This window comes from Talpa occidentalis, unplaced genomic scaffold (genome assembly GCF_014898055.3).
Source record: "Talpa occidentalis isolate TD23 unplaced genomic scaffold, MPIMG_talOcc4v2.1 talOcc4.6, whole genome shotgun sequence".
In the NCBI taxonomy this organism is placed as follows: Eukaryota; Metazoa; Chordata; class Mammalia; order Eulipotyphla; family Talpidae; genus Talpa; species Talpa occidentalis.
In genome coordinates this window covers 12,952,308-13,240,665 of record NW_023604972.1, presented here as the reverse complement: position 1 = coordinate 13,240,665, position 288,358 = coordinate 12,952,308, and the positions used below count along the sequence as shown (strand labels likewise).

General features: G+C 41.9%; 4 protein-coding genes and 1 long non-coding RNA gene across 9 annotated transcripts; 2 read left to right on the top strand and 3 right to left on the bottom strand.

Annotated features, from left to right (window-relative positions):
• Window positions 1–30,009: 30,009 nt before the first annotated feature.
• On the bottom strand, window positions 30,010–61,493 carry ANAPC4 (anaphase promoting complex subunit 4). The gene is made up of 28 exons (XM_037529100.2): window positions 61,331–61,493; window positions 59,263–59,368; window positions 57,435–57,567; window positions 55,914–55,988; window positions 55,731–55,757; window positions 55,593–55,637; window positions 54,923–55,007; window positions 54,215–54,319; window positions 52,809–52,892; window positions 51,594–51,680; window positions 51,130–51,194; window positions 50,408–50,450; window positions 49,929–50,005; window positions 48,436–48,536; window positions 48,233–48,284; window positions 45,412–45,467; window positions 42,727–42,773; window positions 41,241–41,297; window positions 40,825–40,881; window positions 37,055–37,148; window positions 34,664–34,761; window positions 34,038–34,099; window positions 33,923–33,961; window positions 33,726–33,827; window positions 32,808–32,882; window positions 31,777–31,950; window positions 30,679–30,802; window positions 30,010–30,293 (listed from the first exon to the last, which is right to left on the bottom strand). Exons 1-28 carry the CDS (start codon window positions 61,457–61,459, stop codon window positions 30,066–30,068), a joined length of 2,427 nt encoding a protein of 808 aa, XP_037384997.1. The 5' UTR covers window positions 61,460–61,493; the 3' UTR covers window positions 30,010–30,065.
• Window positions 61,494–71,456: 9,963 nt separating this feature from the next.
• ZCCHC4 (zinc finger CCHC-type containing 4) lies at window positions 71,457–115,938 on the bottom strand. The gene is made up of 13 exons (XM_037529496.2): window positions 115,783–115,938; window positions 114,984–115,102; window positions 114,160–114,242; window positions 101,559–101,834; window positions 101,047–101,127; window positions 93,148–93,220; window positions 88,444–88,594; window positions 86,844–86,944; window positions 78,179–78,300; window positions 77,874–77,949; window positions 75,971–76,022; window positions 75,315–75,459; window positions 71,457–72,112 (listed from the first exon to the last, which is right to left on the bottom strand). The coding sequence occupies exons 1-13, from the start codon at window positions 115,907–115,909 to the stop codon at window positions 71,977–71,979; spliced, it is 1,542 nt and encodes a 513-aa protein (XP_037385393.1). The 5' UTR covers window positions 115,910–115,938; the 3' UTR covers window positions 71,457–71,976.
• Window positions 115,939–123,428: 7,490 nt separating this feature from the next.
• On the bottom strand, window positions 123,429–150,304 carry PI4K2B (phosphatidylinositol 4-kinase type 2 beta). The gene is made up of 10 exons (XM_054688295.1): window positions 150,004–150,304; window positions 141,746–141,897; window positions 139,959–140,159; window positions 138,994–139,125; window positions 137,414–137,567; window positions 136,046–136,107; window positions 132,678–132,771; window positions 128,664–128,797; window positions 127,829–127,888; window positions 123,429–126,086 (listed from the first exon to the last, which is right to left on the bottom strand). The coding sequence occupies exons 1-10, from the start codon at window positions 150,302–150,304 to the stop codon at window positions 125,913–125,915; spliced, it is 1,464 nt and encodes a 487-aa protein (XP_054544270.1). The 3' UTR covers window positions 123,429–125,912.
• Window positions 150,305–150,345: 41 nt separating this feature from the next.
• LOC119260293 (uncharacterized) lies at window positions 150,346–184,686 on the top strand. 4 transcript variants are annotated; one of them, XR_008549376.1, is made up of 6 exons: window positions 150,733–150,809; window positions 151,164–151,263; window positions 180,962–181,030; window positions 182,063–182,206; window positions 183,060–183,270; window positions 184,583–184,686. It is a non-coding gene; the product is annotated as an uncharacterized LOC119260293 (long non-coding RNA). The 4 variants fall into 4 exon arrangements; XR_005128733.2 differs by lacking the exons at window positions 150,733–150,809; window positions 151,164–151,263 and adding an exon at window positions 150,346–150,395; XR_005128734.2 differs by lacking the exons at window positions 150,733–150,809; window positions 151,164–151,263 and adding an exon at window positions 150,463–150,498.
• A 13,029-nt stretch (window positions 184,687–197,715) lies between these two features.
• SEPSECS (Sep (O-phosphoserine) tRNA:Sec (selenocysteine) tRNA synthase) lies at window positions 197,716–227,206 on the top strand. Of its 2 annotated transcripts, none has more exons than XM_037530549.2 (10): window positions 197,716–197,870; window positions 199,547–199,665; window positions 199,991–200,149; window positions 202,720–202,873; window positions 205,734–205,836; window positions 208,268–208,397; window positions 208,532–208,623; window positions 218,897–218,990; window positions 220,552–220,642; window positions 222,332–227,206. In XM_037530549.2, exons 1-10 carry the CDS (start codon window positions 197,782–197,784, stop codon window positions 222,618–222,620), a joined length of 1,320 nt encoding a protein of 439 aa, XP_037386446.2. In that variant the 5' UTR covers window positions 197,716–197,781; the 3' UTR covers window positions 222,621–227,206. The 2 variants fall into 2 exon arrangements, with proteins under 2 accessions (XP_037386446.2, XP_054544378.1); XM_054688403.1 differs by lacking the exon at window positions 197,716–197,870 and adding an exon at window positions 197,877–198,952.
• The last annotated feature ends 61,152 nt before the right edge of the window (window positions 227,207–288,358 follow it).

The following is a 288,358-nucleotide window of genomic DNA, read 5'->3' as shown; positions in this document are numbered from 1 at the left end:
AAAGCAGTTCCTTTCATAAATCTGTTATTTTGAACTTTTCTGAGTTTCAGTGCTTTTTCCTTCCCAAACCCTAACTGATGCAAATTCAAATTTCCTTGATTTTATGGATTGTGATTTACAATAGCAACGCACTGGAAAACAGCCAAATATCCATTAGCAGGAATCCGGACAATAAGGATGGTACTCAGATAATGGAATAGCATTCCACATTTCAAAAGAATAAAGGCGCTTACACGAAACTCACAAGGAATATTCTCTAAAATTTATTAAGCGCAGAAAAAAAAGCAAGAGTAGAGCTTATATCATAAATTCTCATTTGCATAATGAAAAGCTTATTTATAAATATGAACATCTCGGCCAAAATATATGAATATGTGGCACTAATGGTTGACTTTTTGCCCTATTTGAATTTTGTCTTACTGTGTGGATGCATTAACTTTTCAACAATCCTTTTAACCAAAGAAGAAAATCCTTTGCTAGAGTCAAAGCCACTTTTTAATCATTGAGCAAATCAGTTTCCTCTCCCCTTCTCACCTGGTTTCACTCTCTTGACAACACATCAGCCAAATGTTACAGAATGAAAAGGGATGAACCATCGAAATGAATGGGCGCCATTTCTCACCCCCTCTTACACTGCTGAATGGGGGTGGCAGGAAGGAGCATTGTGGATATAGACTGTAGGTGGAACAATGGAAGAAACTAAAATACCAGTTAAAAACCATTCACAACTAGAGTCTGCTTTCTTTGCCTTTGTTCATGAAAATGGCTGAATATGCCCCCTTTAAAGGTTTGGAGTCTCTCGGTACCCCTCAATTGCACGGTTACAAATTCAAAACTCTCATTTAAGTGGTCGTTCAGCTTCTTACTCAAGCGGTACTTCAAAGGAACTTGAATAAATCAAAGAGAAACAAACCAAGCATCCAGGCTTCACTGACCTTTGCCAGACTTCTTTGTAACTTCCCTCTTTATCAGTGGAGATAAGACTTGGAGGTTGATAAAGTTTCTGAAGGAGATAGAAGGAACAGAGCCTCAATGTTTGCGTTCCTCTCCACACCAAATCCTGCCCTGCATGGAGTGTTAACTAAACTGTCAGTAGCTACTTCTAGTTTGGATACATTTTTGGTCACCTCTTATAGTGGATGAGTGAGACTGAACACCAAGTTCCCTCCAAAATAGCTAAAGAAATAGTCTCCCCACAAATAGCATGAAACCAAAAGATTATTTCAGTGCCATCTTCATCCACGAAAAGGAACCAGGGCTTCTTCTGAGAAAATGACCTGTCTTTGTCTAATGAAGACTGTGGATCTCATGACCCGCCATGTTCCCTTTGCCTTGGCTGTCAGAAAGCTCAGATAGGAATTTGATTCCCATGTTGAAAATTTAAGTGTCTACTGTGTGCTGATTCTCTGTGCTTCATCATTGAATTCAATTCTTTTTCCTTTAGCTCTGATTTATTTCTTTGCTTTTAAAATCATTCTATGGTGTATACACAGCCATGCATCTCTTAACAACAGGGAGACGTAAGCTATGAGTCCTTGTGTGGGTATTGTAGCGTAATAGGTGCAAGTTTGGGGGTCTTCCCTGGGCGCACACAATAAACTTTAGTGACTGGTCTTCCCATGTTCTGCTTCTTCTTAATGTGGATTCCATCTTCCTCACTGAGGCCAGAGGATCTGATTAGGTCAATTCCATCCTAAAGTTCACATTTTTCAGCTTGGCACTTAAGATCCTTGAAAGGTCTGGCTCTAAATTGGTTCATTCTCAACACACAGTTCCCCAAACACATCCTAGACTTCCCACCCATTAGCCTTCCTCCAGGGTCTGATCCAAAAATCACCTCCTCTGGGCAGCCTCCTGGAGTACTCCAAGCAGAATTAACCTGCTTTCTTTTGAAGTCCTAGAACTTTGTTCAGCTAAGTATTACAGTGATACAGACATCATCTAGTGGTCAGTTCTATGGCTACATAACATGCATGTGTGCCTATTAGGAGTTTCTGGAAGGTCTTGGTATAGTAGGCATTCAATAAATTGCAACTAAATTAAATATTAAAAATTAATAATTTGCAGTTCACATATATTATCTCTTTTCGTTCTCATGTTATGAAATCCTAAAGGCTCTTATTTTTTCTTTTGCTGGTTAAGAAAACTGAATTTCAGATAGGTTAAGGGATTCATGGTTAAAAATTCAGAGGCTCAATCTATAAATCTGTGTCCACTTGGACAACGTAAGCTGACCAGTTTAAGCAAAAGCACTGTGCCAAGAGGCAGCAACTGCAAAACACAAAAGAATGCAAAAGAGAGCCCCCCAGAACAATGTTTAAGCCAAAGGTTCTAGCAGGATTCAACTAGACTGGTCTTTAAAATGAATAATCAACCAACAAGTCTATGGCAACACAAATACTGAAATCAGCACTGTCCTTTAGCAATCATTCCCAAGTCCCGTGGGAAGTGAGCTGGGATGAGAAATCTTTGGATTATGATATCACAGGGACAAGGTCAAAGTCTTGGTTACTGGAAGAATATACCTGCCTCTGATAGGATGGTCAGTGTTCCTGGTTTTTCCAGGATTACACTCTCTGTGTCCAGATAGCAAAAGTCCCATGGAAACTGGGACACGTTAGCCTCCTATCATGCAGACTGTAATTCCTGGGAGTGGTATTCACCTTGAGAAGTGTGCTGCAGAATTCCCCTGTAAAGCTTGCCTTCCAAACCAGTTTATGATCCAGGCAAGAAAAATAGCCAGCTTATTTTAGGGACACCTGGTTATTAACAACAATGGCATCACCCCACAGAAATCTGAATGACTTTCATGTCTTTTCAAAAATTCACACTCCCTTTAAAAGAAAAGCTGTTTCACCAATAAGGATAACCAATAGGATGTGCCAAGAACGCAGAAGCCTGTTCCCCCAAAGTGTTAGGAAATCCCTAGGGATGTCAAAGATTGTCAAAGTGACTCTTCTGAATGAGTCGCTCATTCGAATGCCTATCCGTGGAATATTTGTTTATTAAAAATTTTAAGGTCTGCTTCATTAACTTCTAGCTCAAGCTCATGAATATGTAGTAGATTTGAAAGGACTTTCAAGTTACACTGGATTATTATTATTTATTTTTTTTATGTAAATATTTTATTTTATATAATTCTTACATCTTTTTTCATCTTTGCACAATGGATGCATTTTCATTTTGGTTCTATTCCCCATACAATTGCACCCCCCTTATTTTGACTCTAGTCCTGCTTTTCCCCGCCCCTACCCCCCACCCTGGATTATTAAAGAGGGCAGGTAAGAGGGGCTCAGCTGATCTGCTGGTGTCCTAACAATGCCAACACTTTAGTACTTGCCTGCGTCCACTCACCGTGGCGGAAGAACAGGGCGCCTGTCAGAGGCTTCCTGCGAAAGGAAGAGCTGTAGCCAAATTCGTTATTATAGCCAGTCTATCTGACCACAGTCAGAACCAATGTTTGTGTGTTTTGAACAAGTTAGGTAATGGATCTTGAGCAAAGCCTTGAGCACAGGTAAATGAAAACGTTGGAGGTATTTGCATTTCCCCTGGCACGCTTCAGTTTCACAGAGCTGGCGCTTCAAATCGGGGACCTGGCTGGAACCTGTAATTACTGCCAGAGATCTGCAGTCAGTGAATGACTGTCCCTCACGAAGGAGTCTGGGCACTGAAGGCTCTACCCGCCACGATCCTACACACCCATGCCTGTGCCTGATTGTAACCTGCGTGGAATGACAGTAATGCAAACACATACATAGGGGAAAGCACCGATAATGTGGCTCCCCAGTAAAGGAACCATTGTAATTCACCTGCAATCTGAAGAATAGCTATTTATTGACTGCGCCTGTGTGCCAGGAAGGACTCCTGAGGGTTTCATGCTTATGTCTTCATTTACTCTCCATAACAATCCGATGAAGGAAACTCTGGTTTTTAATCCTCTTTTTGCCAAGTTGAAACTGAGGCACAGGAGTTTAAACAACATGCCCACAGCTCAAGCCTGCACTCCAAGGTGCTGCCTCTCAAGGTGTGAATCTGCCCTTTTTTTTTTTTTTTTTTTAGGGATTTCAGTCTCTCCTTCAATTCTCTCCATTTCCACGTTCTTCTTTCCCCATTAATTGCTCCCCAAACTTTTCTCATTGTCCATCGCCAAGCCAAACTAGCATCTCAAAGCAACTTCAACTCAGCCTAGCCCAAAATGAACACATCACCTTTGCCTCTAGACCTACTGCTCCTCCTTCACTGTCTGGTGTATCCTGCATTATTGTTTATAATTAGCAGCACTCACCCCAAAACCCAAGTGGTTGTGCCACTCTCCATTCCATGTGGTGGTGGTTTGACACCACTCCTACCCACCCTCCTGTCTGCCTGTATCCCTGTTCTCCTCTGCAGTCCTTGTCTGTGCTCACAGCCCTGGCCCGCCAGCATTTGCCCCAGTTCCCTGTATCCTTCACCCCCTGCAGCTCAACCTCTACCCCTTTGCCTGGTTCTTCTCCCCAAAACAGGGGGCTGTGCTTGGTGAGACCACCAAAACCAGGTTTAGAGAGTACCCCTGGCAGGACTTCCCTACAGCCTTCCCCAGTGAAAGGCATCTTACTCCTATTCTACCACGAGGCCTGGTGTCCTACCAAAAGCCACACAGCTAGTGAGACCCCAAACTCTTTTCAATGCAATATATATGTTGCCTCCAGCTCAGAAAAATTCCATGTCTTTCCATTTATGTTCAGAATTAAGGATAAACTCACTCTGGCATTCAAGGTCCTTCCACAGCTTGATCCCAAGTAACTTTTCCCATAGCATCTCTTCCACACCTTCTGTTTAATGCCCTAAGCACGTTCTAAGTAAAGAAAAAGAAGATGGAGAAAGGAGAGTAGTCAAAAAGACGTTCAGTAGAAAACCTATTTTATCCCAATACATTCTGAGTCAAAATTCTATATTTTTCCTTCTAGTGAAGAAATATATTTCAAGGGCTGTTCTCTTTGGCTGCACAAGCAGGCTAAGGAAATAGATCTTACTGTTTCTGTTGTTCCCCTTGTTTTTCTAGATTCTGGAGCTGCGATGGGAAGCCAGGCCTGTCTGACTCCTTAATTTCTAAGTACATTTCTTGTCTTTTTTACCCAAAGATGTTAAGAGGAAATATCTCCTATTCTCATAAATATCTTACCATTCTCCCCTGTATGCAAGCCAGCAATTACAGGTTTCCCCTTGTATCTGAAAGAACATTCCTTTTTGGGCCTCCCCGTTGGCGCAGTGAGTTGAGCGTAGTGCTGTGAAGCTGTTCGCAGCCTCTGCAGCGCGGGTTAGATTTCTGGCCAGCCAGGGAGATTCCCACATGGCGCAGCAGACCTCTCCTGTCTCGCCTGCTGCTCCCCTCAGCAGTGCTTTTCGTCAGTCTGCCTATTCTGCTTCCCACTCTGTCTCTGGTGAATCCTCTCAACCTCCCGCACCTCTGGCCTGTACCCCAGCTCTTGCATAAAAATAAATAAATCTTTAAAAAAAAAAAAAAAAAGAACATTCCTTTTTGGTATGACCTGGTAGGGCTTTTTGGCTCTAGGAATGCTAAAAAATATTGCCATGTAAATTAATAGTAACCTAACAAATCACACCATATAGGAACAGTCTACTTTCAGGTAACAGAAGAAAACTGTATTTGTGAAAGGATAAACTAGAGTGCCCCATGACTGAGCCTAAAAACACCTTAAATTCTGCATGATTCATAATCCATACTAGAATCCTACATCATGCCTTTTAATTCCATCCATGTTGACAATGCTCTGGTTCATTTAAAATAACCCCTTGGACTGAATTGTGTTCCTCTAAAATTCATATGTTAAGGTTCTAGCCCCCCACCCACACCCAGTTTGGCTGTATTTGGAGAAGGGATTTAATGATGTCATAAGGGTGGAATCCTGACCAAAGGATTAGCGCCCTTATAAGCAGAGACATCAGAGTTAAAACTCTCTCTCTCTTTTCTTCTTTCTTCTCTCTTTTCTTCTCCCTCCTCTCCAACCTCCTCCCCAACCCTGTGATGTGAAGACACAGTGAGAAGGCCAGAGGCCACTGTCTGCAAGGCAGAAGCGAGCTCTCACCAGGGACTGAATCAACTGATCAAGGCACCTTGACCTTGGGCTTCCCAGCCTCCAAAACAAAAGAAACGAATTTCTGTTGTGCAAGCCACCTTCTTCATATTTTGTTTTGTTTTGTTTTAAAGAAGGCCCGTTTTATTTTTTTTATTTATTATTTTTTAAACATGTATTTATTTATACAAGCACTGGGTACAGTCAGAAGCGCGGGAGGGTGAGAGAATTCACCAGAGCCAGAGCGGGGAGCAGAGCAGGCAGAAGGACCGAAGCACACTGCTGAGGGGAGCAGCGGGCGGCAGGAGAGGTCTGCGCGCCATGTGGGACCCTCCTCAGGTGGCCGGGGAGCAGCCGGGGATCGAACCGGCACCGCAGAGGCTGCGGGCAGCTTCGCAACCCAGCGCTCAACCGCTGCGCCACCGGGGAGGACCTTCATCATGATATTTTGTTACAGCAAACCAAGCTGACTAAAACAACACCTTGCACTCACTCTGTCATCCCTCTTAACTGTTGATATCCCCAACCCTGAGATTTGGGATACCAGATTCAGAGCAAAGATCCCAAGATGCTCTTAGAAACTGGCACAGCGAGGATGCTGCCAGGGCCTTCAGGAGGAGACGGCTGCTGCACGTGGCCTCCAGAGCTGTGAGAGAATGCGTGTCAGCAGTTCTGAGGCACCAAGTTCGTGATAATTTCTTACAGCAACTTTAGAAAAGTAATAAAAATTGGTAAAGCATGCACATGTTTAATTATGTATAAAGGTATAGAATGAAATGTTTCCCTTTCATTCCTTACCCGGCCCCCTGACCCCTAGGAAATTAATGTGATTGTTTCTTGTGTACCTTCCCTGAATCTCCCTCCCAATTCTTTCTCTCCCACTGTCTATCTCTCTATTATCTATAATTTATATATCTATATAGCTTATCTATAATATATACAAAAGTAGTATTTATATATGTAGAGAAGTAAATAAAGAGATGATGATGGTGATAAATAGATACAGACAGATAGGTAGGTAGGTAAGTAGATAGATAGAGATAGATAGATAGATAGATAGATAGATAGATAGATAGATAGATAGATAGATAGATGGATGGATGGATGGATGGATGGATGGATGGATGGATGGATGGATGGATAGATAGATAGATAGATAGATAGATAGATAGATAGATAGATAGATAGATAGATAGATAGATAGATAGATAGACAGATAGACAGACATATTGACAGGTAGGCAGGCAGGTAGGTAGGTAGGTAGATAGATGTGATTGTATATTTTCCACCTTGCCCAAAAGGTAGAATTTTCCAACAACACTTTTCTGGGCTTTGTTTTTTCACTAAGCAACATATTTTAGATATATTCTCCTATCACTACGTAGAGTGTCCTCCTTCTTTTTTTTTCATCCAGATAATAGTCAACTGTATGAATGCACCATTATTTATTCAGTCAATTCTAATTGGCCAATTTGTTGTTTCCAGTCTCTTGAAATTTAACACCACCACAGTGAATGGCCTGGGGTGATGTCACTCTACATGTACACAAGAAGCTGCAGCACACACTCCCAAAAGTAGAAGTGTTGCGTCCAGTGATACCAGCATCGTATTTCCACACACCTCTCCTCAGGGACTGAACCTGTTTAACTTCCCAACAGCAGCGCCTAGGAGTGTTTGTTTACCATCCCTCCCACAGCCTCACCAACAGAGTGTGTTACCAAACTTGTGATATCTGAGACATAAAAATGATACCTGGTGTCATATTCATTTATTTTTATTAGTGTAAGTCAGACTGAGCATGCTCCCATCAATTTGGAAGCAGTCTGCCCTTCCCTTGCCCTGAACTACCTGTTCTTTAATTGAGTTTTTGCCCATTATTTTCTAATAAACTTTAATTTATGAACTTATTCACTTCTGGGAGAGTTATACTCCCAAGGGGGAGTAGTTCTCCATGTATACTAAAATTTCACATAATTCATTATTTATCTTTATTAATGATATTAACTTTTTAAATTAGACATACATGATTCTACATTTTCTTTTGTAGTTCATAGTTTTATTTTGTACAGTAAATCTTTGCTCTTGGAAATTTATCCTCACATATGGTCATCTGGCAAATGCTCTTTGCTTATTAGAAAATTTTGCTCCTCTTTTTCATAGATGATCTCTGTATAAATGTTGTGCCAGTTCCTTTTATATGTACATAATGCTAATAATTTAATGGATTGGATTTTCCCAAACCATTTACGGGGGAGGAGCAGGAGGGGCGACGATAGCACTACAGACATCAAAACCCAATACCCAATGGGGCCACAAAGCTAGACATCTTCCTGCAAAAATGGCGGCACAGTGCATTTCTCAAACACCATTGCCACTGCTTCCTACATTCCATGGAGCCTAGGAGAGCTTCAGCAACCAGCCTTATTAACCCAGTTCTCCCACGGTGGTTGCATACAAGAGCCATGGTTTTTGTATTTTGGGGTGAGCCCCTCACTGTGAGGAGGTATATTTTTGCTACTATTTTCTGGCCAGCAGGCCATCCCACTACACCGGTGGGTTCCTGTACTTCCTCCATGTGTCTTCTTACCACAAAGGTTTGGGGCGGCCACTACAGGTATTTCAGAGTTTGTGGATCATTTCTATCTCTTAGTTTATCTGCAAATATAAATTGTGGGGAAAATTAGAGATGAAGAAAGAGGTTTCATCAGCTTTGTTGCCTTAGTGTAATTTCTGCAAGAAAGGAAAAGGCTTACAAGTCAATGGTCATATTGGCCATCTTCCTAATTATTTTTCATTTCAGTCACCAAACTGGCCTTTTTCCTTTGCAACCAATAATGTGGGCTGTTGCTGGAACCTAAGATATGAGCTCCTTGTATCAGAGAAGGAAAGGGAAGGGTGGCTGAAAGAATGTTGGGTTACTGCTCAGTGCTGTGTGTGAATCCTTCCTCGCCCTAACTGTGTGACTTGGAGCAAGTCACTTCACCTTTTGGAGCTTCAGACTTTACATTTGTCAAGTGGGGATGAAAATGTCTACTACATACAGTTACACACGGGCATAAGTCAGACAATGGGCACGCACAGTGATTGCGCTACAGATGCAAGTGTCCCAGGACTGTGCGTGAGCACAGCTGCTGGCCTCTGAGGATGTGCATCTTCTGAAGGAAGCGGGTAAGGACGGATTTCATAACAGTGCTGTAAACCACAGGTCTCTTACTCATCAAATACTGCATGACGTGTTCCATATACTTGGCCTTATCACAATAGAATACTTGATCAGCCGAGGCCAAAATCAACAACAGAAGAAAATCAGAATAATAATGGTTCTGAGATGGTAAAACACCAAAAAACCACAGAGCACATCAGGCTTCTCATGCTCCCCAGGGTGCGGCCTTTACACCTTGTGAAACTACCTAAGGATAAAGCCAGGACCCTTCTGGGCCTTCCCTGCCAGTAGAAGTGTCACTCACTGCTGGGGCTGTGACCACCTGGCAGTGCGTGAGGAGGAAGGCAGACAGTAGAAACAGTGTCAGGCCTGCAGAAAGGCCGGCTGGCTCGGCAGAGGGCTTCCAAGCTCAGACAGGGAAGGAGGTGGAAATGGAATCTCCGGGCCCTGGAGGAGCAAGCCTGCAGGAAGGGAGTCCACAGTGGAGGGAAGGTCCTCCTCGTCTCTTGGCTCTTTTGGTGAACCTAAACAAACCAACGCCAAACTTCATCCCAAGGCCCACGGGTCATAGTTATAGGCTAAATTGTGTCCTCCCCAAAACTCACATTTTGAAGTTCTAATCCCCGGTACCTTAGAATATAGCCATATTTGGTGATAGGGCCTTTAGAGAGGTAATTAAATTAAAATGAAGTCATTAGCGTGGGCAATAATCCAATACAGCTGGCTCCTCATAAGATGCGATTTGGACAGACACACGGACTGAGGGAAGATGATGGGCCAACACAGGAAGCCAGCCCACCCAGCCTAAGACAGATCCTTCCTCGTGGCCCTGGGAAGGAAGCACCTTGCTGACACTTTGACCTCACACTTTCAGCCCCCAGAACTGTGAGGCAATACATTTCTGCTCTTTGAGCCACCCAGACTGTGGTACTTGGTTACCATGACTCAAGCCAACAAATGCAATCAGCTCTTTGGATGAGGCTCCAGAAGCAGGTGCCCTCCAAGAAGGGTCACCAGAAGAGTGAGTGGCTCAAGTGACAGGGGTAAACAAACGGGGGCGGAGGTTTGCATTTTTACAGCCCCTGTGATCTGTGGCAGCCAATCCCACCCACCACATCAGCAACAGAGGAGACCACCCCGGCCCAGCTTGACCAGACACATCACACGGTGTTTGCCTCCGCACTGCCTCCGCACTGGCCTCCCTTGTTCCACTCTCATCCACCGTTCCAGCACGCAACCAGCCTGCTCGCCAAGCAGCGGTCAGAATGAGCCTTTGCAAACTGACACCTCCATCCTGCGTAGAACAAGTCCATGTTCTTCATGACCTAAATGGCACTAGAATATGAGGCCTCTACCTTCTCTCTTGCTGTCCTGCCTGCCACCTTCCCTGTTGCTCCTTGAACACATCAAGCACGTCCCCTTATTTTTTTTTAAGATTTATTTATTTATGCACAGAAGAACTGGGGTGTGGGCCAGAGGTGGGAAGGTGGTGAGTGGATTCACCAGAGACAGGAGGATCTACTGAAATACACTGCTGAGGGGAGCAGCGAGGGAGACAGGAGAGGTCAGCTGCACCATGTGGGTCACCTCCCTGGCCGGGGATCGAACTTGTGCTGCAGAAGCTGCATACAGCGTTGTAGTGCTGTGTTTAATCCCTTGCGCCACCAGGGAGGCCTCAAGCTCGTCCCCTTCTCATGGCTGTTGTATGTTCTTGTGTTTATTATGGTGATTCCATCTCCTTTTGCATCTTACTTACTAGACGAGTTCCAACACCACCCATATCTCACTGCTAAATCTATAGTTTTCTGTGATTATGCTAGTTTAGACACAAACCTACAGGCTATTGACTATATCAGCAATCAAAAGTATTCCTCAGAGAACTTGGGCCCCCACTGTCTGGCACAGGGAGCTCATATCTTGACGATCTGGAGGAGTGCACATCCTCAGAGGTTATCAGTTATATGCTGATGCCGGCACGTCCCAGGACATCTGCATCTGCTGAATTATCGAGCCCATCCATGGCCTCATTGGCTCTCCTCACACCTGTGTGAGCCAGGCCTCCACTCGGTACCCTCCCTCTCTGGCTTCAAGTGACTGTTCACAGGTCATGCATTCAGCCCTGACTGCACACCCTTGGCTATTTCATTCTCTCCTCCATGATCTGGTTTTCAGTCATAGCGCTCAGACTACTTTATCGACCACCTGTCTCCTCCTCCAGAAAACAAGCTCCTTAAGGGCAAGATTCCAAGTGAATGCCCAGGCCAGCGCCCAGCACATAGTTGATGATATCCTGTAATAAGTGGGTTTCCCAAGCTCTTGTGGGCTTTTCCTCACTGACCTAGAATATGCAATAATCTTTGCTCACAATCTCCCCATGTGTGAACACGAACTTAGAGCTGTGTGATGGTGTGGCCGTAAACCATAAAAATCAGGCATAAAATTTAACGGCTTGTGCAATACTGTGATTTATAAGAAAGATATATTCAGCCACTCAGATGTCCAAAATGTATTTCTCACATATACTTGGTCTTTATTCACAGTTTCTGGCTGCAGTTCTCTAAACTTTTGGCATTTCCTCCACAGACTTTCCAGCAGGAGCATGTTAAATGGGATCAGCCTGTTTTGTTAAATGAATGAGGTTTGGGAAGCACCTAAGAATGGAAGTTGGTTGTCGAGGGAACCAAACACTTGATAGGAGGTTGGAACTTCCAGTTCCACGCCCACACCTCCAGGCAGGCAGAGAGGATGGTGGCTGAGCCAACTGCCAGTGGTCAATGCTTTCATCAACCATGCTTTGTCTATAAAAACCCCAGAAGAATGGGGGTTTCCAGGTTGTTGGGAGAAGAATGTCAAGTTAATCAAAGCTGAGGAAGGTACTGGGTACCTGATTTTTAAAGCCAGTTGGTCAGAGGCACAGGTAACAACCTAGCTTTGCAACTGGTCTCTGACACGGTCTTAGGAGATGGCCCTTCATCTGTGGAGTCGGAGTTGAGTCTGAATTGAGCTAAACTGAAGGACTCAGCAAGTGTCCTAAAAATTTCACATATGGGTAATCCCACCTCCAAACACTGGAATTTGGTGATGGGACACCAATGTGGGTGGTCAAATGGCTCATTTATTAATTGGCATCTTCTGTTTAAGTCAGTATTTAATAGTAAAAGCAGCACATGTAAAGATACAAAGAATCAATGAGCAAATTTGTAAATAATGATGCTGGAGAGAGACCAACTGACACCCCAGTACCCCTGGCTCCCCAAACCTGTTCTAGCAGAGAATGTGCCTGGCTGCAGCCAGGTCTGGCAGCTCAGCCATGAAGACACCCTGGCCAACACAGCTGACCATGACCCTGGCCTCTGAACACCAGTGACCGCTTGCCAAGAGACTCCCGTGTGCTGTATGTACTGGTTAAGGGCTTGACACGCATGTTGCATTTAACTTACCTCACAGCCCAAGAGGTAGAGTTACCCCAATTTTTAGAAGATGCTGAGGATCAGAGAGGTGAGTTGAGCACCCAAGTTCACCTCCCTAAAAAGGATCTTGAATCCCGGCACCTGACTACCAGCGCCTGTGCAGCATGCGGGTGCACCTATGTAGCAGCAGGAATGACACAGGGCAGATCTCTATGACCCAAGCAGACGGGGTAAAGGAGGAGAGAGTTCTGGAGCCCTCCATGGCTTTTTTAGGCTTTTATTGCAATTTACCAGGTACATGGCAGGCAGGGGTGCTGGGTGGACGGGAACCTGGCAGGCCTCCCAGCCCCCAGTAAGACTTCACTCTATCTGGGCTCTCCGGCCTTCTCTCTGCTTCTCTAGGGGTTCTCTTCACTGCTCTTCCATTCGTTCTGCTTCTGCTGGCATCTCCGTGATGCCGCCCTTATAAGCCCAGTCTTAGCCCAGGTGAGCCCCATCTACATATGCCCACACCCTATTCCAGGTGCCCATCATCAATCCTAATGGTGGGAGGGAAGAAAAGCCTGATACTTTTTATTTACCCTGCAACCTAACTCTGCTCCTCAGGCATTTGAGCTCCCAGGGGTCTTCCAGGGCTTGGGGGTTAACTCTGATCTCCCCAATGGGACTGGGCGCCTTGAGCACACAACCCTTGCCCAGAATGGGCAAGGAATGGGCACCCAGCAGACTGTCCTCAGGAGACTCAGCAAGCCCCTGCTCACTCACTCACTCACCTTCACAAGCCCTGGCCTCACTCATCAACAAACTGTCCCGCTTGTCAGCAAAACTGAAAAGTAACATGATTCTAATAGAATGGAAGCTCTGGGCAGACAGGGACTTTGTCTGCCTCATTCCTGCTGCATCCTGAGCGGCAGACAGCATCCCTAAACATCTCAGCACTGACCTGCGGCCCAGAGGTCAGTCACCAGGAATCTCAAGCCTGTAAGTGGCTCTTTTCTTGCTCTGTTGAATGCCTGCCTCCCCCATTCAGCATTGTGGTTCTGGAGGTAAAGACCAAGCCTGTTCACCAAGTCCAGCCTGGACTCCTTCATTTCATTGATTCACTCAACAAACACTTGCTATGCACCAGGCACCCTTTCAGGCATGAAGGATACAGTGAGAATGTTAATCAGACAAAAATCCCTGTCCTCCTAGGACTTGTATTTCAGAAGGTTGACGAGCGGTGTTCCCTGCGCCAGGAACTGACAATGAACAAGGCAAAGAGATCCCAGCCCTCAGGAGCATTGTAATCCAAAGACACAAAAGACAATGAGCAAGCAAGCAGATGAAATCAATGCTGACTGGTAACTACTGGCCCCGGGCAGAACTGGGGCCCTGGCGTGTGAAGGGAGGGGTGTGTCACGTGGCCAAGAGAACAGACTGGAAAGAAAAAGGCCACATCCTGAAAGCGAGCTCTGCCAGTCTCCAGCTTGTGTGGTCCCGTGAGCTCTGCAAGACCAAGTTTCCTGTCTATTACCCATTGCCGTGCAGTAGCTGTGATGACTCAATGAGATGCGCATGGGGAGGGAGGCCGAGAGGAAAAGCCCTAAGGAAATGGGGCCCAGGTTAGAGGCTCATTAAGTGGTCAGGCTGACACTGGCTACTTGTGACCTACCTGTTTCCTCTTGGACCTGATACCAATCAAAGGTGATAACTCTGCAATCCCCCGCCCACCCTCCCCACCCCAGGCTTGGTGAAACCCTAAGACTGGTTTTGCAGGAATCTTGCCTCCAACATTCAGATGTTGATTAATTTTAATATTTAGCTAAAGAAATACAGCCACGCCCTTCCTGCCCCACATCCAGTGAGACTTGGGTAACCTCGGTGTCTACATCAATTAGCCCATAATCCATGTCAACAACAGTGAAAGAAGAACAACTCAGGAGCAAGAAGACCTTGCCTAGGGCTCAGTCTTCAGATCAAATCAAGTTTGTGTTTGATCATTTATCCACTCAATATTTACCCAAAACCTCCATGGAGGCCTCCCTGGTGGCACAAGGGGTTAAAACACAGCACAATCAAGCTATCCACAGCCACTGCAGCACCAGTTTGATCCCCTGCCAGGGAGGTGACCCACATGGTCCAGCAGACCTCTCCTGCCTCGCCCGCTGCTCCCCTCAGCAGTGTATTTCAGGCAATCTGCCTGTTCTGTTCCCTGCTCTGTCTCTGGTGAATCCTCTTACCCCCTCCCCCAAATCTGACCTGTACCTGAGTTCTTATATGCATAAACAAATAAATTTAAAAAAAAAACCCTCCATGGATGGTGTATCCTTGAGCTAAGGTGTTTCAGGGCAGTGGGTCACTGTGATTCTGCACATGCTAGTTCCTCTTCCTGGGCTGTCCTGACAGCTCTTACCACCATCCCCACTTTCCACCTGCCTACCCCCACCCCTTCCATTTTACTAGTTTCATCTCTCATGGCTAGAGTCAGGCATATCTGCTCTTGGCCACCTCTTCAACTCACAACCCCCCTCTCCTGCGGTCCCATTACAGGACCCCTTGGACTAGGCCTTGCTTGCCTGACCTCCCTGATACGGAGCCCCAGGCTAATAGGAGTTCAGCAATCACCAGTGAGGACACGCCCTCCACCCAGCAGAAGCTCCAGGTTTAGGCAATGGCTCCAGAACCTGCTCCTCTTCTAGCACATGTGGTCTAGACTCTTGTTCTCCTACCGCACATTTCTCAAGGCACATGGCTCCAGTGATCCAGCCAAACAGGGTATTATTATGTGTAGCACAATAAAACTGTTGTGTGTGAAAATCAATGACTGCAGCTCTGGGGACGCCCTGGGGATCTCTGGGGGAAGGAGTGATACCACGTTCATCATTCTGCAGCCCAAGTTTTCCAGGGCACTCAGCAGCCCCTAGGGCCTGGATTCACTCTGTCCACTCCTTGCACTCAGATAGTTGGGGCCTGGCTGAAGAGTCTGAGCTACCTGGGGATAAAGTCCTTTGGTGGATACCAGTAAAGGCATCAAGGTTCTACTGAGGGGTCCCTTGAACCACATTGTCTTCTGAGCTGCCCAGACCAAGCCCTCAGAGGAACACTAAATTCTCAGAGCTTTCCTGTGCCTGATAAGGAAAATGGAGAAATAACAGAGGGCTTCGACGGCCCAGAGTCCCCAAGGTAGACCTAGAAGCCAAGCCACCAGGGTTTGCACATGCTGTTCCCTCTGCCTAGAGCATCCTTCCTCTTCTTCACCTGCGGTCCCTTTACAGGACCCCTTGGACTAGGCCTTGCTTGCCTGACCCCCCTGATACGGAGCCCCAGGCTAATAGGAGTTCAGCAATCACCAGTGAGGATTCTCAGCTCATGCTTCAGCACTAAGTTCAGGGGACTGTCCTCTTCCAGGAAGTCTTCCTGGTGTGCACCCAGGCTGGACTGGAGGGGCCCCTTTTCACAAGATTTTGTTCCTGTTGCCACAATGTTGTTTTTTCTTTTATAAAAAGTAGACTTGTTGGTTTTGTTGTTGTTTTTAGTGGGCTTGCAGTAACATCTTGCTAGGGGGAAAAGGCTGTCCTAAAGCTAATTCCATACAGGCTTTGTGGACTCCACCCCCACCCCAGGCCAAAGCCAAAGACACTGGGAACTCCAAATCCCATCACCACCCAAGGGAAGGTGGCTGGGACCTGAGGGTGGGGTTAAGCAGCCAGGTTGGTATAAAGCCAGACACGTGGGCTTTGGGGGTCCCCCATTTTGGCTCTCCGCCAGCTCGCAGCGTCCGGCCAGTTCTGAGAGTGACTTTGGGTTTCTAGGTCGTCGGATCGGGTAGGACGCATTAAAGACTTTATTTCCCTATTTTCTCCCTGAGTTGTACATTTTCCTTATTTCCTTTTCCCTTGTAAATAAACCTTTTATTAACCTTATGTGTGTGTCTGTAGTGGAGTGTTAGTAAGTCCCTTTTAAGCGCGCGGGTGAGGACCCACAGCCAGGAACCCGTTCAATATCAAGGCTGTCCTATAACAATCTCAGGAGCAACAAGCACATCCAGGGCTTGGCTGCTGGTTTCTAAAACCATTCTTGGAGGAAAGGAACCAGGCCTCCTTAGAGAAACCGCCCATTCTAAGGCTGGGGAAGGGAATGTACAAGATGAGCCTGTAACATCTTGTTGGGTCAGAAACTGAGTGCTAGACATAAGATAAAATATAAAATAAAATAATAAAATCTCCTATCAAGAGGAAAAATGGCTCTTTCAGAAGCCAATTGACGTAGCTCCCAATGGCCAAAGCTGTACCCATTTAAGCAATAAAATAAATACTGTCCTACAGGGCTCTAACCCTAAGTATAAAATATTATAAAAACATACCAGGGAATAATAACCAAACTCAGAAGCCAGGAGGGAGGAAAGAGAAAGAATAGCAAGGGTTTGGAGCACTCCAATTACAACACTTTTTTTCTTTTTTAAAAAAATCTACCTTTGCAACAACATGGAAGGACCTAGAGGTATTGTGCTAAGTTAAATAAGTCAGCTTGACAAAGACAGAGTGTAAAGGGCAGGAACAGGCACCAGTGCAGGTTTTCTAGGATGCAGCAGACCGGGTAAAGGAGGAGGGAGAGTCCTCAGTGGTTTTTTGAAGGTCTTTTATTGGGGTTCACCAGACATATGGCAGGCAGGGGTGCTGGGGGGCGGGGAGGCTGGCAGGCCTCCCAGCCCCCAGCAAGTCTTCACTCTATCTGGGCTCTCTGGCGTTCTCTGCTTCTCTCTTGGCTTCTGCTACTTCTTTCTCGGCTTCTTTTTTGACTTCTGCTTCGGCTTCATCTGGCGTCCCCGTGACGCCGCCCTTAAAAGCACAGTCCTAGCGCAGGTGTACCCACTTGAGGTGCCCGCCATCAGGCAGGCATTCAGGATCACAGGGTTCCCTCATCTATCCTGATGGCAGGAGGGCAGAAAAGCCTGATATTTTTCCTTGCCCTACACAGAGACAGCGTGATGTCTCTCATAAAGAAGCAAAACTAGTGAACCAACAAATCAAAACAAAACCAACAAAATAGTGGGTGCGCGCATGGGCAGACGAAAGGAGGCGGGTGAGCAGGTAACAGGGGTGAATAGAATGTGTCTGGATGGAAACTAGACTCGTAACGAACATAATGTAATATATACGTATGTTGACTTATAACACTGTACTCACGAAACCTACATCATGAACCGATGTTACGTCGATAAAAAAAAGTTTTTAACGCTAAAGAAAATCCAGAAGAATGTTAAAATTTTATAAACCTGGGTAGAAGGTACATGCATGACTGCTCCTTTTATTACATGCGAAGTGTCTCTGCTTGCTGGAATCCTGCATAAATATTCACGATCTCTAATATTTCATTAATTTTACCCTGGGACCCCTGGGCTCAATATTTTAAGTCACACTTTAATTAACTATCCTTTCTGCCTCGCTTGTCCCTAAACACTTCAACCCTGCCCTCCGGGCTTTGGAAGAGACACCCTTTGCACCCCTCCTACCCCAAAATACACACACACACACACACACACACACACCCCACGCCCCTCCTCACCCCCCCCCCCCCCGCATGGAAACTCAGAGTGAGCTCCCTTGTCCTGTTAAAGCCAGGCCAGCTTCCTTTTGCTTTAAGACTTGCAGCTGGAACAAACCAAAACGGCCCACAAGAACAAACGAGGCAGCAAGCGGGACTGTGAGCGGAAAGGAACTATTGCAGCCACCACACCCCGTGAACGGGAGCTGAGGCGAACCCTGCAGGATCCGCCAGGGCGGTGAGCGAACGGCTCCGGGCGCCATTAGAGAAGAACAAAGACCCCGGGAGACGCACACACAGCCCGGGCTGCCGGTAAGCTGGCGCGGAAACGCGGCGCGCTCGGCGCGCTTGAAAAGCAAGTGCAGACCTGGATCGCGGCTGCCCAGGTCCCGCGCCTGCGACCTAGGCTTGCGGGGAGACGACCTAGGCTTGCGGGGAGACGCGCGGAGGTCCTCACTGAGGTGAAGGTCCCTCCCTGAGTGAGCAGGAACCAGGCGCCCAGGCACGGGAGCTGTGCAAAAGGCGCCATTCCCGCGCCACTGAACTGGGCTACAGCCCGCGTCCTGGAACTGAGGGCTTTGAACTGAGACCCGGGGCACGAAAATTCGGGGCGTGGGTTCTCCACGACGGTGGGGCACAAGGCAGACACAGCACCCCAAAGCTGTTGAGGTGTACCCTACCATTCCCGCTCTGTTCTCTGTCCCACGGGGTGGGGGGAGGCGAAAAACAGCCCCCAAGGACAATAGGAGAGATCTCTGGCGCCACCTAGCGACCAGGAAAAAAAAAGTCACTAACACCCTATAAAACAGGACATAATTCTTAAGACTGCTTGAAAAGGGCAGAAGGTTTCTGGAGGACCCAGTGGCCAGCCGGGAAGTTATTCCACTCCAGGCCCCTTCCGACCAGCAGTCTGAGCCCACAGAGGGAGCAGGCACCCACGTCCGGGGCAGACCGGGTGCGCAGAAGAGTGTGCCTGAAACCGGAGGCGCAGGGACTGCATCCCGCTTCGCCATTTGAGAACAGGGACATTTCTTCAGTAAAAACTGCCTAAAACCAGCAGAAAGCTCCCCCAGAAGACAGAGATGGCTCCTGGAAGAGAGGGGAGCGGAGAAGTTCACCCAAGATGTCAGTCAGTCCGAGCAACACAGTGTCCCAACGCATACGACAAATTAGAAAACAGACAGTAGGGAGTAGAAGAACCACACGCAACCTAAAAACTCCTCAGGAAAGAAGCACACCACAAAAAGAAAACCACTCCCCAGATTGCAACGACAGCAACTTGGAAGAACTTCTGAGCCTTCCAGAAAGAGAATTTAAAATTGCCATGATTAAAAAAGTGATAGATCAGAAGAAGGAAATTGAGTCCCTAAAGAGGGAAGTAAGAGAAATGCAGGAGATCAAAGAATTAATGGAGGAACTAAAGAACTCTGGGAAAAGCAATGAAAGCAGAATAGATGAAATGGAAGAACGAATAAGTAATCTTGAAGACACAGAAATAAAAAGAACCAAAACAGAAAAGGAAAGAGAAGTACGAAGGAAAAAGAATGAAGAAAGACTTCGGGAACTATCTGACTCCATGAGGAAAGGAAATATAAGAGTTATAGGAATTCCAGAAGGAGAGGAGAGAGATGTAGGAACAGAGAAAATATTCATGGATATAATTGAAGAGAACTTCCCAAATGAGAAGAAGGAGCTGAAAATTGATATACAAGAAGCAAGAAGAACACCAAACTTCCACGACGAAAGGAAAAACACACAGCAAGACACATAATAGTAAAGCTCCCAAGAATCCAGGACAAGGAAAAAATAATGAAGCTGACAAGAGGGAAGAAACAGATAACATTCAAAGGAAAACCAATCAGGCTGACATCAGACTTCTCTGAAGAAACACTACGGGCAAGGAGAGAGTGGAGGGACATAGTCAACAGACTCCAAGAAAACAGATGCCAACCAAGAATACTCTATCCCGCAAAGCTCTCTTTCCTCCATGAAGAAAGAATATGGACCTTCCCAGACAAAGAGAAACTCCGGAATTTCATTGCGACTAAACCCCCACTCCAAAAAATACTACAAGGAATCCTAAAGCCAGAACCTCAGAGGGACGAATAACAACGAAAGAAGACCAAAAAAAAAAAAGTTATTGAAAGAATAAATAAATAAAATCAAAGGAAAGACAAACATAATGGCAAATACAGATGCTAACATATCAATATTAACTCTAAATGTAAATGGACTAAACTCTTCAATAAAAAGACACAGAGTTGCAGCCTGGATTAAGAAACAAAACCCAACCTTTTGCTGTCTCCAGGAAACACATTTAGCTACAAAAGATAAAAATAGGCTCAAAGTCAAAGGATGGAAAACAATCCTACAAGCAAATGGGCCAAAAAGAAAGCAGGAACAGCTATACTTATATCAGATAAAACAGACTTCAAACTCAAAAAAAAAAAAGAGACCCCAATGGTCACTACATTATGATTAAGGGGACAATACTTCAAGAAGAAATAACACTCATTAACATATACTCACCAAACGAAAGAGCACCAAAATATATCAGACAACTGTTGTCCTCTCTGAAAACAGACATCAGAGAAAACACATATGTAGTGGGAGACTTCAACACACCACTATCAACAATGGATAGATCAACAAGACAAAAAATAAGTAAAGAAACTAAAGCTCTAAATAAGGACCTAGAGCATTTGGGCTTAACAGACATCTATAGAACACTAAACCCCAAAAAAACGGAGTACACATTTTTCTCAAGCGCACACGGATCATTCTCTAGGATCGATCACATACTGGGGCACAAGACAAACATCAACAGATACACCAAGATTGAAATCATACCAACCATCTTTTCTGACCACGAAGGCATCAAACTAGAAATAAATCATAAAAGAAGGCAAGGAACTATCCTACCTCATGGAGATTAAAAGCCACACTACTGGAAGACCACTGGACTAACGAGGAGATCAAAGAAGAAATTAAAAAATTCTTTGAATTGAATGACAAGGAGGACACCAATATCCTAAATGTATGGGATGCAGCAAAAGCAGTAATAAGAGGAAAATATATAGCAATAGAAGCTCACATCAAAAAACAAGAAAGAACTCAAAGAAACAACCTAATCTCGAAGCTCAAAGATCTAGAAAAAGAACAACAAAAAAACCCCAGAACCAGTAGAAGAAAAGAAATAATAAAAACCAAAGCAGAAATAAATGAAATTGAAACTAAAAAAAACAATCCAAAAGATCAATGAAACAAGAGCTGGTTCTTTGAAAAAATAAATAAAATAGACAAACCCCTAGCCAGGCTCACAAAGGAAAAAGGGAGAAAGCACAAATACACAGAATCATAAATGAAAGAGGAGAAATCACAACGGACACAGCAGAAATCAAAAGAATAATCAGTAACTACTATGAACAGTTATATGGAAACAAGTTCAACAATCTAGAGGAGATGGACAAATTCCTACAACTCTACAATCACCCAAAGCTAGATAAAGAAGAAATAGAACACCTAAACAGACCAATTACAAGCAGCGAAATTGAAATGGTAATTAAAAACCTCCCCAAAAACAAAAGCCCAGGACCTGATGGATTTACAAATGAATTCTACCAAACATTCAGAGACGAATTAGTGCCTATCCTTCACAAACTCTTCCAAAAATTGAGAAGGAAGGGACAATACCAAACACGTTCTATGAAGCCAATATTACACTAATACCAAAACCGAATAAGGACAACACAAAAAAGGAAAACTACAGGCCAATCTCCCTAATGAACACTGATGCAAAAATCCTCAATAAAATTTTAGCTATCAGAATCCAACAATGTATCCATAAGATAATTCACCACGACCAAGTTGGATTCATTCCAGGGGCACAAGGATGGTTTAACATCCGAAAATCAATCAACGTTATCCAACACATCAACAAAAAGAAATATAAAAACCATATGATAATATCAATAGATGCTGAGAAAGCTTTCGACAAAGTGCAACACCCATTCATGATAAAAGCCCTTGAAATTCTTGGGATACAAGGAACATACCTCAACATCATAAAGGCCATCTATGACAAGCCAACAGCCAGTATCATTCTCAATGGTGAAAAGCTGAAAGCAATTCCATTAAGATCTGGAACAAGACAAGGATGTCCACTCTCACCACTGCTTTTCAATATAATACTGGAAGTCCTAGCCAGAGCAATAAGACAAGAGAAAGACATCCAAGGAATCCAAATAGGAAAGAAGAAGTCAAACTATCACTATTTGCAGATGATATGATAATATACATAGAGAACCCCAAATCTCCACAGAAAAACTAATTCAACTCATCAATCAATTCAGTAAAGTGGCAGGATACAAAATCAACACGCAAAAGTCAGTGGCCTTCCTATACACAAACAATAAATCTGAAGAAGAAGAAATCAAAAAAACACCCCTTTTATTATCGAAACAAAAAAAATCAAATATTTGGGAATAAATCTAACAAAAGAGGTAAAGGACCTATACAAAGAAAACTATAAAACACTGTTAAAAGAATAGAAGAAGACACAAAGAAATGGAAAGACATCCCCTGCTCATGGATTGGAAGAATAAACATTATTAAAATGGCCATCCTACCAAAAGCAATATACAGATTCAATGCTATTCCAATCAAAATCTCAATGGCATTCTTCAAAGAAATAGAACAATTATTGATGAAATTCATATGGAATCACCAAAAACCCCGAATAGCCAAAGCTCTACTGAAAAAAAAAGAAGGAAATGGAGGCATCACACTCCCAGACTTCAAACTATACTACAAAGCCATAATCATCAAAACTGCATGGTATTGGAACAAGAACAGACATACAGACCAATGGAATCGAATAGAAAATCCAGAAATAAACCCACAGATTTATGGTCAACTAATCTTTGACAAAGGAGCAAAGACTATGCATTGGAGCAAAGAAAGTTTGTTCAATAAATGGTGCTGGGAAAACTGGGTCGCTACATGCAAAAGAATGAAGCTTGACCACTACCTCACACCATACACAAAAATCAACTCAAAATGGATTAAAGAACTAGACATAAGACCTGAAACCATAAAATACATAGAAGGAAATATAGGCGAAACACTACGGGATTTGCACATCAAAGACATCTTTACAGACACATCACCCAAAGCAGTGATAGTGAAGAGAAAGATAAACAGCTGGGACTACATCAAATTAAAGAGCTTCTGCACAGCAAAAGAGACAATAACAAAAACAAAGAGAAACCCCACCAACTGGGAGAACATTTTTGCACCCAACACTAATGATAAAGGACTGATCACAAAAATCTGCAAAGAGCTGATGAGACTCAGCAACAACAAAGAAAATAATCCAGTCAAAAAATGGGCAGAAGAGCTAAAAAGAAACTTCTCTGAAGAGGAAATGCAAATGGCCAACAGACATATGAAAAAATGTTCAACATCACTTGTAATCAGGGAAATGCAAATCAAAACTACCATGAGATACCATCTCACACCAGTGAGAATGGCACATATTAAAAAAACTAGCAACAACAAATGTTGGCGAGGATGTGGAGAAAAAGGAACTCTTGTGCACTGTTGGTGGGAGTGCAAACTGGTCCAACCACTATGGAGAGCTGTGTGGAGATTTCTGGACCTACTAAACATAGAGCTTCCATATGATCCAGCAATTCCACTCCTAGGTATTTACCCAAAGGACACAGAAACATCAATTCCAAAGAGCACCTGCACTCCTATGTTTATAGCAGCACTGTTTACAATAGCTAAGCTTTGGAAACAACCCAAATGCCCAAAAATAGATGACTGGATCAAGAAGATGTGTACATATATACCATGGAATATTACTCAGCATTCAAAAAAGATAAACACATGCAATTTGCAGCAACATGGATGGCACTGGAAGGGATCATGCTCAGCGAAATAAGCCAAAAAGAAAAAGAAAAATACCGGATGGTCTCACTCATAGCAGGAATCTAGAAAACTTAAATAAGGGACCAGGAAAATGAATATAAGAAAGTGAAAATCAAAATCAACAAAAAACTATGAACCAGAGACACTTTTTGGGGGTGGGGGGCGGGGAGGGGAGGATTGGGGTCAGAATGGGGCGTTTGCAATTGTATGGGGGAATATAAAATAAAATTTAATATTTAAAAAAAAAAAAAAAAAAAAAAAAAAAAAAAAAAGACTTGCAGCTGCCCCAGGAACACCTGACTGACTGCAGCTTAGTTACTCCTGGAGAGGCTTCAAGCCCTGCAAAAGGACCAAGGAAAACACTTGCTCCCTTCCAGTAACTCTTCCCAGTCCCAGGTACCAGGAAGCCTGAGGACACACGCCCTAAGCAAAAGCTCTTCCAGGAATTGTCACATCCAGAACACCTGGCTTCCCTGGAGGGGTAGCTTATCTCCCCATCTGGAGATTTCTGGGGGTTTTGCCGGCCTTAGCCACAAGCAAAACCAACCCCAGGGTTTCAAGAATTTCACTCTGGGGCCAGAGAGCCATCCCCTGCCCCCCACCCCCAGTTAGTTCCTGAAATCTACACCAAAAAGTCATTTAAGGAAATATCTTGCAGGCCTGGTCATGGGTTCTTACCAGAAACATCAAGATCATCTTTCATTTCCCTGTGGCAGATCCCTGCTTCCACGCGCAGCTCCCCACTGCTCCTCCAATCCTTTTAAAAATGTATGAGGAGGGGCCTCCCTGGTGGCGCAAGGGGTTGAGACGCAGCCTACGAAGCTGGCCGCAGCCTCTGCAGCACGAGTTCGATCCCCAGCCGGCCAGGGAGCTGACCCACATGGCGCAGCAGACCTCTCCTGGCTCCCCGCTGCTCCCTCAGCAGTGTACTTCGGTCAGTCTGCCTGTCCTGCTCCCCGCTCTGTCTCTGGTGACTCCTCTAACACACACCCCCCACCCCGCACCTCTGGCCTGTACTGTTCTTGTATGCATAAATGAATAAATCTTTTTTTAAAAAATAAAAATACATGAGGACTCAGGAAGCCCACAGACCTCCAGGGAAGAACAGACAGACCAGGGAGAGCAGGAAGGCCTCTGGCACCCCCCGCCTGTGCGCCATGGGGGCACGTCGCAGAGGTGGCTTTGTTATAGGGCAGCCCCGATATTAAACGGGTTGCCTGGCTGTGGGTCCTCACCCGCGCGCTTACAAGGGACTTATGAATACTCCACTACAGACACACACAAAAGGTTAATAAAAGGTTTATTTACAAGGGAAAAGGAAAGAAGGAAAATGTACAACTCAGGGAGAAAATAGGGAAATAAAGTCTTTAATGCGTCCTACCCGATCCGCCGACCTGGAAACCCAAAGTCACTCTCAGAACTGGCCGGACGCTGCGAGCTGGCGGAGAGCCAAAATGGGGGGGACCCCTCCAAAGCCCACATGTCTGGTTTTATACCAACCTGGCTGCTTAACCCCACCCTCAGGTCCCAGCCCCCTTCCCTTGGGTGGTGATGGGATTTGGAGTTCCCAGTGTCTTTGGCTTTGGCCTGGGGTGGGGGTGGAGTCCACAAAGCCTGTATGGAATTAGCTTTAGGACAGCCTTTTCCCCCTAACAACTTCTCCCCGACTGTCTCTTCATCTCGCATCTTTGGGAGCCAGAGAAGAGACTGGTACCTCACACCTGCTGGGAATGTTGGGTGATCAGAGCCAAAGCTCCTGAGTATTATTTTTCCTAATATTACTCTTACAAAATAATAACTGCTAGCTCTTTGTCATGCGAATACTCAAGTACAATACAGGGGAAAAGTAAAATTCCTGATCTTATGGAGCCCTCTCAGCTGCTTCTTTCCAGGCAACTTGGGGGAGCCCACAAGGGACAGGGAGTGGAGCCAGCACCCGGAACCCACCATCTGCCCAGCCAGGCAGGAGATGGGGAGGGAGGAAGCTGTCTGTTGGCTGTTCTTCAGGACGGTTTCTTGAGTTCATTTTCCAACACTCTGCTCTAGAGGTCTGACTTCCAAGCAAAGGAGTTCTTTCCAAAATGACCCTTCAGAAGTGGAAGTGCCAACCAGCGCCTCCCCCTTGCATATGGCCGCCTCGGGAGGCTAAGCGTCTGCTCCTGGCCATATTATTACTTTCTGACAGTTTGAGAAAGACCAACTTGGCAACTGCCAACAGCCCTTGTGATAAATTCTCTTGAAATCCTCACTGGAGGTAAGTGTTCATTCTGCAAGAGTTTGGAGTTCATTCTCCGAGAGTTGTTCAAAGTCAGAGCTGATGTCTGAGGGGAACTTTCTCTGAATTGAAGGAAAATGTAACCACAAAGATGAGTTGTGGCAAGCAGGTGAGCATGACAAGAGCTGAATTACTGAGTGTGGATCTGAACTGAGGAGTGAATCCCCTTCCACGTATATCACCTCTGTAAGCCCTCACCTGCACCCCCTGCCGGGCAGGATCACTCTACCCATTTCACAGGTGGGGAAAATGGAGGTTCAGTAACCTGGTTAAGGTCTCATAACTACTGCGAGGCAGGACTCTGCCCCAGAGTCCCCATTTGGGACAGAGGTGGGGGAGAAGGGACTGTCCCAACGAGGCTGGTGTGTATGTGTGTGTGTGTGTGTGTGTGTGTGTGTGTGAGAGAGAGAGAGAGAGAGAGAGAGAGAGATGGCAGAGGTAGGGGTCATGGGAGGGAAGGCAGGAAGCTGGGGCCGTAGGGGAAACCCACTCAGGCTAAGTGTCCTCAGGGCCAGATGAACACAAGTACAGGAAAGCCTCAGGGCTTCAGCACAAGGGCTGGAAAAACCAGGCTGCTTTTTTCACAGTGAACCAAAATGAGCAAATTTGGGTGAAAAGACTCCATTTTCTTGTTTTTGAGTACCTCAGGATGCTTTCACAAGGTTAAGCCTACGAATGGTGGCCTGGAGGAGGTCACTTTCACCAACAGCACAGAATGCACTGGCATTCCAGTTTACACTTTAAAGGTGAGGGTTGTGTATAAGGTGGGGCTGATGAAACCCCTGAAGGCATTGCTCTCAGGATTCCATTTGCCTCCTCAACACAAAGCTTTTGCACCTGTGCATTGTGCTGTGCAAATCTTTATTTCAAAAGTAGGCCAAAAGTTCTCTTTTAAAAATGAGCAGGATCTGAATTAGCAACATCAGCTAGTTTTGATCCAAGGTCAGCACATGCTCACTGACTAGCCACACTGGCCAGAGGCCCTGGCCACACGGAGAGGGGAAATCACCACAGAGAAGCTGTAGGCTGGAGAAGGAAAGAGGCCCACGGACAAGGCCCTGAGGACGTTCTCGTTTTTCCTGGGTGTTTGAACCTGGCTTCCTCAAGGAGGCCACATCCTTGGTGACAGCACAACCTCCTGTTCAAATAAAAGTTTGAAAAACTGTTGCTACATCAGTTTACCGCCCAAAGCCACAGAGAAGCCTCCAAAGCTGAACCCAGAAATGGCTGCGTCATCTAAAGTTCCAGCGCAAAATGAAAATCTAGGGCCCCTTGTCAAGAATTTCAAGATGGCGAGAGCAGAGCGAGAGCGTGAATATACAAATGGATAATGGCCGCATATAGAAGAGCCCACTGGCCATAGCCCGCCGCCTGCCAGGGAACCAACTCCTTTCCTACCACAGCCCACCCAGGAGGCCAGCCTCCTACCTGTCACTCTTGTAGGGTATCAGATGGCTATCTCTAGCCATCAGGACTAACCCCTGCACAACTGACCCCAAGTGGCCAGGACTTGATCGTTAACTGGCCACTTCCTTAACTTTTGGCCCCATTTCCAACTTAGAATCGATCAGAGAAAGCCCAATGTACACCCTGAGCCAGTCACACAGGACACCCCAATTCCAACCAGCCCACCTCTGGCTTCCCCACACCCATGACTGAGCATGTCCTGAGACGATGATTCCACGACCAACCTTTCCTGTCCTCTGCCTGCTTTGGAGTCTCTGCCAGAATGCACGTGACGGTGCTGCATCCACAGCCTCGGCCTGTTCTCCCGCAGTGGGTCTTCCTTGCTGTCCAGAGTGGGAAGCCCAAGTTCTTCCTGCACCAGGCCCAGCAGCGGGAAGCAGCCTCTGGCCCTAACAGCCAAGCAAGCACACTGCTGCCCTCTACAGGCGCTTCCGACCATCCTGCAACCAGCAAGCCAAGGAGACCCTCTCCTGATGGGGATCCTCTCCAGCCATCTCCCTCTCTGGGGTGACCCTCCTAGGCCTGGCAGAGGACTGCCTGGCAACACTGGACTGAGGTGTTTCCACACAGCACCCTCAAAAACCCACGAAGCTTCAGCTGTAGGACACGGTTCCCTCACCCCAGTGGCTCAGCTCTGCTGACCTGGCTCTAGGGCTGGGCTGCCTTCCACGCTGGTCAGCTCTGGCTAACATTAGATTTCCCAGGCACTAGGGGGCACTATGGCTTCCCAAACACCACTTGGGGTACCCATCAAACCACCCTGAATTTTTTTTTTCTTTTCTGTAAAATGTGGGTAGCAACCCCTTCTCTGCAGAGCTGTTCTGAGACGCCCCAGTAGCCCTCTTCCACTGGCTGCTTGTGACAATGTAATTCATTCCAGAACAAGCTGTAATTCTTTGTCCTTAAAACCCATCAGTTATTTAAATGTTATGAGGTAAATTTGTCCAATGTGTTCGCTCTAAAGTACTCTACGTACCTACAACCTGTACTTTCTCTGTAAAGCTGAGAGTCCACCTTTCTTGCTCACAAAAGTTAATTCGAGTCATCCTGCACTGTGCCATGAACACTGGCCAACCTTCAACATTTACCTAAGTTATATCTTAATCATGTAAAGGGTATACGTGCAAAACTGCAGGCCAGCATGCACAGGCTCCTGCAGATCAGTTCTAAACGCCAAGCTCATGCCCATGACAGCTACTTCTTTTGGGTTCCCCTTCAAAACATAAGAATCAGTCTGGCAGAAGCACCTCACGTATCAAAAGATGAGGCATCTCAAACCCAAGTGTGACAGCTCCCCAATAAAGACACAGACACAGGACTCAGCAGCCTACAGCGGCCTGCCCACCTGGGTATAGTATGTCTTTCAAAAGACTGAGGAGATTTAAAATTTATTTAACTTTTTTTGATTTAAAATTTTGAAAAGATTATCAGCGAACTGGCGGAATTCATACCTAAAATGGAAACTCTTTGAAAGTCACATGAGGAAATTATCCCACTGCAGCCACGAGCATTAAGCAATCCATAGAGCACATCTGCTCTGTGCTCAGCTGTGCTCAGTTGCGCCATCTCTCTCATGTTCACAAGGAGTCAGCCCCACAGCCGGGCACCCGCGTCCGCGGCCAGTACTGAGCGGAGGGAAAGGCACAGCTCAGCACTGATTTAAAGTCTTCAGAGTTCAAATACAGCAACGAAATGAGAAAAGACAACCATGGTGGTGTCAAGCAATGGTGTCCCCACTTAGGGCATGGATAGCACTGATCTTTTGGCTTCCTTAGGATTAGGATAAACAGTATAATTTATGTCAAAAACAATTTGAAGGCATTCTGGAGACCCGAAATGAACTAGAAGGGAAGTTGTAAAAACAGGAATAAATGTGTTTTTATAAAAGACTAAATGCATTAAAGCTTCCAGTGATGACTACTTAAATGCAATCTTTCCTGATGTGGAAATGATTCCTGATAAACACCCTTTTGACAGAAAAGAGAACTTTTCCTTCACATTCAATTTGTGTTTCCTTTAAACACGAGTTGTATACACAGTATTAAAAAGAAATTTTAGCAAAAACAGGACTAGAGACTGAAAAGATGAAGCAGAAAAAGAAGAAATAAGATTACTATTTATTTCTTTGCTTTACACGCAAAAAAATTCAAAATGGTCCAAGACACCCTTGCCCCCCTCCCACGCCCCGCCCAGCATGATGGGAACATACAGAAGGGTCACGAGCCCAGCTCGGGCTCGACCTTCTCCAATTTGATGACTATCTCTGGAGCTGAATCAGCAGCCCCGGCTTGCTGGCTCTCGGCCTCTGACTCAGACAGCACCTCTTCCTTGATCTTCACGGGCTTGTTGCCGGCCTCCTCCTCTTCATCGGAGGACTCGTCCAGCTCCCACTCGTCATCTATGTCCATTTCAAACACTCTCACATGACGGAGATTTGAGCTTAACTGAAGAAGAAAAGGCCATATAAGGAATTTTTAAATGAATGGCTGCAATACCCTATATGGGAGGAATTAAAAATCAGAAGTTTGAAGGAAAAAGGATTTCATAGCTCAGTTATAATCCTAATATTTTAAAACGAAGTCACTGAACTCAGCCTTCATTTTGCGTAAGGAAATTTCCACACACAACAGTGACAATTTCATGATTAAAATCTAGAACTGTTCCTTGCTTCATCAGTTTCCTCAGAACAAGAGAACTTTATAGCTAAGGCTGCCATGTGCCCATAACCAATAAAAGGTATACCTGACAAGATGTTTGCCCTGAAAGGACCTTATAGATCTCAAGTCACTTCCTCCTGCTACGCTTGCTTAGAGAACAAGCTGTACTTACCACACAGGACACTTTTCGAAAACCATTGCCAGCAACATACTGTGCCTTCATGCTCTCCAGTAACCTCCAGTGCTTCTCGAAATGCAGGGTGCGTGTGGGGATAGCACTGCATTGCTCATCCAGCCTGGGGGACACCAACAGGGAGTGAAAAGAGGGTCGTCTCCCAGGTGGTTTTCCTGGGGTGGAATCAGGGTCAACCATGCATTCAATTTCTCCCAACATTCCCACATCCAACATAATCTCACCAGCTGTGATGCTACATTCGATGTAAATACTGCAATCTCAAGTAAGCAGCACATCATCTAAGATTTCTCATTCCCTTTAAGGGAAAGCGGATGGACACACTTTTAAATCAAAGAGACCTACTTACATCTCAGTCTGGCAAAGCCATCTCTTAGCACTGCCCGTGTCCATCCCAGGGGGCTACCGAGGCCCTAATTCTGGGAAGAACACACTGAAGGCGAATCTAAAATAATTAACTCTACTGAAAACTGGGGTGAATGCTACCCTCAAAAACCAGAGCTAACAGAAGTCCCACTCTTCACTCCAAATAATTCCCCGCCTATTCCAGTGACTGCTTCATGACTTACTAGTCAAGGGACAGAGGAGTGTTGAAGAAAGTATTTTTTTTTTTTTAAGATTTATTTATATATGCATACAAGCACTGGGATACAGGCCAGAGGTGTGATGGTGAGAGGATTCACCAGAGATAAGAGTGGGGAGCAGAACAGGCACACTGAGTGAAATACACTGCTGAGGGGAGCAGCAGGCGAGTTAGGAGAGGTCTGCTGTGCCATGTGGGTAGCTCCCTGGCCAGGGATCGAACTTGTGCTGCAGTGGCTGCGGATAGCTTCATAGGTTGTGTCTTAACTCCCTGCACCACCAGGGAGGCCTTGAAGCAAGTTTTTATTTTATTTTAAAATAAAAATATTTCTGCTCTGCTGACTTTATGGTTATCTTCTGTAATTAGATACCCATCATCCAATATACCTAAAAATCTTGAATGTAAAAATACATTTAAAAAAACATTTATATCAGAAACTATACAAAAAACTATTATATCCAAAAAATGATCTTACTTTTTAAAAAGTAAGTTACCTTGTAGAGTAAGTCCCGGTGAACTGATATTCTCCACAATCTTCATTGTTATACACCAAAGACAATGGCAGCTGGACCAAGAGTCTATCTCTTCCTTCACGTCCTACAGTGTCTTTAAGAACTACCGTTACAGTTTCATCATCATAAAACTGTGCATCTAAACAACTATAGGTGCTAGAATTGAAATAAGTTTTGTTATACCAAAAAGGATCATGATTATTGAGAAAATATTGTATGCATAACATGACAGTGGTAACAAGCAAAAAACTTAATTAAAAAAAAATCAAGTGGCAGCCTGTACCTTAATGCTTGAAATGCTGCATTAGTTTGTACTACAACCATGGGTGCCTACTGCACTGATTATTCATAAACATAACTAGACCCTAAAAATAGGTAATCGTGATAAAAACGCTGTGAAATCACAGTTCCACAAAGCTTTTGACATCAAAGGTCAAGCCTTAAGGATGGCTCAGTAAATCAGTGAATAAACAGAACTAACCAAAATGAACAGCAAAAATAAGATTTACCTATGAAAAGTCACAACAACCTCTAAGATACTGTCATAAAGAACGTCTTTTACATAGGGAAAAGAGAGTGAGAAAAAGGATCAGTCTCTGATTAGTGCCAGTTCTTTCCCCGGTAAAGCTTCAGGGGTGACTTAGGTCATGTTACCCTTTTGAACCCTGAGAAAATCCCATAGCTATGAGAATCCCACCTCACATTTCTGCTGGTCAAACAAGAATGTCAGCTGTCTGCCCCCTGCACCAACATTAGGTTCTTAGCAGACAGGGAGCGCAAAAGTGTTAATTACAGGAAACCATGCTCCCTAAAATTCCTATAGGGTATAAGGTTTTAAGTCAAATAATTCTCTAAGTTTAAAGTGTGTACCCAACCCTGCCCAGATGCTCCAGATGACAAAGGTCTCCTGGTAGATCATCATCATAACTGGGTCTAACCATATTCCTGTAGATGCATTTACTACACATATACACTGACGTAGACATCTCATCCACACGAGATTTAAGACTTACCTTCTTCTCACTTTTTCTGTTGTGGCATATGTGAAGCTCCCAAATTTAATAGCAATTAGTCCATTACTTACAGATCTTAAAGAAAGAAGGGGAGAAAAAGAGACTTTGTAGAACGACTTGGACAGCGAATAGTCTACATGCTCGAAAGAACACAAGTGTCAGGGTTAGTACATTTACTTAAACACCAGATCCCGGATCAAAATACCATTATGCTCACTCTTGAATACTGATAACTCATTTAAACGCCTAGATAGTTAAATCTCACATCAAAATTACAACTAGATTGAAATCTCAGAGTCACCAAAGTAGCTAGATAAAAAATTAAGGACATTTAGAATTATCAAATTATTTCTCTTTTGCTATAACTTGGATCCAAAAAGATTCCTTCAAATTTAGATTTAAAATAATTTAAGATACTAATGGCATTCTGAATGATTTAATCTTTATCATTCAGAACGTTTATTTTGGATTCTCAAAAGAATACTTCCATTGGATTCTCCTTCTGAGTTTCTAAAGTAAAGGTATAGGCTCTTGTTGAATGAAAGTCACATTTAACCTGAGCTAAAAATCTTTTCCAATAGGAACTCAAAGTACAGTTTCACACTTCTACAAGTTCATGAACTATTACACTGAGTGTTTTGACTGCTGTATTTTTCCTCACCCTAAAAAAAATCCTACCTGTAGAAGCCATAGAGCAACACAAAATTAATCATCAAGAATTAGAAGGGATTGCACAGCTTCCTAGTTTGGCACTAACTTAACAATGTGAAAACTTAAGACTAAGAACAGCTAAATGACAAGCCTGAAGTTACAAGGTAGTATAACTAAAACTTGAAATGTAGAGAAAGAAAAGTTGTATGCACTAGTTAAAAAAAAAAAACCTTCTCTCTTTGATTTAAATTTCACATTAATACTTACTGGGAAATATCAGTATGTCTCCTTAAAATGCACATTTTGTAAAGTGAATCTTCTAAAATAGTAAAAAGAAGATAATGCAGATTTGAAGTCTTATTATTCCACCTAGGGAAATAAAAAAATGTGGAAACATGTTATTTCACTATCAATGTATGGAATAAACTTGTATATTCATGAGAGAGAGAGAGAAACACACTTACAGAAAAGGAAATTTGAACAATCTACGGGTAGTGTCCTCACTAAAACAAAAGGAAAAAATGTAAGAAAAATTTAAATTGGCTCCTGAATTATACCACCCAAAAAGTAAAGAATTACCTTCTAGCATCTCTATATAAGGGAATGCAGATTGCTTGATTCATTGATTTTCCAATTACATCCTAAATAAAATAAGATTTAAAAAAATAATTAGAGCATTTTACAGAGAGAGTCTACAGAAAGTGACTTGCTATTCAAAGCTGGTAAAAATCACCTCTATCACCCAACCATTCACATAAGAAACTTTCACAACAGTCATGACAGTAAGGAAAAGAGAAAATTCTGAGCTGAAAAGACCCTGGCGATCAGGTCATGGCAGGTGAAGAGCCACCCACCAGTCTCACAGCATCAACCACCCACTCTCAGGAGCAAATGAGGCACATTGACACGTGCGCTCTATATGAAGGCATTTACACTGATCTGGTCACAAATAAAATACTGGAGGCCACCAGTGTCAATAATCTTTATATTTAATTTTTTATGTATGTAAGAAACTAACAGAAAGAGGAAATATTAGGACGAACCACATGAAACTGCCACTTTTGTTAATCAAAAGCAACTGAATGTGTGCATTTATTTTCATATGTTTCACCTTAAGAACTATGACTATTTACATAGGCGAGTAGCAGAGTGTAGATATTATATTTTTACTCCTACAGAAAGACATGCATTTCTTTTATACTTACTGCTGGCTTTTGCAAACACTGATCAATAATGTTCTCCATCTTTCTTTTCACAAAATGCAATGATTTTCGAGGATAATAAGGAAACAGCAAAGGACTTTCTGGTTTCAAACAAAAACAGAAGCAACAACAAAAGCTATAACAGACCATATGATTAGGAGAAAATAATCTACTGTCCAAGCCTGGCTGCACAGCTGGTCTGAGGGTGAATCCTCCCCACCACTTCATTATTCCTCACATGGCCTCACCAACACTGACTGTGGTCTCTGCCTTTATTACCCCCCACCCCACTGCCAGCTCGCTCAGAACAACTTAGCAGCTTATTGTTCTAAATTCTCCTTTTCCCCACCCAAATCCAATGGTACGTGTCTGTTGGCTATAAGAAGAAAGGGATGATTTATGAATCATAAGATATATAATGAAATAAAGTTCATTCTTCTCTATCCCCTACCACAATGGAGGGACAAAAGCAGTGTTATTTGGGGAGAGCATGACCCTAAAAACAAAAACAGTGCTATGAAAATAAATTCTTTACTTTTGAAAAGGCTACTTAGCAGTAGAAAGTAATAACGTAATTTAGCATTTACTGACACCAATGATGCTAGATTCTTTCTATATCTGCTATTACTAATGCTTACAATAGCTGTACAAAGTAAGCATCCTATGTTCTAATTTACAGATGGGGGGAACAATGAGGCTGAGGTTTAGGCAATTGCCCAGTGTGTAAAGGACAAAGAATCTAAATCTGTGAATCAAACCCAAGTCTACCCAGGCCCCTCCTCTTCCACAGCGCCCTGCAGGCTTCCCTCCCTCACAGCACCTCACGTCCCAGCACTGCTGGGTAAAATGGATTTTAATCATGTTCACTTTTCGGTCCCCAACAGCTGACAGATGCCCTGGTATCACAGAAAGATATTAGATCTTTATCCTTGCTACTGGCACAGAGCTCCTAAAACCCTTTACAATTTCCTGAGTAATAACAATGATAGGAGCATCTTTTGTCTTAATGAGGCAACTCTTGGCAGGTCCATGGATGGCTTCAGATGGGGGCTGGTTGCCAGCAAGACTAAGGCTCAATTAAAGCTTGGAACTTCTAGCCCATCCCCCAATCTAGAGACTGAGCCCATCGCCAATGGCCAGTGATTTAATCCATCATGCCTACTTAATGAATATTTCATTAAAAGACAGAACCTATACAACAAGGTCAGAGGGCTTCTGGGTTGGTGAGCACACTGAGGTGCTCAGAGGCTAGAGAGCTTGGGGAGGGCAGCTCTGCACCCTTTTCCCCTCGAAACTACCCTATGCAGCTCTTCTGTTTGGCTATTCCCAAATGGCACCCTTATTTAAAAACTGGCAAATGTAATTTAAGTGTGTCCATGACTTTCATGAACCATTTTAGCAAATTATTGAAACTTAAGGGGAGAGGGAGTTGTGGGAAGCCCCATTACTGAAGCCATGTCTGGCAGAAATGTGGGTAATTCGGGACTCAATGTGTCCAACCAAAGCCTGAAGTGGGAGCATCTTGAGGGACTGAGCTCTTAAACCCATGGAGTCCGGCGCCAACTGTGGACGTCATAACTGAATTGAACTGCATGCGGGACACATGGTTAACGTCAGGGAAAACACTCCCTCCTCCCAGCGTCGGAAGTATCGTGAGGAAATGCAATGAGAGGCCGGCATATGGAGAGCTTGTCCTCTGTGCTCCACACTGTCAATGCTTCATCTATTTAGATTAAGCTGCTTTATCTTCACGGAGGCTTTTTGGAAGGAGGAGAACATATGTACGTGGCTATTACGATAAGGACCTAAGAAGTTGTTGGATTGTGGTCAGATTTCTCTTTGAGAAAGCAAAGAAATACTTGCTTTAAAAATATTTTCTTTCAAATAAATAAATAAATAAATAAAAATATTTTCTTCTGAAGTGAAGTTTTGACATTCCTAATGGTTGCTATTTTATATCACATCCCCAATAATGCTGAATAAAGTGATACTGTATTATACAGAGAGAATAAAAAGAATAACAAGTATAACATGTTAGGTTTTATATAACATTAAAAAAACTACAAATGCAGGAGTACAATGAAGTATCGCCATGCTTCTAGGAGCTAACCAATGAGAACCGGCAAAATGGACTTCTCCCACCAGAAGTGGTTTTCTTCCCAACATCCTATTTGTAGGACACAAAATCAACAGTATAAAAACAATTAGGAACAAGCAATCAGTTAATTTCAGGGTGTTTTCTATTATGGCAATGTCATAAACTATTTGTTTTCTTGCTGTCTAATAAAACACATTGAACAAAAAAGACAAATTTAAAGAGCTTGGGTTTTAGATAACATATGGGTCTCAAATAAAGACAGACTTGGCCAGAAATCTGCTTGGCTCATGGAGTACCTTTAAGGTGGCTGCTGTTCTGAAGAAAGTCATACCACTGGTTTCCTTCTGTGTTAGGAGGTGACACGAGGTCGTCATCCTCATCCTTCAGGTACTAGAGATACAGGATTCAAAATTAAAATTTAGTAAACCAAAGAATTAGGCTCCCAAACCTGTTTACATTTAATATTATTCTATTCATAAGTGATTCTGTTTTAGTGCCAAGTCCTCTGAAAACACACTTCTATTATCCTGACAGAAGTGACCAAAGTCTGCTAAATGCCAAGCAACTAAAGAAATTACAAATTCATCACTAAAAGCATAGAATGCTGTAAGATGTGGGGACTATAAATTGAATTTAATTTCGTATTCCATTTTCAGAAGCATCTTTTCATCTTAAATATATGTCATAAATAAGTTTTTAAAGTGTCAACTGCCAATCAACTCGATGGCAGTAGTTCTCAAAATGTGGTCAGGCCTCTAAGAGTCCACAAGATGTTTTCAGGCATCTGAGGCCAATGCCATCTTTACAGTAATAAGATGTTATCTGCCCTTTTTGCTGTATGCATTTGCATGGATGTTCAAAACACAGGTGGGGAAAATTCCCACGAGCTGAAATTCCAAAGTTAAGTCGAAACTACTCAATCCACACAGGTAGTGATCATATTTCTTTCTGCCACACACTCACAGCTTCACTTATCATTGGTGAGGCTATTAAAATGATTACTTTTATTAAATCTTATCCCTTGAGCATAAATCTTTTTAATATCCCATGTGACAGAATTGGAAGCATACATAAAGTATTTTTGCTGCATATCAATGCATGATGGTTATCACAGGGAAAAGCACTTATGAAATTGTTCGAATTGTGAGTTAAACTAGGTGCCTTTTTATTATTAATGAATTTCCATTTTTCTTGAAAGGATGACTGGCAGACAATTATTCATACTCAGGTATTTGGCAGATATTGTCTCGAAAATGAAGTGAATCTGTCACTTTAAGCAAAACAACTAACTATATTTGTTGTCGATGATAAAACTTAAAACATTCAAGTAAAAATTAAAATCTGAGTAGACCTTCACAGGTTTCCCTGCTTTTCAAAAGTAGAACGTTTCCATTTAGCATGATTTGATAGGTTATTTTTTTAGTTTACGTATACTCAGAACTTTTTCTATATAATAATAACAGAACTCCTAGAATCAAAAATAACTTACAAATTATACCAAACGGGAATGTTCTACTTTCAGATAGTGGGGTATCTGACCTACCAATGTACACTTGATTGCTTTACAGTACTTGAAGATTTCCTTATGGGAAGCTGAACAAGTCTGTAACAACAGATATCCCTTACAGGAAATGTTGAAAGGGCTCTCCTATCTAAGTCAAAGAGAAGAAAATCCACAAAAACTGAACAAGGAATTAGACAGAACCAGAAAATTAAAGACAAAATGCCAACAACAAATCCTCATATATCAATAATCACCTTAAATGTAAATGGACCAAATTCATCAGTGAAAAGGCACAGAGTAGCTGCTGGATCAGAAAACAAAACCCAGCCTTCTGCTGTGTCTGGGAAATTCATCTGAGATCCAAAGGTAAACACAGACTCAAGGTAAAAGGTTGGAAAACAACCCTACAAACACAGAGAATCCCCAAAAGGCAGGGACAGCCACAATTACATCAAATAAAATAGACTTCCATCTAAAAAGAGTAATAAGAGAAAAAGATGGACACCCCATAATGACTAAGGGGTCAATACATCAGGAAAACATACCACTCATCAACACCAGAGGACCACCAAAATATATACAGCAACTCTTATAAAATCTGAAAGCAGACTCAACAGTATTCTGATATAGCAGACTTCAGACATAGTTTGAATAGCAGACTTGAAAATCCTACTCTCAACAATAGATAGGTCAACCAGACAGAAAATCAATAAGGAAGCAATAGCCTTAAATGAGAAAATTTGAGCAGATCAGCTGAATAGACATTTGTGGACACGGCACCCCTAAAAAGCTGAGGATACATTCTTTTCAAGTATACACAAAAGATTCTCCAGGCTAGGCCAACAGGCTGGGTCACAAATGTCAATAAACTCACAAACACTGAAATCATATCAAATATATTCTCTAATCTCAATGTATTCCAAGTAGAAATCAACCACAAAAAGAAAGCAAGAAAAGCTTCTAATATGCTATGTTCACTACAGCACTATTTACAACGGCCAAGTTATAGAAACAACATCAGTACTCTAGAAGAGAGGAGTAGATTAGAAAAATGTGGTATATATGCACAGTGGAATACTACTCAGCTATAAAAAAAGACGAACTCTTTCCATGGATGGAACTGGAGCAGATAATGCTAAGCAAAATACATCAGAAGGAGAAAGACAAATGCCACACTTATATGTGGAATACAGAAAAACAAAACAAAGGGTCAGACAAGAAACACTCGAAATTTGACTATGGAATTGAGACTACAAGATGGGGAGGGAGAGAGAAGAAAACAAAGTCTGGGAACTGGGGGGTGGGGGGGGGGTGACACGGGGAGCACAAAGGACTATGGTGGAGGATGGCAGGTGCCCCGCTGGTGGGTGTGATGTGGTGACAACATCAGAAGAGGTGTGATCTTATGCTTCTGAATCACAAAGTATTGTAAAACAATGTTCCTCAATTAAAAACAAAACACTAATTTGAATAATATAACCCATTTAAAATAAAAACAATTTTCTGATGAGACTAGTGATATTAGTGAAATCTGACTTTTGAAAACCGTATGAAGAAAGGTATCAGCAGTTTGTACATCTGCATAACTCAGTGAACTAGTATTTTCCAAATAACCAATACATATTACAAAATTATGCATGGGTAAAGAATTCATTCAAAGTGCATGACCTGATGTGAATGGATTTTAACATATCTAAAGATGAAAAGTTCACTAATGCGATTTTCGAAGCTACACAGAAACAAGAGTTGGTGTGCTATCAAATAATATCCACAATTACCTGAAAAAGCTATTGTAATACCTCTCTCCAAATACCCTGCATAAGGCCATATTTTCTTCACATATACTTAATGAAAACACATTACCACAACAGATTGAATACAGAAGCAGATATAAAAATCTGTCTTCTATGAAAGCCAGACATCAAAGAGATTTGTAAAAAATATAAAAACAATGCAACTCTTCACTAAATAACTTTGTCCTATATAGTCAGTTTTCATTAAAAATATTTACATGTAATTTTAAGTGGGCTTATTTTAAAATAATTGTTAATTCTGTTTAATCTGTAATATACAATATCTACCCTCAATAGATGTAACCTACACAAAAGTTATCTGTGGCCCTCAATAATTATTATGACTATAGGGCCTCCCTGGTGGCACAAGGGGTTAAGCACCGTACTGTGAAGCAATCCAAGGCCTCTGTAGCATGAGTTCGATCTCCGGCCCGCAAGGGAGCAACTCACATGGCAAAGCAGATCTCTCCTGTCTCATGTGCTGCTAGCCTTAGTAGTATATTTCAGTCAGTCTGCCTGTTCTGTTCCCCGATCTGTCTCTGGTGAATTCTCTCACCCCCCCACATCTCTGGCCTGTGCCCCAGCTCTTGTACACATAAATAAAAAGGTTTTGAGACCCTTTTAGCTCTTACAAGTTACTCTTTATTTACTCAAAGGGTAGGGTTGCTATAGAACTTGACACTGAGTAACTTTACATGAACTTTAAATTACAAACTACTACCATTAAAGTTTTAAAAATTAAGTCACAAGTTCAACTGAAAGCCCATACCTGACCAACTTTTTCAACATTGAAGTATTTTCCTTTTCGATTATAGAGGTCTGGAGCCTAGAAAGAATACAAACGTAGTTTAATTTTAAGTCAAAGCAAGAATGAAAGAGCAAAAAAAAACTCCTAAATTTAAACCAAAAACTAACTAAACCTAAACCAAAAACTACTATTTTTAAGAGCGTTGTTAATGACAGTTATTCTTCTCTTTGATAGATTGTAAGACATGGAAACAAAAGTTCAATTTAGAGACTTTATGTTTAATAAATAAAGTACTGCCATTAATTCACTCAATGGTTAAAAAGTATAATTGTTAACGTCAACTAAAATAAATGAAATTTGATTACTTTTTTTTAACCATTATCCAGGTTTAGTGCAATTATTTTTTAAAAATAGTATTTAAAATACCAACTTCTTACCTCATTGAAGTGTTCAGTAAGGAATTCAGCAACAAATGTGATATCTTTTTGAGTCATCTATCAAAAACCAAAAGAAATAAAAGAGAAACAGATCCATATGAAAGAACACTTTCAATGAAGGAAATACATAATAACAATTGACTTTTTTACTATCCACTAAAAGTCATGGGAAAATCAGGTAAAGTTCCTTTGAAGAAATATCAACAAAAATTCAGATTATGCAACTGTGAAAATATGAAATCCTTAGGCATGTCATTAACATATGAAAGGCATTTTCCAATCAGTGAATCCAGAACTACAGAAGTGCTTATGGCCTAAGGATGTCAGTTCATTACCTAGTGGCTCCTGCTAAGACCAACTGGATAAGGGCCCTCCTTTGAGAAAGGGGCAATGGAAGCCCAGATAGTAACCACAATCAGGTGAAGGCCTGCAACTCAACAGCACTGGAGTAAGCAGCGCTGGCCTCTGCTTTGCACGATGACCCTGACTTCAGGCCAGCGCAGTCCTTTAGCCCTCAAAATCACATTGAGATCCTCCCAATAATTAGCATACTGTATCTCCCAAAATAAAGCTAAGAGAGATGTCTGAGAAATAATTAATGTGAACTCCCTAATTTGCAAGGGAAACTGGCCATAAAGCACAGTGCAAAAGATCTACTAGAGTAAGAAATGCAGACAGTGGATACTTACTCATCAAGTCTACCCAGGCTACTTTTAAAGCTTTACACTTCCTCAGGGTCAGATTACCTAATCTATCTGATTAGGTAATCTGAATCACATAGTTTGGGTAGGGGTAAGGATGAGTAAGTCACAGGAACCAAGAACTCTGCCCTACTTTTCTAAGGTCTACCTGGAAGAAGACCCTATCCCCACTTGGCACAATACTTGGAGCAGAAAGAAACTGTTACTTAACAGACATCAACACAGCACTACTGCTACTAAGTACTAGGTTTCCAAGGAAAATAAAAATGCATTTAAGAATTACAGATGCTAGGGCCTCCCTGGTGGCGCCGCAGTTGAGCACTGGGCTGCGAAGCTGCCTGCAGCCTCTGCAGCGCCGGTTCAATCCCTGGCTGCTGGTGAGGGTCCCACATGGCGCGCAGACCTCTCTTGCTGTGCCCACTGCTCCCCCCAGCAGTGTACTTCGTCAGTCTGCCTGTTCTGCTTCCCGCCCTGGCTCTGGTGAATTCTTTCACCCTCCCGCACTTCTCACTGTTCTCAGTGCTTGTATAAATAAAAAAATAAATCTTAAAAAAAAAAAAAAAATTACGGAAGCTAAAGTAAAGAATATAAGCATTCCACATTATGTGGATTATGAAACCTTGTGCAAACATGAAAATAAATATATAAAATATGCAAATTTCATTTTTAGAGAGGCTTATTGAGATCTGTCTAGAGGCTCGAGTCTGACATGTATTCAGCAGCCACTATCTAAGAGCACCAAGATGACCAGCACACTGAGCACAAACACATGCGGAAAACACTACCTTATTCAGTTCGGGGAGCACGTGGTCTTCTGTCATTCTCAACATTGCTGGAAATAGAAATGTAAAAATGAATTTTAAAGGAAAACCAGAATTTTAATTATTAATGTATTTCAAAGATTAAATGTGTTTCACTCAACTAAACCTTCAATTTTCAACAGCTTCTATCCACCAACAAAAACTTCTTATAAAATCTAACGGGTGAAGAATTTAAACTTGGTTGATATTGCCAGGTTCAAATGACTGGTTTAACTACTCTCAACTATTATTTCTCATTTTCTTATCATTTCAACCTGTTACCACTCCAGGCAAATCTAACTACTGTCTTATACTAAGACCCTGTATGCAGGGATTCCTTCTAACTGGTGATGTGTCTTCGCATAAAGTCTGCAAACAGTTCTTCCCTCCAAAAGCCTTAGAATAAAAGACAACTGTGTTTCTGGGCCTCCCCAGTGGCGCAGCGGTTGAGCGCTGGGTTGCAAAGCTACCTGCAGCCTCTGCAGCACCAGTTCGATCCCCGGCTGCTCCCTGGCCACCGGAGGAGGGTCCCACATGGCGCGCAGACCTCTCCTGCCGCCCGCTGCTCCCCTCAGCAGTGTACTTCGGTCCTTCTGCCTGCTCTGCTCCCCGCTCTGGCTCTGGTGAATTCTCTCACCCTCCCGCGCTGCTGACTGTACCCAGTTCTTGTATAAATAAATAAATAAATCTTACAAAAAAAAAAAAACCTTTGAAGAAAAAAAAAAAATTAAAAAAAAAAAGACAACTGTGTTTCTTTCCCTTGGGCATTATTGCTATGTGAAGATATCTGCACAAATACATACATACACACACACTTCCATATGTGTATATGTGTGTACTTTAACACCTGTGGTTTACTCTGTCTTCATAGCACCATGCTTCTTATATTATGCCCACCTAAGTCAAGAAGTATGCTGCATGAGCTTTTGCATGAATGTGTTTCCTAATTACATCTGGGTCAGGAACATGCAAGTTGGATGTGCATATAAATTGCTTTTAATTAATTCAAAACGCCTGAGAAGAGAAAGCATACATTGTACAAAAATGAACAATGATGTAAAATACATATATATAAATATTAAAAGAAAAAAAATTTTTTAATTAATTCAGAAGGCCTCAATCATCTGGAAAAAAGTCATAATCTAGTTTTCCCCCTGCACTCAGGTGGCCATCAAAAATTACTTAACCAGCATATAACAGACACTAGGCATTAGTTACACGAAAGAAGCCCCCATGCACGCATGTGGAGACTGCATTTACAGACAAGCAGAGCAGGCTGCACAGCCGGTGTCATGACGAGGCCTTGACCCTCGTGCTTTCTATCATGCCCTGCTCTAGCAACGAGCCCTGAGCAGTGACTCATTTCTCTTCCCGTGCTGCTTCCTAGTACGGTTAGGATATGCAGTAAGAATATAAACTGCCTAACTAGAAATTTTAGTGCCGACAATTATGAGTAAAACCAAACTACTACTTCTGTAAAAGAAGATTATTTTTCAGATCTCATTCAGTGTTATTAATTTATTCTCATTAACTACTCTGATATTAAACAGGCCAGCCTGATAAACACTCTGGCTCCCCATTCTGGTTAGTGTTGGTACAGTTTTGAGGGGAAAAAAAAAAATCTAAGAATTTTCAATGTCAAGATTAACAGCATTCTTTTATTTTAATCAAAAGTATTTTCAGGCTGACAAATATGAAGTCTGTTTTTAAATTTAACTGAAAGATCTGTGCATGTGTTTAAAGGATGTTAGCACATTATAGATACTTCACTTTCTATTTTACTCTTCAGCATCCCTTATTTTAACAAATACGGGATAAATCCTATCTACGACTAAATAATGCCTATGTTGGAGGGAAATGTATGCTGGATTACTTCAAAGATACTAAGGACACAAAAACAGCACTACCAATGGGCCTAAATAAAATATGCACCTACTGTAGAGGAAGCATTAGACGTATCAAGTAAATACACATTTGTTAACTACCTACCAATGAAATGACACTGTGGGGGCCACAGAAAGTCCACAAGTAGCCCACATGCTATTTGAAAGAATGCTGTCCAACAGATGTTACAATGGAAACGCTCTAGCTCTCTGCTGTCCAGCAAGGTGGCCTACAAGCATGCATGGCTACTGAGCCCTTCACATGTGGCTCGCATGACTAAAGAAATGAATATACTGTTTTATCCAATTTCAGCTAATTTAAATAGCTACCTATGGCTAGTGGCTACCATCATGGAAAACAGGCTCTAGAGACAGAAGACAAAGCATAAAAGAGGAGATAAGCTACTGCAGGGCAGAGGTTGTGTCTCATTTTCTCTCTCTTTTTTTAAATCTGACAGTGCCTGACAGTGCCTATTACATAACAAGGACTCAAAAATTTGAACTTCAGGAGACATCACAAGATAAAAAAGGGTTAACTCTCAGTGAGTGACAATCAGGGCTCACATAGTTATTTCTGTGGGGAGGTGAAGATGTGCGGGTCTATGGAAGTAAGACTGGGCATGTGTGGGGACTGTGGAAACTGGGCAAAGGGCAGAGGGGGTTCATCTATATTCTCTTGTACTTTTGTCAGTATTAAAACTACTGGAATAATTGAAATATTCCAAGTCAACACTCACACAACTTTTGAATGTTAAAATAACAACAATGCTTCATTCAATTAACTTACCCACATAGAGCCATCGAAAAAATGCTTTGAAGTTTTTCATACTACTATCTATAACTCTAAAAAAGATAAAATCAGAAATGAAATTATTATGTGGGGGTCATGGATCACAGCTCAACTGTTGTGGGACATATTAATCCTTAGTGTCCTATTTTACCCTGTATGGATGACATTCAAGCCTTTAAAACAGCAGATTTTACAGATCTAACACATACCTAAAAATAAAATTTCCAAAGAGCAAAATCTGATTCTTTTCAAAAGTAAAGCAAACAGCTTACTTTCCAACTGGTTGATAACAGCCTTGCCACAAACTGTATAATAGTCTTCTCTAGCATTTAGTAAAGTGTGAAATCCTTTTCTAACTTTGCAATAAAAAAAAATCAGAAAAATAGTCTTCAGCATTATTCTCAGTTTAAAAAAATTCATTGGTCAGTAAAATAAATAAAAAAAAAACAACAGAAAATTATTATTATAAATTTATACTATGTCCTTAGCCCTGATATCAAGGGACATTCGTTTTAGAAGTCAATTTTTGATCTTTACAAAACTGAGACCTCAAAAATTGAATTTCCCTGGGCTTACATAAATATACCCCAAACATTCAAGTGTTATAAATGAAGTCATCTTTATTTTGATGAACGTGTTTCTGAATATAGATATGGGATCATTAAGACTAAGCACCTCTTTAAGCTCACATCCATAATTACTCTGAGCAAATCACACCAGCACTTTCATCCCTAAATCTCAAAGCCCCTTCCCACACGACCAGAAGTGAGTTCCTTGATACTAATGGAGAGGCAGGTCAGCATGGTTAAACTTTCTGTGCCCAGTAAAACACTTAGAGGAACAGGCCGGACAACTCTGATGCTATCAAGCAATAGGAGTAAAACTCTATTACAGCAAAAAATTAAAAAAAGAAACCAAGTTCCTTTCTGTCTTTTATAATCAATATTCTCACCCTTCACCCAGGTTAACATTAAAATGCTCACTGCTCACTTTATTAGGTTATAATAAATCTATAACCTAAAATAAAAATATAGTACTCTCACTGCAAAGAAGTTAAATAAACTACCTTTCATTCATATTGAAAGGTGATCACAGAAAGCTTAATATTTGCTATTTACTTTCAGCAAATATGGTGAAACAAAAATAATTTCACATACAGAAAAAGCAGTATTATTCTCTCATGTTGTCCTCTGAACACAAGCATCCATCACCTCTAACTTACACACCACCATCAAGATAACAGGGGCTGGTGGGGAGGGCGTGTGTGATAAACTCACAAAAACAAGGACAGCAGAAAAGAATTCAAATAAACATCAGAAATGTCAAACGTCCACGGAGCACTGGTGGTGACTCAAGGAGCTCATCAGTGATGGTCACGGCCGGGAGGCACCGCCCACAGAGGCCAGAACACTGGGCCCTTGATGCCAGCCAACAGAAGGCCTCAGGGCAGTAGGCAAGGCTGAGCCAGGTACACACTGAATGCAGCGTGGTCAGTACATTCTTCCCAGAGAAAACATGAATGCCTGGAGTTTACCTTCCATACAAAACCCAACAGGGTTCTCCAAAGAAACAATGAACTGAAGAGCCAGGCAGGTCTGGCAGCACAGACCAACCACAGCAAAGCTTGCTTTCTGCCACTCCACATAGACTGTCCACTGGCCCCACATGAGCAACATTAAATCGCCGCATGGGTAAATATGAGCAAATAAGAGACATCAGATGCTGAGGGAAGCGTGCAATGAGACACCAAGAAAAACAGAAAAGTGACCAGGAAGTGGAGATAATTCAAGGAAGAGCAGAGACTTTCAAAAGAACATGAATGAAAGTCGTCTGAGATTTAAGAAGATGTCAAATCCACAAAGCAGGAGCATAATTTTGAAAAAGAATTAAAGAAACAAGAAAAACACTCGTGGAAATTAAGACAGGACTGTTGGAGAGAAAATTCAATACACGGTCCCCAGTTCAACAATCTTGGTCTTGTTAACCATTTGTCCCCCACCCCACATTAGCTACTTGCTAAATCTCAACATGTCAAGAATAAAGAATAAAAAGGAGTAAGAATCACAAGCACAGACTTTCGTTAGCAACAAAAAGCAATGAAGTTGCTTTGGAAGCTTTATGAGAAAATGACTTCCCCTTTAGATCCTGTAGTCACTGGAGAGAAGAGACACAAAAGGACTCAGGAAGTTTATCCTTCCTTCTCTCATCACTGAAGGAAATTTTCTAGCAAAATGATTAACTGAACCAGGAAACAGGAGACCCTGATCTAATCATGAAAGCAATGAAGAAATGCCTGTGGGGCGGCTATGGGCCAGCGACTCAGGGGAGGGCGGGTAGAGAAGGCGGCGTGTAGAGAAGGCAGCGCCAGCCAGTGTGACTGGAGAGAGTGCAAGTGACACTGACAGACACTGCAAGGGGAAAAAAGCAGAGTGCAGACAAATTAAAAAAAAAAAAAAAAAAAGAAACACAGAGAACTTTGAAATACTGATAAACAACAGGAATACAGTAGTCACACAATTTACAAATACAGAGGTAACCTACAGAAGAACTAAAAACAGAAACAGTTATGAGTTAAAAAGATTCCCTCTAGTTTCCCCAGACCTGGGAGGATGGGGTGGGACAGGAAAATACTGCTTTGCTTTATGAAACTGCTATGCCACTGGTCTGTTTTCAATATGAAGAGGAATAATTTTGCTAAATTCATTTACAAACTTAAATTTTAAAACTTGTTTTAAGAAAATAGCAATAACATGCTAGGTTCGAAAGCCAAAAGTGAAAAATTCTCAGGTCAGTGATTCTAGGTATTCCCAATACTTACTGGAGAAGTTCATTTGCCTTGAGTATGAAAGAGCCCACAGCAGTAATAGCATCTATTGGAGGAGGAAAAAAAAAAAAAAAAAAAAAAAAAAAAAAATATATATATATACACACATTATATAGCTACATACATACACACACACACACACACCATTTGTCAAGTAAATGTGATTGATAGACTCTACTGAGAAATTAAATTACTACCTTCAATTCCTGCAGCATCTAGTCCAAGAGGTTCATATTTTTGCTTCCATGAAGCCATTCCTTTCAGTTCACTCAAATGGTACAATAAAGACTCTGAGCCACTATGGACATGGAGTAGAAATAAGTTAGTGCCACCACCATCACCAAGGCGACAGGCAGGACTAACTGCCTGGACATTTCCACCAGAAACAAAATACTGACAAGAACTTTCATTTTCTTTCTATGAGAAATAATTATCTCTCAAAATTATCTCCAAAACCTGTAGCAGAATCACTGTGTCACCTGATTCCTGAGATGAATACGTAACCATAAGATACTTGTGTGGTCATGTCATTTACCCAACAGCTATACATTCAACGTCTATTTAGTTATTAATTTTATTAAGGTCAGGCTTCAGATCAGGCACTGTGTTAGACACTAGGAACATGACAGTGAACAAAATGACAGGGTCCCCACAGCACTGACAGTCTAATGGGGGAGACGGTCAGAACCACAGACACTGTAAGGCCCAACTATCAGAAAGCCCTTGGTACAGGGAGCAGGTAAAACAGAAGCACCTGATCTAATCTGGGGGGTTAGGGTGGAAAGCAAGATTGAAATATTCCAGAGGCAAGAGGGATGCACAAAAGCCTTAGGCAGGAAACAAGATGTCAAGCTTGAGAGGGTCACCAGCTTGTGTGGAGCTGAGGCAGGTGTGCTGATGGCCACACAAAGGCCTTGCCCCTAGGAGTCATGGAAAGAAGCTTAAAGAGTAATCTGATCAGTTTTAGAGTGGAGAACACATTTGAGGGCACAGTGTGGATGGGAGGCCCTAATTAAGAGAAGAAAATACATTTAGCATACGCCTAGGATAGAAGGTCCTAGGCAATGGCAATCCATGAGAGAGGTGGGGGTAGCAACTGGGCCAGGGACTCAGCATAAAGCGATACATCACAATTTGAATCACTGAGCATCCAACTGCTGACTGCTTCATGAAGGTAGCTGTGTAGAAACAGCCTGAGACTCAAAGCACTGGGACAGTCATGTCTCTCACACTCAGCAACTTTGGACCAATCATTCTGAACTTCATTTCTTCTTACAATGAACTTCATTTCTTCTTACAATGACAATAATCACAACCAACACCTTGCCAAGGTGTCAGATGAGAAATTATACAATGTGTTAATTTTAAGGTGATATTATAAACATATTTCACTTCACTGCTCAAAAAAGAATCTAGCTCCTCTTTCAAAATATACCTTATGATTATCTAGAGGAGAAAAAAAGCCTAGACAGGGCCTAGCTTGTTGGAAAATTCTTTTATAATGCAGAATCACCATTACTGATTCTTTCAATCTTGAGTACTCCAAGATTCCCATCAAATGCCAACACAAACAATTTTAGCTTCACAAAGCTCAAAGAGAATGCCAGATGACAATAGGAAAGTTGTAGAAAGAGGACCACTGTCCAGCGTATGTAGACCAAATACCAAAATATCCTACATCACTTCTTACCTCTGCAAGTGACTTATAACCAATTTTTGTATACTGGAATATGATGATTCTATAGACTGGCCAAGCTTTTTTAAACCCTAATTAAGAGAAGAAAACACATTTAGCATACTCCTGGGCTACACAGTGCCGTTATAAACAAATTAATTAAGAATGTATTTGTGGGCCTCCCCAGTGGCGCAGCGGTTGAGTGCTGGGTTGCGAAGCTGCCCACAACCTCTGCAGCGCCGGTTTGATCCCTGGCTGCCGGGTGAGGGTCCCACATGGCGCGCAGACCTCTCCTGCAGCACCCACTGCTCCTCTCAGCAGTGTATTTCGTCAGTCTGCCTGTTCTGCTCCCTGCTCTGGCTCTAGTGAATTCTCTCACCCTCCCGTGCTTCTGACTATACCCAGTGCTTATATAAATAAATAAATAAATCTTTAAAAAAAAAAAAAAAGAATGTGTTTGTAACCATTTAAATACAGAGATACTTTAACTTCACCTTTACTGTTAACTGGTTCATTAACAGGGTCTGAAGTTCAGCACTACAATGAAAAAACAAGAAGCCTTTTTAGTCTTCGTTACTCAAAGTCTGAACACATCATTTAAAAATACAGAATTCAAAGTACAAACATTTTTTAAACAAAATAAATTAAAAAAACAGAAGAATGAAGACTGTTGTACTCACTACAGAACAGGGAGAAATTAGGAAATCAAAGATTCAGAAACAGACTGAAGCATTTATGAGAATGGACTAAATGGCATTTTCAATCAGAAGTATAATATCCAATAAATTATACTAGGCAATTACTAAGCATTTAGATAAAAAAAGTAGTTAGCTTTCCACAAATATATCCAAATAAATCATATCTGGAACATATAAACAGAATAAAACATAAACCATAAAAATGCTCTAGAAGAAAATGCAGCTCAATTTTGAATATTCTCAAAATGCAAAAGGTATTTTTAGGATTAACAGCAAAGGCAGATGCTATAGAAGACTGATTCAGCTACTTAAAATTTTTAAGCTTTTATAACTAAAAAATTATATATTCACAATGACCACATTTATATAAAAAATAAATGTGCACAGAAAAGCCTACAAAAACTGGTACTATTTTTTTGTTCTTGTACACCAGAATTTTCTATTTTTTTTACAATGAGTATAAATTATCTTTGAAATAAAAATTACTTTTTTAAAAGGAGGCAGTGTGAGTTTATTACCTTGCCTTCCCCCACAGCAGCAAATGCATGAATTCATCTTGCACTGACGTAGTTGTGTTTTTTTCCTAGACAAAAATGCATAAAATCATGATACATATATTTCTTTATTAGAAGCTTATTTATTCAAAATTACAGGAGCACACTCCTATCCTTAATCATTTCCTTAATCTTCCTTCAAATCTTTCAAACCCCTACTTAAAGCGATCAACTGAATATCAATGACTAGAAAACAGCTAACCAGCCATCCAAGTATCTACCTTCATTCCTCAAGCTGCACCTGCTCTGGCCACATCCCCTCCCACATTGTTTTGTTAGTGGGAAATATCCTTTCTCTCTGACAAAACAGTGTTTAAGGTTAGACACCCTTTAACAGATCAGACCTATTTTTCTTATCTACCTCAGGAAGAAGATAAGAGCATCACATATTCTTTTAACCCCTTCCACAGAAACTTCAGCTACTTTACCTGCACAAACTTGGTGAGACGAGAATCCATTTGCATCAGTATTTCTTCCCAAGCTTCACACATACATGTCAGTGACAAATTTATATACTATTACAAGAAGAAAAGCACACTGAAATAGCAATATACAGTTAAATCAATATGCTAACTAAATAATATATGCTTCTTTGAATTGTCTCAAAGAAATCCAGAATTAAACTTCGGTCATTTTTAGTCAGATAAATCCAAGAAAGAAAATTCCATAGATAACACTTAATAATTAATCACTTAACTATCAAACATTCGATGATTCTTAGAACATTACCATCAAACATTCTTAAAATTTTTATCTGGTAAAACGGATGCCTCCAGCCTTTTACATATAAAATGTGTTCTACATACACTGTCAAAATGGTGGTTTGGTCAGCTGTTCAGTTTTTCAAACAGAATTCTTAAAAAGATACTACTCTCCAGAAACCTTTAACATCAAGTGAATTAGTGACTGTGGTAGACTGGGGGATAAAAGGCTACAGTTCTCTGTATTTCTTCTAGCCAAATGTAGAGTGGATTTCTCCAGTCTTTGATCTGGATGGCTCCTCGTCTCGCTGTAACCAATGCACAGCAGTAGAGTGATGCCGTGAGCCCAAGGCCTCAAAAGGCTCTGCACACTTCCCCTTGCATTTCTGACACACCTGCCACCACCACCACCAATGCACAAGCCAGGCAGGCCCCCTGGGGGTGGGGAATGTGGAGCCAGGACAAAACCATTACAGCTGAGGGACCCTAAGATCAGCGGAGATTAGCAGAATGGGCCCCAAATCAACAGAACTTTCCAGCTGAGCCCAAACCAAATTGCTGACTGACTAGGACACTGGCTGCAGAAGCAAAAGCTAATTTGGAGTGGGTAATTACGTACCAAAGCCACCTGAGGTGACGTTTCCCGTAATACTTTATTTGCACAAAACTTTTAAAATTCCAAGATGTTATTTTATTTACAGAAATATTTTAAAAGATGTTAAACTACTTTTTTCTTTTCTTTTAGAGGTGGTAATTAGAAATGGATGGAAACACATTTTCCATTAAATTTTTCTTTTCTTGCTTCAATGGACAGTCCAAGATCAGCAACTAGACATCTCTACCACAGAGAGTTAGCTTTACAAAATAAATTTTTTCAAGCTTCTTGTAGAATGATAGACACTCATAGTAAATATTCACAAAAAACAAGCTATAAATAAATACCTGTAATAGAGCCGAAATATGTGTGAACTTTCTGGCCATCCGAGTCACTTCAGGTAAGAAGGAGTATAACAGATTGGTTTCAAGCTGTATAGTCAAAAAAAAGTGAGTCATAATCAGAGGCACGTGCTTCTTTTAAAGGTAAGTCAGTTTCTCCCAGTTCAAAAAAATTAAAAATCCTGTAATTTGCATGAGTCTAGGATTACTCTATCAAAAAGGACACTTAGGATTCAGCTATTTGAGCATCACAATGTGGGGACTAACAACACAACCTCAGCATTTCAAATCTGCTGCATAATTGTGCACAGATCACAGGCTCTGGGACATCAATCCCCTCTACACAGCCAAAATACAAGCAATAGTAGACTTCGTAACATTAATAGAAAGAATTTTAAAAATGATCACATATACAAAAATTTTTAAAGTATAAAGAATTATAGGCTATTGATAAATACAAGTAAAATATCTATTACAATGACATGTGAATTATATTTCAATAAGCTATTATTAAAATGTACCTACTACAACATCAAACAATAAATTAATCATTTGGTCATAGCAGCAAATGCAATCCTGGTAATCCTATTTCCACAGACCCTTAAAACGAAGAGCAAATATGAACCATTAAAGTGTATCAGTAAGAGTTCTCTGGTGCTCTGAATGTAACAAGAAATGCTGGAAGGCATCATACACAGTGTCTTTTTTGTTTTCTTGTTTGCAAATCCATGCAAATGTAGATTAAGATGGCTGGGTTACTTGAGATGAAAATTTGGGGAAGAATTTCTTGAAGGAAGCAAGGCTACAATCTGAATGCTCTACAGGAGCCCAAAGAGTTTCCACGGTTACACCAGGAATAGCACACAACAGAGGAGGTTTTTCCAGCACGAAGCAATCACCTTGCACAAGAGGCAACGTGCTGGTAGAGGCACCAGCTCTGGAACAAATGCCCCGTCACTTCCCATTCCGTGAGGGGAGCACATCTCTCAGGTTCTCTGTGGCTGTTTACTTATCTATAAAATGGGAAACAGTGTTTCCATGAAAATACAAATGAATTATTTTGATATACTCAGTACTGAGCGTATATTAAGCAATTCAGAAATATTAGCTTTTATTTTTAGGGTCAGAGTCCTAAGAAAAGACTTGGTGCAATGATGAACTGGATTAGCAACCAATTTACATGAACAGACGATCACTGTTTTTATGAAAACTGTACTGGTTCATAGGCCTAATAAGGTATACACTTTAATAGGTATTCACTATATGCAAGACTTATATTTCTGCATGTGGATTTTTTTTTTTTGCTTTTGCTTTGTTTTGTTCTAAAGACCATCACAATCCAGTGAGATGGAGAATAAAAACCTAAAAATCCTATAAAAAATAGACTGCTGCTGTCAAGCTTTGATACTCACTTGAAAGTAAGAAACTTCTGCAGCACCGCTAGCAGAAACCTCTGTGACCACTGATAACGATTTCAGATCACTTGATAAGCATAATGCAAGACAAGTCCCGACAATCTGAAAGAGAATCAGGCCCCCCAGTGTGTTTAATATAAATGCTAGACTGCTTCTGCTTATAAAACAGGCAATAATTCAGAGTGCTAACAAGCAGAAACACACACATCTGGGTCCTGCAACTCCTACACGGCGGATGAAGAAACTCAAACAGTCCACAGAGCCTACAATATTTTTTACCCTTTTAAGGGATGGTAAGAGATGAAAAAGCAATGGAGAAGGCGCAAACTCAGCCCCTTAGTAGGCTCGGTGTTAAGCTGAGGAAGGTTTCTGAGGACTTTCATTACGTTCCTTCCAATTGCTAACTGTGGCTCTCACCCACCACAGGCTAGAAGAACATTAAATCATGATCAAGTGTGTCATATTGGTTTTCTTGCTGAGAAAGAAAAACTTGATTAACTCTACCAATAGCCCTTGGTCTTCATAGATATTATGCCACTACTGTTTCATCTTAGTAAGAAAATTATCCTCTTAACCTTTAAGAACAAATAATTCCACTAACTAACATGGAAAAAAAAATACTATTGTTTTTACTCTTTTTCCCTGAATCAATTTGTTGCTTATAGGCTCAGCGAAATGATATAAAAATTTTAAAGAAATCCTTACCCCTGTGACTCGCGCAATTTTGAACATCCCATAAGCATAAAGTTCAATAAATCCAGAGCTTCCTCCAAGGACAAGAATGTTAAGCCTAATTAAAAATAAAGCAATAAGCTTAGGCCAGGCAAGATACAGGTTGCTCCTGTTTCATATAATCTGCATACTAAAGCTCCCAAATCACCTATACCAATATTCAATCACGATGGGCTTATTCTTTTTTCCCCCCCCGGAGGAAAAAAAAATTTAATCTAGTCTAAAAACCATCATTTACAATAAATTAAAAATCCAATACTTTAATAACTGTATTTATATGCTCTCAGTAACAAAACAATCCTTTTCCAGCTGCCATAAAACATCATCAGTTTTATCAGCACTCTTATGTTAAATGTACTAAATGGGTTTAAATATTCAAAAAGGTGAATATTTAAATTTTAGAAACTCTAGTACTTTCATCCATCTTTACTTCTTATTAAAACAGAAAGGTACATTGTAATATTATTAAAATTTTAAAAATACAATAAGTAAATAGGGGATATTAAAATTTGTCTATTATTCAGAGGTATTATACCTTCAGTAATGAAATAACATAACCAATAAAGGAATTGCCTTTGACACTCTGAAAGCTGTCTCAAATATCAACTTTAAGAAATGAGACCGGTTAGTTAAGATACCTTACCTGACATCTCCCAAGAGCTTAATAATTTCATCAGAATTTTCTTCACTAAAATATAAAAGCAAGTTGGGTTATCCTTCAACGATACCTTTCAAATACTAAAAGATCATCTTAATTGAAAACAACAAAGGTATATCTTACCTAAATATTTTTGAGGTGTTGCTGTAACTAGAAAAAAAACAAAGTAGGGTAAAAAATATTCTTAATAGAAATTTATTTATTTTAGGAATTTATTTAAACACATGAGAAAATGGTCACAGTGTTAAAAGTAGAGGAAAGAGAAACCAAAGATTAATTCCAATGAAATTCAATTTTGATACTTACTTTTTTGGCAATGTAGGTAGTTTAGGTAAGAGAAGATTTGATTCATCCTCAGCATTATAAAAGGATGTTAGAACACTAAGAAGAAAAAGAAAGCCAAGCATTATAACGACACCAAAGATTTCACTTCTTTTTGTATTAAAAATTTCTAATAGAATTTCCCCAGCTTCACACACCATTATTACCAAGTAAACAGATGCCACAAATATCTTACCATTATTAAAAAATCACCATAACAGATGAGAAATAGAAAATTTTTCATTTACAAGGACAAGAACGATAAGCCTAATTAAAAACAAAGCAATAAGCTTTAACATTCACTATTAGACTCATGTTAGGAATACACTTAGCAAGTAACTCAATTGGACTAGAAATTACATTATACCCTCTGCAACTCTAACCTCTATATATTCACATGGCTATTTGCAACCCTGGATTATTTGTCTAACATATCAAAGCCTGTTTTACCTACAGTGAATTTTAAACCTCAGGCTAGTTCCTTGTCATCCAATTCCTTACAGGTCCCCCTATGGAAAAGTCTCAATTAATAGTCAAGATTTACAAATTCATTTGCTGTTAACTTAAAACTTAATTAGAGGGCCTCCCTGGTGATGCAAGGGGTTAAGACACGACCTATGAAGCAATCCATAGCCACTGCAGGATGAGTTCGATCCCTGGCCAGGGAGCTACCCACATGGCACAGCAGACCTCTCCTAACTCACCCATTGCTCCCCTCAACAGTGTATTTCAGTCCATCCGCCTGTTCTGTTTCCCCCTCTGTCTCTGGTGGATCCTCCCACCACCCCCCCACCACACCTCTGGCCTGTAACCCAGTTCTTGTATGCATAAATAAATAAATCTTAAAAAAAAAACTTAATTAGAAAGGAAAAGCTAATAGAAAAGGTATACCGACTGTATACCGACATTTCCTCAAAAAAGAAACTTTGTGCCCCATTAACTAACCCTAAAGGTCCCTTACACCATCTTGACTGCAAGCCTGGCCTGCTACTTGACTAGTTAGGCTGAGGCAAAATTGTTTTCATGAAATGAGGAAACAATCAGGATCACAGAACCCATCCAGCATCAAAACAGAATGCTCAACTTAGCATTCCCATACTCTACTACCGAAATACAAAAAGCAAAGTTCCAGACACAAAAATATATGGTGAAAAGGGAAATAAAACCTTAATTTGCTACACAGTAATTTTAATTATTACTTGAAAGTATAAATCATTGATATAAACTACTAAAAATCAAAAGGAAAGATAAATCTTGGACTTTCAGTAATCTGCTCTAATTTCTTGTTTGTTTTTATGTTATTATTGCTATTAATATAATACTTAGAACCTTTTTAATGCTCTGACAAGGTTTTAAAATTTTCCTCTTAATACATTTAAGACCAAAAGTTCAATACGTGTACACACGTCAACACTCAGATCCTCCTAAGTTACCATTTTGAACAATGAAATTGCATGACTGTCCCACCGAGGCTACCGAGGGTTTTTCTTTTTTTTTTGACTCTACCTGCTTTCTGCAGTCACTTCCATCCAATGCATACAAGAAACTGGAGCCTCCACAGAAAAAGAGTGCAAGCTTTCAGGCTTTTCTACATCACACAAAATAATTTTCTTGGTGTCAGCAAGAGCAAAAGCCAAAACTAAAACAAGATAAGAAAAAATAATCAGAATAAGTTAGTGTCACATTTGAGAGAAATAAATGGGTAATTAGCTTCTTGCCTAGTTTTACCACTTTAAATATGTTGTAATCTTAGAAATTATTTGACCTAAAAATCCTTCTTTTAAGTAATATTTCAAAAACTCAAGAGATCTATACATATAGTTAATGCTTTGATCTAAGCTTATTTTCAAGTGCTCAGACTTTCACAAAGGATCTACTTTCTTGTACAATGTCTTCATATCAAGATTCTAGATATTTCCAAGCAGGAAATACAGATCAAAACACATGAATGGCAATCTCGTCGATACAAGACATATTGGTGCCATAAAAATGCCTAAAACCTAAGAAGCAATTCCATCTGCCTTGTTCTTGGAAGGTTTTTAATTCCCCTTAGATTCTAGCCCTTAGGGGAAAACAAAGCCATCCAATACTGATGAATTTTCTTCCCTCTGCTGTGGCTGAATTATCTCATACAGTTTCTCTGGTTAAGTCGGTCACATCAAGCACAGCAAGTCTAAGAATTTCTAAATAGAGGGTTGTGAGTTTCACTGTATACCGACACAAGCAATTTTGCTAGAGGTTAAGGAATCTTGGCCTCTTCAAAATAATTTAAAGAAATCTTGAAACAATCATTTCTCACAAAACTTTATTTTACCACCAAAAAATATGAGACATATTTTTTTACATGAGAAGACATTTTAGGGCACACACACTTTCACGATTGATTTTTGAGATCGTGATGTTTTTGGATGACTACTGCAAATCTCAAGAAGTTATTTACAGAAATCCTCCAATTATAAACTTTTTATTTCACTTTTTAAAATTGAACTTACATTGCATTGTTTAAGTTTCAGGAGTGTTGATTTTCAGTGGAAAATCAACATGTACTTTTTGTCAATAAAAGATCAAGCAAGAGCTGAGCAAAATGAGTACTGATAAAAATAGATGTTTTCTGCATGAGATACATTTTCGGGGCATTTTTCCAAAGTTATTTATTTAGAAGAGTAAGCAATGAGGAGCACACATCACTTCTCAAAAGCAATTCAGCTTTTTTTCCTTCAAGTACCCATGACAGGGATGAACTTCAGGCTAGAGGACTTGTAGCATTTTACTGTTCTGAGGTAAGTGCACAAGAGCTTGGATAACAACTAACACTATCACAGGGAAGAGAGTTCAGTGAGGACATCAAGGGCACCAGAGAACATCGAGGGCACCAGAAGGAGAGTGACCCTACAGAAATGGAGGGATCAGGGTCAGAGGGGACAGTCCCTCAGCTGGGCAGACATATCTGTGGAGAGACTCTATGTGAAAATGCGCTGAGGGGCGAAGGCCATGACGCCCTGAACTGACTAGTTATGGTACGTGAGCTCGAGCCAAACGGTGCTGGACAACCACACAGAACAAAACCAAAGTACTGGCATTTCACTGGCCTTCCTTCTAGAGTTCTCTTTGCCAAGAAGTCAGATTTTATTTTAGTGCTACCTTTGCCAAGAAATGATGACAGAATTGATCTGAGTTCTAGAAAAACACTTTAAAGCATACTAACAAAGTTCACAAACAGGTATTTAGAATTGCATTCAATGTAAAAAGAACACACCAATCCTTTCTGAAAATAATTTTACTTTACAGAATACTCTGAATACTAAAGATGTATGTTGTATAATACTATCATTACGTTTGCCATCTGGTCGCCAAGCCAGACAAGTCACTTCCTTCCCTGTATTTTCATTTGGTGGAAAACTCCAAACGCGATGAAAACTTGCAAGTCGATGAAGCAAAACCTAGGACAAAACAGATGTAACAGGAGAAAATAAAAAATCCATTTCCAAAAATAAAATGAATCTAGATCCCTACCCCAAAATCTTCATCACACATGTGCGACAGACCTGCAAACAACAGGCCTGGTTAAAGCCAACTGCGCCTGCTCCCAGTCTGCTCATCAGAAGAGACACATAAAGCCACACTGACTAGTATCTTTCAGACAAGTCCAACTACTTCAAGTGGCTCTTAATACTGACCAGCAACCCCATTAGGGTTCCCTAATCCACTTGCCCATCAACTTTTTTACCCCTTTTCCTTAAACTTCCAACACTTCTCATCCTCACTCCTGGACATCTAGTACTCTTTTCTCTCCGCTGAGAAACTGGAAGCACCAGGGCTGCTATCATACCTACCTGTCTGATCCCTTCCCTCCTGCTGCTGTGGGTCTAACTATCTGCACTTCTCTCTAGAGCTGAGAGTTCCGAAATGCCTGGCAGACAAGGGGAACTAGATTATTTCATGAAGGACTCAGAAAGAACAGGTCAGTGCCCGGCACCGAGACCATGGCAGATCACCCAGCGATGTGGTTTTGGATGCAGCCAATTCGTCTTTACCACCTACTTTCCAAACGTGGCTGCACACAACACAGCTCTTGCCCATCATGAAACCTGCAAAAAGGTCCCAGGAAGAAAGATGCAGTAGTGAAGGTTTCCTTACAAAATGGCTGCCAGGTAATTCGCCCTTTTGAGCAGAAATTTGGGTACAATCCATCATACTTGAAGCATAAGCTAATGTAAACTAGAAATCATTCTCTCAGCAATCCTCTACACGCCGTTACTTGATTTAAAAATATTTTTAATGGGAGGTAGCTAGCAACTTATAACATGAAACTTGCACAACACACTGAATAGCTTCTTAAACATATCCTCAGGGGCATCCACAGGCATGCACGCTTGCAGCTAAACCGACATTAACTCATCCACTGGGAAACTGCAGGCAAACTTCAGGGAGGGTCTGTTCATTGCTGTCCAGTTTGTAAGTGACATGTCATGGTCTATCAAGAAGTGACATGTCATGGTCTATCAAGAAGTCCATTCAACAAGTGAGGGCCTCCCTGGTGGCACAGAGGTTAAGACACAACTTATGAAGTTATCCACAGTCACTGCAGCACGAGTTTAATCCCCCACCAGGGAGCTACCCACACGGCACAGCAGACCTCTCCTGACTTGCCCACAGCTCCCTTCAGCAGTGTATTTCGTCAATCTGCCTGTTCTGTTCCCCACTCTGTCTCTGGTGAATCCTCTCACTCCCCACATCTCTAGCCTGTACCCTGATTCTTGTATGCATAAATAAATCTTTAAAAACTTAGAAATGCTATTCGGTGTTTCCTACATCCAAATGTGTAGTAGAAACTGATTTCCCTAAAATATCTCCTTAAAGGAAGGACTGGTGGTGTCGGGGACATGAAGTTGGGGTTTAAAGGCACTTATCAAAGTCTTTTACAAAATGTGCAAGTGTCCCGGGCCTCCCTGGTGGCATAGAGGTTAAAGTCTCAGCTCTGTCAAACTACCACCAGGCACTGCTGCGTGAGTTCCATCCCTGGCCAGGGAGCTACCCACATGGCACGGCAGACCTCTCCTGACTCGCCCGCTGCTCCCCTCAGCAGGGTGTTTCGGTCAATCTGCCTGTTCTGCTCCCCACTCTGTCTCTGGGGAATCCGCTCACCCCCACACCTCTGCCTGCACCCCTGTTCTTGTATGCATAAATCAATCTTCAAGAACACCAAGTGAATAAAGGAGACTTGGGAGGCGGGAGCACGTGACTGCTAAACTGTGAAAACTGTCCTTTCCACATAAAATACCGCCGTGTGCACATCGACTCTCCCGCGCGCGGGGTCCTGGCCGCCCCGGTTCCGCTCCGCGCGGGCCGAGGGGGGGGCGGGCGGGCCGGGCCGGGCGGGGCGGGCGGGGCCGCGCACTCACCTCGCCCGCGGCGTTGGCCAGCGCGATGAGGTCCCGCTTGGGCGACCAGACCAGGAAGATGATCTCCTGCGGCAGCTGCTTCTCGCCCACCACCCGGAAGGACGGGAAGCAGGTCGGGAAGCGCAGCATGGGGGCGGCCGTGGCCCGGCGCCCCGGCCCGAGGCCGGCGGGCGCCCCCGGAGTGTCGCGGCGCCTGGAACTGCGCGACGGCCCCGCCGCCGCCCGCCGCCCGCCGCCCGCCGCCCGCCTCCCGCCTCCGCCGGCCGCGCCGCCCCCCGCGCGCTGCGGGCACTTCCGGCGCCGGGACGTCCTCGCGAGAGCCGCGAGGCGCGGGCGGGGCCGGGGCCGGGGCGCGGGGGCCGGGTCGCTGGCGGCCCCGGCGGGGTGCGGAGCCGGTGGGGGGGGGCGCCCCTGTGGGACCCCAGGCCGCGCCGCCCGAGGGTCTGGGCCCGCGCGCGCCCGCAGGCCTTCCGCCCTCCCCGACACTGCCCCCCGCGCGACGGGACGGCGCGGCTGAGGGGAGACGGGCCGCGGGGGGACGGGCCGCGGGGGGACGGGCCCCAGACGTGAAGGGGGCCGGGGAAGACTGGCCTTTCCGCCCGAAGCAGCGGGAGCCTCTTCGACAGTGTCTGGACTGGCTGTTTTTAGTAGGATCACCTGGATACTTTTTTTTTTTTTTTTTAAGATTTATTTTAGTTATTTACACACACAAGAACTGGGGTACAGGCCAGATATGCAGGGGTGAGAGGATTCACCAGAGACAGAGTGGGGAGCAGAACAGTCCGATGAACTGAAATACACTGCGGAAGGGAGCAGCGGGGGAGACAGGAGAGGTCTGCTGCGCCCTGTGGGTAGCTCCCTGGCCTGGGCTCGAACTCACGCAGCAGTGGCTGGTGATAGCTTCATAGTGCTGAGATTTTAACCCAGGGCTACCAGGGAGGCCCACACGTGGAGACATCTTTAAAGCCCACTGTCAGGGCAGCATCCCAGACCAATTAATGGTGGATGCAAATTAAAACTCTACAGTTGATTACATTTTGCAACCAAGGTGGGGCGGGGGTTGCTCTAATCACTGCTTAAATATCTTGATTCCTTCCCCCATCCAAGTCTCACTACTTTCTGGTAGTACAGTAAGTCTTCACTTATCATGGTGGATGGGTTCTTGGAAATTGACTTTAAGCAAAATGGTCACAGCAAAGATGTAACACAGTTATGTTATTGAAGGACCTGCTGTAGTAGCTCCATTATAATAAATGACAACTGTCTCTTCTAGGACTTAGCCCACCAGTTCAGTTATTTGGGCATCTATGTGAAAGAAAGACATGCATGGCACCAAGTTCCTGTCCTAAAAGGCTTTCAAGTCAGCCTGGCAGACATGTCAAGAGAATCCATCCGATGCTCCTTTACACAGGACACATTGAAATGTGCCCACGTGTTCAAAAGTTCTCAAGTTTTGATCAGGGTTAAGAATATTATTATTCTGTAAGTCTTGAACTTAATTAAAACCTGTGGTAGAATAACATCTACTTTCCCTTTCTACTTGTTCAAAGAAAGATACAGCAGGATCTTTAAATTTCAACAAACCCCATCTTCCCTCCATCTGGATACCATCCCTGGGAAGTGGGTGACAGTAGTAGAGTAATTCAGTTCAGCAACAAATTATTTGAAACAGTTTTGTGCCAGGCACTGTTCTTAAGTCTTCCCTTGCTGCTTACCCCACTCCCTCTCAGGCATGGGCTTTTTCCACACTTGCTTTTGCTGCAAACAACGTCGCATGTCCCACAAATTCTTCCCAGAATCAATATTTATGGTGAGAATGACTTCCCTTATTCATGAAATGCATTTTCAGTTATTTAATATTCTGAGGTGGTGATAATGGGCAATCTGGTTGGTGAGGGTCCAATATCTACCCACTTAATATTCTTGGAGAAATGGATGTCCATTTTCCTGAAACTTACTCTGAATATGAACCAGCATATAACACGTGAACAGAACAGTTAGAGGAATACACTCAGTGCCACAGTACAGAGAGTTAACTATCTGCACATTAAGAAGTTGTCACAGAAGGGCACCAATTCCCCAGAAGGCGTTACAGCACAGGAGACAACACAGGGGAGAGTTGGTGTGTTGGTGGCAGTGGGTCAAAGGATCGTTATTGGAAAGGATCCAACGTAGCCATAGGACGAGAGCTATAAATACCAGATCCCCAGTGCTCCAAGAAGAGATCAAGTGTCAGTGTTTCTCAAGGAGGCAACGGGTGGGAAAGGAGGCAACGGGTGGGAAATACAAATATATGGAAAGTAGGAAGACGGGATGGTGAGGAAAATGGAAAAGATGTCAAGAAGAATTTCCATGCTGCTTGGAAAAAAAGTTCACGAACTAGGTATTTTGAAATGACTTTGGCAGCTAGCTGCTTCTCTGATCACCGCACCCCTTGGGATAACTTGTGCTTGGCTTCGTTCTACATGTTGTGTGGCACTGGAGTTTGAAAGGCCAGGCAGCTGCAAACACATTTATTGATGTGTAGGGGGTGGAGGGTAGGGGAGCGGAGGGGGTTGTTGACAGCATCACATCTGTTTATTCATTGGATACTTCTGAGACACAGGTAAAGATAGCAGGAAGGTTAGTTGTGGGAGGGAGATACTAGGGACATTCCTAAAGTAGAATAACAAAAAACTGATTAAATTGAGGGAATAAAAGTCAGGGAATAGTCAAGACTGAGGTTGGAATATTGTGGAGCACAAATTCGGGGAATAGAGAACTGGTTTCTAGGGCATGGGGGAAAGGAAGAAGGGGGAGGAAAAGTAGACCGAAGGAGTTCAGTGAGGACAACGTTCAGGTGGAGATGTGGTGGGAAAAGAGGAAAGGTGGATTTGAAGGGGAAGGCAAGGCCAAGCACAGCTCTGGAAATCACTGCATGCAGGGATGGTTGGTAGTTTTGGGAATGAGACTGAGGTAGGCCAGGGAAAGGCTGTTACTTTGAGAGAGCTATTTTGAAGTCCATGAAATTGAACTTCCTGGAAAGAGAAACGCAGGTCAGAACCTTGCTGCCCTACCATGTTTGCATTCATTAGCCAGCAGGGGCAGGATAGCTTCAGAAACTAGGTGGCATCTGAGCAAACACCTCTTCAGTCACAAGACTCAAGTGCGGAGCCTTGTGGTGATTAGACTGATGCCTATGGCAAGCCTGGAGAAAATCAACCAATGGCAATAGGGATGGAGTTTCACCCTATGTCCTCCCCACGAGCACGAGAGCATGTCCATCATCCTTCAAATCCCATGGCAGGCACTAAACAGGGAGAACAGGGATGACGCTATCAAAACAACCAGTCAACAATGCTCAACGTGACAATCGTAATTACTCATGCGAGAGATTCCCCCATCCTGGCAGGATGAGTCTAAGTTATGCCAATTGGTGTTTTTTTCTGACTCCCTCAAGCACTTCCTTTGTGTTCTGAGAGGGAAATTCAGAGATCAACTCATGTGACTCCATAGGGAGGAAGAAGTCGTAGTAAGAGCTACAGAAACAATATTCAGGGGCCTCCCCGGTGGCGCAGCGGTTGAGCGCTGGGTTGCGAAGCTGCCTGCGGCCTCCGCGGCGCCAGTTCGATCCCCGGCTGCTCCCCGGCCACCAGAGGAGGGTCCCACATGGCGCGCAGACCTCGCTGCTCCCCTCAGCAGTGTACTTCGGTCCTTCTGCCTGCTCTGCTCCCGCTCTGGCTCTGGTGAATTCTCTCACCCTCCCGCGCTTCTGACTGTACCCAATAAATAAATAAAAATAAATCTTAAAAAAAAAAAAGAAACAGTATTCATGTGTAGAGGAATTTATCCTGGGGAAATAAGGGAAGATCTGTTTGTAAGTATGTTTATCATAGACTTGTTTCACTCTTATTTACAAGAGTGAACAAATGCAAACTTAGATGTACAACCATGGGTATTTTTTATTCTGTATGTCCATACTGAAGGATCGTACCTTTATAGATATAAATTGATTTCATACTATATTAACATAAAAAAAATTACAAAACAGTATATATTCACAATTGTATTTTGGTGGGGGTAGTTTTAGTGTCTGGCTATTCATAAAGGAATCTGTCTTTGATGAGACACAAGTGTCGGTGGCCCTCTCTGGGTGTTAGGATCAGAGATGCTTCTCATTTTCCTTGATTTAACTGGCTCGTGTGTTAACTGTAAAGTGAGCAAGCTTTGTTTCCTTTTGTCCTCTTTAGAATGTTTAGGCTATCTCCAGTTTTTAACCACTCCTTTCTTTCACATTTGCAGGTGAAGGAACTTACCCACTTGTTCAGGCTCAGTTTCTCAGAGCTGACTGGACGTTACACTTCTCTCTAGATGGATTAAACAACTAAGCAGTGAGAACCTTGTGACTGTCCAGCTAATGGAATAAAACTCACCTCTCCGAGCTCTGATACCTGCTTGCTCTCTTCTGGTGCTTTTATCACCTCAGTCTTGCTGAGTTAACACTTACACTAAATCGCCTGAAATCAAATAGTGGAGATCTTATCTACACTTTATTGCAATGACCTTCTTAGCTGACCCTCTAGTAATTTAGCCCATGTCCTCATGTTCCAATTAAAATCACATCAAATAAGTGAAATTGGATTTGCCTTTGCATTTTGTGCAAGCTCTCCTTACCAACACAGCTCTAAGTGTCTTTGCTTCTTACCTACGTAACACAGGGTTTTGAGGCACAGAGCAGCATGTTAAAGGCATTTCCATTCACTCAATCTGTATTTATGAGCAGCGATAACTCAGAAGTGAAGAAATGTGTCAGCCTGACCACCTGGTTCTTGGGGAGCCAGGTGGAGACACCAAGGCCACAGGCGTTACGGGTGGCTGTCTCGACCTTGTCACGTGCCGGGCACAGCTCTAGGGGCCCGGGGACACACGTGGTCCTGTCATCAACGAGCTGCTGGTCTGTGCAGGGAGGACAAGTACAAAAAGACACTAATACTGGGCATGACTTAAGCACCTTAAAAAAAGTATAAATGAGAAAGAACACAGACATCCATTTTTATTTCACTGGCAAGAAGGGTTATTATTCCAGTGCAGACAGCAACAAGGACGCATGACAGGGCAGGCATGAGTGAGAACAGGTCCTTTGTAGGCTGTGACTTTATATTTACAACGTAGTCAAACTTCTCCCAGATGCCTAGCATTTTACAGATGACTTTGAAAGGGTCAGATAGCAACTTAAGTGTTTTTCTTAAAGTAACCTAGAAGCTGAATTAGTCTAAGTTTAAAGACTTCCAGATAAGGCTGCCAGACTTGCTCACACAGCGCATGCCAACATTTAAACCTTCAGTGTTGGTCCGATCAACTCTAAATTGCTCTCAGTATTATTTGAGTCTGTTCCTTTCCTCAACCTTCATAAGAAAGAGAAGGAAGCAAGTCCTATCCATGGCTTAGATAGACCTACCAATATGGGTTGAACTGTGTCTCCCAAGATCTGCAAGTTGAAGCCCAGGCCCCCAGTACCTCAGAATGGGACTGTTGCTTGGAGCTAGGGTCTTTAAAGAGAAGATTATGGTAGAATTAGGGCATTAGCGCAGGTCCTAATCCAATCTGGCCAGCTTCTTTATAAGAGGGATCTGTACACAGAGACACTTGAGAAGCACCAGCACGGAGCAAAGCCACATGAGGACACCACGAGAGGCCATCACCTGCAAGCTGAGGAGAGAGGCCTCAGGAGAGCCAAACCTGCCAACACCTTGGTCTTGCATGTTGCTGCAGAACTGTGAGAAAATAGATGGCTGTTGTGAAAGCCAGCAAGTCTGTGATATTTTGTTGTGGCAGCACTAATATACCTACCATCTAAAAACCTCTAGAAAATTCCATGCTTTCATCAAATTTTTATTGAGTAGCTACAATGCATAAGAGAGACATAATGAATGCTGACACAAGGAAACCGAAATCTTTGGGTGAAACAGGATCTATAAATAAAATCATAGAATAATACACGAAAAGTGCCTCAAATGTGATGTGTGGGACACCAAGGGGTTCAGAAAGGAAAGTACTGGTTGATGTGAGGGAGTCATGAAGACTTCCCAAAGAGAATGGGACTTGGGCCAGAGCCTCAGGAGACTCCAAGACTTTAATAAATGGCTGTAAGGAGGGAAATAATCCGAGCAGCAAAAAGATGGACTGAAAGATTGGGGCATACAGGAGGCAAAAATTAGTCTAAAATATCAGACTAAGTTTACAGAAAAAAAACCTGATCACTCAGTACCTACAAAGTGACTTTATATTTCTTTAATTTTGTAATTAAGAAGTATAATGAAACTTAGCTAGAATTATTTCAGAAGAATATCCCCCGCACCTCTAACCTGTACCCCAGTTGCTGTATGCATAAATAAATAAAATGTTTAAAAATAAATAAATAAAAATCTTAGAAAAAACGATCTATCAAGTTTCAGGGCTTTTCTCCCATTGCTGTGTGGAATAGTATTTTTTTTTTTTTTTTTTTGCGGGACCCTTGCTGGCTGCCGGGGAACGAACAGGAGCTGCAGAGGCTGCGGACAGCCTCGCAGCCCAGCACTCAACCACTGCGCCACCAGGAGAGGCCCTGGAATAGTATCTTAATGCTCAGATACAGAGATTTCTAATTAGAACAAATGACCTTATATCCCATAATACCTTCCCTCCCTGAGGAATTTTTATATCCTACTAGTTTATTCTCTGTAAAAAGACTGAAGAGATTAAATCCTTAAAATTAGTATTAATTGAACATAAGAACAGAATCACCAAATTTTCTACTTATAACCCTATAAGAAGGTAATCATTTTATTTTTTAAAGATGTATTTTATTTATTAATGCATATAAGAACTGGGGAGAAGCCAGAGAGAGCGGGGAGCAGAGCAGGCAGAAGGACCGAAGTACACTGCTGAGGGGAGCAGCGGGCGGCAGGAGAGGTCTGCGCGCCATGTGGGACCCTCCTCTGGTGGCCGGGGAGCAGCCGGGGATCGAACCGGCGCCGCAGAGGCCTCGCGCAGCTTCGCAACCCAGCGCTCAACCGCTGCGCCACCGGGGAGGCCCTAAAGATGTATTTTATTTATTAATGCATATAAGAACTGGGGTGTAGGCCAGAGGTGCGGGGGGGTGAGAGGATTCACCAGAGACAGAGTGGGGAGCAGAACAGGTGGATTGACTGAAATACACTGCTGAGGGGAGCAGCGGGTGAGACAGGAGAGGTCTGCTGCACCATGTGGGTCAGCTCCCTGGCCGGGGTTCGATCTTCCATTTCATCTATTCTGTTATCACTGCTTTTCCCAGCATTCTTTAGCTCTTCTGTTAATCCTTGATTTCCTGCATTTCCTTCATGTCCCTCTTTAGGGACTCAATTTCATTCTTCTGAGTGTTGTTTTCCTTAATGACTTCTGTCAGTTTTTTCATCACGGCAATTTTAAATTCTCTTTCTGGAAGGCTCAGAAGTTCTTCCAAGTCACTGTTGTTGCAATCTGGTGGGTGGTTTTCTTTTTGTGGTGTGGAGTTGCTAGGTTGCATGTAGTTTTTTTTCTCCCTGCTGCCTGTTTTCTAATTTGCCCTATGCACTGGGACACTATGTCGCTGATACTGGCCAGCATCTTTTTGGTGTGCTCTTTCTGGGATTTCGGAAACTGGCGGTCCAATCGAGTCAAATACTGTTATGCCAGAAGTCCAGCGAGGCAGTGGTACTTTGAGTATGTTAATGGTCACTGTCACAGAATATCTCCTCCTTCTGTGTTTGTTTAACGACAAAGGTGTGTCTTGAAGTTGCACAGACTTCCCTGGAGGTGGGGCAGCTGGATTGCACTCTGGGCTCCTAATCGCTGGATCCCCCTCAGGGCTCCAACTCCCTGCCAGGCAGGACCAGGCTTGTGGGGGCCTTCAGCTCACCTCTGGCTGCACAGGGAGCTTCTCTCTTCTATTCTAAACTGGCGAGTCGGAGACACACTTTCCTGCTCGTGTGCGTTCTGCCCTGGCCGGGGATGCCCACTCTCCCTCTGGGCTCAGACTGCTGGCCAGAAGGGGCCTGGTGTGGGGGTGCTTCCCAGCTAACCTCTGGCTGCATCGGGAGCTTTCTCCTGGTTTCAAGCAGTCTTTATTGAAGGAAGGTCCCTGTTCTAAAATGGCAAGTCAGAGACACACTCCTGCGCAAGCGGTCTGCCCTCTGGGATTTGAACTCAAGCTGCAGTGGCTGCTGATAGCTTCACAGTGCTGAGACTTAACCCTTTGTGCTACCAGGGAGGCCATAACCAAGTTTTAAAGAACATAGTTCCTTATTATAAGTAGCATCCTCTTTCCTCGATTGTAAGATGTATATCTTTCACATCTCAATATTTCTGAAATAAGATACAACTAAAATTTAATATGTATGGTTAATGAGATGTAGGGTTTTCCCTCCTGAAAAGCTATGAGTATATCAACTGTATGTATATGAGTTTTATAATGACTGGACTTTAAAATTAAGGAACTATGGTGATGGTAATGACCACTAGACCCACAGGAGCAGTATTAGTAGCAGTCATTGTTGTTATCTTGATCCCTCAGGAGTCTGAGTTTCAGAACAGATTTCAATAGAAAACACCACAGTATTGTGGACAATGAAGTCAATGAGCATGTCCTTGAACCAGAGAGAAGAGCCTTCACAATGATGCTATAAGGGTCATATATCATCCAATCACCTCCAGTCTTTCCCCTCTTATAATCATGGAAACCTGCTTTGCCATTTGTGACAACATGGATGGAACTGGAAGGGATGGTGCTAAGTGAAATCCATGAGGAGAAAGACAAATATTGGCTGATTTCACTCATGTGGAATAGAAGGAAACAAAACATAGGAACAGATAAAACTAAACCAAAAGAAACCCTAGAAATTTGATTGCAGAACTGAGGCTACCAAGTGCGGGGAGGGGGATGGACTATGGTAGAATTATGGCTGCTTTGGTGGTAGGTGTGGTGTAAGAGGTGTGAAACTGTACCTCTAAGTCATGTATAGTGTTGTAAGCCAACATTACTTCAACAAAAATATAATTTTCGTAAAAGGTGGGGGTAAGAGAAGAATGTTCCGGTGCCTGTCAGGTCCTGGTGCTGAGCTCATGTTGCCTGATAGGCACCCCTGCCACATGGATCAGGGCCAAGCCTGAGTGTGCTGCATCATGCACACAGTCCTAACCTACTCGGAATTTAAATACCAGATGGCAGTTCCAGTGCGATCACAAGGCTGAGCCCAGGCAAAGTTTCTCCAGATGTGCTCTAAGGCAGTTGTTTGAAAAGGAGAGAAGCCATCAGGCAAATGCAAGTAATTCAAAGCTACTTAGCCCTCAGTTTACAGGTAGCAGAGCAATGAGGAGATGAACTGTCCTGGGCATCACACCACTCCCCTCGGCTATGATGCTAGAGTACCTGAGGGCCAGGGTGGGACTGGCAGCTGCCTGCCTTGGTTTACATGGCTTACCAAACACAGGAGTGAGCTCCAGACACATGCATCTCATTTGATTTAATCATGAATCCAAACCTGACTGACTATGATTATCCCCCTTAGAACAATGAAAAACAGGGGCACTCTAGAGAGTAAATAACCTGGCCGAGGACATATATGGCCAGGAATTATTAGAATAGGAATGAGGCGGGCCTTCCTGGTGGCACAAGGGGTTAAGCACCGCACTGTGAAGCAATTCGAGGCCTCTGCAGCATAAGTTCGATCCCCGGCCAGCCAGGGAGCATCCCACATGGTGAGGCAGACCTCTCCTGTCTCGCCCACTGCTCCCCTCAGCAGTGTGTTTCAGTCAGTCTGCCTGTTCTGTTCCCCACTCTGTCTCTGGTGAATCCTCTCACCCCCCGCTCCCGTACCTTTGGCCTGTACCCCAGCTCTTGTATGCATAAATAAATAAATCTTAAAAAAAAAAAAAAAAGAATAGAAATGAGGCATTTCAACCACCACACTCTCCTGCCTTCTGCTACTACTTTTCCAAAGAAACTTGCCAACTAGGTTAAAAGACATGAGATGACTGAGAAAATCATAATTCTAAAAACCTCATATGGTCAACAAATATCTAAGTGATTATAAACCAAAGGACAACAGCAAAACAGAAAAATAAATATTTAATATAATAATGTAACCATAATTATAATCTTTATACCTTTAGACTGCCTTTATCAAAATTCCATCATTTTCAGATTCTGGCTTAAAAATAACTGAATAATGCATTTCTCTTTACAAGTGAAGTTTCAGCCACTGAACAATATTTTTACTATTTAACTGAAAACATTTATCAACTTAACATACTCTTATGTTTCGCATAAATCTCAGGTTTTCACATCCACTTTTTGTGACACTTTCTGCTGAAGAATCTGTGTGCCCATTTTTCTGATAAAACAGGCTAAAATATATGATTGGAAGAGACTTAAAGAGAGATGAAAGGCACCCAGAGAGCGCCAGTAAACCGGCCAAGGAGGGAGGGAGTCTCCAGGTCTCCAGATAGGCTGCTGAGGCGTCTATAAACCAGAAAATACCACCTGCCTATTTTCTAGCTTAGAGAGGTGCATACCTTTGAAAGCAACAGAATTTAAGTCCAGTGTGGCACTTTCAGAAAATGGCATCAAAGGTTGGACTATAAATCTTTCTTATTCTCAAGTCACTGGACATTTAAGAGCAAAGATATTGATGGGTTCTTTCTTGCCTTTTCTTTTTCCTTGTAACAGATGTATGATTCATGGATTGTCCTTTAGTAGTCTCCATTTTCATCTTATTACTTTTTCTTTGCTTCTGCTTTCTGGCAGCTCTGAAAAACAAGGTGCTAAATTATTTTGTAGAATGAGCACAGTGAATTATGTAATTATGCTGAAGTTTAATTAACTAGCTAACCAAATAAGAAAACAGAAGGGAAAGAATTTGCTGCATTATAAGCATAAATCCTCAGAATCCTAACCATAATAACAAGGAGACAGTCAGAGGCCTGACCAAGCAAACTGTTTGAGAAAAGAAATTTCTTTGAAAGATGGTAACTACAGATTTAGAACAATCTATTTGGGACAAACATGTCCCAGAGGTAAATACCAAGCCAATGAGTTTGGAGAGTTTTTTTGTTGGTGTTTGTTTTTCCTTTTTGGTGTTTTTTTATTATTATTATTATTTTATTTTGGAACATCTGTACTGCTCAACACAGCACTTCAATCTCTGAATCCCTGAAATACATTTTTCCCGATATATCTGGCTGTTAGCAGCGGTAGAAAAATGCACAATGGGAAAAACCAATAGCACTTAAAGAAGCCCATTTTACAAGCCCTACAACTCAGTTTCCTTTCCTCAGCAGATCCATAAGTCCCGACAAAGGCCATACAGGAGGTGCATGCACATTTTGTGATGTCTGTCTTCTACAAAATGAACAAGTTGGAGTTCACCCTTGAAAAGCACTAATCCACACCAGAAAACACAGATCCTTTGCTTGTGCTGCTCTCTGAACTAAGGTAATCCATAGCTGAGAAAGATTACTGGTCTATTCATTCCCTTTCTCCAAGCTAGTAGAATCAGGCCATTTATATCACGAACCAAATAAAAGATGGGCGCTGCCAGCACTGGCAAACTTCCCACGGCTGCCCAGCAACATTAAGTGTGAGATGCCCTTCTCTTGAGCTGCAGTCCTGGGGCAAAGCTGTTTCATGATCATCCCGGGACCAAAACCCAGGAAAGGAATACCACAAACACTATGTAACCCCCACAGTGGACCAAACTCAGGCTGCATTTTTAGTTCATTCAGCAAATACATTACGAGCTGGTGACGCAGAAATGAATAGGCACCATCTCTGAATTGAAGGTACTGGGAAATACAGTGGGATAAGGCAGATATTACCTTTCCCTCTCCTGCACTTCAATTTCTTTTAGGGGAAGAAACTCAGGTTATAAAATCATGGAGTGAGGAGGTAGCAAAACCAGCTTAACTCCAGAACCTGTGCCCTGAATCACCTTGATGCTATATACTCAGTTACATAAAATGCTAAGGCATATAAAAGGCTAGTGTAGTAATAACTAAATCAATACCAGCTATTATTATTAGCTCCACATGACTATTTTTGCTTGCCAACTTTACATTTTTCTATACTTAGATTTTGCACGATGGACCGGGATATCCTGGCAGTTGAACATAAAACAAGACCGTCATCTGAAGTCATCTTTGTGCATGTTACATAAGTCTCCTTTCCCGCTGGACATTTTTTTAAAAGTATATTAATGTCCTGATAAATAATGATTTAGCAAATTCAATGAAGTATAATCTTTTGGTGGCAAAGTCAATGAAGTTAGACATGCCTGTACGCAAAAAAATTACACAGATTTCTTTTGGCTTCTCCACTCACAGGAAAGACTATACTTGAGATGCCAACAGAGGATACAGTAAACAAAAACAAGGAAAATACACACTAGCTTTTGAGTAACAAAACTCACATATAATTATGAGTAAACAAAACTTTCCAGAGATAAAGTCTTTCAACTATGATAAGCTAATTGAGTATAAATCAATTGTTTTATTTTTGTCTTAAAATTGAATTGACCTAGTATATGTCCTCTAAATTGTATGTATTTATGTAACTGATGAAATAAACTTTAACCACAAGAGGGAGCCAGCATCATTCCAGTCACAACCGAAGGAAAATTCTAAGAAAAAACTAATATAGCTATAAAACACCTATCATGTATGCTAAAAAGGCTATTAAAATTATTTACTGTTATAAATTAAAAAACTGCCTTGTCAATTTGATTATAAAATTCTCTAAAAGTACTTCCTGAAAATAACAACAGGAGTTTAGGAGTATTCTCTGGGAAAAAATTATCAGGCATACCACATCCTAAGAAATCTGCTCCTGAATTAAACTTGATAAAATTTAATGCTGAGATAAAATTTAATACTATAGGTTTTCTCTCAGTGGAAATAATATATAGACTGGCTAGGACTATTTAAGAACCAATGAGGAGCCCACCATTATCAAAACTCAAATTCAGTTTCCATGTATCCTAAGTTCATGAAATCAAAGGCTGAGCATGTTATAACTCATATGCACCCAGAATTATAATGTAAATGATGTAACAGTCCCAGACTAATAGTTTATTAGGCTGCATTCCATTCTTGAATTCCAAGGAAAAATAGGTCTATATGATTTTTCAAAACCTCTTTAATTTTAGAACTTGTACCTCACCCTCAATCACTCGATGAAACTGCTTATTAAAACCACATTTAATAAAAAGTAGTAGTAAAGGCAGTTTAAATATAGTAGGCAGAATTTAAATGACTAAACCTTAATGGGAAAAAATAGTAATTTCCACTGAGCAAAAAAATGAAAATAAGCAAATGAAAAAGAATAATACAATCATAAACGGTTACTAAATCATTAGGTAATAGATATTTTCCCATCACAAGTCATATTATACTAGCTCAAAATGTTTATACTGATCTAAATTTTAATGTAATGTGAAATTAGGCTATATGGTTTTCATATCAGCAAAACAAGAGGAATCAATACCTATCATCCCTTTTAGATTTTTTTAAAAAGTGTAACTATTCAGGGCCTCCCTTGGTGGCACAGCAGTTGAGCGCTGGGCTGCGAGGCTGCCCGCAGCCTCTGCAGCGCCGGTTCATTCCCTGGCTGCTGGCGAGAGTCCCACCAAAAAAAAAAAAAAATCTATCATTGCTCTGAGTTATAACCAATACCCAACACTGGTAGGAAAAACCACAATAATCAGAAAAAAAAAGACGAAAATAAATAGAAAATATTTAACTATTAAATGTCTAAGTATTTTTATGTCTTGTAAAATTTAAGTTCTTCGATTCGTCTTTGCATCCTCCCTTCACCATCTGTTGCAAAAAATACTTACCGGTGAAAGCAACAATTAATTTAGTATTTCTGAATCCTCTAACTATTACATACTTTGTGGATTGCTCTGTACAAATCACACAGGAAAAATCTTTTTCTAATAAAAAAAATTCAACTAACTTGTTAATTTTCTTAGAAGTAGAGATGTTAGGACACGAACTACGTTTATGGTCTAATTCACCACAAATAAAGCAGCCATCCTTCGGGCCTTTGCAAGAATGATCTGGAAGAGCACAGTGATTGCAAGTGCTACAGTGGATCCACGCTATAAAATAAAAGACATATTAAAAACATAAACTTTTAGGAAAAGTTCATTTAATATGAGTTTTCGTTTGCTTGACCTTTATGATAGGAAAGTTAAAACGGTGTTTACGCCAACTAGTGTGACGGGTTTGCATAGCTGGTTATAACTGGCTAAAGAGATCAAGGGTCAGAGGTTGGAATCCCATATAAACCAGCTAATACATGACAACAAATTCAGCCCTTCTCCAATGAGCCAAGAGCTGAGAGCCCCAATGGAATGGTGGCTGGCTAAGTGACACAGAGCCCATTCAAATATGCCAAACCAAATGTCTCATTGAAATAGGCATGAAACAGTCAGGTCTCTATATAGGAAAGAACGTACAATTTGGTCATTGTAAAAATTTAAAAGCAAATAAATTAATGCAGATCTCTATATTAATGTTTTTTCTGTTATTACAAAAATGAAATAAAAATGCTATTTATAGAACCTAAATGTTTTCATAGGATCTCAAATACTAACTCTAAATACTTACAAGGTTTTACACACTTGTGGCAAAGAAAGCAATGGCTCCATTTCCTGCCATCCTGCAAAAACAATGTTTAAATTATGTTTAATTTGTCACTGAAAATCAAGTTCCACAATTAAAAATTAAAATGTCTTATTAAAATCTGTGTAAATTATTCATTCCTTATTTCTCACTTTCCTGTGCTTCACAATTAAATACTTTGATTTTAATTTATGCATTTCTCCACTCAACTCAAATGCCTCCTTGATGGGTCCCAATTTCCGTAACTGCAAAACTAGGGATTTATGTCTGAACGTCCACTCCAGTTCAAGCAATCCAATCCACACAAAGAAGAGCGTGATGAAAATTTCAGGAGAATTAATGATTCATAATTTTTATGTGGCTGTCTGGCATAATCCTTAGTAAAATCCATATTTGAAAACTTTATGTAATTTAGAAAGAGATTATAGGTTACTGATTGGGTAATTTCAAAACCGTGAAATAAAACATAACTAGAAAAGTATACATAAAACATAAATGTCCGGTTTAATGGGTACTATAAACGAATGATCCCCAACAGGTCAAGAATTAGAACACATCAGCTCGCCAGCCACTGCCCACAGGCCTCCGCCCAGCATTCCTCCCTCCCAGGTTTTTCGGGCGATCACTTTTGGCTTTTGTTTGTTCTTAACACCTATCATGTATATTTACAGTGTTCACAGTGTTGATTCTCCTATCATGCATATACATCTCTACATATTGGGTTGTCGGAAAAGTCATGACATATTTTTTCTTGTTTTTCAAGCAAAAATGTATTACGACCTTTCCGACAACCCAATAGTCTGATTTTCCTTTTTTGAAGCTTTATGATCTTGATGTAATTTTTTTAAGGAATATAGATAATTTCCAAATGATTTGAAATTAACTATGTGTTATCATAGTTAAAAACAAGTGAAAACTAGGTATTACAAACTTATGAAACATACACCTTGTAACAGTTATAGAAAGACAGTTTTTCCTAGGGCCTCCCTGGTGGTGCAGGCGGTTGAGCACAGCACTGTCAAGCAGTCCACAGCCTCTGCAGCGCAGGTTTGATCCCAGCCAGCCGGAGAGATACCCACATGGAGCAGCAGACCTCTGCTGTCTCACCCACTGCTCCCCTCAGCAGTGTATTTCAGTCAGTCTGCCTGTTCTGTTCCCTGCTCTGTCTCTGGTGAATCCTCTCACCCTCCCGCATATCTGCCTGTTCCCCGGTTCTTGTGTACATGAATAAATAAAAAAAATCTTTAAAAAAATAAAAATGGAAAGACAGTGTTTGCCCTGGAGAAAATCTTGCATATTTGCGAAATTAAACTTCACGTGTTCTCTCCAACCAGACTTAGTTAAAAAGAGCAAATTCAGGGTCTTCCCACCTTCCTGAAAAAGTAACAGGCGCTATGTCACTTGTGGCCCACACTTAAATCTGTGAAAGAGCGAGGAGCACCTACCCACCAGTGCTGTTTTGTGAGATGTTGATGAGTTATTCACCTACAGCTCTTAGGAAAAGACTTAGCCCATAAGAAGTGCACAACAAATGCTTTTCATTATTATTTCACCAGCACAGTGATACTTTCTTCTTGGGCAATGCCTTATTTGAAACATCTTAATTTTGCCCTCAACAAAATTTAGCATCATTTAGTGTCTTAAGTAAGCAGTGCCATAATATCAGATAAAAATGAATTCAAGTAATTGTTAATGATGATGAAGGCAACGAAGTATTTTTAAAAGTTTGACTTTATAATTAGAGATAAAATATTGCACTAAGTTATAATTAATAAAAAAATACATTAGTTCAAATATTATTAACAGATTAACATTAAACAAAAGTAACGAAACTAGTAAAATAAAACTAATATATTTGCATAAAAATTCATTCTAAAGGAACCTATACCTTGGATGTGCAAGAATTACAGTGCTCACAGTGCTGATTCTCTAGAGAAACGTATCTTTGACACAGAGGGCAAAATCTAAGGAGGAAAGAGAAACAGGCACATGGTCTTAGCAAGAGTTACAGTAAACAAAAGTTCACAAGGTATGCATTAGAAAAATGGGGTGTAATCTGAATTCAATTTAATATAGAATTATGGAGGAATTTTAAAATAAGAGAACATTATGAGTCATTATTAAAGCATTTCAATGTGAAGTCTATGGAACTTTCAGTCTCGCAAGTTTTGCGAGGTCTCATTGTAATCCTACCTGTACCCTTCTTCAACCGGAAGGATTATTTTGCTGGGTGGAATGTTCGTGAAAATGCGCACAGGAGACTGTTTCCGGCCTGTCTTTCCATGTTTATAAAGTGCATGATTATCATAATCTACCTAGAAAGTTTTTAAAAATTTAAAAAGAAAAGTTTACTCAAATGATCATTCATTAATGTTCTTTATACAATAAATGAAAAAGCTGGTGCCCAGAAACAAGTTAAACCAAAGTATTCAATAAGAAAGGATTAAACTCAACTTGCAGTTTCAGCAGATTATCTGGAGACCCTCTGCTGTAGATTATCCACAAGAATACCACGGGCTTTGTATGAAGTCAATACAGGTAAACCTCAACTTTCAAATAAGTTATGATGAACTGTTCAGATTTTCAATGAAAATCCACTTAACAAGAGTTTACTTATTAATCAACAGCCTTGGAGAGGCCTCCATGGCAGTGAAATTTCATTCTAAAAAGGTAAAATTTGTTAGGACAAATTCATGTTGCCTAGTATTAAGAGAACAGCTCCAGTCTTTTATCTAATACAACTGACTTTACAATAGAGGCCTTTATGTACTTCAGAATTAGCTTTTGATGTCCAAGAGCCCAACGACGGGAGACGTGCACAGCTTGGGATATTACCTTTCAGTGTGTGAAATTTGCTACACATCAATTTCCTGTTCATGTCTGACTCCGGCCTCTGAGGGGCTCTCCACTACCCACCCTTTAGAGTTCATTTACAGTCTGGCAGAGCATAGGTTTAGGGGCCAGACATTGGCTTACATGGTTATAGAATCTCAAAGTTTACATAATTTTCACCTGCAAAGGGAAATTATTGAGCTGCTGTGAAGGATTAAAGAGCTACTGTATGTCAAATACTGAGCACAGGGGCTGGCTTAGGATAGAGCTAAAAAGAGATGCAAACAGTCATGATTCCAGTTGTGCCCACAATGATGGTTTCAATGGTTCACCAGGCCCCTAACTCAACTCGCAGTTTCAGTAGATTATCTGGAGACCCTCTGCTATAGATTATCCACAAGAATACCATGAGATTTGCAATGAGGTCAATATAGGTAAACGTCAACTTTCAAATAAGTTAAGATGAACTGTTTAGATTTTCAACAAAAATCCACTTAACAAATGACAACAGTACTGGCTTGCAAGCTAGTTATTTACTGAGGGAATCACAAGGTAGGAACTGATGACAATGGGAAGAGAGGTCTATAATGGGCGAGTCCTGAGCTCTCTCTCTGGCCCTGCCAATGTCTACTAGCCTCACAGGAACCAATTTAGGAAGACTGATTAACAAGCTTAACCAGCAGGGAGATAAAACAAGTACGTGATGAGAAGACCCAGCTAAACAAAGACATGGGGTGAAACCCTCCGGGGTTCCAGTTGACTGTCACGGGTGAGCCCAAGGTCGATAATGTGAGTGTGTGAGAACCGGTGCGGACTCACCGCTGGCCCACACAGAGCGTAACATCCAAGCAAAGACAAGACCAGAAATGGTTCATATCTGAAGCCCTGTGTTCTGCTACTCCATTTTAAGAGCCACATGGATAAAACCAGTTCAATTCCACTGAAGTAATGGGAATGAACAGGATTTACAGTGTAGCCTACAAAGGGTGTTTATTCACAACAGAGAAGGCTGAGAGCATCGGAGAGGAATTTTATAACTCAAGGGGTGGCATGCAGTATAGAAATTAGACTTATCCTTTATTGCTTTGGAGAACAAAAGTAGGACCAATGGTTAGATGTTAATAGGGAGCATATTTTATCTCAATATGAGAAAATTTTCTAACGATTAGAGCTATTAAATAAATTGAGTTGCCTTGTAAGGCTGTAGGACTTTGCTCACTGAATGCAGTCAAGTGAGGTTCAATGACTGCTTGTCATGAATTTAGTGAGAGGATTATTACGGTGGCAAGTTTGCCTAGGTTACCTCTAGGTTTCTTTCTAATTTTAAAAATTCTATGAATATATGTTACCTATTAGAGGCTAAGGCACAAAAGTAGATTTTACTTCAAAATCACCTTAAAATAGTACTGTAAGTAGTTTTCTTTTAAAATGATTTAAATTCTCAATTTTTCCTTAACACACTCCTCCACGTACTCAATAAATATACAGCACCTTATTAAATTCAACCAAGCTGCTTTGAACATTTATGAGTGTCATAAGAAAAAAATTCTTCCCAAGAGAATCTTACAAAGATTTTTAAATGTTGGAAAAAAGTATCTTCGAAAAGATTTCTACCAAATGGAATATTCCATGCAAAATGATAGCAGATGGAAGAGAGGAGGGGAAAAAAAGAGAACAATTTCTTTATGGTTACCCAAGGAGTCAGAGAATGTATGTGTCAGGAAGGTGGTTGATTGCTTGATTTTGCATAACCTAATTGAGATTATTATTATTTTTAAATGCGGGTTTGTTGTGCTAATTAACTATAAACATATGGTATGTAAAATGCATGCTGCTAGGGTAAATTAATGTATCTCTAACATACATCCATATTTCATAGCTTCCTCCACACAAATAAACCTCCTATGGAAGTGCTGTAAAGCAAACACAATTTTGCAAATTGCGTATCGTTGGTGGTAGAGCTGATACACCATTTTCCCATCATTATCTCTGACATTTCACTCACAATGATGATGAGAGGCATTTTCAAATAGAAAATTTCTCCCATGGAACTGATTAATGTGATGAAGTACTGTATAGAAATGAGGGAAAGCTCAAAATCTCTGCAATCCCTAACTTTTAATTTTATCTACACAAATTTCTTCTGTGCCACGAGATTGAAACTAGTTATATGGAAACCAAGACATTCAAGTCATCAAACACTTATTTTGTACCTACTACGTTTCAGGCATCATGCTGGGAAACAAAGATTAAATAAGACAGAGTACATCTATTTTTATAACAGGACTGTGTTCTGTTTAATTTCAGTTTATTCAAAAGAAACCAAGTAAACTCTTTGGCTCCATTAACCAACCTATACCACAGCGATAAGATCTTATAGTTATATTCCCCATATCTCAAGTAACCTCTTATTTAAAATTTATATATATAAATTATACACATGTGTGTGCGTGTGTGTGCGTGTGTGTGTGAGATTCCTCCAAGTCTGTTAGATATTTTATGTTTATTACATGTCAGGAATCAAGAATTTCAGTTGCCATCTTATAATTAGTAATAATGTCTCAGGAATTTCTGTTAAAATATCTTCATTTCTGAACTTGAAACAAGCCTCAAAAAATTCTACACAGGATGATTTTTTTAAAAGATAACTTTAAAAAAAAGCAAAGAGTTTCACTTTTAACAACCCAGACAAATGTCCTAGATTAGGTGAAAACAAGAGATCACAGCATGTTTAAAGTGGAAGGGAAGTAAGATGACCCAGCTCAGACAAGGTAAATACAGGACCTAAATGCAGCCACAGGCTGTCCCTTCCTCCCCCACCAACCCCCAGGGGCAGACATCACTAATCAATCATGCTACTGTGCCACTGAGCCCGGTATTCTCAACAAATTCTTCAGAAAGTCACTACCAATTTATCAGGCTTAGCACTAAAAGTAAAACTTACCTGCCATCCCTTTTCTGTTTCAATCATTTTATTTTATAGGCAAGGAAACAGAGACTGGGAAAGATAAAGTGACTTCCCCCACGATTAAATAGCTTCTAAAAGGCAGTTCTAGGACTCAAACTTCTGACTCTAAATCAGAATTTCCTTTCATTATCACATCCTTCCTTTCTAATCTGCCCTTAATAAGACTCTTGGTTTGCTAGGTCTTTGATGACTATTTTATTCTGTACTCATGAAATGCTTTATATCACTGAAGAGACTACATAATTTATACTTCATGAAGATTTGCAGCATTTCCGCCTTGCTCTTACCTGAAAAAGTATTTTTAAAAAGAGAGAGATTTAGTGATTTTGGGTCTTTTACCGCATTGTAGCTTGGGGGCTTACAGAATCATCTTAGGCTATGTCAGCAAGAAGGCCTAATCAAGATCTGTAGGGAAAGAGCTGTGACGGAGAGGAGACTTTCAAATGTCTTTATCCAATGTGTCACTTGATGAAGATAACTAACATAAAAGGAAAAAAATTACCACAAAGTGAGGTTAGAGTAACAAAAGAAAGAAACCAAAAGGTTTAAGAAGGATAACAATAAATCCATAGTAATTTAAAAAAAAAAATTAGAAAATCCATCAGGGGGGAGGTGTGACAAATTTGGTTTATAAATCCATTGCCTCCTCACCATTTCAAACCCTCACCCACAGTGAAAAACGCACCCCAGATTGTGGATGAACACTTTTCTGAGGGTGCCTGTGCTTTACAATTTTAATGTCTCAGATTCTGTGCCCAAAAAGGACCTGCAGAAGACTTTTACCTCCACCCTGAGATGACACAATGACAGGAGTGATAGTATCACAATGTCAATACAATAGCTTTTATTCTACATTTCTGTGTCCCATGGGTCACACTAAGCCTTTTAATGTATTATCACACATAATTCTTTTATTGAGTGGAAGTCCAAACACAATACAATTTCCACTGATGATCAGGGTTAAACCCTGTATTGATTTTCTTTCTTTTATAACCACCTTCACTGATTTCTCTCATCCCTCAATGCCCCATCTCTGTCAACCACCAATTTGTTCTTGTATTTACGAGCTTTTTTTTTTTTAGACTTCACATATAAGTGGTAGTATATAGTATTTTTCTTTCTCTGATTTTATTTAACATAATACCCTCATGGTCTATTCACATTGCCACAATAGCAATATTTCATTCTTTTTTATGGTGGAATAATATTCCATTGCATAGCATATACCAAAATTTCTTTTTTTTTTTAAATTGAGGTTACATTAGTTTACAGCATTGTATGTGATTCAGAGGCATAGGATCACACCTCTTCAGATGCATGTCACCTCACCACACCTACCACCACAGCTCCCATAATTCTTCATAGTAGTCCATTGTGCTGCCTCCCTACTTTTCCTTCCCCCCTGGTAGCCTCAATTCAGATGTCTAGTTTTATTGGTTCAGTTTTGTCTGACTCTTTGTTTCTTTATAGTCCAATATTAGAGAAACAATCCAGTATCTGCATTTCTTCTTCTGACTTATTTCAATTAATGTAGTCCTTTCCAGCCTTCAGTTCTATCCATGTTTCACAGCTGTGTAGTACTCCATTTTGGCGTGTGAATATATATACACACACACACCCTATCTTTCTAATGTACTCATTTTGTACTTGAACACTTAGGCTATTTCATAACTTGGTTATTGTAAATAGTGTTGTAATGAACATAGCAGTGCATATATTCCTTTGAATTAGTGTTTTTTACATTCTTCAGGTGAAATCACTAGGTGATATGGTAGATCTATTTTTAATATTCTGAGAAACCATACTGTTTTCTATAGGGGCAGGACCAGTCTACATTCCCACCAGTTATAAGAGGGTTTCTCTTTCTCCACATCCTCACCAACATTTGTTACTGTTCTTTCAGATATCAGCCATTCTCACAGTATAAGGTAGTATCTCATGGTTTTGATTTGCACTTCCCTAATTGGTAAATGATGATGAGCATTTTTCCATGTGCCTATTTCACGTATGTCTTCTTTGGAGAAGTTGCTAGTTCTTCAGCCTATTTTGTAATTGGGTTATCTGCTTCTTTTTCATTAAGTTGTGTGAGTTCTTTAAAGATCTTGGCTATCAGCCCCTTGTCAGATGTATGACATGCAAATATTTTCTCCCATTCAGTAGGGTGTCTTTTTGTTTTAATGATCATTTCTTTTGCTGTAAAGAAGTTTTTTAGTCTGATGTAGTCCCATTTGTTTATATTCCCTTTAGTTTTTCTTGTCTTTGGCGATGAATCCACAAAGACATCACTGAAGCCAATGTTGTACTTTGCCAGTTTTCTTCAATGTCTTTTATAGTTTTGGGTCTTACATTCAAGTCTTTTATCTATTTGGAAATTGTATTTATATGAGGTGTGTGGTGTGATCTAGTTTCACTCTTTTTCATGTTTCTAATTTTCCTAACTCTGCTTGTTGAAGAGACTCAACACTTGTACTCTTGGTTACCTTGTCATAGTTGAACTGTCCATAGATGTGTGGGTTTATTTCTGGGTACTCAATTGTATTCCATTGGTCTGTGTGGTTTTTGTTCCAGCACAATACTGTTTTGACTACTATAGTTTTGTAGTATAGTCTGAAGTCTGGGAATGTGATACCACTCATCTTCTTTTTTGCCAGGGTTGCTTTGGCTATTCAGGAATGTCGTTGCAATCAAATACATACATATTTTTGAGTTAGAGTTTTTGTTGTCTTTAGGTTTGAATAGCTAGAAATGGAATTGCTGGATAACAGACAAGTTCAATTTTAATTGAAGAACTTTCAAACTGTTTTCTATAGTGGCTGCATCAATTTACATTCCCAGCAGTGTCCAATGGTTCCCTATTCCTCACATCCTCACCCACCCTTATTTCTTGTCTTTTCGATAACTGTTGTTTTGATTTGTATTTCCCAGATAAAGATATTGAGCATCCGAAGTAGATATATAATTACTAGGCACATTTAACAGCTAAGATGAGCTTCACATAAACTCTTAGGCCTAGCTAGTAAGTGGCAGAACCAGAATTAAAACTCAGTTCCTTTTTGACTCCTGAATTCATGCTCTTTCTCATTCAACTTGTACAGGGCACCTGCTATGTGCCAAGCATTATACTAGATGATTACTCACTGTCAAAGGCAACAGGTACTCCTGGAAAGCAGAATTGATTTACTTAGTTAACATCTTTAGGATATGTCAGCTATCTGCGTATTACAAATGTTATTACTGGAAACATCCCTCAAACAAGAAACAGAAAACTGGCTGCTCTAAACAGGAAAGTAAACCAGCTTTGAGAAGATTTACAATGTGGATTCTGCCGAAAGTAGAGCTCAAGAAGTCAGGGTTAAAATGGTACGTGCTACACATTCTTGAAAAGAATCTCTTGATATGGTTCAAAAGCCATGAATATGTCCACAAAACTTGGTAATAAAAGTTTTTAAAATTCTCTTGTAGCGGGCCTCCCCGGTGGCGCAGCGGTTGAGCGCTGGGTTGCGAAGCTGCCTGCGGCCTCTGCAGCACCGGTTCGATCCCCGGCTGCTCCCCGGCCACTGGAGGAGGGTCCCACATGGCGCGCAGACCTCTCCTGCCGCCCGCTGCTCCCCTCAGCAGTGTACTTCGGTCCTTCTGCCTGCTCTGCTCCCCGCTCTGGCTCTGGTGAATTCTCCCACCCTCCCGTGCTTCTGACTGTACCCAGTGCATGTATAAACAAAACAAACAAACAAATAAATAAATAAAAGCATGCCTCTATTAAAAAAAAAAATTAAAAAAAAAAAATTATCTTGTAGCTTTGACATTTCATTTTAAGGAAGTTATGGAAAAATTATGAGTAAAATGGTAGTGTTTATGTTAGTGTTATTTAAGAAGTACCTAAAAGGTGAATGCAACCTGTAAGTTTAAAAAGGAAAGAATGACGACAAATGATGACAGAAACTGCTTATGAATTTAAAGTTAGTAAAAGCATAAAAATTATGTAACTGCAGTGAAAAATGCACACTTATATAAGACACAGTGAAGAAAGCAGAATTCAAATCCATCTGCTATGATTACAAATATGTAGAAGTGTTTTTTAAGAGGCTGAAAGTGAATACTTTAAAATTATATTTGCTATTTGGAGTAGAGTCACAGTAGTGTCTGTCCCTTCATTTTTGGTAGCATTGTTGCTTCCAGAATTTCTAAATGATTTTTGTGATAGCATATGCCTTCAAGATTGGAAAGAACCAGAAGCAAGGTCTAGCTCTGACAATGAGGGAACTCTCCCCTAGTTGTAGGGCTGCAAAGCCTTCATCTGAGGCTAGTCAAGTGATAGGAAAACTCAAGCAGAAAACTGTCTTTGCAAAACAGGATGCAGTGCCCATTTGGTGACCACACCCACTGATGGCAACAACAGGGCGTGTTCCAGAAACCAAAGACATGAAAACTGGAAAGTAAACATTGAAGTAGAACGAGCCCAGGGCAGGTGGTTGGCCACAGCCACTGGCTCGATGCTTATCTTAGGCAGGTTCCCGCTTGGCAGAAGGGCAGACCTCAGTGTGCCTGCTTCTCTGACACCCGTGACCCTGAGCACTCCTCTACTGAGAGCTCCTGGCCTCCTGAGTGACGCTGTGAAGTGCATGTGGCATTCGACCCACTGGAGAGTGATCTACTTCACAGAAAACCTCTGAACAGAGAAAACCGATGCTCGTCACGATGACCTGGGTGCGGTGAAGGCTTTCAGGATGATGAAAGATGAGGTCCTGCTCTCAAACTGAGTGGCACCTCAGAATCACCTGGGAAGCTTGGTAAAATATTTCTTCTTAAGGCTTTACTCCTGATTTTGATTTAGTAGGTTTATTTCAGTACCCAAAACCCTATTTTTTTAACAAGTACCTGAGGGACTGGAGACATTTAGGAACCCATGAACTGAGCTACGCATGTAGTATAATTTTAGTGTTTAATACAGCATAGAGTATTTTTTCCTTTACTAAAATCAATGAACAGTTTTAACAGAACATTTATTTAAGCAGAATATCTATTCCCCAACAATGCCAGAAAAAAGAATATTTACTCTACCTGGTAATCCAACATGCAGAAGCTTGGAAAAAACTGACAAATTCGGGATTCAAAAAAATAGGGGAAAATCCAGAAAATGGGTAGTTCTTTGGTGTTATCATCTAACGGATCACAAAAAGAGAGAGAGAGAAAAAAAATAAGAAACTGACAGCAAAGAAAAATAAAACAGATAATGTAATTCAAAATCTTCTGGTATCAGGAGTAACTGCAATTGTTCAACACATTGAAATAATATGTAAGGAGAAAATGTTTGCCAAAGTGCCACATACAACTTGACCTTCTCCTCAAATCAGTGCAAGCCTTCCATCATGCCTAAACACACTGCTGCAAAGCGTATGTATAAGTAATTCTTACGTGCATACCACTTTAGTCTAGGTAAAGGCAAAGATATTACGCCCAACAAGTGGGAAATGAAAAAGAAGCACCACTTTGAAACCCAAAGGTACGTCACAATGTGACAGAGGACAGAGGTCTGAGGTCTGAGTCCTAGCTTTGGCATCACTCATCTCCACTTCAGGGATGAATCAATTTAAATCATGGAAGATTCTGAAGAACAAGCTTAGTAAAATTAACTTTTAAGAGAAGCAGTCAACACAGCTATTATTTAAGGCCAACCACAAAGCTAGGCATTTTCTGTATATTATGTCATAATAACCCCTTCAGTTACAATAATAAACCCATTTTATAGATGGGGAAACTAAAACCACAGACTTAAGTAGTTTGTTCAAAGTCATGCAGCTGGTAAGTTGCAGAACTGGAAAATGATACACAAAGCTCTTTAGTGTTTCCCCTTAACACTGATTTTATCCACTCTGATAAGCAAACCTAATAACCAAAAAACAAGTGAAATATTTAACACCATCAGTCATGTTTTAAATTTCATTTGCAAACTGTCCCCAAAACACACTACTTGCGTGGCACAATTAATGGAGAGGCCAATAATTTATCACCTTAAATGTTGGAAACTAAGAAATGACTATACTGACTAATTAGATGCTTATATACAAAATACATGGAAGTCCTAAGGCACTTTACACTGAGTAATAACCCCCAGGCACTAGGCCCCTCTTATATTGATGTCTGTGTGTCACCAATAACTACTGTTAGGCTACTAGATGTCCCAATTTCCCTCCTAAATCTTAGCAGTTTAGGGTTCTGGGCCAGACATTGGTGTCCTCTGAGAGATTTGGACAAGACTTTAGGAACAGGGAATGTATGAGCTATGAGGACAAAGGTACATGTTTGTTTTGTTCGCTGCTCTACTGCCAGCACCTAACAGCATTTGGTACACAGTGGCTACTCTGTAAATACTTATTGAATAAATGACAATGGTTCACTGATTCTTTACAATGTCCCCTTATGCCCATCTAAAACAAATATTTATCTACTAGTCATTTTAAAAACATAAGATTAGGATGATAAAGAGTCTCACGATAATGAAATTTGCCACATCATCAAATAAGCTCATTTTTAAAAAAAGACAAGAACCCAAGACATGTCTGTTTTATCAGCACTCTGATTCACGGAGCTCTGCTAACATTTGACAGGAAGTAGATACATAGATACATGTTTATTCTGCAGTAAGTAATAGATTACACACCTTGGCTTTGACCTTCTTTCCACATAGCAATTAACTTCTTGAATGTAACAGCCAGAGGTTCAACCAAGCCACCAAAAGGAGGATCTGTCACCATAATAACGCCTTCACCTTTATCTTCCTGTAAAAAGGTTCTGCATACTTCAAGGGCAGCCTGGAACAAATAAAAGTTCATTTCTAAATTAACACAAGCAGAAGGCACTTCATCCTATTTGGGAGAGAATGCGTTAGGCTCAATCTCACTCGTGGTACTGAAACTTCACCCATCCTGCAACCTCTATCCCCGGGTGACAACCTAAAGCCATTCTCATTCAGCTCCCTAAGATTTTATCTTTGGGTTCCTTGATAAGTAGGTTTTAAAATTGCAAATTCAAACGCCATCACTATCAGAGGACTACACATTTCAAATGGTTAAATTAAAAAACTAAATTTAGTAACCTAAAAGAGAGAAACTCATTACCCATGAACACTAAAACGCTAAACTCAATTCAACAAACAGAAGCTGAGTCTGTGCTAAACCCCGGAGACACAAAGACAAAGAAGACATATTTTTTCCTGTCTGGTTTGCCCACTGCCCACGAGTCCAGTTTAACAAGAGCTACAAGTTACCAGTAAAACGTGCACATGTTTTTTGTGTACTGGGTAAATGACAGACATATTTGAACAGGGACACTAAGCAAATAAATGAAAATTCACAGGTACCAAAGCTTATCCAGGGCATGAAACCACGCTATTAACACATTTTCCCAACAAACAGATTGAAGTGTTTTTAATAATTGCAAAGTTAATATTAACCACTGTCTAGGGTATTTATCATTTTTGCTTTGGGAGAAGTTATAAGAGACACCTGTAATATAAACTCTAGTCTACTGACTTTGTAAAGTTTTTTTTTTTTTTTTTTTTTTTTTTTTTTTTAAAGATTAATTTTTTTTATTTATTTATACATGCACTGGGTATAGTCAGAAGCGCAGGAGGGTGAGAGAATTCACCAGAGCCAGAGCGGGGAGCAGAGCAGGCAGAAGGACCGAAGTACACTGCTGAGGGGAGCAGCGGGCAGCAGGAGAGGTCTGCGCGCCACGTGGGACCCTCCTCCAGTGGCCGGGGAGCAGCCGGGGATCGAACTGGCGCTGCAGAGGCTGTGGGCAGCTTCGCAACCCAGCGCTCAACTGCTGCACCACCAGGGAGGCCCCTTTGTAAAGTTTTTAAGGCCTATATTTCACCTGTAAAAACAAGTCAACACAGATTTTAAAGCTTAATGGCATTTTAAACTTTAATAAATCTATGTTCACCTTGTAATAAAATACATACTTTTCTACTACTAATTTTGATAACCCAACTGATGAGAGGAAAAACTACAACATCCTAATTCCTTTTTCCTAGAAAAGTCTTTATTAACTTCCTACTGGCAGTCCAACAGCAAAGGATGGTGTGTCAAGAAGGTTAATCACTTTTCAAGAACTGCTTGGCACTGCCTTGACCTGCCACCCCAACAAGGACTTCAAGTACAGAAGATGTTATTGAAAAACTTTCAAATTCCTTAGAGTTAAAAGTATAAAAAAGAAAATTAACAAACAATACCTAAACCCTTAACTGAGTTTCAAAACAAACAAAACATCAAAGATCATCTCTCCAGTAAGAATCAACAGCACTGGGCCTCCCAGGTGGTATAGGGCTTAATTAAGTCTCAGTACTATCAAGCTATCACCATCTACTGCAGCCTGAGTTCAATCCCCGGCCAGGGAGATGACCCACATGGCATAGCAGACCTCTCCTATCTTGCCCACTGTTCCCTCTCAGCAGTATATTTCAGTAGATCATCCTGTTCTGCTCCCCACCCTATCTCTGGTGAATCTTCTTACCCCCACACCCACCCCACACTTCTGGCCTACACCCCAGTTCTTGTATTCATAAATAAATAAAATCAATCTTTAATGAAAAAAAAAAAAAGAAAAGAAAGAAAGACTCAATGGCATCATGTCCTGCCCTGAGCTGCAGAGGGCCCACATGTTGACTGGCTACCTCTGGCACAGATGCTGGCTTATGCCATCCACATGGATCGTGACCTGAAAAAGTGCTGGCATTAAAAATAGCTTATCCTCTACACAAATTTTAACCCTTTTACCATTTAGGCACATGACATTTTTTGCTACCCTGAAAGGCTATATTGTTTGCTATGAGAAAACTCTGTGGGAGGAATTCCTGCTTTTTAATTCAGGCTACTATGCAGTCTTTCTATGCAGTGGCTGAGGCTTCTACTCCCAGAATACCCTGCACACCTTCATGGGGACTGAGCAAATATATCAGCACTTAGTGATTGATCCATACACGGTAAATAATCCTTGACTTAGGATGCAGGTAGAAAAGGGACAGACAGTAGAACCATTAAAGCAATAGTTTTCTATAGATCAAGCACTACAGTTGCAACACTACTTAGAGGCTGCTCCCAAAATATAGAAAAAGGAAAACCTGAGCTGGACAACTGTATTCTTCTGGGAAAGATAAAGTAGAACTCAGTCTTGGGCTTCCCCGGTGGTGCAGCGGTTGAGCGCTGGGTTGCAAAGCTGCCCGCAGCCTCTATAGCGCCAGTTCGATCCCCGGCTGCTCCCTGGCCACTAGAGGAGGGTCCCGCATGGCGCGCAGTCCTCTCCTGCCGCCCGCTGCTCCCCTCAGCAGTGTACTTCGGTCCTTCTGCCTGCTCTGCTCCCAGCTCTGGCTCTGGTGAATTCTCTCACCCCCCCGCCCCCCGCGCTTCTGACTGTACCCAGTGCTTGTACAAATAAATAAATCTTAAAAAAAAAAAAAAAAAAAGTAGAACTCAGTCTTGGTGGCTTATTCAACCTTTTTCCTAAAAACTTCTAAGGTTATGCTATAAACTTTCAATAGTAAGTTATACAGAGTTCCATGAAAAATGCTAATTACATTACTTTCATGAAATAGATGAAATTGCTAGGCAACTGGTAGATGACAGTTAAATGTGATTTTGTTTTTGTTGTTATTGACCAAAATAAAAAGCAAAATCATATTATAAATACACAAACCAATCAAGTCCCAGCCCGCCATGGTGCAGCTTCATGAATCCGTTGCTTCCTCATCTAGGGTGTCACCAGCCCTAACTGCACTCAAGGTCCCATGGTTTCCAGAAGTTGCACTGGACATGTCCACGTAAATCCCACCAGACCCACAAACATTTCCAAACTTCACTTCCAAGCCTCCCCACTGTCTGTTTAGAAGAATGAAATAAAAATTCAGGCCATACTGCCAAGTCATCTCTGACTTCTCCCCTAGTCTACTTATTACCTCGTCTTGTTTCCACCTGTGAAATGCCTGAAAAGTCCACTTCCTTCCTCTCTTTTTCTGCCACTGTCCTAGCTGACAAGTCCCTCATCATCTATTATTCAGGGATTTTTCACTGAAGTGATGGTTTTTTTAGGGTGAGCTTTCCTACACTCATCTAATCAGCTCTCAGATCCTACTGATTACCAACCACATGTGCCCTTTGGGAAACAGAGAAACATGTCTGATTCTGACTGCTATTTATTTCACTACTAGGTTTTCATGGCTATCAGGGCTGAAAAATATATACCACCATGCTGATTTGGTTCTGGTGGAAGGAAAGCATCATTGACTATACTTACTAAATCAGGAGTCTCCTTTTTAATCCCAACCAACAATTCTGAATTTGTCATTCTGTCATTAGCTAATATCTTTAAAGCACAGTATATACTTAAGCATGGCTCACCATTTTTTAAAAAAATAGATCTATACACATATATGTATGGGTACCTATCAAGTCGTCTTCTTGACATTAACAAAACATTTGCTGATCTCTGTCAGGTGTGATTACTTGATTGTTTTGCAAGAAGACTGCTGTGCTATTCATCCAGTGCGACATGTATTAAAAACCTTTTTCTAAGCCAACACCCTTATTTTTTAAAGACTATTTTTTGGAATCATTTTAAGTTCACAGCACAACTGAGAAGAAGGTATAAAGATATCCCACTACTCCCCACCCCCACACACAGACAGCTTCCCTCATTTCCAGAGTGGGACATTTGTTACAACTGATGAACCTACATTGACACATCATCATCATCCAGAGTCCACAGTTTACATTAGGGTTCACTCTTGGCACTGCCTATATTTTAAGGATGGATTTAATAAAACCATAAATCTCCTTAACCAGGACATGAAATTTATCAGGGTGGCAGACACCAAACAACTAACCTCAGAATTCTTATTTAATAACATGTTACAAATCTACAAAGGAGAACTTGACTTTGTAAGGGAACCCAGGGAGGCTGGAAAAAGTGACTTGGAACAGTGCTCTGAAAGATGGGGTAAAGTTAATAAGGCCAAGAGAGAATAGAAGGCAGAGGGACACCATGAGCAAAAGCCCTGTTGGTGAAAAGGCCAGTTTCAGATGAAAGTCACGTGTCCTGAGCACAAACAGCAGCGTGGGAACGCAGAGAGGCTGGAGAGTGAAGGGATCAGGTCACACAGAGCCCCGTGGGTCTGGGTAAGAAAGGGGGGCCTTTGATCCAAAGAGCAGGGAAAAGTCCTGAAAGAGTAATAACATGATTACTTCTAGATGAACCCAAAACAAAAATCAATAAATGGTGGAATAGCCACAATTTGATCTAGAAAAATAAAGAAAGAAGTACTCGAATGCATTCTTCCGTAAGAAAGAGATAATGGTATAATTCTTACCTTTCCATCAAAGAAGTGATGATTAAACATGTTATAATGGCAAAAACTATCTTCCATATAAAACTGTGAATACCTGTAAAATAATTGGCTTATTACTGGAGTTATTTGTCCAGTCACAGCTGTCAATAAATAAGCTCAATTTTAAAACTATGAAATTATACCTTTAATAAATCAATTTCATTCTTAACTTTTTGAAATAATACTTTCCCAAAATCTGAGGGAGTCTGTAACAGTGGATGCAGAACAAATAAAATATTTTTCCAAATTAAAAAAAAAAAACAGTAGCAATATTACAGAATACTCATATATAACATACATGTGTCCTTATGAATCCAAAGATTATATCTAAAAATCACATTATAGATTACCATAGATTATATATATTATGCTTGAGATGGGTAGGCAATTAAAATACTTCTCTAAATATTTTATTATTTTTTTTTTAAAGATTTATTTTATTTATTTATACAAGCACTGGGTACAGTCAGAAGCACAGGAGGGTGAGAGAATTCAGCAGAGTCAGAGTGAGGAACAGAAAAGGCAGACTGATGAAATACACTGCTGAGGGGAGCAGTGGGCGCTGCAGGAGAGGTCTGCGCGCCATGTGGGACCCTCGCCAGTGGCCAGGGATTGAACCGGCGCTGCAGAGGCTGCAGGCAGCTTTGCAGCCCAGCACTAAACCACTGCGCCACCAGGGGAGGCCCTCTCTAAATATTTTAAACAGAATTTTCAAGAAAATACTGAATCAACATTTCCACTCAAGAGTTGATTATTTTCTACTGTGTTTAACAAAAAAAAAAGTATTTAATACATTTAATACAAACTTTTTATATATTAGATTAGTTCAGTAAAAAACATCTTCTCAATATCAAAAAAAATGAAGTAAGTATATTTCATACTTACTGAATTAGTGTCACAAGCAAGGAATGTTTACTGACTGAATCATTTTATTCTTTTAACACGCCACTTTAAAAGGCAATCAGCAGAATGAGAATACCCATTTTAGGTATTAACATTTTATAAATTTTTGCTAATTTACCAGGCAAAATTCAAACCACATTATGGTTTTAATTTGCATGAATTTGATTTCTTATAAGAGTTAGCTTTCTTTAATCCTTAATTGTATGTGTATGTGTATCTTTATATTTTTCCTGTTTACATGTATATAGGTCCTAATGTCCTTGCTGATTTCTGAGGCTGTTGTATAATATAGAAACCTCTTTGTTATTTCAAGGGGATTTTTGGACTTCCAAGATTTGTTATAAAGAATTCACATGCGAGCCATACCATCCTTCTACAGAATTCATTATCTAATGGAAAGACAGGAAAATCAGGGACGCCTCCTTACTGAGAGGGCCTCCTCAACCAGAGCAAGACAATGGCACGTCTTTGCTTCTGCCTATACTCTCAGTTACCCACAGCTGTCTATGACTGCTTCACCAGCCACAGTGAGTGTTACTACAGTGCACAACCTGGTTTGTCATCTTCTTACACTGGGGTTAAGAGTACTGGCTCTATTGTGACATGCTCTGGTGTCAAACTCTGAGTCTGTCACTTATTAGATTTGACAATTTAGGAAATTAAACTATCTGAGTCTCAGCTTCTTCATCTACAAAATGGGAAAAATAATAGTTCCCACCTCATAAAACTTGGTAAAAATAAATGAGATAATGTACATAAAGTGGTTAATACAATCCCAGCTACACAGCATTTACTAAAAATGTTAGGGTATCATTATTTTAGTTAACAATGGCTAGAAAAAATTATATCTTCATGTCTCTAACATTAGATAAATATGTTTATATCCAACCAAAATTTCTCCTTCTATATTCTTCATGCTCTATGGAGACAAAATAACAGCTTTTCACCACTCTACGTACAAAATCCTCTAGTACCATTTAAGATATTGTTAGTATATCTGCTGATTTCATAAAACATAAATTTGGGGCCTCCCTGGTGGCGCAAGGGGTTAAACAATGCACCATGAAGCAATTTGCAGCCTCTGCAGCACGAGTTCCATACCTGGCCAGCCAGGGAGCAACCCACATGGCGCAGCAGACCTCTCCTGTCTCACCCACTGCTCCCTCTCAGGAGTGTATTTCAGCCAGTCTGCCTGTTCTGTTCCCCACTCTGTCTCTGGTGAATCCTCTCACCCCCCGCATCTCTGGCCTGCACCCCAGCTCTTGTATGCATAAATAAATAAATCCTAAAAAAAAAACAAAACTTAAATTTGCACTGAAGAAATGAAACAAATGTTCAGGTAACTGAAAAATATTTAACCTGTATGCTATAATCTGATAAACATTTCAAAATCTGTGTGACAATGTCAATTACTATTAATAAACAAATGTTTTCCTATTTAACTAAATACACCCACTCTGACACATATATGAGTTACTGTATACACAGATCTATCTCAGTACTAGTACAGAGTGTGTTGGCTATCATTCAGGGTTTTTTTTTCTGTCTTACATTGCTCTGTAAGTATACACAAGGGAAAACACAATCCCTTTTTAAATATATTTCTGCCCCCTCTCCATTTTTTATTGCTTCACAAAGACATACTAGTCACTTTTTTATTAAAAAAAGAAAATTTCATTTACATAAAATTCAGCCCAGCACACATGTTCAAAATATCCTAGGAAGCAGTAGGCAGAGCCAGAGAGAAAAAAGTCAGGATTTCAGCTCTAAGTTTCCACCAAATACAAACAAGGGAGCATAATTTTTCATATTTTAAATTATGAAAAATCACTTAACATTACCCACTTAAAATGGAATTGGACACAAAGAATTATTCTCTCCATTGACTAAGACAAACAAAACCAATGAGAAGCACAAGCTCTTGAAAACTGCTCAAAAGGACATTCATTTAATTTGGCCATTCATTCTCTTTAAATGAAGTCAGCTACCAAGTGTGAAACATGCTCTACACACAGGAAATGCAATCAAGAGCTGAATAAAATTAGTTCATGAAATGAACCTAAGAATTTCTCTTTTTTTTCTTTTGACATGACTTTACTTGGACGGTAGTTTGCTAAATAGTTTCACATCTTTCATGCTAAAATTAGAGCATCTAGAAATCCATCTTAGCAAATGTTAACTCAAATCTTAGACCTTCTGAAAAGGAATTGCCCTTGAGTTGAGGCAGTTCTCTGCAGTTCATGGGGCAACAATAAACCAAAGTCAAAGCGCCAGAAGCAACTATTCTCTGCCCTCCTTATGCACAGGAATTATGACCAGATTTAACTGTGGCCCTTGTGAGAGATCTGAAGCGCACACTCTGTCACCCTGGTAACAGGTAAGTTCATTCAGAATACTAGTGTGTTTCAATAAGCCAGCTCCTCCTAATTTCCAGGGTTAACCTTTTACAGAACTGACCATCTAACAAACTACAATATCAACAAATGAAGTGAGGTAGGATATCCCCAACACAACATATTTAGCTTTTGTTTGCAAAACACACAGAACTTTAGACATGAAAAAAGTACCAATGTATTCTATTAGTTATGAAATAAGTTTATTGTATCCCCTATTCCGTCTGATGAGGCGACTTCAACTACAGGCTCAGGTAAAGTAAAACTACAAGGCATGGCATTTAAGGCAAAAAAGTTAGGGACTATATAAATCTTCCAAATTAAAGGTAAATCAGGTCAAATGAAAAGAGTTTGGGGAATGGCACAGAACAATGTGAATGCACCTAACTGATTTAACACCAACTAAACAATATGCTTCATATAGGTAAAAGAGTAGATTTTATGCTATGTAAATTCTATCACAAATATTTTTTAAAGTAAATCAGGGCTCTAGCAATTAACCATATAAAGTAAAGGAAGTGATTTAATTTACAGTAACAACAAAGAGAAAAATATTTAGGAATAAATGTAATATAAGACGTGTAAGACATGTACACTGAAAACTACAAAATGTCATTTAAATAAATTAGAGAGGCCTGAATAAATGAAAAGACATCTCATTCATGGACTGGAAAGCTAGCTATTAGATGGAAATATTTCCAGACTGATCTACAAATTCAATGCAGTCGCTATAAAAAATTCCAGCTGTTTGCAGAAACTGACAAGATGAACCTAAAATTCACTTGGAAATGCAAGGCCAAAACAATATGAAAAAGACCAACACTGAAAGACTTACACTTCCCAATTTCAATATCTAATAGAAAGTAACAGTAATCAAGACTGTGCGGTACTGGCATAAGGATACACAGAATATCACCATACATTTATGGTCATTTGGTTTTTAATACAATACCAAAACAATTAAATGTAAAATGTATACTCAATAGCTGGTGCAGAGGCAACTGGATCTCCACATGCAAGAGAATGAAGTTGGATCCCAACCTCAGACCACATATAAAAATTGCCTCATAATAGATCAAAGACCTACATCTAAGAGCTAAAATTACAAGACCCTTAGAAGAAAATACAGGTATAAATATTCATGACTTTGAATTAGGTAATAGTTTCTTAGATAAGACACCTAAAACACAAGGAATCAAAGAAATGAGAGAAAAACTAGACTTCATCAAAAGTGAAAAGAAAATCCACAGAATGAGAAAAAATATTTGTAAACCATGTATCTGATAAGGGTCTGGTACCCAAAATATATTGAGAATGCTTTTAATTTAACAATAGAAAGACAAATAACCCATTGAAAAAATGGGCAGAGGATTGAATACACTCCACCAAACAGTTCAACAAATGGCCCATAAGCACAATAAAAGGCGCTCATTATCATTACCCATCAATAAAATGAAAAACAAAACCACAATGAGATAATATATCAAAAAGATGAATAATAACAAGTGTTGGCAAGGATATAGCAAAATCAGAACTCACATAAATTGCTGGTGGGATTACAAATGGGGCTTTAGAAAACAGTTTGATAGTTCCTCAAGAAGCTAAACATAGGGCCTCCCCTGGTGGCGCAGCAGTTGAGCACTTGGCTACGAAGCTGCCCGCAGCCTCTGCAGCGCAGGTATGATCCCTGGCCCCCCGCGAGGGTCCCACATGGCACACAGACCTCTCCTGCCATGCCCGCTGCTCCCCTCAGCAGTGTATTTCATCAGTCTGCCCGTTCTGTTCCCCGCTCTGGCTCTGGTGAATTCTCTCACCCTCCCGCGCTTCTGACTGTACCCAGTGCTTGTATAAATGAATAAAGAAATCTTCAACAAACAAAAAAAAAAAAAACTAAACATAGTGTTATATATGACCCCTAAATCTAGTCCTAAGATATACACCTGTGATAGATTGAATTCTGTCCCTCCATAATTCATCTGTTAAATCCCTAACTCCCAGTACCTCAGAATATGACTGCACTGGAAAAGGGCTTTTAAAGATGCTATGAGTTAAAATGAAGTCTTTAGGGTGGGCCCTGATACAGTATGCCAGGTGTCCTTACAGAGGAAATGTGGACATACAAGGAGACACCGGAGATGTGCAGACCATGTGAAGAACCAGCGAGAAGAAAGGCTTCTGCAAGCTAAGATGAGAGGCCTCAAAAAAAACCAAACCTACCAGCAACTTGATTGTGGACTTTTCACCTTTGAAACTGTGCAAACAACAACTAAATTCCTGTTGTTTAAACCACCCAGTCTAATACCCATAGATATGAAAACACAGATATACATGAAAATCTGCATATAGATGTTCACAGCAGCACTATTTAAAATAGCCAAAAAGTAGAAGTGACTCAAATTTCCATGAACCAATAAGCGGACAAGTTAACTTGGCAGATCCATACAACAGAGTATTATTCAGTCATAAAAAAGAACGAAGGACTGACATATGCTACAATATGGATGAACTGTAAAAATATACGCTAAGCAAAAAGAAGCCAGACACTAAAGGCAAAACATTGCATGATTCTATGTGAAATTGCCCCAACAGGCAAATCCAAAGGCTCAAAGTACACTGGTGTAGCCAGTGGCTACGGGGGAAGAAATAAGAAGAGACTGCTTACGGGGAAAGTGTTTCTTTTGAAGGTGATGGAAATACTTCAGATTAGACAGTGGTGAGCTCTGCACCACCTCATGGATAATACTAAAAACCACTGATTTATGTATATAAAATAGGTCTGTTTTAACAACAAAATATGCCTGAAATACAGCAAGTAGAAAAAGCAACTATATGTTCATATATTGATTCTACTTTTGAAAAAATGTTTATATGCATTAAAAAGGCCTAGAAAACCAAAATCCAGAGTGACAGAAGTAAAGCTCATGTTTGGAAAAACAACAGTAAATCAGGAATCTTTGGAATTTGAACAAGTTCTTTGAGATGAAATGCTATGACTTTTTTCTAGTTTCTGAAAAAAAATTGTCTTTAATGAACTCAGAATCATTACACAATTGTGAGCGTGACTTCAAAGAACTGCACTATTGGAAAGACAGGGCCACCCATGTTACTGGAGGGCCGGTGACAATGACAGATGTATAAAGTTTTAACTAATTCCTTTGTGGACAGCTGGTTTTTTGGTGTATTTTTTTTTTTGGGGGGGGGGCCTCTCCAGCACCTGTACTCCCTCCTTCAGTCATACACCTGTTTCCTGCGGAGAATCCCACCTCGTGTGTTTGGTCACCACACACCGGCGGAGCACCACACCGCCCGGCCACAGCCCTGGTTCTGGAAGGAGCATGTGACCCCCAACCAAGAGAAGCAGTCACCCTGGGTCCTGCTGCCGGAAGTCTCAGGAAAAACCATGTCTCTACTTGGCAGTTAAACTGGAGGCCGCAAGCTTAAAGCTGCTGCCCACAGAAGTCCCAGGCAGAGAAAGACAGAATGAGAGGTGGAGACAGAAAGATGGAGCCCTGCCAACACTGAGGGACACCCAGGGTCTCCTGCCGGATCCCACGCTCCAGTGACCTGAGCCAGTACATCCTCTGACACAAACGAACTTCCACTGAAAGACTCTTGACTGATGTGAGTGCCTTATTCTAAATACATGGGCAACCTGGAAACCAGGTAATAATTCACATGAAAATAAATTTAAAATGTGTCTGCCTTGTTTTTAGGGAGAGAAAGCATGTATCATTTCAGATTCTCTACAACAAATGCTGAAATATTGGCCAAATAGACTCTATGCAATTAAATGAAAAGCAACACTAAGCCCCATCCCTTCAAAACACACAAGAACAAATGATAGAAATGATAGCAACAACACGTGTCTGAGAGACTCACCGTGAACTCCTGGAATGCAAACAATTACAGAAAGCAGGAAGGGTACCTCAAGTTTACAGGCTCACAGAGACTAAGGACATGTGTGCCATCCTGAGTTATAAATAAAAAATCCATTTCTTCTAACTAACCCCCAGAAGGGGGTGTTCAGGGTGTGGTCATCTGTCGCCTCTGTTTCCCCCAGCACATTAGACGCTCTTAATTCTGACCCTCACCCACAAAGCTTGTCTGCCAATCCTCTGCCCTGGGACCTGTTTTCATTCCCTTCACTTCAGGCTGTGTCAGTAAAACACAATATACATTATCTGGTAAAATACATTAAAATGCGTGTCTTACCATACTTAAAACATCATGATGAGATAAAATCCTAGAGGAAGTTCAGATATTTTTGTAAAATAATCCTATGAGAAGAAATTTTACCCAGTAAGAATTTATTTCTAAGTTGTAACCCAAAGCCAACTAGACACTGCACAGAGATTTAGGAAGCACAACAGCAACAAGAGAAATCTACTGCCTCCCTGTCTGAAACATGGAAGATTACATGTTGAGTTTATCAGACTAAAAAGCTGCTTTATAACCAGTGTTTCTGAATGTTAATTAAAGGGTTATAAGAAGGTCAAAACAAGAGAAAAAAAAATTTAAAAAAAATCAGGAGACAATGAAGGAGAATATTATTGTAATGAGAGAATACCTTACAGTTGTAACCTACCGAAAGTCAATATCCAATAGAAGGCTTTTAATGTTAGACTTCATGTCACCTGATGCTTTCAACCTGATCAGCTCATGCAACCTAAAGCAATTAGTGAAAGCAAATTTAATAAGAAATTACAAAGGCCGTAGATAATGACAAACAAACAAATCAACCATCAACATGCTCCTAATATTTCTAATATTTCCCAGAAACACTGAGGAGACTTTGGCAGCAGCCAAGGTTTCAGTTTTGCAAATAATTTATAAAGGGCAAAATAGAGAAGTCGAAAATTATAAACAAAACTCATGAATAAAATCAGAACAACTCTCATAGAGCAGTAATCTACAGGGACTTCTCTCAAAGGCAATACAGCCTGCCACTCCTCACGGGAGAGAGCACACTGCATACGCACTTCCTCATGCAGTCATCTTCACATTGGGCCTGCACACACTAAATCACCAAAGACACATTTTTTTCTATGGGCTTAAATGGTAGTGATCAGAGAAGTCTTTAAAAGTCATGGACCATACCTGGGTGTGCCAACACACAGTGCTCTTCTGAATCCAAGGGTAGAAAGCAGGTCTATCAAGAACTGACAGGTCCTATCAGCAAACAAATATTGCGCATTTGTCTTCTTGTTCTCCAGGGGATAAAGCAGTTGACTGGGTCTTTTTAACTGGGTGACAGAAACATCACCCACCACCTGATGCCCGTGATGATCCTCCCACTCATCTGGCAATAGCAACTGCTGGCATCTTTGACAAAACTTTCTCTGAGACAAGGGCAGCTCGATAAACCTCAAGTACCTTCAAGACATAAAAAGAAAAAAACACCAAAGGGTATATTTTAAGACTGATATTTTAAAGATAATTTGTTTTTACTATTTTTAGTATCCAAACAGTATTAATACTTCCTAAAGAGTAGTGTGCAAAGAAGCAAAGGTGGAAAAAAAATCTGTGGACTGTTGGCTAGACTTGATGTCTGGCCACATACCTACCGAGTGGAAAAGAATCAGCAATTTCATAAGAATTGAGATGCACCAATTGAGTCACTGAATGAAGATCAATATCCATTTACAATGTGAATATAATATATTACTCAAACAACTTAGTAGTAATGGAGACTACCATCAGGTTTAAATTTATCGACAAATCCATGTGTTCTAACTCTGAAGTGTTAAACAGCCTGGCAGTATGACAGTCATTTTAAAATGAGAAATTAGATCATTCTTCAAGTTTTTATGGCATATTTAGCAAGAAAAATCACCTCCTGAAAAAGAAAATGTTCCTACAAAACTCCTTGATTCTTCGCAGTTCAAATGGAGGTAGGTCTAAGAAGTTTCGCCCCTACCGCCCAACAGCCAGAGAGTATTTAAAACTTACCAAAAAAGGGGCCTCCCCGGTGGCGCAGCGGTTGAGCGCTGGGTTGCGAAGCTGCCCACAGCCTCTGCAGCGCCAGTTCGATCCCCAGCCACCGGGTGAGGGTCCCACATGTCGCGCAGACCTCTCCTGCCGCCCGCTGCTCCCCCCAGCAGTGTACTTCGGTCCTTCTGCCTGCTCTGCTCCCCGCTCTGGCTCTGGTGAATTCTCTCACCCTCCCGCGCTTCTGACTGTACCCAGTGCTTGTATAAATAAATAAATAAATAAATAAATAAATAAATAAATAAATAAATAAATAAATAATAAATCTTTAAAAAAAAAAAAACTTACAAAAAAAGCAAAAAATCTATATAGGGTAGTTCCACAGGGTCTTTGGCAAATGAACCTTATATCTGATTTCAGTGACAACACTCTTTTATCCTCTTTTCATTTTTTTAGAGGTGATTAAAGAGAGAAAATAATCACAGTATGTTTTTAAAATTGCTGATTTTGAATATGTAATACCAGCTATGAACTCAGCATAAGAAAACAGAAGCGAAATAAATAAGATTATCAAGACTCAGAGAGAGTCAGAAATGTCGATATCCAACCATGTCACAGAGGACACTAACGGCTTCTAAGAGAGGGGGCTGTGTTAGAGGTTTCAACTGAACAAATCTACGCCTAGAAACAGAACAATGCTGAACCAAAGCAGGTTTGAAAACTTTCTGTATGTAAGCACAGTTTCGCTTCAAAGCACCCAGGCAGTGATAAATAGATGTTCTGCGTGGCCACGGCAAGAAATAAGCTTATCACATCAGAAATTTAAATGCTTCTAGTTCTATGATAACTGTTCTCCTGACAGCCTTATCTTCGACTGGAAAGGAAGATCTAAGAATAAACTTTTATAGTCATTCAAAGTAAAAATGTCAGCAGAGAAAGAGGCCCCTCCGACATGAAACGCCCGTGAAAAGCACCAACACGTGCTTTGCAACAGAAACACTGAGCTTACTACTACCTCCACAAAACGTTCAGTGTCCACGTGTCTACCTGCAGGCAGAGACAAGGCGCAGCACACCGGCCCTCCAAAACTGTATCAGGCAGGAAAAAATAAATGGAACAACAGTTTCAAGTACTGGACCCTGACAACCAGACAGCAAAGATGAGAGGAGGGATGAGAAGAGGGGGTGGATACTGATGCCCAAGCATCAGGCATCAGGCATTCTTGCCCCGCAGGGGCAAAGATGAGAGCAGGGATGAGAAGCAAAGATGAGAGGAGGGATGAGAAAAAGACAGCAAAGATGAGAGGAGGGATGAGAAGAGGGGGTGGATACTGATGCCCAAGCATCAGCATCAGGCATTCTTGCCCCGCAGGGGCAAGCTGGCAGCACAGGAGCAGGGGACCCGGCAAGCTCTGTGAGCTGATGTGGTTGAGGTGAGGACGGGAGGAGGCTGGGGGCTGGAATCCATGGGCAGAGACTTGGAGAAGGCAGGGGGAGTGCACAGTGAGCAGCAACAGGACAAGAGACAGCACTGCAGACGTGTGACCCCTCGCCCTCCAATGCATGCTGACCAGCAGGCCCATGTGAAGCAACTGCCCGTGGGGCAGGAGCAAGCCCCGCCAGGGAGCAAGTGCTGTCACCACCAGGTACACAGGTGGGGCACCCGACCCTGTCCATCAACGAGCCGAAGTGAGAAAGCTCAGGGGGACACAGGCTGCAGGAGACAGCTGCAGGGAGAAAGGAGCCCTACCCCAAATGCCCTTCTGCTCCTGCCGAGAAGCCTGAAGACAAGCCCTTGAAAGCAAGGGCAGACACCCGTTCTGTACAGGATCAGGTCGTGGCGATTTTGAGCACAGAAGGTCACATGGTCTCTCTGTCATGACTATCCTGTGGCTATAGCATGAAAGCCACCACGAGCACATGCAAATGAACAGCAAGGGCAGGTGGGGGCACAGCCCGCACAGGAGCATCAAACTGCAGCCACGTAACTGGACTGTGCCCTAGAACAAAGCCTAGAAGCATATAAAGGGATAGAACTATCCAGTCTGCAATACAAGGCAAAATTCACACTGCCAGCAGGAAATCAAGAATTTCTGGGCATGCAAGAAGAAGGAAAATATGACCCATAATTGGGGGGGGGGAATCAATCAGGCCAAACTAACCCAGAAATGACAGCGGTGATACCATCAATAGGCAGAGTAACCATTTACTGTAACTACAGTCCACATGTTTAAGAAGGTAAAGTAAGACACTATTTAGGATAGGAAAGACACGGAAAATATTTGAAAGACCCAAATCAAACTAATTGTCAGAGATGAAAACACCCTAAATGGGACTATCAGCAGTTTAGACACTACAGAAAAAACGCTGGTAGAGTTGAAGGTGTTACAGGGCAACCCCAATATAAAACGCAAAGGCACAACCTTAAAAGCGTCCAAAGTGAAACACTGAGGGGCCTAAATACATGAAAATAGAACCCAAAATGGGGACAGGCAGAAAAAATTTTGAAAAACTGGCTGAAATTTTCCAAATTTATATCAAAAGAGCCAAGAAGCTCAGAGAAGCATAGCACAAGAAACAAAGAAAATGATTTGAAAAATATATTCAAAAGCAGCTGCTAAGGAGAGAAATCTTACAAGAGATCAGAGGGGACAAAGATAAAAACAGAGGACAAAGATAAAAACTGTATTAGATATTTTTATTGGAAATAATGTAAGCAATACTAATTCTACACAAATTCTTCCAGAAAACTGAAGAGTAGGATTCTATTTTTTTTTTTAAATATTAAATTTTATTTTTATATTCCCCCATACAATTGCAAACGCCCCATTCTGACCCCAATCCTTCCCCTCCCGCCCCCCACCCCCCAAAAAGTGTCTCTGGTTCATAGTTTTTTGTTGATTTTGATTTTCACTTTCTTATATTCATTTTCCTGGTCCCTTATTTAAGTTTTCTAGATTCCTGCTATGAGTGAGACCATCCGGTATTTTTCTTTTTCTTTTTGGCTTATTTCGCTGAGCATGATCCCTTCCAGTGCCATCCATGTTGCTGCAAATTGCATGTGTTTATCTTTTTTGAATGCTGAGTAATATTCCATGGTATATATGTACCACATCTTCTTGATCCAGTCATCTATTTTTGGGCATTTGGGTTGTTTCCAAGCTTAGCTATTGTAAACAGTGCTGCTATAAACATAGGGGTGCAGTTGCTCTTTGGAATTGATGTTTCTGTGTCCTTTGGGTAAATCCCTAGGAGTGGAATTGCTGGATCATATGGAAGCTCTATGTTTAGTAGGTCCAGAAATCTCCACACAGCTCTCCATAGTGGTTGGACCAGTTTGCACTCCCACCAACAGTGCACAAGAGTTCCTTTTTCTCCACATCCTCGCCAACATTTCTAAATTCATTTTATTAAGAGGACACTTCTATTACCAAAACCAGAAAAAAAAATTATAAAACTAAAGACCAAAATACCTCAGGAACATTAGTTCAAACATTCTTAACTCTTGGCAGAAACAGATCAATAGAAAAAATATTGGTGCTAAACAAAAAGGCAGCCAGACAAGCCTCCCCTCAAAAACTGTATCGTATACTGTATTATTCCATTTATATAAAATTCCAGAAAATACAAACTTGTCTATTGTGACAGAGCAATAGATCAGTGGTTGTCTAGAGACCTTGGGAATGAGGAGACATAGGACAATAAGAGGAAGTTTGCCTGAGGTGATGGTTTCTCGGGTAGCTATATATGCCAAAGCTCATCAAACTGCACATTTTAAATATGTGCAATTTTAATGTATGCAAATTATTGTATTTCAATAAAGTTTAAAAATATGAAAAAAGCTCATTTTCTCTTAACAATCCACATGTCACCAGAGTGACCATAGAGCCCTGCTTGCCTAGGACAGTCCACTTCACATGTGTGGGCCCCTGGTTAGCATCCCCTTTCACTCTCATAAAGTGTCCTGCTTTGGATCAAAATTCCATGGTCACTGTACATGTAATTCCCATCATATTGTTAAAATTACATTAAATTCAAAAAGTGTGATGCAAAGAGAATAATAATTTCAATGAACTAAAAACACCAAATTTTTAAAATTTTTTAATAATTATATGAAAACAATGACTTCACCAGTCAACTTTGGAAGTTACTGGAATATTAAATCATTCCTCTGCTAACAAATTAAAAACAATGAGGGGAAGAATTAAAAATTTATCTTGTTTTGGGCCTCCCCAGTGGCGCAGCGGTTGAGCGCTGGGTTGCGAAGCTGCCCGCAGCCTCTGCAGCGCCAGTTCAATCCCCGGCTGCTCCCCGGCCACCAGAGGAGGGTCCCACTTGGCTTGCAGACCTCTCCTGCCGCCCGCTGCTCCCCTCAGCAGTGTACTTCGGTCCTTCTGCCTGCTCTGCTCCCCGCTCTGGCTCTGGTGAATTCTCTCACCCTCCCGTGCTTCTGACTGTACCCAGTGCATGTATAAACAAAAACAAACAAACAAATAAATAAATAAAACATGCCTCTATTAAAAAAAAAAAATTTTTCTTGTTTTGCCCAGATGAACTGTAACAAGGTACGTCAACAGTAAATGAGACAAAGTTCATTAAAAAAAGTTGCAGGAAATACAAGCATAAACAGTGAAAGGATGTTGAAACCCCTTAACAACTTCCAGGAAATGACCATCAATTATTACTAAAACTGTCAGAAGAAATGATGATACAGAACTTTTCAATGGATGGCCCGCACCAGCTAGATCTAAATGCATGATCAATCTCAACATCACACAAAGTGAATGGTCAAATATCTGCCTTTTGACATGATGCAAAAGGAAATCACCTCACCTCTTACAAAGACTCCTGCCCCAAAAAGTGAACTTGAGACTGATGATGCTGCCACTTTATAGAAAACACAAGGGACAGAATAAATGTTAAATGACACTACAGGATACAATCAAACAAATCCAGAATGAGGGAAGTTCTACAGGACAAAGGCAATGTGTGACTCCTGTTTTGGATCCTGATGTAACCAATTAAAAAATGGCGGGCTTCCCCGGTGGCGCAGCGGTTGAGCGCTGGGTTGCGAAGCTGCCCGCGGCCTCTGCCGCGCCGGTTCGATCCCCGGCTGCTCCCCGGCCACTGGAGGAGGGTCCACATGGTGCGCAGACCTCTCCTGCCGCCCGCTGCTCCCCTCAGCAGTGTACTTCGGTCCTTCTGCCTGCTCTGCTCCCTGCTCTGGCTCTGGTGAATTCTCTCACCCTCCCGTGCTTCTGACTGTACCCAGTGCATGTATAAACGAACAAACAAACAAATAAATAAATAAGTAAAACATGCCTCTATTTAAAAAAAAAAAATAATAAAAAAATAAAATAAAATAAAAAATGGCACTTTGGGGCTACTTGGAAAAATGTGAATAACAAGTGTATGTTATATAATATTAAGAAACTTTTTGTTTTTTTCACAGAAATGTGATTGTTTTTCTAAAAACACCTAAGATACATAGAAACATAATTAAAGATAAAATTACATAATATGTAGCTCAGTGGTCAGGGTTACAGGGTACAGGTGAACAAAATTAGCCACATGCTGATAACTGATGAAGCTGGTATGGATGCAGGAGGCTCTTTTATACTGTCCTGCTTTTGTGAATGCTTGAAACTTAGCAAAGGACTTGAAAGAAACACCATAATTTGAAACACAAAGTTAATGAGCAAAAATGACTGCAGAAAATGACTAAGCAAGAATGGTTTTCCATTCTACGGCAATGGGAAACTTCTTCAAACTAGGTTTCCAGTTTGAAAGGCTTTACCCAATCCCCAGCAAGATGGGAAAAAAAAAAACATCAAGATGGATCATCATAAAAAATCACACCCCTAGGAATGACAGGATCAAGCAGATCACAGGTCACAAATAAGAGATATGGAATGAACTTGAACTTCTCAATTACCATCATGAAGACATATGAAAACAGAGCATTACCTTCCATATTCTGAAGGAAAAGTATTTCCAACCTAGGATTCTATCATCTGCATAGGTATGAATCAAGACAGTCTCAGAAATGCAAGACAACAAAATATTTACTTCCTTTTAAGCATTCTAGAAAAAGACGAAGTCAACTGTTGGGTGGTAAAAATCAGAGTGGCCTTACAAATGTACGAAAACCCATGTAACTCTTAACAGTGCCCCAGAGGGTGGCCATGCACTGGCACTGGCTGTCAAGCGATACCAGATCCTGATGAAAAAAAGACAGATGCCAAGAGGACATGTGGAGAAGCTTATACCACAGAAACAAAATGCTTTGAGGTCTGTTCAATCTTATTGTTAAAAAAAACTCTAGGCTTGGGCCTCCCTGGTGGCGTAGGCAGTTGAGCGCTGCACTGGTGGAGCTGTCCACAGCCTCTGCAGCGCCAGTTCGATCCTGGCCAGCCACCAAGAATCCCACATGATGCGGCAGACCTCTCCTGTCTCACCCACTGCTCCCCTCAGCAGTGTATTTCATCAGTCTGCCTATTCTGTTTCCCACTCTGTCTCTGGTGAATTCTCTCACCCTCCCGCACATCTGGCCAGTGTCCCGGTTCTTGTATAAATAAATCTTAAAAAAAAAAAAAAAAAAGGCAAACTCTAGGCCTATCTCCTTTTAGTTTTATTTTCTTTTCTAATCATTTTTTAAAGATTTATTTTATTTATTTATGCATACAAGAACTTAAGTCTAGACCAGAGGCGTGGGGGGTGAGAGGATTCACCAGAGACAGAGCGGGGAGCAGAACAAGCAGACTGACTGAAATACACTGCTGAGGGAAGCAGCGGGTGAGACAGGAGAGGTCTGCTGCACCATGTGGGTCAGCTCCCTGGCCAGGGATGGAACGCAGGCCGCAGTGGCTGGAGATAGTTTGATAGTGCAGAGACTTAACCCCTGTGCCAGGAGGGAGGGGAGCACCAAGTCATTCAACCACAGAATAAAAACAGAAACAAACACAGGCAATACAGTCAGAACACAAAACATAAATAATATAAATCCAATTAAAAGTGGTAGGAGAAGGAGAAGAGAGAGTGGGATATAGTGTAAGTACATTGGTTTCCTCATGTTTTCAAGCCTATGGCTCGAAAAATGATGCAGAACAGATACAAACAATATTCAAAGGCAAAAAGTTTAGCCCTAAAAGGAAATAATCAATTAAAATTCAATAGCAGTTATAGAGAAGGAAAGAAATAGGGAGAAGATATATATGCTAAGTTTATCATTCCTCATTTTAGATATATGAAGATAACCTAAAAAGGGGGGATTAAATATGGTATAAAAAGTTACAGGGCCTCCCCAGTGGCACAGCAGGTTGAGCGCAGTGCTGTAAAGCTGTCCGTAGCATCCGCATTGCGGGTTCGATTCCCAGCCGGCCAGGGAGATTTCCACATGGTGCAGCATGTGGGAATCCTGTTGTGCCTGCTGTTCCCCTCAGCAGTGTATTTCGGTCCTTCTGCCTATTTTTCTCCCTGCTCTGTCTCTGGTGGATTCTCTCACCCTCCTGCGCCTCTAGCCTATACCCCAGCTCTTGTATAAAAACAAATAATTTTTTTAAATAAATAAAGTTACAATGGCAACCCTTAGAACAAAATAAAGAAGAATCAACATTAAAAAAAATAACACTGACCATATAGTGAGAATAGAAAGAAGCAATAAAACAGGAGGCACAAAATAACACAACAACACTAAGGCAAGCATACCTGCATATTTACTATGAAAATGGACTAAAAACTAGCCATTAAAACAAAGCCTGGCATGCCCCAGATCACAAAGGAAAATCCAATAACTCTAGTTTTTCATTTCTGAGAAGCATATTTTTTTCACATTTTAGCACCTACAATGCCAGATATGATTTATAATTGCTATCAGCCAGAAGGAGGTCACAACATACCTGGGACTATGTCCAAAGCTGGACCTAGCCCCTCAAGCTGTCATCTTTTCAATTCAATACCAGACATGGCCTGAACAACAAGTGGGTATCACTGCCATCCCCATGACTCAATCCTGACAGTCACCGTACCTGCAGTCCAGTCCCCTAGGTAGGGCAACAGGGCAAACCCTTGACGTCAGAGGAGTATACACTCATTGCTGAAAGAATGGAAACAACCATCGAGGGTTTTATAAGAGAAAGGAGAAAGGAAGAGTCGCAGGTCAGTGAAGTCGTGTCAGGTCCTGTGCTCTGAAACAGTCAAAAAGACTTTCTGGGGCCTCCCTGGTGGCGCACGGGGTTAAGGAGCAGCACGATGAAGCCATCTGCAGCCACTGCAGCACAAATTCTATCCCCGGTCAGGGAGGTGACCCACACGGCGCAGCAGACCTCTCCTGACTCACCTGCTGCTCCCCTCAGCAGTGTATTTCAGTAAATCTGCCTGTTCTGCTCCCCACTCTGTCTTTGGTGAATCCTCTCACCACTACCTCCCCCCATATCTCTGGTCTGTAACCCAGTTATTGTATCAAATAAATCTTTAAAAAAAAAAAAAGACTTTCTGCCACACACCAAGTGATACCAACTGAAAAAAGATGCAAATCGCCAGGAAGAGATGAAAGTTTAAAGCAAGGAGAGACCAGTGTGACCACCCCAATCATCTAAGCCATCTCAAGACACTTAATGCACTAAGTTTAATACATGTTTTAAAGAAGAACACTGTTTAATGAACCTTTGCTTGTATCTGTGTGCTCTGTTGAACTTGTCCTTCTGATCACTGTTTTTATTTATTAAGCTTTTTAACCTCTTATAAAAAGATAAACAGATCTTATGCATCTTTCTCTCTACTCAAAAATCATGTCATAATCATTCAACTACACTGCTTTAAATTAACATTCAGAAAAAAGGATTGTTCAAAGTTTGGTAGGAGAAACCTGGGACCAAGAAGACCTAGGACTACTCAGTGCTCCCCGTTATTGCTACTCACTACACATACCCTGGGGAGGAGAAATCCATTCTGCTGCATCACTCAACCTCACTCACAAATTGCAGGCTAGCATTTTGAAATGTCATTTTTATTGATCTCCATTTGATGTTCCATTCGCCTTTCCTGGAGTAGACAAATTATGTTTATGGCATTTCCCTAATAGCAAGCCTTGAAAATCTGAGTTTAAATGAGCTCTGAAAAACACAACCAAATGAAATATCAGCTAAACAAAACTATGTCGATGCACATAAATTAATGCTGATTTTAGCATTAAAATACATCTTCCCTAAGATTTCATAGGTCACAATAAGACAGCTGACATATATACGGTACAGTGGAGTAACACATTCCAGGGCAGAGCAGGCTGCCTGAAACCACAAGGAACGGCACAAAATGTTAATCTGTCAACTGAATACATGAAATAAAAAGCATGGTTCATAGTGTGAGATTAAAAAAAATGAAACATCAAATCCTATTCTGTGGATGGCAGAAATTGTGCAATATTCAGGTCCAGAATAAAAAGTCAAGGAAAAACGGCCAGCAGAAAAACCACAAAGTGAACAAAGTGAGAAACCATGGATAATGTTCCTCTCTTTTCCTGATCTTTGATATTCTGTTTTATCTAATTATGATCATCTCTCTAGGACATATCTCCCTGTAACTCCAGGCGATAAAGAAACAAGACAAACTTTTAGATTTAAGTACAAAATGGGGGTTACCAAAAGGGAAAAGGGGGGGCACATAAGTTGGATAAAGTATAAACTGAATGGTAGTAGATGACAATTGGATTTTGTTGGTGAGCATAACATACTACACACAGATGTCACATTATAAATCTGAGCACCTATATATAAACCTATGTGATGTTTTAAACCAATATTATTTCATTAAAGAAAAGTCTCCATCAAGGGACTTTAAAATCTACTAAGAAGCTCAAGAAAAACACTTTTAATAGAATCCAGTACACCTTTCCACTTAGACTAGACAAGACCTTCTGAACACAGCAGCCCAGAGAGACACAGGGAGTTCCACTGAATGTGAAAAGCTACTTGGTATTAGCAACCAGAGCAGGGGCTTCTCTGCCAGAAAATACAGCACAAGATCTAAATTCAAAAACAGGATGAATTCTTTTTCACAGGCTCATCACATAATTAAGTCTATGGCTTAATTTCTAGTCACCATGCCAAAAAAAATTTAACAATGCAGATTTTTTTAATTGATGTTTACAGCTTATAAAAATGCTCTGCTTCTTTTAGTATTTCAAAAAAGAAACATTACAGCAAAACTTTATGACACTGTATTTGGCAATGGACTCTCAGCTATATCACCAAAAGCACAAGCAACCAAAGAAAAAGGCAAGTAAAAGGATTTCATCAAAATTGAAAAGTCCTGTGAGTCAAAGTAATCATCAAGAAAATGAAAAAAGGGGGGTGGGGGGCGGGAGGGGAAGGATTGGGGTCAGAATGGGGCGTTTGCAATTGTATGGGGGAATATAAAAATAAAATTTATTATAAAAAAAAAAAAAAGAATGGATTTGATGCTATGTAAATTATATTGCAATAAAGCTGTTCACTTTTCTAAAAAGTCTAAGAAAAAATATATGTGATATGAGTCAAATAATGTAGAACAAATATGTGCAGAATAAAGATTGGAAGGAAATTTGCCAAATACAAACACTAGCCATCCTTTGGTGATTGTATTTCACATTATTTTCTTCTTTTTCTCTTTTATGTATTCTTGATTTCATGGAACAGATACATAATTACTGAAAACTGAAATTATTAAATGTTAAATATTAAAATACTTTATATCATGAAAAAAAAAAAAGAAAATGAAAAAACAATGTACAGAAAATATTTCCAAATCACATGTTCAAATAGGATATTATGATATTCAGAATATACAAAGAACTACAACACAACAACAAAAATATAAAACCCTATTTAAAATGAGCAAAGCCCTTGAATAGACATTTTTCTAAAGAAGACACACAAATGGCCAGCAAGTATATAAAAAGATGTTCAACATCATTAGTTACGAGGAGATAAAAATCAGCACCACAATGACATACCACTTCACAACTACTCGGAGGGCCATAATCAAAAAGCAGAAAATACTAAGTGTTGACAAGAATGTAGAGAAATTGGAACCCTTGCATGTTGCTAGCAGGAATATTAAATGATGTGGCGACGATGAAAAACAGTTCAGCAATTCCTAAAAAAACTAAACACAGAAATACCATTGATTCAGTAATTCCATTCCTAGATACATATGTACCCAGAAGAACTGAAAACAGTAACTCAGATATTTGTATGCTAATGTTCATTCCTTGTGGCATTATTCGGGACAGACAGAATGTGGAAACAATGTGTGTCCACTAACTGAATGAAAAGATAAACAGAATGTGATATATATACATATAATGGATTATTATGCTGCTGTAAAAGGATGAAGTTCTGATATATGTTGATATATGTTCTGATATATATATATATATATACGGATAAGCAAACATTATCCACTTACCCAGGGCATCACTTACCTAGAATAGTCAAATTCATAGAGACAAAAAGTATATTGGAGGTTACAGGGTTTGGAAGGAAATGGAATGGGGAGATATTGCTTAGTGGTGACAGAGTTTCTATTTGAGGTGATAAAGCTTGGAAATACATAGTGGTGAAGGATTGTAAAACACTGTGTATGTAATTACTGTCACTAAATTAAACACCTAAGAATTATTAAAATGGCTAACTTTATGTTTCATATTTTTAATGACAAAACTTTTCAAAAAGGAAAAGTAAACTTAAAGACACAGAGAAAAATCATAAATAAAAATGACACTGCCTCAGTACCTTTCCACACACTGTTGTCGGGATAGAGGTGGCTGACATCTTCGGTTATGGGCTTCCCGGGCAGCAAGTCTAGCTTCTGACAACTGAAATATAATAAAAAGTCCCACTTACTAAACTATCAAACCTGTGATCATTCTAGAAAAGATACTGTTTTCTGATATCAGAAGCCAGAAATTCATACAATTCAATGTTGTAAACAAGCATTCATTTCACAGGAAAAGAAAACATATTAAAATGGGAATATTCTAGAGCAGTTGGAAGTGACACCCAAAATCTTAAAGTATGAGAGATAACTCACACATGATGAGTGTGTGAGTGTGCACAAGAGTGGTAGAAAAGACTGTCTGCCAATAAACATAATAAAGTTGAAAATTTTCAAGTCAAAACTTTCAGAAACTTTAACCGAAGTCCAAGAAGATACAAAACTCATAACTATCTCTAAGTGCCTTCACTGGCCTCAGAATTAGCTGTCTAAAGGATGGTCAATGCAATTGTCCAAAATGTGTTCTTCTAAAACATTTCCTGGAATTGCCATGACCTAAACTCTTTAAGGAGAAATCTATATCTGCTAAGGAGAATAAGCCACCCAATGTTAGTACTTCAGAGAGGCTTAAATGGAACTAAACCTTTGAGACAGTTTAAGACATCAGTAATTAAAATTCAAAATAAGTATAAGCTCCAGTTGACTGAACCAAAAAAAGAGTATCTTAATCTCTTATGAGACATATAATGTTCAAACCGCATGCTTTTTATTGGTTTAGACAACTCAATAAAATTGTCACATACATCAAAAATAAAAAGTACATTTCCAAAAAGTTGAATACCTTTTCATCTTCCCATTGAAAAAAATTACAATCTTTTCTATCTCTACAGGCGGAGCAGGCATAAAATCTCCGTGTTTCTTCTTTCCCTTGGCTCACCTTTACAAAGAGAAGAGTGGGCCCTAGTTCAAGAATAGGAAAAAACACGTTAAAGAGTATTCATGTACATCAAGTTCATAATTTTCACTGCCCTTCCATAAAACATGTTTTCATGTTGCTTGTCATAATCAAATCCACTATCTCCTTGATAAATATTTTTTATATTTTTCTCTCCTGTCCACCCTCTCCCCCCATCACAACATTCAGGCACAGATGACTTCAGAAATAACTTTAGAATAAACTGGTCTCTTCAGAAAGAAATGCTACTGTTAGCATAGTTGTTGTCTACAAGGTGTGAACGACCTGGGTCCTGAGACAAAAACCAGGAGGGATTTCAGAGAACTGAGAACCTTGTCACTCCCCCTCCATTCAGTGAAATCTGAATTACTCTATCGTTTTTCACTAACTTTTTTTCAATGAAAAAATGGCAGCTGAACAACTGAAAGCCTCAAGTACTGGCACTGAGAATTAATCAATGACGCGAACACCTATCCTTTGTTTCTTCTCTTTAAAAAAAGAAGATGTCACGGCTGGGGGCCAAAACCACAACAGTGGGGACCTTCTAGGACGGTTTCAATAAGTTGAAAAACACAACGCCCCGAGGAAGGCGCGTTTTCCCGGGAGTCCTCCAAGCTCACGGCAGCTCCAGGCTACCCCCAGGCCCTGGTGCCCCGAGCCAGGCCGAGCCCAGACGCGGACCCACCGTGAGGGCACATCGGGGCCGGGGTAGCGAGATCGGAGGGGAGCACCACCTCCACCCCCGAAGTCCCCAGGCGGCCAGAGTCCCCCTCTGCCTCCACGACTCCAAGCGGCTCCCTGGGGGCCGCCATCTTCCCGCCGCCGTCCCGACATCCTCAGTTAAAAAAAAAAAAAAACAAAACCTGAGAAAGAGCGCCGCCGCGCACCACCCAGATGAGCTTATAGCGCCCCCACGCGTCTAGGAGGGGCTGCGGCGCCGGGGCAGAAGCCAAGGCCTCCTGAAACGCAGTCTCTGCCCACTAAGAGCCCTGGAGCGATTGGGGGTCTACTGGCAGGGAAATTGCTGCAGGCAACTTGCGCAGTAAGCGCACCTGTTTTCCCTCTCACCTTCAGCCCCTATATTTACTCTTTCTTTTCTTTTTTTTTTTTTTTTAAATACACTGCTGAGGGGAGGAGCAGGTGAAACAGGGGAGGTCTGCTTTGCCATGTGGTTTCTCCCTGGCCAGCCGGGTATCGAACTCATGCTGCAGAGGCTGTGGATTGCCTCATAGTTAGTGCTTAACCCCTTGCGCCACCAGGGAGGCCTATATTTACTCTTTCTTGAGAATGCAGCCAGGGGAGGTGACTCTTTGGAGCAAAGATTTGGTCCATTTGTAAGTCCAAAAGACAGAATCCACACCAACATCAACTGACAATAGAAATTGGTGCGACAGCTACACTGATGGAAGCATCTTTTTTTCAAAGTCAAAATCACGATGCCATCTGCTAGCTTTTGGACAATAGGTATACCTGCACGTTATAGTTGGTTATCAGCTGCCATAAAGACAGAAAAGAGAAAACAGGCCCTATTTGCGTATGACATGATTGTCTACCTAGAAAATCCCAAAGGATCTATAAACATAACGCTAGTAGGCGAGTTTGCAGGATAACAAGTAGACATACGGAAAGATCAGTTATACTTCTCTGAACTAGCGATGAGCAGGTGAACACCAAAATTAAAAGCAGAATACCCACTTACAACTGCTGAAATAAATGAAATACTTCAATGCAAATCTAACAAACATGTATAGGACGTGTATGCTGAAAGCTACAAAATACCGATGAAAAAAATCAGAGCTCTAAAGGCATGTAGAGATATATGTATGCCACTGGATTAAAAGGCACAACATAGTAAAGATGTCAATTATCCTCAAGTTTATTGCAGATACAGGTTTAACTCAATTTCTACCCAAATCCCAGCCATATTTTTGCAGACATAAATAATATTATTCCGAGACATATATGGGAAAGCAAGGGAACTGGAATAACTAACACACACACACGAAACTCAAATAACCTTCCCAAATCATGAACAGAAGTTCCGCTAGAATCTAGTTAATCTTGTAGGAGAGGTTTGGCCTCTCCCTGTCTTGGGACCTCCACCTCAGTTTCCAGAAGACAGATGAACAAAATAAAAAGAAACTGTTTTCTGAACTTATACATAGAACATGCACTTGGGATTATTTAGAGATCAGTAACTTCAAAGCAGGGTTAGAACTTAGGCTTGTATGACATTTTAGCAAAGAAAAATAAATTTTTAGAGACACGAGGAGACAAAGGAAAAAGACTGTGCATCGCTAGGAGAAGTCAAGTTTATGGGGAAATGAATGACAGGTGAGGGTTAGTGCAGGGCAAGTCACTTATGTAGATCCCTTTGGGTTGATAAGCATCTGGAATTTTTTCCAGTAATTAACTCTCATCCTTCCTAGTAGAGAGGGGAGGAGGGACACTTCTATCAATTGTGTCCTGCTTGTAGACAAATAGAGGGCAGAGAGCTTTTCTCCAATCTGCTTCTTCTCAATTACCATCAGTTCAAAATCATCCTCAGGCCAAAATGGCATCTTTGGGAGTGGCAGATTTGGCTATCCTTTCGTCGCTTCATCCAGAAGCCAAGGCTTTTTTTTTTTTTACTGAATTCCTCTATAAATTATACCAAATTTCTGTATCCACAATGACAACGTGTCCTCTTGAGTCACAGGGTTTCAGTGATTAAAATAAAGGTAGGGCTATTTGCCTTCAAAAGCTATTAAGGGGGATGTTGTCCCAGCAAATGAACAGCTTTTTAGCTAGCAATTTGGGGAATTCTGCATCTCCAGCGCCTCTCGACAGCACCCACAGCCAGTGCAGCTAGGTGTTCAATTGCTTAGAAACTGGGAAGGCAGTGGCGACCTGGCTTTCAACCAGTGCTTAGGTCTAAAAGCAGCTCCTGATTACCTTCAAGCACTGCAATTTAAAACAAACACTTGAAGGATAGAAGAGCTTTCTGGATCCTTTCCTAAGCCACACGGAGATAAAAGTCAGTCTTAGTTAGTCTGACAGCACAAACAGCACAGAATCTGGTGAAACCAGTTCCTGCAGCCTCAGGATCAGCCCTGGATGTTTATACAACATTCAGACTCCTAGGAACGGCAAGGCTTCCAGATATTTCTAGTGTTTCTGCAGGTCTCAATAGTTACAGAAGCCTTCCCTGTCTAGCACGAATTGTGCAACTAGAGCTAAGGTGCTGTCAGGGTTCCTGGTATGAAGGAAAAATAAACACCTCTTTTTGCTTACAGAGTAGATTAGCTGCTGCTTTTTGCTATCACATACTTTCAAACTTCAGGTCTAAAGTAACCCACCAGGAAATATGCAGGGGCAGCGGCCACCAAACAGGTTAGTGTCTCACCGTTGCATGCCAAGATGTCAGGATTCTGAGCAATGCTTAGTTTCTCAGGGAGTCGGTCTGGGATAAATCTCACACTATGACCCAGGGACCTCAGAGGCCTTTTCCTCTCAACCCCAGGTCAACCCCATGTGTCACATAACAGAAAACTTTAAAATAGCTTTTGATTCCAAATCTGTCAGTGTGCTAGGAAAGATGATAGCCAGTCTAGAAAGGTGCTTGTGCACGTGCTCTCTGCTGGCCGTCATGCAAACCCACAAGCATAGATGCATGTCCTGAATCCCACACTCTACATAGACAAGAATTCCTACTGCCGCTTTGGGTGCTGTTATGAATTGTGTCCCTCTCAAAATTCATTAGTCCAAGTCTTAAGCTCCAATGTGGTGATATTTGGAGACAGGGCCTTTAACAAGGTAAGGTTAAATGAGGTCATTTGCATGGTCCTCATGCAGTAGGACTGCTGTCCTTATTAGAGGAGGAAAAGACCTCAGGGAAAAGGCCAGGGGAGGACACAGTGAGAAGGAAGCCATTTGTGAGCTAAAGTGAGAGGCCTCGAGAGAAAATAACCATGCCAGGGCTTTGATCTTGGGTCCTAGTTTATAGAGGAGGTTGATGTATACAGAAGCCCCAGGAATGTTTATGCATAATTAATACATGTGGTTATAGTTTATTTTTATAGTTTATATTGATACATGTGGTTATAGTTTATTTTTACTGGCCCATAGTAGTGAACATCTTCTATTACGGCAGTACACCACAACTTATCCCCTTTCTCTCTCTCTTTTTTTTTTTTAGTGAGAGAGGATTTTTTTAAAAAGACTTATTTTTTATTTATACAAACAAGAACTGGGGTACAGAGGTGTGGGGGGCTGAGAGGATTCACCAGAGACAGAGTGGGGAACAGAACAGGCAGACTGACTGAAATACACTGCTGAGGGGAGCAGCGGGCAAGACAGGGGAGGTCTGCTGCACCATGTGGATCACCTCCCTGGCTGGGTATAGAACTCATGCTGCAGTGACTGGTGATAGATTAATAGTGCTGAGACTTAAGCCCTCTGCCACCAGGGAGGCCCTTATCCACTTTCTTATTGATATCGAGGTTGTTCTCAAGTTTTCAGTACTAAAGACACCACAGCACTGACCAACCTGTGTAAGTCCCCTTGCAAGCGCGTGCTATGCCACAGAGGACATGCATCTTCAATTTACTAGTCATCGCTCTCCAAAATAATTGTCAAACTTTTATTTGTTGCCAAATCTGATGGGTTTGAAATGATAATTCATGACTGAGTGCTTTACAAAGAGTAATTTGTATACAATGAGCTGTGCAGTTTGTTCATTGACATACATATGCACATGTACATCAGGTCCACAGTCGATACCAAATATTTTCCTCATCCTCCAAAGTCCTTCACGCCCCCATGCAGTCCATCATTTCCCCGCTCCTCTGGTCTGCTTTTTTTTTTTTTTTTTTTTTAACAATAGATAAGCTTTCATTTTGGAAAATTTTATGTAAACGTGGGATTTTCTTTTTGTTTGACTTGATAGTACAATGATTTTGAAATTCCTCAATGCTGCTTGTTAGCGATAGTCCCTTGCTCCTTGCTGTGTGGGTATTTCTTCTGCTCATCCATTCAGCTGTAGGTGAATCAGGGTTGTTTTCAGCCTGGGCTAAGAAAAGTCCTTTCATGAACACTTCTTTTATTTGTTTGTTTGTTTGTTTGTTTATTTATTTATACAAGCACTGGGTACAGTCAGAAGTGCTGGAGAGTGGGAGAATTCACCAGAGCCAGAGCGGGGAGCAGAGCAGGCAGAAGGACCGAAGTACACTGCTGGGGGGAGCAGCGGGCGGCAGGAGGGGTCTGTGCGCCATGTGGGACCCTCCTCCGGTGGCCGGGGAGCAGCCGGGGATCGAACTGGCGCTGCAGAGGCTGCGGGCAGCTTTGCAAGCCAGCGCTCAACCGCTGTGCCACCGGGGAGGCCCTCATGGACAATTCTAACAGGCCATTTGTTTTCATCTCTCTGGGTGAGTACAAAGATGAGGAATGAGGGGGTGGGAAGGCAGGTGGGTGTTTAACTTTACTCATCATGGTTTTCATTTGCATTTCCCTAAGAGTGTGCTTATTGGTCATTCACATATGTTCTTTTGTGAAGCATCTTGCTTAAATCTTTTGCTCATCTCTTAGTTGGGTAATTGTACTTATCTATGTCATATACTTTCTGTGTATGCTGAATACAGTTTCCTTATCAGATTTGTTTATCAAATTTCTCCCAGTCTGTGACTACTAGGATTTTCATTTTTAAGTGTCTTTTGAAGAGCAAACGTTTTAATTTTGATGAAGACCAATTTATCCATTTTTTTCTTTTATGGTTTGTAATATTTGTTGTCTCAGAAATCTTTGCAAACACAAGGTTACTAGATTTTCTCCTGTTTTCTTCTAGAAGTTTCACCTCATATATAGGTCTATGTATGGGGTGAAGGTTCAGCTTCACTATTTTGTGTTTTTTTTTTTAATTTTTAAAAATTAAATTTTTAAAATTTTTTTACACCATTGTTCATTTTTAAGCAATATTTGCTTCCCCCACCCCCTCAGGTGTAGTCCCCATAGAGTTTCCTTCCCCAATGCACCCGGGGAACCATCACCTCAGTCCCCTGTGCTCCTCCCTCCCTCCCTCTCATCCCTCTCCCTCCTCCTCCCCTGCAGGATGTCTCTGGTTTGTAATTGTCCATTTTTGCTTTGTTGAGTTTTATAGTTATCATTTTTTGATTATGAAGGTATCATTTGTTAAAAAGCCTGTTTTCCATTGAAATTATCTTGGCATCTTTGTGGAAGTTCACGTTACTGACCTTGTGTGGTTTATCTCTGAAGTCTCTGTTCTGTTTCACCTGAACCATTTGCCTACCTTTACACTAACGATCACTCTCTTGATTGCTGTCACTTTATGGTAATAGGTTTAACATCAGGTAATGTTCATGTATACGTTAGAATTAGCTTGTCAGCGAAAGCAAGCAGGACAGGTGAAAAAAAAATAGCTCGTCAATTTTGCAAACATTTTGGATGGGATTTTGGCTGTGATTGCATTGAATGTTTCTATATTGATGTTTGTACTGACTGAAGCAGCAGGAAGCCGCTACAAGCCGAGGACTTGTGAGGTCTCTCCCAGAAAGGTCGAGACAGATTCTCCTTGAAGCTTTCAGAAAGGAGAGGGACGAGCCCAGCTCACGCTCCACTGTCAGCCCCGCAAGACCGAACCCGAGGTAGATGTCTAGACCTAGGAACTCGAAGATTATCAGTTTGTGCTGTTTTCACCGCTAAACTTACGGTCAGTTATGACAGCAGCGACAGCAAACTAACACAGAAAGCGCTGGGTTTTCTGCCACCACGTGTGACGCGAGTGCGTGTGGGGATGCTGCGCACATCTCGTCTCCGTGCTGGCCTTTCGGTTTATTCCTGAAACGTGTTTGAAGACTAACATTTCCTCTGACCACCGTCAGCAATTTTACTTCCTCCTGCTGCTTGCCTCTCGTTCCTGAGCCTTTCTCATTTTCATATTGATGTTGTTCTTTCTTGGCTTTTATCATGTTTTTTTCAGTTCCTTCAGGATTTAAAAAAAATGGTAATTATTGCTTTCATCTGCTTTGCAAATATTCTTGGAACATCCTCAATTTGTCTTACACATAGTTGCCATTTTCCTAGAGCATATTTTAAGATCTGGTCACCTTTAAGTGAGATGGCTTTTCCTATTTATTCTTTTAGAGGATTCCTTGGTGGGAGATGAGGTGGGCCAGGGCTCTAGGGATCCTTCCTGCAGTGACTACGAGGCATTAGTGACAGGCTGCGTGCCTCTGCAGTACTTGTCTCGTTTGGTCATCGAGGTGTCTTACTCTCCTTTCCTTCCTCCCAGGGCCCTTGCCTGGCCACTGCACGCTCTCCACTCACGAGCTTCTGAGCGTAGGCCTGCACCCCCTCACTGGCTACTTCTCAGCACCCCGAGGCCCAGGCTGCCGCAGCACCTTTACCCTCTCTGCAGGCTCCTTTTCTAGCTGCCAAGTGCACGCCGGACAGCCTCCCCACCGCTGCCCCAAATTTTGATTGTGGTTTTTGTTTTCACCAGTTTTTTTCATTGAATCTCACCACTACTGGGGACTCCTCCTTGTGGGGCTGAGTATATGTTGGCAAATCCTGGGCCCCTTGTTTTCCCCTCTGCCTGCTCCTTCAAAGTTGTTCCCATGTGGCCTTGTAGCCATTGGTGGTTTTAGCCCAAACTGCGGATTCTGGAATTCACCTAAGTTTAGTGAAGATGGTGCCACGGTGCTTTCTTCTTTTGCTCTTGGATAGCTCTGTGGGAATTCGGGGGAGATTTAAGGACAAGGTGCCATCCAGCCTCCGAGAATTGATTTTTTCTTTTATAAGGATATATTTTCTTCCTGACATCCTCAGGCCTAGCCAGGAGATACTAGGCTAAGCAACAAATAAGTTAAAACTTTGTAGTGGCTGAACACAGGCACGTGATTCCTGCTCATGTTCTGTGCCATCAGCAGGCTCTTGTGGCAGCTCATAAGCAGCGGCACACTACCCCCTCTCCCCCACTCTGCAAAGTCCTTGTTGATAGCCAAATGGCCAGATGACAGGTCAGGCACAGTCACTGACTATGAGTCCTATTGCCTGGACTGGAAGTCACATTAGCATGTCCCCACGTCTTGCTGGTCAGGACTCAGTCACATGGCCCGAAACTAACAAACAGAGCAGCCTGGAAATGTGGTGTGGCCCTGAGAATCTTTGCCACATTCTGTGTAGCTGGCCAGGAGACCGGAGAGAAGGTTGACTATAAAATATAAGACATTACCTGCCTCTTCATCTATCTGTACATGGATTGAGAAGTAATCTGATCAAAGAACAGGTCAACATCATTTTTCTTTACAAGTTTAATTCCATTATAGTACTTTCAATAGAAAAAAAAATGTAATTCAAATTGTTTTCAAGTCTGCAAAAAACCATGTGTCCGTGGTCTTCCACTGCTAACAAATTTGGGGGACATAAGGCATATAAGGATATAAGGCAGCATATAAATAAAAATGTTTCTAATGATCAAGGTTCTAGTTAAATATCTTTTGGAGTTCTAAAGAATTACACTTTTCCATTAATTAACATATGAAGTAAGAAAATGGTGGTCTGGCATCATTTTATAAACATCGGTATGCCCGCAAACACTGAACATTTAATACTTCAGGAGAAAGCTAGTCTTAAGACAATGATTTTTATTATCTTTATTCTACCATGTTTGATATTATAAATACACCAACTGAAAAACCACAATATTTAAATAAGAATTACGTTCATGAAAATTTACAAAATATAACATACTCTTTTAATCATATCTTAAATATTTCAACTTTACTTTTCTGGCCTGGTCAGACCATTTAAAAATATTTCCACACTATTTTCATTTTAGGATATAAAAGAGTAACAAATTACTAAGGCTTCCATTATAAAAATTAATATAACAATTCTCAAAATACTGAGAAAACTGTTTTATTAAAGCAGTACCAACATTATAGCAACTTATTTTTTTTAGAACAAGCCCATCGTCACAAGGCACATTTGTATTACTAGTGTATGGCTGACGACAGTAGCTTGAGTCTTGAATTTCCAGTCAATTTTCCATGATCTCGACATGAAGATCATATGGGGTGGCGGAGGACGAAAACACAGGTTCCCAGGGGCTTGAAGGGCATCCATGGCCCCTTGTCACATCCATGAGACCAAGAGAAGGACACAAAGAAGGGAGACTACAATTCTGGCGTCCAACCTAATTTAACCTTCAGAAAATACTTTTTACAGAAAAATACTTCATTCTAAAAAACCGCGAGGCAGAAATCTTAATAAAAAGAGGCCGCGACCACATACTGCTGAGTCTGAGTGGTGATGTTTTTTGTTTAGAACCTGGAGAAGACAATGAAGTAGCTGCTTCTTTGGAATCATGTCTTCATATTGGGCTCATCTCAATTTTTTTTTAAAGATTTATGTATGTATACAAGTACTGGGATACAGGCCAGAGGTGTGGGGGGTGAGAGGATTCACTAGAGATAGAGTGGGGAACAGAACAGGTGAATTGACTGAAACACACTGCTGAGGGGAGTAGCGGGTGAGTCAGGAGAGGTCTGCTGTGCCATGTGGGTAGCTCCCTGGCCAGCCAGGGATCGAACGCGTGCTACAGTGGCTGCAGATAGTTTCATAGGTTGTATTTTAACCCCTTGCGCCACCAGGAAGGCCCTGGGCTCATTTCAATTTAAATCACTTGGTGAGTTAAAAGTGCTACAAATTCCCTGGAAGTTAGACGTACTGATATTCAAAATAAATTATAAGTGATTTTATGATTATTATTGTCAAGCTCCCCTTTAATGAGAGCGATATCCTGAAATCAACCTTAATGAAATAATATCAGTAATTTCAAGTAGCCTACAGTACTACTATTATTTTTAAGAGCTTATGTCCCAGGACCTAGGACACACAATCCAGTTTACACTTGGAGGTATGGTTTACACTTTTCACTGAAATTTAGTATGAACTGTAGTACTCAATTGAACAAGATTAATATTCTAAAGTCCTAATAGATTAAATAATTGAGCCCATGAAAGAAACAAAAAGGAATTTTAAATGCTATTTTGGAACTTCAAGAGATTGGGGCTCAACCTTAATTTCACAGTAGTCCCCTCAAGTCTCCACTGAGTTTCTCCATTTTTTAAAAAGGGGATGTCTTTAGATATTTTCCCCCTTACTATAAGAAAAATAATTGACCAAATATTCTGAAGTACAAAAAAGTAAATGGTCTTTGTTACTTAGCAAAGATAGAATTTTTTGGTCCCTGAAGATAGTCACTCTAGGTGCACTTATTCAAGTTCTAAAATAGCAGCTTTTTTAATTAAGGCAACAACGATTTACATTACCTGTTTTTCTATTAATTACTCTTTTAAAAGTTCATAAGGGCAATTTTACCCTTAAAGACCTTTTATGATGTAAGAAGAGATAACATGAACATTCTTTCAATACTTAAAAAATACATTAAAATTATTGAGAGTCAACAGATACCTTATTTTTCTGCTTGGAATTCTAAAGTAATTACAGTCATTTCAAAATGTGTAAACCATGAAATCAACTTTTAAGCAAACATCAACAACATAAAATACAATTTTTTTTTCTACAAAAATACAATATAGAAGATATAGTACTTCTTCCCTGAAAGAGATAATTAATATTTGGACCAAAAAAAAAACCTGTAAACTTTTGTTCACATTTAAAATAGAACCTTTTAAAGACTTAAATTATTTGAGGGTTTCACAATTGGCGCTCTTAACAACAAAGTAACATCCCTGTAATGTCTGAACAACATAAAAATGCCAAACAGTTTGTTTGTTTCTCTTAAAGTCACAATTACTACCAGAAGGAAAAAAATGGCTTCCTGCAATGGAAAGTCTGGGTGAATGAATTGCTGAGGTGGACAATCCGACCCTGGCTTCCGCTTTGACTGCGCTCCACGATCACGCAAGGCATCTGAACTAGCTGGAGAGGACTCTTCCCATCCCTTAATGCCTGAGTAAGATTTAAGATCTGTGGAAAGAAGAGATATTGCCACCAGTTCAAAAAAGAGGAAAAGGCTTCAGTTCGAGGACAGTATTATAACCATTTATTCACAGCTACAGTTTTTATTTTATCCATTTACACCCAAGAGCTTGTGATGAGTAACTGCTACAAGTATATATTATATAGATGCATGTATGTTCACACACTCACACTCACACACACATATGAAATTATAATTAACTAACTTACCAGTAGGTAACTTTAAAATATTTTAGAATACACCCACATTCAGGAGCAGTGGGGTCAGAGACTGAATAAATGAATGGCTCTCCATAATTCATTTGACATATAAAACAAAGCCTGGTCTAAATAATCTGGTTTTAGCTGAATACCTGCCTTGTCTACTCATTCAACAACAAATTTATTGCATGTGTTAGGCTCTACCCTACTTCTCCAGCCATTTCACTTACTGTTGTCAACTCACAGCTCCGGCAAAACACTGCATCCGCACCACCGAGCACAGAGATGTGTGAGCTATCCACCCTCCCTCTTTCACTGACACATGGGCAGCTCCAGGATGAGGGCGAAAGGGGCTTTGCTCACTGCTTTATCTCAGTGACAAGAACAACTGTCTGGTAATGGCTCTTCAATAAATACCTGGTGAATGAGTACTTAACTGAAATCTATTTATTTGTTAAAGCTATATAATAATCAGTGCAAATACTAGATTGCTCTTTGTTACAACTACACAGTAAGTAGCTAGTTTAAAGTAAATGTATAGGGCCTCCCCGGTGGCGCAGCGGTTGAGCGCTGGGTTGCGAAGCTGCCCGCGCTGCGGCGCCAGTTCGATCCCCGGCTGCTCCCTGGCCACCAGAGGAGGGTCCCACATGGCGCGCAGACCTCTCCTGCCGCCCGCTGCTTCCCTCAGCAGTGTACTTCGGTCCTTCTGCCTGCTCTGCTCCCCGCTCTGGCTCTGGTGAATTCTCTCACCCTTCTGCGCTTCTGACTGTACCCAGTGCATGTATAAACAAAACAAACAAACCAGCAAACAAATAAATAAAGCATGCCTCTATAAAAAAAAATAAAATAAAAAAATAAATAAAGTAAATGTATATTTTAAGAAGAAAAAGTTAACTAGTTGGTCACTAAAAGACAATGTTTACAGAATAATTTATTTTCATTTCAAACCCTCCTTTTGAAATATAAACACTGTTAATAGAGGATGGACCAGGGGTCTCCCGCAGGATAGCCCTGCCTGCAGGCCACACCAGCACTGCAAACACCTTGCAGCTCTGATTAAAAGAGGGGAGGAAAGGTAAGAGGACTGATTTACATATGGTTAGCACTTCTTTGCTCCAATCAGTGCTCAACCTGGTTATTTACTAACAGCTGGAGCAAAGGCCAAATAGAGAAAATAATCAACAGGCAACAGAACAAGGAATTGAAACACCAAGCAAGTAGATTTGAGGAGGGAAAATACAGCAACATTCAGAAAAATAGTTAATCAAAATAAGGACAAAACTTCACAGCAGGGGAAAACTGGCCAACTAACCAATATATAACAAGGTCAAAAATATCTAATGTATAAGACAACAGAGGAAAAGATACAATTGAAATCAATCCCGCTTCAAATCATCTGACCTGATTGCGTTCAGCATAAAAGGCTGTATTGAGAGTGACATCTTTGGGTCACAAGGGAGGAAAAAGGCTCACTACTGTTTCAAAGAGATTTTTTTCTTACTGAACAAGAGCACAAAAAGGTAACTTACCTGACCTCTCATCACAGACATCTGACTTTCAAAAGTGGCTTTGTCAAATCCTTTGTCAGTCTATCACAGAAAGGAAAATAACATTATTATAATTCTCCAAATCAAGATCTTTGAAACAGATAGCTAAAAACAAATGATGAACTCTTCAGGTCTGCATATCAGGTTATTAGAAAGCTTTCCCATAAAAACATGGTGACACAGCGGTTGAGCGCTGGGCTGGGAAGCTGCCCGCAGCCTCTGCAGCGCCGGTTCGATCCTCGGCCGCCAGCGAGGGTCCCACATACTCCCCTCAGCAGTGTACTTCATCAGTCTGCCTGTTCTGCTCCCTGCTCTGGCTCTGGTGAATCCTCCCACGCTTCTGACTGTACCCAGAGCTTGTATAAATAAATAAATAAATAGTTTAAAAACAAAAATGTGAAGAGTATTTTTACCTGCTTTATTTTCCTAGGCCTCTAGAATGACCACACTAGTCTACTGATATTATACCTGTCCCAGAAAGAATTTAAAATGACTTTTCAGCCAGTGAGTTCAGGCTTTCTGGGAGAGCATTAAATAACTAAACATTTACTATAATTTACAGAGTAATGTTATAAAACTTGAACTTTTGAAGAAAACAAAGTGGCAAGGTCTAATCAGTTTCACATCATAGCAAGTGTCACTTCACAGATTTATGCTCCCGTTGAGTAAAACTGCAAATTCCATTGTTACCCCCGATTCTGCAGCAAGCGGTAGTACCAGGAGAAGGAAACTGCAAACTAGCTCTATTGATAAAAATCTCTGCTGTTTTAAGATTTATTTCACTTTCTGCAATAATTAAAACCAAAATTTAATTTACCTTAAAAAGTTCATAAAGATCTTCACATAAATCTTGCACAAAGTTCATGTCAGAAATAAGTGGTAGAATCAAGTTTCTTGTTTCTTCAGAAAAAGGAACTTTTGCTTGAGGAAGCCAAGCCCAGTGAAATGGATCTAACAGAAAAACCATTCTTCTTATCAGTCAGGGGAAATGGTTTATTTAGAACCACATTTATCCTAGTTCTTTTCTATAATTCCTATAATTCCTTGGGTCTCAAAAAAAAATTAAAATAAAGACAGGAATAAGAAGTTATCAGAGAACAATCATCCTTTACTATTTAAATTAATGGGATTCCAAGTCTGGATGAGTAATTCAGATGGTAAAGCACAGTAAGGTATTACCTGAACTAGTAAACTTTCTACTGTTAAACAGTAAATAGTAAGAATTTTGATAATGATTCTATCTCAAATAGCACTATATCGAAAAATATCTCCAAATCTCTGATTTCTCAGTTTGAAAATAAAGAGATACCTTCAATTTTTTCACAGTCCAGGGTCAAATGCTGTGGCTGAGATCTCTGCTTCCAGCCACAAACCATCTTGAACTGACTCCGTGTCTCTCTCTCTCTCTCTCTCTCTCTCTCTCTCTCTCTCTCTCTCTCTCTTTCTCTCTCACTCTCTCTCTCTGAGAGAGAAGACTCCAAAATTTTGGTACATGAATGGATGAGCGGCCTTAAGGAATAAAAGATCCACGACTCTGGGCAACTCAAATTCACTTCCAGGTATACCACTAATCTACATAGTGCCAGAACTAGAAAGATTTGTAAAGTAGTGGAATCTTCCAGAGACACATATTCAGAGTCTTGCAAGAAAGTGTAAGGCACAAGACAGTATGGTCACTCTTAGAACTACTGTGGGTACATCCAATGGAACCCCCAGCTTTGAGAGGTCCTACCGCTTAGAATATTCGTGAAGAAGAAATCCGTCATTCCTGATGCCTCTCATCTATCCCTTTCCAGACTGTGTGATGTGCACGTCCATTCCACAGACACCTTTTCCTTCAGCCCACCATCTCCCCGAAGTTAGGTTCAATTTCCTTTCTTCCTTTTCCTGACCAATTACATAGTAAGTAAAGCTCCAGGCCTGCCTCCACCTCTGACCTTTGCCTCTCAGCTGCTGCAATCACCGTGTGAACTCCCTCGGCTGAGCCCTGATCTCACCAGGGCTTCTGCAAGGCCCAGCTCAGTCCTCATGTCACTGACTCACTCTGGAGCAAGCAGCACTGCTTTCTCTCATCTCCCTCTGAGACGCTCTCATTTACTTCACTTGTGAAATACTGACACGTACTTGTGTGCCTTTGAACTGTCCTGGCGCTGGTGTTTATTCCTGGGACAGCAAATGCCGCCACGGCTCCTACTGCCAAGGGGGCCCTTGAACAACTATTTCCTCAAGACCCTCTTTTGGGTTCCAGACTCTGACTCCCTAACAGAGTGTTGGTAAAATGTCAGGATGTATTGCAGGCACCTTCCACTTAGCACTTTAAAAGTACCATCTGCAGATCCTAACCACCAGTGGGGCAGAAACAGAATAAAGTCATCACAAGTCAGTTTACACAAGCTAGGAAAGGAGAAAAATGGAGTTTACAGTAAATAGAAAAAACCTGAGAGACAGGAAATGTTCAAACACATCGACAACAGACAAAATTTAAAAAAAAAAAAATTGAAAGAGCTACAGTGGGATATGTTTCACATGGATAAAAGAACAAGATACAATACTGCCAGCAAGATACAATACTGGACTGGATGCTTGCAAAACATGAAGCCAAAAATGTAGAAATGCAAGAAGCTGACAAAAATCACAGTGAACTTTAACTTCCTTTCAAAAATGAATAGATCAAGAGGTCAAAAAATAAGCCAAGAATATGCTTTGGGGCCTCCCTGGTGGCACAGGGGATTAACAGACAACCTATGAAGCTGTCCACGACTGCTGCAGCATGAGTTTGATCCCTGGCCAGGAAGCTACCCACATGATGCAGCAGACCTCTCCTGACTCGCCCGCTGCTCCCCTCAGCAGCGTATTTCAGTAAATCTGCCTTTTCTGCTCCCCACTCTGTCTCTGGTGAATCCTCTCACCCCCCACTTCTCTGTACCCCAGCTCTTGTATGCATAAATAAATCTTAAAAAAAAATAATACACTTTGATGAACTGATAAGCATTCGCGAGTACACAGACACAGAATGTGGGGCCCAAACACATTCTTCTCAAATACAGTCCTTCAAATTGTTCCTATGAAGATTACACAGGAATTAACATCAAATGTCAAGACACAGAATTCACACCACCACATCACAGATCCATAAAACTGGGAAATAACAACAGCGGACAGTTTTCCAAAACAAAAAGATTCAACTGACCTAGAAATTTTTAAAATTAAACAAAATACTTCTAAATTACCCCTGTCAAAAAGAAAGCCTGCCCCTTTTTAGGAAGATGGCACGAAAATAAAGAAGGAAGCACCCGTGCCTCCCAACGCTGAAGTCACAGCAAAAGCTTTGAAGGCCCAGAAAGCAGTGCTGAAAGGCATGCACAGCCACAAGAAAAAGGCCCACGCATCACCCCCTTCCGCAGGCCCAAGACGCTGTGGCTCCAAAGGCACCCCAAACCTCCTGGGAAGGCCACTTCTGGGGAAACAAACTTGATCCTGTGCCATCATCAAAGTGCCCCTGACCACTGAGTCAGCCGCGGTGGACATCAAGGCCAACAAGCGCCAGGTCAAACAGGCTGTGGAGAGGCTCTGACACTGAGGCCAGGACCAGCACCCAGACGGGGCCTGCTGCAGAAGAGGCATATGTTTGACTGGCTCCTGACTACGATGCTTTGGATCTTGCCCACAAAACTGAGATCATCTAAACTGAATCCAGCTGGCTAATTCTAAATATAATTTTTTTCTCCATTAAAAAAAATCATGTAAGTATGAATATATAAAGCAGAATAAGTAGAATGATATAGCAGCTCCTTTCCAATCTATGGTTTAGCCAAAAAGATACCTAGAGGAAAGTATGTAGGAAAGTCAAACAGGATGAATACAATAGAAGAAACAAATCATAGGCAAAAGTAAATATGAAAGAGAAAAGCAAACTGAAAACCTGATGAAAAACAGCCAGTTACTTGAAAAGGCAAAAAGTTGGAGAAATATAAAAAGCCAATGCTCTACACCAGACAAATCTTTGGGAAGTTTAATGATGATTTAAAAAGGCCACTAATAAGCAGTAGGAATGTGAAAGAGACATAGTCATCAATAAGGGATCATCTTTACAATTTTATTACACACATTTCAAACATAGCAAAATTAAAAAAAACTAGTACAATGAACTCACTCTGAATACACTAAATCAACTGCTTCCAAATTTTTACAAATTTATGTCATCTATCCCTTTTTTCCCTTCCCTTATGTATTTTAAGGCAAATTATTTGAGACATCATTGTATTTTACCCCTAAATGCGTAATACACACAGAGGAATTTTTTTTTTTTTTTTTTTTTTAGTATAAGAGAGTACTATAAAAAATGTCCCATAAATATACACCTCAAGATATCAAAGACAATCTTAAGCAAAATAAAAAGTATCTGAAACTGGCTCAAGAATATATAGAAAATCAGATCATTACCTGTAGAAAAGACTGGGAAAGCAGTTAAAAGCACTAGTTGCTAACAGGTCCAAATTGTTTTACAAGTGATATTAACCATAACATTAAAAAAAACTTCACCAAAATATTATCATAATCCAATTTTGAAAATTGGAAGCTATCAAATTTATTTTACAAGGCTAACACTAACAAAAAAAAAGCAAGAGCAGACATAGTCACCCAAAGTTAAGCAAACAATACAAGACATGATGCGTGACACCCACACATCTTTGCATCTGGGACAGGGCAGTAATGAAGGGTTATACCTGACTCAGTTTTCCCTCTGCTCTTTTGGCAGCCATATATTTGTTCCCTTCTTACTCTGGAAAAGAGATAATTATAGAATCTATAGAAGGTTCTAAATACTCACATGCTCTCCACTCATCAGGATGTTTAAAAGGAAATGCCAGACCATTATCAATTGCAGCTATTTCAATAAGTGGGTCTTTATCAGTTGATTTTTCCTAAAGGGAAGAAAAAAATGATCTGTTGATTAAAAAAATTTACATGAATATTTCCCAAGGAAAAATTTTTACTGTAATTATTGAGTTTTTTTTTTTTTTTTTTTTTTTTATAGAGGCATGTTTTATTTATTTATTTTGTTTGTTTGTTTGTTTTGTTTATACATGCAATGGGTACAGTCAGAAGCGCGGGAGGGTGAGAGAATTCACCAGAGCCAGAGCGGGGAGCAGAGCAGGCAGAAGGACCGAAGTACACTGCTGAGGGGAGCAGCGGGCGGCAGGAGAGGTCTGCGCGCCATGTGGGATCCTCCGCCGGTGGCCGGGGAGCAGCCGGGGATCGAACCGGCGCCGCAGAGGCCGCGGGCAGCTTCGCAACCCAGCGCTCAACCGCTGCGCCACCGGGGAGGCACTGTAATTATTGAGTTTTAAAGACATTTTATCTGAAGAAACTACAATAATTAAAAATTGCCAGAAAGTACCAATTCACCCTTGAAGGGAAGAGACTTAAAAAGTAAAAATCTGTAAGAATTTCTTAATCACTTAAAAAAAGAATTTTGATATTCTAAATGCATATAATATGCTTTCATTTTCTCCTTTGGGGAAGAGGGCTTAGAGTTACTAGGACTTCAAAAAGCATTGTCTGGACACAGAAAGTCCTCACTTAACATCATGGAGATAGGATCCTGAAAACTGCAACTTCAGTTAAACGACTCTAACAAGATTAATTTGCCATTGGCTAATTAGTATAACAAACAAACGATGTTCCTAAGGCATATTTCTGGTCACAAAAATATCACCAAACTTCTACATAAAGACTCAAACACTTGTAATATTAAACAGTAATTCGTATATTTTCACTCATTCATTTTTAAACCTGCTTATTCCAGCTCAGGGTCTCTCGTGGTCAGAGAAGAAACCAGAATCCCTAGAGAAAACCCACAGAGATATGGGGAGAATGTGCAAACCCTACACAGAGAGCGGCCCCCACAGTTATAATGAAATGTTACAGTGAAATAACATTGAACACAATGACATTATTGGGGAACCTGCTAGAGGCACTGCTTAAATGTGTATTTGTAAAACTTGATATTTTTATGATAAAACTTTAACAAAGTTACTTTATTAAAACTCTCTGCCAGGGGCCTCCCTGGTGGCGCAGGCGGTTGAACGCAGCGCTGTGAAGCTGTCCGCAGCCTCTGCAGTGCCAGTTCAATCCCTGTCTGCTGCGGAGATACCCACATGGTGGGGTGACCTCTCCTGTCTCGCCTGCTGCTCCCCTCATCAGTGTATTTTGGTCTGTCTGCCTGTTCTGTTCCCCACTCTGTCTTGGGTGAATCCTCTCACCCTCCCGTGCATCTGGCCTGTATCCAGGTTCTTGTATAAAAATAAATAAATCTTAAAAAAAAAAAAACCACACAAAACTCTCTGCCAGGGGCCCATAGAAACAATTGGTTCAAATATTTCGAAATAAAACTTCCCAGAGCTCACACTTAAATACTATATAGTCTAGCAGAAGGAATTTCAAGATACTCCTGATTATACAATGTGGGCCATTCCTAACTTCTACACTCTTCTGGAGCAGAAACTTCTACAGTCTTAGGGCAGGTGGGTTTTCATAGTAAAGAGCTCCTGGCTGTTACTTAAAGATAAAGGTTGCTATTAATAAGTGACCCAGATAAAATAACAAAAGCTGAAAAACATATTTTTTAAATTAAAAGTATCAGTGTGAAGGGCCATGTGCTAAATGGCAGGTTTGTTTCTTTTAGGTTCAACTATCTTACCTCAATGGAAATGCATGAAAAACTAAATGTAGTTTTCAGTAAAATCTCATGGCTTAGTATATAATAGCAATGTATATCGAGGAACCATTATAAATATTTATACTTATGTGTGTATTTTAAACTCATTTTGACAATAGCTGTCATTTCATTTTATTTCAATCTATTGCAGTTTACCACAGTGTAATTTACACATGGAAAGCCTCTCCTACTAAAGCACACAGTCTGGTAAGCAGCGACAGAAGGGAAACTTTCGCCCAAGTTTCCTGTCTCCCTTTGCAGTCCATCCCTCCATTACTCCAACCCGGGCAACCAGAGTGTGAGTCTATCACTAGGGGTCAGCTTGCACTTTCTATAGTTCATAAAAATGAAATCTGACAGCGTGTTCTCTTTGTGTATAGCTGCTTTCACTCAGCCAGATTTTGAGATTCTTCCACGTTATTGCATGTATCAAATTTATTCTTTTTTATTGTCAATCCTATGAATAGTAGTTTTAAATTTCTTTGATCAACACTAAAAGTACCATTGATTTTCAAGTGATGCTCTAGATGACAACACAAAGCTTATAAGTACTGAAGCACACAACTTTTCAGTTAAAACTTTCTCATATGGACAGACTGTTTTATTTTTTATTTTTAAAGTTTTATTTATTTATGCATACAAGAACTGGGGTACAGGCCAGAGGTGCAGGGGGGTGAGAGGATTCACCAGAGACAGAGCAGCGGGGGAGTCAGGAGAGGTCTGCTGCGCCAAGTGGGTTGCTCCCTGGCCGCCGGGTATCGAACTCGGGCTGCAGTGGCCGTGGATAGCTTCATAGGTTGCATCTTAACCACTTGCGCCACCAGGGAGGCCCTGGATAGACTGTTTTAAACTAGTAAACTATTCTTAAATATTTCTTATGTATCTACCTAACACCTGAACTTAAGAAGTCAAAGTTGATAGAAATAAATCTAAAATCTGCCATCCTAATACTGTTAAGGTCTATGCAGTCTCTTACATATGTTAAAACCAGCTTCTTACTAGTTGCAGAGGTAATTTTTTTCCCCTAAAGTTCACTGAGTATGATTTGCAGGTAAAACACATGTTCTACTTTATTATGTAATGTTCTGTTATTTAAAACTGACTCATAAGACTCAGAAAGAAGTGAGCAAATATAACATGTTGACCAAAATACCACAAGTATTAATTACATAGAGTATAATAAATCTGGTGGTTCTGCAACAAATTTCCCAGGCCCTAAAAAAGCACTGAGCTGGTAGCATTTTTTTTATCCTAATATGACATCAAAAATAAAGCTGTAGGGATTTTTAAAGAGTAGAAGTAAAAAAAAATGTAATGTAAACTGGAAAAGAAAAGAAAAACAGAAAAAGGAGGCAAAAACTAAGGAACTAGGGGAAGGAAATGAAGAAATGACAACGAATAACTTCAAGGAATCTTTTACAGAAATTGGTAGTGCGTGTATGTGTGTGTATGTATATATTATTTTAAAATTTCCTTACCTTATGGTTCTTTTCATGTTTCTGCTTTTCATATTTGATTAACCAATTATCATTTCCCCTGTCTTTCAAACCAAAACAAAACAAAGCTGTTATTTCATTTTTTTTTTTTTTTTTTAATTTTCTAGAGGCATGTCTTATTTATTTATTTATTTATTGTTTGTTTGTTTGATACATGCACTGGGTACAGTCAGAAGCGTGGGAGGGTGAGAGAATTCACCAGAGCCAGAGCGGGGAGCAGAGCAGGCAGAAGGACCGAAGTACACTGCTGAGGGGAGCAGCGGGCGGCAGGAGAGGTCTGCGCGCCATGTGGGACCCTCCTCTGGTGGCCGGGGAGCAGCCGGGGATCGAACCGGCTGCAGAGGCTGCAGGCAGCTTCGCAACCCAGCGCTCAACCGCTGCGCCACCGGGGAGGCCCCCTGTTATTTCATTTTTTATGCTACCATAACTTAATGTCAGGGGGGAAAATCTAGCTACCTCTTGATATTTGAGAACTTCATGGGATATATGTGGCAAATGTTTACATAGCAGAGACTCCAGTATAACATATACAAAACTAAAAAATACTTACAAATGTTAGGTCGTACTGGGTATTTACTCTGTGCCACACACTGTTGTAAGTGCTTAATGTGTATTAATTCATTTAATCCTAATAACTCTGTGAGGGGTATTCTTATAGTCAAGCACAATTAAAGGTTATGATAATCAAGGATAACTCCCCTTCACCTTAGGTTACCTGGCAAATTTCTGGGTAGGCTCTCACCTATCCAGAGAAGTACCTAGATTCCACATACATCTTAACATTAACCTAATGTCAGGTTAATGAAATAAATCTAGAAAAGTGTATCAGAAGTGAATACCAATGAGAAAACATTTTGAGCTAGTGGTTTTCAAACTTCAAAGTGCCTCAGAACTACCTGGAAGACTTACTAAAACCTGCCCAGGTGTAGAGTTTCTGCTTCAGTAGGGTTGAGGTGTGCTCCAGAAGAAGCACCTGTAACTCAACCCTACCCTAATAGTGATGCTGACAGTTCAGGAACACATTTGGACACACCATTTTGGATGATCTACAGCATTGCTCCCTTCCAATACAGAAAAAATTTGGAGACTAATGTATTCTATACACTCTATAACAGTTATTTAATGTTAAAGTAAGCATCTAAAATAAGACACACTATCAGCTCTAACAACTCATGTTATGCAGATAGCATGTCTAATAGTTGGCTTTGTCCTACAGCTAAGAGTCAGAGTCGACAAGAAGAGACCTCATGACCTCTGGCTCAAAATGTTAGGTCTTTGTTTGGATAACAGGAGTTGAATACAGTGTGAAAGCTAACAAGACTTGAGTGAAGAAATGACAGCACTTAATACCTGTATTTCTGATGATGTAATCCAAAACAACCAATCTTTCAAACTGTGACTGAAATTGTTTTCTAATATTCTCAGGCAAAGGGTCAGCTTCAAATTTCCTAAGCCAGTATTCAGCCTCCTTGTAACCTTCAACGAATAACTGAAAGGAACCAATCTACAATTTTAAGACCCACAGTTAGAAAAAAGGGATTAATTTCTCAGCAAAATCATCATAAAATGTCAACAAAAAAAGAGTAAGAACAAAAAAAGAATAAGAAAAAAAGCAGTTAAAACTAATTTAGATAAGTCACATTTATCAAGAAAACAATTTATATACTAATTTAAAGTAATTACAATAAAGAATACAGAGCAAATAAAAAATGTTCAATTCTAGGCCTTCAAAGAGTATAGAAGCTATTTTAGGATAATTAAAAAAGAAATATACATGTGCTCCCAAGGTGATATTCTCAACAAGAATGCTATTTTCTAAAAATATTCATTTAAAAGAATTTAATTACGAAGGCCAAATTTTACACCTCTCCTGGTTATTTTATAACAATTCAGTTTTACCTTACTGAAGAAATACTTGGAGATTTATTTTTACAACAGAAAATAATTTTGTTAAAAAAAGACCCACATTTTGTCCATGTAGATGAGAGATACTGTCATGAATTTTAAACTAATTTTAATCAATTAGTTCTCTCTTCTATAGTAATATTTTAAAAGTCCTTCCCTTGAAGATAAGCCCATTGAAAAAGGTTTTTCCATCACTCATATGACCATTTGTTAACATTAAACAATTTATAAAAGACAGAAATACAAAACTGAGCAGTTCATGACACAGTTAACAGCTAACCTACTCGCCCTGATAAGCAATCACCACAAATGAATCTATTTCTTATCCTAATACTTTACGTTGCTGTTGCCCTGAAATTTTAACGACCCCCTAAAGGTTTTCCCTAGAGCACTTATAATTAAGACTGAACAGTCAGTCAGATTATGTAGATAGTATCCTTCTTATAGTCACACTCCTATCGGCATACACAAAAAGCATAGGCCTTGTAAAACTTTCCAAGCTTTCTACTTACTTGGACTACAATTAAAAAAAAAGAAAAAGTAAACTATGAATTTCTACTCAAATTCCTTTATCAAGAAACATGCATTATAGCAACAAAACAACAAAGCCACAGGGGTCAAAAAAGAAAAAGAAAAACCTCAAGCTTTTTCTAGGAGGCCCTCCCATTAACCCTTCCCACCCTCGTTTAGCTCTAAGCATGCCTTGAATTTATTTGAAAGTGTCAAGAAAAAACAAAATCTAAAATGTAGTGCGTGAACAGCAAACCTTTACTGAGCCTTTACCGTGTGACAGTTCCTGTGTCAGGTAAAGTCAACAGCTTCGTTTCATCTTCACAATAACCCTAACAGGGAGTTTCTGCCTTCCCCATCTCATACAAAACTGAGGCTTGGCGAGTAGGGAACTGGCCCAAAGTGGCAGAGGGAAAGTGGTGGAGAGGAACATGCTGTTTTCTTCACTGTTACACCCGGGGCCCCCAGCACAACACTTGATCATTGCTCAAATAAGGCCGATCAGAGCAACTTACCTTAGGAGGGAGTCCTATCCGGTGAAATTTTCTACCTACTTTTGGCACTTTCTGTAAAGCATATTTTTTGCCTCTTGATTTTGCACGGTCAATTGCACTGTAGTTAAATGTCTCACTGACCAGCCAAACCACCTAGGAATAGTTTAGAAAAATGGTTATTACAATGTGGGTTATGCTCGTCCTCTTCACAAACACCGCAAAACTCTAATGTTATAAATTAGCCAAGTTTGACCCGACACTACATTACACCCCAGGGAATCTAAAGTGGAAAGGCTGAGGGATGTTGCCTAGCCAAAGAAATGCCACCTGTTCCTTTCTGAGAGAGGCAGCCTAAAATTTGCCAGTGGGAGAAAAACATGATAGCCCTGAAGTGCAGAATTGGGAAAGACTATCTTGAGGACATCATCAAGTAAAAATTTATAAAAGCCAAAAAGAAAACAATAGCAGCCTTTGAGCATGGAGTTACCTCTACTCAGCAGTTGTAGATCCCTGAAGTACTTTTTTTTTTTTTTAAAGATTTATTTATTTATGCATACAAGAGCTGGGGTATAGGCCAGAGGTGTGGAGGGTGAGAGGATTCACCAGAGACAGCAGGGAACAGAACAGGCAGACTGACTGAAATACAGTGCTGAGGGGAGCAGTGGGTAAGTCAGGAGAGGTCTGCTGCACCATGTGGGTAGCTCCCTGGCCGGCCAGGGATCAAACTCGTGCTGCAGAGGCTGAGGATAGCTTCACAGTGCTGTGCTTAACCCTTTGCGCCACCAGGGAGGCTTCCTGATGTACTTTCTAAAGGAGAGTTTCTACTCCCTTGGCTACCTGGGGGATCTAAACTGGACCACTCATGACTCTGGATTACCAGAAAAAGGGGCTCAAACTTAAGCTGTCATTAGAAATGTTCCTAAGGTGCTCAGAGAGAAGGCAGCGGCAAGTGAGAAGCACATAACTGAAAACAGTCTCTCCTTTACCCTTGTTTTTGGTACAACGCCCAGCTGAAGCTTTTCATCCACGAGGAAGGCACCGGCTTCAGAGAGGTACCCCTGGTTGGGAAGCAGGCAGCCTCTGCCGAAGCAGCAAGGGCAGCAGACCTTATGGACATATTTAGTCCATTTAGGATTCAGTTGACCATAAGGCTCTTCTGATTTGGGTTTAAACACACCAATACTAGTCTATATTAAAAAAACAAACAGATTTTATTAGACTTTTAATATAGAGTAGTAATAATTCATAAATTGCATCCTGATAAATCTTTCTCTACTTCTTCTCACTGCAGATTGGGACAAAACCCTTAAATATTAAGAGGTTGTGTTGCAATCACATTTTTACATTCATTTGCACTCAAATATCTAAGACCAATAATTCTTTGAGCTAGCAGTTTTCACATGGTGCATTGAGAAACCCTGGGCAAGGCGAGAGGGGAGGTGAGCACAGGCTTCAAGAACCCTGCCAGGGAACCAGATTCACTCTGATGCCCCCTATTTTGGATTATGGGGCTTCCACTGATCTGAAAATTTTTGAAAACCACTGTTCTAGGACAGTGTTATTTTCATTATCTATTAAACATAAAAATCATATGTTTGTTTATCATCTACTTTCCCCACTAGATGTACCTTCTAAAAGCACAGGACTTAGTTAGGGTTGTAACTCAAGTACTCAGAGCTGCAGCTGCTACACAGCGGCATTTGCAAAAGGAGCTATTAAGTCCAGGAACAAAAAGCCAAGTCTTTAAATACAAAGGGTAAGGACACAGTGAGCATCTATGTCTTACATTCTCCTACCCTAATCTTTTTCCACTTACTGTTTTACAAATCAACTTTAAATAAATGCTCTCCTCTTAAAGAAAAAGTTGGATGTCTAGACATCTATAATCTTTTATTACTAGCCTGATAAAATATACTCATATTAAATTTAGAGGCTGAATTATCCCTACACAAGAAATAAAAGTCTTATAATTTTTAAGTATATAGTTACCTGACAATGCAATAGTTTCAGTCACCAGTAAAAAGTTAACAAGAACAAATTAAGAAATCAATCTCATAAGAGAGTGAGAGTTTGAAATTACCTACATATGCATTTAAATCTCAAAAAAGACTATGTTTCAAAAAAGAACTTCAGTTTTTGCAAAAAATTTGGATGAAATTATAATCTTTCTTCCTCTTAAAAAAGAACTGCTGGCTATATATCCTCCAGAAAGCTTTCAGAAATACTAATAAAAATTCCTGAAAAATTCTAGACTAATCAGAATGAAGCCTCACATGGCTTCTCTTTTCTGTTCAAGAATTATACTTTGGTTCACTCTGTTACATTTCAGTGCCTTCAGCATCAGACAGCCCGGGCTCCTTCTCTGGTATAATGCTGGAAAAAAAATATTACTGGGGCAAAATGACATTAAACATGTATTGAAAGTTTAAAAGTCTACTCTGCTTGGCTCATATGGTTTTAGACGTCTGTAAGGTAAGGACTTATGAATATAAAGTCAACAAAACTATGGCTGAATGTAAGTACCCAATAAAAGCTGACAACCAAATATTAAAATAATAGAAAATGCTAACTTAAAATGAATAGCTCTACTAAATAGTACAGTGCTTTAGTTTAAAAAAAAATAAAAAATAAAAAAACAAAGAACACACCAGCCTTTATTTCTGAAAACAGGGCACAATCAGATAAGGAAAATATTTCCAGAAACTCACAATGACTTCACATTTAAATTAGTGTTTTCCAAATCTTCTGTTATATATAGATCTGAAATTCTCACCCTCTTGGGATCCTTCACAAAGTAACTTCCACTTGAACCTTGAGATATTCTTTCTGGCAAAACTCCAAATTCTATAGCTTGCTCTGCTTTCAATATAAGATCAGCAAATTCTGGATCATCCGGGAATGTATTCAACTCTGCAGAACCAGTAACTATTGCAATTAGAAAATCAATGTTAATATAGAACATGAAGAAGAAAGACCAGTTATGAGAATGCTTATGGTATGGACATGTAATTTTGGAATTGTATTGTATAGGTTCTTTGATTCTCCCCCACCCCTTCTCTTTAGCTTCAAGCAATGACACATGGAAACAAGATCCCCCCCATTTGTCAAAGTAACCACACTAATGCCTTATATTACTTCAAACTCTCGTCTAGTGATTTTGTCCTTCATTCTACCTCAGTCTCCAACTGCAGTCATACCTCAGATCTGTCACTACCTGTGCAATCTCTTCACATTTTCAACTTCAAGCACTGCCAATTTCTGAAGCTCACACCCTCCAGTATCCTGAGCTCTAAGATTCCTCCATCCCACTAAGCCATCTTGGCCCTTGTCTTCACCCTTTAGTGTCCTGACTTCCCTCCCTGGTCCGTCATCATAGAGCATTCTCTTCTCCCTTCCCCTCATCATGATCGCCTGGAAAACCCCAATTCTGATAAAACCCAACTGTCTGCTACTATGCATGTGCAGTCTCTCTGGTAAGCACGGCATGTTTGTGTCCCCCCAAAACAGGTTGAAGCCCTCACCTCCAGTGTGATTATATTGGGAGATGGGAGTTTGTGGGAGATAATGAGGCTTAGGTGAGGCCTTGCAGGATTAATTTTAGAACTTGCTCATTCTCTCGCCTCCCTGTGGGGACGCAGTGAAAAGGCCACCACCTGAGAGCCAGGAAAAGCCCTCACCAAGACACTGACCATGCTGGTCCTCGGATCTTGGACTTCCCAGTTCTTCCAGAACTGTAAGTAATCAGTCTGTTGTGTAAGCCACCCAGTCTGTGACATTTTGTGACAACAGCCTGAGCTAAGACAACTCCCCCATTACACTGGACAACTATTTCATACCCTCGATCTCCTCAAACCCTAACACCTCCTCTCTCTCAGCGATGACCTAGCTTCCAATTTCACTGAAAAGCAATCAGAGAAAACTGTTAGCCATTAGCACCACATCCCCTGCCTTTTACCTGTTACTACAAATCAACTGTCCAAGCCCAACCCCTTTCCGGATACTCCAGGACGCTGCTTCAGCAATTCTTCCCTGCATCAATATTTCCCTCTCTATGGATCAATTCCATCGCCAAACAAAGCATGCTATACTTTTGTTCATCTTAAAACAAATCTCTCTTAACCCCCAATATGCACTAGACACATCCTCATTTCCTTGCCCCACTTTATAGCAAAAGGCTTCTACAGTTATTTCTATTTACATGTCCAGTTTTTCTTCTTCAAGTTTCTCCAGAATTCATTTCCATCAGGCTTTTTTCTCAAACACTCCATTGCAATAATTTCTGTCAAGGAACAAAGTGACTCCCACATTGCTAAATTCAACCTCAGAACTCATCTTCTGTGACCAACACACCATGTGACTCTGTGGGTCGCTCCCTCTTCCTTGAAACACTTTTTCACTTGGCTACTGGGATGCTGCTCCTCCTATTTCACTGCTCCTCTATTTCAGTGTCCTTGATGGCTCACTTTCATCTATCTGACCCCCCAGGTCCAGTTCTTGGTCCTCTTCTCTTCATCGGCACTGATGATCCTAAAGCCTTTTCTGCCCTGAGCCCCTTACTACTGTATTCAACATCTCGATGTGGTTGTTTCATCGACAGTTCAAACTTTACTTTCCCAAAGCCAACTCTTTGCCCTTACCAGCCCTCTCATGTTTCAGTCCCAGTAGCCCCAAATTCAGTTGCTGGAAACCCCAAATATTCCAGTTGCTCACACCAAAAACCTTGAAATCACCCATGACCCCACACTCTCCCCCCGCATCTAATCCATCAGCAAGTTTCACGGCTCCACCTTAAATAGCCAGAAGCCAGCCATTCCTTACCAGCTCCATGCCTTCCGTGTGCTTCAAATCACCATCAACTCTTGCCTAGATTATTACAAAGTCTCCTAGCTGGTCTCACTCTTTCACCCATGTCCTTCTTATCCTCACCAGAGAAGCTATAGTAATCCTTTAAAAACAAGTCAGATCATGTCACTCCTTGTACAAAATAGCCCCAGAAGTTTCCTCCATCTCATTAAAAAAAAACCCAAAAAAAAAAAAAAAAAAACCACCACCACCAAAAACCAAGAAGCAGATTCAAACCCTACAAGTCCTATTAAGGTTTCCAAGGCCCTACTCAACCTCCCCTAACCATCACTTCATTTTTCTGTTTAGTACTTATCACCTATTATATAATTTATTTATTTTGTGAGCTCTAAGACAGGATTTCTTCCAGTGCTCTAGTCTCAGAACTTCACAGTTCCTGGCATATAACAGATACTCAATAAACACTTGCAGAAAAAGCTAATTATTAATCATGTAAAATGCCAGACAAGCCCAAATTATTCACATGTTTTACTGGAAGACATTTTAAGGCTATTATGTGCATTCAAACTCAGAAAATTCAGAACACAGACTTTCCTTAATTTAAAATTTGCCTAATTCAGATAGAAATAAAACTGTTGTTACTAATTTTTACATGTCTGTGCTGAGAAAGATATTATAGAAAAGGGAGATTGGGCATATTTAACCTACTTTAAAGAATAAACAATTCAAGTATTTTAGTCATGTCTACAAGTGATACAGTGATTTCAAATCAATCTTATATATGCCCTGAGAGTCCTTAAGAACAAAAGGAGGAACTCTGTCTTTCTTCTTGAGTGTATCCCTACCACCTGGAAGAGGATTCAGCATTTAGTGGATATATTTAAATATTTTATTTAATATTTATTAAATACTTAATAATTTTACGAAATATTCAAATATTTAATAATTGAATTAATGAAGTATTATTTATGTCCCAGAATGTGCCAGTAATCATTATCAAACGTGATTTCTTGTAGATCAGGGTTCTTTGTAAGAAAGAAGGTGCAGTTAGTCGCATCTCTCCTGCCCTGTGCAGGTCTCTCTTCGCCAACCTTCTCCCTTTGCAAATCAGCAGGGGCAGCTCTCCCCCCAAGACTGCCTACCTGTGTCTATGCAGGCATCTCTAACAAACCTGCCTGTCAGGGGCAGCTCTTTCTGCCCGCTTGTATCTATGCAAGTGTCTTTTATTCTTCTCCTCTCCCTTTTTATAACAAACCTGCCCTTTTGGATATTAAAAAAAAAAGAACGTGAAGTTATTTATTTCAATGTGCTGTCAGTAATGGTGCACTTTCTGTACGAACCGCTGGGGGTCTTTGGGTCAGTGTCTACACATTTAAAGAGAAATCCTGCCTTTTCTTCATTAGCCTCTTTTGTTTGTTTGAGAATATATATACTTCTCTCTTCTCCAGAAATAAAACCTCTTCCAGTTTCACTCAATGTCCTAGACCTGCCATCAGGAGCAAAAGTCTACTTACTCCTTTCTTCCCAGAGGTGGCCCTTCAAAAGAGCTGACAATCATATCATATTTCCCGATCTCCTTTATTCTCCACCTCTGTCCAGACGGAGGTGTTTTCCACACCCTCCCCTTTCATGCCTCAGTTTTTCAATGTGCCTATTTAAAACATGGCCTTTAGGCTGAGCACCCATTGCAGAGAATAAAGACCCCTGACAATCTTGTTACTCATCAAGAGATGCTTTTGCAGGATGTCGGTTGCTCAGTAGGAGTCCTGTCATATAGCTAATTGACACTGAAATGGCTAGTCTCTTAGGCAACTCTTGGTTGCTCCCACTCTGTACTTGAGCATTTCTTTTGGAGTGCAGGCTTTGACATTATTATTTTAAATGTTACCAAATTGCTCTGTGGGCCAAGTTTTATGAGTTCATGGCAGATCCTGCCTATATGGCTCTCATGGAGCCCATGATCACACTCTGGACACAATTCCATGTCAATCAAAATCAGATCAATCAGAACCTTTCCTATAAAATCAGTATATTCTGTCCTTAATTTTTTTTTCTTATTGAGCAACTCGTTTGGATAAATTAGATCATTTTCCCACATGAAAAGTGGACATTCTTTGAAAATATTCTGGATTTACCATAACAATCCTAAAGGTACTTAAAAGACAACTTTATCTAATTACCACTAGGAAAAAACAAAAAAGGCCACATCGGCAACTATTCTAAAATCAAAGTAATTGTTCTTTAGTTGATAACTTTTTAACAGACTCGTAACTCACAATTACATTCTGCAACTTTCTTCCCCAAAGTTAAGGAAAAAACTCCCCAAAGTTATCACAGTTTGAAGACTATTAGGGTTGGAAGGTTTCACATCATTATTTCCTTGGACTTTTAATAGCTGAAGGGCATGGTTAGCTACATTTTCTTTTATTTTCCAGTTAAAATTACTGCTACCCCAAATTAAAACCTAGTATATTTTAATTTGCTTTTATATCAAAGGTTTTAATTTGCGTCTATATCAAAGAATATTCAAATTTTCTGAGAACCTCTAGTCTACCTCTGTGTACTCCAGTTCCAGTCCTATTCAAGCACCTTACTTTTCACAGGACATCCAGCCTACCCTCTGAACCTTTGCCCATGCTATCCCATGTACATGCCAAGGTTTCTTCCTGTGCTAATTCTTATTCATCCTCCAACTCCATCTGATCATCTGTAATGCTACAGCAAAATGATCTCAACCCCAGAAGGGCTGAGAGATCTTTGTTTTGTTTTCTGTTATATCCCAAGCGGCACATGGCAGCCCCGAAGAGCTTGAGAATTATTAATAAACTATCCCTCTGACCACACTTGTGGGTTATTACTGGTCCTTCGGTAAGTAGAAATTGAGATGAATTAATTGCATAAACTTTTATATTTAGTTGTGTGTAAGTACGCTTGAGAACTTGCCAAGTTTTTATTTCAAATAAATGCATCAAAATGAACTCTTCCTCACAGGAAGGATGAGACTAAATCTCACCCACTGACCAGAATGCTCTCTAAAGAGAAGAGTAGGCTGGCTCACAAATTTGCTGATCAGAACCCTGCTCCAGGGTCTCCTGACCTTGAAATCCAAGGTGTGCCTCAATGGAACCCTCAGCTTTCTGTGTGCAGGTAACGTCCATCATCCATTGAAAGTATGCCTCTAAGCATGCTCATATAAAGTGTAAGCTTAGAAAGACACACATCCTTTGAAACTTAGGAGTTTTTATGAATTTTAACATTGTTCTCTAATTGTTAGGCTCTCCAACAAAACTGATAAAAAGTGCTCCTGGTTTGTATCAATTAACTAGGGACCTTGAAGTCACTTCACCTCTCTGTGCTTCCTTAACATGAAAAAAAAGAGTATGCTTAAAATTAAAAAATCGGGCCTCCCTGGTGGCTCAGTGGTTGAGCACTGGGCTGCAAAGCTGCCCGCAGCCTCTGCAGCGCCGGTTCAATCCCCGGCCACTGGCGAGGGTCCCACATGGCGCGCAGACCTCTCCTGCCACCGTCAGTCTGTCTATTCTGTTCCCCGCTCTGTCTCTGGTGAATCCTCTCATCCCCCCAACCTCCCCGCACATCTGACTGTACCCAGTGCTTGTATAAATAAATAAATAAATCTAAAAATAAAAATTAAAAAAAAGTTATTAAAAAAATAAAGTTGCCTCCCCTTTAAAAAAAATTAAAAAATCACTTCATAGGGAAGGTTATGAATCAATATGTGTGAAGCACATAGATGTCCTGCACATACTGCCATGTATTAGCTATCATCATCTTTATTACTCTCTCAGTCACTGATTAAAATGACAACCAGAACAAAGAATGCTACTAACGCTACTTTGACACTGATCTAATGCTACTTTGAACACTGCGGTTTATGCTGATTCTAGACTTTATCAAATGCCTTATTAAAGATAACACGCACGTGACATTTTCCCACTGGCTAAAGTACATAAACTTCCAGTTTACATAAACAAAATAGTAAGGTAGCATAAGTGATGCTAATATTAACCTAAGCTTCTTAGAACTAGAGGTGGCTTCATGGAAACTGAATGGCAAAGAATGAAGTTAATGGATTCATTAAAAAAAAAAACAACCCAAGAAATAACTGAACCTAAAATCTAGTTAAAATACTCAATCATAAACTTCTTAGGAGACTGGTTTGAAATTTTTAAAATAGTTTTTGCAATTCAAAGCTATTTTAATATCCATTAAAAATAAATCTTTCTAATAAGTAACCAAAAGTCACAATTACTTTATAATACTTGGGAATCTCCAGCAAAATGGAAAAAGTGCTAGACACAAAGGACCAACCAGGCAGTTCTGGGGTTATCACTTCCTGTGCGACTGACTTTGGCTTACTTCTAGAATTCTGTGAACCACAGTTATTACAATTTTACTCATCATCAATCCTCCTAACAAGAATGACTGTGAATAACAACTAACTTGATGTGCTATGGTGAGAATTAATGAAATACACTGCAAAAGAGCTTAGCAAATTGTGACACACTAAGTTACTACCATAAAGGAGGAATTTCTTTTCAATAATGCATTTTTATTTCAAATGCTATTCTCTATCTTTTTAGCCTTCTCTAGCCTTCATATTGTTTGTTCACAAAACCTCACTTTCATTGAACAAAACAACTTTCAAGGTTTTCCGTTACTGCAAAATCTAGCTACTCCAGGTAACTTGGGATAGAGCAAGGAAAGCTAGTCCAGAGATCTTAAGCTATTTCACAAAAGTCTAAGCAGTACACAACCAACTCATTGAGACGGCTGGGTGAAAAGTGGGTCCCTTCGTGACCTGTTCTCCATTTCAAGTTCTGTGAACTGTTGTACTACCAATGCAACCTTAGCTAACAAAATCATGGCCGCCAACTTGCTTTCAGGAGGGTTTGCTACAGCTTCATTTGTCCAACGCTTGGATTGGAATGTCCACTTCCCTTGGGCCTCCCCGGTTTATTTCCTCTACAATAAGTTTGACTGTAAGTTCGACTTCAACTTGAACAGCCTGTTCTACCCACAATGCTTCTCAATATAGAAAGTTATTTGTACACTTGTGGCAGGACAAGTATCTAACAACTCCACAAAGACCAAACAGCACTGGTGAAATGGACACTTCTGTAGTTTTCTTTCAGCCTGCACATATGGAGTGACTGGGCACAGCACACACCTTATCACGCCGAAAACATCTTAACCACCAGCAAGCAGGTGCTGTCACCATTTTACAAGCCCGCTTGTCATTTGTCTATGTCACTATCAAATCAGCCTGCCTCAACTGTGTGTGCCCCAAACTCACTCCATCAACAACACACAGCCAGGCCTGAAAAAGCATGCAGAAATGTTCCAGCCTTCCAACCACTTCCCTGTGGCCTGTGGCCAGCAGGCCCCTTAACAGCGAAAAGGTGTTTGTTCCTTTTTTTTTTTTTTTTAGTGCTGTCACCATTTTACAAGCCCGCTTGTCATTTGTCTATGTCACTATCAAATCAGCCTGCCTCAACTGTGTGTGCCCCAAACTCACTCCATCAACAACACACAGCCAGGCCTGAAAAAGCATGCAGAAATGTTCCAGCCTTCCAACCACTTCCCTGTGGCCTGTGGCCAGCAGGCCCCTTAACAGCGAAAAAGGTGTTTGTTCCTTTTTTTTTTTTTTTTTAAGACATACGAATAGAAATGACTCATAGAAATGAAAGCAAACTTTGCAAGAGAGAGAGTGGACAGAGAAATTTAACCGCGTCTGCTGCCTCTGGCTAACGTCACAATAACAACCCTTAGCAGAAAAAGTCTTTGAAAGTGTCTTTGCAACCAGAGCTGACCCTCCCCGCTGTCGTCCCCTCTGCAAATTCCCACCTCAGGGAACTCTCCAGCTAGCTCGGCCTTCTGGGTTCAAAACTCAAGTCCAACCTCGGCCAACAACTCACTTCATCCCACGGTGTCGAGCTTTCCTTAATGCCCGATTCCAAAAAACTGAAACTCCCTTAGGGGCTACCTCAAGGCTCAGAGTTTAGGGACAGGTAAAGGTCTCAGGTGCGGTGGCCGCCAGCCCGCGGGGGTGCGCGCGGACAGGGGGGCAGGCGCGCAAGCCAAGGGGACCCCAAGCCGGGCCGGCAGCCGGCCCGCGGCCACGGATCCGGACGGGGTGCCGGCGAGCCGCCCTACAGGGAACCCCGGCCCGCGCTCGGGGCGCGCCGCGCGAGGGGAAGCCGGGCGCACCTGCACCTGCGCCCGCGGGGCGGCCCCGCCCGGGCGCGCCGCGCTGGAACCCGACGCCCGCGAGGGGGGCGCGGAGGGCGCGCGCGCCGCGGGGCGGCAGTTCCTGGTCGCCGGCCTCGGGCGGGGCGGCCGCGCCCTGCTCCCCGGCCGCCCCCGCCAGCCTCACGGCGCTGCCCGGGGCGCCCTTCCGCGCCGGGGCCCGGGCGGGCCGCGGCAGCAGCGGCGCCCGCTCCTCGCGCTCCTCCGGCTCCTCCTCGTCGTCCTCCGGCTCCGGCCGCCCGCCGCCCGGGGCCTCCGCCATCGCCCGCCCCGGGGCCTTCCGCGCAGACAGCGGCTCACAGAGGCGAGACGCCGGGGTCCGGCCTCGGCATCGCGGGCGCGGGAGTCGCCAGGTCGGCACGGCCGCCTCCCGAAGGCCCGCCCTCGGCGCCGCCGGCGGTTGTCCCGCGCGCCGCGGCCCGCCCCCGAGTGCCCGCCCTGCGCCTGCGCGGAAAGGTCAAGGCGGCGGGGGCGGGACGTGGCCTGGGGCGGGGCGGTGGGCGTGGCGTGGCCTGGGACGGGGCGTGGTGTAGGGCGGGGCGGGCGCTGGGGCGGTGGTGGGCGGGGCGGGGGCAGGGGTGGGGCGTGGCCTGGGGCGGGGCGGGCCCTGGGGAGGGGCGTGGCGCTGGGGTGGTGATGGGCGTGGCGTGTCCCGGGGAGGGGCGTGGCCGGGGGCGGGGCCGCCACCTGTCTCCGCAGATCCGGGAAGATGCGGGCGCCCTCCAGGTGGCTCCTGCTGGGCCAGGAGCCAGAGTTAAGTTGTCTAGGTGTAGTTGCCGCTTTTCAACCTAACTAAATCTCCCCTGCTTCCGCAGTTCTCCCGGAATTTACCACTGTCTATACTTTTATGGTTTTTTGTGTACCCTAGGAACATGTATCTTAAAACCAACAGTCCAGGGGGGCGGGGATTTTGTGTTTTCATCAGACAGTCCTGATATTGGTAGTTTGTATTTTCTTTTCTTTTTTCTAATCAAACTAGCTAGAAGTTGATCAATTTTATAAATGTTTTACAGAGTCTTCTTTTGGCTTCATTGATTTTCTGTTTTCCAGTTCATCACTTTTGCTCTTTTTAATTTCCTTCTTTCTACTTAATTGGAATTTGCTTTTCTCTCTTAGAGTAGGTGATTACATTGTTGGTTTTGGATCTATTTTTTAAATATAAGCATTTAAAGCCTGGCATGCCCCTCTAAGCACTGCTTTATTTGCATTCCACGAATTTTGGTAAGTTGTGCTTTCGTATTCCTTGGGTTCAAAGTAGTTTTAAATTTTCCTTATGAATTTTTCCTTGACTCCTTTGAAGTGTGTTGTTTAATTTTCAAATATTTAGGGGCATCCTAGAATTTTTTTTTATAGATCCATTTATTTATGCATACAAGACCTGGGGTACAGGCCAGAGATGCATGGGGTAAGAGGATTCACCAGAGACAGAGTGGGGAACAGAACAGGCAGACTGACTGAAATACTCTGCTGAGGGGAGCAGCAGGCCAGTCAGGAGAGGTCTGCTGCGCCATGTGGGTAGCTCCCTGGCCAACTGAGGATCGAACTCGTGCTGCAGAGGCTGGGGATTGCTTCATAGTGAGGTGCTTAATCCCTTGTGCCACCAAGGAGGCCCCTAGAATTATTATTAATTTCCAATTTAATTTTGTTATGGCCAGAGAAGGTACACTAAAGTTTCAAACTTTTGATATCTCTTGGAAAATATTTCACAAGCCAGCATGTTCTCTACTTTGGTGACTATTCTATGCACCTTTAAAAAGAATGTATTCTGCAGTTGAGTGATAATTATAATCGTCACTATAAATATCAATTCAGTGATGTGTTGATACTGTTTCAGATCACTTATATGCCTGTGGATTTTTAGTTTAGTTCTATGACTCACTCAGAGGGGGATATTATAATCTAACAATGACTGTGGATTTGTCTATTTCTCTTTTCAGTTAAGTGAGTTTTGCGTTATGTATTTTTGAAATTGTGTTAATAGTTCATACACCTGATTTTTATATCTTCCTGATGATATGGCCGTGTGTGTGTGTGTGTGTGTGTGTGTGTGAGAGAGAGAGAGAGAGAGAGAGAGAGAGTGAGAGAGAGAGAGAGAGACAGACAGAGAGACAGAGAGAGGGTGGGCGGGGAGAGAGAAAAAAAAAACTGTTCCTCCTATCTCTCCTAGTACTGGTTTGAAGCCTTTGTCTAATATTTATAAAAACATTCTTTCTGTCATAGATTTATTGTTTGCCTTGTAAATCTTTTCCATCCTTTTTTGTCTATTTGTACCTTTAAATTTTACATATGTATATCTTTTACAGCTAGCTTGTCATTTGGTCTTGCTTGTAAAAAATATCTAGTCAGTAATTTCTACCTTTTAATTAGAGTTTAATCTGTTTACATTTAATATACTATTAATGTGACTGATTTTGATCTACTATCTTGCAATTTACATTCAATTTGTTACATCCATTTTGTTGTTGCTTTTCTGTTCTTGCTTCCTCTTGGATTACTCAATATTTCATCTTGATTAACCTTTCGCTAAACCTTTTTACATTAATGTTTGCTCTAGCATTTATTGTATGCTTCCTTAAGTTACCTCAACGTACCAACATCTTACATTGTAGTATTTCACGTAAACCACAAGAACCTTGTAAAAGTGTAGTTCTATTTATCCCCCATTCTTCATGTTATAGTTGTCATATATGTAAGACCCATATATGTTTAATATGTAAAAAACTTTTGCCTTAAACAATTAGATATCTTTAAAGGAAATTAGGTAAACTATGCATAGTCCTTTGTATTTACCAATATTTTTACCATTTGTAGTGTCCTTCATTCCTTCCTGTAGATCTAGTATCTATCTAGTATCATTTCTCTGTCCTATTAAGAGTTTTTAAAAGCATTTTGTTTAACTTAAATTATTCTTTTGCCATCATTTTAAAAGAATATTTTCTTTGATATAGCTTTATGGGTTGATGTTGCTCTCCACCCACTCCAAATTCAACTCTGACAAAGTTATCCTGTTGCCCTCTAACCTTCATTATTTCTGAATCATATCCCTCCACCAACCCGCTCAATTTGTATTATGTCATGTTCTCTAGTTTCTTTTAAGAGTTTCTCTTTATCTTCAATAGTATTAGATTTCTTTATACAGTTTCCTATTTCTTGAATCTGTAAATGTTTATATGCCACCAAACATGGGAAAATCTTTGCCATTATTTTTTCAAATTTTCTTCTGTCCCATTCTTTATTTTCTTTTTTTCTGGGATTCTAGTTTATGTATGTTAGACCCTTTGCTATTGTCCTAAAATTTCTGTTTATTTTTTTCAATTATTTTTATGTTCAGATTGGATAATCTGTTTTTGTTTGCCAGTCTTTCATTTTCCAGTTAGCTGTTTAGCCAGTGATTTCTTTCTTTCTTTTTTTTAAAAAAATCCTGGATTTTTATTTTTTTTAAGATTTATTTATTTAGGCAAACAAGAGCTGGGGTACAGGCCAGAGATGTGGAGGGTGAGAGGATTCATCAGAGACAGAGTGGGGAACAGAACAGGCAGATTGACCGAAGTGCACTGCTGAGGGGAGCAGCAGGCAAGTCAGGAGAGATCTGCTGCACCATGTGGGTTGCTCCCTGACCGGCCAGGGGATCGAACTCATGCTGCAGTGGCTGAAGACAGCTTCATAGGTTGTGTCTTAACCCCTTGCACCACCAGGGAGGCCCTCCCAGTGATTTATTTCTAAGTTTTACTTTTCAGTTCTAAAATTTCCATTTTGTTCTTTTTTAGAGTTTGTTTATATATCTGTTTAATTCATTACAACAATGTATTTTTTAAGTCCTTGAAAATATGTATAAAAATTGGTTAAAATTTTTGCTAATTCTTTTATCTGAGGCCTCTGGGAGTCAGCTTATACTAACTGGTTTTTCTCTTGATTATGAATCAAACTTTCCTGTTCTTTTACATATCCACTCTCAAAATCTTTAAGCCACTAAGTCTATGGTGTCCTGATTAATTCCACCTGCCTTTTCTAGTACAAACTGACTAGTGCCCTCAGATGAAAAAATGCATAAGCATAAATCATACTTAGTGTACTTCAATTCTTTGAAGAGTGGCCATTACTTCAACTCTGTCTACTTGCATATAGTTATTTCCCAGTGTTGTCAAATAATTGTTTTTATATTTTCTCTACAGTTTATAAATTTTTTTTTTTTTATAAATTATTACATATTTTATTGGAAATGTTTTTTAGTTTATGAATGGTGTTGTGTTCTATCAGTGGTTCACATGTTAAGGCTTACTTTTGTAGCCATAAACACTGATAAAATCTCTTCAAACAAATAAATGAATAGTTTAGCATTTTGTAATAATAACAATGTCATTCAAAGCAGATTCCTCCAGATACATGCTAAAAATCACATAGTACCCTATCACCGGAAATTATTTATGACCAGTCATCAAGAACCTCATGTAGGTCTCCTTTGTTTGAGTTATTCAGTTTCTCAACTTCTGGGAAATATGCCAAAAAAGCTTTTAAAAAACTTATCCACAAACTAATAATATATATAACTCTTGTATTTGCAGGGCACCTTATTTTTTCACTCAGAGTTGAGGAAATTGAAATATTAACATTTCTATAGACCTTTAACCAGTGCAAAATTACTTCTTAAAATACGTTTATTATGAGTTTTAAGCATATTTCTCCAAACTTATAAATCCAGATTTGGCTCATTCAATGTATGTAAAATATCTAACTGGAAAGCTCATTGGCAAAGCCATTTGAATTCCAAGACTCTGATGCCCCTAGTGTTTCTCACATAGTCTTTACTTCACCATAGAATTATTTTTTGGAGTACAAAGGAACCTCATGATCCTTTGTTTTGTTTTCATTTCCATGTTATGGCAATTTGATACAGATCTATTTAAGAAAACCTTTAATTCCCATTTCCTGTCATTCCCAGATTTTATCTTATAAATACAGATCTTTTTTTGAGCAGAATTATTCCCAAAAATATGTGTCAGTAAAATGCCTACCAGACAAAATTACTTCTTTTTTTTTGTTTTTTTTTTTTTTTAAAATTTTTTAAAAGATTTATTTATTTTATTTTTTTTTTATTAAATTTATTTAAAATATGCAATTGCAAAGCCCCATTTGCAAATCCATTTCCCCTCCCGCCCCCCACCCCCCAAAAGTGTCTCTGGTTCATAGTTTTTTGTTGATTTTGATTTTCACTTTCTTATATTCATTTTACTGGTCCCTCATTTAAGTTTTCTAGATTCCTGCTATGAGTGAGACCATCCGGTATTTTTCTTTTTCTTTTGGCTTATTTCGCTGAGCATGTCCCTTCCAGTGCCATCCATGTTGCTGCAAATTGCATGTGTTTATCTTTTTTGAATGCTGAGTAATATTCCATGGTATATATGTACCACATCTTCTGGCAAAAACAGACAAATGTTGTTTTAATGCAGAAACAAGGTTTATTGAGAGCCAGACACTGTGCTTTGAATTTATTAGTATACAATAAACCCATAGAGGCAGGGGTTCTTATTAAACAGGGAGAAATTAAGGTATATAGAGTTTGAATGATTTGTTCTGGATTACTCAGGTATAAGTGGCAGAGTTAATACTGAGATACAGTGGTCTGGCTTCATCCTCTTAGCCATTCTATTCTATAGTCTACTCTAGGGCCATGGTGACCTCTTTGGCAATGGCCACAACTGCCAAATGGAAAAGAAAAATGTTCAGAGGAAAGGATATATCTCAGCAAAGAGAGGGAGATTGCTGGCTAGCCCCATGCTCCAGAATGAACATGAAGGACAGAAGGCTACTCAGAAACCAACTCAGAAGATTGTTAAGAAGTGGTTTTTTTTTTTGTTTGTTTGTTTTTTAGCTCACCCATGCCTTGTTTGTTGGGTGCAAGATGACTGCAACTTCACACCAGACATGGCCAGATCCAGAAGTAGCTAGGGGGATTTCTCATAGCGCATTCTTACGAGTCAGGATGACTTTCCCTGAAGCCTCCCAAGATAGACCTCCCCTCAAAGTTCACTGACCACAACTGTTTTGCATGTATGCAATGGAACTAATCACTGCCAAAGAGAACATGACCATCATATTGACTTGGTTTAGCCAGAATTTTTCTTGGAGTTGGGAATATGACTCTACTTTCCTGAGTCACCTTGAATGGATGGACATCATTCTGCCTGTAAGAAGTAAGGGAGGGGGCCTCCCCGGTGGCGCAGCGGTTGAGCGCTGGGTTGCGGAACTGCCTGCGGCCTCTGCGGTGCCGGTTCGATCCCCGGCTGCTCCCCGGCCACCGGAGGAGGGTCCCACATGGCGCACAGACCCCCCCTGCCGCCCGCTGCTCCCCTCAGCAGTGTACTTCAGTCCCTCTGCCTGCTCTGCTCCCCGCTCTGGCTCTGGTGAATTCTCTCACCCTCCCGCCCTTCTGGCTGTACCCAGTGCATGTATAAACAAAACAAACAAATAAATAAATAACATGCCTCTATAAAAAAAAAAAAAGAAGTAAGGGAGGGAGATAGTTTGGTCAAGATACCAAAGGTGTCAGCTAGACCATTCTCCCCAAGTCTCTTTTCTGTAGAGCAGCCAAAGAGATCTTTCCTGTTTGCATTTCCAGTTATGTCCTCCTCTGCTTCAAGTTTCAGTGACTTCCCACGACATTTAGAATGTATTCCAAAAACGTTTAAGTTTACAAGTGCTGCAGGCTCTGGAATCTGCCATCCTTTCTATCTGCCACCCATTCTTACGGCTTCCTCTCCATCTAGGGCTTGTGTATATATGCCCACGCCTGTTCAAGGAAGTGTCAGTCAGGGTTCTCGAGAGGTACAGAACCAATAGGATTTATTTTGAGGGACTGACTCATGAAATGGTGGGGGTTGGCAAGTTCAAAAGTTGTAGGGCACCAATTCCCTGCCCTCCTGCTGACTCGGCTCCCCCCCCCCATCACTCCTGTTCTTTATTCCTGCCTATTGACCACCAAGGACTCCCTGTCTTCCTGTTACTTATAAGTCATATGGGCCCACTCCTGCCTGCTCTTTGCAAATATTCAGTCTATTCCTGACAGCCAGCTGACTCTTCATATTTTCTAAATCTAACTTCTGACCAAGGTATTCTGGTTGGCTTCTTCTGCTACCATCTTTCCTGCCCTGATAGAGATTTTCAAGCTGGCCACAGGTTAACCCATGAACTGGCTGCTTTTAGGGCCAATTAGCCATGATGAAGGAGGTGGAGGGAGGCAGAGCATATGGACTATGCTCTGCTCTGAACATGGTTCTCTACAGAAGTTTTTCTCTTTCTGGTGACTGAGTGAGGCAGCTATCATCATCGACATGTCTGGTGATTTTGACCTATCAATAAAAGGATGATCAGAGTTTTGGTATAATAAAGTATTATCTCAAGGCAAGGAAAAGTGGTATTTTAAACTAGTTCCAACTCCCTTGTTTCTGGCATATGGTAGCTCTAGATTTTGCTTTTCAGATTAAGAGGCTGGGGGCAAAACACACTGGGAGGAGTGTGGGGAAATATGGAAAGTGGAAAGTAGTAAAATCACCCTGAGATGATAACATTATTTTTTGACTTGGACAATAACAATTGAATTTAAATGAAGAAAGATTTCAAAGTGATTTCTATGAAGACAGACAACTAAGTTTTTTTATTTTTCTTCCATTCTTTTTTTAAAAAAAAGATTTTAATCTAATCTAGTAAAGAAGAAGAAAATAACTCAATGTTCTGAAAATAAATTTCCCAGAGGAGGCCATTAAGGCAGCCCTTTTGTTTCCTGTCATACTCTGAATCAGTTACAAGGACAAACTCTATTTGTTTGGGTACATTAATTTTGCTCAATGGCCTTTCTATAAAATGAGCATCAAATTGATGGGACTGGACCTCAGCAAAGAAGAAGTTCCAATTTTCTCTGGATGAATTGTTCTGGATGTGCAGTGGAAAATTATTATTAATAGCGAATCATGTTTACTATCCAGTGAGCGCGAGAGAAAGATAGAGTTTAGAAATGCAGAGAAATGCAGCTAGATCCAAGTGAGCACTGGATGTCACAGGACAAATTACTAGGGAGTGATGACCCCGATCCTTGATGCCTGTGTGGTTAGTCTATTTGGGCCACATTTGGGTGTGTTGGTCATAGGTTTTCTCTGACTTCAGGGAACAAGAGAGGTTTTCATTACAATTTAGACGTTTGAATTGTCTTCTTACAGGTACCATGTGGTACTTATGTCCTGGCTGCACAAGGTGCTTCTTCCATTCATTCAGCTGGGCACACGATGAGTAGCTAAACAGACAGCTTCCTTCCTTCAAGTTCATATCCCAGTGATTAAAACTGGTCCCTATGTCTTCTTGATTCTGATTCACTTAAAAAGTGAAACGAGAGCCCCCCTGGTGGCACAAGGGGTTAAGATGCAACCTATGAAGCTATCTGCGACCACTGCAGCACGAGTTCAATCCCCGGCCAGGGAGCTACCCACATGGTGCAGCAGACCTCTCCTGACTTGCCCACTGCTCCCCTCTCAGTGTATTTCAGTCAATCTGTCTGTTCTGCTCCCCACTCAGCCTCTGGTGAATCCTCTCACCCCCTACACCTCCAGCCTGTACCCCAGTTCTTGTATGCATAAATAAATCAATCCTTAAAAAAAAAAGTGAAACTAAAACAGAAGGCATATCATGGCTCTAGATTTTCTTTTTCAGGTTAAGGAGTTAGGCATAAAATGTGCTGGAAGGGCCTCCCCGGTGGCGCAGCGGTTGAGCGCTGGGTTGCGAAGCTGCCCGCGGCCTCTGCAGCGCCGGTTCGATCCCCGGTTGCTCCCCGGCCACCGGAGGAGGGTCCCGCATGGCGCGCAGACCTCTCCTGCCGCCCGCTGCTCCCCTCAGCAGTGTACTTCGGTCCTTCTGCCTGCTCTGCTCCCCGCTCTGGCTCTGGTGAATTCTCTCACCCTCCTGCGCTTCTGACTGTACCCAGTGCTTGTATAAATAAATAAATAAATCTTAAAAAAAAAAAAAATTGTGCTGGAAGAGGATGTGGAAAAGGAAATAAATATAAGGTAAATGTATCTTCCTGGGTCTTAATCAGAACCCAGCTAGTCCCTGTGGTCAGTGGGATACAGAGAGCAGCCATAGTGCTCATTTCTCATAAATGTGTATGCCTTTGGCTTTTGCATGCTATGTGCTAAACACAATACTAACTTCATTTCTCTTTCTCTTCTGTGCAAGTAAGTGAAAAATTAACCAAATCAACCAAAAGAGAACAGGCACAGTATCTTTATCTAGTGCTTACAGTAGCAAAGGAATCAGCTGCAGAGACTCAAAGGCAGGCAGGGACTCACAGGCAAACGAGGAGTGGAAAAGCTTTACAGTGGAGAAAAGGGAAGGCTTCAGGTATGGTCTGCTCGGAGGTCATTGGCGTGGGGAAGTTGGAGGGAGGCAAACTAGAAGCGGAGCATCCTTCATGATTTATTAGGGGTGCACATTGGGCTGTTTTGCATTGGTCCCATGTTCAAAGTGGGGATAAAAATTAGGGAAACTCAGTTAGTAATCAAATCCTGGCTGTTTGGGGTCAGTTGCTACATAGGTTATTATTGAGTTTGGGGGTTGGTTGATAAAGATCGTAGTCTGATATAGATAGAAGACTGATCCCTGGGCTGGTCACTCTAGATCATAGGTTGGTTTTCCAGGCTTGTTAGTGCAGGTTGTGAGCCAGAGTTCTATTTTTATATATGGCTTAGACATTGTGTATTCAGTCTGTCTCTTATTTTACCTAGGTTGCTCCATCTATGCTAATGTTTAAATCCTTTGCCTTATATATATTGTTGATCTCAAAAGCCATCAGTCAATTCAACAACAAGCAGGGTTTATTTGGAAAAATAAAAACAGAAAAAAATGACAGGTTGGAGAGTATGTTCACGGTGAGACCCACATGTTCTTCTCCAAGTCCAAGTCTTCTAATACGCTATGGAGGATCTCCCCTTCAGTCCTGCCGGAGCGGGGTTGGGGGGGAATATTGTCACTTCCTGTGGGAGATGCAAGATCTTTTGGTTTCTATGGTTTGCTGATGTGCTCACGTGTGAGCACTCTTTCTAATCTCTGACCTTATTTAAACAGGGTTCACAATATTAATGTTCACCATATTGTAGGGGCAGCAAGGACCACAGGGCAGGTTTTCTGATCCCATGCAGACTGGGTAAAGGAGGAGTCAGAGTCCTCAGTCGTTTTGCAGGTTTTTATTGGGGTTCAGCGGGTACGTGGCAGGCAGTGGTGCTGGGAGGCTGGGAGGCTGGCAGTTCTCCCAGCCCCCAGCAAATCTTCACTCTATCTGGGCTCTCTGGCGTTCTCTGCTTCTGCTTCTGCTGGTGTCCCCATGACGCCGCCCTTAAAAAGCACAGTCTCAGCCCAGGTGAATCCCCTCTACCTATGCCCACACCCTACTCCAGGTGCCCGCCATCAGGCATGCATTCAGGACCGCAAGGATCCATCATCTATCCTGATGGCGGGAGGGCAGAAAAGCCTGACATTTTTCCTTACCCTACACATATCAGTAGCTGTCAACTCTGTAACTTCATGATACATTTTCAAAGAACTTTTAATTACAAAAGTAATGTGTGTCCATTGAAAAAAATGTTTTAAAATAGAGATAAACAAGATGAAAAATAGTTTTGTAAATTCACACCAACCAAGTCCTTGCTCACGATTATGTTTTTTTCTATGTCTATCAGTTTACTTCCATAGCACTTTGTGTATTCATAATTCTCATATCAATAGTTGTTAGTGTGTGTTTCTTCTACTGGGGGTTTGCAGAGATGGAGAATATAGTTTATTCAATCCTCACATCCCCAACCTTGCTTAATGCAGTGACTATGGTAGCATTTTCAGGATGTATTGACAGAACATGTTTTATTGAACCACATGAAATTGCCTTTTTTGGTAAGTAAAAAATGGTAAAATGTGGCAATTTCATTTGGTTAAACCTAGCAGATAGATAAGCGGATGGATAGGTGGAGAGAAGACAATGAAAGGATGAAGTGTAATGCCTTTTATCATTTTCAGTTCTATTCCACATTACTAATGATTTAAACATCAAGACTGTGGTTGAATGTGTTATGCCCTCCAGATGATGGTGGGAAAAATTCTCTCAACTTAGTTATTTCTTCCATTTGTTTACGGCTTTTATTGAGCCAATTACCAAATGGCAGTGTCAATCCTTCTCATCCACACGTGAATTCAAATTTTTTATAAGACTGCAATCTTCCTGTCATGAATAGATGGATCATTTTCATTTTTCAATTATTTGAGCTTCAGTTTAGGACTCTGTTTAATGGTTTTGCAAGACATTGATTAGAGAGATCCTTTTCTTTCCTGATTAAAAGCATATATGACATCTCCTCGCCAACTCTCTTTTATTTGTGTCTAGTATTTGTGAATCTAAATATATGACTGGGTGATTTGTCACATACTATATTATGAGAATATCTCAGGAAGCAAAATATTTTTTTAATCATTTTAGAAGGTTGTCATTAGTCAGACTAAGGATTTTAGAAGTAAATCTTAAGTAAAATGAATTGTTGTCAATAAAACACTCTAATAGCAAATCACTGCTGCCAACTCCTATTCAATATTCTTCCTATTATAATATCTGTGTATAATATCTAGAGAGGAGTTGCCACATAAATTATGTCTAAGACTGTTGTCCTTAGGGCTGGGTCTTTAATAACTAGAGCTTGGTGGTATAGTATGGTGGGTTCATGCTTGGTATCGTGAGTTCCCGTTCCATCCAGTTCTGTCTCTTATACCTTGTGTTACCTCAGGCATGTGACCCTCCCTCTTGGACTCTCAGTTTCCCTTTCTGTAAAATGGAGCTATAGGCTGAATGTGCTCCCATTCCTATGTTAAATATTAACGACCAAAGGGATAGTATTGGGAGGTGGGGCCCTTAGTTTGTGATTAGATCATGAATGGGACTGTGCCCTTAAGGAGACCCAGAGAGTTCTCTCATTCCTCATCTTACATCAAGCAGACTGCTGTCTGAGGCAGGAAGAGTGCTCTCACCAGTCAATGAGCCAGCCAGTGCTAGAGTCTTGGACTTCTTAGCCTCCAGAATGTGAAAAAGAAATGCTTGTTGTTGATAAGCCACCCACTCTATGACATTCTGCTATAGCACTTTGAATTGTGAGCATATTGTGAAAGTGTGGGGACCTCCCCCCGCCAGCCCCGTGGTCTAGTAGACAAGAGCAAAGCCACCTGCACAGGCTTAACCTGAGAACAGGGTCTGTGCTGCTCCGGGAAGTGGCCCTGCAGGAACCTGCCGCCTGCCAGCAAACCAAGCTTTTCAACCCCCTGCTAATGAAGAACGAGCCAGAGTTAAACAATGGCTACCTAGGCCTGGTAGCTCCATGGTGCACTCTTTAAAAATCAGAAATGTGATTAAACCAATTCAACCCCAGCATGCTACCTCCTCTGTGCTTAGACAGCATCCACATTTCTTCAGATCAAGATAACTTAGGAAATCGAAAATTCTGAATCTACAGATGAAAACCAGAAGCCTTCTGTCAATAATTATCACACTTTGGTGTCCAGGCTGTTTCCTTTCTCGTTGACTCTGTACCAAGTACAGAGTCAGATAAACTGAATTCAAACATGTGATTGTTGAAACAGTTTTCACACAGTAGACTCTTGGACTGCTTCCCATGTTTGAATCATCCCTTTGATGATCTGATAAACCATCTAAGCATCATCATTGAGACTTTTATTTCAGGCCACAGAATGGACTAAGACAACTGTGGGTCAGGTTATCTTGGAGGAAATTGGCTTAGTTCTTTCAGTCAATATCTATTTACTTCTGTGCCCAGGTTCATGTCTTCAGCTGCTCTGCTGGCGGGCACAGTCCCACCTGTGGTGTATTTGCTTTGCTTTTAAGATCATGGTGAAGTAGAAAAGGAGGCAGGCAAGGCCTGTTCACTTTGTTCTGGTGTAATATCTCTGGCAACTCAAAAATCCAAGCCAATTCTTGAAATCAGTGTGTTGTGGTCAGAGAGTCCTTGGGTTCAAGTTTTCCTTTATTTGACCTTCAGAAACTTCTGCACACTTTCCTCTCAATGCCTTCTGGGTAAAATGAAAATAATGGTTCCTGTCTCACTTACTTCCCAGAAGTGTCTAGCAGGTACACCTGTGAGCAGTTTACATCTATTAATTCAGTGAGCTCATGAAGTGAGATTATTTCCACGTGTGCCCTTTGTAAACTGTAAATACAGAAGTGGCAATGAAAATTCTCACTTTAAGAAGAATTGGTTACTAAGGTTGGCTTGATGAAAACAATTAGTTTTCTCTGTTTTTGGTTGAAGAGACTTTCCCTGAGTTTTGGAATTCTACCCTGCACTTAGCATAGAGGATTACACCTGAAGGCTTCACTCTCTACTTATTAGCATTAATTTGGAAATGTCTTTAAAATTCCCACACTTGGGTGTCATCCCAACCAATTAATTGATCATCTCTTGGGGAGTGGAGCACAACACTGAACTCCTCTAGGTGTTTCTAATGTGCTGTCTAGGCTGAGAGGCACCAGCCCAAGACGTAGTTTTCTTTTTCTTTTTTTAAAGATTTACTTATTTATGCATACAAGAACTGGGGTACAGGCCAGAGGTGCGAGGGTTGAGAGGATTCACCAGAGACAGAGTGGGGAGCAGAACAGGTGGATTGACTGAAATACACTGCTGAGGGGAGCAGTGGGCGAGACAGGAGAGGTCTGCTGCGCCATGTGGGTCACCTCCCTGGCCTGGGATGGAACGTGGATTTAACTTGTGCTGTAGAGGCTGCGGATAGCTTCATGGTGCTAAGAGTTAACTCCTTGCACTGTCAGGGAGGCCCAAGATGTAGTTTTCTAATGTAACTGCTGTGGTTTTGTCTGGAAGACTGAAGCATGACAGTTGATCTGGGTGGGCGGTGGTGTTTTGCCCAGAACTCCCTCATTCTTTCTGGAAGGTGGCAGTTACAGCAAAATGAGAGTGCTGGGTTGGATAGAGGATGTGCCCTTACAAATGGCACTGCCAGCAGCTCATATGTTCTACAGTAGTAGCAGAGGCACTCTGTGATTGAGGCACTTTACACATTGTGTAAGGGACAAATGAGTCTCACAGCTCCACCTCCTGACTTCCTGAAAGGGAAATGGGGAGGCTGTTGGGACTGAGAGGCAGAGTAGGGCTACCTGGCAAACTTTTTAAAAGGCAGAATGGCCATGTGGTGGTGGCGGTGGTGCGGTGGCAGCCATGATGGTGGTGGTGGGTGGGGGGTACTCTTGCCTGGATCCCTCTTGGTACTCCAGGCTACTGCTTCTGCTTGGGCCCAGGCCTCAGCACAGTGGCCTACCTAGGGTAGGACATACAGCACCCGGCCACATGCTGGCCAATGAATTTTCTCTTGTTACTCTCTCTGCACCTTCTCCCTGTGTATATTAACACTGTTTCTTTTCCACTTTTGGGCCATGTCCTAACATTCTGAATCTCACAGGCAAGGGCTCATCAATCCAGTCATTCCTGGGCGCCCCGGTATGTCCCATCTCAATGGCACAGTGCTCTCAAATGTATCATCTCCTTGAAATATGTTCCCTTCCCCCAGATTTAAAGAAACATATTTCTCATAGGAATCTTAGAGTACAGAAAAGTGAAAGATGACATTAAAATACAATCTCCCAAATTCCAGGATCCTAAGACAGCCATCATTAATATTTTATAAATTTCCTTTCAGTTGTTTTTAATAAGTTAAAATTTTAGCTGAAAATTATGCATATTCATTGTAAAAACAAAGACAAATCCACAACTTATAAACCAAAAGTGAAATTTCCTATCCTCTCCTAGCCCTCTCTCCACCGGCTCCTACAATGGTCTGGCCAAATTGCATTCTTAGGAGCAGACATTCTTATTGGCCTCTTCAAGCAAAGGCTCTTTCAACAGACATAAAAAAAAATTGATTTTCATGCTTCTATTCTTAGCACATGAAATTTCTATTCCATTTAACCCCATTCAACGTGGTATCACAAGCTTTCGTGAGCATAATTTTTAATGGGTGCACAACATTCTATTGAATATACACATTATAATTTGCTTAATTATATGATGTTGAATCATTCGATTATTTCCAGCTTTTCATAAATTCAGCAAAAACGATCTATGTACATAAATTCTTTTCTACTTAGGAAATTTCTATAGAAAAATGCATACTTTAGGGGAGCATTCCTGGGTTACAGTGATGATTCTATCACCCCAGGAAACTGGTTATGTGGGTGCCCGCCGGTTTTACAGTAACACAGAAAAAGGGTCACGAGCTTTGGAGTTAGATAAACTTTTATCCAGATCCCAGCTTTGCCATTGATTAGCTGCGTGACCTTGGAGACTGACTTAATCTCTCTGAATCGCCATCTGCATTGGTGCACTCCACATAACAACATCTGCTTAACCATGTTAGTATGAAGCATATTTTGTTAGGCACTTTAGGTAAAAACATCTCTGAACAACTACAGAGTTAAATATATTTCCTACACCTTCTTTAAAGGAAAAATCAGAGACATTCTGCTAGGGAGGAGGAGGGAGTAGGCTCAAAACAGGGGTGGGAAGAGCACAGGGACCATAGTGATGTTGCACGGGTGAATTGGTGGTGGGTGGGAATTTCACGGGGTCGACACCTAAGAGGAGAAAGAATACACTGTACACAAATGAATAATGATGTAAAAAATATATAAAATTAAAAATAATAAAAAATAAATAAAACTGCCTAGAAAATATTAAAAAATGTGTGTGGCATATACAATAGAGTACATATGTTTGTGCACACGAGTGTGACTTTTACATACATAAAGACCCTCATATGGGGCCTCTCTGGTGGCACAAGGTGTTAAGATGCAGCCTATGAAGCTGTCTGCAACCTCTGCAGCTCAAGTTCAATCCCTGGCCCACCAGGGAGCCACCCACATGGAGTAGCAGACCTCTCCTGACTCGCCTCAGCAGTGTAGTTTGGTCAATCTGCCTATTGTGTTTCCCACTCTGTCTCTGGTGAATCTTCTCACCCCCCATATCTCTGTACCCCAGCTCTTATATGCATAAATAAATCTTTTTTTTAAAAAAGACTCTCGTATAAGATGCAGAACATGTGCATGAGCCCAAGAGATTGTTTCATGGCCTTTCCCTGCAGTAGCCAGCCCCCTTCCAGGGGAACCACTGACTTCTGTCACCAGCATGGATTAGTTCTTCCATGGATTTTAGTTAATGGAATAATGTGCTTACCTCAAATACGCAACTGGTTATTTCACCAGAAAAATGGGTTTATTTGGATACAACAAAAACAGGAAGTGTGATCTCAAGGTGGGATTCATGCACACGTCCCCAGAACAAAAGAAGAAATGCTCATATAGATTCTAGGGGGGTGGTTGGTTCTAGGGGGGGCTATAGATTCTGAGGGGGCTGTTGTGAAGGAAGAATTCATTGGAGGAAGCTGGAAGTAAGAAGTGGAATGGTTTCTTACCTTCTGGGTTGAAATATCCTCTCACTAGATGAAACATCGCTGGGCAAGAAGGAGCCCCTTCCTTCTGTGGAGATGAGGGGGTGTCACTTCAGGAAGAATTCTGTAGCATGTGCATGAGAATTCCAGTCTCCTGACCTCATTGAATTAAGGTTTCTGTATATTAGTATTCACAGAATCAAGCATGTATTCTTGGGTGTATGGAGTCGTTGCTTAACAGTACGTCTGAGATTCTTCATTGCTACTGAAAGTATTAATTTGTTCTTTTCTATTGTTGAAGAGGATTCCATTGTAAGAATATTCTAACATTTATTTTCCATTTTGATATTGATGACATCTGAGTTGTGAAAAATATATGTTTACAGTTTGACGCCATGATGAGTACTTTTCTCTGTGTAAATGATGGTTGGACATAATCGCAATCATCTACCTTGTATATACACTTAGGAGTAGAATTGCTGGGTCATAGAGTAGATGAAGATTTAGCACTGGTAGCTATATCTTTTATCTTCTATGAAGATAAGTTTTGAAAAGTTAAATTCCTTCATTGATTCATTCAACAGATGTCTGACAAGTCCTTTTATGTATTAGACACTATTCTAAGTGCTGTGGTATGGAGATTTTCATTAAATGAGGCTCAATTATGTCATTGAGGACCACATTTCTTTCCAATGTTTTTTTTAAAAAAATTATTTGTGTTATTTTTATTGAGTTAAGTGGTTGACAGTGTTGTACTGATTTGAGGTTATAAATTCACAACTCTTCCAACAGGAGGCCCACCACTAAAACACCCAGTATTCTCCACCATAGTCCATTGCATCACCTGCATGTTTCATTATCTTTGCATTGTTTTGGAGTATTCGAGTTCATCCTCAGGTGTTTGTATCCTCATAATCTTAAAAAGAGTCCTTCAGTTCCAGGTGTCACATCATTATAAAACTTCATCCATAAGCAAAAAGTAGGGAAAAGCAGGCATTTCGTGCATGCATATGCATTTTATTTTTAAAGATTTATTTTATTTATGCATGCAAGAACTGGAGAATAGGCCAGAGGTGCAGGAGGTGAGAGGGCTCACAAGAGACAGAGTGGGGAACAGAACAGGCAGACTGACTGAAGTACACTGCTGAGGGGAGCAGCGGGCAAGACAGGAGACATCTACTGCGCCATTGTGGGTAGCTCTCTGGCCAACCGAAGATCGAACTTGTGCTGCAGAGGCTGCAGACAGCTTCACAGTGCTGTGTTTAAATCCCTTGCGCCACCAGGGAGGCCCTTATTTTATTTTTTAATCAGAGGGAAAACTTTCCCCCAATCTTCGGTGTGTTTCCACTTAAGTCACAATTGGCTAGGTTGGGTCATATGTTTCTTTAGTAGTAAAGAAGTCTGGGCTAAAGTGTACTCAACACTTTCAACTTCCTTTATGATAAACACATTCAACTGACAAAAAAAAAAGAAGGAAAATAGTTGTAGATGAGCAAAACTAGCAGTGCCTGTTACAGTTATCTAAGCCTGGATAAAGGACTTCACTTTTTTGAAGCTTCCCCATCATAAAGATGGGGGCAATCATACCTGCTTTAAAGGTTAGGGTCTGTATTAAGTGAAATAAAATAACATAGGATGTGATGAGTAGATAATAGTTGCCAAATAATTGCTAATACTCTCCTTTTATACTTTTCTTTTACCCCTGCTGCTCGACGTTTGTCAACATTTCATTAAGAATTGTAAAAATAAAAGACCAGAAAGGCAAAGAGGATAACATATTTCACATTGTGATACAAGTATATGTAATTTATAAATTATATGGCTAGAGAAATGGTAACTTATCATTTTAGGATGCAAAAGAGAATATAGAAATCTGAATCAGTTACAAGGAAATGTACTGCAGTTAACCAAATTTTGTTGCTTCACAAATACATGAAAAAATATGATCATGTGAAAGATATTGGAAACCAAATGGGCTTTATTTTTAACTGTTTGTTTTAATAGCTCATGAAAATATGTTGGTGCTTTTTATGGCTGTAATGAATTTTAGAGATATGAGACTTCACTGCGACTTTCTAGTACTAAATCTTTTTAGTGGAAAAATAACATACTCGGTATGCTGGTATCTCTCCATGGATCTGGTGGCCAGTTCCTCCTTTTGTAACTATTCATGCTTTTTAAAAAATTGCTGGCTGTGAGTGTGAGTAGAAGGAATGATAATTCTAGGAGTTGGTACCTAGCAAATTGGCATGGTCCCTCATGAGATTCATTTGACTAGCTCTGGTTTGTTTTCACTTTTTAGCTATAAACATTTCACTCTTGCACAGGGCATGCGATGGCTTGTTTGGCATTGGAACTTTAAAAAGGGAAAGAATATGTAAGTGTATTATGACTCTTTGGTTTCAGAAATTCTTATCTGTGAAAGGAGAATTGATTGGCTCATATAAGGAAAAGCTTAGGTCACATTGACCTCAGGCGTGGCTGGATTCAGGTGTTCTGTTGTTATCAAAGGATTGGCTTGCATATTTTTTGTCTTGCTGCTTCCCTCTACAGTGGTTCCAGTCCTGGATAGACTGATCTTTAGTATTACCTTTGGCTTCAAAGATACTACCGAGAAAGTGAAAAGACAGCCAGGGAATGGAAGAAAGTACTTTCAAGTCTTACCTGATAAAGAATAAGTATCCAGAATATATAGGCAACTCATCACTCAATATTTAAAAGGTCAGTTACTAACGTAAAACCATGGGCACAGGATTTGAATGGTAATTTCCTAAGGTAAGATATACAAATGGCCAATAAGCACCTGAGGAGATCCATCACTAGTCATCAGGAAAATGCAAATCGAAACCACAATGAGATACCAGATTACACCCAATGGTATGAATATAATCAAAAGAGAGACACTAGCAAATGTTGATGAGGATGTGGAGAACTTGTAACCCTCACACATTGCTGCTTGGATACAGAATGGTACAGCTGCTTTGGAAAACTATTTGGCAGTTACTCTAAAACATAAACATAAGTTTACTAAATGACCCATCGCTTTCACTCTAGGGTTTATACCCAAGGTAACTGAGAGGATACAAATTGGCATAACATTTCTAGAGAGAAGATAAGAAATAAACATCAATTCTACATGCCCTCAACCCATAATTCTACCTCTATGAATATATTCTTAATAAATATATAAGGCAAGGGTACAAAATATGTCAAAGATGTTCACTGAAGTGCTGTTTAGTAAATTTGGGAATCACCTAAAATATCTCTCAATAGAAGAAAAGTTATGATACAATTTCCATTAGGCAATGGAATACCTAGTACCTGTTTGAAGGGATATTGTATTACTGGACTGATGATTCTCTTACCATGTAATCCAGTCCTCTTTTGTGGAGACAGAGTGAACAGACCAGGATAAATACATATTTTTCTTAAATATCTCTGGACCCAATTCAAGAAGATGGATTGCAACTTTGAAGCAAAGAAGGAGAACATGTAATGTTCACAGATTCCTTTCGATTCTTCCTTCTTGCTGGAAGTTAGGCTGGGTTACTTTTTACTGTTTGAGAACTGAGGGAAGAAAGCTGTCTTTCGGTGTCCTAAAGGAGAGAGAAGAGATTGTGATTGAGAGTGGCCAAAGTTCACAATTTCAACCTGGAGGGAAGTTAACAAAGAGGTAAGAGTAGCTCCCACCTGGAAACAGTTTTTCAGCCACCCCTGACCCACCCTGCCTTGCCGTAGGCTGCGGACAGAGGCGGCTTATCTACTCCCAAATCACTGAGACAGCCTCCCTGACCTGGGCCCAGCATCACTAGGCAATCTATGGTCCAGCTGTTAGGCAGAAGGTTGGAGCAGTCATGGGCTAATGTCTGCACTCTGCTTAACATCGAGTGATCTTTGCCTCTTTTGTCCTGAAATTTCCAGCTGACTGCGATGGCTGTAAGTAAGGAAGGGGTGTGTGGGGGGGGGAGGGTTAACCAGTGTCAATTTTTTTTTTAAAGATTTATTTATTTATGCATACAAGAGCTGGGGTACAGGCCAGAGATGTGGGGATGGGGGAGCAGTGAGAGGATTCACCAGAAACAGAGTGGGGACCAGAACAGGAAGATTGACTGAAATACACTGCTGAGGGGAGCAGTGGGCGAGACAGGAGAGGTCTGCTGTGCCATGTGGGTTGCTCCCTGGCCTGGTGGTGGATCAAACTCATGCAGCAGACTGCGGATTGCTTCATAGTGCAGTGCAGTGTGAATTTTAATATGTCTTAAGGTATCTTTATTGAAAGGGAGAGATGCTTATCATATATTAAGTAGAAAGTTATTGTATTATGTTAAAAAGTAGTATATATTCACATAGAGAAAACATTTTGATAGATATACAACCTGCTAACACTGGCTACCACTGCGTGGTGTGGTTTTGCAAGTGATCTTTATTTCCTCCCCTACACTTCACCACTGTCTGATCTTTTTTTTATTTAACATGCCAATGTGAGCAGACCAAGTAGATATTATTGGTCAAAACAGTTGGACTTTGGAGCCTGGCAGGTCTCCATTACACGTGGAAAAGCACATATCACAAGGGTGATTACAGATGCAGGACAGAGGGCATCCACTTTCTGACCCACTTTATACCCTTCACTAAATATTTGTGGTCATGTCTCAACATGGGCTATGTGGAAGTGAATTGGAAGTCAGAAACTGGCCTGCTAAATGGAGCAGTATTAGGTGCTGACTTGTATTTCCCTAAAACCAACAAGTTGAAACACTAACCCACAGTGTAACTGTATTTGGAGAAAAGGTCTTCAAAGAGGTGACTCAGTTAAGAGAGGGTCTAGGGTGGACCCTAATCCAATGTAATGGTGACCTTGCAAGAAGGACACACAGAGAGATACCAGGGATGGGCATCTACAGAGGAAAGCTCAGGAGGACACAGCCAGAGGTGGCCTGCTGCAAGCCAAGGAGACAGGACTCAGAAAACACTAAGCCTGTCAACACCATGACCTTGGACTTCTAGCTTCCAGATTTTGAGAAAATTAATTTTGGTTGTTAAAATCTCCAAATCTGTAATATTTTGTTATGGCAGTCCTAGTAAACTAATACAATGATATCCATGATTTTAAGTTTTTGCCAGTTGAGATGTATAAGTATTTCATCCCAAATGTTTTCACAGATGTTGCATTTTTTTGCCTTCATTCAAAGTACCTGCAACAAATATTTCATAAGAAAAACTTCATCAGCCAAGTTGTCTCTATTTATGATTCTGCATAATTACAGGTCTCTTAAATTTCATTTCATTCCTTTAAAACATAAATTTATCCAATTAAAAATAGGTGCTTCAGCAAATGATTCATCCTACAAACTGAGATCCCAAAATGCAATTACATAATTTCAAAATTAATATTATATGCCATTTGAGAGCTCATTGTTTAATTTGTTCTCTACCTCTTCTGCTTATGAAAGGGTAAATTTCAAGTCCCCTGGTTAATATGTTTCCAGTGACTGAATTTTGGCACCTCGTTTGATATTTTGATTTAAATTTTTCAAAAGTACATGAAACTGTGTTCAGCTCTCTTGATCATCAAAGATATCTCCATTGAAATTGCAATGAAATACTGCTATACACTAACATGGATAAAGTAAAAAAAGACTGACACTACCCAGTGTTGACAACAATGTGGTGCAGTCAGAAGTCTACATTGCTGGATGGGAAGACAGACACTTTGGCAAACAATATGGCTTTACCTTATAAAGTTAAAGATTTGTGACCATACAACTCAGAATTCCTATTCTGGGGATCTACTTAAGGACTACATGTCCAGACAAAACATGTACATGAATGGTTGTAGCGTTATAGGGCAAACTCCGACGTAAAACGGGTTGCCTGACTCTGGGTTCTCACCTGCGTGCTTAAAGGGAACATACTAATGCTGAACTGCAGACATACACAAAAGGTTGATAAAAGGTTTATTTATAAGGGAAGGGGAAATGGGAAATGAATAACTCAGGGAGAAAAAGAGGGAGATAAGTTCTTAAATGCGTCCTACCTGTTTCCACTGACTTGGAATCCCAATGACCCTCCAAGCTGGCAAAAACCTAGCATGCCTCCTGGCCAAGAGGGCGACCCCTGCCACACACATGGCCAGTTAAACACCCAAACCAAGAGCCAGTTGCTTAACTCTGCTCTCAGGTCCTCGCAACCTTCCCTTTGGTGATCTTGGGAATTGTAGTTCCCAGTGTCGTGGGTGTGGAGTCCACAAAGCCTGTATGGAGTTTGCTCAGGACATCCTTTCCCCCCATCAGTAGTAGTGGCATTATTCATAAAAGACCCACACTGAAAACAACCTAATGGTTATCAAAGTAGAGTGGATAAACAAAGTATGATGTGTCCACACCATGAAAAATTACTTAGCAATGAAAAGAACGGAAATATTAAAATATATAACAGGATGGGTGCATCTCATAATCTTATGTTTAGCAAAAGAAGTCAAAGATTTGACAGCCTATTGTTATAGGACGGGGAGAGGGGCAGCCCAAAACCCCGCAAACCTGCCTATTCTAAATGGGTTCTGCCATCCGCCGCATCAACACAAAACATAGGAGACTTTAATGGGAAGGAACTTTAATAAAACTAGGAAACAACACAGGTAAGGCAAAGAGTCTAGTTTCTAAATGAAGCACCCAAAGTTACCCGTCCCCTCGTGGGTAAAACTCCATCCAAATGGGATCGGCCCAGAACAAGGCCCCAAAGCCTGCTACTAGTCTAAAGCATCTTCCAGTGGGGACCCACAGAAAAGGGTCACAAACAACCGGACAAGCCCGGAAGGAAAAGAGCAAAATCAACATCAAGATAAAAGCTGCCATTGTCACCTCCCCACGGGTCTCGCCCACATCTGTGTCACCCAGTCCACGACCAAAAGACAAGCACAATTTCTTCACGTGTCTCTAGGCTCCATGCGCCTCCTCCAGGTCTCCTGGCTCCATCCTGCTTCCTTCCTCAGTCTCTTCTGCTGCTTCTCCTCTTCCTGCTCAGCTCCACCCTCCCTTGGGTGAGGCAGGGAACCTGGAATTTCCTCCTTTCCTGGGGACCACCCTGTTACACTATGAGAAATTATAATGATAAAAAACATACAAATGGTTCCTGGGGGCTAGAGTGAGGGGAGATAATTTAATACAAATGGATATGAGGAAACGTTTTAGGGTGAGGAGATTATTTATTGATTATGGTGGTAAATGATTGCACAAAATTATACCAACTCACCAAACTGGACACCTAAAGTTGGTGTAAATATTACCTGATTAACTGAAAAAGAGGGAAAATTTTCAACTAACTTTGATCTACACACAACCCAAATTTGGAACACTTTCCAAAAAATCCAATATATTGGTTAGAGCACTTATGCTGATTTCTAAATTAGAAATTTCAGGGCTTAAATATTTTTAATATCAGATTGAAGACATGTGAACACCAGCTTTTTGAAGAAGTCTGATCTATGCTTTTAAGATGATAAAACAGGCTGAGAAAAAAAGGAGTCACTTGCCCAAGGAAACAATTAAGTGGTGAGGCTGGGATTCAAATGAGGCCTGAGTTCAGAGCTCACATCCCATCCACTGCTCGCCTTTGACTTCCTAATTGTACTTGACAGTAGTGTTTAACATAGCCTTTGGGGGTCCTTTGTATACTGTGAATTGCAATTAATAATTAACCTCCACTTTAGCCTATTTTAAATGTTGCTTCTTAGCACTTCCTCTCCCACAATCCCGATGTTCTGCCAGGGATTGGAGAAGGGGACCTGTGTGCCCCTCCTCCACACAAGAGTCTGCACTTCAGCCACCCCACAACCTCCTTTGCTATCCATCAGGGGCCACACCCAGGCAAGTGCAGTCCTCCAGGGCGTGTTTGGAAATGTGTGTGTTCTAGGAAGCATTTTGGACCCGCTGGTACTTACTAGGCAGGAGTCAGGGTGCTAAGTTGAGCCATCACCTAGCGCCAAACACAATAGCACTCATCCCAAAACAGGCTAACCTCTAACCTTTAGAGACCCAACTCAATTCATCTCTGCAAGGTTGTCTCCACCCACCCCAGGCCCTTCACGTCTTTCTCTGAGATGACTCCCTGCTGTTGCTACCTCTGCATCTCCTTCATAGCTTTCAACTCTACCTTCTGGGGGTGTTCTCTCTTCTGGGTATGAGAGTGTTGTCATTTTTTTGGAGTCTGTGGGTTTGCAGTGCGGAGTCCTTGGGTTCACTTAGGGAAAGGTTTCACCAGAGTTCCCATTCCAGCGACACAAGGCGAGTTTCCCAGGCAAGTTTCTTCACGAGACAGACATTAGTTATATTTAAAGGGCAGATTTACTAGGGAAGGGATAAAACAGCTAAAGACACTTGCATGGACATAAGCGGGCAGGAAGAGCTGTCCCAGAAGGGACAGGTTTGCTAAGAGAGGCCTGCATGGTTGCAGACAGGTGGCCTTGACAGGTCACAGGCAGGCAGGAAGCTGCTGCCCTGCAGAGGAGAGTTGGTGAAAAGAGGTACCTGCATGGTCACAGGTGGGCAGTTGGATTGCTGCCCCGAGCCAGTGCAGAGACTGAACTGATACAGTCTTCTTCTGTTTGGAAGGGGCTCACTCCTTGTGAGCTGTCAGTTGGTTGTTAATTTTGGATAACTATGTAGAATTTGAAAGGGACCAGAGATTCTACAATGGGTTCAATCTCCATATCTTTGCCTTTGGGAGTCTGTTGGGCTCAATCTCCATATCCTTAGACTGCACCTCGGGATACTGCACAGTTTCCACAACTGTGTGGATGGTTATGCTAATCTCTACTGCACCCACTATTCTTGTCCTCCATCAGAAGCAGATGGAAGGCTCTCTAGCTTCAGAAAGCCAGTCTGCTTTTTCAGTTGGATCCAGCGCTTCAGGGATACAGAGCTTTGCTTGTTCAGTAAGTCACAGAATGATGTACTGAGGCTTTGGTTGGCAGTGTGGTAGAAACTTCTTTCAAGAGTCTAGCTAGAGAGGTATGAACAGGGGGGCTTTCCACAGCACCAGTATAAATGTGTCTGTGACATACGCTTGGCAGAGACCTGGGGACAGATGGGTGGGGGCTTCAACCACGCCTGACCTTTGCCTGGGGCTCCAGGTGGCATAGGAGATGGTCTCCCAAAACCTCCTGTTAGTGCTTAATTCTGCATGGGTAGTCACTGTGATTCATGTACCAGGCCATTAATCCAGCACAAAACCGCTAAATGGGCAGACCAACAAAAACAGGAGGCCCTTCTGAGGGCTGTAAATTACCCCTCATAACAGCTGCATGTACTTGAAAGTGAAGGGTATTCAGGAGTACTGTGGAAAGAACCTGGTACCTCAGTTTCTAACAGAAAGGAAGTTTGATTTAACCATTGCCAAATGGAAGACTCTGGTACAAGAGGCTGGGCTGGCACAGAGATGAATAAAAAACAGTACTTAATCATTCAAGAGTTCAAATACTACAGGGAGTAATTCTGGAAGATGACTTTTCCCTTCCCCTCCCCATTCTAGTCCTTAGAACCAGCTCCTTGGAGACTTCTGGACTTTCTTCTCCTCTCCATACTCTTCCCTCCCCTTGTCTCCCACACACCCCTCTACTGTTGTTGCCAGGATTTTCTCAAGGGTGCTTGGAAGACTTCAATCGCCTCTTAATCCAGTTTCCCTGCTGACTCCTGCCCCATTCTGCCGCAGCCTCCATACCCCAGTAGATGAACTTTTCCCAAAAAAGCAACCTGATCACATTGACCATAAATAGTAAATTTAAATTTGTAAGTTTTGGGGAATGAAATTCTGGGAGGTCACGCAATTACTTTACCTTCATTGTAGAAAACTATTTTGAGATGCCCCAGAGGGGTATTTCCTTAAGTTGGAAGGAGCTGCAACTGGGTGAGCACTTGGTATTAATATCAGGGGATGCCAGCTGCCATGTTAAGATCCACAACTGGTAGAGCTCGAAGGTAATAATGGGGAATGCAGGATAACTTGGGGTGGCACAGATAATAAACCTAATTTTGTGAGACCTGTTAGCACATTTGAGAATGTAAAGTGGCTCTTCAAAAAGATTGAATAGGTTGAGTCTGTAAAGACACTTGGCAAATTTAGTTTTCCCTTGGGTTTTGAAACCATGAGCTTGAAAGGATAGGGTTGGAAGCCATTTTTTCCCTGAGATATGATATTTCATGTTCATTAAGGAAGAAGCAAGGAGAGGAATACTAACTTTCAGTTCTTGAGTATCAATATTAGAGTGTGCAAAAGAATAGGGAAAATAATACAAAGTAGTATTACAGTGCTATGAAACCAACCAGGTCTTCCTTGTCCAGGGACAGCTGACTATGATCTCAGGCCAAATCTAGTCCTTTGCCTGTTTCACAATTAAAGTTTTATTGGAACATAGCCGTGCTAGTTCATTTATATATTAGTCAGTCACTTACGTACTTATGGCTGGGTGTCCATGACATTAGAGAGATGCGTAGTTAGGACAGAGGCTGCATAGCTCTCACTGTCAAAAGTATCTCCATCTGACCCTTGTTGGCTTTAATAAATTGAGGCAAGCAAAAATTAAGTGAGTTTATTAAAGAATCAAGACTCAGGACCCGGAACCGCCTCTGGATAGCTCTGGGAAAGTTGCCCAACTTCTTGAGTCTCACAATGAGAATTTCATACAGTCTGCAAGGAAAACACTTCACATTTTCAAGGACTTTTACAGAAAAAGTCTGGGCAGGTGTCCAGTTAATGTATCTATTTGATGTTGTCTATGCATTGAAGAAAACCAGGAGGGTTTTTAAATGTACCCTATCTATTTAGAGTTTTATCTTCTCGGAACTGGGAGTTTTAACAGTACTCCTTTCAGTCTGTCTTTCTTTGAAGTTACTGATGTGCCAAGAGACAACATTTTTTGTTGTTATTGCATCTTCTTCACAGGACCAGTCCAGCTGTGTCTTAGCTCTTTGGCTTGAGCCCCTTGGTTGAGATCAGGGAGAGAGGTACCCCTTTAACTGTTGATTTTAGTTTACAGAAAAAGCTTGTGAACTCCTGTTTCTCCTTAATCAATAATAACCAGTAGTTTTGAACATATAGAATGTGCTAGATGCTGTGTTTTATGTAATTTTATTTTATTCTCAAAGCTACCCTATAAAATGATTATTATGAGTGGCATTTTATAGATGAGCAAACTGAGATTTAGAGGAACAAGTAACTTGCCCTAGATCAGGAAGCTTCTTAGTGACAAAAGTGAGACTTGAACTGATGTTCCTTATTCCTTTGGCCCAGACAGCTTTGAGCCTGGGGTCCGTGCACATCTGGATGCTCATTTCCATCAGGGCAAATTTCCAGATCCCTTGGAGTGATCAAGGGGCTTGCTTCCTGAACCCCACCCCATAGATGTGCTGGTGAACGTCGATATTGTATTTTTTGGTCATAGCCTCATTGAAGGCAGAATGTCCCTTCTTCTCCCCACCTTTCTTTGGTGGAGCCATTCTGTCAGGTCTAAATGGGAAAGGAAGCTGAAACACTATCATTTGGGCATCAAGAGGTGATGATGGTGGGGGATACAATAATGAGCAAGCACAAATGCAGTTCCTCAGAGATAGTAATTTCTATTTCATAGGATAGTTGTGTAGATTCAATGGACTAATTAAAATCAAGGATCTGGTGCAATTGGTACTGTTTTCATTTACCTTAAATTATAGCTGATCCAAGTGCTTAGTTAGAGCAGCCTGCCTTGGAACTTGTTTTTATTTGCAGAAGACCTCCAGCTTTTCAGGCGGAAGAGTCTTTGTTGGCTCTGATTTCCTACTGCTCCCTCTGGCCTACAGAAGTTCCATCACCATGTCATCTAGCTCAGATAACTCTTTGGTTTTGAACAAATTACTAGAACTATAGGTTTCAGAGTAAAACGAGGAAGAAGTGAGGTGATGCTTTTCCTTACTACCCCTCACTCCCACCCTGTGGCTTCCCCTGCTTAGTGCATTCTGAAAGAGAATGTACATTCTTTCAACATTACTGAACATCTTTTATACAGTGCATAATGTACTAAATGTGGAATATACAAAACCAATGAACTTTAGTCTTTGTCCTTGAGAAACCAAGAATATCCTAAACCCAAATTCTAAGAATGGACCAGGCAGAGTGTTCTTAAATGAGTGCTCAGAATAGTATTTGGTAAATTTATTAATTCAAATGCAACACAGTGTCACATGGGCATAGATTTTTCCTTGATATCTTAAGCATCTGTTAACCAGCTTTCTGCCTTCATTTATATTCGCTTTTACTTCAACTGGACATCTAACATCCTGAGAAGGAACTGTTTCTAAGCCGTAAAGGACTTGGGATGTGTTTTTCAAAAGTATCTTTTTCAGCATTCAAGGAATTTTAAGAAATGGACCATTTGCCTAAGGGCAGATGATTTAAAAGATCTCTCTTGTGATGGCTTCAAATAAGTTGCGATTGGAAAGCTGATGCATGAATATAAGGCATTACTATTCTACACTGATAACTTTCAGAGGAGGAAACTAGTTAAGGGAATATTTTCCTCCCTAACATTTTATCCCTGCTGAAATAAGTCGAAATACCCAATGTTCTTTGTATTCAAAGGTGACACTGGTACCAGCGTGACTGTCAGCTGCTGTCAATCCCTGGCTTTGGGAAGCAATGTCACGGTGCTTTAACTTGCTTTTCAGTTTGCTCAGCATGTCTTTGAAGCATTGCCTCTACTCATCTCTTGCACAGCTCACTATTTCAGCAGGAACTCAACTAAATATTTAAAAGCTAGTGTGCCAGACTCCTCCTGGTTGAGGATTTAAGCCTGTGCTTTTCAAGAAGTGATTCTCAGACAGGCAGTGCCGAGGTCTGGGGGCTTGCTGTATGCATATTCCTGGACCTCAGTTCCAGACCATCCTTTCAGGAACTCTGGGAATGGGAAACCAGGCAACCTGCATTTTAAACAGAAGCCCCTGGTGATTCTGAAGCACTGATGCTTGAGCCCTCCGAGTGGAGAGCTGTCACAGTCACCAGCTCTGTTGGTTGAGCCTTTTGTATTCCTTTATGCACAGGGACATCAGCAAACTGCAGAAATACCCCTAAACAACACAAAGGGCGGGTTCTCCACAGCATTTAAAACTTTCCAGAAAATTCTGTCCCTTAAATCTGTTGCGGTTCATGTTTTGAAAGCATCCTGCTTGCAATCAAGTATAACTTTGTAAATGGCTAATGAGAGCCTGGACAAAAACAGAAGTAAATCAAATAGAAAATATTAACATACCTTGCGAGAAGAGTTGCTAGGACAGCAGGAACAGAATTATAACCTTCCACAGGTAGGGCCCGGCCCTTGGCTGCGACACAGTCAAGAACTCTTTCAGGTGTTTGTTAAGAAACAAAACTAAGAGCAGCAGCTGGGGCTTCCTTCCCAGGCAGCTATGCTCCCAGCCCTGCTTAGGACAGGGCGTTTCTTCCTCTGGCGTCTAGATGCAGGGCAGTGGGCCCTGGGCTCATTGCCATCTGCCTTATTTCTATAACTACACCCATCATTTGTGCCCATTTTTTAAGAACTTTTGACTTTGAAATAATTATAAATTTGTAGTAAATCAAAAAACAATGTACTGGAGTTTCCATATATACCCAACACCCAGTTTCTCAATGGTAACATTTTTTAAAAAAGATTTATTTATTTATGCATACAAGAGCTGGGGTACAGGCCAGATATGCAGGGGGTGAGAGGATTCACCAGAGACAGAGCGGGGAACAAAACAGGCAGACTGACTGAAGTACACTGCTGAGGGGAGCAGCCAGCTAGTCAGGAGAGGTCTGCTGCGCCATGTGGGTTGCTCCCTGGCTGGCCGGGGATCGAACTCGTGCTGCAGAGGCTGTGGACTGCCTCATGGTGCGATATTCAACCCCTTGCGCCACAACATTTTTTATTTTTAATTGAGGTAGTGATGGCTTAAAACACTGCATATGTTTTGGGAGTGCTTGTCACTCAAATGCATGCTGCGATTCTCACCCACTACCGAGCACTAACAACCTCCACCACAGCTCACCAAACCAGCCTCTGTCCTTTCTTCCATACTCTTCCTTCCCACCCTACCACCTCAGCTCTGCAGTCAGTCGCCAAGGGTTTGTTTGGTTTTGTTGTTCCTTTGCTTTGTTTCTTTATATTCTACAGAAACTCATCTGGATTTGTCTTTCTTCTTGTGATTTATTTCTGTTAGCATAAACTCCTCCAGTTCCATCCATAGTGCCGCGAATGGCAAGATTCCATCTTCCTCTTTTTTTTTTGAAGACAAAGTAGTTCATCTATTACTTCTTTTTTTTAAAATATTTTATTTTATATAATTCTTACATCATTTTTCATCTTTGTACAATGTATGCATTTTCATTTTGGTTATGTTCCCCATACAATTGCACCATCTTCCTCTTACAGCTGAGTGGATTCCATTGTGCATGTACACCCTGGCTTCGCTATCCAGTCATCTGCTGTTGGGCAAGTTGGGTAAGTTGTTTCCATAGCTTGGCTATTGGGAATAGTGCTATACAGCATAGCAGTGCAGAGATCTTCTCAAATTAGTGTTTTTTTATATGCTTTGAATAAGACCTTATGAGTGGAGTTGCTGGATCATATTGTAGATCTATTTTTAATATTTTGAGAAATCTTCCTGCTCTTTACCATAGGGGGTAGAACGTCCACATCCCACCAACAGTGTACAAGGGCTCCTTTTGCTCCACACCCTCACCAACACTTGTTGTAGCTGGCCTTTTTTATATGGGCCATCCTCCTGGTGTGAGATGCTGTCTTGTTGTGGTTGGGATTTGTATTTTTCTGCTAACAAGTGACATGAGCCTTCATTCAAGTGCCTGTTGTCCTCTGGATGTCTTCTATGAAGAAGTGTCTATTCAGATATTCTGCTTTCAGTGGTGACATCTTGCACAACTATAGCACAATATCAAAACCAGAAAACTGATGTGGGTCATTGGTACAATTTACAGAGTTCATTCAGATTTTACCAGATTTTTACGTGCTGTGTGTGCGTGTGAGTGTGTATGTGTGTGTACACTCATGCAGTTCTATCACAAGTTGATTAGTGTAGCTACTTTCACAACTAAGCAACAGAACTGTTCCATTAACCGAGACTCCCTGGTGCTATTCTCCACAGCCAGGCCCAGCCCCTTCCACCACCCTCCCTCATCCCTAGCAAAAACTAATCTGTTCTCTGTCTCTATAATTTCCCACAATTATTTTTTAATAGCATTTTAATAGCCTTGAGGCAACCTCTAACCGTGCTGAGCTTCCTGCCTGGATAGTCCAAGTTGTCTCTCAAGGTGCCCATTACTGTTTTTGTTACTGCTCTCGTTACAAAGTTACATAAATTTTTAGTGGTTTGACTATAATCCTAATATTCCTAAAAGCATTATTTTGAATGCACAATTTTGCTAAATGAGTGGTTTCTCAGCAATGTCTGTTCTGTGTGATAGCCGAAGTGTCTGGATAATGACTCCAACATAATAGTTTATTTTTCACCCACAGAAGAGTCCAGGGAAGATGCTCTGTCTGGCAAGCATTTCTCCTGATTGGCCATCATGTTACCTGGACTCCTGTCATGTTGTGATTCTGCCACTTTGAGGGATATTTTTTATATCAATATTTTAAATCAACTGGACTGGGCTACAGGTAGGACATTATTTCCGGGTGTACCTCTGAGAATGTTCCAGAATGAGATTAACATTTTAATCAGTAGGCAGAGTATAGCAGATTGCTGTCCTCAAAGTGGACCTCATCCTATCCCTTGAAAGCCTAAACAAAAGGCTGAGTAAGAATTTTCGCTCTGCCTGAGTGACTTTGAGCTGGACCACCAGTCTTCTGTCACTGAACTGGGTCTGGGACTGGGACTTACACCACTGGCGCTTCTGGTTCTTAGATATTTGGACTCAGAATGGATTATACCATAGGTTCTCCTGGGTCTCCAGCTTGCCAACTGCAAATTTCAGACTTTATAGCTTGCATAATCATGTGAGCCAATTCCCGATAGCAAATATCTTTCTCTCTATACATCCTATTAGTTCTGTTTCTCTGGAGAACCTAGACTAATACAGCCACCCTCTAGAGGCATGACATAGCTGCAGCTGCATCTCTCTAATGGAAGGGGACAGAGAGAATGGAAGAAGCAAAAATACTTCTTCAAGCTTTGATTAGGAAATAGCACACATCACTTTCATTTACGTTCCATTGGCTAGAATTCAGTCACATGACCCTATCTGCCTACATAGTGGTTGAGGAAAGTTGTCTAATCAAAAGAACTTTCTCTTCTTACTTCTAAAAATGGAGGTCTCCTTAGGAAAAAAAGGCTGAGGGGCGGAGTCTGGTTTTGGAGCAAGCAAAAAAAAAAGTAGGTGTGTGACATAAGGATGAGTACAACAATGTGGCTACACAAATTTTATTGAGTGCTACAATTTATTGAGTGTATTTTCCTTGCATATCTTTCATCCCATACAAAGCAGGTATTCTTATTGGCTCCTTTTTATAGATTAGGGAAGTGCAACACAGAGAAATGAAATGTCGAAGATCACAGAGCCAGGAAGCCAGAGTCAGGATCTGAAGCTCTAACTCTTGAAGCCAAGACCCTGGCTTTTCCAACTTGTCTCCTGATTAAATACCAATAAATGGTATTGAAGAAGCCACCTGAAAATAATGAAGAATTGGCCAATGGGAATGTGTTCATCCACTTGGGAATACAGGTCAGGCTTTGGGGGTAGAAGAAGGTCTCCGTGGCTGACATGCTTCTCAGCAGTGAGCTACGGTTTTGACTCAGGTGTATAGATTCACAAACTCCTCTCAGTTCTCCGTAGAATCATTGTCAGGCTCTGAAGAACTGAGCCGTTGATAAAATGATTTCAGACTCACAAAAGGTCAAAAATAAAGTCTAGAATGCTAACTTAGTAGCATCCCGGGAACTAGAGAAATGATAACCAGCCTAGAATGCTAACTTAGTAGCGTCCCAGGAGCTAGAGAAATGATAACCACAGTAGCATAGCTATCAGATGATCAGCATGATCTTTTATCAAAAGGGAAGCTAAGCTAAGATGAGAAGGTAGCACAATATGTTTCTTTCCTGACTCTTTCCAAGTAGGATCTGAGTCCATTGCAGAGGGTGACTATTTTTTAAGCAATACAGTCACCAAAGAGGTATGGTGAGTCATTCCTGATTAAAAAGCTGAATCTGCCAAATCGAATGGAAGACTCATATTGAGTCATCAGAGCTCCATCTCTCTGGGGGCAATACTGGAGAATTTCTTTTCTTTCAGCCTCTCCATTTTTAGATACTCCATAAGAACATCAGTATTGACTGAGCTTCACTTTTTTGGCTTGAGAGTTTGGAGTCTGCTCTATTCTGATTCTTCCCACTCTGGTTATTCCCTTTCCAGGATCCTAGCTGCAGTCTGGGCAGCTGTCACCAGCTTAGGCTTAGTTATATAAAGATGGGGTGATTGATTGGGCTTTCTGCAGATGTGAATAACTCAGAAAAAGTAATATTACCAGGTGAAGTGAATGATGTTTTAAACTTTTTTAACCACTTGTAAAAAGTGTGGTATATAATTGAGACTGTGAAGAGAAGAAATGCAAGCATCTAGTGATGCAGTCCTGCATTGCTGCAGGAAACACAGTGACTCTAGAGGGGGCTTGAGGTATTGATGATATCACTGATAGGGGTTCTAGAACTTCGAATTTCCAGAGATGACTTGGGCTTCCAGAGATGACCCCAAAATACTGCAGAACTGACCCACTAGGGGAGCTACCACCTCTGAGGCCATTGGTAGGGTTACTGGGCGCAGGAATCCACTGGTGAGACTGTGCTCATGATACCAGGAAGCCACACTGCCTCCAAACAGCCAGGAGGTTGGAGAATGAACTCCAAAAGGCAAAAAAACCCTCATGTCTCCATTGTGTTGCTTGTTAATGACAATGTACAGTGAAAAGAAGCAGGAAATATCCTCCATCTTCCAAGTCTAGGCAAGTACATCCAATTGACCAGACCTAATTTGTTTTCAGAGTATTGCTTGAGAGGGAGTGTGGAGAATGCAGTTTGTAATTATCTAGATTCTGGTGAGACCCAAGTTGAGGAGGCTGAGTGAACCAATCTACGCTCTTCATACCCAAGGCAAGTGACTTACTCCCATGACTGACTTACAACCATGGTCTTGAGTAGCTGTAAGAGCAGAAATTATGGTCTCAATTTGCTGAGTGTTTGCTCTGTGTCATGTTGAGTCCTTCACATCCATCATTGTCTTCCTCTAAGCTATTGTGTCCCTTTCACAGGGGAGAAGCTGGGGCCTAGAGAGTCTGGAGTTGCACAAACTTACACTGGAGGAAGGAAAGGAGGCAGGCTCTGCGTTCCACCTGCCCGATTCCATAGCGCACCCTCCCCACCACCCCTTGACCACTTCCCATCATCAGAGCTCCTCCACTCGCCATCACTCTAAGTCAAAGGCCAGCAGAGTGCTTCCTTGATCTCTTTCAAGCGTCACCCAGGCCCAGGCTCTGAGACTGTTCACAAACTCCTGACACGTCTTCTGCGGCTTTTCTCTTGCTCCTACTTTTACAGGGAATTATAACAATCTCTGCAGTTTTTGTGCTGGAGGACACTTTATCTACCTCTCCCTCTGGAGAGAGAATTTCTTTACTCATCTCAGGGAAGGTCTTAAATTACCTTCTGCTACATCCATTCATATTTATTTTTATTTCATCTCTTACCATTAGAAATAGATAGATGAGGGCCTCCCCGGTGGCGCAGTGGTTGAGCGCTGGGTTGCGAAGCTGCCTGCAGCCTCTGCAGCACTGGTTCGATCCCCGGCTGCTCCCCGGCCACCGGAGGAGGGTCCCACATGGCGCGCAGACCTCTCCTGCCGCCCGCTGCTCCCCTCAGCAGTGTACTTCGGTCCTTCTGCCTGCTGTGTTCCCCGCTCTGGCTCTGGTGAATTCTCTTACCCTCCCGCGCTTCTGACTGTACCCAGTGCTTGTATAAATAAATAAATAAATCTTAAAAAAAAAAAAAAAAGAAATAGACAGATGAATGCGACATCATGCGTGCTGAATTCTGAGTCTCTGCAAAGTGTAATTACTACATTTTTTTTTTCTAATCACAGGAGACTTCTCTGAGCAACCTAGTTACTGATTCTACTACTCCCTCACTTCCTCCTTCCAACTGCTCTTTGAAGCTTGGCACTGGTATGGAAGTTATTTTGCCTCAAATTGCTTAAGAGGCCGCATTAATGAGGTTGATGACAGCCAGATCCTGTGATGCCTCTTAAGAGACTGTCATTTCCCCTACCCCAAACATTATAGAACATATGTGAGTGGAATGGAAAAGTGTCCTGTTCATTATTCATCTATTTACACCTGCCATTGGAAAATATCTCCTCAATATGAAACACCCTCATCACATGGGGTATTTCCTCTGTCCTATTTCCTCTGTCCACATCTGTGTTTATTCAACCAACACCAAATGACAAGCAATCTTTAGAACTCAACTTATTTATTCATTTAAAAATGCTTGTGAATGCGGGCCTCCCCGGTGGCGCAGCGGTTGAGCGCTGAGCTGCGAAGCTGCCCGCAGCCTCTGCAGCACCTGTTCGATCCCCGGCCGCCGGCGAGGGTCCCACATGGCGTGCAGACCTCTCCTGCTGCACCCGCTGCTCCCCTCAGCAGTGTACTTTGTACTTCATCAGTCTGCCTGTTCTGCTCCCCGCTCTGGCTCTGGTGAATTCTCTCACCCTCCCGCACTTCTGACTGTACCCAGTGCTTGTATAAATAAATAAATAAATAAATCTTTAAAAAAAAAATGCTTGTGAATGATTGTGACATTCCAGGTCTTGTGCTAAGTGCTAGGAAGAATAGGTATATAAATAGCATTCCTGTCTTCCAGAAGCTTTCAATCCAGACATTACACAATTAACTCATAAAAATTCTATATATAAACATAGAATTTAATTTATTTACTTCAAACTAGGTTCGTGGTTTGAATAAGATAATTAAGGAGAACGTCTCACATATACACGGAAGGGAAAGTGGGCGTCAGACATCCAAACAGGAGTGGGGAGATCATGTAAGACGGCAAGGACAACATGCTATTGCCTTTGAGGAATGGTGCCACCTCACCTGACTTCTCTGAGGCTTAGCTTCTTCAGTTATAAAGGGGGTGACGATACCCCACTTACTAGAGTTGCTAGAAGGGTGGAATTAGCTCCTGCAGGTAAAGGTCTCAGAACAGTGTCTGACACATAGACTCAGAGCTAGCTCTTAATGTGGATCGAGGGGACCAGATACTTTAGAATTGTCTTTATACCACGTCGTACCCATTCTTACAGTAGGATTTGGATCTTCAAGGCAAACCCAAAACAGACCCAACCCCATAATGGATAAATTCAAAATAAACTCTATCACCTAATGGACTAATAAGAGAAAGTTGTTTTACTAAGTATTTCATAGGAAGGTGGAGGCTGTGGATTTTTTCAGAGTATACAGCACCCCCCACCCCAAAGTACCCTTGAGAACCCCAGACCTACTCTCTTCTCTTGGTCACTTGCTGTGTATCTTCCTCCCACCACCCCCACCCCCATGCCCTCTGCCACTTAGAATTTTCCTGGCCTCTGGACCTGGAGTGCTCTTCCCACCCTTTTCTTTGCCCCGATAGAAATCACTATTGTTTTTGCTAATCCTCTCTTACCTGTTTCCCCAATTTCTGGTCTTTATTATTTTTCCCCATCTATTTCCTTTGGGTTTCTTTTCTTTTCTTTTCTGTTCTTTCACTAACTCTTGAGACAAAATCTTAGCTCAAATTGTCTAGCCTTTATTCTTTTCTGTTATATGCTTTTAAAGTCATACGCTCCCCCTGAGGCACACTTTTAGCAACTTCCCATGAGTCTTTTTTTTTTTTTAAAGATTTATTTATTTATGCATATAAGAGCTGGGGTACAGGCCAGAGACATGGGGATGAGAAGATTAACCAGAGACAGAGTGGGAAAGAGAACAGGCAGACTGACTGAAACACAAGCTGGGGGGAGCAGTCGGCGAGACAGGAGAGGTCTGTTTTGCCATGTGGGTTGCTCCCTGGCCGGCCAGGAATTGAACTCATGCTGCAGAGGCTTCAGATTCTTCATAGTGCGGGGCTTAACCCCTTGCACCACCAGGGAGACCCTGAAAGAGTCTTTTTTTAAGATTGATTTATTTATGCATGCAAGAACTGGGGTACAGGTCAGAGGTATGGGGGCGGTCTGAGAAGATTCACCAGAGACAGAGTGGGGAGCAGAACAGGCAGATTGACTGAAATACGCTACTGAGGGGAGCAGCAGGCAAGTCAGGAGAGGTATGCTGCGCCATGTGGGTCAGCTCCCTGGCCGGGGATCCAACTCATGCTGCAGTGGCTGCGGATCTCTTCATAGTGCTAACGCTTGCGCCACCATAAGGCCCCCCTCCCATAAGTCTTCATATGTGGTATTGTCATTCAATTCAAAAAACTTCCTAATTTCTATTGTAATATTTTCTTTGCTGTATGGAATACTTAGAATAGTGATTAATTTCCAGTTAAACCTTGTTTTCGTTATTGATTCTTAGCTTAGTTGCATTGTGTTAAAAGGTGTACTCTGAATGATTTCATTGTTTTGAAATTTATTCTGACTTATTTTATGATCAAGGATATCATCAATTCTAAATGTTCCGTGTGAGTTTGAAAAGAATGTGTGCGCTGCTGTTGTTGAGTGCAGGCCTCTGTGAGTGTACATTAAGTTAAATTTACTAAACAGAGTACTTTTGTTGTAGAGCAGCCCCGATACAAAACGGGGTGCCTGACTGTGGGTCCTCACCCGCGCGCTTAAAAGGACTTATCAATGCTCTACTGCAGGCACACGTGAAAGGTTAATAAAAGGTTTATTTACAAGGGAAAGGGAAATGAGGAAATCTGGGCGCCAAACTGTTGTAGAGCAGCCCCGATACAAAACGGGGTGCCTGACTGTGGGTCCTCACCCGCGCGCTTAAAAGGACTTATCAATGCTCTACTGCAGGCACACGTGAAAGGTTAATAAAAGGTTTATTTACAAGGGAAAGGGAAATGAGGAAATGTACAGCTCTGGGAGAAAAGTGGGAGACAAAGTTTTAAATGAGTCCTACCCGATCCGCCGATCAGGAATCCCAAAATGGCGCTCTGAGAGCTGGCCGCCAGCCAGGAGTGGTGAAGCCAGGAGGCGAGCGATCGCGAGCCAGAGAGCGAGCAAGGCCCACGTGTTTGGTTTTTATATCCAACCTGGCTGCCCAACTCCACCCTCAGGTCCCAGCCACCCTCCCCTTGGTGGTGATGGGATTTGTCTTTCCCAATGTCCTGATGGCTTTAGTCTGGAGTGGGGGTGGAGTCCACAAAGCCTGTATGAGATTATCTCAGGACATCCTTTCCCCCTAACACTTTTACATCTTTATTAATTTTTTACGTTAACTTATTCAATCAGTTCCTCAAAGGAATTTTATTATATCACAGTATAACTGTAAATTTGTCTATTTTCCCCTTTGTCAGTTTTGACTACATATTTTGAAACTAAGTTATCAGAGGTATATAAATTTAGAATTATTATATCTTTTCTGTTGAATTGAATCTTTTATTATTATTAAGTATTCCTCTTTATGTTTACTAATGTGATTTGTTTTAATGTCTATTTTGTTTAATATTAACAGTCTATGTCATTTTTCTTTTTATTAGTATTTCAGTGTTACAACTTTTCCCATTCTACTTTCAACCTTCCAATAGCCTTTTATTTTAAATGTGTTCCCAGTAAATCATTATCTTGTAAAAGGAATATTTAGCTCACTTATTTTTAATGTGATTTCTATGTTTCCTGCCCGTTTTATTTCATTTTCCCTCTTTCCTGCCTTATTTTGAACGGATTAGTTTTTATTATTCTACTTTCCCCTATGTTAGACTAAAATATACTTTTTCTTAATACCGGATGGTCTCACTCATAGCAGGGATCTAGAAAACTTAAATAAGGGACCAGGAAAATGAATAACTATAAGAAAGTGAAAATCAAAATCAACAAAAAACTATGAACCAGAGACACTTTTTGGGGGGTGGGTGGCGGGAGGGGAGGGATTGGGGTCAAAATGGGGGGGTTGCAATTAAAAAAATGAAAAATATATATATACTTTTTCTTAACTAATCCATCATTTGTTACCCTAGAGATAGCAAAATAAACTACAGATTTGCAAAAATCTAGTATCAGTTGGTACTCTGAGCTTTTTGAAACAATGCACTTTTGGAACAGCATTTCCCAAACTTTAAAGTACATATGCGTCACTGCTGCACCTCCCCCTGCAGTGACCTTTAGGGCTAACCGTCCCTAGGTCCGGCTGGGCAACCAGCGCGCAGGGGGAGAACAGCAAAACCCTACATACCTGCTGCACCTCCCCCTGCAGTGACCTTTAGGAATGACTTTCACCATGGTCCCTAGGTTCGGCTGGGCAACCAGCGCGCAGGGGGGGAACAGCATAACACCCTGAAGCAGAGGAAGTACAGCGGAAGTTCCCTGAAAAGACAGAAGCTTATCAAAAGATAACGACCACCAGGAACCACTACAAGAATGCTAAAAATCTTATCCCTTCTTTTTAGAACTACAAAGTTTAATCCCTTATTGTCTTTCTAAACTTCCTTCTTTCTTCTATAAAAGTCATTGCTTGTGGGGCCTCCCTGGTGGCGCAGCGGTTGAGCGCTGGGTTGCGAAGCTCCCCGCGACCTCCACGGCGCTGGTTCAATCCCCGGCTGCTCCCCGGCCACCGGAGGAGGGTCCCACATGGCGCGCAGACCTCTCCTGCCGCCCGCTGCTCCCCTCAGCAGTGTGCTTCGGTCCTTCTGCCTGCTCTGCTCCCCGCTCTGGCTCTGGTGAATTCTCTCACCCTCCCGCGCTTCTGACTGTACCCAGTGCATGTATAAACAAACAAACAAATAAATAAATAAATAAAATACGTGCCTCTTTAAAAAAAAAAAAAAAGTCATTGCTTGTTATGTAGATCACCTCCCTGATGGTGATAGACTGAGCCCATGAGCAAGCTGATTTCATTGATATTCATTGTCCCTGTGCTTTTGGAAAACATATATATATTGGTCACAAACTCAAAGAAAATTACACTCAGATTTTCACTCTTGAAGTGTGTCTGTTTGTCATTTCTTTCACCGATGCCCTGACCACCCTGCACGCTTCTCTCAACCCTGAGGTGGCCTCATCGTCTACTGCTGTGCTGGTCCGGGCAGGTGGCGCCCGAACGTGGGGCCCCGACATTTCATTTCATTTCATTGAGTCTTCCACCCAAAGAAGAGGTGAGTAACGAAGAGATCGTGTTGGGTAAGCTATCTCCCTTCTTGTGTGTGAGTGTAAATGTGATTCCCTTAAAATACCCTCTTTTAAACAGTCAGGGATAGGATCCTCACTGGTACGTCCGGATGGTCCGCGGCACGTCACAAAGGACAATATTAAAATAGAAATTCTGATTCCATGTCTGGGGAGAGACCCAAGATTCTGCCTTATAGTAAGATCCATGGGCTACTCTGATTACAAAGTCCTCAGAACACTTTAACTCACTTTGCTCTATTAATTCCTCCCTACTTAAATGCTAATTATGTACTTTAATTCTCTCTATATTTAATCCTCTCAACACATTATTGTAGTTTCTTTATATAGTTTTTTTTTTTAATATGTGTACCCATATATGGAGATAAAGGGAAAAAAAGGAGTTGTTCTTGATACAAGGCTGTAAGGAAAACCTTACATAGCTGGGTACATATCTGGATTTCAATTAGTCTTCTCTAGCTGGCTAGTATTTGGCCTGTTGCCCCACTAATGCTGTTGAATTCAAATTAAAAAATACTCAGGTTCTGATCAATAGATTATAATAATCAATTCTATTTCAGGGAGAGAGTGACCCTAGCAAGCCAGAGGTTGATTTGTTAAGGTCATTTGTTCATGTAATTGCAAGTAGAACATAATTGGCTATAATTCTCTATGGTCTTGTTTAATGATATTAGAATTGTTCAGAGATTTTTATCATGGATGACATATCAAGTAATCAATAAGACTGAAGGAGGTGACTGCTATTTGGGATAACCTAAGAATGGCACTGGAATAAATACGTTCTGACCTTATAATTACATCAAAGAGGATGAAAAGGGACAAAGCCAGGGATCTATATAAAACAACAAGAAGAATAATTACAAGTTAACAGACAAAAACAAAACAGGAATAAGGCATGTTTCCTGGTCCAACGTTTTGGGAAAGAGCTATCTACCATTTGAGCTCATCTGCTTGTTGTAAACATTTTGGGTGGGCCGTCAACTGCTTTACTGCTTAACTACTTCTAGACCTTTGAGAAATTTTCAGCTTGAGTTCTTTTATTAGATTAGTCTTCCACTTTTATTGAATTCTATATTGCCTCTTCAGCTGATCCTACTTATTACCTCTATAGTTACACTGTTGTAATTGTAATTAACAAATACAATAAGGTCCCTTCTAATGAGATTTTAAAAAAAATCTGTGATATTGTTATAGAGCAACCCCGATATTAAACGGGTTCCTGGCTGTGGGTCCTCACCCGCGCGCTTTAAAGGGACTTATGAATACTCTACTACAGACACACGCAAAAGGGTTAATAAAAGGTTTATTTACAAGAGAAGAAGAAATAAGGAAAATGTACAACTCAGGGAGAAAATAGGGAAATAAAGTCTTTAATGCGTCCTACCCGATCCGACGACCTGGAAACCCAAAGTCACTCTCAGAGCTGGCCGGACGCTCCGAGCTGGCCGAGAGCCCAAAAATGGAGAGAGCGCCCCCAAAGCCCACGTGTCTGCCTTTTGTATCCACCTGGCTGCTTAACCCCACCCTCAGGTCCCAGCCACCTTCCCTTTGGTGGTAATGGGATTTGGAGTTCCCAGTGTCTTTGGCTTTGACCTGGGGTGGGGGTGGAGTCCACAAAGCCTATATGGAATTTGCTTTGGGACATCCTTTTTTTCCCCCTAACAATATCTCTTCCAATAGATAAAATCTCCTTGTCAAGGATCATAAAGAAGTATTGAGGGCCTCCCCTGGTGGCGCAGCAGTTGAGAGCTGGGCTGCGAAGCTGCCCGCAGCCTCTGCAGCACCGGTTCGACCCCTGGCCACCGGCGAGGGCCCCACATGGCGCACAGACCTCTCTTGCGGCCTGCTGCTCCCCTCAGCAGTGTACTTCAGTCCTTCTACCTGTTCTGTTCCCTGCTCTGGCTCTGGTGAATTCTCTCACCCTCCTGCGCTTCTGACTGTACCCAGTGTTTGTATAAATAAATAAGTAAATAAATAAATCTTTAAAAAAAAAAAGAAGTATCGAGGGGAGCTCCCTGTTGGCCTAGGGTTAAGTCTCAGTGCTATCATCACTGCAGCCTGAGCTTGATCCTCAGCCAGGGAGCTAACCCACATATGGTACAACAGACCTCTCTTGTCTTGCCTTCCCCTTATCAGTGTATTTCAGTAAATCCACCTGTTCTATTCTGTCTCTGGTGAATGCTCTCACCCCCTGCACCTCTGGCCTACACTACAGTTCTATGCAAAAAAAAAAAAAAAATGTTGTGGAAATAATCACCTAATGATCTTGGTGATAGGACTGGGTATAGTATATGGGTCCTTGTAATATTTTGCCATATCTGTGTGCAGTAGGACACAGTCTATTATTGAAGGTGAAATCCTAAATGCATAGGCTTTTCACTACCAACTCATATTGTGAAAAGTAATGTGTGCCAAAGGGAAGAGACTGTAAGACCAGAAAGGCTAGGGGGAGTAGGATGACCTTTGACCAAGGGAGGGTCAAAAAATTGGCCAAGGATCTCTGAGAGTTTTATTGATTTAATTTTAAGCATGCCACTGGCTATTTCGATCATTCCAGAAAACTGTGGGTGAGAAGGACAATGTAGTTTTGGAGTAAGGGGTAGTGCTTTACCAAGTTCTTCTATTATGGTTCCCATAAATGTGTGCTTTGGTCACTTGTGATGAAATTGCTATACCCTAGATTAAAAAGACAGAATGAAGCAGTTCTTTTAATAACTATAAGGGCTATAATTTTTTTTTTTTTTTTTTAATAGAGGCATGCTTTATTTATTTGTTTGCTGGTTTGTTTGTTTTGTTTATACATGCACTGGGTACAGTCAGAAGAGCGGGAGGGTGAGAGAATTCACCAGAGGCAGAGCGGGGAGCAGAGCAGGCAGAAGGACCGAAGTACACTGCTGAGGGGAGCAGTGGGCGGCAGGAGAGGTCTGCACGCCATGTGGGACCCTCCTCTGGTGGCCGGGGAGCAGCCGGGGATCGAACTGGCGCCGCAGAGGCCGCGGGCAGCTTCGCAACCCAGTGCTCAACCGCTGCGCCACCGGGGAGGCCCAGGGCTATAATTTTTTAACGAGGAAATGCTGCAACTCATCTTGCAAACACACATACAATAACTAAAACATTTAAAAAAAATCCATCTGAAGTTGTTCAAAAGGCTTAGCAGACTTTGGTTCCAGGCCAGGTCACACTTTTATAATTTTTCCAGGATTGTGTTATTGACAGGTGCCACAAGCCCTAAATATAACCTCATCTGTCTTTTTAAAGTTTTCCAACCAATTTGATTTTAAGAGAGGGGTTAATTTTTTTTTTTGTACTCTCTGGGTTATTCAAAAGACTTATCACACATGTGTGTGCTTACTATAAGGAAGATGCTGAGCAAAGATGAGGGGTTTAATGTAGTGAGAGTAGTGCCAGTATCTATCAGGAGCTGATAAAATTGGCATCTATATTGATTCAAAGTGAATACCTACCTAAGGGTAGGTCAGGCTATCAGGAGCATTTTCTTTCTTCAGAGAACCCTCACTGATCAGAATTGAGGGATTTTCTTTGTCCTGAGTTTTCTTCTGTACAATGGGAAATTCTGTTTTTCATTATTCCTTCTGTTGACAATTTCTACGGAGTTCTTGTCAAAAATGGTCTCTTGGGAAGTGGGCCACCTAGCTGTTTGATCTGCAAGGTCAGTGTTTATTTTGTACCCTGTTTCATTTTTACTTTTCAAAATGTTCTGACAGGTGTTTTACTTCAGGCGCATGGGCTATTTTCCATCTAATTTCTACTTTTGAATTAGGCTTCCGGTTTAAGGTTTAATTCCTTTGATGAAGTGAGATAAAATAAGGCCACTTTAATGCTCCTAAATATTGTCAGAGCTATTTTCCAGTTTATCATGAAAATCTCCTATGTTTTTATCTTTTTTCCTGTTTACTACTGTTGAGTTATGTTCAAATTGTTTTTGTTTTTTTTTTTTTGAAATGTTTGGGGATACTACTTTTAGGAGACTTATCTAGCATGTCATGCCTTTTTTTTGTTTTTTTCTTGGATCCTAGGTTTATTGTGGAAGAGAATCATACAGTTCCCTTCCCAGGTCAATTCAGTCAGTTTTGCCAGTCAAAATTTTGCATCTAAAGTTCTAACCAACGTGTACAGGTTAACTAGGTTAGGTAACCTGAATCATATGTACCCAAAAGAATTATAAACTCTCGGGCTTCCCTGGTGGCGCAAGGGGTTAAGCAGTGCACTATGAAGCAATCTGCAGCTTCCTGGCAGGCCAGGGAGCAACCCACAAGGCACAGCAGACCTCTCCTGACTCTCCCGCTGCTCCCCTCAGCAGTGTACTGTAGTCAGTCTGCCTGTTCTGTTCCCCACTCTGTCTCTGGTGAATCCTCTCACCCTCCCATACCTCTGGCCTGTACCCCGGCTATTGTATAAATAAAAAATAAATATTAAAAAAAAGTAATTTGACAAGTACCAATTTGGTTGATAAATGACAGGATGCCTTGGGAATATGTAGTAGGAAAAGTGGCGAGTTGTTATAGGTTAAACAACTGATTCCTAGGGGAAGGGCAGGTAAGACCCAGATTTGTAGTGTTTGCTAGTTTCTGTGGTGTAAATATTCCCAACCCGGTCAATTTCAAACTAAAACATGATGCAACTGAAAAGGGGGTGGGAAAGAAATGCATAGCAATACACCATTCTACCCTGTCTCCACCATACAAATTCAGCAGATATGGATAATAGTGAAAGGTAGTAAAATAATTAGGATCATCATGAGTATTTATTATCTTTGCTTTTAATATAATTTGCTTAATTATAAATTTATATAATGTGTTTATAAAAGCAGCTGTATTTAAAAATGAGCTTACAAAATTACTGAACGTTTAGCAACCAGCTCTAGCCAGTGAGTGTGAATCCATGCAAGCGGGGGTCTACCCGCTCCACCCCACTGATAAGAGCCATGTCAGGAATTCCTGTAGGCTCACCTAAAGTGAAGTCTGCAAGGATCCTGCGTTTTCATTCGTTTCTTGGCACCCAGCTAGGTTGAGTAATTCATTAAATAAGTATTAAAAGAAAAATTTTTTTTTGCCTCTCTCCTGTAATCTGGGTACAGTTCCTGGCGCTTAGGGGAAAGCAAAAATCTAGGACCTGCCCTTAGGGAATCTATATTTATGGACATGTGCGTGTGTGTGTGTGTGTCTGTGTGTGTGTTAAACAAACTATCACGTCAGGTGGTGGGTGACACGTGTGACTAAAATTCTGTAGTGAAAAAGAGAAAAGGAGCGGGTGATTGCTGCTTCAGAAGAGTTTGTCAGGCACGTTAATGTTGACAAGTTCGAAAGTAGAAATAGGATCCTCTGGAATCTGAGCAACCCTGTCTAAACAAGGCTGAGGCACAGACAGCGCGCGTCTCACCGTCCAAAAGGACTGGCGCACTGAGTAGCTCACAAACTTCCCCCCCGCCCCCCCCGAAACGCCCACCTATTAGCCCTTTATTTGCCGCAGCTCCTGTGCCCAGGTGCAGCGCTGCTTTCCAGGGGCTCGCGGGCCGGACTGGACCAATCAGCTGCAGGGAGGCGTTGCTAAGCTACCTGACGCGCCAGCGCTGGCTTTCTGCGCATGCTCAAAGTCTCCGGCGGCAGGCGCTCCCAGTGGGCGCGTTGCGCATGTGCGAGCGCGAAAGGAAGAATTTTGTCCCAAGCCTCTGCCGTACCGTCCAGGGGGCGAGTTGCGTCGGGGCTCCGTCGTGCGGCCGGCTAGCAGGAGTGTGTGCGCGAAAGGAAGAATTTTGTCCCAAGCCTCTGCCGTACCGTCCAGGGGCGAGTTGCTTCCGGGCTCCGTCGTGCGGCCGACTTGCAGGCGCGTGTGCCGGCTTGCAGGCGCGTGTGCCCGCTACAGGCGCCGCCGCGGTCATGAACCCCGAGAACTTCGCGGCGGCGAGCCCGCTGGTCCCGGCTTACGTGCGCCAGGGCTGCGAGGCTCGCCGCCGCACGCCCCCCATCCGCGCTGCCCCCCCCCCCCCGAGCTGCCGGCCCCCCCCGCGCCGCCGCCGCCGCCCCCCCAAGGGCTGGCCCCGCCCCGCGGCCCTGTCCCCGCCCGGCTCGCGGCTCCTGCCGGGGAGACCTGACCCCACAGTGCGGCGGCGGGGCCTGCCCTCTGCTCACTTGCTGCCCTCAGCTCCCTTTGAGCCCCCGAGAGCCTGCAAGAGCCAGAGGGCTTTTAGGGGGTGCAGTTGGGGTAGGGATTTTGAGCTCCATTTTCCCCTAACTTCTCAGGGATATAAACAGGGGAGGTCCCAGACAGGTTACTTTTTTGCGGGAAGGGCAAAGTTTGCTCGTTCCACCATTCACTGCTGCAGGGATTTAGGCAACACATTTTGTTACTCAACGAAATGCTAACTCGAACCAAGGGAGCCTCTTGGAGCCCGCAGGCCTCCTGACTGCCAGCGTTCCTGAATTTTAATTTCACTGAAGTTTGACAGTCCCCAGTTCTAACACCGTGATTTGCCGAATCTTCCTGGAAGATAAGGCGTACGGGTTTTCAGTTACTTTGACTTATTGCAACTTGCAGATCTGACTAAACGTCTTTGTAAGCACATCTGCATCCTGCAGATAATTGTAGTAAAATGTAACACAAGTGTTTTGTCCAGTCCAAGTTTGCTCATAGTGAAGTTTTGTCAGATGTTTTGAAAGTAGGGAGCATGGCGAAATATATGTTAAGACAGGTTTAATTCGTTGAAGTAAGGCTCTGGGGAACAAAGTTTTTTGTTTTTTTTTAATATAATAATTATAAACTTTTTTTTTTTTTTTAAAGGGGAAGTGTCCAGAAGATGGTTGGGATGAAAGTACACTTGAGCTCTTTCTACATGAGCTTGCCATCATGGATAGCAACAATTTCCTGGGCAATTGTGGTGTGGGAGAAAGGGAAGGGAGAGTAGCATCTTCTTTAGTTGCCCGTCGACATTACAGGTAGGTTTTTAAGTAGCTTGTGAAGACATTTCTTTTTTCCTTTTTTGTTTGACAAAGGTGGTGGTACTTGTCATGTTCAGTTCTAAGATGTCCATTGGTAACCCATTTTTTCCCTAATTAAATGGCATAGAAACTAGATCTTCCAGAAAGGAACAATTTGAGCAGGTGCCTTTCAAGGCAGGGTAAAAATTCTAGGATATGGTGGTTACCTTGTAAAAACCCCAGTTTTACTTGATTTTATAGTATGAACACATGACTTTTCCTAAGGATAGTAGAACTTTATTTTAATGAAAATCATGCCAGTGAAAGCTAATGATAATGTATAACTTGGATGAAAAATTCATGTTCAGCAATGGGATGCTGATGTGGTTGATGATATATGTAAAAACATGTTTTGCACATAAGGGTTCAGTGGTGACAGTGCGGCACTAGCAATCTGTGATAATCCCAGTGTACAGATTTTTCTATCTAGCTATAAGGTATAGATTTTTTATTTTGAAGAGTATCCAGAGGTATCTTTAGATAGTATATAACATTATCTAATTTAAGATGAATAGGTTTATGTACCGCTTTTCAAAGAGCATGTGGTTCTTAAAAAATTAAGGCAATGTTTAAGCAAGCAGCTCATCCCCATTAGAAATTAACTGTGCTGCCTAGGAGTAAGGAAAAGAAAGAAGATAATTTAATTTCTAGATATTCTGTTTTTCTCTTGCTGCCTGACAAATCATCCCAAAATTTAGTGGTTTAAAGCAGTCATTTATTATAATTCTGTAGGTTAACTGGGCTGAGCAGGACTCAGATTATTGTTGTGGGTCTTTCATACAGTTGCAGTCGGATGTTGGCTGTGAGTTTAGTCGTCTGTAGGTTCAACTGGGTAGTTTATCCAGGATGACTCCCTTAGGTGACTGGGAGTTTAGATGGTTTCTCCATGTAACATAGGCTTCTCCCAGCCTGGCAGCTGGATTGCAAGAGGGAGATCCTCAAAAGAAAGACATTCATGGAGCCAAGTATAAACTTCAAGACTTCTTAGACCTAACTCAGATGTTCTGCCTCATCACTTCTGCTAGATTTACTCTAATCAAGTAAGTCTGGCCCAGATTTAAGTGGAAAGGAATTAGATTCCAGCTCCAGGTGGTATAGCAGTAGCTTATGGGTGTGAGGAGAAAAAGGGAATCGATGATAGTCATCTTTGGAAGCTAGCTACCACAGCAGAATTGACATTTGTTTCAAGTCAATATTTTCACATTATTAATATTTTATAAGCTTTATTTTTTATTTTTTAATATATTTTTAAAAGATTTTATTTATTTATACAAGCACTGGTGTACAGGCCAGAGGTGCAGGAGGGTGAGTGAATTCACCAGATACAGAGCAGGGAGCAGAACAGGCAGATGGACTGAAAGCACTGCTGAGGGGAGCAGTGGGCGAGATAGGAGAGGTCTGCCACGCCGTGTGGGTTTCTCCCTGGTTGGCTAGGAATCGAACCCGTGCTGCAGAGAATGGACAGCTTCACAGCGCTGCGCTCAACCTGCTGCGCCACTGGGAAGGCCCTGTTTTATAAACTTTTAATATTCAAGTATTGCTTCTGGTGTTATTTTTGCTATTTATATATTATACAGTGAATTACTTAGAACACTGAATATTTTTGTCCAGTTGTTGGCCCCTTTTTTGCTTAGGTTCATACATGGAATTGGACGATCAGGTGATATTTCTGCTGTGCAACCAAAAGCTGCAGGTTCTAGCCTTTTAAACAAAATTACCAATTCTTTGGTACTGGACATCATAAAGTTGGCTGGTAAGTACTCTGGGTAATCATAATATTTCTGCCTGACCAGCTATGCATACCTTTGCCTAGTTTCTTTGATGAATGCCTCTTTCCAAACAGGATATGAGTGGCTTTTGAAAATATATATGCATATAAAAACATTTGGAATAAGGTAGAAAATCGGCCATAAGGCTGGAATGCAAACTTGGCTGGGAACCTCCCAAGAGTGAGTGTAGAAGAAGAAACGTTGAAGCAACAACTCTTGCAATTTGATAGAAAAATTGTATAACATCTTGAAGAAGGGTGCTAGTTTTTCAATGGAATAACTAATTTCTCCTGTACTTCTTACTCCTAGGTGTCCATACCGTGACCAACTGCTTTGTAGTTCCTATGGCAACCGGTATGAGTCTGACCCTGTGTTTCTTAACATTACGACACAAAAGACCAAAGGCAAAGTATATTATATGGCCACGAATAGACCAGAAGTCCTGCTTCAAATCTATGATCACTGCAGGTAACAGGAGAGAAATTGCATGTATAGTATCTTTATTATCACAGAAAATTCCAACTCTTTCATATAGAGATAGATAAATGTAATGGAAACTGAGTCTTTTCTTGTTCTTTTTTTTTTTAAATTGGAGTAGTATGTATATCCCCAAAATTTACCATTTTAACAATTTTCAAGTGCATGATTTTGTGACATTAAGCATATTCACATCGTACAACCATCACCACTATCATTTACAGAACTTTTCATTTTCTCAAACTGAAACGATGCCCAGTAAATAATAACTCACCCCCCTCACTAACTCCAGCTCCTGGTAATCATTATTCTACTTTCTGTCTCTATGAATTTGACTATGAAGGACTAGGTTCTTCAGATAAGTGGAGTCGTAGAGTGTGTGTATTTGTGACAGACTGATTTCACTTAGCTTCCAGGAATCTTTAAGATTCATCCATAGTAGAGCATGTGTCAGCATGTCCTTTTTTTTAAAGACTGAATAGTATCTTTTTATATATAGTCCACATTTTGTTCGTTCACTCATTCACTCATTCATTGACGGACACTTGGTTTGCTTTCACCTTTTGCCTATTGTTGAATAAGCATGAATGTGGGTGTAAAATACCTGTTTGAGTTCCTGCTTTGAATTCTTTTAGGTAAATACTCAAAAATGGACTTGCTGTATTATGTGTCCCTATTCTTTAAATGGGCATGATTATTTGACTCACAGGATTGTTTTGAGGAATAAGTGGGATCATCTGAAAATGCCCAGCAATAATCCCTAGAGCATAAAAGGTGCTTCAGGAATGTTGTGGGTACCTGAGTATAGTGCATATACATTATTACCAAAAATCAAAGTGCAGGAATACAGACATCATGAAGTACCGATGAGACAAAAATCTTCAACTGGTATTTTAGTACATGGCCTAAGTAAGTCAAGTTGAATTTGAGAATTTTTAGATATTCTTGAATGTCTTTAGTCTGTTATATGAAATGAAGAGTATTGCACTCTAAACTGCATAAATAATTCATAAAAACTCTTTAAAGTGTTTCATAAAAGGGACACATTATAGAAACTGATAGCCATTTAAAAAGCATACAGATTTATTTTAGGTGGCATAAGTTGTGAAGTCATAATTTATATCTTGTTAACCAAAGAACTGATAACTAAACGTATGGAAAAGATTGCCATCTTGAAAAACTAGAAAATTTTTTCAAAATGTTATTATGGTTTGGAGTACAATTTAGAATTGTTGTTCTTTCTTTCTCTTTTTTTTTTTTTTTTTAGGATAGTTTGTACTCTTAGGAGACAAGATAGTTGTACTCATTAAAAAAATTTGCATTTTGTTGTTTGAAAAGCAAAAGTAGGGATGTAGCTGGAGAATTTGAGAAATAACAGAAAATTAGTTGTCCTTATGAATTTAAGTTTTGTGTTTGTTTTAACAGCTGTACAAGCATAGGCATAAAACCTGGACATCTCTGATTGAGTATATTTGAACTGATGATTTTATAGTGCCTGAGGTTTTATATTTCTGTAGATAGAATGCAGAGAACTTGAGGTGGAGTCTAAAACACAAAAGAATACTACTTGCCCTTCACTTTGCTTTAACTTGCTGTGTGACCTTGGGGAAGCCACTTAATCTTCCTGAACTTTAACTTCCTTATCTTTAAAATGAGGGAGTTGAGCTAATGGTTTCTAAATCCCTTCAGCTCTTAAGCCCATGAATCTAGCCTGATGCTAGATTTGGTATTTGGAAAGATTGAAGACTAGAGTACATAATAATGGTGTGAAATTTCCCAGTTTTATTTTTTATCCAATTTCTGAGGCTTAAATACTTAGATTTTACTTTTACTGCTGAGTATTTACTAGGAACACAAAGTCCTTAGTTATGTATGTGCTTTGTATGTTTAGTGTATGTATTGCATATACAATATTTTATTTATGGGTACCTAAATATCTACCATAGGTTACATAATTATTATGTGAGTGGAACTTTGGTCACATGCTAGTTCTGTGGACTAATTCAGTAGATAATTGAAAATTTTTACATTTAAATTATAGAAGGTTATGAGATGAGTCTGTGAAATGCATGATATTTTACATGTAAAACATTAAGTTGATGTTTTATGATTTGCTTAATACTTTGAATTGTATTATTTTTGTTTATCTCTCAAATAAAAATAAGACTCAAATGTTGCCAAAGAATAAGATTTACTTTTCTATGGATTGAAATTGATCTCGACTAAGTGATCTATTTGTCATCAATGCCTGTGTTATTACTTATATAGTATTAACTGTTTAACATTTATTTTCCTTTACAGACTGTCTTTCTTGTCATAGAAAAGTGTTTAAATAGATTTGTGACCCTAAATGTGGTCTAGTTGTCCACATTATTTTGAGGTGCCTTTGACTTAAACCAGTATTCAGCCTGATATTTCTTTATTTTGTGGGGGAGGGGGATTCGTACATTGAAAAAAATAAACATTTAGAGTTCTTGCGCAGAATAGGTCTGCTTTCTAGTTTTCCAGCGTTCCTTAATTTAGTTTACACTAACAGTTTGATTTCTGGTTGATTTGGCTAGGTTTTGAGCCCGTGGTGATAGAGAATGTTTTAGAAGGTGATGAACTGCGCACAGACTTGAAAGCAGTGGAGGCTAAAGTCCAGGAACTTGGGCCTGATTCCATTCTGTGTATTCATTCTACTACCTCCTGTTTTGCTCCAAGAGTGCCTGATAGGTAAATGATTTGTGAACATCATCCTTTAAGTGTTCATCAGTTATTAAAATGTAGGTCTACTAACCCCAAGTATGCTTAACTAACATTATGTGATTGGGCTGTTTAAGAGAATAGATTGACCTTGTGCAGAAACAGCATAATGACTTGGGAAAATAAAAATTTGATATAGAAGAAGGAAAGGTGGCTAATAATGAGTGGAGATCCTTTTATCATCTGAATGGACACAAAGCATCTCAGTTTTCTTGCTTTTTTTTTTTTTTTTTTGTTTCTGATCTCTTAGCATCTTTTCCCTCATTATTTAATGGGAGTTTTTCTTTTACAGTAAATGTTAGATTTACTTGTTTTCATTCCAATCTCCACTTCTTTGATTTTATAGTTTTCATAGGTACAAACTATCAGTATTAACAGATTTTAAATAGAAAATTTTAGCATTATGCCCTATCCTTTGCATTGTTTTTAATTGGAAGGGAAATCCAGATGTAACTTATGTGTACACCAATGGATATCCTTGCATTTTGAGAAAAATACAAATATTTAAGAAATGAAGGAAAAAAGCAAACACTCACTTTTCCAGAGGATGGTTACAAATTCTTACCCTGGTAATGTAATAGACTTAGATCTAGTAATACAGATTTCTAGTTTTGACAGCAACTCATTGTGGTGTTCTACATTTTGAACAGAAATGCTAATAATTTGTAATAACTACTGTCTGTTTTTCTTTTCTTTTTTTTTTTTTTGGTAGTGTCAAGTTATACTTTGGTTTTAATGCATGAAATCATGTTATTTGGCAGGCGTGAATGAATGCATGTTAGCTTTAGTTATAGACAGATTTTAAAAGAATTTTAAAATGCTCTTGAAAATTTATCTTGCTTCCTTGGTGAGTCTGTGAATTCTACTCTTAAAACTTTATATGCTTTCATTGTTTTTTCATTATTAACCAGATTTTAAATTTGTATTGAAATATTAAATAAGTATTTTTTTTCTCCATTTATGATTATGATATCTAGGAAAATTTTAATGAAAATTTTATAATATCTAGGAAAATTTTAATGATAACTAGGAAACTTTTAATGGATCACATTTCCAAAAACAGAGCATGGGTATTTGTATTAGTTACATTATTCTTGAGGATAGTTATGTTTTTGTTTCATTTTGACATTTTATGACTGTTTACATTATGGTGCAGTTTTCAGAATTTGACATATATTAGTCCCTTTGGGAAAAATCAAAGTTCTTGTCAGTTAGCAAAGTCCTCATTTGCCTCTTGTTAGTAGTGTTACGTAATGAATGTTTCTGGTAAGAGCAAACTAGGAAAATGGTGGTGCACAGTTAATAGTAATATGCTTGAATTTTTTATTTTATTAAATTTAAAAATGCATTTTGATTCCTTTACATTGATCTTAATTCCTGTGTAGTCTTAATTTGAAAAGGCGTATATCTATTTTGTCTATTAATTAATGGATAGAGTGTCTTATGGAGCAGAATCAAAAGAAATGTTAAAATATGAGGGGTAGCGTTTCTTCTCACTGTTAACACCTTAATTGGCTTAACGTTGGAATACAGTTTGATTCACTTGGGAGATGATTTTTTCTGTGGCACTCTGCCTTTGAATACTTTTGTGCATTCTGAGTATTAGAAGACTTCAAAGCATTTTAAAGTAATGACCATGATTTTTTTCCTTTGAATATAATACTTTGTTAATTATGGTGACTCACTCTCAAGGAAGTTTGTTGTTCAAACTTGTAGTTTATAACAAACTACCTGTTGCTTTTAACAAAAAAGACCTAGTTTGTTACAAAGGTTTTCTGTGTCAATTTGTGAACTTTATGAAAATGAATGAGTTTTTAGTTCACAAAACTCTAAGCAAATTGAAAACTTCTGACAGATAAACAGAATAATGTTATGTATTAATGTACATCTACTAAGAAAAGATGTATTATGCATAAATAGATAGTAAAACTATATAGTTTATATTTGGAAAAAGTTCTTATAGAAAACAACTTTTATTGCATAAAAGTGCTTTACGTCCAAATTCTCTATATGGTAGAAAGAAAATTTTTAGAAAATTTATTTTATTAAACCATATGATTTAGTTTTGTCTTCATAGTGAAAAGACTTCTATTGGAGATGACCTCAGTCATAAGTAATATTTGGTTTTTGAGGGAACATCTATTTATTACGCTCTAATTAAAATTTATTACCCTACTTTGCATAAAGTTAGACTCTGAAATTGCCTTAATATAAGTGTCAAATGAAAAAGTAAGAGTGAATTTAAAAGTAGCAGCTATTTAAAAGATTCTTTAGTATCCAAGTTGTTGGAAAATGTTATTTTGGCGCAGAAACATTTTAATGTTCTGTATTTTTTAATACATTAAAGTCAATTTGAAAATGTATTTTTTACTTTAGGAAATACTTAATGTGAGATTCTTAAGACTTCAAGATATGCTAGTTATTTTGCAGACATTAGCTTTAGTATGATAAACAACCAGAAGCATTTAAAAAATCAGCATACATACCACCTCTAAGGATTCATCATAAATAATCTGTTTCTTGCTTTTTATATTGGAAATTTTAAAGTGATTTAAAAGCAACCATCTATATAGATTTTTATAGATACACATTTTCTCATTTATTGGTAGTATTAATTTAAAAGCTTTTTTTAAGTTCATTCTAAAGTGCCTGCTATGTATTTCCAAATTGCTGCATTATATTCTAAAATACTACTGTGGAAGTCTCACTTCTGTCATTTTTTCCCCGCATGTATATTAAGGATAATGAGATACTTTTTTTTTAAATTTCACACTGCAATTTATAAAGCACAGTTTAACTTTGTCTTTCTGTTGAATATTTATGTTTATAGATTAGGAGAACTGGCTGTGATGTGTGCCAACTATGACATTCCACACATCGTCAACAATGCTTATGGAGTACAATCTTCAAAGTGCATGCACCTCATCCAGCATGTAAGAGAGTTAAAAAGATTATGTCGAGAAAAAATGCGTCTTAACATATTATAGGACTAATCCTGTGGTTTTCTTCAACCTAATATGGTAAAAACAGTTGCCTAACACCCTCTGCTTTTGGGAGCATTAGAAATTTGTATCCATGTTCTGTCAATAAAAGTCCTTGTTCTGTGATAGTAACAGGACTAATAGCTTCAGTTAGAATCATTATAGGAAGTCTTCAGTTGCTTAATTTTTAACTTACTGAGGATGTTTCATTACCAGGATTCTCATTTTTCTCATATACTGAGTGATAGTATTTTTTTAAAAATTTATTTATTTATACAAGAACTGGGGTACAGGCTAGAGGTGCGGGAGGGTGAGAGAATTCACCAGAGACAGAGTGGGGAGCAGAATAGGCAGAGCGACCGAGTACACTGCTGAGGGGAGTAGCGGGTGGCAGGAGAAGTCTGCCGCGCCATGTGGGTTGCTCCCTGGCTGGCTGGAAATTGAACCTGTGCTGCAGAGGCTGCGGGCAGCTTCACAGCGCGGCGCTCAACTTGCTGCGCCACTGGGGAGACCCAGTGGTAGTCATTTTTAAATTACAGTAAGTACTCACTGGACATGAGATTCTTGGAAACAGCACCTTCTTGCAAAACAAGGTGTATAGTGAAACCAAGTCCTCAAGTCACATTATTTCCTTCAAAGTCAGCAAAATTATAATGAGTCAGAGGGTTTTTAAAATTCTATTATAAGCATCAAAAAACTACCAACTCTCTAGTTGCCTATTAGGATGTTTATAAATTAAGCCATTTGCAGTCTAGAATAAAAAGGTAAAATGATTCCTTAAGTATCAAATATAGAACAAAGTCATCAGCACACAGCAGGTGCTTGAATTATGTGGTTTCACTCTCTGCCTTTTCTTCCTTCCCATTGAATAGCCTCTGACTTGGGGGGAACGTCCCAGTACACCATCCTGAGATTGGGTCCATCTTGTTTGTTTTCTTGCCACCAAATATGTGCCCTTTGAGTGTTTCCTGTGGTTTAGTGATGAAGGATTCCCACAAATTATGGTGCCGTAATTGTTCTCTTATTTATGCCTGCTCCGAATTTTGTTTTTCTCTCAAGTAGCCTTGGACAGCTCTTAAATGTTAATAGATAGGCAGTTCTGTTTCCTTTTATGTGCTACTTCTTTGCATATTTTCCAGTTATTAGTCTTACGTCTTTCTATTTCCCTTTGATGTGGTGATTGTTTTTTTTTTTGATCATAGTTTATAAAGAAATTACAAGAGTAACAGGGGAAGGCTTCAATTTAAACAGTCATATGCAGTAGCCTCCAGAGTAGTCTGCTCCTTTTCCCTACTTTTGCTGCCTCTACTTGTTGCCCGGGTCTGGTCTCTTAGATTAGGCCAGCTATCTGCTCTTTCTATTCTCTGAGATAGGGATGTGGAGAGAAAGTGTGACGATGAAGGTCAAATGCAGTTATAATATTAATAGGAATGTAGATTGTGAATACAGATTGAAAATCTGTGGCTGCAGATAAAGGGGAAAAACTATCTTAGTTGAAATTTAGATAGTATCTGTTTTTAAAAGGAGAAAATTGAAGCACATTAGACAGAGGTCATAGACTATGTTGGATGGGTACTAGAACAGTTTTACATTTCTTGTAAGTAAGTATTCAACTTTTTGCCAGAATATTAGATTTTCACTTGAAGTTTATTTGCAATAGAATGAGATCATCTAAGATTATAACATAAGGCTATATGACCTATGTAGAAACAGTGCCAAAGGCATATAAAAATTTTCCATTAGTTGATATTAAAAAAAATAAGAACAATCTATTTTGTTATTCACTTAGTAGTAGGAGCAGAACTTGTAGCTTAAAGTGCTTGTGCAGGTAGTAGCTGCTTCAAGCAACGAAGAGAGGCACCTCAGTTGACTGGCAGCAGGGGTGGCTGCAGTTCACTACGTAATGGCGGGCACTGTTGCACTCACACGGGGTATTTGTAATCACTCAGCAGTTGTAGGAACCACCAGTGACATTTATTGTCAAGAAGAAGAACAGATGAGAGGTATGGGAGGAATCCTCTTACCCAGTTTTAAAGTAAAAAGGTGTTTCCATCTCATTCCCACCTGAATTGGTATTGAAACCTTGTTATCCTCCTTACTGCAGTTTCCCCACCTCCAATGCAGTCTGCAGGAAAGCAATTGTTGTGAGGATTGATTCATGTGTGAAAGCAGGCTGTAAGTTACAAAGTGCTGCTCCACATATTAGGAACAGCATTTAAAAAACTCAGTTTTACTACTTAAACATATTTTACTGGCACTGTTACAAATAAAATCAAAATGTTTGATTTCTATGCATTACTTTAATGGTATTTATTGGTTAACAGCAATAGTTGTTTTTTCTTTTAGAAACTGGTATGTAATACTATATTTTATTTCATTCTAGGGGGCCCGTGTTGGTAGAATAGATGCTTTTGTTCAGAGCTTGGACAAAAATTTTATGGTTCCAGTAGGTGGCGCTATAATTGCTGGCTTTAATGATTCTTTCATCCAGGAAATTAGCAAGATGTATCCAGGTAAGTAAATCAGTTGTTCTTCCAAAAAAGTAACTAGCAAACAAAAATCCATTTGTACATAGAATACTGTAATAAATCTTAATTTCTCAGACACTTTTTACCTCCTGAATATAACTTACTCATCCTTATTTCAGGAAGAGCTTCAGCTTCTCCATCTTTAGATGTCCTTATTACTTTATTGTCACTTGGGTCAAATGGCTATAAAAAGCTTTTAAAAGAAAGAAAGGTAAGTCCTTCCTTTTAGTGTAAAATAATACTGCTGACTAGAATAGTACTCTTAATTCTTTGGTGGTTTTGTATTATCACTCTGTGAGTGTAGATATCTGGTATGGGCCTAGGTGATTTACTTTGATCTGAAACCATCCTAGGTGATTTTCAACTAATCATTGTCATCTTGTCTATCCAGATACTTTAGGAACCTTGAATAGGCACTTTTGCTTTTGTACTTTTGAGAAATGCCTACATCAGGGATTTGTAGAATTCAGTGCATTTTTCACTTAGAGGTTTCTGAAAGACAAATGGAATTTTCATTTTAGTTTTTGGAAGCTTGAAGGCTTGTTTAGGTGTGAGATGTTAGTCATGGGAGAACCGAAGCAAAAGTTGTTCAGATTCTCATTCTGAAATGAGAAGGAATTCTAAATCCGTCCCTTGCTATGCTATTACCGGAATGCTGGACTCATTGGCTATGTTGGCTATAGAAAGAAAGAAAAATAACATTTATGCTTAAAAACTGGACTTGGTATCCAACTTAAAAGCCAGCTTAATTTTGGACAACTTTGAAAGTGTAGACAAACAATGATGGCAACAGATTCAGAGTAGGATTTTTTTTTTTTTTTTTTTTTTTTTGATGTGGTCCAGTTAGGACACTCTGGGCAGAGAAGATCGCCTCTTTTTTTTTTTTTTTTTAAAGATTTATATATATATTTATTTATTTATACAAGCACTGGGTATAGTCAGAAGTGCGGGAGGTGAGAGAATTCACCAGAGCCAGAGCGGGGAGCAGAGCAGGAAGAAGGACCGAAGTACACTGCTGAGGGGAGCAGCGGGCGGCAGGAGAGGTCTGCGCGCCATGTGGGACCCTCCTCCAGTGGCCGGGGAGCAGCCGGGGATCCAACCGGCGCTGCAGAGGCTGCGGGCAGCTTCGCAACCCAGCGCTCAACCGCTGCGCCACCAGGGAGACCCCAGAGTAGGATTTTTCATTGCAAGTTCTCCCAGCTGGGAGAGCTAGAGGCCCCTGGTGCAGTTTTAACTTTCTAACACTTAGTAGCAATTACAGTTCCTTAGGTTTATAGTGATACTTTACATATTATTATTTTCAATAATAATAGGATCTGGTAGATCCTCTCAATAGCCTTATAAATATATAACCAAAGTTTAAGCTTTTTTGGTGCCCTATTTTACCTTAGTTTCCCTCACTTCCAGTTCAGTCTATGGGAAAGTAATTGTTTATATTTCAAGGAAATCTTTTAAGATTAATAGGATATAGGAAAAGATGCTCAACATCATTAGTCGTTAGGGAAATGCAAATTAAATCCCTTCTAATAATAGTTGTTTTACCATGAAAAAGGCATTTCAAGTTGCAGGTTTTATCTCCATTTGTGAAGAAAACAACTGGTATCCGAGGCCACTTCTAGTTCTAAAAGACTAGAATATTTATTTAAATAGAAGATCTACTTCCTGGACCTTGGGCATTATACTTGTGGGAATTAGCCTGCAATCTAGCGCAAAGGTTATATTGGTAATCTATAAGTCAGATATCTATCTTATGTAAGTTTGAAATTTTTAAGAAAGATGGTCTCTTCACTTAGGTGGTACCTCATATCCATTTTTTAATCCTCTCAGACTGCCACACCTCTCTCTGCCCTGCTCCCCATATGAACAGTGACAAGCCCCCCTCAAAGAGCACCGTCTAAAGTGTGGACCTGTGTTTCTGTGTAATTCAATGTAGGTATAGTTGAGTGTGGGATAAATTTTTGTGAGTAATGTTACTGAGCATATATTATGTGTCAGCTATATAAGTAATCAATACAATAGGCAATGGTATCTGTTCTTACGGAATTTATATTGCATATGGAGAAAACTAGCGATACACAAGCAATATGATACATAAATTATAAATGTAAAAAGTGCAATGGTAGAAGAATAGAGTAAAACAAAGGAAGGGATGATGAGAGGTGGCGAGAGGAAAGGAGATGGTGGGAAATGAGGTTTTGAATGCAGTGGTGAGGGCCCGCCTCATTGAGAAGGTGACAGTTGAGCTGACGTGGTTTGAGGGAGTGTACACGCCTGATGAAGAGGAGCGTGTCAGCGGGAAGTCAGTACAAGGAACAGGGCAGATGTGTCTGAGGAGAAGATAGAGTCTGGTGTGACTTGAGCAAAGTGAGCAAGGAGGAGTGTGGTGGAAGTTGACAGCAGGGTGGGAATGGGTGTGACTCAGATCATGTAGGGCCTTCCAAACTTCAGTGAATTCTTTGCTTCATATTCTGAGTGAAGTAGGAGCCATGGGAAGCTTTTGATATTGGTCAGAAAGGTTTCATGTAAATTATTCCTGACGTCTTTCAATGCCGTGTTTGAGTTGTTTATATAAATACCATTTATGTGTACATACGCTTATGAAATAGAAACACCTTGTGTGAGCACTTACTGCATGGCAGACTCTTCTAAGCAGACTTTCATGTGTTCATTGACTCCTCCCGTGAGTTATCCCCGTGAGCTATTACCGTTATCCTCATTTTCACAGGAAATGGAGGGACAGAGAAGTAGCTGTATGTGGTAAAGTCCATGTGGGACATGGATTTAAGTCCAGGCAGTTGTGCTTCTGATCCTCTACCTTCACTTTGAAAGTCTACCACTTTCTTCTTACATAGATGAATAATCTGACTTGGTAGTAGCTATGTAGCTATAAATCTTAAGACTCAAGTCTACTAATATCCCAAAGAGGCAAAAACAATGAATAAATTTAGGTGCCTTGGCCCAAAAAACAAAGCTATGTTTCAGAAAGAATATGTGCTGTGTGTTTGTGCAGAATCACTGCTGCTGGGGAGATAATCCTCTCCCACTCCTGGTGGTCCTGGTGAAACTGTCATTCACAGAATCTCCTCCGCCTTTTTTTATAGGGTGCATATGATCTGGCTGGCCTGGTTCTCTGGATGTGTGTACAGATAGAGTCCTTCTAAGGAGATTTCATAGGTCCTTTGGACATGGAGGGTCAGTTACTTTGCGTATAGTAAACTAAAGAGAATCTAATGACTTTCAGTGCTGTATTTCTGGCCATGCCAGGAAAGCAATCTCAAGATTAGAGAATGTAAGAGGGAAACAGCTAAGAGATGATTGAGTCTCTGGATCCAGCCAGACCTGTTTGTAGACTTGACTGTTAGATGAACAAATAAATCCCCTTTACTAACTTAAACTTGACTTCTAACACAGATGCTTTCCTCTTCTGTTCAAAGTCCTTTGTAATGTGTCCAACATTTCTTTTCCATTTCCACGGCCACAACTCCCTAACTCAAGTCCTTACCCCGTATCACCCTGGATGTTACAGTTATTTGCTAACTCATCTCCTGATCTCCAGTCTTGGTCTACTCTAATTTGCCATGTTGTAGAGCAGTGCCCAGATGAATATTCTGAAAGAACATCTTTCTTCAAGTTATCCCTCTTTGGGTTCTTGCTGACAAGACAAAGTCCAAACTCCTTAGCCTGCCACAGTGATCCTTTATAGTCTGGTCCCACCAGATCTTAGCAGTGTTGATCCCTGCTCCTTGCTTTATTCAGGCAAAGAAATGTTTATGCATAGGCCCTGAGGTTAAATTCACAAAGACAACAGACAGTTTTTACCCTCATGGAAACTATAGCCAGGGGGAAATCTAGATATTAAATAAATAATTACAAATCTGACAAGAGTTATGACAGTATAAGCAGAGTATATGAGAGCATGTCCCCCAGCCCAGGTCTGGCGGGGTCAGGGAAGGCCTCCCTAAATGACACCTGTTCTGCAAAGGTGCAACTCTTGCATTTATTAACTGACTCCCATGGTATAATCATAAGGTAGAATTGATGACTAGCATAATTGCAGAGCTGTTAGAGGGTATTTTAGACCGAGTCTAGAAAGCCAAGTACAATGCAGAGAGTGGAGAGGTATATTTTAGATCTTCATAAAATTAGCTTTCCTTTAATGTAAGTTCAGATTCAGTAGGTCTGGAGTGAGGCTCAGGGACTGCATTTTTAATAGCGTTCGTTAGTATAGCTGATGCACTCCTAAATTTCACACCCCTTTTGCAGCGACACAAACTTGGACAGGAGGCATAACGTCAAAGCGTTTTAATCCTTATACGTAGGTTGATAAAAAGGAGTTTGAGATGGACTGCATAAATACTCCAAATAGCAAAGCTTTGAGATATAACTTGTTAGTTGTCTGTACTTATTTCTGATTTTTTTAATTATCATAGTCAACAAGTTTTTTTTTTCTTATATTGTACTGATTTTTTATCATATATTAATTTCTCTGCAGATTTGGCTATAATTCTTTTTTTTTTTAAGATTTATTTATTTATTTATTTATTTATACAAGCACTGGGTACAGTCAGAAGCACAGGAGGGTGAGAATTCACCAGAGCCAGAGCGGTGAGCAGAACAGGCAGAAGGACCAAAGTACACTGCTGAGGGGAGCAGCGGGCGGCAGGAGAGGTCTGCGCACTATGTGGGACCCTCACCTGGTGGTCGGGGATCGAACCGGTGCTGCAGAGGCTGCGGGCAGCTTTGCAACCCAGCGCTCAACTGCTGCGCCACTGGGGAGGCCCTATAATTCATTTTTAAACTAAATAGTTACATGATAATAATAAGGTCTGCGGTCCGACAATAAGACTATTATGTAAAATTTTAAGTTAGGCATTGAAAAAGTATCCTATATAAAAAGTTTCTATATAAATAGATACTTTAAAGATTTTTATATGTTGTTAGATTGTCATATAAACATACTATTCACTAACTTCCTGCTTTTGTTCTTGAATTGAAGCCACAAGTAATAGTTAATAATGTTAAATAATTGCCATAATAAACTAGTTTGTTTTGAGTGATTTTGTAGTTAAATTTAATTAACAAATTAAGTCGATTATTCAAATGAATGCCTCTTATGTGGCATTCAGTAAGTGGGTGGGCAACTAACATTTTTATGAGTACTGTATGCTATGAACTCTGCTAGGTTCATTGTATGCATTATTTCATGTGCTATTTAGCACATTTATGAAGGAGGTGTTATCCCCATTTTACAGATCAAATTAAGGCTCGAACAAGTTAAGTACTTACACAAGGACCATATGTAAGAGCCAGAACTGCCAGTGGGAGCCCAGTTCTGTGTGATGCCGACACCTCTGGACCTTCTCTTACCACTCTCCTCTCACCCCTTCAGTCGCTCGCTGAGGGAGTGGTTACCAGCTCTGTGCTGATGCATTTGTACTGTAAAAACGATTTTGTGATTCCCTACTCTTCTCTAGAGGACGTATGTAAAACCCCAAAGGCTCTAATGTATTAACTGGTTTTACTGAAAATTCTTTGTGTTGAGTTTACTTAGGACAGGGCTTATCTATAAGTAGTATCTTCAATGTATGAAAATGCTCATTTGAGAATTCTGTTATGTAAATGAATACAAGTTTGCTCTGTAACAACTCCATTCAAGAGACAAGTTTTTTGGTTGAAAAATGCGAATATCCCCCTTAAACCATAATTGCGTATATATGGCATAAATATTTTTTTTATTGGATTTGTTGCAGAAGTAAGAGCCTCTTTTGTTTAAATGGACTTGCTTTTGAACTGTGAAAATTTGATCGTGATAGTTTATTGGTTCAGCTCTGGAGAAGCTGAGGCAAAGCTATTTTTCCCCAGCCAGAGCTATTTATATATATCACTGAAAGCTCCTTTTTATATTATTGGTGTTATTGCGTACTAAAAAAGGAGTGTTAAAAGAAAACTTAGGATTTTTTATTCTGTGCTCTTATTCACTACAATGATATTTTTAGAGGTTATTTCATCTAGCTATATCTATTCAGAAAAGCTTTATCTTTTTCACAGTAGAGGCAGACAAGAACTCAGCTTGAAGCCATTCCTTCTCAAACCTTCTTTTTTGAAGGGTGAAAGGATCAGAGAGAGTGGAACTGTGTGAGTGAATTGAACTTCTTTGCCCTTAGCCCCTTCCTGATCAGCACATCTGCTTCATTGAGGGGAGAAATGACCATGGATTTAACTGAAGAGGCCTTTAAGAAAAGGGGTTAAGATTTCAGAGACTATTTCTTAGAGTTTCTCTATGCAAAAAGAATGCTCAGTCTTAGAAGTTTATCCTCACTTCTGCTTTGCTTCTAGAGAAGATGGTTCCTCTGCATAGCTCTCCTTTTATAGAAGAATGCTTTGCTAAGCAGGGCAGGCACATTTCATTGTGGCAAATATCTGCTGAATTGGACAAGTGCAGAAAGAGGAATGACAGCAGAATGACTGCTTCAGTAGCTGCAATTTGTGAGCTGAAGCTTAGAGGACAAACTAAGTTCTAAAAAGAACATCAGACATAATTTCAAGAGCTAAGTTTGGAAACATTAGAAGATTTGTAGCCCTAAAAGTGGAGTAGTTAAATCTCCACAAAAGCATCCGATTTCAACCCTGGAATTGGAACCTCAACAGGAGAATTTGGAAGCAGTGCTTTAGCTTCTGATGTGAGGACAGCCCAGTGTGCCTGCGTCCTTTTCTGCTGGCCGCCATCAAAGATGGCAGCATGTGGCTGTTATCTTCAAACATGGATGTCGGTGTGCATGGATCTGCACTTCAGTCTGTTGCCCATTCACCCTTTCAGTTTGTCTTTGAAACATTAGACTATTGGTTATGTTTCCCTCTTGATTTATTACCCATCTTAGGAGATAGATTTTAATAATATGTAAAGTCCTGCTTTCATCTTATCCTGTAGCATGAAACAGTATGTTTCAAAGACACACTTGCATAAGATCTTTTCCTTTAAAATTTAGTGAATTATGCACACCTTTGGCTACGGGAAAGGATAGGCTAGATGCTGGGTGTCACGACTGCAAATCAATTTGCAAAAGACTGTAGGAAAGATAGTGTGCAATATAATTCAACTGCTCTTCCATTCACATCTTGAACTATGCTGTAAAGTTTTGTATTTGTATTCTAGAAATATAGCTGACATTAGCATTCAAATATATCGTTCAGTTTATCTCTAGTGAAAAGTCTTTTAAAATTAAGTTAAATACAGCACAAAAGACATAGAAAATCAATAATATTTCATTTCCTTTAAGTAAGATCTTTCTATATACATTTGCTTGGGGTGCTTATAAATTTCTCCCTCTATAGAAGTATTTTATAATAAATGTCAGTTATAGATTTAGCTGTAGCAAAAAATAGTGCAGGTTCTGATGTACCTTTAATATATTAGGTAAAAAACTGCTTAGCTAAGCATTAGCGTAGGAAATAGTGATGAAATCTCCCAAACAATGTTTTTGAGATGGGTGAGTACCAAGGTCCTAGGACCTTGGTATGTGGAATATTACAGGATTCAGTGTATTGTGCTTTAAGGCATTTTAAGCTCTGCTTATTGGGTTACCTATCATCAACTTCTACATAGAGATGCTATAAATATCTGCAGATGGATGTGAACTTGACTCACAAATGTTTTCTTTTTTGTTTAATTACTCCCGTACTGGTAATATGTGAGATTTAGTTACTTATTATTATGTTTATAGTCTGAAAGATTTTTACCCTAATGTTAGCTACAGTTAAAACCAAATTCTAGGGGCATTAAGCAAGTAATTGATAGAACTGGTTAAACTAATTTGTTAAAGTATTAGAAAATAAACATTAGGAAAATCTTGGTTTTTTTAATAGCCGCGCATGCATCAGTAAGTTTAATAAAAGTACCCTCTAGGGGTATTGCTAAGGAAACATTTCTTCTTTTTTCAGAATTAGTGAAGTCAATTAAGTACAAATTAACTACTCATCAGTTTTCTCTTACTCTACAAGTGTAACCACATTGGTGATTATTGTGGCAGCCATGATGGATAGAATACTATTTGCAATTGATCCTCACCATTGAATTAGATTTGGTGTTTTTTACTGTTAGAAGGAAATGAAGGCGTGTGTAAAAGGCACTTCCTGGCTGTCATATTTGTGTCTACATGTGAGAGTTTGATACCATGAGAGCAAGAGAGATTTAGACAGATACAGGTTAACACTTTGGTGTGTGATATAGATTGAAAAAAATAAGCAGTTAATACCTACATGTGACTGCTGCTTTTTCCTTTTTTTTTTTAGACAATACAGATCATTTAAATTAGTAACCTAATTACTTTATAGTAGATGGAAATATATAAATAAAACCCAGGTGCTCTACTCTTTATTAATGCTGGTGAGGTAATACAAGATTTTGAATCAGTTGCCGGAAACACTCTTGATTTCTTGATTTCTTTTGATCATATTGTTTTACCTTCTGAAGTGAATTTCAGAATATTAGCTTAAGAAAAGAGGGGGCAGGAAATATTTGTCTAGGAAAATATGCCTACAATAAGGTTTATAACATTCAACAGTAATACTTACAGCTCCCTTAGGTATGACCACTATGTATGTTAACTTTTTGAGTACAAAATACAAATAGAATTATACAAAAAGAATCCATTTATTTTAGTGATCTAAGACTTTATAATTCTGGCATTGAGAATTGATTTCATAAAACATTAAGAATGACTTTAAAATTTGTTTAGGTCAGAGTATAAAATATACTAGGTTGGCATTGGTAAAATATTTGTGGTCTTGAATGCTCCATTTTTAAGTCTGGTAGGAATTTTCCTCTCTACCTAACAAAGATGGAGTGAGTCACCTTTGTATGTGAGAGGTGAAAAAGCCACTCTCTAGGTCCCAGTGTGAGATCAGACTATCCCCCTTACCTTCAAAACACATGAAAGCAGCTTTTGTGGCCTTTGAAGCTGGAGAAGTATCATTTCCTATTGTGTTCACTTGAGTATTCTGTTAGCCTTTGGCTCTTCGTGTGTTTTTAGAGTTTATATGTTTTAACTATGACTGGAAGAGGTCAGTGCAAAGCGATCTTAGCTGCCCACTTGCGCAGATTTTCATTTTAATACTTTTTAAAATGCTTACTAGGAGAAGAAAGTATAATTTTAGGTCAAATAGTTGCCGACTTAATATTTATTTGTAACTTTGTTAAACTTTCCACTTATATACAGGTTTGCACATGAAGTTTTATACTCATACACTATATTTTCTGTTAGATATACATTATTTCTCAGAGTAGGATCAATAATGCAATTTTAGTTTTTAGTTGCTTTATTCTTTTCATTGAGATAAGGAAATTGCTAATTTTAGGTTTGTACAGTTTAAAGGAAATACATTTTTGAGCTAACTCTTCCTCAGTTACATATTGACACATTTATGCAAAGTCTGACACATTCTTCTTGATGAAAAAGAAATGGTCCCTGCTTTCAAGGATTCTTTCCATGCTAGTAAGTAGTGATAGGCTGTATTCATTTAAGCCAATAAACAAGTAATTTCAAGTTGTGATAAATATAATGAAGGAACCAAAGAAGGTAATGGTGTTGGAGCAGAGGTTGGGAGTTGGGGGTGGGCCGAGTTCGAGAGTAGTAAAGGACAGTCTCTTAGAAAGAGACCTTTTACAGGGCCTCCCTGGTGGCACAGGCAGTTGAGCGCCACACTGAGGCTGTCTGCAGCCTCTGCAGCGCGGGTTCGATCCCAACCGGCCAGCGAGAATCCCACATGGTGCGGCAGACCTCTCCTGTCTCGCCCGCTGCTCCCCTCAGCAGTATGTTTCGTAACCCAGCACTTGTAAAAAGAAAGAAAGAAAGAGACCTCTTACAGAGAAGAGCTTTCCAGGCCACGGCAAGCACAAGGGTTCTGACACTAGAAGGAGCTTGGGATGGTCAATGGCTGGAGAGGACTAATGTAGCTGGCAAATGGCAAGTGTATGAGTGTGTGGGGGAGTGGCATTTGCCGAGTTTGGTACGGACCAGATCACGAGGGGCATCACAGTGGGAAGAGTTTGGTGTTTTCAAGGGTCATGAGGCCTGATTTATGCTTTTAGAAGTCCACTCTGACCTCTGCATGTAGAACAGATTGTGGAGAGGTGGGGAAGGAGGATGAGAAATTATTTGGTATCAGTTGTTGTAGTCCAGGGAAGAGGTTGATGTCTGTTTGGACTGGCGGTTCTGGAAAGGGGGTAGATTTGTGACACCTCCATAATAATCCCAGAGGAGTGGCGCTATGCTGGTTCTCAGCCTTCTTTACCTGAATCCTGTGGTTTCTGACCATTGTGGCCACTTTGAATCTCACTCTGTTGTGGCAAAGGAAAAGTCTGCTCCTATGGCACCTGAATGGGTTAATTTATAGTGTAGACTTCATGCCAGTCAGGTTTTGTCTTATTAAATCCGGCATGTTGAAGTATTTGACTTTCTTTAAATGTTAACATTTTGTTGTTACAGGAAATGTTTTCATATTTGTCCAGTCAACTGAAGAAGCTTTCAGAAGCCTACAATGAAAGACTGTTACATACACCTCACAATCCCATATCTTTAGGTGATTTTTTTTTTTTTTTAATTTTTTACCTCTGAACTGTTCCCAGCAGGAAATTGCTGTTTCTAGAGTGTGAGTTCTTTCTGGTTAAACAATATTTCTAAATTTATCCCAATATTAATCTGTAAATTGAAAACGTTTAGTTAGTCTTAAGAAATGCTTCAGTGTATTTCTAAGATAAAACACATATGCTGAAAGAATCCATCCCATGAAGTTTTATAATGAATATATTCAGAAAATAAACTCTTAACTTCTTCTAATCAAAGTAATTTGGTCACTAGTGAGAACTCTATGTAAATATTTAAAATTTTCTACCACTTAATAAAACACCCTAACATCAGAAATTAAATCTTTTTATATTGTTTCTAATGCTGCTGCTGTTTATTTTCTGGTGCCTCTAGAGAAAAGCCTGCATTCACAACCACTCCATTTGTTTGTATAGGGGTCTCTGTTTGTGTCATGAAGCAAAGTGCTGCAAAACAGGATAATGTGAACGTTGACTTCTAAGCATTTAATTCCTTTTTTAGCTTCATGATTACCCCCTTTTATTTTGTGAATATATATAGTATAATTTGTTTCTTCTTTCATGTGTATATGAGGAAAGTAAGGAAAGAAAGAAAAGCTTTTTTTTAGGAATGGGCTTCCATGGGAAACTGTTTGGCTACCAGTACATAATAAAAGCCACCCCAGCCAGTTCTTAGCTGGTTTCTCGTCTATGCAGATGTAGATGATGGTTTGAATCCCAGTTCTGCCAATACTGGCTTCTGATGTCCTTTTCTCTCTCTCTAAAATAATGATTCTGCACATGTAAACAATGTTTGAGATTATCGTTGTAAAGTATCTAGCGTGAGTGCTAAATCAGTCCTCAATAAACGAGAGCTAGTGGTGTTAGATTTATAATTAGAATATAATTTATCCACGTAACCTAGGAATACGTGCTGAACTAGATCCTACATTCTCATTTTACAAGTCTCGAAACTTGGTTGATTTGGAATAAACTGCTCGATCGTATCATTGTCCAGTTTAATTGGAAAGTTTACCCTTTGTAAGGGTGATAGAAAAATTCTGTTCCTATTCTGACTCTGTTCCTTTCTAGTAACATATTTTTGTCTGATATGAAAAACAAATCTTTACTATAACTTAAATGCATTACAGTGAAATTTTGCCACTTGACAATGAGTAAATGTCTATTTCTGAAATAGGCCAGTAACAAAGGAAAACTACTGTATGATTCCACTTAAATGAAGTGTTCAGAGTCGTTAGAATCAGAGAGACAGAAAGTATAAAGAGGGTTGGCAGGGGCTGCCGGGAGAAGTGAGTGGGGTTATTTAACAAGAGTATTAGTTTTCTACAATGACGAGAGTTGCAGGTGGGTGGTGGTGGCGGTGTGGGTGTCCGTTCCATTCCACTGCCTGGTACTCTTGAAGTGGGTGAGGTGGTACATTCATGTTACATGTGTTTTAACACAATAAAAGAAAGTGATGGCGGCATCACTGGATGTTTTTTGACTGATTTTTGTGCTGGTAAACCATGGCTTCTCGGGACACTTTTTTTTTTTCCCCAGCTGTGACGCTTAAGACACTTGATGAACACCGTGACAAAGCTGTCACTCAGCTAGGCTCAATGCTTTTCACCAGGCACGTTTCTGGAGCCAGGTAAGTATGTTAAAAAAGATTTGAATTTATTGGCCTTTCGTAGATGACACTGGTAAAGAGCTTTTCCTTAACAGTAGTGCCCCAGGTTTGTGCTGAGCTCCACCTGTGCTTTCATCATCAGCGATGAGCACCTGGGAGGCTGTGATCCCTCCCGCCTGTCGACTGCACTTGAAATAGTCACAGAAAGATAGGAACCTTGTTTGTTTTAATACACACACATACACACAGAGTTTCATCACCTCTCTCTACAAATTTTTATCTTTATTTTTCTTTGTTAGATAATCTTCAGTGGTATTACCTTGTAGTGTGAGAAATAAGTCGTCTTCATTACTAAGTTTGAGTGAAAATGGTTTTAAGGAAAAGTCTCTTTCCTAAAGTAAAAAGATTATGCAATTCCTATCTAAGTATTGCCTTTGAAAAATGTACTTTTTGCTCTTACATGTACATAGCCTAAAAATGAGTCTCATTTTTCATTTTATATTGATGAAGGCAAAGAAAAATGAATGGAGAAGACATGTCTTGCTCTAAGTACTCCTCTTGGCAAGTGTCTCCCAAGGAATTTCTCTCTGACTCCTAGAGTTTAGGATTTCACACCAGAGGACAACTTTTTAAAATAAAAAATCTTAGAGTAACTCAACTGTTACCTTGATGAACTACATATGTATACAGCATAGTGTTGCCACTTCTTAAGTGGTTTTCTTTACCTTTCTTTTAGTCTTGTCATATTTGTCTTTATGTCTGGGTTGAACTTAATTGACTTCTTAAAAAAATAAAGTACCATTAGAAATCTGCTTATTATCAAGTATGCCAGTGAAATCCAGCTTTAAAAACACATGTCATGCTGAATGTAACTGATTGCTGATGACCCCTCATTGTAAACAGTTCCATAATTTCTTCTGGATCCTTCCTTTCAAAGTCACCATTGGTGGTATTGATCAGATAGGTGGAATTATAGTATGTAGATGATTTGCCGTGACACATGGCAATTAATCAGAGTGATCTGGCTTAGAAATTTCCATTGAAGTGTGCATATGTGAAGTCAGATTTCATATTTAATGCAAAAACATGATTTTTTTTTTTACCTCTTTGAAGAAGATATACAGGTGTTTGCAGTTCTTTGAGCTTATAACTCTGATAGAAGTGTGGAGGGTGGGGGAAATGAGTCAAGGGGGGGCAGATGTATAAAATTAAGTCATAAAATAAATAGGTATGTAGTACACAGTGTGATACCTACAGCCAGTATCATCGTAGAGTACTCCGGAAAGTTGCCAAGAGACTAAGTCCTAAAAAGTTCAACTTTGGTGATAGATGGTAACTATACTTACTGTGGGGATCATTTCACAATGTACACAGATGCGGAACTGTGTTGTACACCTGAAACTAATACGATGATGTGTTAATTTTACCTCAAATCAGTATTAAAAAAGTAAAGATAAATGGTAATCACTAGCCAGTACATTCCTGTATAAAATAGCTGTGTGTCATGTAATTTTAATCTAAGGTTGACACAGTCTGCTTTCATAGGCCGTGATTTATGACTATTTACGAATTTATTGGTTAACAGATGTAAGAAAAATTAAAAAAAAAAAACAGATGTAAGACTTAGTAATACAGATAGCTTTTGTTTATAGGTGACATTCTTTTAATATCACCAAACATATTAAATTGGTAAATCTTTTTCCCTTTCAGGGTTGTGCCTCTCGGATCTGTTCAAACTGTGAGTGGCTACACTTTCACAGGCTTTATGTCACATACAAATAATTACCCTTGTGCGTACCTCAATGCTGCATCAGCCATTGGAATGAAGACACAGGATGTGGACTTGTTCATCAAGAGACTTGACAAGTGTTTAAAGACAGTCAAAAAAGAACAAAATAAAGAGAGTGGTGTGTCTGGAATTGACAATCCTGATCAACCCAAAGAAGTGGATATGAATGAAATGGCTTTAAAACTAGATAATGTACTTCTTGACACTTAACAGGATTCTTCTTGACATATGAAGGGCTTCTTCTTGAAAAATGGAAAGAAATGATGAGGCTGCAGTATAAGAAAGTAGACAAAACTTGAGATTTCTAGATTGAGAATTTCATGGACAATATTTGATCAAGGAATAGAATATGGTCTGAGCTTACCTTTAATGATTATTCTGTCTTCTATTTTTAGACTGCCTCAATCCTTGTGCTCCATAATGGATATATGCAATTAACATTTTTCTAAATGGTTAAAATATTTGTCAAGCATGATTCAGGTAATTGTTGCTAAGATGACAAGTAAAATTTTTTCTGATTCTCTTTGAAATGTGTAGACTGCTTCCTCCTAGCCATTTTCTACCATCTACAAGTTACCTATGTTTCTGCTCATGCAGAATTTAGAAAGGTCTCTAATGCTGCTAATCACTAGATGTTTATTGATGCATGTAGGTCCTGGTATGTGTATGGACATTCTCCAGGGGAGTAGGGTCAAGGTGTAAGCTTTAATTTTCATTCAACAGAAATGGTTCTCAACTGGGGACGATCTTCTTATATTTGAGCAACATCTGGGGACATTTGGTTGTCACAAATGGTGGTGCTATCGACATCTGGTAACTTGAATCCAGTGGTGCTGTGCATCGTCCTACAATGGACCAGAAACCTTCCCCAAACATCATCCGGCCCCAAATGCAGTAGTGCTGAGGATGCTTCATAGAGAACTCTGTTGCCAAACCATAAACAATATACTCTTGTGATAACCAGGGTCATCAGTTCTAAACATGTAATTATTGAAAGTTTCATGTGGCATTTGTGCATTATTCCATTTGGGCAAGTGAAAACTCTTCCACTGTTTTTGCTCTCCACAGCCTTTGTATATGATTTAGTTTGCTCAGGTGTTTTGCGCAGCCATCATCAAACGTGACTAACATGGGTGTTTTTGACCATATTTTTGCTATGGGGGTGAAAGTGATGTAACGTGAAAACAGGTATATTCCCGTGTCCCTGTACACATACCCACTTTCTGAGTGAAATTCCAGACTTTTTGGCTATAAAAATGATTTTTGTTGTTAAATTTAACTGATACAGGTTGAGGAATTAGTGAAGCTTCTGAATGCACCAAAATGCCTAACTTGTTTCTCAAGTCTTCTGTGGAGTGTTATTCCTAAGAGATGCTTATGGCATCAAAGTTTCCACGGATAGACTTGGGACTTTACAAATCTGCCTACTGGCATACTAAGGCTCTAAGGATTTCTTTGAAACCAGTTTGAATGTATCCTTATCAAAAATGGAAACTGCTTTTAAAATTAGTGAATTACTTGTTGGCTTCCCTTTGTACATACTTTCGAAGACACCACAGTAGAGACTACAACATTGATTTCTGAGTTGTGTTTGCTTGTTTTGGCAGTGTGAACCGTGTTAAACTTGAGCTCAGATACCACTGTCTGCGTAAGGTAGTATACTTGACACTGGCTTGAAAAATTTGGAAGTCAAGATTGTGTTGAGGTAAAGGTGTTAGTTATAAATATATGAATTATTTTAACATGATGTCTTTGGAGTTAAAATGTTTTAAATATCTGATTTTTGAAAATAGCTCTTAACTCATTCTAAAAGAGTCAGTTCTGGAATGAAAAATTGTATGCTGTTTTTGTGTGAATTTGGGGTTCAAATTAGTAGAATGAAAAAAGCTGAAAGAACACCTACCTCCAACTTGCCAGAAGGAATGAAGTGATGTTGCAAATGTAAATGCTGGCAGTGGAGCTCGCTCCACACGTAAGCCAAAATTGTTTTATGGAACAAGTGATCTATATTGTGCCATCATCATTTAGCTTAAGGAAGGCCAGAGCAGAGAGACTAGCAAATGTTTCCTTGTCTGCAATGTATCAGCAGTTCTCTGGGTTTAGCTGCTGAATAGATAATTCTAATGGAAGATAAATTGCATGAATCCACATGTGAATGATAGATATAACATTTCATTCCTGGTACATAAAATCAGCTGCAGTTTTTATTATTAGCTCTTCTGGGGTTTTGGAATTCCAGCTCTATTCCTACTGGTTTAAATTTGACCATGAGGTCATGGAATTCACAAGAGTTTTGGAGGAATGCTATGGGTTCCTCATAGTCAGGATTTTCTCTGTCTTCACCCCAGCACTGTTTTCACTTGCTCTCATCTCCACATGTAGGTTAAAAAAACGCAAAAAACTGCACAGGCAATTATTTATTAAATTGTTTGTTCTGATTGGAAAGCCTCACAGTCACCCTGAGTTATCCTTGAACTGAGGCAGAGGGACAACAGGTGACACATTTTCTGATCATTGACTAAGACGATCTCTTGAATCTTTATGATCCAACTGCCCTCATTGAGGTGATGAGGTAGGATTTTGGAGTTTGATTTTAAAGTCACGGGGCTGTGATGGTCTGCCCAGAAAAGAAAACCAAATAACACAGGATATTCCTTAGATGACTACACAGTGTGTCACACGCACAGTACCGAATGGCATTTTTCAGTCTAGCTCTCCACTTGGCTCTTTTGTCCAATGATAAATTCTCTTATCAGGGAATGATAGGTGACCGCAGCCTTTGGAACCATGTGTCCAACTATAAATCTTTGTTTAGCTTTTTCTATTAATTGAAGTTGCAGAATATGAATTATTGAATACCGTTCTGTTCAGCCAATAGGTACTTGATACACAAAATGGTAAATTTAAATATAAATTAAATTTTTTCCCCAATATTTTGCCCCAGCACATTGCAGCTCGCTCTTTCTTTCTTTCTTTCTTTCTTTTTTAAGATTTATTTATGCATGCAAGAACTGGTGTATAGGCCAGAGATGTAGGGGGTGAGAGGATTTGCCAGAGACAGAGTGGGGAACAGAACAGGCGGACTGACTGAAGTACACTGCTGAGGGGAGCAGCGGGCGAGTCAGGAGAGGTCTGCTGCGCCATCTGGGTAGCTCACTGGCCAGCCGGGGATGGAACTCATGTTGCAGAGGTTGCGGATAGCTTCATAGTTTACATCTTAACCCCTTGCTCCACCAGGGAGGCCCTGCGGCTGTTTCTTTAACCACCTCATAACTCACCAAGACAACCTACAGGATATGCCTGTAATTTTAAACTATCTTTGCTAGGTTTTAGTGAAATTTAAAGGAACATTTTTTGAAACAGTAATGTTTCTTTAATATTGAATTAGTAGCTCATTACGATAGTTGCATCCTTGTGTTCTTTCCCCATGGAAAACGGCCAACAGCCACAGAGCAGATGAGTCTCATCCATATTACACTCGGAGACATTTTTTTGAACACAAACACTTGGTGCATAGAAAAGTTGGCTTTTCTTTTCTCACTTTGTAAGATGTGCTAACTGCCAGCAAGTCCCTAAATGGTTTTGCTGTGTTCTGCATTCATGAGGCTGACCTTGTTTTGTAACTAAAAGCAATCTAGTTTGTACGCACAGACGCTTGGTGCTCTCTTGTCTGTCACACTATTTTCCTGGTTTCTCTTGTGTGGCCCACTTTACCAGGTATGTGGGAGACTTACCCTCTGCATCCTTTTGTGCCTGCTTTTTTACTTTCATGCTCCTTTTGGCTGTTATTCCTGTAGAAGTATATGATGAAGAAGCCAAGGCTAATGTACCTATCTTTATAATTGCACACCTGCTTTCTACGGATCTGTGTAAGACGGCCTCAGGCAATATCTGGAAACACGTGTACTGTCTTAAGTGGTATCAACTTGAACTTTTACAGATGTGAAGAAAGGCTATGTTTATGATTGTGGGGGATTTTTGCAATTAGAATGGAAGTAGTTTAGTTCAATTCCAGAATCGAAGCAAGTCAGCTTTCTAATTTGTTTAACCAAGAAAATTAGTTTCCAAAAATATTTTTGGTATACATTTTTAAAAATAAAGATGAATTGTATCATATATTACATGAGATAATTTTTTAATCATTGACAGTTTATGATACTATTTTATCTAATCATTGCCACAGGTAAAATCTGCAAGTATATATAACACTAAAATGAGTTGTCCATTTTGTGATTAGTTATTGGTATCAGCTTGCCAGAAATCAGCAAGAAAAGGCATGATGAGAATCATGAGTCATGGGAGCGAAAGCTAGATTATTTTAAAAAAGAAAAAAGGATCTTAACGTTACTTCAATTAAAGAATACATTTAATTAAAAAAATAAACTTACTGTAATCGCCGTGTTGAAACTAAAAAGTCAACTGAATTAACCTATGCAAAAATTAAAAAGGAAGGAGATGGCATTTTAGCAACCATTTTGCAGAAGAATCTACTGAGTATAGAGGTGTACTTAGAAGTATTTAAATCTTTTCTAAAAGGAACACTATCATGCTGGAAAATAAGGACCACTTCCTTTCACATCACTCTCGAATTATGCTGTTTGAATTTTCCAAGTAATTCTCATTTGATTTGGAGTTAGAGCTCTGCGCTGGTGTTTGTTAACCATATGCGATCACATATTTAACCTTTCTTATTTGCACAATGTGCACAGCCTTCGAGAAGCAAGGATTAAATGAGATATATGTCAAGTGATTAACTTTTTTTGCAAGGCAGTCATCAGTGTATTTTGTCCATTCTACAGTGGAAATTAAAAAGTTCATAATTATGTTTCCTTTTATTTTGCATTTACATTTCAGAAAAAAAACATTTAAAGTGCACTAGCGATTTCATGCATCTGAAATTTTAGATCACAACCCAGAAGAAATGTACAGCAATGTTTGAGTCCTAATAACTTCCACATCGCTGATGTGACTTCCATATCAGTTGTAGTGCCCTCTTGTCTGTCACACTATTTTCGTGGTTTCTCTCATGTGACCAGCAATACTAGCCAAAGTTTTTGGTGCAAGAATAACAGTAGTTCCTTATATTTAGCCCTATTCTTAGATGACTTTTCGTATAGTAGCTGATCCTGGTTCCCACATTTACATCCTTAGCAGACCCTTTTCCTGAATGCCACATGCTGGAAACTTATCTCTAGAATGTCTGATATCTCGACATTCACATGCCCAAGGTGATTCATTCATTCCTTCAAAAACCCTGTTCTACCCATAGCCTTCCTCACTTCAGCTGATCACATGTCTGTTCTTTTAATTCCTTAGACCAAAAACCTGTGTGTTCTTGACTCTCATAGCCTCTAATTCATCAAGAAATCATGTTGGATCTACTTTAAAAACTTACCCAAAATTAAACCACATGTCACCTCTTCCTCTGCTACCAACCAGGTCTGAACTACCAATATTCCATGTCCAGATCATAGTTGAGGTTACTCCCTGCAGGGTAAATGAAGTGAGTCAGGAGATTCTCCACCCTCCTGCCACTAATCTCTGTGGCAAGCACCTCAGTCTTGCACTCCTAAGTGCTCAGATGCCCAGGCCAAGAGGCGTGGGCATGGGGCAGGTGCACCTGTGATGTGAACACCTCTGCCCAGAGGCCTGAAGTAGAAGGGTGGAGTCACTGAGGCGAGACTATGAGACTGACAGGGAGAATGGGGGATGGAGGGCTGAGAGAAACTTGTTCCCCGATTCAACATTAAAGGGCTATAAAATCCCACCGACAGCGGCGGACTCTGCCCACACCCACAGGGAGCCTGCCTGCCCTGTGCACACTTGCACTGCACGCCCTACGCAACCCCCGCCCCCCCACCCCACCAAATTTCCTTGCTTTCCTTTCATGCCCTTTGCTGGTCTATTATCAATACAACATCCAGTGTAATCCTTTAAAACATGCTTGAGTCATTGGCCTGCTCAGACTCTTTCAGTGTCTCTCTGGCTCCCCCACCCCATCGCTAAGTATAACCAAGTCCTTGCTGTGTCCCAAGGCCCCTCAGCCTCTGGCCAGCCTACCCTTCCCCTCTAGTTTTGACTCTTTCCCCTATGTGTCACCCTTTTCTCCTCCTGCTTCAGCCCAGCTGGTCAATCTGCTGTTCCTTAAACGCTGCTGCAGGCACCTGCCTTAGAACCTCGGCTCCAACTCTTCCCTCTGCCTGCGAACCTCTCAACCCACATGCGGGGTTCATGTCCTCCCTCCCCCCCACCATCTTTTTTAAAAATTTATTTATGCAAACAAGAGCTGGGGTATAGGCCAGAGATGCGGAGGGTGAGAAGATTCACCAGAGACAGAGTGGGGAGCAGAACAGGCAGACTGACTGAAATACACTGCTGAGGGGAGCAGCGGGCGAGACAGGAGAGGTCTGCTGTGCCATGTGGGTATCTCCCTGGCCTGCCGGGGATCGAACTCATGTTGCAGAGGCTTCGGATTGCTTCATAGTGCGGTGCTTAACCCCTTGTGCCACCAGGGAGGCCCTCCCTCCAGCTTTTTAATCAAAGGTTCCCTTTACAACTTGGTCTACCTGGACTACTCTTTTTTAAATACTGTAGCTCTCTCCTCCATTTTAACACTGGGTGAAAATTGCAAGTGTAAGAATCACCTGGGTTCTTGTTAAAATGCAGATTTGAATTCAGTAGATCTGGGAGGAGGCCAGCATTTCTAGCAAAGCATGAGGTGATAGTGATGCTGTTGGCCCAGGGATCGCACTGAGGACAAAGGTTCAACATCCTATGCAAGTCACATCTCTCGGTGTTCTGTCTCCCTCTGGCCAGCCCATGGACTGCACCAGAGTGGGGTCTTTGTTTTGTCCACTCATGTATCCCAAGCACCTAAACAGCACCTGGTATCTGATAGACACTCCAATATTTGTCAAATGAATGATTCAATAGGCATTATAAAATATTCATGGACTTGCATGAAATGCTGTCAAGTCTGATGGAAACTATGCAGTGGTTTTCCTTGCTTTGGGAACAGAGCTCCGGAACCCCTACTTGGTGTGGCAGACGCCAAAAGGTATCACTGTTATTTTAGTCTGACATCTTTTTTGGGTGTTTCACAACTTTAAATGCTAATTGCTCTTCTTAAATAAGGGGCAAGACTTCATGGCTAAACACACCTTTGATGAGCGGTCTACATACTGAGGAAGTAAATCAGCCACTGACCAAGCTGAGGGGAGCCTCCTTCCAGGTGACTGAGTAATTAAGAGGCCAGACTCTCCCCACCTGTCCCTCAATGTGCTGCTGGTTAGTGGTCAAGTGACCTTGCAGAGGTTACTGTTGACCTACCTGTAAAATGGGGGTGTAGGGTAAGGAAAAATGTCAGGCTTTTCTGCCCTCCCGCCATCAGGATAGATGATGGATCCTTGCTGTCCTGAATGCATGCCTGATGGCGGGCACCTGGAATAGGGTGTGGGCCTAGGTACATGGGATTCACCTGGGCTGAGACTGGGCTTTTAAGGGCGGTGTCAAGGGGACGCCAGCAGAAGCCAAGAACGAACGGAAGCCGAGAGAAGAGAAGCAGAGAGAATGCCAGAGAGCCCAGATAGAGGGAAGACCTTCTGGGGGCTGAGGCCTGCCAGCCTCCCGGCCCCCCAGCACCCCTGCCTGCCATATGCCTGGTGAACCCCAATAAAAGACCTGCAAAGCCCCTGAGGGCTCCAGAACTCCTCCTTTACCTGGTCTGCATGGGATCCTAGAAAACCTGCTCGGTGGCCATTCCTGCTCCCTACAGGGGGTAATATCTGAAAGCATTAAGGTAAAGATCAAATTAATGTGTATACTTAGCAAGGGGTCTAATACATAGCAAACATTCTGAAAGTAGTCATTATTAAACACTGGTTAACCAAAAAAATGGAAAAGATCTTCACTAAAGTAGCACTGAAAGTCGTTTTGAAATGTAACTGTGTTTATGGGTCTGATCTTTATTAAATCCTATTCAGTCCTATGAAAGAAAGAAAACAGCCTGGGACTCTGAGAGCTCTTGGGTTAAGCAGCCTTTTCCCTCCTGACCCTCCCGTCTCCCCTTTGCTCCTGTCTGACTCGTTTTGATTTCTTTTTTTTTTTTTTTTTTTAAAGTACAAGCAACAGTTATTCACCTTACCAGAGCGGTGAGTCATCTAAGGTCTGGTTATTTGATTAGAAAATCTCAAATGCAAAAGTCGAGAAGGCTTTTCTCCTGTTAAATGCAGATGCATCACAAAACAGATAACTCCTATTATCCTTACCAGTTTGGTGACATCTTAGTTTGGATGAGCTCATCTGTTATTTTCCTAAAAGTAGGTTATTTAAAAAAAAAAAACCCACGTTTTTAATTATAGAAAATCTCAAATGTATACAAAAGTCGAGAACCATATCATGAAACCAGTCTCCATCTCTCATCTTCAACACTTACCAACTCTAGTCCAATTCTGTTTCACTCACGCCAGCAGTCACAGCGCTTCCCCACTATTATTTTAAAGAGACTCTCAGGGCCTCCCTGGTGGCACAGTGGTTGAGCGCTGGGTTGACAAAGCTGCCCGCAGCCTCTGCAGCTCCCCTCAGAAGTGCCCCTATTTCGTCAGTCTGCCTGCTCTGCTCCCCGCTCTGGCTCTGGTGAATTCTCTCACCCTCCCGCGCTTCTAACTGTACCCAGTGCTTGTATAAATAAATAAATGTTAAAAAAATAATAATTTAAAAAAAAATAAAGAGACTCTCAGGCATCACTTTAAGGTGCAGTTTACATTTCAGCATGTACTGCCAAGGGAAAGGATTTTTTTTTTTTAAAGTCTCACTACTATGATTATAGCTAAAATCTAATCAACAATGTCTTGATAGCATCAAATATTCTTTCGGTATTCCTTTTTTTGAATTACCTTTCTTTTCACAGTCAAGTCATGATCCAAATAAGACCCCTTAAGGGTAAACTTTAGTGGCGAAGGAGGAAGAGCTGAGCAACAGGAACAAATGAAAGACAAGTGCAGAGAGATAGAGATTTAAAACACCCGATAAGGTATTTTCCTAACAACTTTCCACGGGTTAATAGTACTAGGTTTATGGAGGGTGTTAATACTCCACATTGCCTTCTAAAGGGCTCCCAGGGTGGGTAAATGACAATTTGACATGTTCCAAATTTCACTGGTTGCCATTAAAAATAGACCTAGGTCCATCATTGTGTATAATAATTCAATTTTAATGCCAGCTTTCTTAACATAGGCTGGGAATGAGACGCCAAATTGGATTAGGTCTATAAGGCTGTGGGATAATCACTCTAGCTGGACAGAGGTAACCCTTTGTAGGGCAAATGAATTAATCAGGCTTTTTAGGCCTCCAGCCTCTGCGGCTTCACCTGTGGCCTTCATCCTGCCAACGTAGAAGGCGAGTGGGTGTGGGGCACACGTGCCTGATTATGGACACCTGAGCATGAGTGTGTGTTCTTGCGCAAGTGTGCACAACTGTGCCTGGGGGCGGAGGGGGGGGAGCTAAAAAGACCAAGTCACCATCGTGGGGGAGGGAGGGTTCAATTGCTGTCTCCCTGCTGGCCTGAATCCCGTGGGTGCTATTAAAACCTGTGAAGATGACGCCAAGGGCTCCAAAGTTCTCTTTTAAACTGTTGGAACCTATGGTGAGCCTACCCGCCCTGGGATGGTTGCACAACGCCCTTATTCTAAATAAGTGCATGAAAGCTAATCCAGCAATTATATCAGATTCTAGTCAGCCAGGCTGAAGGAAGAGACAGTGCCGTCTCAGGCCAGCTTTCAGAGGAAAAGCGAGGCAGAAGGCCCCTCCCCCGTTGGGAGAGACCCAGCTCTGAGTGTGATGCCTGCGGGGAAGGTGGCCTGGTGCATCTCCAGGAGCCTGTTAGACAAAGGACAGTCTGCCTGTTCAGTTCCCCACTGTCTCTGGTGAATCCTCTCACCCCCCACATCTCTTGCCTGTACCCCAGCTCTCATATGTGTAAATAAATCGTTAAATAAAAAAAGAGAGAGAGACAAAGGAACTTTTAGGAAGTCCTTAGAGCTCTGAATGGACAAGAAGCTCCAAGTTCCATACCCATCCCTCAACCCCCCTTGCAAAAAAAAAGCAATGTGGTCACAGGCTCATAGGCAACAAATGGGGCCGTTACACCACAAAGTAGAGGTATGTTGAATTTGGAAGCTGTCAGGAAACAAAACAAAAAGCAAAGTTACATGAAACCACTCTTTGGAGACTTTAACCTGGAGATGTGTGATCCCAACGTGCCTGGGGATAAAACTCCCCCATAAGAAAACAGATCCTGAAAATGATTATCCAAAGTCATGCAGTTAATTAAGGTCAGAACTGAGGCGGGACAAGGAGCCTGGAGCCACCAGTGGACCCAGGACAAGGGTGGGGCAGCTGGGGGTGGGAGGCACCAGCTAAAAAGTTGATCCAGAAAACACTTGCAGATTTGGGTGGACGTTCTATCCTGTTTGCCTGCAAAATGAATCACTTTCTTTTTGTTCTTTCAATTTCCCACTTCTGTTCTCACTTTCTTCAATCTTTGCCCTATCTGTAGGGTGACTCAAACCTTCCAGGGCAGGGGCGCTGCGGGGAGAGAGGCGGTTTTGCACAGGGATCCCTGCTAGCTTTCTTGAATGCCAGTCCAAATACTCCTGTTTCAATCGACTAATTATAGACAAAAGGATCTTTTAACAATCGAAACTTTTTTTTTTCTTTTAGTTTGCCTTTCTGATCATTGTCTATTTTCCATTTGCTTCCATCTATTTACCATAAGTGCATTTTTTAAAAGTTTTATTTATGCATATAAGAACTGGGGTGCAGGCCAGAGGTGTGGGGGTGAGAGGATTCACCATAGACAGAGTGGGGAACAGAACAGGCAGACTGACTGAAATGCTCTGCTGAGGGGAGCAGTGATGAAGTCAGGAGAGGTCTGCTGTGCCATGTGGGTAGCTCCCTGGCTGGGGATGGAACTCGTGCTGCAGTGGCTGTGGATATCTTAACCCCTTGCGCCACCAGGGAGGTCCTCATAAGTGCATTTTGCAGCCAACTTGGTTTGTTGTTACCCAGGGGAAAAAAAGAAAAATAAAGAAAAAAGAAAAACGAACCAAACTGCTTATCCAGCCACCCGCCCCAGCCCGGAGCTTCCTAGGCATGAAATTGACTGAGGCGCACAAAGGCGCAGGTGCGGGGCCGGGCGCCCCTCGCCGCCTGTTTTCTTAGTGTGTGCTCATAATCAGTAAATGGCTGTGTATGTTCAAATGATTCCCTAATACTGATGGAGAGCGCATGCCATGATAACTTGAACTTGTATCGCCACGCAGATGGTGGAAATAAACATCCAATTCTGCACAGTTCAGTTTCTCTTGTAAAGAGAGGCTGGCGGCAGGCGTCCCAGGGCGCCAGCAGGGGCAGCGGGGCGCGGAGGGCTGCGCGGAGGCTGCTAGGCGCCAGGAAGGCTTGTGTGCGCCTAGACCACAGGGCCACAGGTTGCCCTGGTGGGGGGAGGGTGGCTCCAGCAGTGGCCTCTGCCTCCGCGTTACCTGTAAGGGTTCAAATAGCCCTTCAAAACGTGCCACACGCCCTTCCCTTCACTATCACAAAACTGTTCCAAACCTAGCCATACCTCCTGGCACTCCCACTGCATCTCTCTGTCCACCTGCTACTTTCATAGACATCCTGAAAAATGGCGTCTGGACAGGTGAGAGGGGACCAGGTACTCCTCCCAGCCTCCCCTGCCCTGCCCTGGGATTGCCTCCTTTGGCCTCCTACGTTTACCTCCTATTCCTATCCGCGTCAGAGGACCTTGGTAAATATGCATTGAACAAATGATCCACTCTCTTGTTCACACCAACTTGTTTTACATCAGTCTATTCCAGAAATATTTGTTTTAATAATAATTATAAATAAAGCTACAAATGAGTCTGCAGAATTTTTGCAAATCAGTGACCAATTTTTGCAAAACAGAGTGTATGGTGTGATGGGGGCAGGGAAGTCTGTCTGGTACTTCAAGATTCTCCAGGAAGAACCCACGATCCTTGTGAAGAAAGCCAAGCCTGGGGAGACCCCACAAGCCTGGCCCCAACTTGGAACATAAGGGCTGATTCCGTTTTTCAGGGCCCAGAAACTACGTGAGCGAGGTCCAGGGGTGGTTGATGACAAAGGCCATTTCTAGCAGGTTTGGTCTGTTTCATTCATGAATCATGCCAAAGCAACGCGAAATCCCTCCCTCCACCCAAGGGGCTGCTCCATTATTTGTCTCACACCAATCACCTCTCTTTCAATCCAATAATACAGTAATCCTTCCCATTTCTATAGAGGCCTTTCCACAATTATAAGATGCTTTCATGTACATTATCTCGTCTGCATCTTCTGAAAGTCTTTGAAGTCTGGCAGGGCGTGATGATGATAATCCTGATTTTGCCATTAAGCCCCAGAGAGCTTTGCTGACTTCTATGGCTCTGCTGGCCTCATTCCAAGGGGTAGGGTCTAGAAAGCCTGGGTGTAAGGATCTGATGCTGGTCTCTGGATGTTCTTGGGAACTTTGGAACAGGAGTTAAGGTCCTGTATTTGGAGCAGGGAGAGGCCCATCTTTCCTGCAAAGGGCTAAGCAGTAAGTATTTTAGACTTGCAGGCCTTATGGTGTCACTTGCAACTACTCAAGAGTAACCACAGATGATATGTAAATAAACAGGCGTGGCTGGGTTTCAACAACACTTTATGGACCCTGAAATGTGAATTTCATCAAAATTTTCATGAGTTGTGAAATAACTTTTTAAATCATTTAGAAATGTCAAAACTATCACTTATACAAAAATAGGGGGCTGGTTGGATTTTGCTCACAGACTGTGGTTTGCCGATCCAACTTGGAAGTTGGTTCTGTTATTTAAGTATGTAATTGTAACAGATCAGCCTCAGTGTCATTGACTACAAGATCCCAAAAGTAGGATGATTTTCACATCCAGGGACTGAAGGCAGAAACACTGCTGTAAAAGGATTAGCATCACCGTCGCTACACAGTTAGCCTCAGTAGAAAGGAGGTAGTATCTTTCCATGGTGCTAAGCTTGGGTAATTGTTTATCCTCCCAACATATATCAATTGGGGGTTTGAGTCACTTTAAAACAACTTCAGCCTTTTTTAAACATGGGGCAAATGAAAACTTGTGTGTTGAAGAGAAATCCAGACATGCCCACAGGACAGAATGTTGTTTTTTTTTAAACCAAAGGTAAATTTTTAAAAAGTAATAACTTGTCAGTGACCAGAAAGTCCTCATTAAATGAAAACAGGCTGCATATTTGATCTGCTGACTTGAAATCAAGAGAAGAGTCTGCTTTCTGACCTCAGTTTCCTCGTCTGTAAAATGGGCATGTAACAATAGTCTCTACCTCAGAGAACTGGGGAGAAGATGAAATAGGATCGTTGGTGTTAAGGGCACACACAGTGCTTAGTATGGGCTCAGCACACTTCTGAGCAGATGAACTTCCTGTCTTGCACATCAGCAGTGCCCACCTCCATGCTCAGGTTCTGGAGAAGCCAGTGTTGATGGTGGCAGCAAGGAACTGATGGTGATGCCATGTTGATGTTGGTGGTGGTGGAAGTGATGGTGGTGCGTGATGGGAAATTGTCTGTCAGTCAAATATGTAGCCTTTCTTCCTGAGGACCAAGAGACTGAACTTCAGAAACTACTCTTAGCACCCAAAAAATTCAGCCCAGGTTAGGACCGTGGTCTTCGGATCTCTGGCAATACCAGAAGACACTGAGGTGGAAGTAGAAGACATCTGTGAGCACAGGCTGCCAAGGAGCTGAGTGCTGGAAAAAGTACTGTGTCTGTCCACTCAGCATGGGTGAACCTGGCCTAGATTTGCCCGAATCTGACTCCCTGCTCCCCACTATCTGAAGAAGATGCTTATGACTTGGCACTGTTTCCGGAACCCTCCAGAGACCTTCTCAGATGGTCCCACACCCTTGAGCAGGGGAAGATGAAGTCCAGAGGTAAGAGCTGGACTCTTGGGACCCAAGATGCCAGTGGGACACCTGCCCCTTTTGGCCTGCAGTTCCCCGATCATCAGCTGGAATCTCTGCACCTGCCAGAGGAGTGCTGATTCCCCTGCCCAAGTGCAAGGTGACCCTTGCAGCCTGCAGTGCTGGATGGTAAGAACCATCCAGAGCCATCAATAACAGGTGAAGTCCTGGGGTGACGTGCAAACGAAAAAGGTCGGCCCTGTCTTCAGCTGTCCCCACTGCATGGGTCAGCCTCATTGTTGCATGATGGTGGAGGACTATGGGTACCTTGGTGATGGATATGGGGTGGTAACTATGTCTGAAGAAGTATGAACCTGTACCCCTAAATCATACACAGTGTTGTGAACCAATGTGATTAAAAACAAAATTTAAAATTCAAAGTTTGGTCATCATAACACATTTCATATAATTCTTATGACCCTGGAAGCCTCTTTTTGCTAGGGAAGAAGGAAGCTAGCTGGTGAATGAGCATTCTTTCCTGCTCTTGTTCTTTAAAAGACATTGCTTAACAGCAACTTTTTCCAGGCACTGTGCTGGACACACAAGAATCACAGGATCACAAAAAAATCAGAAGGAATCTGGTGATTTTTTTAGACACACAGAAGGCATTTTCTGGTAGCAAATGAGTCGCAGAAGCATTTTAATAAAAACCTGTGTTGTATCGTCTTCCCCAAAACGTTGCAATCTTCCTTACCCTCTGCTGGGGTTTTACTTTTGAAATAAAAACTGATCTCACGGGAGAGGCCATGAAAGCAAAATTGCAATTCAGGGTTTTTTTTTACATAAGACAAATGTTTGGAAAGAAATTCCTGATAACATTTAACCAATCCCAGAAAACAAGCAAACCACCCCAATCTTACCTTCACCCGCACCTGCACCACTCCAAACAGCTACAAAACCAAATAGCCCCCTGTAGGGTAAGGTAAAAGGTATCAGGCTTTTCTGCCCTCCCGCCATCAGGACAAATGAGGGAACCCTGTGGTCCTGAACGCATGCCTGCTGGCGGGCACCTGGAGTGGGTACACCTGGGCTGAGAGACTGGACTTTTAAGGGCGGCATCACGGGGATGCCAGCAGCAGCAGAAGCCGAAAGAGAAGCCGAGAGAGAAGCAGAAAACGCTAGAGAGCCCAGATAGAGTGAAGACTTGCTGGGGCCTTGGAGGCCTGCCAGCCTCCCGGCCCCCCAGCACCCCTGCCTGCCGTGTACCTGGTGATCCCAATAAAAACCTGCAAAAACCACTGAGGACTCTGACTCCTCCTTCACCCGGTCTGCTGCATCCTAGAAAACCTGCCCTGTATCCATTCCTGGCCCTACACCCCCGATGTGGCATCTGGCTCCGTCCTGGTCTGGTCCCGAAGTGTGTGGAACAGAACACAAGCTGTGACCACCAGGAGCCACCGCCCCACAGCGTTCCCGACCACAGCGGCTTTTGGGGTCTTAATAGTACTCTAAAGCATGTTTTCTAAAAACAGCAGTTAAAAAAGAGAAGGCTCAGTCTCCTGTTTTGCCTTGCCCAGCCCACCCCTCCCTTGCACCCTCTAAATCAGATCACGGCCCATCGGCCAGAGACTGAGCAGACTGGCGGAGATGGTCCCGGTGGAGCTGTTTACTCGAACGTAGGGTTGCCCTGAGCTGCTGGGACTTGGGAAGTTGGGGTCCCATGGTTTGTGCAAGTGACTGAAACGACTTCAGAGAAATGGGAACTGCATCCCACATGGCCGGGTACAGCACTGGGGACTTGGGGAAAATAGCAAAGTCTGCTGCCTACTGCAACCAAATCCCTAGAGGTTGGATTTCTGTAATTTCTTAAAATCTAATCAGCTGTTTCTGAGCTACTGAGATGCAAGGGCTCAGGGTTCAATGTCAGGATTCAACATCAGGGTTGAACCAGGGCTCAAAACTAGATTTTACCACTGCCTTTTGAGGGTATCCTTGAGAAGGTTTCTTAACTTTGCTGAAGCCCTGTTCTCAGCTCTAATATGGGGGATCATGTTTCTTTTGAGGTTGAGAGGATTAAATGAGATGTCACGTGTTAGTGCTTGACTCAAAGTAAACATGCAGCATGTGGCGCTTCTTAATATTATTTCCAGGGTCTTCATCACGCTGGATGCTTGCGGATGCTGGGCTCTCTCTCACCATAGCCTCCTCCACGGCCTCTGGTGTGTGTTGAAGGCACTGGTTTCTGTCACCTCTCCCTGCTCTGCTCTGCTCACCAATGTATGGCCTTCAGTCTCAGACCCCTGGGGGACATGGCTCTGCTCCTGTCACCTCTTATAGGAGTGTAAACCAATGAAAATCCAGCTCACAGAGTGTAACAGACTTTGATGGTGTCACATGTCCATCCTTGACCAATCACTGTAGCGGTAAGACTGGGCAGGGGGTGGTGCCCCAGAGACATCACGCGGGGTTTAGTGGATGTTATGCAAGTACAGTAGACACATGCCCCCCCATTCCTGTTTTACTCAAAGCTAAATATCACTGTGCAAAGAAATAAGACCTCTGTGAAGAGGAAAGTGGAAGGAGTAAGAAAGAACATTCAAATAGGGTGCGATGACCTTCCTTTATTCTGTTGGCTGCCTTATCGCTTGTTAGTTTTTGCACAATGACAGGACCTTCCTGGACAGGTCCTCATCCTGTCCAGATTCTCATCTCTCTTTTTGCTCATATCCTTCCATCTACCTGGTGCCATGTTTTTCCTTCTATATGTGCCTATCCATATTCTACCCATCCTTCTTCAAATCACCCCCTCCAGAAAGCTCTTTGCTCCTTTTTCCACATGGCAGAAGGCTATGTATTCAAATTTCTAGCCCTGCATTTACAGATGAATCACTTTCTATCTTGTATAGTTCTTCTAGTACATATTAGCGCTGTTCCCACTAGTCTGTGATGTCCTCAAGGATTTGGTTTATTCAGTTTAGTGTCTTTGTTAGTATGAAATAATTAATTTTACCAATCATTTTGTCTGGATTACAGTGCCTAGATAGCAGGTCAAACATTATTCTGGAGGTTTCTGTGAAGTGATTTTGGGTGAGATTAAGGTTTAAATTAGTTGGCAGGGAGTGAAGCAGATTGCCCTTCATTGTAGGTGGGTCTCATCCCATCAGTTGAAGGCTTAAGTAGAACAAAAGACTCACTTCCCTTGAGCAAGAAGGGAATTCTGCCAGCAGGTGGTCTTTGGACTTGCATCGCAACATTAGCTCTTCCTGGACCTTCAGCCTGCTGGCCCACCCTGCAGATTTTGTACTTGCTGGCCTCTATGATCCTGTGAGTGACTGTCTTAAAATTAGCCTCTTCCCTTTATGTATGCACGTCCTGTCGATTCCATTTCTGGACAACTCTGCAAATAAAATTACCCAGTGGAGTGACTGGACAATAGTAGGAGCACAATTAGTGTTTGTGAATAAGAGAGCGAACAAATAGATAGAGACTATGTGGCCACTGGTGCTGTGCTTCTCAGGGAAAATCCATATTTTCAAATGTAGCTCATGAGATTACACGTGGAAACACACTTTCCAAAGGGCCAAACTCCACGCAGTTGTCTCTTATTACAATGGTTACCTCTCCCCTCACTGTCGTCACCACCACCATGGCGGTGGTTCTAGACCTTGACACACTGTGTGCCTTAGAGTGTCTGCTGCCTTTGCCCTCAAGAGCCACCAGGTATCTTGTTCCAAATAACTACCCCTCTCCTTTTTCCCCAGTTGGCTACCCCTGTCTGGGTACACAGCAGGTGTTTAATTTCCTGCCTCTCTCTCACATCCAGGCCATGTTGTTTGAGGTTGTATATCGACTTGAGGGACAGAGGCCAGGTTGGGAGGGGAAGACAATGCATTCATTGTCCCCCTTCTTATAGGCACATGCAGCCACAGAAGAACTGAACTGTGTAGACAACTAGGTCTTTTAGCCAGTAGACCTGGTTGTCGGAGAAAGTCATTTCGCTAAACTCATGATGTTGCCACAATGTGTTATTGTCTCCATCAAAAAGCCTTTGCTGAAACTATGGAGGCCTCAAATGATCGGTGGTCACCAGTAGGAGTGGGAGTAACTAGGCAAAGCCCAGATGTTTAGGGCAGGGAAGATTCCCGTGTGCTGTCGTGATGATAGATGTCTTCATTCATTTGTTCAAACCTCCTGAATGGCCAACACCGCGCATGAGCCTGTAGGTAAACCGTGGACTTTGGATGATTATGATGTGTCCAAGCAGCTTCATTCCTGGTAACAAATGCACCACCCGGGGGGAGGGATTTAAGGCAAGCTCTGCATGTGTCGGGCAGGGGGCAGAGTGGGGATCTCGGTGCCTTCCTCTCACTTTTACTGTAACCACCAATCTGCTCTCAGCAAAATAAAGTCTTTAAGTCTTTAAGAGAAGAAAGCTTTTTCTGAATGTGACCAGTTTCAGAAACCAACGACAAGCCCCGCGATATAGCGCACGTCCAAATAGCTTGGCTCAGAGGCGAGAGCTGGCACCATGTTGGCAGAACAGCTGTGAGGTCAATTTGGGTATGGGCTTCTTGGCCAGAAGTCAGGCTTGGAAGGGTATCTTTGGGGTAAAGAGGTTTTAGGCAGGGGACCCAAGCTACTGTGAATAATCCTGACAGCACAGGCTTTGTCAGGGAAGATTTCACTGCCCCAGCTGTGCCTTGTGATTGGGCCAGTTCAACGGCGCCTCAGCAGACGAGAAGCAACAGCCCAGGCCGGGGCCAGATGACGCGGGGCCGGGACTGATTTCCCGTTGTAGGGGCAGGAGGACACGGAGCCGGATCCCTATGACCCGAGCAGACGGAGCAAAGGAGGAGTCCTGGAGCCCCCGGGGGCTTTTCAGGCTTTTATTGGGATTTTACTGGGTACACAGCAGGCAGGGGTGCCAGGGGGCTGGGAGGCTGGCAGGCCTCACTCTTTCTTCACTCTTTCTGGGCTGTCTGGCCTTCTCTGGTGGTCTGTGCTGCTCTTCTCTTCCATTCGTTCTGCTTCTTCTCTGCTCTCAGCTTCTCTTGGCGTCCCCGTGATGCCACCCTTAAAAGCCCAGCCTCAGCCCAGGTGAATCCCATCTACCTATGCCCACACCCTGTTCCATGTGCCCGCCATCAGGCATGCTTTCGGGACCTCAAGGATCCATCAGCAATTCTAATGGCGGGAGGGCAGAAAAGCCTGACGCTTTCTTACTTGCCCTCCACCCGTGTAGTCTCGCGACAGCATCCAAATTGGGAGAAAGCCAGGAAGGATCTGGGGCCCAACATTTGTTGGGTGAGAGGAGAGCCGTGAGGCTGTCTGGGCTGAGAGTGTTTCACCTGGAGACACAGGGGAGGCAGCAGCCACACAAGAGCCATGAAGGCCTGGCGTCCTGGCCCCCTGGGGTCAGAGGGCGAGGGAGAGCCAGGCCTTCAGCCAAGGCAGTTAGGTCCTCGGCTGAGCTTTGATGCTGGTTTAATTTTCCCCTTGCTCTCCTATTGGTTCATTCATTCATTTGTTCGTTCATCCAGTTTGCGAAGAGAATATTTACATTCTGGGTCCACGCTCTTGCAGAACATTTCAATACAGAGAGATGGAAGAACTTGAAACTCTCCATCAACCAGAAACAAATCCTTAGAGCAGTCTGACATGTGACAGTGAGGTTTTCGACATCTCTCTCTGTGTAGACACCCATGTAGACATTGACGTGTCACTCGACATAATAAGACTTTTTCTGTTTCCCAATTTGCATTTTTTTTCACTCCACAATGTCACGGGAGCTTCCTTCAGCGACTGCCGGCGCCCGTCAGCATGGGAACGGCTGCTTCGGATTCTGTGACGTGACTGTCAAGATGCTCTCTCGACCTTCTGGGTGGACGTTGAACTTGCTGCCAGACTTTTGCTGTGATAAACCCCACGAAGTGCCCCCTCTCTGCCCCCTGCACACCCTGACATCCTCCTGCCTGCCCCCCACTAGCTCCAGGCATGTGTGGGGTAGGTTCTCAGTAGGTGTTTGGGGGAATATCCCAAATGAACAGTTTCGTGTCCTCATTCTGTATCTCCTAAGGAAAAGTTCCCTGAACTGGAATTGTAGGATGAAAGCGAAGAGACATTTTGATTTTAGTCACGTATCACAGAACCGTCAAACCGATTTACAAACCTACACACATTGTCAGAGCTTCTCATCACTGCAGCCAAGAGTTCTTTTCCTTTTTTTCAAGCTTTACCAATCCAATAGGTTTGGTGATTTATACTTTAAGCTTCATTTATCAGTGTGGGTTGCAATGATTTGTCTACTTTCTTCCCATGATATGCTAGCCTCGGGCCTGAAGCAAGGTATGTATTTAGCACATATGAAATGCAATTGCTCAAGAATATTTACAAAGGCCATGACCATGCTGGGCACCCTCAGATGTGAGGAGGGATGTGATGTTTCTGCTGCTGCCCACATGGGGACCTCATGTGGGACTGTGTCTGAGCACAGGAAGAAGAGAGCACCAGACACCCCGATGGGCATCCTTGGCCCACAGGGGAGACTGCAACCCAGACGACAGCTGAGAACCACCTACAAGGCACCCCACAGACTGCTTTGTTCAAAAGGCATTTCCCTGGCTCCATCTCAGAGCAAATAAGGCAGAATCTCTGGGGCCTGGCAGGTCTCAACCTGCCCACGAGGGAATTCCTTTCTCAGGACCACACCCCCCCAGTATTTGTTAGAGTGAAATGCCCAGAGAAAGAGGATTTAGGGTTCACACAAAAGCAAATAACCAGTTTGTCTGGCACCCCTTCTTCCCGCACACCCTCACCACTGTTCTGGTGTCAAGCAGACAGGAAAGGCAACCTCTTTCCCACTTCCCTGTGGTTGTGTAACTCACCATGAGAGAAGTTTCTTTCATCTGCAGCTTTACTTATTTATTTATTTTAAAGATTTGTTTTAATTATTTATGCACACAAGAACTGGGGTGTAAGCCAGAGGTGTGTGTGTGGGGGGGGTAAGAGGATTCACCAGAGACAGAGTGGGGAGCAGAACAGGTGGGTCTACTGAAATACACTGCTGAGGGGAGCAGTGGGGAGACAGGAGAGGTCTGCTGTGCCATGTGGGTCAGTTCCCTGGCTGGGGATCAAACTCAGGCTGCAGTGGCTGGTGATAGCTTGATAGCACTGAGACTTAACCCCTGCACCACCAGGGAGGCTCCTCATCTGAAGCTTTAGAGAGTTGGCCAGGTATAGGTGCTGATGTGCTAAGTGTGGGTGCGGATGAGTCTTTCCCACAATCACATTCACCACAGCACCCTTGGGAACCTCTGTGTGGCTCTGGTGTCTGCAGAATCGGAAATTCACTTAGGGTTTCTCAGGACACCCAGCCAGGTCCCCTGCAGCTCTCTCCAGTAGCTATACAGAAAGGCACACTCTTATCCCCCTGCAGTCCTCCAGCCAGGTGTCCCTTTCTGGGTGGGGGCAGACGCCCCCAGGAGTTAACCAGAGCAGAGTATGTGGTCAGCCTTGGAACCTTCCCAGGTAGCAGCCTGTGGACTGAGAAATGAGCCTCCCCTCTGACAGTCCTGTGGAGAATTCAATTTCTGCTTGTTGCCTCCTGCAGCTCTGTACTGGCCAGTGCAGAAGTAAAGCCAGGAAGAGCTACAGAAATGCCAGAAAGCAATGGACACAGCTGAATCACGTCTGTCCATGCAGGCCTCCATATGACCTGATCTTGCTCTACGACAGTCTTGGCTCAGGACCCCACTCCTGGTAGAGGATGGGGCGGGGTGCCCAGGGGGAGCTGTGATTTCAAAGAGGCTGCCAGATGGCGGCGAGAGGCTCAGTGCACACCTGTCACGCCGACGGACAGCGCCGGGAGTTATGCAGATGGAGAAGAAGGCCTGTGGCTAGTGTGGACTGCAGACCACAAATGCACCTTGACAGCTGACCATAGACTCTTTTGAAAGATCTGGAATGTGAAACCAGGCACCTTTTGCAGCAGTGAGGATGCATATCAGGGTGAGGTTCAGTGGAACCATCTTTCCTGGAGCCAAATAAATAACTCTTTCAAGTTCACTGACTTAAAACCAGATGAGTCAGAAAAGAGAAAGGGCAAATGGCTTGGCCCATGGATCTCCTACTCTTTCTGGTTTTTCTCCTGCTGCTCTCGCCATGAAAACATAAATAACAGGAATCGGGCCTCCTTTAAATAACAGGAATCAGGCCTCCCTGGTGATGCAAGAGGTTAAGACACAACCTATGAAACTGTCCGCAGCCGCTGCAGCACGAGTTCCATCCCTGGCCAGGGAGCTACCCACATGGCGCAGCAGACCTCTCCTGACTCACCCTCTGCTCCCCTCAGCAGTGTACTTCGGTCAATCTGCCTGTTCTGTTCCCCACTCTGTCTCTGGTGAATCCTCTCACCCCTCACACCTCTGGCCTGTACCCCAGTTCTTGTATGCATAAATAAATAAATCTTTATAAAAACAAATAAATAACAGGAATCTACCCCCACCTGTTTGGATTTACAAACCCAAACAGCCAACACTTTTTCTCAGAATGTACCTTTAAATCCAGACAGCTGCAGTGCTAGAATTCTAGTTCTTTTTATACTGACTCCAGGGCCCGGGGCAAACCTCAGGGCTGCTAGGAAGATGGATGAATTAATAGGCAAAGAGTGAAGAAGTTTACATGGAATATGCATTATACCTAGTGACTGTGCTGCATCTAACACACATGTTCTATAGATATATATATATAAAACATACAATGTACATATTATAGGTCAAATATAATACTGCATACTGTTAAAGAAACATGCCCGAAATGAAGTGGCTCTTGCCGGGCCCACCAAGACTTACTCCCACCCTGGCTGCGCCTTCTGCCTCTTCAGATCGTTGTGTGACTGGACTCCCCTGCCAGGCTTTACCTGTAGTAATTCTTTTCCTTTGGTAATAACCTCATCTCATCCTCTTCGTGGTTGTAAAAACCTTCCATTTTGAATGACATTGTTGCTCCCTTGCTGCTTGATAGCTGGGATGCTGCCAAGCCCATGAATCATTTAATAAAAGCAATTAGATCTTTACCATTAGCTGTTGGATTATTGTTATTTGACAATACATACATTATATGCCACAGCTAATATATTGTAGATAAATAGTATATATTGTTTATAATAATAGATCCTCTAACATATATAATAGTCATTGTTATTAGTGCAACAGCCCCATGCTCAGCTTCTGTGGTGCTGTCCTCAGAGAAGCCCTTTTGTATCCCAAGCCAGGGCACCTGCCGGCTCTCTCAAGGTATGCTGGATTTTCCTACATAACACTCATCTCCATCTTGAATCACTGTTTCTGTGTTTCAACCCTCCAGGCTCAGCCAAACCTGAAGAGCTTATGCATCAGACATGATGAGTAGAAGCAGAACTTCCTCGTCCCTCACTTCTTTGTGCCGTTCTCTAGATCAGTGCTTCTCAAAGTGTGTCCCATGGGATGGGACCAGAGTCATCTGGGAATTGGTTAGAAATATAAATTCTTGGGTCCTCCCAGTCCTACTAATTGGGAAACGTTGGGGATGGCGTTCAGCCCTCTGGGGTTTATCAAGCTATGAGCTATCCCTTGATGCTGAAGACATGGAAGCTTGAGAGCCGCAGCTCTGGACAGTGAGGAGAAAGGTGAGTAAGTGCAGGGGGCAGAGATGCAGGGGCTGAGGGCACGGGATCTGGAGAGTGAGGCAGCTCCCTCTGTGCTTGCTTTGGTCAGAACCAGGGATGTCTTGAGATGTGCCACACAGGATTGCATCTGAATACACAGGACCAGTGCCCAAAGGGAGACCCTACCCCATCCCCATTGAATAGATGAGAAACTGAGCTTTAGCTGGATTTGGTAACTTCTGAAGACACCAAGCAAGGCTCTGCCCAGCTCTGCTTTGACCCACTCCCACCCCCCAGTCTCTTGGTCCCCTGGAGCTGTGCTTGGGGCTGTGCTTAGGGCTGTGCTGGTGGCCAGCTAGCCCAGCTGCCAGGATCCCCGAAATCTGGACTCATTTCTTAAAGAAGCAGCACAGTGAGCCTCTCAGCAGAGAAATACCCACACACGGTGGCACCGGTGCGGACGGCCCAGGGTGTCCCAGGCTGGTGGCATTCCCACGACATGACTCTGCATTTTTTTCTCTCTCTACAGCCACTGCTCCAAGCTCTCAGGGTGAGGCCAGGGGATAAACAGCAGCGGCAATGCATCTCCCAGAGTTTATTTACTAAAACAACATTTTTATTACCAGGACATGTTCGCTGCGAAAATATGACAGCCTACATTTTATGTCGCCATTGATCTTTAATCCGAGGCTGCCTCGAGGTTTCCTATAAAATCAGGGCTTCCTGGCCCCAAATGTGATTCCGGCACGGAATGAATGACGGCCAGGGCCGCTCTTTTCTCATCTGAAAAGGCTGAAATTGCTTTGTGTAAATGGGTGGAAAATGCTGATATTTGGATTCTATAAATAGCTCGCCTCCCAAGCTAGCAGCGCCGGGTTTCATCTGCGCGGTCTCCTTGGAGTGTTTGGGGCCTTATCACTTTTATTCAGGGTGCGGCATACAAATGCACCCGCTGGTGTGCACTGTGCACGGGGCCCTGCAGTTCGCATTTGGGATATTTGGGCGCATCTGCGGGCTCAGGAGGAGGGACACTGCGGGAGGAGGCAGGGAGGGGCCCCCCAGAGAGCGAAGGGGGGCTGGCATGGGCACGATTCCCTTTAGGGGAGGGAGAGCCGTCCAGCCCCTCTCCCCGCTTCCATTTGCAGCCTGAGCCTGCCTGCGTGGGAGAAGGTTCTATCTATAGCGCGCTATTTTTAGCTCCATCATCTGAAGAACCTGACAGCCAGTTAATGACTGGGACCCATCCCGGCGTGTCTGCGCGCTGTGGAATGCGCACGCCAGGAGCAGATGTGCTGAAGCTCAAGGTTGCTGCTTCAGAAAATGCCCTTCTGCTTGGGAGGTGGAGCTGTGTGAGGGGTCTCACCCTCCCCACTCCCTTCCTGAGGGCCCTCAGAAGGTAGGGAGGGGAAATCTTGTTCATTCCTGGTGCAGGAAATGTGAGCTTCGGCCCCTAGGACCCACTGCTGGACATTCGACCTGGAGAGATGCAGGGGACAGGCTGGGCGGCCCCCTGGATGCTGAGAAAGGGGTCTCATCTCACTGTGGGGTGATCAAAAACCCCACAGAGGACCAGTGTAGCTCCCCCACCCCCGTCTCCACCCTGATTAAGAAGCTGTAGCTCTCCCCTCTGAGGAAATATCCTGGGGGTCAGAGATTTCTTCAGAAGCTGTGTTCTGTCTTGGCTGCAAGCCCTGATTCTGGAAATGCTCACAGAGGGCGCCACTGTGGGGGGGGACACACAGCCCACCTCTGGCCCCTAGTCCCTCTGGAACTGTGTCCCTGAGGACCAAGGGGACACCTCAGGGGACAGCTCCTGCTGGGTGCACAGGGCGTGTTCCCTATCTGTCCACTGATCCATTCTGTGACTCGGGAGTGCCAGCTGACTCCCAGGACTCAGAGCCAGGGGTCACCTGGAAATGCTGTGGGCCTGGTGAGGAAGCCTCGGCACAGTCATGGGTTGGGTTGAGGGTTAACAGGGCAGAATCGTCCAGAGGCAGCCCCTGGGGGTTGGGGGGGGGGTGGTTCCCAGCAGGGTTCCTGGAGAGTACTGACTGTTGATACGTATAGCACATGTGAGCCAGGCCTCTGTAATGAGTCCATTACACAAATCAGCTCAGAGTTCTCACTGTGCCTCCAGGAGAAGTTACCCTATAGTTACCCCCATGTTCCAGATGGAGCAAGAGGATAAGGAGGTTGTCCAAGTTATCTGGCTCATAAGTGGGGGCTCTGGGACTCACCCCACAGTTCATGCCCGTAACTGCTCTTCTACCTGCCTCTAGGTCAGCCTCAGCCAACTTGCTTGGCTCCAACAGGTTAAATTTAAGGGGCCTCAAAATTCCAAGCAGGCTCCCCGACTCTCAGGCGCCTCTGGAATAGCACCAGCCATTCACAGCTTTGTCTACGCCGAAGCAGATTCTAGCAGTGCTCTCCAATATGGCGCTCCCGGCTCAGGGGACTACTGACTATTTGAAATGTGGTCAGCACGATTGGAGATTTTAAATTTCATTTAGCTTTACTTAATTTCAAAGTCAGTGTGTCAATAGCACCATGAAGGTAGTCGCTACCATATTGGAAAGAGCAGCTCTGTATGACTAGATGCACAATTTAGTCATTTGGGAGCTGTGGGAGGTCACAAAGCCAGAGCGTATTCCCAGAGATTCTGATTTAAGTGGTCTGTGGTAGGGCTTGACATCTTTCCTTTAAAAGATCTTTAGGTGATTCCATGGGGCTCCATGATATCTTCAGTTATTCTAGCCTTTTCTAGCCTCCAGTAATTAGTCTCCTACTCTGATTATCATGAAAGATATTGAAGGTCACTCATTCACAACCAGTCTCCAGACTGTCATCCCTTACCTTCCTCTACTTTAGAGGTTAGAATACTAAATACTTGGTTTCACTAATGGCCGTGCAGCTGGGAGTGGCCGGGTGACACAGTTCTGGCCAAAGAAATACAGCAGATTTCTGCTGGTATTGTTCCCTCACCTTTCTTCCTCTACGTACAATGTAATAGATGTCCGGAGCTGTGGCAGCCATCTTACAACCATGAGGTAACTCAAAGGTGACCATCTGAACATCATTGTGTGACTGAATCAGACCCTGTAGCTCCCTACTTCTGGATGTGTTGATTTGAAAAAAAAAAAATACAGCCTATTTGCTTAAGACACTATGTTTTTGTCTTTTCTAGCATAAATCATCCTTAGTAAAACTATCTTTTATATTCTTTGGCTTTGGGATTGCTCTGAAGACTGACCATGTTGATGTATAAGAAAATACTTTGCAAACTTGAAAGCAGTTTTCTTCCTTTAAGGAGGATGCTTGTGGGAAATGCCTGCCGGGGAGGCAGGGCCAGCTTAGAGCTGGGTGTCTGGCTCTTACTTGGTGCCTGGCCCAGCGCGACCTTCCAAACCCATGCTGCTGAGTGAAGTGCTGCAGACTTGTGTGCTCCCCTCCCCCAGCTGCGGGGTCCCCATTTTGCTTACCTCATCCCTGCCCAGTTGAAGATACTTACTCTCACCCCTTGCATGTGAATGGCGGGTTGGGGTTTGCAAAGGAAGCTGCTACTGGGTCTGATTCCTCGAGTCGTCCTGGGAAGCAGTTATTCCTCACTTCTCTGTTTTATACATGAGAAAACCGAGGCTCAGAAACAAACTGACCCTCTGATGTCCCTTCAGTTTTCATCTGTACTTGCTGAGGTGTGAGAGACGGTTATGAAATCTGATGGATTTGGGTTGAGATCCACCTCATCTTCTCTGCTGTGGAACTTTGGGCATTTCATCCTCTCAAGACTCACCTCTTGGTTGCCAGGAGAAGCAGATTAGAGAAGCACTTCTGAAGTTCTGACAGTGCCTGGCCCCCAGTAGGGGCCCCATAAGTAATCCCTCCGCTTTCCCTTTCTCCTGCACCCTCATCATCCCTTCCGCCATGTTTAAATGTTAACAAGCTTCTAGAGGACTTAAAGTCCTTTAATAATAATAGCTGACAGCCATGTGCCAGGCACTGTTCCAAGCAGTTAATTCTCCTGCCCTTGAGGTCTGTACTATTTTCTTTCCTGTACAGATGAAGAAACGGAGGCACAGTAATTTGTTTCTAGTCTCCCAGCTCCAGAAGACATGTCCCTCACCATCATAATGCTCTGCCTCACTGGTTCCTCATGGGAATTCCAGAGCTGATGAGGTGGGGTAGCTGCAGGAACGTTCTGCAGCGTATGTGCCTTCTGTGCTCTTTCCATCAAGCACAGATTCAATTAAAATTAACACACTTCTTGAAACCATCACCGCCCTGGCAGCCACTAGGGGTTGTATTCGTTTTCCGTTGTTGTAGCCAATTGCCACAAACCTAGTGGCTTAGAACAGTGCAGACTTATTATTTTATAGTCCTGGAAGTCATAAACCCTAAATGAGTGTAGCGAGGCTCAAATTCAGGTGTTGGCAGAGCTGTGTTCCTTCTGGAGCCTCTGGGAGCGTCAACTCCTTGCCTTCTCCAGCTGCTAGAGCCGGCCTACTCTCCTGGGTGTGTGGCCCCTTCATCTTCAAAGCTTGCAGCATCCTCCAGTCTATGACTCCAGCCTGCGTGAGGACAATTGTGATTGCACCACCCAGATAGTCCAGGATAATCTTCCCATCTGAAGACTCATAACTTAGTCATATCTACAAATTCCTTTGGCCATGCAAGGTGACACATTCATAGGGTCTGGAAATTAGGATGTGGACATGTTTGGGAATCCTTTATTCTGTTTACCACAGGGCTGGAGCTTGAATTCCAGTTCTAATATTTGCAGCCCCTGTGCCTCCATTTCTTCCTCTGGGAGGTTGTTGAGACTGGTGGAAAGAGCTTCATGCCCCTTATGAAGTTTACAGGGAATGATTTATGTTAGGATACTTTGTGAAGCTTTTTTTTAAAAAAAGATTTATTTATTTGTGCATACAGGAACTGGGATATAGGCCAGAGGTGCAGGGTTGGGGGTGGTGGTGAGAGGATTCACCAGAGACAGGCAGATCTACTGAAATACACTGCTGAGGGGAGCAGCAGGCGAGACAGGAGAGGTCTGCTGCACCATGTGGGTCAGCTCACTGGCTGGGGATTGAACTTGTGCTGCAGTGGCTGTAGATAGCTCCATGGTGCTGCATCTTAACCCCTTGAGCCACCAACTTCACTTTGTGAAGTTCTATGAACATGTAACTTCTTGTTAATAAAATGGTTCTGAAGGAGTGAGGCTATCAAGTCAGCACCAGCCTGGCTAGAACAACCCAGATCAGCTCCAAGGCTACCATTGCAAATCTTGCTTCTATCACCAGACCTGAAATATGGGGTAACTGCTTGCCAGTCATCGGCTCAATGATACTTTTCTTTTTTACCATAATCCCAGCCACCGAGCTATCCTTTCCCATGTGGGGTTGCATCGAGTGAGCCTTCCTCCATTTCAATGAAAGGTTGGATTTCATGCAGGAACAGCTAAGAATTGTGTTTAATTAGTGTAAAGAATGTGTGGCCCATGTTTGAAGTTGAAGCCAGTCCCGCTTAGTCATTCAACAAACATTTATGGAGAGCCTTCTACATGCCAGACTGGGTGTTATCCCTGGTGCTGGAGAATCAACCATGAAAGGACAGGCAGTGAAGTCCCTACCCTCTGTGAGTTGCCCCTGCATTAGAAGAGTTGGATAAAATGTTAGCAGGTGGGTAAAGTGAAAAAATATTAGCAAGTTAGGTGCTGAGGTGAAAAGGAAACAAAGCAATGGATGTTGGAGAGGCTGTCCACCATGGGTGCTGAGTGTCTCTGCCCTTCATTGCTGGCTATGCCAAGAATGCCAGACGCTGACCCATCTTTACCATTTCTCAGAGCTCTGTCTGCAACAGGCAGTCTTGTTTCCATTAGACAAAGCCAGTTTGCTTACTGCTCACTATACAACTCATAAGTCCCCTAAATGCAATATTGTTTAGCTGTGTTGCAAACCCTCTGTATGCATAGCATCCACCTAAGCCCCTCCATGTCAGCCCTGTGACAGAGAGATGTGTGAACAAAGCCAACATTGTGCTGTGCGGAGTAATACATCCCCTGGTCTCTGACCCCGGAGTCTCGTGTCTTCTGCTGGTATCCACGAAACTGGTGGACTAACGCATTCACTTACAACTAGGGTAAATTCTCACCCTGACAGATGGTGGTGGGAAAGTCTGAAGGGGATGGGGACTAGGGGAGAGGGGAGAGAGGTGAATTGAGATGATCTTATCCTGATCTCAAGGGGCATGAAAATACGACCTGATCTTGAAGTTACATGTTGAAGATTTGGCAGTGAAGTGCTGTTAGCACTATTCATTAAGTGATTTAGGAAACTTCATCTGGTGACTCTGGAGGAGATGGGGCTACTTGTTAGATTTTCAACAAAAGGAGTGCAGGAGGTGGGGATGTATTATGTTGTTCATAATTGAAGATATTTTAACAGAAATAATCTGTGTGTGTGTGTTGGTTGGTTAGTTTTAATCTATATTCTAGACACAGTTAACAGTTTAAATGTTCTGATTAGGACACTTCAGGGTAGTTATTTAGAGCTTCAAGTAAAAGTCCAAACTCTTGAGGTGGCTACCACAAATTTTCAGCAATCTCTCTTAGAGCAATATCAGAAGCTTTGTTAATGAATGTAACAAATGCTAGAAATTATTTTTCATTGATGAAATCAGTAGTATTCAGGATGTGTGAGTGGGCTTGAAATATTATAAAAGGATTCCTGTTCCAGCATAAAAGCAGCTTAAGAGTCCAGGAAACCTAATTTTGTGATCACTGGGTGAAAAGCTTAAAAAATTCTTGATACATGGGTTCTACTTGAAAAGATTGACTTAGCCAGTGTGCTTGCTGAGGTGCAGTTGGGCATTCCAATTTTGAAAGCTCCCAGGTGCTTCCAATGTGCAGAATAGTTTGAAAAAGCACCATAAGAACCCACAGTCAATCTGTTGCTGTTGAGCTGTGTGTCCTCAGGGAAGTTACTTAACTTCTCTGAGTCTCAATTCCTCATGTGTAACATGGGCTTAGTAATATGCCTATCTCATCCAATGCTTGTGAGGATTCAATGAGTTAATTCATTTTGAGCTCTTAGAACAGTGTAGGAAGTTCTTGATTAAGGGTTGGCAATTATATTATTCTTATTCAAACTATTTTTATTTTGATCTTTGGAAAAGTTCCTAAGGCATGATTATGGTGTCTAGCTGCTAGTTGCCAAAACCTGCAACTATAATATTTGCCTGGAATGAACCTTTCAGATGAGAAGCTGTAGAAACTCTTGAAAAGACAGAGGGAGCCAGCACTTGAGCTGGCTTCCAGAGTAAGTTGTGGAAACTGCCTTAATACCAGCTTGCTAATAAATAGAAATGTCTGTGTAGGTGGTAGGAATCGGTCTGAAACTTGCTTTCAATGAAACCTGGTGGGAAATGCGTGGAGTGGAGGACTTTGCTCCACATCTACGTCTGCTTCAGGGGTTCTTATTTCTTATTACGGTCATGAATCTCTCTCAGAGCCTGCAAACAGGACGCTAGTTCTATATGAATAAGGTGGAATACTTAGTATTTCAGAGGAAATGAATTACACTGAAGTATAGTTATAAAAATATTAACAAATTCGACATGTAGTAATACACACAGGTCTTTATGATCACCTTAAATAGCAGCCATAAGCAAGAATGATATTTTAGGATATCTGGTAACTGTAATATGATCCAAAAAAATCTATCTGATTTCTATCAGTGACAAACTCACAAGTGTCATTGTACTGCTAGAGTTTGCTGCCTTATTTGTAGTTAAAGACAACGCTAAAAGTTTAGTTAAAGGTTAATGAAATGAAGACGTTATGATTTTTCCTTATTCGAGTTCATGGACCTTTTTGAATTCCCTGACCCTCAGGTTAAAAACCCTTATTTGGAGGCCACTAATCACTCTCCAGTTAATAATTGGGTGTGATCAAACAGGCTAATTTAGGTCAGACTCCAATGCTATACAATGGAAAGAAATGGAACCATCTGAGGGTTGTTTTTAAGGTTACTATTATAATGACTTAGAACAATGATTTATTCATTTCTTGATGATTCTGTAGCTTAAATATTTGGTCAGAGCTCAGCTGGGTGATTTTCTGTTAGTCTCAAGGTTTTTCAGGTGTCCCCATTCACCCTGGATCTTAGCTACTTCTAGAACTTCCAAGCTAGCCTCTTTTCCTATATCTTAGTCAGCTGGGGCTCCCATAACAAAATACCACAGACTGAATGGCTCAAACAACAGAAATGCATTTCCTCACAGTTCTGGAGGTTGAATAGGACTGGGGTCTTGTAGTACTTTTCCTCCCGGCTTGTGGACATTTACCTTCTCTCTGTTCATTTGCCTTTTCCTTGTTGTGTGTCCAGGTTAGGGGTGGGGTAGGGGGAGGGAGAGAGAGAGAGAGAGAGAGAGAGAGAGAGAGAGAGAGAGAGAGGGAGGGAGAACCTGAGAACATTCTGGTCTCTTTTCCTCTGCTTATAAGGAAAGTAATCCTATCAGATCAGGGCCCACCCTTACCGCCCATCTAAACTTAATCTACTTCCATGGTAGCTGAATGGACTGGGAGGAGTAGCTGATTGCTGAGCCCCACAGATACGACTCTCTTCAATACAGTTCCATTGAGGGTTAGAGCTTCAACCTGTTTTGGGGGGATGCATTTCAGTCTTTAGCGTCTTCCCAGGCCCTTTTCCACACACCATAACCTGTGATGATGCAACCACTCATCTGTACTTCCTCACAACATGACGTCTGGGCTCCAGAGAGTGAAGTAGCAGCCTCCAGTCCTCTTTAGGCCTGAACTTGGGAGGTCAGAGGCCACTTCAGCTACCTTTTTCTGGCCAAAATAAGTCATAGGCCAGTGCAGATGCCAACAATGGGAAAACAGATGCCTTCTCTTGATGTGAGAAGTGGCAAGTGAGCACAGGGAGAGAGACATTATTGGGGGCTATATCTGGAGTGTGTTCACCACGGAGACCTCATAGGACTGATCCCCGCTCAAGTGCATGGAGATTTCCTGGTCTAGGACTCGCTTTCCTTGCTCCTTCATCAGACTCTTTCTCCCGAAATTCCCAATAGGCTCCAGCTGAACCGCCAAAATCTATTCCTGAGACTTGAGAAGTGTTAATCTAAATGAAAAAATGCGCCAATTTTATTAATACTCATTAACAGACTTAATTATGCAGTGTGTCCTATACTGTCAATAACATAGGGGGCTGTTGCTGTAGAAATGAGAATTCGGTGCACACTTCTCCCTTCATTATCTCAGCATGTGGGATTACTGGTGATATCTAAGCAGAGAGAATATTTTCCCCTTTGGGTGTCTACACTCAGTGCTAACCCCACCCCTGGTTGGAATCAGGCTGCCTTCTCTGGGTTCCCAGAACCCCAACATTTACCTGTTTGTTGTTTGCCTGTTTATATCTCAATAGCTTTGTTGTGATTTAATCCACATTCTTCATACTGAGGCCTGTTCTAGCAACATTGGATCAGAATAACCCTGTATCTTTCCTATCAGATCACCAGCCCTCCCTCTGCTACACACTGAATACCTCTGGGGAACTTTAAACAGTGCTGCCTCTGGATCCCACCCAGACAGGCACTGATTTACTGAGTTCGGCTGCACTGGTGCTGTGAAAACTCCCCAGGTGATTCTAATGTGCAGCTGGGAACGCTGTTCTAAGCTGCAGACTCCTTTAAGGTAGGAGATGTCTTAGGGGTACACAGTAGGTCCTTAATATAAAACAAGTGAATGAATGGCCTGCCTTCCTTCTTGGGGAACTGAATCTGCTTCCTTAGGCTCCCAGTTCCTGATGAAGGCCTTGAGATATTTGTTTTATTTGTCCTTGCAATTAAAGTAGTGGAGATGGGAAAAAGGACAGGCATTTTAAGGTTTTGTTTGTTTGGTCTCTCCTTCCTCAAGAGGGAAGCAGAGCTTGGAAACTTGGATTGTTGAAAATATTTTATTACTCTTGGAGATGAAAAGCTTAGGAGCCTAAGGGCTGCAAGGCAAATGGGGGTCTAGCGTAGCGTGGGGGTTTGGGGGCACTCTGTGGATCAGCACCCGACACACATGCAACACTTACTGGGTGCCAAGCACCATACTGAGGGCTTCATTTACCACTAACCCCTGCTGTGACCTGACCCCCATGTGGTAGACACAATGGCTGTTCACTTTATGATGGGGAAACTGAGGCACTGAGAGGTTAAGTGGGTGACCTCAAATTGGCAAGAACTGGAAGGGAGCTTCCCCAAGACTGGAAGGGTATGGGATTGCGAGGGTGATGAGGGGTGGTGGGCTTAGATCCTGGTTTCTTTGGTGCGGGTGGCTGGAGGTGGACACACCATGATGGTATTCTGTGAGGTCCCACTTGGAGCACTGGACGTGTCATTCTGGGGCCTCCAGACAGTATTGTGTTGTCCAGTCAGAGCAGGCATCAAAGGGTCTCCAGATGGGCCTCCCCGGTGGAGCTGCAGTTGAGCGATGGGTTGCCAGGCTGCCCACAGCCTCTGCAGCGCCGGTTCGATCCCTGCTGCTCCCCAGCCACCGGAGGAGGGTCCCACATGGCGCGCAGACCTCTCCTGCCGCCCGCTGCTCCCCTCAGCAGTGTACTTCAGTCCTTCTGCCTGCTCTGCTCCCCGCTCTGGCTCTGGTGAATTCTCTCGCCCTCCCGCGCTTCTGACTGTACCCAGTGCTTGTATAAATAAATTAAAAAAATAAATAAATCTTTAAAAAAAAAAAAAGGGGTCTCCAGAGATGTTCTGGATTACAGATGAACTCCTCCCTCTCTCCATCGAACACCCAAAAGTGTCTCCCCACATCCCCCATCTCCTGTCAAAGGACTTTAGTAGGTGCCTTCTCGACTTGTATTTCATTTTCCATATGACAACTAAAGCATGAACATGGCTCATAGCTGCTGCTGTGGTGGGAGTGTTGGCACAGGATGGTGGCAATTTTGCTTCTGGAGCTCTCCTTCTGCTTTGACCAAGTTCAAGGCCACTCCCTCCTTAGCTCCTGGAGAATGTTCCCACCTTTCACCCCTCCCTGTCCTTGCTGCCCTGAAGTTCCCACCAGTTCAAGTGGCCTGGCCCCAGCATGCCTCTTGCCTCAGCTTGTCAGACCTGGGTTGGTTCAGGGAGATTAGGAGCCCAGCCTGGCTGAATTCAGGGCAGCATTAACTTGTTCACCAACTTGTGATTGCTCTGAGCCACTGTAGGGTAAAGAAAAAATGTCAGGCTTTTTTGCCCCCCCCCCCTTCAGGAGAGATGATGGATCCTTGCGGTCCTGAATGCATGCCTGATGGCGGGCACCTGGAATAGGGTGTGGGCATAGGTAGATGGGATTCACCTGGGCTAAGACTGTGCTTTTAAGGGCGGTGTCACGGGGACACCAGCAGAAGCAGAAGCCAAAAGAGAAGCTGAGAGAGGAGCAAGAGAAGCAGAAGCCAAAAGAGAAACCGAGAGAGGAGCAAGAGAAGCAGAAGCTGAGAGAAGGCCGGAGAGCCCAGAGTGAAGACTTGCTGGGGGCTGGGAGGCCTGCCAGCCTCCCGGCCCCCCAGCACCCCTGCCTGCCATATGCCTGGTGAACCCCAATAAAAGACCTGCAAAACCCCTGAGGGCTCCAGAACTCCTCCTTTACCCGGTCTGCTGGATCCTAGAAAACCTGCACTGTGTCCATTCCTGCCTCTACAGACACTAAGCTCCAAACCAGCCCGAAAAAATGCTTATAAGTCCTGGTTAAAGGGCCACTGCCACCTCTGCTCCCCTCACCCTCCCCTCAAAAACGAAACAAAACAAAACAAAAACATTCCTGTCAGGTGCATGCATGCTAGGAAGAGATCTGTATTTGATTGTTTTCATTCGTGACTGGTTTTACTTAATAGGATTTAGATGTTCCGAGGAAAGGGGGGGCTTTAAGGGGGCTGCAGGTGACAGATGGATGAAGGGATGGGCCTCTTCAAAGATAAAGACAAGGTCCTTTCCTGGCCTTTGACAGAATCTGCAGGATCTCCAAGAAAAAGCAGGCAAGTTAAAGAAGCCTGTGGAAAGTCAAGTTTGTTGCACAAAAGGAAAGAGTACCAAAAGTATTTGTTCTCCATCGTAGCATGTGTCATGTGTATGAACATCTGCACTTGGTGCCTGGCGCTGCTCCTCCACTCTTCTTGTCCCCATAGTACAGCTGGGAAGAGTATGATCAGACAGGTTATGCAACATCTAGAGACCACACAGCAGGCACTGAGATGAGCCTTAGCTTCAGTCTCTCCCAAGAGCCTTGCTTTTTGGAGCTCTGCAGAAAGGCAATGGAAGGAGAAGCCAGAACAGACTGTTGTCAGCGGTTCTTAGCCTGGATGCACATTAAAATCAGCTGGGGAGTTTTTAAAACAGCGCTGGTGCCCAGGGCCCACCCCAGAGAGGCTGATTTAATTGAATCGAGCTGCGACCTGGGCATCGGTATGCTTTTAAAGCTCCCCAGGTGACTGTGATGTGCAGCCAGGCCTGGGAACTCCGGCTGCAAAGACCAGAGTTGGGAGTCAGTCCTGAGGTGACCTGGACAGAGCAGGCGCCTATGGAGCTGAGCCAGCCAGCGCGTTGTGGAGACCGGGGGAGGGGTGACTGGGATTGTTATTGCTTTATTCTTCCTGCTTTTTTTTGATAAGTGACTCTGCATCCAAGATAGACTTTAAGAACTTTCAACACCATGGTTCCCCAGATAAAGCACAAAAAGAAGGACTTATTGAAAACTTCCTTCATTTTCTCAGAAGCTAGAGAACCAACCTGCCCCGCATAGGACACAAACACTGTGAACCATCCCTCACCCGTCCTGAAACCAGATGAATCGAGAACTTGGAATTAACCCACATCTAAATGAAAAACAATTTTTTAAATTATGGTAAAATATATATGACAAAAATTTACTATTTGCACCATTTTTAAGTGGGTAGGTCAGTTGCATTAAATACACTCATCCATCACCATTTCCCAGCTGCAGAGCTATTTTTATCCTGCAAAATCAAAACTGCATCCATTAAACAATAACTCCCCAGGTCCCCAGCCTCTGGCAGTCACCTTTCTACTGTCTCTATGAATCTGACTTCAGCCCAAAAGTTAATTATACTTCTGACTTCAGCCCAAAGTTAATTATACTAATATCAGATCAAATTTAAACAACAGTAACTACCTTTGCAAGAGCAATTGATTATCAGCAACAACGCAGGTTCTGCTGCATTCTCCCTATTGGAGAGATGATCTGTTGAGTCTATGTGCTCACAGAGGAAACCATCTAGCCACTGTGGCAGGCTTAGGTGGATCCAGGCTACTGGGCCTGACCAATGGAAAATGGGCAGAAGTGATGCATGTCATTCCCAGGCTGGGCCCCTACCATACTCTCTTCTCCTTCCACAGCAACCTCAGGGGTGGAGCCTGAATCCTTGAATTCCTGCCTGGAGCCCAGCCATCAGAGTTGGTGCCTCACCTGCATCAAACTGGCACATGAGCAAGAAATGAAACTGAGCTATTGGGCATATTTGTGACTGCAGCAGGACCTGTCCTATCCTGACTCATGGAGAGAAGTTAAGTGACCGACCCAGATCACATAACGAGGAGTGGCTGGCATCAGGAGGAAACCCTAGCTCTCGCTGATCCCAAATATGGTGGTCTTCTGCATTCTACTCCCCTACTCTTACGGTGTCCTGTATTGCTTATTTGTGGTTATTAACGGAGAGAGGATAGGAGGACAAAAGTAAGAGGAAGGGGGGAAGGCTGGGAAGAAGGGAGGGAGACAGGGGGAAAGGATAAAGAAAGGAGCCTCTCTGGTGCCACAAGGGGTTAAACACAGCACTATGAAGCTATCCACAGGCTCTGCAGCACGAGTTCGATCCCCAGCCAGCCAGGGAGCTACCCACATGGCGCAGCAGACCTCCTCTGTCTCACCCACTGCTCCCCTCAGCAGCGTATTTCAGTAGATCCACCTGTTCTGTTCCCCACTCTGTCTCTGGTGAATCCTCTCACTCCCACACCTCTGGCCTGTACCCCAGCTTGTGTATGCGTAAATAAATAAATCTTTATTTTATTATTTTTTTTAAGATTTATTTGTTTTATTATTTATACAAGCACTGGGTACAGTCAGAAGCGCGGGAGGGTGAGAGAATTCACCAGAGCCAGAGCGGGGAGCAGAGCAGGCAGAAGGACCGAAGTACACTGCTGAGGGGAGCAGCGGGCGGCAGGAGAGGTCTGCGCGCCATGTGGGACCCTCCTCCAGTGGCCGGGGAGCAGCCGGGGATCGAACCGGTGCTGCAGAGGCCGCAGGCAGCTTCGCAACCCAGCGCTCAACCGCTGCGCCACCGGGGAGGCCCAATAAATAAATCTTTAAAAAACAAAAAGCATAAAGGAAGGAAAGAAAGTGTTTACTTCTGTACGAAGTTAGGCATTTTAAAGTCTCTTCACACCAACCAGCCTTGTCTATATAATGCCTCCCCGGTAAAGAAAAATGAATCAAATTTCATTTGCTGAGCTCCCTCCTCCAGTTGATAAAATCCTAGCAGCCTCTGGTACTCAAGGCAGGCAGACGTTTAAACCACTCTTCTTTAAGAGAGGCTTCTGCGGCAATTTATTTTCTGTCACTGCCTCTGTTTCTGTCTATGAAGGATGATATTTTGTTCACCTTTGGTGCCTTCACCCTGTTGTATTCTGCAGTAAATGTCCCCAAACAAAGCTTGCACTATCCATTCCGCAGGCCGTCTCTGCTGATGTCCCCCCCAGCACCCCCGAGGCACATTCTCAGTCTTTGGTCTAAACATAATAACACAATGTCATTTCTTCTCAGCGTATCACCCTCTACTATCTCCTGTTGAGTGGGGGTGTGTGTGTTTAAAAAAAAATGTTTCAAAGAGCCTCTCTTCTTTATTCTCTATCAATACAGCCTGCGTCAGCACTCGGAGTGAGCCCGGGCTTGACAACCCTTTCAAAACTTAGAAGAGAGAGGTGCAGGGGGATGGCCGAGAGAGCGCGCATTTGTCTGGGAACTTGGAAACAAAAAGCAAAGTTGGATTTAAAGTGGCAACCGTGCTGAGAAGAATAGTGCCGGAGAATGCCACGGTGTGAACTCACCATGACGGCGCCGTAAGTCCTTTTTTAACTCAAACTTTGAAACAGGGTAGGGTGGGCACATTTAGCAACGAAAACACAAACATTCACCAAGGCCTCCTGGATGGCAGAGGCTGTGCGTTATCCCCCACAGCGGGCGTGCTGGGTGACGTGGGCCAGCCTGAGCCTCTCTCTGCTCCTCTGTTCGTTGGAGTGAATAATACCTACCAGCCAGAGGCACTGGAGGCTTTCGTGAGGAGGGTGTACAGTACTTGGCATGTGGGGATCACTCTCTCCTCATTCAAATCATCCTTCCTGTGGGTTAGATATTGCCCCACTGTAAAATCCATCCTCCTGAGAGGATGGGCAGCCAGGGCAGCTGGGGTCATGCTGAGGAGATGGAGTAGAAAGTTGGAAGGGCCAGAGGAGAAACGGTACCCTAAGGAGAAGCAGGGGATGCAGAAGAAATCCAAGCTTCCTTTCCTTGAACTTGACCTTCCGGGGGAGAAACTGGCTTTCTATTTTATAAGAGGTCCCTACTGAGAAGTTCCTACTATTTTCTCTTGCTGATGTTCTAGTGTCTGAAATTCCCCCCCCCCCCACTACATTGATTTGAGCCTTCAGGTATTTGTCAAGCACCGGCCGTCTTCACTGGGGAGGCAGCTGGCTGAGGAGGCACATAGAGGCTCTGAAGGGGATCAAAGTCTTACTACAATGAGGAAAAGCTCTGGTGGTAGAGTTTTAGGAACTGATTGCTGCACTTCTGGAAGCAGGAGGTGTTTTCCAGGGGCTGTTGAAAGTGCAGTGTGCAATTTCTTTATTCTACTTGACAGTCATCGTTTGGCGCACTTAGGCTTTCCTGGTTCCTGCACTAGGGACTGGAGAGGTAGAGGAATGAGACCAAGTTCCACTTCTTGTACTTCCTCATGTTCCACTAAGCTTCTCCTTAGGGTGCCCTCTGCTTTCCTCAACACCACATGGCCATATATTCATCCCACATCCTTAGTTGCAGTGGTGGCAAAGGCTACTTTCCATCGCCTGCTGATGTCAGTGTTGTGTGAGTCAGAAAGTGCTGGAATTTCTCAGGGATCACTATAGACATGGCAGTGACCCAGAGGTGGTGTGGAGATCTGTGGAAGCTGGACGTGGGTCTTGAAAGAAGAGTGGGTGGTAAAGAGGGGAAGAGAAAAGGAGAAAGACATTTCAGGTAGAAATATAACACAGGGCCTCCCTGGCGGCGCAAGGGGTTAAGCACCACACTATGAAGCAAGCCACAGCCTCTGCAATATGAGTTCGATCTCTGGCTGGCCAGGGAGATACTCACATGGCGCAGCAGACCTCTCCTGTCTCACCCGCTGCCCCCCTCATCAGTGTATTTCAGTCAGTCTGCCTGTTCTGTTCCCTGCTCTGTCTCTGGTGAGTCCTCTCACCCTGCTACATCTTTGGCCTGTACCTCAGCTCTTGTAAGCATAAAAAAATAAATCTTAAAAAAAAAAAAAAAGAAATATAACACATGAAAAGGCATGGGACAGCTCTTTAAAATTCATCCCCAAACAATAGAACAACACTAAAAATAGTAGCCAGCATTTCCTGAATGTGCGCTATTAGGGAAAGTGTTTGCATGTATTACCTTGGTTCACTCTCATCATCGTCTTTGGAGACAGCTACGGTTCAAATGAGTGATCGTGGGAGAAGTGGAAACTGAAGAAATATCACCTGTGAGTGTGGTACAGATGGTAGTTGGTGGTGAAACTCAAAATACTCAAGATTTCCTGTGAATATCTATAATAGCCCCTCCCCAAAATTGATGGGTAATTTTAGACACCGGAAACTGGTTGTGCATGCATGCATGCACGCAAACGTGTGCGCGCTCGTGCACACACACGCATATTACTCTATCCTACCACCCTGCTAACTTCTTTACCTTCCTTGAATGGGTGTCCATTTGCAAAGCTGATCTGAAAGCCCATGAAGACAGTCCCATGTGTTCCTGGGACATGCATTATGGACTAAGGAAAAGGAGAGGGCTGGGGTTTGATTTACAGAGCCGCAAGCCATGTCTGATAATAAGGCCCCCGTCTGGAGGTTAATTCTTCCATCAGTTGAAGACACTGTTTTCTCAGACATGTCAGGGAGGAGAATTTATTACCTAAGGCACTGCTGTCATGGGGACCACAGGTAAATAACTACATTGTGACTGTGGTATGATGGGGATGCTCTGATGTCCCAAGTTGGCAGCTGGAGGGGTGCAAAGGGAAGCTCAAGGCCTAGAAGATGGGTGGTGAGGGGAAAGGCCATCCACCCTGTGTATCTGAACATTTCCCATCTGGGGGAACTGTCATGGCCACCTGCGGAGTCCAGACAGTCAGCCTTGGGGAAGCCTGGGAAAGAGCTCATTGCAGATTTTGGAGTCAGTTTCCAAATGGCACCATCATTATTATCCAGAACCTGATGCTAAAGGGGTTTCAAATTCAGCGTGACTGTTGAATGAAAGCTGGCAGTTAACCTCTATAACCCTTGCTACCCACTGGGTAGCAAGAATGAAGTGCCAAGCCAAGATGGCGTTTTGCCCCTACACTGGAGGCTCATGATCTGTGGTGATGATTACCATTTTAAAAAGGGACCAATCTCCTGGGTGAAGCTTAAGTAATATCTTTTCCTAACTTGTGCTCGACAATCCAACCCTAAACACCAACTTTTGGGTGGCATCTCACTACACCTACATCTTGTAGTGCTCCATAATTTTTTAGGGTAAATACTAAGATTGTGATGATACCAAAAACATAGAGCCCCAAACGAGATTTAAATTTATTTCCTCCATTCAGTTGTAGGAAGATTGTGTACTTTGGGTGGGAAACTTAGGCCCTAGGTTGCTTCTCGGATGAAGTCAACCATCTTCACCATCAGGCACCAGCAGATTCTCTGGAAAGAGCCAGGAAGTAAATATTTCCAGCATGGTGATCCATATGGCTTCTGCTGTGAGTCCTTGGCTGCCACTGCAGCACTAATGCAGCCAGAAACTATATATAAACAAATGGACATGGTTGTGTGCCAATAAAACTTTATTTGCACACACAGGTGGTGGGCAGGATTTTAGATAACTCATATCTAAAATTTGATCCTTGCAACATATAGTCAATGGATGTATTAATGAGATACTTTGCATTCTGTTTTGCTACTGACTAATTCAGTGAGTGTTACATACTTATAAGACATCAGTTTGGATGGGCCACATTTCAAGGACTTAGCACATGTGGCTAGTGGCTGGATGTTAATGTAGCCCCGGAAGTTGCTCTTGTCTGCCTGGCTAAAGCTGGCACCTTGCCACCACTTTTACATTGTAGCTCATGGGAAAGGGATCACATGCCAGTTGCCTTCGAGTCTACACTCCAAAGTCACAGCGTCACTATTCTTGACTTAATGCTGGTAAGAATCCAGTCACATGGACACATTTAGCAGAGTGGGTAATGTAGACTCTAGCTGGGTGGCCATGAGCCCAGCCAACTCTTGGTGGAGGGGTTAAGGGGAAAAATATATTATAGACAACAATTTTTGCTTTATCATCTAAGTTTTCATTTCATTTTATTGATTTTCTTACAACATTGCTAATTTTTGCACAGTTTTTGATTTCTCCCCTCATGTGTAGTCTTCCATAGTTCTGCCCCCACCACAGCCCCGTGATCCATCACACAGCCCCTGGTGGTCTACCAGCAAAGATTTATGTAACTGCTCAGCAGAGTCTCATCTGGTTCTGAAATCACGCTCTGGCCTAAGGTGTCCTGAAAGTCCATGTGCTGGGGAGGAAGAGGGAAGGTTCCTGTCTCAGACTCTTTCTTTCTCTCCTTGGCACCATCCATCCTGGGTCTTCTTCTGAGTCCCTCTCTATCTCCTGCACCAGCACATCATTTGGAGTACTTTCTTAGAGATGCAATAACAATTTACCATTAACTTGGTGGCTCAAGCAACATTTTTTCCCTCCCAGTTCTAGAAGCTAGAAATCAAAAATGAATTAGTTGCAGGACAGGCTCCCTTCAAAGTTTTAGGGGAGACTCCTTTCTTGCCTCTTCTAGCTCATGGCCATCCTTGAACTGCAGACCCATCACTCCATTTTCTGCCTCCCTCTTCATAGCATCTTCTCTGAATTTCTCTGTCTTTGCCTGTTCTTGTAAGTAGCCAGTCATTGAATGTAGCCAGTCATTGAATGTAGGGCCCTCCCAAAGGGCAGTATGATTTCATTTTGAGACCCTTAACGAATTACATCTGCAAAGACTATTTCCAAATAAGTTCACATGCTGAGTTTTCAGGTGTACTTGAATTTTGGACACCATTCAATCCAGCAAACAATCTCACTGGACTCAGAGTCAGGAACTAAAGCTTTCTAACCACCTAAGCCCTGGCCCCGAGTTCCACAGCTTCAAGTCCTTTGCATGTAGGAAAGCAGTGCAGGGAAGAGCTTGGGGGGCTTCCTGTGGAACTCCCAAATTGCAGGACGACCCAGAAAATACTGGAGAAGGACATGGAGGACAGAGGGCTCTCATCGCTGTAGGTGGTAGATGGCACAGGGAACAAGGAGTGCGGAGCAAAACTGACATTTGGCCCAACTCCAGATGTAAAAGTGCACCCCCATACCCCAGGGTGGAAAAGGTATAAAAACACTTTGCATCCTGAGATAAAAAGCAATGACAAAAGAAAACACCAATACCAAAGAACAGGATCACCCTGTCTAGTTCTAGGGCCCAAAATAAATGAATGCTTGAGCATTTCCTGACAGTTGTTGATTACCTAGCAAGCGCCTCTACCCCAACTTGTGCGATGCTGGTGTCTGCGGGTGTGGAGGCAGAGGACAATCACGTCTGAAAACTGCTCTTAGTCCACCGTGAATACATGAATGAAAAGTTGATAACCTTGGTGGTTTTGCAGGAATTTTTTAAACCTGCCCCTGCTTCCTTGCAATACCTTTTGCATCTAGACCCTTGCTTTCATTGGGGTCTTCTTTTCACTGGTTCCTTAGCTGTCCAGGGATATGAATGGAGACCTGCCCAGGATGGGACCTTCCTGTCTCTCCCCACGTGCTATTGATATTGTCTCCTATCCTGATCATGTGTCTCCACCTCCACTCCACCATCCTGGCTCAAGTCTGTCCTGCACTATTACAACAAATTCTAATTGGCCAACCCGCAGCTGTTTGCCATCCTATAATTCATTTTCTGCCCAGAAGTCAGAGTGATCTTTTTGAAATCCAAACCTGATCATGTCACCTTCCCGCTCTGAAGCCGCACTGTGTCCCTTTCCCTTAGAATGACGGCGTATGTAGCTGGCACTGACCATGTGCCGAGCACAGTTCTAAGGAACTTGACACACAAGTATTAATTAATTTAATCCACCCATTAACGACTACATATTTCACATGAGCAAACAGATGAAGTAACATAGCTAGCAAGTCTAGAGCCTGGACTTGAACCCAAGAAACAAGTTCTAGACTCCATGCTCTTACCTAGGGCTCTGGACAATGGTCTCATGGCTTTGGGAAACTTTGACTTGCCAGCCTCTTCACGCTTCGCACTCCAGTGACACTGACTTGTTTCCATTTCTCTGTACCCCTCCTGTTCTCACTCACCACAGGACTTTTGCACGCATTCTGCCTCTGCTAAAATGGCTCTTCTTCTCTTGGCAAGGTAACTCCTTCTCAGTTCTGAGAGTTGGGTTCAGGGAAGTCATCCATGATCTCTTCCAGGAGATTTACTACCACCACCCCAGGGGGAGGTCTTAGGGACCCTGAAAACTTCTCCTTCACAGCACAGACCCCAGTTCTACCTCCTGTTGGTTTGGCAATTGCTTTCTAACCCTTTTGCCTCCCCTCCCCCCACCTCTTTCAACCCACTGTAAGATCCATGAGAGCAGAATTCTGCCCCTCATTGTCCCTCCAGCGGGGCACAAATTGTGGCTCACAGTAAGGCAATGAAGAAATGGATGGGAGGAGGTTGAGGAATCAATGATGTCAGATTTTAAAAAATCCAGTGATGCAGATTACAGAAAAGCTAAGAAGCACCAGGCGATGGAGGGGGTGACAGATGTGGTTCGATTGCACAGTTGTGTTGCGGGTTCCAGTTCTCCGGCGACCCGCACTCTCGCCCTCCCAGAGCAGGGATGGGCTGACTGTGCTGGGGCACCCAGAAAGACCTTGACACAAAGTCCATTCTCAGGGCTGATGTTCCACCAGACTTCGGATGCTCTTTTTTTCCTCTCTGCATTTTAATGGTTTTGAAAGCAAAATTGATCTTACAACAGAGCTGTATACTTAATGAAGTGTATTTTTGTTGGTCCCTGTAAAGCAGTTGTGAAATCAGTGGCGAGTCCCATAGTCAATGGCATTTTGGAATGGAGGTAATTCCATTTGTGGCCTTCGGTGAAGTCTTTGCTTTTCTGAGTCCTAATTTCTTTATCTATAAAAGGGCAGGGGTGCCATAAATATCCGAGATGTATAGAAAGGCTGCAACACAGTGACTGGTACTTTGCATTTATCAACAGAAAGTCTATTATGAGTTTCATAAAATACGTGTCAGACTTGTGTTTTGCTAGAATAATCCATATCCTTGCATGGTCAGTCACATATTTGCCTACTCACAATTTTGAAAAGGAATCGAGAGAAGATTTGAGGGACTCTTTCTTCTTTATATTTTAATTAATGCTGCATAAAACCTCTTGCTACAGCTGGGCTTTGCAAGGCCAGCCCTCTGCAGCCCCAGCCCCGGTTGGAGCGCGGTCTCCCTGGCCACTAGAGAGCGCTGTTAAAGCTCCATTGTCCCCCCTCCACGTTGTGAAGACCACGTGTATTCTGCACAGGCCCTAGCTTCAGCTGTACATAAAAAATTATATGGAATTTGACTCACCGATGGAGCACTTTTTTTTTTTTTTTTTTTTTAAACTCAGGTCAATTACTTGTTCTATTTCTACATCTAATGCTCCTTCCAGTTTAATCTTGGCAAATGTTAGTCAGTGCAGCTAGATTTCGGTTAAGGGTTCTTTTGCTCCGACCCAGTAAGTGCAGTAGAATCTCCGTAAAATCATCTAAAGTCTTCATTTATGTCACTGTTTGTCTTTCACTGAATTGAGCCAAGACACGAGCAGTGATATAAGTGAGGCCCTCAGAGGATGCTGTGAAAAGGTCCTTTGTGAAGGACCTCTCCATTCCTTAAAAGTAGTCCAGGACCAATGACTGTGTTCACCATATTGAACTTGGCAGACAAATGTGTGCTAAGAATCAGCACGTATATTTAGATTCAGAACAGGAAAAGCAATTGCTGAGTGAGGACAGTGGAGGAGTATAAAGTGGACTGGGCATGTTTTTCAAGTAGAAGCCCCAGCCCCTTTTCTGCTGATGGAGGGGAAGGGGAGCCAGCAGTGGGGAAAAGAGTTCAAAGCCTTTTCCACTGGCCAGCATTTGTGGGTGTTGGCAAATCCATTCTCTCTAGTTATGCCACATGATAAGCTTTACCAGCATTTGCCCTGGACTCACTCCTGGTTTTTAAGAGTTGATTTAGTTTTGGGAAACAGCAAAAAACATGGAGAGCTAAGTTGGGTGAATGAAGTTGATGATGGGTGGAGTGGGGTGTGTGTGTGTGTGTGTGTGTGTGTGTGTGTGTGTGTGTGAGAGAGAGAGAGAGAGAGAGAGAGAGAGAGAGAGAGAGAGAGAGATTTTCCCAATTGACTATAAAACAACAAAACTAGTTGTGTATCTGGATACATTTTGCAACAAAAAATATCCTTAGACTATTATCGGGAATAAGTGGAATTAAACTCCAACCATCCTTTCACATCCCCTCTCCAGGATTAACTGTTTTCTCACTGAGTTACAACCTCCCTATTCCTTCCATATGATTAACCATTTACTGGCTTCACCTGCACTTCTGGGACCTTGGAAAATTGACTGTTAACTTCCTTAAAATTCTCTGTCTCTCTGAGCTGACAGTGGCATCAGAAACAAACATCTACTGATTTCTGAGGACCAACTTGGACCTGGAAATGTAAAGTCCTACACTTCCCTCACATTCTTTCACCTTTTACAAAATCCCAGCACTCATGAATTTGGGGAGCTGGTTGTTTTGGGGGGCCTCTCTCTTCAACTCCCTTGATATTTGAGCCATCTTGAATAAAAGTCCTTCATGTAAAGACCATTCTTAGGATTCAGAGTTTGGCTTTCTGGATGCAAGAGAAAGACCTGGTTTGGTCAGTCACAGTTGTAGTGGCTGGAAATCCTTCCTCCCATAAAATATGTCTAGATGTTAGTCTCTGGAACCTATGAATGTGACCCTATTTAGAAAAAGGATCTTTACAAGGCAATGAAGTTAAAGATCTCAAGATGAAATCATCCTGAATGATGCAAGTTGACCTTGAGTCTGTAAACTAAAGCCAACAATGAAAATTTTACCCCCTTCTCTGGTCTCAACTAAGGGGCACAGCTGAAGATTCAAGGCAAAGCTGGACTTGCCTTGGGAAAAGCTGCATCATCAACAAAAGAGTAGCTGCTAAGTAAATCAGTAACCTCAAAGAAAGACAGAATTCAAGGCTTAGGATGCTGCTTAAACTCCAAGTTCCTGGAAGATAAGGCTCTAACCAGATTTTGAACAACCCATTTTATTTTCCTCAATGTATAGACAACATCAAGTAGATACATTAACCAGATACCTGCCTGGTCTTTCTCTGTAAAATTCCTTGAAAATGTAAAATATTTTCCTTGCAGACTGTATAAAATTCTCATGGTGAGTCTCAGATTTGGGCAGCTTTCCCAGAGCTATCTGGAGGCTGTTCCCAGGCTCCAGTCATCAATCTTGATTCTTTAATAAACTCACTTACTTTTGCTTGGTTCAATTTATTTAAGTCAACAAATCGATTGACAAGTGACTGATAAGAGAGAGGCAGAGGAAACTGGAGAAGCCAGGAAGAGAAGGCTTTGAGAAGAGAGGGGCAGAGCTTGGAGGGATGCCACCATGAGCCAAGGAATGTGTGCGGCCAGCAGAAGCTGGGATCTCCCTCAGCAGAGGAGTCTCTCTTCACTCCTTCAGGGGGAACTCACCCTGCTGACACCCTGACTTCAGATTTCTGGCCCACAGAACTAAGAAAATAAACTTTTTAAAAAAGATTTATTTATTTATGCATATAAGAGCTGGGGCACAGGCCAGAGATGTGGGGGGTGAGAGGATTTACCAGAGACAGAGTGGGGAACAGAACAGGCAGATTGACTGAAATACATTGCTGAGGGGAGCAGTGGGCGAGACAGGAGAGGTCTGCTGAGACATGTGAGTTGCTCTTTGGACGGTTGGGAAAAGAACTTGTGCTGCAGAGGCCGTGGACTGCTTCATAGTGCAGTGCTTAACCCCTTGCGCCATCAGGGAGGCCCAGGAAACTTTTTTCAAGTCACTATGTTTGTGGTAATTTGTTGCAGCAGCTCTAGAAAGTTCACATGCTTGTGTTCTTTTTTTAACTTGAACACTTGGTTTGAAGACAATTCCCAAAAGAAAAAGGAAGTTCAGAACTAATTGGAGCAGAGATAGTCATTGAAATAAGTGTCTATTTTCCTCCAAAATCTACTTAAAATAATTTCTCTATAATCAGTATCTAACCAGGGAAATAGCAACCACTTTGGGTATTTGTAGAGAGGGAATTTAGTGTGGGAATTTGTTACATTACTGAGAGGGAGGCTGAGAAGTCAAAAGGAGACAGATTAGCAGCAGCAGGCGCTCCTGGGGAGGAGGTGGTGATCAGAAGCAGGAACCATGGTGGGCTTAGGTGGTGGGAGCTTCCAGAGATGTTACTGAAGTGGGGGGTGGGGGGAAATGTCTTCCTCCCTCTGCCTTTTCCTCCCTCCCCATTTCTCTCTTTGGCTGAACTCAGTCACTCTTTTTTTTTTTTTTAAAGATTGATTTATTTATGCATATAAGAACTGGGGTACAGGCCAGAGGTGTGGGGGGTGAGAGGATTCACCAGAGACAGAGTGGGGAACAGAACAGGCAGATTGAGTGAAATACACTGCTGAAGGGAGCAGCGGGCGAGTCATGAGAGGTCTGCTGTGCCACGTGGGTAGCTCCCTGGCCGGGGATCGAACTCATGCTGCACAGGCTGCAGATAGCTTCATAGTGCTATGTTTAACCCCTTGTGCCACCAGGAAAGCCCCAAACTCAGTCACTCTTGACATAGGAGTTTGAGAAACTGCCTCTCAGGGCAAGAGGACAAAGTGTCTCAAGACCTGGGGCCCATCATGGGGACACACCGAGAAAAACATGCCCTAGAAGGTGGGATGGGACCTTCTACTTATTTCCTGGAAGATCAGAAATCATTCTTCTGTCCTTTTCCTTTCTCTCTCTATGGCACACCGTATAATATGAAAGATGTCCACATTGTAATCCCTAGAACCTGTGAATCTGCTGCCTGTTTAATAAAAGGAACTTTTAGGATGTGATTAAATTGAGATGGGGGATTATCCTGGGTTATCCAGGAGGCCTGATGTCATAGCACAGGGCTTTAAAGAGCAAGGCCAGAGGGTCACAGACTAATAGGGAGATGTCGGGATGGAGCTGGGACTGAGGGTGACGTGTTTTGTAGATGGAAGGCGTGGCTACCAGCCACGGAGTGGAGGTGGCTCTAAAAGATGCAAAAGAATTCTCTAGATCCTCCAAAATGGAACTAGCCCTGCCAATACACTGACTTGAGCCAATGAGACTGATTTTTAGGGTTCTGATCTCTAGAACTATATGATAATACATTTATGTTCTATTAAGTCACTGAATTTGGAGTAATTTTTGACAGAAGCATTAAAAAAAAAACCAAACCTAGTTTTTTCCTTCCTACTTCAAATATTAAGATACACTAGGCAACGTTATTATCCTCCAGCTGATACACTGTGCAAGCTGGCTCACTTTCCTTTTTTACTCATCTCTCCGGTCCCTCTTTACCAAAAAAGTTCAAGGTAAAAAAAATCAAGAAAATAATGGCAGTGGTTTCATGCCATTCAAAGGCTAATAAACCATGTGTTTGTAGCGAATGATTTTATGATGATTTGGTATAAGAATTTGATTTACATCTCTAGAATCATATTTAATCCAATATCTGCAGTCAACAGGTAATCACACTGCATTCTAATGAATGCCCTTCCCAACACATCAGCATCATCACTGTGCTTGGGAGGTTGGTTAGCATTAATTTGATGATATTTATTAAAGTCATACAATGTCTTATGCCATTACTTGAGTGTCTTCATCAAATAAGCAGACGTGATTCAGCCAAATCAGACAGGAAAGGGTATTCTCTAAAATACCAGCTTGTGTGTTTGCCAGGGTTTTTGCAATCTAATTAATACCAGAACCCTTTCTTTTTCCCTGCATTCTAGGGAAAAGTGGAGAAATAGAAATGGAAAAATAAGGACACAGAATCTTTTCAAACCAAGGGATAACAATAACAATAGTATCATTTAACTGTAGAGAATTTGCTAGAGTGATTTTGCATGCCCTTTTCATTCAGTTCTCACAACCTAATGAAAGAAGTGTGATCAGCTATATTTCTCAGGGGAAATAGTTGAGTATCCATAAGTCAAGGTCATCCCTGTGGTAAGCATCTGAAAAGGCACTCTTGAATCAAATTTTTTTAAGTATTATATTCAGGTTTTCTGTTTCTCCTAAATTGGCTTTCTGTCATTTGGAATGGGGAGAACACCTCAACTCTACAACATGGCCCAGGGCAGAGCCTGACACATAAGGGTCCACAATTATCCTTGTGGGAGAAATGCTATCATTCACTGGCAAATTGAGAATGTCTTTTTTTGTAATGGACACGCGTGAGTGGTGACAAACAAGCAGCAGAGACTCCGGCAGGCCTGTGAGCTGCACCGGGCAGAGCTGCAAAATGGTGTATCCTTGTCCCTGCACTGAATACAGCGGCGAGGAAAGAAGTGTCCCTTAGTCCTGTGACTGCCTGTGAAAAGTCCAGGCAGTCAGAGCAAACCAGGAAGCATGTCAGTGCCACAGAAATTGAGTCTGAAGCCAGAAAGGGTCGGCCCGTAACTTCAAAATGAGGTGCAGTAGGTGGGACCCCCAACACCGCAGGAACGAGGCCCTCACATCTGCCTGCGGTTCCTGGACACTTGAAGAGCAACTTGGAAGGATGGTGGCCTCTGTGCAGGGTCTCAGTACTGATGGTTTGTTTGGGAAACAGAAGCATCTGGAACTTCCACTCAAAATGACTGATAGAGAAAGATGATGGACTCTTGATTGAACCCCCGAAATTGGGTGATGAAAAAAATATTATTGTTTTTGTGTTACAGAGCACAGATAGACCTGCACATTTCATGGGGGAGAAGACAAGGACAAACGTGTCTAAATGTTATCTGAAATTCACCTAAGAAGCCAAAAGAGGTTGCAACTACCTTGATCTCCTTATAGGTGAAGAAATTGTCTCTGAAATAGAATAAACAGTGCACCCAACGGTACATAAGGGAACAGGGACTGCAGACTCCAAAAGTGCCACATTGGGGCCTCCCTGGTGACGCAAGGGGTTAAGGACCACACTATGAAGCAATCCGCAGACTCTGCAGCACAAGTTCGATCCCAGGCCGGCCAGGGAGCAACCTACATGGCACGGCAGACCTCTCCCATCTAGCCCGCTGCTCCCCTCAGCAGTGTATTTCAGTCAATCTGCCTGTTCTGTTCCCCACTCTGTCTCTGGTGAATCCTCTCACTCCCCCGCCCCCGCCCCCGCGTCTCTGGTCTGTACCCCAGCTCTCGTATGCATTGTTCTAGAAAAAAGTATATCTCGTACAAATCCTACAAGGGACTTAGGTTCACTCGGGGCTGCTGGAATATTCTGTCAACAGGGCAATAAATAAATTGGGAGTAGGGTGTTCTTCCAACTTCCCGTGTCAGGAAGCTTCCTGGTGTCTCAAGGGCTCCAGGCCCCTCCTCCTGCCTGGACTTTTCTCAGGGCTAAGAGACACTTTTTCCTTCAGGGACTTGTTTGTGGCACCTCTGAGAACTCCCAATTATGTCATCAGTGTACACTGTCTGCTGGTGAGAACACAAGGTGGTGAGCCCTGCAGGAATCAGGCTGACTTAACCGAGACTAGGAGGGGAGATAGGAAAACGAGAGGGAAGTGCAAAAAGAAAAGCATCAGCCTCCTAAATCCAGGTCTCTGCGTGTATGACAACAGTGAAGCCCAGCTCAGTCTCCCCTGCACTGTGCGACCTGGATGAGCTACTGAACCTCTCTGAACCCCACTTTCCCCATCCAGGAGAAGGGTGTGAAGATGAGTGAGACATTCTGAGAGTGGGGCTCCCTCGCTCTGCTAGAGAAAGGACTATGATCTTTATGCTTGGCCAACCATCCTCTGGGAAGAACAGTCCCTTTCCCCAAGCATTCTGCCACTGCACTCCCATGTCTGCTGCACCCCAAAAGAGTCACCGAGTTGGGGGTGGAAGAACAAACCCAGTGGGTCCCCATTAAGTTTCCAAATGGATCTACCTGTTGTAGCTCTCACTGGGAGGCCACAAAACTACTAGTTGTGAAGCCGGAAGTTTCCCAAGCCTGCTGCTTGGGGGAGTCTACCGCTTTGATCCTGTTTCTTGCTGGAGCGGAGAAGTTGCTGGGTGGACTGCGCAGCTAGTTCCCAGAGGTAGCCATGACTACCTTGACCCCCTTTTCCAAACAATAAAAGAATGCTTGTGCTATGATGGATGAGACAGCAAGGTTCCTCATACAAACTGTTTAAAACCTGCCATTTTTGTTCTTGGGGGCTCAGCCCTTTGGGAGCGATCCCACTGAGCCCACAAGTGTGACAATTAAATATCTTTCTCCTTGATCCAGTCATCGATTTTTGGGCATTTGGGTTGTTTCCAAAGCTTAACTATTGTAAACAGTGCTGCTATAAACATAGGGGTGCAGGTGTTCTTTGGAATTGATGTTTCTGTGTCCTTTAGGTAAATACCTGGATCAAGAAGATGTGGTACATATACACCATGGAATATTGCTCAGCAATCAAAAAAGATAAACACATGCAATTTGCAGCAACATGGATGGCGCTGGAAGGGATCATGCTCAGCAAAATAAGCCAGAAAGAAAAAGAAAAATACCGGATAGTCTCACTCATAGCAGGAATCTAGAAAACTTAAATAAGGGACCAGGAAAAAGAATAACTATAAGAAAGTAAAAATCAAAATCAACAAACAACTATGAACCAGAGACACTCTATGGGGGGGGTGGAGGTCGGGGAAAGGAGGGATTGGGTCAAAATAAGGGGGTTGCAATTGTATGGGGAATATAAAAATAAAATTTAAATGAAAAACAAACAAACCAAAAATAAGTAAATATCTTTCTCTCCACCTCTCTGAGTGCCGTCTGATTTCTCTGGGAAATTGCCGTAACAGTTGGAGAAAGAGCAAATCCAAAGAAAGTCATAACATCATGTGACATTGTTTCATTCACTACTCCTGAGTACTTCTGGAGGCCCAATTTCCACGCCCTTGGCGTAATCATTTCTCATTATTCTTCCCCGCTCATTAAAGCACAACTCGTAAGAGTTCACCCTCCCTTTAGTAAACTAGTTCTTTTTGCTACAGGTACTTGAATTAACTCATTTCCATTCTTTGATGCACAAGAAATAAAATCTCCCTGTTACGCATAGTGCTTTTGGCGTCGGTGTCATTCTTCAGCTTCACGTGACTTTTTCTGGCCTCTTCTGTCTGGCTCTTAAGTGTCCTGCCCGGAGGAGGCAGGACGACTGTTAGAAATGGCAGTGAACTCCCACAATGGAGTCAGGGAGAAATGGAGGTGGGTCCCTACTGCCACATCCAGGCTGGGTGAACTTGGGATGTTACTTAATCTCTTTAAGCCTCAGTTTCTTGGTGTGTGGGATGGAAACGGTGATTCTTAATAAGAGAATTAAATGAGCTCTTGTTTGCTGTAATTGTTACCATTCTTGGCAGGCTCAACCTGCAGAGAAAAAAAAAATGAAATTTATTGCTTCCTGAAGCAAAAACAAATTCAGTCAGAGACCTGACTGATGACGTCAGCAAAGGTGACTCCTCACAAACTTCAGGGACAGGAGCCTGAAGGATCCGAGCCCTGGGTTCTGTAAGCCTTCCCCACTCTTCATGTTACTCCTTTGGGATCGAAGACCCTCTCTTATGTGCCTACATATGATATGAGTATTAGGAGAAAATGATCCTTTGGACATTCATTTTCAATTATTGGGAAACTTTTATTTTTGGTTTACATAGAGGACATTTAGTTCACCTAATTGTTTTTTTTTTCTTTGAATTATGTTTATTGAAGTCAAGTTGGTTTATATCATTGTAACTGTTTCGGGGGTTATAGGTTTAAAACCTTTACAAATGTATGTTTTCACATTATGCCTGCCACTAATCCTCACCCTGTCCCCGCCTGCCATCCTCCTGTTCTGACTGGTTCAGTTCTGCTGTCAGATGTCAAGGGTTTATCTTTGGTTTGGTTTTGTCAGGCCCTTTGTTTTGTTTCTATATGTCACACACACAAGTGAGAGCATCTGATATTTGCCTTTCTTCTTTGGACTTATTTCACTTAGCATTATCTCCTGCAGTTCCATTCCTGGTGTTAAAAATGGCACTAGTTCATCTTTTTTTATAGTTTAATATTATTCCACTGTATATATACATAATATAAAGAAAAACACATTTTTCTGATCTATCCCTATGTCCTTGGGTACTTAGTCTGCGTCCAAAAGTTTGGCTATTGTAAATAAGGCTGCAATGAACACAGGAGTGCACATATCCCTTAGAATTAGTGTTTTTTGCATCTTTGGGTAGATACCTAGGAGTGGAATTGTTGGGTCATTTGGTAGGTCTATTTTTTTAATGTTTTGAGGAACCTCTTTCCATAAAGGCTGGACCAGTCTACATTCTCACCAGCAGTGTGAGGAGGTGCTTTTCCCCTACATCCTTGCCAACAGTTGTTATTTCTGGTCTTTTGATGTGGACTATTACACTGAGTGTGAGATGGTGTCTCATTATGGTTCTGATTTGCATTTCCCTGATGATAAGTGAGGATGAGCATTTTTTCACGTGCCTATTCGTCATCTGTATGTCTTCTTTGGAGAAGTGTTTTTAGCTTGCTTGCCCATGTTTTGATCAAATTAATTATTTTCTTTCTGTTGAGTTGAATTCTTTATATATTTTGGATATTAGCCCTTTGTCAGTTGTGTTATGTGCAAATATTTTCTCCCATTCAGCAGGCTGTCTTTTTGTTTTATTGATAAGTTTCTTTCTGTGCAGAAACTTTTTAGTTTGATATAATCTCATTTCTTTATATTTGTTTTACTTCTCTTGTCTCTGGATATGAATCCCCAAAGACATCTCTGAAGTCAATGTCATGGAGAGCTTTGCCTATTTTTCTTCAGTGCTTTTTTAAGTTTTGGGTCTTATATCCATGCCTTTAATCTATTTTGAGTTAATTTTTCTGTAAGGTGTGAGATGGTTCATGCTTTTGTATGTGGCTGTCCAATGTATTGGAAAATTTTATGTGTGTTTTTGACAAATTTAGACATGTGAATTTATATTTGCAACTAGAAATTTTATGCAATGTAAATACAGATAAAGTATTCCTGATGCAAATTTAGTTCTCTAAGTATAAAATAAGTCACTGTACACCGTGCTATAAATGCATAGTATGATGCAAGGTATTTCAGTGATTCTTGCATTGATTACATGTGAATATTTTGATATTTGGGTTGAATTGTGTCCCCAAAATCCATATGTTGAAGTCCTAACCCTCAGTACCTCAAAATGTGACTTTATTTGGAAACAGAGTCATTGAAGATGTAATTAGTTAAGATGAGGTCTACTGAAGTACTGTGCATTCCTAACCCCACGTGGCTGGTGTCTTCATAAGAAGAATGTCACTTGGAGAAAAAGAAACACATAGGGAGGGAAGACAATGTGAAGACTCAGGAAAATGCCATCTATATGCCAAGGAATGTCAAAGATTCCCAGCAAGCCTCCAGAAGCTAGGAGAGAGACCTGGAACAGATCCTTCCCTTAAAAGGCACCAACCTCAGATGGCACCAACACTGCAAACACCTCGACTTCAGACTTCTAGCCTCCAGAGCAGTGGGACACAACACATTTCTGCTGTTACAGCTGCCCCATTTGTACCACTTTGGTTACAGCAGCCTAGGAACCAATACATTTGGGTTGAATAAAGTACATTGGTAGTTTCACCTTTTTTATTTTTAAAAATGTGGTTACTAGAGCATTATAAAATCACATATGTAATTTGCATTATATTTCTATTGGACAAAACTTCTCTAGAGGAAAAGTACAGGTATTATAAGCGCATCAGTCAAGGACACTTGACCTACTTAGAGAGTTCAGGAAAACTTTCCTCGAAGAAGGGATGTTTAGACTGAGATCTAGAGAGTCATTAGGACGTAATTAGGTGATGGGGTAGATGAGTGGGTTGTGGAAGGGCAGAGATCTCCAGGCAGAGGGAATGGTTGCTCTCTCATTGCAGAATAAAAGCTCAACTCTTGGCTGAGCCCTCCCCAGTAACAACATGCCAAAAGTTGTCCAAATGAGACAGGTTCCTGGCAATCACTCAACATCTGTGGGGGAAATTATCCCCTGCAATCCCACTCCAGGCAGCAGAGGGGTGCCAGAGCACAAAACCATGGATATGGAATAGTGGAGAAGAATCCAAAAATGGCAGCATTTATGGGGAATGTGTATAACTGAAAGCTTAAAGTAAATAATTAATTTAATAAACAGATTTAAACAACGCAGGCACACTTAGAAGATGAGATGAACTTGTTACCACATGTAATGATTTCTAATGACTAAAATATTCCCTAGTTATCACACAAACAAAACAGCATTAATGTACCCCCACAAGTCAGTGGAGGTTGTAAATTTCAGGTGTTCCTTTCATAGTATGATGACTAGGACTAGGACTAGGTTTTATTGGGTTTTTGAAATAATAATCCCAACAATCCCACAGGAACTTATTGAGTTGAAAGTGAGGAAGACTCACTGTATTCTAATGTCTGAACCCAAAAGTGGAATTCTTTCTCCATCCAACACAGGATGTGAATCCAACACTCTGAACTGAGAGTGTGGATGAGCTGAGAACTTAACTCAAGAAGATGACAGGATGAAAGGAAGGAGAGAGAGAAGCATATTCACATATTCATTTCCAATCTAAGCCCTTCTGCCTTTAAATACATCTGATTTCTTAACTTGTGAAGAGATTTCCTCTACACTTTGAAAAATGGAAATGTACATGGTGAACACTAGAAGAACATTTCTGAGACAATCAAGTATTGCATGGAGTCAAATTCCCCTCTCCCTCCATGCTCCATTAAAAGTTCAAACTTGAGAGTTCCTTCAGCATAGTGTTATTATTCATTCATTCACTCACTCACTCATTTATTCATTTAAATAATCATCTAGGGAGCCCAGAGAGGTTAAGTAATTAAGATCACAGAGCCAGGATAGGGACACAGTCTATCCTTTCTGGTTGAAGCATCACTCTGCATAGTGAAAGCAGAATTTCAGAAGCCAACCTTCACACCATAAGTCAGGAACCTCCTCATCTTAGAGCAGAGATCCATGGTGTCTCTGGGACACCATGGGCCTAAGCATCCTTGGTCCTCTCTGACTGACTCCATTCCAGGTGCTCCAAATCCCAGTGCAGCCCAGGATGCCAGCTCAGTCACACCTTGGGGTTGCTGCAGTGGGCACTGGCTCTTCCTTTCTGCATTGGTTTATTCATTCAACACATATTTGAGAATCTATGTAGTGTCAGGGACTGTGCTAGGCAATGGGTCTAGGATGGTAAAGTAAACCTCGTGGTCTCTGCCCTTCAGCCCCTCAGAAGTGTACTTCTCAATGCCATCCATTCATCCATCCTTCGTTCTGCAGTATTTATTGAGTGACTAGTCGGTGGCAAGAGCTTTTCTGGGTCTTCAGAAGACATCACAGAGCAAGAGAGGCAAAGTCTCCCTTCAAGGGGATACATTCGAATAAGGAAAGCATTAAATAAATGAACCAGCAAATAAACATCTACTATGCTGAGTAAGGAATTGCTTGCAAAGAAAAAGCTGTGTCACCTGATGGAGGGTGATGGGAATTCCATCTTAGATGGGATGTGCAGAGCTCATCTCGCTGAAACGGGGCATCTGTAGAAAGACCCAGAGGAAGAGAGGGGTGAGCCATTGCTGAATGAGATGAGTAATAATCCTCCCAAGGGTGGGGTTGACAGTGAGAGAATTCCATGTCAACTCAGTCTATGGCGTCTGAGTGGAGGAGGGGGTCATTGATGAGGAGGGAGGCTTCCCAGCATCCCTCAGCCTGCCCCTCTGGCTCACAAAATTGGGCCTGAAGTTGCCCACTGTCCCCTTAGGCTGGAGACAGCACAGCCGGGGCACCATGGAGACCAGCTGGAGCAAAGTCAGAGCAACAGAAAGGAGACAGACTCACCACAGGACATCACATCCCTCCCCCCCTCCTTTGGAGTCCTTCATCCCTTGAGGAGCCGGGAGCAGCATTTCCCAGAACGGCTTGATCAGAACCTAATTATCCCTGGAGCCATGAGCAGAGCAGTGTGAGTCCTATCACCTGGCATTGGGAAACAGGTCAGCAGCCTGGACAGAATGTGCCTCGCCAAGGGGGTGCCTTGCCAAGCATGCACGTCAGGGCTGGCCACTCAGCTCCGGTGCAGGGACATTTTCCCAACTGAACAGACCCACGTTTGGCATCTAATTTAAAAAGAAATAATAAAAGATTTAAAAAGAAATCGTGGACATTTATCTCCTAGAAGAATGGCAATCTGCCCCTCCTACTTACTCACCCAAAAGGCACCCAGAGGGCAACTCTAAGGCTGTGAACCTCACTCTCAGCACTTGACAGCACTGGAAGCCCCGCCTCTGCCTACCCCCCTGCTTCCGGGACCAGTAGCTCTTCATGCCGTTACTGTCTTCCTGCCTCTTCTTCCCCCAGGCCCACAGAATCACAAATTGAAGAGCCTGGAGTTGTAGGGTCTGGGACTCCCAGGGACTGATGGGGTCCAGACCCATTTGGATGACTCATCCAAAGCCCAACAGTTGGCTCAGGGCACAGCCAGGCCCCAGGTTCTTCCCTCTCCTCCATCCTCTTTTTCTTCTACCCTTCTTGGATTTGGTCTCCTCTGAAGTTCCTTGAGTGGCAGCAAGAGAACCATCATCAGCCCTGAACCACCTCTCTTGCTCAGGCCTCCTCTGTTCCATGGGGAACTTGGCACATTTGCCTCAAATCTCCAGCCTCTGAGAAGGACCAGAGCTTGGCCTAGGAGTCTGTGAATTCCCAGGACTCGGGTTGCTCGGGCTGCGCCGCACCAAGCATACAATGTCTGCTTCACCTGGGGTGCACCTGACAGGACAGGGCTCTTTTGCTGGCTTTGACCAAAGAACAACAAGAAAAACCACTCACCTGAGCACATGCACTTGGATAGTTTTTCATATAACTGGGGAGCCAAGAGGAAGAACTTGTAGCTCAAAGAGGCTTCCTCATCTCTCTCTGTCCTTCCCTCCTTCCTGTTTCTCTCGCCCTCCTTCACTGCAGCTCTTCTCCTACAAGGCATTTAGCCAAGCTTTGGAGTCTCTCACTCAGTATTTTTCCAAGTAGACCCATTGCTCTCCCTGGTGAGTAAACAGTTTCCTGCCTCCTCACACAGCAGTGGTCCTCCGTATGTCTCTCCCTGCCTCGCTCCAGCCTCTTGTCTGCAGATGTAAGTTCCACCATGTTGGTAGGCATGTCCACCTGTCCACCTGTGGTTCCATAGACGCACAGCTGAACCCACTGTTCCCACCTGCATTTCTGCCCCCCATCCTGGCCGGCACCCTCCCTAGATAAAAGCCATCGGTCTCAAATTCACCTGTGTTAGGGGTATGACAATAATTGCACAGAAACCTTATTCAGTGACATCAGGAGGCCAGAAGAGAGTGCCTATGCAGGCACGTGAGCAAACTGCAGGATCCAACATGGCCTCCCTCTCTGACAGGAAGTGATGCTGCTTCCCTGCCTGGGCAGAGGAAGGAAGCCGGAGGCATCATTACCCAGCAGTCCCTCCATATAGTATGTAAGGGGGTGCTGGTCTCAGATTGGGGGAAGCATGCATGAATCTCACCATGAGAATACACTTATGAAACTGCCTATTTGGTATGGTTTTCAAAGAAACCCATTTTATACAACTTTTTTGGTAAGCACTTTATTTTTTTTTTAAGATTTATTTTATTTATAAAATAAAAGGACCAGAAGTGTGGGAGGGGGATAGGAGTCACCAGAGACAGAGCTGGGAGCAGAACAGGCAGACGGACTGAAAGCACTGCTGAGGGGAGCTGCGGGCGAGACAGGAGAGGTCTGCCATGCCATGTGGGTATCTCCCTGGCTGGCCGGGAATCGAACCGGTGCTGCAGAAGCTGTGGACAGCTTCACAGCACTGCTCTCAGCCCGCTGCACCACCAGGGAGGCCCAGAAACCCATTTTGTTGGTGAAATAACTGTTTGCTTTTTATGTGGGCCAGTAGAATGAGTTTTTCAAGTCAGAAAACCCGACTTTCAATCCTGAATCTGCCATCGCTTGTGCAGCTGTAGAAAAACTCAGTTCTCTGAGCCTCAGACTCTTCCCAGGCTTGCTTCTCCCCCTTCCTATTAGGGGTCTTACTGTCTAATAAGTCTTTTTTTAAAAGATTTTTTTATTTATGGATACAAGAACTGGGGTAGAGGCCAGAGTTGTGGGGTGTGTGTGTGAGAGGATTCACCCCCCTGCTGAGGGGAGTTGTGGTCGGGCGAGACAGGAGAGGTCTGCTGAGCCATGTGGGTCAGCTCCCTTGCCTGGAATAGAACTCGTGCTGCAGAGGCTGCGGACAGCTTCATAGTGCTGCGCTTAACCCCTTGTGCCACCAGGGAGGCCCTCTACTAAGCCTTTTGACTTTCAATTCCCACTCAGCCTCTGCTTCTCAAAGGTCCCCAACAGCACATCACTGCAGACCAGTGCCCCAAGAGAGCCTAGAAAGAGCCAGAAGGAAGACTGAGCTCATGGGCGGAGAGATTTCTGTCTTCAGTGAGATAAACTTTGACAAAGGGCCTGGCACAAGTAGGCATTAGACAAATGTTCGCTGTCATTCTTGCTGATGGGGTTAATCGGTGGCTTTGTTCTTCATTTCCTTCAGGCAGAACGTCCCTCTCCGATCTCTGTTGGTTTGGATCCCCTAAGTCCGTGATGGCCCAGCTCCAGCCACGGCAGCCCTGGGAAGCCTTGCAAGCTAGAAGCCACTCCCTCTTCTGAGTTATTCACTCCTGCTAAGCTGTGAGCTTATAAGAGGAAATCACTGCTGGTAGTCGTGGGGTCCAGAAAGACCCGAATGCCTTCTGTAACAACTTTTACTGAGTACCTCTCCGTTTCTGTGACTGGATCAAACTCAAATGTCTTTCTCTTCAATAACGACTATGCTAGATTATTTGCATTCCTTTAGTTATCTGCACAGGTATTTACCTGTTGCTTACATGCAGCTCTTTGACGGCAAGGCTTCAGCCTGGTAAGTTTGTACCTCAGCCCTCCCCCAGGGTTGCACATTCAAGTATCCCACAGATACATTGAAAGTGCTCCGTAGATGTTTACGAGTCAACCCTGCACCGTGCAAGCATGGGATTCATAAGCAGCAGTCATCAGCTCCTGCTAGCAGTGAGTTTCTAGAAAGAAATCATTGCTGGTATTCTCTTGGGTCCAGAAAAGCTTGGAGATCTTCTGTAACAGACTTTACCTCATTCTTCTGGGCTCATGTCAGCCAGCCAAGCCCAGATGTCCTTTCACTGTGTTTAGCAGACCCGGGGAAACACGGCTCAGATGTCTCTCTGTGGAAGAACTGGCTTCCCAGGGGCAGAAGCGAGCTTAGTTGACAGCATCCAGCTGTTCCCGATCCTCCCGAGCTGGCAAGCCGGGTCACGCTTCTCTCAGGGATCCCCAGGATGTGGCGGAGAAGGCTGTGACTCAGGTCAGCCTTGTCTGCCTGTCTCTCTTCTGAGTGCACCACAGGACTGTCTGGGCTTTGTGGGGTCTGCCCTCGGTCTCCTGGCTCTCCTGCCCACCCCCGCCTGCGCCCCCATTCCTACTACAGGCCTTACTCTCCAACAAGCCTTTTGACTTTCAATTCCCGCTCAGCCTCCACTTCCCAAAGATCCCAAATAGCACATCATTGCAGACCAGCGTCCCCAGAGAGACTAGAAAGAGCCAGAAACAAGACTGACCTCATATTCCAGGGGTTGCACACATTTATGGCAGGTGAGGAAACACAGACTCGTTGGGCTAAACTGGCAGCACCGATTTCGGCCACTCTGTGCCCATTGGAAGCCCTTTCCAGGGCCTGCCTGTGTGCCAGAAAGGACATGAGGGTCCTTTGGTTTTTATGGGGAAATCCAGCTGTAATTACATCATCCAAAATGTTATAGCAAAATCAATTGGAGAAAATGCTATTCTCGTGGCAAATTTTCTGTTTTCCCAAATGAGTCTAAAAACAAGACATTATTGATGAATCGTATTATTCCTCTCAGAAGATAAAAGATAAAAATAAATAGTGCTGTCATGGACCGTCCACCCCAGGGAACTTCTGCAGTTTGTCCTGGAAGGACGGGTTGGAGAGTGGCTGCAGGCATTTTTTCCAGCTGGTCCCCTTTCTCTCTGGAGGCTCCAGGATTATCCCTCATCTCCAGGGGTAACTGTGCTTTTTCCTTTCCCTGTCCTTGTCACCCTTCAGCAACTGTTTCTTGGCTCCTGGGGATTCTTGCCTCAAGCCAGGTCTCATTTGCAGGGAAATTTGCAGAGCTCTCTTATCCTGCCGCTTGTCCTTTTGTGCTCAGCTGGTGCTGCCCGGGCTATTGGGACAGGTTCAGCTTGTAGGTCACGAGTGCCTGGAAGTCTTGGAGACCCGCCCTCTGCAGACTTGGAAAATGGTCTTATTTATCATTGCTTTTGGACAATGATCCCACAGCAGAAATATGCCTTCATCCACGACAAGTAGCAATTTCCATGTCTTGGCTGATGTGCATAATGCTGCAATGAGCTTGGACATGCACAGCGCTCTTTGTGATTCAGATTTCATTTCCTTTAGCTTTATGTCCAGCAGTGGGATTGCTGGATCGCATGGTGGTTCTATTTTTCATTTTTCGAGGAACCTCCGTAATGTTTTCCATAGTGGTTGGGCCAATTTACATTCTCACCTACAGGGTACAAGAAGAAAAAGATTTACCTTTAAGTAACTTGAGGCAAGATGGAGGAAGGGATGACAAGGCTTTTGCTTTCTAGAATCTTGTGGAAGGCATGGATAGGCTTTTTGTCAGCTCATTCCCAATGCTTGCTCCCTACCCTCAGTCCTGCACCGCTGTCTGTCGCAGTCTTTGACATGAATGTGCCACGGGCTGCCTGGTCTTAGCCCACACACCTCGGTTTCTTCCTCTGAAAATACCTGATCCAGGGCTATTGTGAGGCTGCAGTTGAGGTGATGGGGGTGAAATGTCCTCATTAGCTGTGAATCTGCAGCATAAATGTCACATTTCATCATTGCACCCTTCCGAGCTACTTTAGTTCTGCCAAGCAAGGTAAATCTCCCAACACAGGGATGTGAGGGCTAGAAACAGATGCAGAATTTTTTTTTTTTTTTTAATGGAGGCAACCTTATGTCTGACATGAGCTAAGGTGGCCTGCTGAGGGTCATCTCGGAGGTACAACTACTCTTTTCCTGAAATGACTGGTCCTGTATTGGCATCCGGGCTAGTGAACACCCCATGCTGCCCTTCCCTCAGTGATGGATCATCTGCTCTCCTCTGGATTAGCAATCCTCAGGAGTCACATGAATCCTAAGTGCCAATGTCATCCTAGTGATCAAGAACAATGAGTCACGAGGTCTGTGGAAGGGGTGGAGATATATCTCATTCTGGTCCAAGTTTGAGAGAGAGGGAGGATGGATAGATTGTCCTAGAGTCACAGCCACCATTTTGTCCTCTGGCTGGGCTTCTGAGATTCTGCCCAGTTCTCAGAGACTGCTCATGCACATGTGCAGAATGGATGTCTGGACCTGCTGCACACACGGGGAAGACCGAGGAGGCCAGGAATCCACAGCTGCACCACATCTGCCTCACCCACCTTTGTATTTCCAGAGTCCAGCATTGTATCCAGCCCATAGGACCAGCTCAATAAATATTTGTGAACGGCTAAACTAATCTTTTCAGGTTTCAGATAAATGCATAGATTCTGCTTGTTGAGTCTGTGGAAATCAGGTGTTGAGAAAGAACTAAGACACTTCTGAGGTAAATAGCAAGCTGTTTGACACAGGAAAGTCTTGTTTCCTTGGGCGCATTGTAAACTTCTATATCTATATAGAATCTATATCTATATTCTGCACTAATTCATATCTCTATCTAAATCCATGTCATACCTATGTCTATATATATTTGCATCTGTCCATTTTCATCTCTATCTCTACATCCTTGGCTACTGATATTCATATCCATGTCAATATCCTTATCTATCTATCCATATGTATATTTATATCTTTTTTCAGGTAACCATACCTGTATCTATTTCCTTATCTATGTATCCATATATTTATTCTATATCCTTATCTATTTATCCACATCTATAGCCACACCCATATCTATTCTCTATATCCTTATCTATTCATTTCCTTATCTCTATGTCTATGGTGGTTTGTGGCTCTCAATGAATAGCTAACCACCAAACTAACTTGTTCTGTCTATAGGGAACTGTCACCTTCATCAACTGATTTCATCCTTCAAACAATCCAGATGGATGGACACTTCCCTCTCCTATTTGCAGAAGAGGAACTCAAGTACCTAGAAGAGAAGATGTGCCAACTGGGGTGCAAATCAGAGCCCCCCAGCCCAGCCCATGGCCTCCACCATACCAGCATCTCTCAGTAGCAGGCCCTGAAGAGCTCTGGAAAGGGAGGCATGTGGAACAGCCGTGAGGTTATGTTCTGGAGACGTTTCTTCAGAGCAACTCTGAGATGTGGGGGGAGGTGTGGAAGCTTTAGTCTACTTTCTGATTGCAGGGACTCCATCTGAAACTCCCTCTTGGTTTTTACTATAAGCCTGAGGATTTTGTTCAAATACAGATGTCCCTGGGCAGGCCAATGGCTAAAGAGCCACAGGGGTTCAATGTGGATTGATTTAGATTCTTCCCTCAGAACATATGTTGCTATGGGCTGGGTGGCTTGAGCAGAGGGCATGAGATCACAGGATAATCAGAGGCTGTAGAGTGGAAAAATGATAAGCCCAACATATCTTTAATTTGGCTTTGATTAAAATTGAGATCAGAGCCACAGGCTTTAGTAGCAGGGATCTTAAGTGGATAGATGTCCTTGGAGAATGCAAAGCTTTGAACTAACCAGTATTTACGGGTAAGAGAAGGCTGGTGAGGATATTTACAAATCCATTATTATAAATTTATGTTAAAACTGTATTTTTTGGTAACTCGTTCTCCTAAAGTAGAATTTCTAAGTCTGTTTGCTAAGAAGAGCAGAGATCACCGCACAATTATCCTACTGACTTATACATTTGAGACTGTGAAAGTTTTGTCGTGCAAAAGCTGTCTTGTCTTAGGGGATCAACTTTACTCATGGACTCTCCGTCTATGACTCACAGATGCATTTCTCATCAATTCAGCCCAGCTAAAAGACAGGCACATTCTCCTAGGAGTAGGAACATAGCTAAAGGCATTTTGTCTTATAAATGTAAATAAAGTGATGTATTAGTCAGGGTGCTCTGGAGAAACAGAACCAATGAGATAAATATACATGCGAGAGAGGATTTATGATAGGGACTGGTCGCTGGAGGCATGGAGGTTAAGTCTCATGACCTGCCGTCTGCAAGTGGAGACCTGGGAAATTAGTGGTGCAATTCAGCTGAATCCAAAGGCCTGAGAAGGGGTGGGGGGAGTGGGAGGGTGGGAGAGGAAGTGGGTGGCAACAGGCATGATGGTCGGAATCAATCCCAGTTTGAATCCAAAAGCCTGAGAAAAAGCAGCACCAATGCCTGAGGGCAGGCGGAGATAAGTCTCAGCTCAAGCAGAGAGAGGGACTTTGCCCTTCCTCCATCTTTTTGTTCTATTCGTGCCCTCAGTGGATCCATGATGCCAACCTGCTCTGGCGAGGCTGATCTTTCCTCTGTTTACCAACTCAAATGTTGATCTCTAC

Coding starts and splice junctions, on each gene's coding strand:
- ZCCHC4 (XM_037529496.2), bottom strand. CDS start 115,909: ATGGCGGCCCCCAGGGAGCCGCTTGGAGTCGTGGAGGCAGAGGGGGAC. Junction 88,595..93,147: donor ATCACTTCTTTGATGGAAAG/GTAAGAATTATA, acceptor TATTTGTTCCAG/GCTGCCCTTGAAGTATGCAG. Junction 78,301..86,843: donor TCTGCATGTTGGATTACCAG/GTAGAGTAAATA, acceptor AAAACTTTCTAG/GTAGATTATGATAATCATGC.
- PI4K2B (XM_054688295.1), bottom strand. CDS start 150,304: ATGGCGGAGGCCCCGGGCGGCGGGCGGCCGGAGCCGGAGGACGACGAG. Junction 141,898..150,003: donor CCCCGCGGGCGCAGGTGCAG/GTGCGCCCGGCT, acceptor TAATTGCAATAG/TTACTGGTTCTGCAGAGTTG. Junction 140,160..141,745: donor TTGTGAAGGATCCCAAGAGG/GTGAGAATTTCA, acceptor TTTTTAATATAG/ACTAGTATTGGTGTGTTTAA.
- ANAPC4 (XM_037529100.2), bottom strand. CDS start 61,459: ATGCTGCGCTTCCCGACCTGCTTCCCGTCCTTCCGGGTGGTGGGCGAG. Junction 59,369..61,330: donor TGGCCAACGCCGCGGGCGAG/GTGAGTGCGCGG, acceptor GTTTTGTCCTAG/GTTTTGCTTCATCGACTTGC. Junction 41,298..42,726: donor TGCTCCCCGAACTGAATAAG/GTAGTGTTTTCC, acceptor GGTTTTTGATAG/ATGACTCAAAAAGATATCAC.
- SEPSECS (XM_037530549.2), top strand. CDS start 197,782: ATGGATAGCAACAATTTCCTGGGCAATTGTGGTGTGGGAGAAAGGGAA. Junction 202,874..205,733: donor GCTCCAAGAGTGCCTGATAG/GTAAATGATTTG, acceptor TTATGTTTATAG/ATTAGGAGAACTGGCTGTGA. Junction 218,991..220,551: donor TCACAATCCCATATCTTTAG/GTGATTTTTTTT, acceptor TTTTTTCCCCAG/CTGTGACGCTTAAGACACTT.